At 38.9% G+C, this 288,358-nt stretch overlaps 6 protein-coding genes across 9 annotated transcripts; 3 read left to right on the plus strand and 3 right to left on the minus strand.

Annotated features, from left to right (window-relative positions):
- Positions 1–7,232: 7,232 nt before the first annotated feature.
- LOC306876059 (syntaxin-binding protein 5-like) lies at positions 7,233–149,840 on the plus strand (the record flags this gene model as incomplete). Its single annotated transcript, XM_079426957.1, has 30 exons — positions 7,233–8,046; positions 30,026–30,123; positions 72,075–72,156; positions 75,864–75,964; positions 83,473–83,607; positions 99,064–99,127; positions 100,304–100,387; positions 104,773–104,896; positions 106,048–106,123; positions 106,711–106,868; positions 111,065–111,137; positions 112,331–112,478; positions 112,621–112,688; positions 115,697–115,737; positions 116,894–117,111; positions 117,424–117,590; positions 117,753–117,878; positions 119,785–119,936; positions 122,053–122,121; positions 123,324–123,389; positions 130,254–130,358; positions 133,236–133,289; positions 136,213–136,395; positions 141,678–141,776; positions 144,070–144,309; positions 144,414–144,777; positions 145,838–146,003; positions 147,446–147,557; positions 149,478–149,698; positions 149,799–149,840. The coding sequence occupies exons 1-30, from the start codon at positions 7,879–7,881 to the stop codon at positions 149,838–149,840; spliced, it is 3,804 nt and encodes a 1,267-aa protein (XP_079283083.1). The 5' UTR covers positions 7,233–7,878.
- Positions 149,841–153,328: 3,488 nt separating this feature from the next.
- LOC306875946 (protein O-glucosyltransferase 2-like) lies at positions 153,329–160,460 on the plus strand. 3 transcript variants are annotated; one of them, XM_079426777.1, is made up of 11 exons: positions 153,329–153,384; positions 153,572–153,687; positions 154,776–154,981; positions 155,064–155,269; positions 155,678–155,755; positions 156,511–156,683; positions 157,394–157,631; positions 157,761–157,970; positions 158,412–158,501; positions 159,672–159,776; positions 160,302–160,460. In XM_079426777.1, exons 3-11 carry the CDS (start codon positions 154,900–154,902, stop codon positions 160,317–160,319), a joined length of 1,200 nt encoding a protein of 399 aa, XP_079282903.1. In that variant the 5' UTR covers positions 153,329–153,384; positions 153,572–153,687; positions 154,776–154,899; the 3' UTR covers positions 160,320–160,460. The 3 variants fall into 3 exon arrangements, with proteins under 3 accessions (XP_079282903.1, XP_079282901.1, XP_079282902.1); XM_079426775.1 differs by lacking the exon at positions 153,329–153,384 and having other exon boundaries at positions 153,409–153,687; XM_079426776.1 differs by lacking the exons at positions 153,329–153,384; positions 159,672–159,776; positions 160,302–160,460 and having other exon boundaries at positions 153,409–153,687; positions 158,412–158,607.
- Positions 160,461–160,927: 467 nt separating this feature from the next.
- Positions 160,928–171,372, plus strand: tex30 (testis expressed 30). Its single transcript, XM_079426781.1, has 6 exons — positions 160,928–161,041; positions 161,191–161,430; positions 161,944–161,995; positions 162,359–162,570; positions 162,778–163,036; positions 169,219–171,372. Exons 1-5 carry the CDS (start codon positions 161,027–161,029, stop codon positions 162,934–162,936), a joined length of 678 nt encoding a protein of 225 aa, XP_079282907.1. The 5' UTR covers positions 160,928–161,026; the 3' UTR covers positions 162,937–163,036; positions 169,219–171,372.
- Positions 170,590–174,447, minus strand: LOC306875948 (uncharacterized protein). The gene has a single exon (XM_079426780.1). It carries the CDS (start codon positions 174,347–174,349, stop codon positions 171,491–171,493), a length of 2,859 nt encoding a protein of 952 aa, XP_079282906.1. The 5' UTR covers positions 174,350–174,447; the 3' UTR covers positions 170,590–171,490.
- Positions 174,448–175,036: 589 nt separating this feature from the next.
- Positions 175,037–178,216, minus strand: slc10a2 (solute carrier family 10 member 2). Its single transcript, XM_079427839.1, has 6 exons — positions 177,326–178,216; positions 176,829–176,947; positions 176,649–176,737; positions 176,389–176,564; positions 176,103–176,260; positions 175,037–175,981 (listed from the first exon to the last, which is right to left on the minus strand). The coding sequence occupies exons 1-6, from the start codon at positions 177,706–177,708 to the stop codon at positions 175,809–175,811; spliced, it is 1,098 nt and encodes a 365-aa protein (XP_079283965.1). The 5' UTR covers positions 177,709–178,216; the 3' UTR covers positions 175,037–175,808.
- Positions 178,217–179,310: 1,094 nt separating this feature from the next.
- On the minus strand, positions 179,311–185,615 carry LOC306876017 (GTP-binding protein 8-like). Of its 2 annotated transcripts, none has more exons than XM_079426905.1 (7): positions 183,947–185,615; positions 183,579–183,677; positions 183,363–183,493; positions 183,086–183,185; positions 180,736–180,854; positions 179,620–179,752; positions 179,311–179,534 (listed from the first exon to the last, which is right to left on the minus strand). In XM_079426905.1, the coding sequence occupies exons 1-6, from the start codon at positions 184,268–184,270 to the stop codon at positions 179,665–179,667; spliced, it is 861 nt and encodes a 286-aa protein (XP_079283031.1). In that variant the 5' UTR covers positions 184,271–185,615; the 3' UTR covers positions 179,311–179,534; positions 179,620–179,664. The 2 variants fall into 2 exon arrangements, with proteins under 2 accessions (XP_079283031.1, XP_079283032.1); XM_079426906.1 differs by having other exon boundaries at positions 179,344–179,534; positions 184,097–184,830.
- Positions 185,616–288,358: the final 102,743 nt, after the last annotated feature.

Below are 288,358 nucleotides of genomic sequence, written 5' to 3' on the forward strand. Positions count from 1 at the left end.
ACAGAGTAGCCTAATTCTGGGATTCTGTCTGGAGGTATGTTTAAAGTGATCACTTGTAAGGACATGTTCACTGGTATATGCTGCATGCAGTCAAAATATGATGGAAATAGGATAACCACACACGAGTTTTGCAAAAAAAAGAGGAAAGAACAGGCTAATGGCGTGATATGTAAATGGTTACATGAAGCTGAAGGAGGGAGGGGACCTCTTGACAGCTGTGGGTTTGAAAAAGTGCATTAGGCTCAGTGAAGATGAAGGTGGTGAGGCTGGAATGAAATCCTTTGCTAAAGCTCTCGCCGCAACCATTGTCCCTAATTCAATCATTTTTGATGAAAGCAGCTGAAATTAATGGTTGAATCATTTTCTTTGTGTGTGTGATTTTAATCCCTACAAGGAACATAATGAGTAGGAGTATAAGGCTACAGCCAAAGGCAGCTGGGGCTACTGGAACATTATCATGTGACCTTTACATGTCATGTTGGTGATGAAGACTTTTGATTTTTCGATTTGTTATTTCTAACAAGATATTCTTTCTTTCTTTCTTTCTTTCTTTCTTTCTTTCTTTCTTTCTTTCTTTCTTTCTTTCTTTCTTTCTTTCTTTCTTTCTTTCTTTCTTTCTTTCTTTATTTTTCTTTGTAGCCACTTTGTCCTTTTTACATTCTTATTTCCTACACTTATTTCACATTTTTAAATTAGATGAAGAAAAAAGAAAAATTCTTCTAAAGAAATTATTCATATTATACTGCATAATTTTTATGTGTAAATGTAACCTAAATTAATAAGAGAAAAAATGCACCAATACTGATGTAAACTGATGTAAATAAGTAAAAAATAGTTTCTGATTCATGCTTGTGATCAATATTTATTAGCCTTTTTTTTTACTTTGTCCTTCAAACACTGACCAGATGGAAATTCAGGCTATCCTCACAGGGGAATATTCAAACCTTGTCATGTGGTACACGGTCACATTAGCAACAATGTGAGAGAGTAATTAAAAATTTCAGTCAAGTCATATTGTTGCCCTAATTGAAAAAACAACAGCTTCAACTTGAGTGACTGGCCTTTATGAACGTCTTGATCATAAGCGGTGGGTCTGACGGTTATTGCGGGTGCCGAGCAGTAAAGGACAGTTACACAATGCATGCTGTCTAACACCTGATGATTATATTTTATTAATCATATTCCTCACTTTAGACCGTGAGTTGATTTATGACCCTGGAAGGCACATGTGGATGTGCTTGTGGAGCTCATTTATTCTAATTGTTGGGGACAGGAAACTGAGCAGTGTGGCATTTCTAACTGTGTGAAACACGGTTATTGAATGCTAAATTATTCATTTGGAGGTTTATGATAGAGTATGTTGGAACAAAGAAAGATGCAAAAGCACCTGCTTTACCTCAGGCTACACTGGTGTGCAATCATAAAATTGAACTCCATGTGTTAGAGTTGCTTTGGCGTCTCACTCTCAGAGACTCGTGGGGATGTACCATTAAGAACACATTGTTAAGTCTTTTACATCTCTAGGGGTGTTTTAATATAACACTGCTGACAGTTCTGATCAGCACCTGAACAAAGAATGAGTATTACAATGACATTCAACTGGCTGGTGTGTTATGCTCTCCGTCCAAGTTTAACTGCTCAAGTGTGCTGCTGCTCATTTGAGAAGAGTAGCCATAGTTGATGGTTCATTGAAGGAGGACTTATTTATCTGAATCATCCAAACTAACACAAAGGACATTCTAGCGCAGCAAGTTTGATTATTGCTTCAGTTTTCCCAGTTTTAAAACTATGTGAACAATACATAGTGACAATAACATTAATGTTGTATATTTGTCCAACAGACCCTCGTGGCACATAATTATTTTATACTTGGCAAATTGGTGGGTAATTCATATGTTTGTATACGTTCGTACAATCTGCTTACGCTCCACTGATGGTTAGGTTTAAGGATGGGGTTAGGGGTTGATTTACATGCTTATGTTTTTTTCTTTTCTAAAAATCATACATTTCCATACAAAATGCATTCTAATAATTCATATGAAATCACCACCTCAAAATAGTTCATGAAATTGGGTTGTTGGTTTGTCAAACTGCACCACTTGCTGTTGATAAAGATATACAGTTTTTTTATGAATACAGCTACTGTCACTAAAATGAAAATGCAATTAAGATATTATAAAATATTATATTAGATATATTATATATATTAAAAAAAGGGAAATAATGTGTCGGAATAGTGTTCTGTGGTGTCATATAACGCAAAGCCACTGTCACCATACTACTTTTTCCTGGTATAACTAAATCATTATTTTGAATTAGTAGGAAATTGTATGATTTTAATGAGAAAACATTAACTAACAAATCACAGTTTTTATATCTGAGGACCCCTGCACATTTTTACAACGCAAACGTCAGTATACAGCTCTCCATGGAGATGATTGCCCGCAAGGTAACATTTAAGCTAGAATGGGGAAGCCTTCACAAAAGAAGGCAAACACACACAATTTTCATCCCGAATGGGAAGAGGGATTTCATTTAAGCTTTAGTGAAAGATAAGTGTGATGTTTGTTGTGCTACCAAAAACAAAAGCGTAAAAGATAAAACTCTGAAGCGGCGCCACAACACCAACCGGCTGAAATTCAAAGACAGCTACCCACCAAAGAGTGCAATCTGTGCTAGGAAAGTTGATGAGCTGAAATCTGAGTTGAAAACCCAGCAATCACTTTTTACAAAATCTGCTCCTCAAAATAAGGCTGCTACTGAAGCACCATTTCTTCAAGTCACTTGGCTAAAAGCAAAAGTGTTTTACAGATGGTGATTTATTCAAGAAAGCAATGGCTATAACTGCAGAGACCTTCTTTAGAGATTTCAAAAAGAAAAATTATATAAAAACCACAGTCCATGGTGTACCGCACGGTCCTGCATCAGACACCAGATGGGTCGAAACACTGTCAGAGTACGTGGATCGACAAGTGTTAAAGTGTTAACTTGTGACTCTGTGAATTTGTTTGACGAACCACTGGATGTAATGGACACAGCTTAGCTTGTTGTTTTTGTCAGAATGGCTATCCAGGATTTTACAACAGAGGAGGATTTCCTTATTCTTTTGCACTTAAAGGAGCGAACGAGGGGTGAGAATATTTACAATGAGTTTAAAAAATATGTCAGTGAAAATGATATTCCCATTCATAAACCGATAGCAGTTACTATAGATGGAGCACTAGCAATTCATGGTGTGTGCCGACAATGCTGTAATGACTCTGATTTTCCTGATTTCATGAATTATCATTGTGTGATTCATCAGCAGGCCTTGGCTGGGAAAGTCGTGGGCTTTCCTCACATAATCTGATAAACTTGATACAAGCAAAAACACTTTAGCATTGCTTATTCAAGGTAATACTGGATGAGCTTGAGACCGAATATGAAGATCTACTACTTCATGCTGGTTGAGTCGTGGGAAAGTGATACAATGCTTTATTGACTTGTTGAGATAAACTGTTCTGTCTGCAAGTAACAAGGAGCACAAGCAGTTGCCAGATGATGTGTGGCTGCTAAGCCTGGGGTTTCTGTCAGACTTGACCACAAACTGAATACACTCAAAGATGAGCTCCAGGGAAAAGACAGACACCTGTCCCACATGATAAGCACAGTGAATGCATTTAAGTCTAAGCTCTAAAGAACGAGAGGCTAAAACTTTCCCAACCTAGAACAAATGTCACAGAGCATTGAAAACAAGGATGTTTTTCACTCTGAGAATGACTCTGCTCACCTGGACAAAGTGGCAACAGAGTTCAATCTGTGTTTTGGGGAGTTTTACGTCATGGAATGTAATGCTACATTTGTATCAAACCCATTTATGTCCATTGATATAGAACAGGTTGTGGCCAAATTCCAGCAAGTATTTGTTTTGTCATGTGGAGTTGACATGGTAATACAGTAGTTAATTTGAAAAATCACAGAGCTGAAAGCCAGATCAAGCAGTGACTTTTGAGGACCTGTCAACAGAGACAATTTACCTTTCCTCACTGCATGAGCACTGGAAGTGAGTGTCTACCTTTGATCCATTTACCTTCAGCAAAATAGCATTTTCACAGATGAAAATAATTCAATCAAATTACAGGGGCCGCCTTACTGACAGACACCTCTCAGACTGCCTCAGATTCTAGCTATGAGCCAAACTACACAGACAGTATTCAGTCATAGCCATCAGACTGACTTGAGTGAGTAACATCACTGCAGCAGTTTTGCCTTCTGATGGCATTTTGAAAAGTGATGCTGCATAGAACTGCACTTAGCTTAATTGAGAATGTTGTTTGAATTTTGTTATTAGAATGCATTTATAAAATGCTGATGGTAGTACCATCAGAAGCTTCAGTGAATAAGCATTTTACTGTTAACTATAGCACAGTTGACAATGGCACTTTGCATGATCTGCTCACTGCAAGTGTTAAAATGTTGTTACATTGTTTCACTAGGTAGATCTTGCCTTTCATCAAGGCTGAGGTCACTGTGGGGACCACTGATTTAGTGTCAAACACACAATACAGGCTGTTTCATTGTAAATTAGGTGTTAGACTGATTTTTGCTTGCTTGTAATTTTTCATAAATGTTTTATCTAGAACAGCTTGCAGTACAATAATTTTATGTACAGTCCTCCCTGGAGACATATGGTGTAAAGTGGCTTTCTCAAGGGCATGGTCATGACAAGTATCCCAGTATCCCAAATGTCACATCTACGTACCTGGGATCAAATCTGTAACATTTATTTTGGCAGACTGCAACCTTAACACTTTTAGTTTAATTCCATACGTAATTTTGAATTGGTGAATAAATTACCCACCAAAAATATCCGCCTGCATTGCTAATGGTTTTCCACCTCATATTTTAATCAGTGTAACGCCCAGTCAAAACTCTCCAACTGCATTGCACTATGGGATACCTGACGTGTTCATGTTCCCTAATCCATGTCTGCAGGTTCGAGCAGAAAGATTAACACAGCGGCACCGTTGTGCAGCACACACCCCGTGCCGTTGTCTTGGCAGCTGCGTTATCTTGGATGCTGTTTACCCTGAGGGAGCGATGAAGAGGATTATTTTGCTTTTTTCTCACTCCCAAATCCTCTCAACAAAGGGATTTCTTCTGTAATACATCCACCAAGCAGCAGAGGGAGAAGGCCCCTACTGAGTTCCTTTAGCGACACTGCTTTGCGTGCATCAGTCGTGATAGGCCACATAATAATACAGCTAAGATAAACAAGTCCATGTGGGGATGTTTGTCAAGTGAAGATCTACATTAGCACAAGAAGCCTGAATTATTTAATCCTTGTTGCATTTATAACATCATAGCATCAAAAAACATTTAGGTTACAAATGTTTTGTTTGTTTCTCTCACTATTAAAGTTCAGTCTCCGATTCTGTCCTTTAGACAGTCATAGAAAATGTTGTCTGGGGTATGTGCCAATAAAGAGGCCTTGGCATTCATGATGAAAAGTATATTTAATGAAGAGATTTTAAAAAGCAATTACATGTGGCAGCCTACTGAGCTTCTAGTCAGTTAATTGGGGGAGCCTGAGCCTGATCTATAATTTTATAACCAATAAACACAAAGCAATAGATAACTGAAAATGCCAAGATAAAAATACTAGAAAGCATAACATTTCTACCCTGTAATCATGGTAGTTATGAACTCCCCTCTGTAGTCTTGTGAAAGAGGATGCAGTGAAGGAAAATCCAAAACAAAGTACTTTTAAGCACCCAGGTCTCTAAGGAATTTACAAAATATTCAGGTATCTAAATACTGCCAGCAGTTTTGAGGCACCTACAATTAGTTTAAATAGCGTTTTTGGGTATATCCATATCCAAAATCCATTGTGGAACTGTGGCAAGTTCTCCAAGATGCTTACAATAATCTGCCTGCAAAAAAAAAAAAAAAAAAAAAAAAAAAGAAAGAAAAAAGAAAAAGAAACCTGACAAACAGAGATATAATGTAATCTAATGTAATGCAATATAATATTTTAAAAATACAATGAATAATTTTGATCAACTAACTAAATTAAATCAACTTCCTTCCAACTGCCAACAGATTTGCAGGTAAGTTGTTCTAAGCATCTTGTTGAAGTTGCAATTTTATTAAGTAATTAAAGTTATTGTTAAGTTAGTTGCAATTAAGTTTGCTTTTGTGGGCCGCCAAGGTGCTTTTTGCACATTATATAATAGATTATAGATTAGATGCATAAAAGAAGAGAACATACAAAAGATTAAGACATAAAAAATGTGGTTATTTAGAACATAAAAATCTTTGCAGAGCTGATGACTGCTTGTCTTGCTCTTCAGTGTATTCTCTTGTTTTGGATAGTCTGCATTATATATAGTCTATACAGATTTCTATTGTAGACTATAATACATTCAGTAAATGAATCAAATTAGAAAAAAATATTTTGTGAATATGTTCCATCTAAACATTCAACTTAAAATTCACAGAAGCATCATCAGCTTCAAAATCTCTGGAGCTGATGAGCAGATTTCAGCGGAAAAGACTCAATGGAATAAACCGTGCCGAGGGGAGAGATGATGTAAGTGTTTATGTAATCTGCATCTGCGAGATGCACATCACAGCGCCCCCTGGAGGCCACCGCTGCCTCTCAAAGGAGTGACATTATGGGCTGGATGGATAGAGTGTGACCAGAACTAGAGATCCATAATTCAGCCACTGCTCCAACGTATCTCCTTAAATTCGATTTTTTGTTCTTCTCTGTATAATTCTTTAGATAATATTATTAATCTTTTTCAGATTTTCTGAGACTTAACAATGAAAGCCTAAACTACACCTCCACGTTGAAATGAGCTCAACCACAGCCAGCAGCTCTGCAGGACGATATGTATACCGATGGCAAATTGAATGCCAATATAATGTTATGGATATTTATGGGCCTCTGTGTTTTAAATATCTTAAAGATTTCAATTTCAGTTGTTGGCATGAACAATTACTGTACATTTGAATATCAAAAGCGCCTGTAACTTATAGTTTGGTGCAATATAGGTAATACTGAGTTTATGAAAAAAATCTGCAAATAATTAAATCACTATTTCATTGTTTGTAGTTTCTCAAGCACATGGTCCAATCGCTGCAGTTGAAAGGTGGGATTACAGTAGGGCCGTTGCACTAGTCCAATCAGGACAGAGAGGGGTGTGGCTGTCTTTCGCTCAATCTTTCAGCACCTTGGACAGCAGCTCGCACTCGACTGCGGGAGAGATTCTGGGTGCGGGTCGAGGGTGCTCGTCTACTCTTCTCCCAAATTACCCTGAAGAAAGAAACAGAGAAGAGGATTTCACAGAAAATCTTTCATGTCGTGAAATTTCATGCCTTTTCGAGGCAGTTTCTGATCCATTTTTGACGTTTGCACGTCGTTTATACGCTGCTTCTCTGCGGCGTGCCTCCTCTTTCTTTTGCCGTGTACAGCGATTGACTCTCGATAAAATACGGCAAGTAACATTCATTTTAACAAAGTCAGTTGTACTTTATTATGTTTCTGACATGCCTCCTGAGAATGTTTACTAGTTGGATGCGATGCCGTCCTGCGTAAGTGCCATGAAGTTTCTTGGTTCTGCTCCAGCCTGGTTCAGGCTTTAATGCGCACTGAACCTCAACTCGCCTTTCTCTCCAAATCCATCATCTTCTTTTTGTGATCATCAGCCTTATTTTGAAAGATGAGGTTCTTCTGCGACTTTTTGTGCACATAAAATTCTGAAAGGAAGAAGAAACGAGGAGTCTGAATTCGTGCTGTGAAGCCGCATCACCTCCTATGCCGTTTTAACCGTCTCGACGGCACGTTTTGAGATTGTTCAAGAGAAGCGTTGAAGTATAAACACAAGGATAAAGATGAAGAAGTTCCGGAAGGTTTTGGACGGGTTGACCACTTCTTCACCTGTCAATCCAGGTGGATCTCCCGCGTGCGGCAGTGCGGCTGGGACCCCCAATACGGCTCCGACACCGCGGGAGCTGGATATCCAGGAGACACTGATGTCTGAGCACTTCCAAATCTGTAAGGTGGGTGCCCCTCTCAAGCTTGTCGCAAAGGGCACGTCTGTCATTGCAGCAGAGATGTGCAGCTAGTTTTGGCCAAGGGGGCAGTGTCAATGCAGCTGTTGGGGGAACTATTGTTGATAGAGCCACAATAGAAATTGCAGTGCATCAGCAGCAGACACAATACACACAGACACATACTGTAGTGCAAAGACATTGTGAACCACAAATATGATCCCCTTCAAATCGTTAAGAGATATTTAACCAAAGAATTGTAAATTATGTCACATTCACCCTCATGTCATTCCAAACTTTCTTTCTTCTGCAGAACATATAAGAAGATATTTTGGTATAACCAAACAGTTTAGTGACCATTGATTTCCATTGTATGGACAAAAACACTGAGACATTTCTTAAAATATAATTTCATGTTCCACAGAAGAAAGAAAGACATACAGTTTTGGAATTATATGAGGGTGACAGAATTTTCTCTTTTGTGTAAACTTTTCTTTAAAGTTCCCAGCAGTTAACAGTTGTTAGATACATAGATAGATAGATAGATAGATAGACAGACAGACAGAGACAAACAAATAAAACCACAAGTGGTTAGATACTGGATGTGCTCAGTCCCAAACAGCTTCCATACAGTTTCACAATTCACTTTTCATCTTCTCTAATGGAAGAAAGTCATTTTTGGAGCAACATAACAATGAGTAAACGGTGACAGTATATATATTTTCATTTTGAGGTTAACTATCACTTTAACCTCTTTGTCAAAGAGTATAAGTTTCTAATAAGTTTCTAATTCATCAAAGTTCCTTCTAACTTTTGCTATCTATCTATCTATCTGTCTATCTATCTATCTATCTATCTATCTATCTATCTATCTATCTATCTATCTATCTATCTATCTATCTATCTATCTATCTATCTATCTATCTATCTATCTGTCTGTCTGTCTGTCTGTCTGTCTGTCTGTCTGTCGTTATATCATTCTAACTTTCTATAGTTCTAGATTTACTCTCAATGCATTGGGAGTGAGATGCTCAGGATTAGGCATTCTTTGGACACAATCCTCTCCTCGGTGGAGAAGTCAACTGATAGGGAATCGATGACATAACCGAGGAGTCTTCGCTTATATAAAAAGTGAGAGTCTGTCGTAGTCTCCGGGCTTGTGTGATTTTTCCTGAAGCTATTTTTAGAGATTTTTAGGGCCTGTTGCAGGGATGGTGGAAGCTGACTGCAGCGCTTCTCCCTCCACTTGAATCGGTTCAGTTCGAGCTTGAAATTAGAGCGGTCGAGGATGGAGGTGTGTTGTTCTCCAACATAGCAAATTAGACAGCGTAAAAGCGATAAGAAAGAACGAACGATAGCCATGCCATTTGAATGGAAGTGCAGGAATGTATCACGTGCAGAATTCGCTGTTTATGAGCTGTTTGTGAATATTCCCAGAACGGCACATTCATTCACTGTCAACCAGCACACGCCTTGTTCTCACCATATATAGTGATGGGACTGCGGTGTTGTTGTGCTCTCCCCCGCGGGGAATATACAGTGAGAGACTCGCGCTGATATAGACCCAACAGCCCCGAGTGACGTTTGGTTTTCATTGATGCCTTTCGCGACTTGCAAATGTTTTGCAACATGTGTAGACGCTTAGATTGATTATATGAGAATTCATCGCCAGCTAAACAAATGAGGTTTGTCAGGATGTATTTGTATCTGAGGTAGTACAGGTAGAAGTGTCTGTTATTACTTTCTACAATGTCCAATAGTTAACCCAAAAATAAGCTCACCCAAAAGTCATCAAAAATGTAGGCTAGATTAGTTAGTTTCTGCATCTGAACAGATTTGGATAAATTTAGCATTATATCACCAATAGATCCTCTGCAGTGAGTGGGGGCTGCCAGAATGATGTCTAAACAATAATAAAAACATAACAATAATCCACAGAATGCCAGTCCATTAATTAACATATTGTTAAGTGATAATCTGTGAGTTTTTAATAAACTAATTGTTCATTACAGAGTTTTTCCACTTCAAACCATTGCTTCTGGCTAAAATGTGATTCCGCTCTCCTTAATATCGTCTAAATCAGGAGAGAAATATGCACAGTTCAAGCACCATTTATAAGCAAAAACTGTTCTAAACAAATATGCAAATGAAAGGACAACGTGGGATTGACTTTTTCACTTGAGGAAGCATTATTATGGATTATGGACTCATATTTTGGCTAGACGCAACAGTTTAAAGTTAAAATGGCTTAATGATGGATTTTTGTTTCTTATAAACACAGATTTTCACTTGACTAGATATTAGTTGATCGGGTTCTGCTTTTAGATTATTGTGATGTTTTTATCAGCTGTTTGGACTCTCATTCTGACGGCACCAATTCACTGCAGAGGATCCATTGAGCAAGTGACGAATGCTAAATTTCTCCAAATCTCTTCCAAAGAAGAGTCTACATCTTGGATGACTTAAAGAGAATCCTTTTTTTTTTTTTTTTTTTAGCAAATTTTCATTAGGCTACACTGTAAAAACAATTATGTATGTAAAATAATTTTGGCAGAAGTGGTTGAAAATCAAATTAGGCTACACTGTAAAAACAATTATGTATGTAAAATAATTTTGGCAGAAGTGGTTGAAAATCAAAGTTCATCACGTAGGTTTTCCACAAACTTTACTATATTCAAATATACAGAAGGTGCACAGAGTCATTTAAGCAAACACAAAACACCATCATGGTAACACACTAATGCAATAAACATTCATTAAACAACAGAAGATGTAACAAAACCTTAATCTACATAACTGATAACAAAAACTATTAAGGAACATGATCATTTAAACAAAGCACTTTCATACGTGGAGTGGAATGAAGGGAATTCTGGTAATATAAGTTTACAATTTTTGACTGTAAATTACATTGATTTGTTACTTGTACAATTAACAGTATTTTACTGTAAAATTACATGAAATGTCTTGGTGAGATATTTTACAGTTTTTAACTTAACGTTTTTTTCTGTTGTGTTTTTACAATATCTTACATTTACACTAATGTTTTTACAATGAAAACAATGTGATTTTGTGTGTTTTGCTGCTGTATGAATGTTGAGGGGTAGGTCAGATATTCAGAACACAGAGACAAACAGTTTGAAGCATCTGTACAACATAAATGTCGACTACCACTACATAAAAACGAAAGTTGTTTTTTCTTTCATACCCTGAGGCTCCAAATGTGATTCCTCATGAAGTGATGCCTTTAAATTTCCATTCTTTTATAACAGATTGTATTTTATTATATCAGCGTGTTGATGTAAAACATTTATTTTAAGAAGAACTGAATTCAGACTTGCTAGCTCACTAAGGTGGGTTTATTCTAGGCCACACAAGTTTAACCTATGCTAGATTGAAAGGAACCCTGTGGCTCATGAATATGAGATTGTAATGCTGTATTTATACTTGTCTGAAGAGGGATTGTCTGAGAACCACACTAAGAATCAAACATTATCTGACATGTCTCTTTCTGTATAGTACACACACTGAACAAAAGTAAAATTCTAATTTTCATTACCCGACCCCTTCAATGAAAATGAAACCTGATCTATACAAGCAAACCATAAGCAATGGTGAATTGTGTGAGCTATTATTCTAGAGACAAGTATAAAGGATCCACCTCTTGGTCTGTCGAGGAATTCTTTCTTTGGGATGTTGACAGCGACAGTGCTCTGGAGACGCACATCTGAAATAGACTGCCGAACACCCTCTCATGTGCTCAAGAACACTCTGTGACACCCATTTCTGGTTATGATCACTCAACTGAATCATGAGCTTTGACAACAGATCCTGTCATGGGCTGCCATGTTTCATGTGTGGTAGAATTAGATCTCTCTCTCCCCCTCTCACTTCTGTATATTCCCGGATGGATCTGGCATGCACACAGAAATAATAGGGTCAAAGGCATAGAGCAAAAATAGAAAAGAAAAAAAAAAAGTGTATGTAACATCACAATGGAAGATATAAACAGCAGGTTGCTAGTTTTTTTTAAGCCGATCAGCAAGTTTTTGCTTTTGCAAATGACAAAAAACAAGGTAGATAGTGTGGTATGATTCTATTAGTGCTCTGTCAACAATGTTGGCTTCCTCTCCAGTGCTCTGAGACCGCAGTGGTGGCACAGACTGTGCTCTAGAGCAGCCCGCTCTGTCTGCATGTATCCTCATCTCTCAACAGGAAAGCTGTGCTCACTCGACCAAAGGGAGACAAGTATGAATTGTATTGTACAGTGTCTATTGCTGATCGATTTTTTCATCATCAACACTGCTTATAGATTCAGCAGAGTAGTAGGGCCAGATGAGACTGATAGCAGCAAAGAGCTAAAAATAAGATAGTATAGCCATTATGAGTGAGCTTAGTTCTTTTTTGTCTCTCAGTATCTCCACCAAGATAAAATCTGTCCCTGCAATAGTTTTATTTATATTTTATTTATATATGTGACTATGCACCACAAAACCAGTCACAAGGGCCATGTTTTTTTAAATTGATCTATACATCATATACTTGGAAGTTGAATAAATAAGCTTTCCATTGCTGTATGGTTTGTTAGGATAGGACAATATTTGGCTGAGATACAACTATTTGAAAATCTGGAAATTGAGAGTGCAAAAAAATCCAAATATTTAGAAAATCACCTTTAAAGTTGTCCAAATTAAGTTCTTAGCAATGAATATTACTAATCAAAAATTAAGTTTTGATATATTTACGGTAGGAAATTTACAAGATATCTTATCGATCATGTTTCATGATCTTTACTTTTATTATTTTTGGCATAAAAGAAAAATTTATAATTTTGACCCATACAATGTATTGTTGGCTATTGCTATGAATATACTCATGCAATATATGACTGGTTTTGTGGTCTAGGGTCACATATATAAAAATGGTAGTTTTTTTTTTTTTTTTTTACATTTTAAAAAAACAATTTAATCTAAGAATACTATTAATCAAATGTATTCTAATACTCTAGAAAAGCAAAATATATTTACATAATATAGTTAGTGATAGGCCTATGAACTAAGAAAAAAATCAAAAGAAATATTAAAGGGATAGTTCACCCAAAAATGAAAATTCTGTCATTAATTACTCACCCTCATTTTATTCCAAAACCGTAAGACCTTGGTTCGTCTTCAGAACACAAATTAACAAATGACCCTGCATAGACAGCAATAAAACTGACAAATTCAATGCCCAGAAAGGTAGTAGGACATCATTAAAATAGTCCATGTGACGACATCTGTGTTTCAGCCGTAATTTTATGAAGAATTATATTTAATTAATATTACAAGAATACTTTTTGTGTGCAAAGAAAACAAAAATAACGGCTTACTTTAACAATTTCTTCTCTCCCGTGGCAGTCTTTGATACACATTCACAAAAGTACCACGGCGCATGCGTGTTCTTAAATTGTAATAATGTTTCACTGTATCATAAATGCAGCCTTGGTGAAAACTAGAGACTTCTTTCATTGTATCTCAAAGATCCTCATAGATTTTCCCATAAGACAGTCTGAGCATCCAGAACGGTCTTTTTACTCTCCATTTGAGAGGAATTACATCTAAAGGTGTGTGTAGTAGTGACATGTAGCTAGTGACTCATATAGAGTTTCCTGTCAGTGCTGTTTGAATCTATTTTCTCACTTGCTCTCCCTCACTTTTTCTATTTATCTCCTTATTTTTACATCTGCTCAATTGATTGATTTCGTATGGTGTCACTTGTTTGAACCTGATTGTTATTTCTTTCCATCATTCAAACTCTGTGTTGTTTCTCCAGTGGCTGAGCAGGGCTGAGGTAGTTAATACTCCAAACAGCTCCGTGCTTGTAATCACCCATAAATGAATAGTCCTATTCAGTCAATCTATATCCTTGAATTCTTTTTCCACTCCACTTCTCTGATCTGATCCCCCTTCATTTTCTCTTGTTCTTTAGTAACTTTCACAAAAGAGAGACTGGAGGGGCACTTTTTTTTTTCTCCCAGAGGATTTTGTGTTTCGGTGTATTTTTTGTGTGCTTATATTTGTTTTGAGGTTAAGATGTTCATGTTGCTAGTTGCTATTACAAAAAATTATAGGTGTATGTGATGCATTTAACCTGCTAAAGTTAAAAGCCACCTTAGAGTAAAACCTAAAAAATAAATAGTTTGTTAAAGTTTAATATATCAATAATAATAATAATAATAATTGACTTATTTTTGCAAATATCCAAAGCTGTATTACAGTTATTGTTAATATACATAGTGTGTATATATATATATATATATATATATATATAAAACATTGTGAGATACAAATCTAAATTACAAGAAAAAGGCCCGCTGTGATATATGAAGTCACAAATGGGAGATCAACAGTTAAAATCCCCAAAAAACGCTGTCATATTGTGAGATATAATGTCACAATTATGAGAAATGATGTTGCAAGTGTGAGATATAAAGTAGCAGAAGCGTAATCAGATTTCCTAGATTTCTGACAGCCTTCTGACAGACAACTGTACGCTTTATTTGTCACTTGATAACCATAACATGTATATTGACAGTGAAAGTGAAAGAAAAAAATGTAAAGTCTGGCTAGAATTGTGCGATTGCCTCAAATGTCATCCAGTGCTCAATTAAGAAGTTGTTGCCTCACCTCCATGTCAAGCTCACTGCCAGCATTCATCAATATTTGTTTCAAGTCAGTGATGATATCGCACCCGACAGATGCGTTAATTTGTGATTGGAGTCCTTCCATAGCCTCCCTTTCTGATGACTTGAGCTTTGAACAGTCTCCCTCTCTGGATAGGTGAGGGATAGCTGATACGTCTGTAGACAGAAATCCAGTTAGGCACGTGCACATGCATGCTCAAGTACACAATGGCTTGTAAGCTTAGTAATTGCATTCTAACTCTCGCTCTTAGCGCAGCTTGATGCCCGCAGCATAAACAGCAGCAGGGTTCAAACAATCTGCACCCACTCATTCCGTTCAAGTGACGTTTAGATCTGTATTATACACATACAGCAGCTCTGACAAAGACTAGAAGGGTAGACAGTTGAATTACAAGTCTTGTTGTCATTAAAAGGACAAATACTCTCAATTAACCTTCATGTTGTTGGTACTTTGGACTGGATTTTGTCTGATAATTTTTGATTCAGTCATATTCTGTTGTGTGTGTGCAGGATGATGGTCTGGTTTGTAATTGATTGGTGACAGAACTGCTTTTAAAGTGGGCTGTTTGCCCTCATGTGGCTTCACCGGGGCGACGACACACTTATTGACCCAATAAGAGAGCCTCATTTCTCTTATCTGGTATCAACCCCCCTCCCTCCCACCACTCAGTTCTTTCTGTCTTCCTCCTGTTCACTCAATTGTTTTAACGTTAATTGTTGGATTTGAGGCTTAATGCCATTTCAGGCTGATTGAACCAGATTTCTGATAGACAGTGGTTAGACAGAGAATCCTGCTCTGCTTGTTTTATTCTTTCCTTATTTGTAAATGTCTTCCTTATTTCAAAGGAAATTTCTTCTCGAAATGATATAACCGTATGTCTTGGGGTTACGGCTTATAAATGTGGGTCAGGTTTTCCCTACATTATGGGGATTAGATGAATAATTAGGGGATGGGCGGATGAGAAGAATGGCATTATAAACATGCTTAATAATGTTTTCATGCAAATATAAAAATACAAAAAATACTGTAAGCTAACAAAAATGTTACTTTGAAATGAATTTACTTTGAAACTATTTTTACTCAGAACCTGCCAATACATTTTCAAATAATTACAAAGAAATGGCAAATAACACACTGAATTGAACATGAAATGTTCAAGAAATAAGTGTCAAAAACACTATTTATTTATTTATTTATTACAAATTATGAGGGTTAGGATTTGGTTGTAGTTTTAGTTACTTGTATTTCTTTGCATTATATTTATATTATTCATTATATTATATTATATTCATATTATAATTGTATTATTATATTTACTTTCACATTTCAAAATACTTCAATATACTGTAAATGTATTTATATTATCCAAAATTGTATATATATATATAAAAACACATTTCTTTCTTTCTTTTGCTTACCATATAGGAATGTGGTAGAAATCTTTCTTTCTCTTATTATCACTTTTCCTTGTCTCTTTCTTTTATTCAGATTAATTTTCTCACAGGCACCAACCCTATGGATGCATTCTGAATCAGACTGCATTCTTAGTTAATTTTTGTCTTTGGAAGATTATTCTTCTTGACAGAACTTAGCTGAGGACCATAACAAGCTTTGTGTGTGTGTGTGTGTGTGTGTGTGTTACCTGTTTATGTGTTTGCTTCTACCGTTACCTGTTTTCTACAGTCTGAAGAGTTTTTGTTATTTATAAGATGTTTTTTATTTTTTAACCAAAGCAACTTGCAGTAGACTTATTACAGACATGGTCCTGTTGAGCAACCTGGGGTTAAATGATTTGTTGAAGGCAATCCCCGGTACTGTACTTCTCTCAGTCACCACATAACACATCTTTGAAAGAGCAACCTCTGAGCAATAAATCTATCCTCTGGGATTGCAGGGATTAAACCCTAGACCCCAGAATAAAGCAACACAGTATCCTACACCCTGCCCTAGTATTCTCACACAGACCACCTACAGACCACTCTGATGTCTACTGCACAAAAGAGCTTGAATGAAAATAAATTTGGCAGTTTGAATTTGATTGGCTGGCAAGTAATTTTGAGAAATAAATAATTGTAGGATTTGCTGAATTTTGGTAGTTACTGTATGTCACTGAATACTTAAAAGATAAGGATTTTGTTGAGGCAGTTAGTAGTGACATATCAGATTAATTTCAGAGTTATTTACATTTATTCATTTAGCAGATGCTTTTAATCAAAGGGAGTTGCAAATGAGGAATGCAACATAAGCAGTTCATTTTAAGGAGCCAGCAAAATGAAATAAAAATGCAAATTAAAGTACCAAAGACACATTTGTTTATTTTTAATTTCATTTTGTTTTTTTACTTTATGTCAGAAATGTGTAGAACGATTTGCTCTGTAACAGCGTTCCTGTAATAATATGATTTAAGTAAAAGTGCCTACTTTAGAAAGTGCTTATGTAACTTTATGTAACACTAGAACTGCCTCTATCCCTATCAGACACATCTGTCTGTGTTATGACATCAAAAACAAGACCTAGTCTGGCATTTGTTGCTGATCATAAGTTTGAATCTGAGATTTTAAGAATGAATATGACCCTCAGTTTGGGCAGAAATCTTTATCAAAGGTTCAAAAGTTACTCAAAAGTTCAGTGTCTAGATGTTTCTTTTCTGGCTGAAGGATTGAGAGGATGTAGCTCTAGCTTCATTCATATGAGTCATACACCACAAAGTGCCAATCTGGAAGCTTCTCTTCTGGAACCATGTACGGATAGACTGTGGGATATTAAAGGCATAGAGCTTATCAGGGATCAGCAGTCTGAGTGTCTCTGCCATATGTACAAGGCAGCTCTGAGAGATTTGCTACATATGACCACAATAGTTTACTAGAGCAAAATGCAGAAAGAGGCATTTATTCTTCTTTCAAATTATGGAATTTTGGAAAAATGAAAAGGCTGAAGTTGAGAAAGAGGTTAGTATTGAGTGTTGACTTTTAGAATAACAAAATTTATACAAACTATAAAACTATAAACTATACACTTTTTATTTAAGACATTAAGAAATATAACTAAAGCTATAACAAATATATTGCATATAAATAAATCTTCATGCAAGATCTCACCTCGTGGAGTTTCAATGATCATGAGAACGGTGAGGAATCAGCCCAGAACTACACGGTAGGATCTTGTCAATGATTCAAGGCAGCTGGGACCATAGTCACCAAGAAAACAATTGGTAACACACTACGCCATGACGGACTGACATCCTGCATCACCCGCAAGGTCCCCCTGCTCAAGAAAGCACATGTACTGCATCGCATCAAAGGGACGATGGACGGGGCCATGTTCTGCCAGGGCCAGGGCGTTTATTGACCCAAAACACACGGCCAAGGCAACAAAGGAGTGGCTCAAGAAGAAGCACATTAAGGTCCTGGAGTGGGCTAGTCAGTCTCCAGATCTTAATCTGTCGATGGAGCTGAAGGTTCGAGTTGCCAAACATCAGCCTCGAAACCTTAATGACTTGGAGAGGATCTGCAAAGAGGAGTGGGAAAAAATCTCTCCTGAGATGTGTGCAAACCTGGTGGCCAACTACAAGAAACATCCGACCTCTGTTATTGCCAACAAGGGTTTTGCCACCAAGTACTAAGTCTTATTTGGGTCAAATATTTATTTCGCTCATTAAAATGCAAATCAATTTATAACTTTTTTTGAAATGCGTTTTTCTGGACTTTTTGGTTGTTATTCTGTCTCTAACTGTTCAAATAAACCTACCATTAAAATTATAGACTAGTTTCTGTATATATATATATATATATGCAGTAAATATTACATTATGTAATGTATTTTTGGTCTCCTTTTTAATACTTTCTTCATCAGTGATGTATGTACTACATATACTAATCACTACACCACAGCTCCGACTCATTTCATCCTTAATATTTCATATGTGCATGCGCTGACATTAACACATATGATATTACAAACAATCAGTTTGAGTGTACAAAAGGCATCTACTATGTGTGTAGCATTAATAGTTCCCTCAATACATTTTTAATACATCCTGCATTAGTAATGATTTCAACAGACATTTATATACACCATCTTTTGCTTACACTGTGTTATATTGCATTGCAACAATGGATCAATGCTGTGTTGTATATATAAATAAATAAGTGTGTGAGGGAGAAGGGAATATATGAATGGAACTGATGTCGATAGTCCATCCAAGAATGTTTGGGAGAACATATGTCAGTACCTGATGTATCTAAAACAATAACGTGCGATGTGTGTGCATGCTTGTGAGAGACACACAGCGTGAGTGTGAGAGCGAGATCTGCAGTCTTAGGCACAGAGCGGTTCATGGGAGTGCTGGATGTGTTGTCTATTTTTAGATTGGGGTCTAGACTCGCCCGCCCTCCCCTCTGAAAGAAGAGGCTGAGTGAATGAGCTAGAAAGAGAGTTCATTGTGTGTGTGTTGGAATATTTGTAGCGATGGAGAAAGAGTGGTTTGAAATGTAATTAGATAGAGATAGATAGAGCTAAAGGGAGCGAGAGAGACCCTTGCTCAGTGTTCTGGAGAGTTCTGTGACAGCAGTGCCGCCCAGGTCTTTACTGTATGCTGCTCTCTTCCTTCCTGTGCCTTTCCAATGCAGAATTAAACACGTTTTCGAAAACAAACAAACTAAAGGAAAACCAAAACTAAATGCGAAGGCCAGAGATATAGAAAGGGAGAGAAAAGGGGAAAAAAATGGATCTTCTGGCCATGAAATATGGATGAGGCTTTAAAGATTGGGGCCAGTAGATGTATTTTTCATCCTCTCTCTGTACTATGTATATTTAATGCCAAATGACTCTCTTTGCAGCCCGTATGGGGCCTGTTTGCACCCCCCTACCGTTTATGCATGGATACGGGGAGGTCCCAGGGGCTCCATGTCTCCTTCCTGCCACAGGTCGCATCGCCCTGCTGGGACAGACAGGAGGTCAGCGCCCCCTTGTGTGTCAACCTCTTCTCCAGCCCATGATTAAAGTCTGCAGAGCTGCCAAACCCTGAACACCCGCCCCTACTCCAGCTGTGGGAGACGGGGTTGTGTGAACATATATGTGTGTGGCTCATTGAAGGAATATTCTGGCCTTTTTTCTATGTAGCGCATCTGTATCATGCTGTCAATTACCGCAGACAATGATTTAGACTCAACATTCAGTGTGTTTAAATGAACGTGAAATATTTAGTACATGGAAGCCTAGGAGGCATGTGATGTTTTGCTAAGTTGCCAATTAATATTTTATTAAGGCTCCAATAAATTGTTGTAACAAAACGTGTGTATATTTATATATATATACACACACACATACTCTGCTAGGCTACTTTATTGTACATTTTGGAGTTTGACAGCACCTGTTTATTATATGATTTCACTGTTGTGAAATCAGCAGAGTAAAGAAAAAAACTTTTTGGGTGAATAAATGATGTCAGAATTTTCTTATTTACGGTCAAAACAGTATGTTTCTATCATAAGTGAACTATATAGTTACTATAAAAACATTTGCTTATTTGTTTATATACAGAGAGCGAGTGAATTAAAATAAATGTTCTATGTGGTAATTGATAGTGTGTCATGGATGCAGTTTTATGGTTACTCTGCCCTTCTTTACTAGCATAAGCTGATGCAGAGAACCCATAAAAGCATCCAGTCATATACTGTAGTTCCTATTAAAACATTTACACAGAACAAAACGTCACAAAGTCACAGTTCAAAAACCATTTGAGGCAATATAAATGCAGCTGTAGAGATTTTTATTTCTATCACGGCATCACATCAGTTACTGACAGAAGAATGGGTTGAAAGAAGACCCTCCACATTACTGGAAATATTTCATTCCTTTCTGCATTATCTAGCAAACTGTAAGACAGAGAGATAGACAGATACGCGCAGCATGTGGAAGCTGATATATCCCGTATGAATGACTTGGAGAAATGGAGAGCGGGGGTGGGGAGGTTCATTTCGGGTTTGCTACTTGGTTGGCACAAAAGCGTGTTACAGCACGTTCAAACACATGGCATATGTGGTTCTGGCCTGATTCTCAGAATTAACACACAACCTTTTTCAGGGTTGTGACAGCTAGACGTGTGGTGTGACCGCATCTTTTGATTCTGTGAGTGGGAATGAACAAGAATGTGCTGTTTCAGTCATATGTGTGTGTGACAGAAGGATATTTCATCATGGGTAAAAGCCACTAAGGAAGTCAATGAGATAAATACATTACTATTCAAAAGTCTGGGCTTTAAATGTAGATTTTTATGTTTTTGAAAGAAGTCTCTTATGCTAAGCAAAGCTGCATTTATAATTAAAAATAGTAAAAACTTGATTGTAAAATAAAATTACAATTTTAAATAATATTTGTATTTGAATCTATTAAAAATGTAATTTATTTATTTGTAATTTGAATTTTCAGCAGTCCTTACTCCAGTCTTTAATGAATAAATAAATAAATATAAAAAATGTACTGACCCCAAATTTTTAAACAATATTGTAAGTATAAGTATGTTTGATTTGATTAAATATGTATTTTTGTAACTAATAAAAAAAAGGCTGGACTGTAATTTTTGATCAGTTTAATGCATCTTTGTGGAAAGGTTTGATTTAGTGAATAAGTAGCTGACCCCAAACTTTAGAAAGAAATGGTTTGCTTAATACAAGCTTAAAGATACGATTCACCCAAAAATGAATATTCTGTCAACGTTTACTCACCCTTGTGTCGTTCCAAAAAGAATGTCTGTGTGACAGAAAGAAATTCATACAGGTATGAGTACACCTTTACAGAATTTTCGATTTTGGGTGAACTGTCCCTTTAAGAGTGATAGAACAGCATGGAGTAGTAGAAATAGGGTGGAGAAATTGAACAGCTAAACGGCGGAGACAAAAGCCCATATCAGTATGAGAGAGAGCGAGAGACAGAGCGAGCGGAGAGAAACCCAGAGATGAAGAGGAAATGGGAGGGGGATGCTTAAATAGTCTGCAATAAAGCAGAGCACTGAATGAAAATCTATACGCTGAGGCATTCATTAGCACTCGTTTGATTAATAGAGACGATAAGGCAACACGCACATACACACTGAAACATTGAACGCAGCCACGCCCATGCAGACGCAGACCGATTCCAATTGTCTGCATAAGCAGACAATAAACCTGCAGCCGTAGACATAAGTCAAGAGAATTTGAACATGACAATGGTTTCGCCACAGATCTATTCCTGCTTAATCGCTACGGATAGAACATCGCACTCACTCCATGCCATCTCTCTCTCTCTCTCTCTATCTCTCTGTCTTTTGCTTGCTTTGTGATCACTCCATCCTGCTCATTCATCTAGTACTTGCTTGCATCAGTCCAGAGCCATGCAGATGAATTATTGATGAACGTACCTTCATAAGGGAGCCAAACAAATGGGGAAAGTGAGTGAGCGAAAGTGCATTTTTACAGTCAAATGTAAAAAAAAAAAAGAAAGTCAAATTAACTCATGGACCACTTGAATTTGTTACACTCTCTGTTAGTGTCCCAATCAGGAAGCATTTGACACTAATATGCAGAATTGTTTCTAAAATATTTTTGGACAGTGTCACAATTTGCGTCACAGCTCTGGAGCCGCATGTGTGATGGATTTCAGCACCATCTGTGGCGGCCATCGTCAGCGCCAGAGCACTAGCACAGACCCGCAGGCTGTGGACGGCTCTCGTTGCATGCTTCTAGCTCCGATGGCTGTGGACAGCACCTGCTCTTACATTTCAGAGCACACATTATGGACAGCTTCTTTACAGTTCAGTGCACCAAATAAAACACACTCAGAGCGGCATGATTTGAAGCTGGCCCCTGACCAGCTCAATTGATTACAGTGATTGCACGCCGTTTGCTGCAAGTGTAACAAGGTAAATGTTCATTGTGTAAAATGGCACATAAGTGACTCGCTAGTGAGAGGCTTGGGAACTTTGTTTTGTTGGCTATGTAGAGATTGACGTGATGCCAGCTGCAACAAGTGAACAGGTGTATGGAGCAGAAGTGCAAATTTAGCAGCTAATATAAGGAAAAGTTTCAAGTTTCATGTGATCTGACGTGTACCAACAAATGTTTTGAGTTACTGTGATTTTACTTTTTGAGGAAAACATTTCAGGATTTTTCTCCATATACAATAGTGGACTTCAATGGAAGCCAATGGGTTACGGGTCCAAATTGCAGTTTCAATGCAGCTTCAAAGGACTCTACACGTCCCCCGCCGAAGTATAAGGGTCTTATCTAGCGAAACGATTTTAATAATAATAATAATAATAATAATGATGATTTATATATGTTTTAACCACAAATGGTTAAATGGTCCCTTACTGGAAAGTCCATTTCAAACAATAAACTGATACAAAGACATATAACTATGTGTCACACGCATCACAGAGCTAGTGCAAGATGAGCATTTGTTGTTAAAAGTATATAAATATTTATTTTCTTTTTAGAAAATGACAGATCGTTTTGCTAGATAAGACCCTTATTCCTCAGATGGGATTGTGTAGAGCCCTTTGAATCTGCATTGAAACTGCAGTTTGGACCATTAACCCGTTGGTCCTCGGTGAAGTCCACTATATGGAGGAAAATCTTGGAATATTTTCCTCAAAAACCTTAATATATTTTCTAATGAAGAAAGAAAGACATGAACATCTTGGATGACACAGGGGTGAGTAAATTATCAGGAACTTTTAATCTGGAGTGAACTAATTCTTTAACAAAAATGTGTGAAAACTGTCCTGTTGTAAAACCCTGATCTTCTGAAGTAACATTGAGTACAGTGATGTAATTAGTGTAATGATATACAGTATGTGTGAATATTTATGCAGTTATTCATTGTTTCTGATTCATTGTGTTGTTATGGAAACAGCGTATTCACAACGTGACTTACACAGTTTGACTATCACGTTACTTAGTTCACTTGTACATTTTGTGCAGATGAAAATAAATTTAATATTACAAACCCGATTCCAAAAAAGTTGGGACACTGTACAAATTACGAATAAAAAAGGAATGCAATAATTTACAAATCTCATAAACTTATATTTTATTCACAATAGAATATAGATAACATATCAAATGTTGAAAGTGAGACATTTTGAAATGTCATGCCAAATATTGGCTCATTTTGGATTTCATGAGAGCTACACATTCCAAAAAAGTTGGGACAGGTAGCAATAAGAGGCCGGAAAGGTTAAATGTACATATAAGGAACAGCTGGAGGACCAATTTGCAACTTATTAGGTCAATTGGCAACATGATTGGGTATAAAAAGAGCCTCTCAGAGTGGCAGTGTCTCTCAGAAGTCAAGATGGCAAGAGGATCACCAATTCCCCCAATGCTGCGGCGAAAAATAGTTTGAAGTTATCATCATCTACAGTGCATAATATCATCCAAAGATTCAGAGAATCTGGAACAATCTCTGTGCATAAGGGTCAAGGCCGGAAAACCATACTGGATGCCCGTGATCTTCGGGCCCTTAGACGTCACTGCATCACATACAGGAATGCTACTGTAATGGAAATCACAACATGGGCTCAGGAATACTTCCAGAAAACATTGTCGGTGAACACAATCCCCCGCGCCATTTGCCGTTGCCGGCTAAAACTCTATAGGTCAAAAAAGAAGCCATATCTAAACATGATCCAGAAGCGCAGGCGTTTTCTCTGGGCCAAGGCTTATTTAAAATGGACTGTGGCAAAGTGGAAAACTGTTCTGTGGTCAGACGAATCAAAATTTGAAGTTATTTTTGGAAAATTTTCCAACATGACAATGCCAGACCACATACTGCATCAATTACAACCTCATGGCTGCGTAGAAGGAGGATCCGGGTACTGAAATGGCCAGCCTGCAGTCCAGATCTCACCCATAGAAAACATTTGGCGCATCATAAAGGGGAAGATGCGACAAAGAAGACCTAAGACAGTTGAGCAACTAGAAGCCTGTATTAGACAAGAATGGGACAACATTCCTATTCCTAAACTTGAGCAACTTGTCTCCTCAGTCCCCAGACGTTTGCAGACTGTTATAAAAAGAAGAGGGGATGCCACACAGTGGTAAACATGGCCTTGTCCCAACTTTTTTGAGATGTGTTGATGCCATGAAATTTAAAATAAACTTATTTTTCCCTTAAAATTATACATTTTCTCAGTTTAAACATTTGATATGTCATCTACACTCACCTAAAGGATTATTAGGAACACCATACTAATACTGTGTTTGACCCCCTTTCACCTTCAGAACTGCCTTAATTCTACGTGGCATTGATTCAACAAGGTGCTGAAAGCATTCTTTAGAAATGTTGGCCCATATTGATAGGATAGCATCTTGCAGTTGATGGAGATTTGTGGGTTGCACATCCAGGGCACGAAGCTCCCGTTCCACCACATCCCAAAGATGCTCTATTGGGTTGAGATCTGGTGATTGTGGGGGCCATTTTAGTACATTGAACTCATTGTCATGTTCAAGAAACCAATTTGAAATGATTCGAGCTTTGTGACATGGTGCATTATCCTGCTGGAAGTAGCCATCAGAGGATGGGTACATGGTGGTCATAAAGGGATGGACATGGTCAGAAACAATGCTCAGGTAGGCCGTGGCATTTAAACGATGCCCAATTGGCACTAAGGGGCCTAAAGTGTGCCAAGAAAACATCCCCCACACCATTACACCACCACCACCAGCCTGCACAGTGGTAACAAGGCATGATGGATCCATGTTCTCATTCTGTTTACGCCAAATTCTGACTCTACCATCTGAATGTCTCAACAGAAATCGAGACTCATCAGATCAGGCAACATTTTTCCAGTCTTCAACCATCAAATTTTGGTGAGCTCGTGCAAATTGTAGCCTCTTTTTCCTATTTGTAGTGGAGATGAGTGGTACCCGGTGGGGTCTTCTGCTGTTGTAGCCCATCCGCCTCAAGGTTGTGCGTGTTGTGGCTTCACAAATGCTTTGCTGCATACCTCGGTTGTAACGAGTGGTTATTTCAGTCAAAGTTGCTCTTCTATCAGCTTGAATCAGTCGGCCCATTCTCCTCTGACCTCTAGCATCAACAAGGCATTTTCGCCCACAGGACTGCCACATACTGGATGTTTTTCCCTTTTCACACCATTCTTTGTAAACCCTAGAAATGGTTGTGCGTGAAAATCCCAGTAACTGAGCAGATTGTGAAATACTCAGACCGGCCCGTCTGCCACCAACAACCATGCCACGCTCAAAATTGCTTAAATCACCTTTCTTTCCCATTCTGATATTCAGTTTGGAGTTCAGGAGATTGTCTTGACCAGGACCACACCCCTAAATGCATTGAAGCAACTGCCATGTGATTGGTTGATTAGATAATTGTATTAATGAGAAATTTAACAGGTGTTCCTAATAATCCTTTACGTGAGTGTATGTTGTATTCTGAATAAAATATTGAAATTTGAAACTTCCACATCATTGCATTCTGTTTTTATTCACAATTTGTTCAGTGTCCCAACTTTTTTGGAATCGGGTTTGTACATTTATGCATATATATATATATATATATATTTATATATATATATATATATATATATATATATTTGATTAATCTCATATCAAGTTAGTTAACCCACTAAAATAGCACTTTAGTTTACTTGTGTTCATTCACTTTCAGCGGCTCAAACAGGTCAATCCCTGGTATTATTGATTGTGACTGCATTATTTAGAATAATTATATTCTTTATAGATTTTTCTTCTTCAATAACCCTGTTAGCATGTAGTGTTATTTTTCTTGTCATATTTTGGAATTTTTAAATTGTCATTGTGATGCACATTTTTGCCATTTTTATTGATTTAACTCATCAGTGACAAGCAATTTGTCAGTAATTTTATTGATAACAAGATTAACACTGGTTGCAGGTGAATTATCAGGAATAGATTCCCATGTCACTTCTGTGTCCTTGAGCAAAGCACTTAACCTGGTGATGCTCCACAGGGGCCGTCCTTACAGTTAGTTGTCTGCTAATGGCAGATAACAGCATCTTGATTTGTGCAACCGTGTAACGTGTGAGAAATTCTAGAGGTTAAATGCAGTGTGATTTACAGGATAAAGCTCAGGGCTCTAGCCATAAGGTTGCTGGTTCAAAACCCACATGCAGCAAGCAATCACTATTGGGCCCCTGAGTAAGGCATTTAACCTACAACCAGAATTCCGGAAATATTGGGACGCTTTTTCAATTTGAATAAAATGAAAACTAAAAGACTTTCAAATCACATGAGCCAATATTTTATTCACAATAGAACATAGAGAACATAACAAATGTTTAAAAGGAGAAATTTTACACTTTTATCCACTAAATGAGCTCATTTCAAATTTGATGGGCAGAGGCTCTCCAATCTGTGAAAAAGTCTGTAAAAAGATTGTGGAATACTTTAAAAACAACATTACTCAACATCAAATTGCAAAGGCTTTGCAAATCTCATCATCTACAGTGCATGACATCATCAAAAGATTCAGAGAAACTGGAGAAATCTCTGTGCGTAAAGGACAAGCCAGAAGACCTTTGTTGGATGCCTGTGGTCATCGGGCCCTCAGATGACAGTGCTCATCGGAATGATTCATTGACATTACTAAATGGGCCCAGGAATACTTCCAGAAACCACTGTCAGTAAACACAATCCACCGTGCCATCTACAGATGCCAACTAAAGCTCTGTCATACAAAAAGGAAGCCATATGTGAACATGGTCCAGAAGTGCAGTCGTCTCCTGTGGGCCAAGGCTAATTTAAAATGGACTGTTTCAAAGTGGAAAAGTGTTCTATGGTCAGACGAGTCCAAATTTGACATTCTTGTTGGAAATCACGGACACCGTGTCCTCCGGGCTTAAGAGAAGGGAGACCTTCCAGCGTGTCATCAGCATTCAATTCAAAAGCCAGCATCTCTGATGGTATGGGGGTGCATAAGTGCATACGGTATGGGCAGCTTGCATGTTTTGGAAGGCACTATGAATGCTGAAAGGTGTATAAAGTTTTTAGAGCAACATATGCTCCCCTCCAGGTAACGTGCAGGACAATGCAAAACCACATACTGCAGCTATTACAACAGTATGGCTTCGTAGTTGAAGAGTCCGTGTGCTGAATTGGCCTGCCTGTAGTCCAAATCTTTCACCTACAGAGAACATTTCATCATTAAATGAAACGTTCATCATTAAATGAAAAATACGTCAAAGACGACCACAAACTCTTCAGCAGCTTATCAGGCAAGAATGGGACGAAATTCCAACAACGAAACTCCAGAAACTCATAACCTCGATACCCAGACGTCTTCAAACTGATTTTAAAAGAAGAGGAGATGCTACACCATGGTAAACATTCCCCCGTCCCAACTATTGTGAGACCTCTAGCTAGCATCAAATTTGAAATGAGCTCATTTTGTGCATAAAATTGTAAAATTTCTCAGCTTTTATTTTGTTTTATTTTATTTTATTTTGGCATTACTGATAGCTTATTTCTTATTTATTTCTTAATCAATAATATTTTATTTAGGTTATTCATTACTTTGTGTGTATTGATTTTGTGGCAATATGAGCAATAAAGTACTTTGAAATTGAATTGAATTGAAATTGAGATAAGAATCAATGTTTTGAATACGTTTAAAAGATCGTGTAGCATATGCAGGAGGCCAGTAAGAAGTGAATAATCTTGTTATCAAATAAGCAGAAACGAAAACAACTGCTTGGTGTACAGTAGAAGTGCAGGAAAAGCTTGATTTTGGCTGGTTTAGGTGGTTGTTGCAGTTTTGTCCATGAATGTGATGGTTGGCCTTGAGGGGCACCATCATTTTTGCACAGTAAGCATTGACAGCTGTGTGACCTTCAGCTGAGATGAAGATAGACTGAGTGAGGGAGTGTTGCCTGGGGGGTAGGGGAGCTCAGTTTTGATGAAGTTGAGCTTGAGTGGTCAGCGAGGTGCCAGAAAGGCATGCTGAGATCTTTGCTGAGATTGTAGACATGGAGACATGGAAAAGGAAATGAGATGGAAAGAGAAGTGTTGTCAGCATGGTGGCAACATGAAGTGCCATATGATTTAGTGGCTCAATCAAGTGACCTGGTGTCATCATCATCTTTGATGATGTATGATTATGTGATTGAAAGGTACCCGGGTTCAAATCCCAAGTGATTTAGCTTTTAAGTAAACTAATTAGCATATCTGTTTTGTTATTTTACTGACTTGAGTAATTTGACCTGTACTTTATGGTGCTATCAACATAATGTCAAATTTTAATAGGTGAAGAGACTTTTTTGCAGACAGAAAGCAGCAGAAGTATGGAAAGGATAGGAAGCTGGTTGGAAAGATATCACTTTTGAGTCACAAATTGTTTTAAATGAGGGGGCAAATGCAACAGGAAACGCTTCTGAACTGTGGAAGGCTTTTCAGTACTGTTGCTTATATATCCTATGCCAGGATCCGTCAATGCAGCCAGACTGATAAAGTTTGAACTTTGCATTTTTATATATTTACTATATATTTACAAAAGATTGTGGTACAGCAAATTTGGTAAAAGTTAGCTTTGAAGAGTAAAATTGGATGCATAACGGTAACATTCAACTTGTAAATTATCATCTTTTGTATTATGTAAGTAATTGATCAATAGTTTTGCATACAAATCTGAAATGTATGCCTTAAGTTTGAGAAGAAAAACTTATAAATTTAGTCTTATATTATTCTATATATTAATAAATGGCTGTAGCTCTGTAATACACAGGCTTTTCCTTGAGCAGCAAATCAACATAATATATTCATTTCTAAGGATCATGTGAAACTGAAGACTGGAGTAATGGCTGCTGAAATAATGGCTTTGTCATCACATGAATAAATTACATTTTAAAGTATATTAAAATAGAAAACAGTTATTTTAAAAGTAATGAAATAATGTATTTTACAATCATTTTTAACTGTATTTTTAATCAGATAAATGCAGCCTTGGTGAGCATGAGAGGCTTCTTTCAAAAACATTTAAAAAATCCTACCAACCTCAAACTTTTGAATAGTAGTGTATTCCAAACCAGTACAGTATTGCAGAATATATCTTGTAGGAGATAGGAAGGAGCGGGTGGCTGCACATTGAGCAGCAAATGCTGAAGTATTGTTTCATGTGAGCAGTTCTCAGGAGAGTAGTAGGGGGTGCAGGCAGGCCGTAGGCTGTGTCACTATTATGTGGGAATGAATGACTAAAGTTGCCTACAGTACTTTGTTCTTAATGTAGCACAGCATGTTTTCTTTTTTCATGTTTTCTCTGTTTTCCTTTCTCTGTAGACGGTGCGTCATGGACTTCCCTATCAGCCCACAGCTCTGGCATTTGACCCGGTGCAAAAGATCCTTGCCATTGGCTCTCGTTCCGGAGGAGTACGGCTGTATCCTTTTTTTCCCCCAATGCTGTTTGCTCCATAGTGTAAATTCAAGACTTTGGAAGGACCTTTGGGCTAGCTGCTGTCTGAGGTAAGGTACAATGCTGTCATGTTTCCTCACTTTAAAGACCTCCCTATGGCATAAGAGGGGTGTAAGACCATTTGACTGACTCCCAGAGGAATCGCAGCACAATGTCACTAATAAATTAATACTGAGAATGACTGACAGAAAAATATGAAGAGAGAGAGAGAGAGACAGAGAAAGTGAGGCACCCAGTTCCAACACAGTTGGATAAATAATGGATAAACATGAGTATTGGCCACTAACAGAAACCCATATTAGCATTAGCTTTGTTTTTGTTTTTTCTGTAATTTCTTTGGCAGCATTATTGAACAGTCCCACGTGGAATCTGTGTCTGCAAAACTCCACAGCAAATGAATTATTGAGTCAAATCAGTGTCCTTGCCTTACCAGTAAGCCTACAATGATGTTTTATTTTCAGAGATGTCTGATTCGATTTGCCGGGAAATTTCCCAGCTTTGGTCATTCGTCCTCATGTGTTTACATCATGTCTGTTAACAATAAAGAAGCTCCAGCCACTTTGTGAAGTGTAGTACTGAAGCACATTCGATGTTAAAACCAGCTAATAAGCAGCTAATAAGACTCAGTATTACTACATTTTTCCACATTTAAATCTATTTCACAAAATTCTGCAGATTTTACCCAAAACATGGAAAATGCAAAGTCAGCAGATTCCATGTTGGCCTTATTAAAAGTATTAACTCTACAGATACTATGAATATAAATTCACAAAAGAGAGAGAGAGAGAGAGAGAGAGAGAGAGAGCTCATAATTTAGAAGAGAATTTATAAATGAAAATGTGTGATCTGATTTGTGGTCTGTGCAATTTATTTTCTCAGCAGCATGAATAAATTCATCATGTTCCTTTAACTCCATGCCAGCACTTTTACAGCTTGAGTGTCTGGAGTGTTTTATGATTTGGAAACATCACCTTCAAAAAATCAACATTTAATTTTTTGGTTTGTCCTCAACGATCACGCTATTTGTTTGGTTTATCACAAGAGCTTTCCTTGCAATATTAAGGAAACAAAGTCTGTGTGCAGAAAGTCAAACAAGCAGGAAGTAGAGAGAAGAAATGCCCAGAAATCATGTGGCAGACAGATGAAACGATGAAAGGAGGCGGGGAAAGAGAGATAGTGGGCCATTTTTGCATCACTGTGAATTAGCTTTGTGCTAATTATGGACCTGTCATTACCGTAGATAACTATGGACTGTGTTACTTAACTGTGAAAAGCATGACTGTCCCTGTCTGTCTCTCTCTCTCCTCCAGATACTTTTTTCTCTGCTGTTTTTGTCAGTCTGTCTTTCTGTCTATCCTTCCTTCCATATGTATTACATGCTAATGAGACATGAAAAGAAGGGGCTTTGACTCTGTTGGGAGTCATTTCTGTGTCAACTGACAGTTTTGACATGGACTATTGAGAAGAACTCACTGTGTGCACAAATTTGAGTTCATCTTTGTATTTTGTTTCATGACATATACTGAAAGGAGTATTGTATGCCTAGGCCTCTTATTAGTTTTTAAAAATGAAAAAAGTTCAACAAGCACATATGGGTGTTTGAGAGCACACATACTTTTGTCTAGGGATGCCCAGTATGCTTGGTACCATATTGGTTATGGGTCAGTATTAAATCATTTTTATATACTGCAATACACACACTACCTTTCAAAAGTTGAAAAGACAAAATACCATTTTCCATTACCATAATTCCTACTTTTGGACATACAGTTGATTTTTTTTTTTTTTCGATGGCTTACTGATTGTGTCTGTTTCAGATTACATTTGCCATATTGCTCACTTTCCTTTCTCATGCCTGACTCTTTCTCTCTATCTTTCTCTGACTCTGGGCAGAATGGTATATTTAGTTCTTGTTCAGAGCTCTGTATTGATTGAGAGAGTCCAAAGTTAAACATTCACACTGCACTATTGATTATCAACCTCGCTGTGCACTCACTGCATACACTGTCTGCAAATCATTTTTATAGGAGAATACTTAATGTGTGTGTGTGTGTGAGAGAGAGAGAGAGTTTGCATTTGTACTTATTTTATAAAGATTTTTAAATATTTATTAAAGTAGCATCTCTTTTTATAGTTTAGGAAAGAAAGGCAGCTGACAGGTATAAGACATACGCTTGCATTATGTACTGTACATAAAAATAGGCACAATGCTGAAGTAAGCAAGCAGCACATCACACTAACCAGATTTGTTGATGTCATCTATGTGTGTGTGTGTGTGTGTGTGTGTGTGTGTGTGTGCTTTGATGCAGATCTTGGCAGGGTGGCAGTATGCAGGGTTGAGATTGGTGTGGAATTCACTTCACTGCAGTCAGCTAACTGCAAAAGCTCCATGAATGAAGACAAAGAATCAGTCTCGTACTAATGCAATAAAGTCAATTTGAACTCGTGGAAAGGAAGCAGTGCTATAGAATCAAACACAGGCAAAAAAAAAAAAAGAAAATCTTAAGAATCTGTTTCGAGAAAATACATTCAAAATTTTGCTCAGTGCATGTTCAAATAAATTTGACCCCAGACCTACAGCAAGTAATCCTGACAAAATGTAATTGTCATGTTGATGTAACAGTCTATACAAAGTCTTAACAGATTATGCTGGCAGCTTGTGTGTGTGTGTAAGGAGGAGGTAATAAAATGGATATTATGTTTCAGTTAAACAGCAAAAATATCTTTCCAATATCTTCAAAAATGTCCCAATTACAGGATGGTACACACCATTTGTTTCTGTTTGTGAGTAGGAGTAGCATATTCAGTATTATTTAGAAAAGTTGCACTCTGGATTGTGTTTGTGAAGAGCATTTTACACAGTAAAATGGTAAAAGTGTAAAAAGTTTTAGTTTGGGGTATGATATTGCATATGCGTACCAAGGCTGCATTTATTTGATCAAAAATACAGTAAAACTTTAATACTGTCTTAAGTCGCTGGGGTATATTTGTAGCAATAGCCAAAAATACATTGCATGGGTCAAAATTATTGATTTTTCTTTTATGCCAAAAATCATTAGGATATTAAGTAAAGATCATGTTCCATGAAGATATTTAGTAAATATCTTACCGTAAATATATCAAAACTTAATTTCTGATTAGTAATATGCATTGCTAACTTCATTTGGACAACTTTTGATTTTGTGATTTTGATTTAACAAACCATGCATCTTTTGATTTTTTGATTTTGATTTAACAAACCATGCATCAATGGAAAGCTTATTTATTCAGCTTGCAGATAATCTATAAATCTCAATTTCGAAAAATTGGCACTTAAGACTGGTTTTGTGGTCCAGGGTCACAACAAGTATTCAAAGTGGATTTTTATACTGTAACTTTTAGTCTGGTATTTACCTGCTGTGGTATAATGTAGATATCTGGGTGACTCAGCTGTTGATTTTATTGCACTTGTACGCTATTAATCCTTCAGTTAACACCACTAAGTTCAGCATCACCTACATGACTCATGAGTTCTTTAACAGTAACCCCGTAGCGGTCAATTTTAATTAACTAGCATCGCATACTAAATTATTTTCAATTGTGATCAAATCAGACTGGGGCATGATTGAGGGCGACATTTGACTCCCTTCCAAACATTGGTCTTTCAAATCTACAGCTTTGAGCATGCGTCTCATTCATCTCTGGTGTTTTGTTAGGATCTCCTCTGTGACACGGGTGCACTATGGGTTTGTATGTGTGTAAACGGGAGTGTGTGTAAGTGCGTACATGCAAACAGGTAATAGAATTTTTCTCTGTGATAGGCTGTCGATTCTCATCAGAGCGGACTAGCAGAAAGAGAGAGAGAGAGGGGAATTGGTATGGGAGTGATGATGAATTTTGGTGAGATGGCAAAAGCAGAGGTGGGTGGAGTCATGTAACCTTCTGCATCATTTTTTCCCCCTCTTTCTGTTCCATTTTTATTGGAGTGGGGAGAGAGGGTGTGAAAGAGCAGGAACTGTTTCCATTATCAGGCAGGGCACGTTTAGAGTTCACCGCAGCCTCTGTCTAGTTAATGTCGGAATGATGGGCGAAACACACACACGCACTCACACGCTCTTCCGAACACATCTAACGCAGCCACACAGAAACATGCACAAACACCAAGGCAATGACAGATGTCTTGCGCGTGTGGTCAGAGTGACAGTGAATAATGCTGAGATCTTAGCGCTGACGCTGATAGTTAGCACGCTGCTGCCATCTTTCCTGCTGACAATATGTCACCCTTCTTTACAGCCTCTCTTAATATTTATAACATCTTTGGGCCAGTTCTCTCATGCTGATTTTTAAAATTCCGTCTCTTTTTTGGCAGTTACACTTTGATACATTTGATCTTAACATTAAATGTGTTCTTTCCAGTTATTCATGACCACATACAGTACATACATATAGTACACAAAATTTGCTTTTAAAGTTTTTTGTTCGTTTGTAAATTTTTTTGAAAGAAATAAATATTCTTTTATTCATCACTTTTATTCATTTCATTTAAATGCTGCTCTTTTGAACTTTCTGTTTATCAAAGAATCATAGAAAAATATTTATTTATGGTTTACAGATAAATATTAAGCCACACAACTCTTTCAACATTGATGATAATAAGAAATGCCTCTTAAGCACCAAATCATCACATTAGAATGGTTTCTAAAGGATCCTGTGACACTGAAGACGGGAGCAATGGCTGCTGAAAATTCAGCTTTGCCATCACATGAATAAATCAGTAGTCAGAAGTCAGAAAGAGCATTATTTCCAAGTATGTTTGAAAAATTATTTGAAAAATAAAATAAATTATATGTACAGGTGTGCTATGGATAAAATAGAATAGGAATATAATAGAATAAGATGTAGAAATGTACAAGGATGTAGGGTGGTAACAAATAAATATAAGGATATTGCAAATTTCATATATTTGAAATTCAAATAGTAAATAGTTTGTACTGAATTGATTAAACAAGTGCAGTCTTGGTGAGCATGAGAGACCTGAACGGTGCAGACTTTCTCAAATGGTATTATATCTGATTTTAGATTTACCTGGTTATGAATGTCACATGCTGTGGTTGGTCGATTTACAGTCTCTTCCCTCTTAGTCTGTGAATCTTAGCCAGAATAAGATGTAATGTAGACTAGACTTCATGCTTATGCATGAAACCCTTAAACACAATGGCCCTGTCTCAAATGGGGCGCTTGATGTGTATTTGCAGTCTTGCATTGGCTTGCGTCTGAAGTCTATGAGACCTTAAGGTTCTGATTCCCCTTTATGGCCACTATGTCTCCGTATGGATATTGATACTTATACTAACAGCTTCAGTGATCGAGATTTTGGTATCTATGATTGTCCTATCTCAGCATTTTGAAATGTCTCACCGTTCTTTTTGAGGTTTATACACTGTTTCCTGAAGGAGATGTCAGGGCAGTATTAGAATAGTGTATTTATATATACTTTATGTGTTTATTTTAGCACTTTAGGTAGTGTAAGTCAAGGTTTTAGGCTTTGGTTCTGCATATATCAGCGTGCATCCTGCATCCTTTCTGTCACCTGTGCATGTGAGTCAACATGTAAGTGTAAATTTGTAGTGTAAAGCTATCTATAGACCTTAGTCAAGCCAGATGCATATTGATTTTTACATGGATGGAAACAAGGCTGTGAGGAATAGACTACAGTCTTTACAGCAGTACAGTACATATCGTCTAAAGGTAATATGTCATGTAAATTTCCAAACTGACAACATTCGAAACTGTTTTAAGGGTACACTAAAAATTTTCTTAGCAGATTTGCTTTGTCTGCTGAACAATTGTCATTTTATACAACTGGCATGTTATAGTCTGTCCCTCACAGCCTCATTGTAATTGCTGTCAAACATTAAATATATCACTAACCTGACTAAGGTCTGTAGATGGTTAAATAAATACAAAACAAGAACAAGTATTATTTCAAGTATTACGAAAATGATGTCACAAGCATCATTAATATTCATCCTATTAGAAAATCTCAGTGTTGTGGACTCAGAAAACGTTGCCAAGCCATATGCCCACACACACACACACACACACACACACACACTGTAGCGAGGGACCCGTGCAGGGAGCTAAATTACATTTGATTTAAACTGTTTTATAGTGAACGTTGCTAATTAAATTAATGAACATTTTATGGCTGCAACAAGATACAGGACATATACGCAAACCTACACACACATTTGTCTTTCTGTCATGGCATATGGACTTCACATTAACTTCTGTTGTTTTATACTTTTTTCTCTATCCCCTAACGTACATAGAAAACTTTCTGCATGTTTATATTTCTATTAAAACTTCATTTAGTATGTTTATTAAGTGATTTCCTCTTGGGCCCCTTGGCTTCTCCACACAGTGAAGGTAATTTCTGGTTTTACTGTCCATCTTGGAACATTTGGTCCTCACAATGTAAGCACATATTTTACTATATATAGTTGTGGATATTTTTCTTCTAGTTATGAATATTGTGAAAGGTCATAGAGATATTCAAAGCAGCGGTAGAAAGGTCAATCATGTGTGATTAACGTGTGTGTGTGTGTGTGCGTTTGAGGGCTTTCATTCTTTACCTAATTAAGATAATATCTGGATTATGTTTGTGCGCCCTTGAGGCTTCTGTCCTTTCAGGCATCAGTTAACCAGCATACTAATTGTTTCGATGTATTATGTGTTGTGTTATGTTTGTGCATTTCTGTTTATGTGTGTGTGTGAGCGCTATGTTGATTTTTGTCTTGATGTGCGTGTAATGCATATGAACTGCCTCCTTGACCTGGTCTTGGTTTGATGGAGTGGTCAAGTTTCAGCAGATGTTGATTGGCTGATTATTAGAGGGATGGACGGGGTGGGGAGGTGGAAAGGCAAGGATGGAAAAGAGAGCTAAATGGCGTTATTTGGTCATTGTTTGGAAATGATTGCAATTAACTGATAGAAAGGCCTATGGGCTTGATGAGTGTGGAGGTGGAGAGGTTCAAGAGCAGATCAAAAGATTGATTGACTGGCACACAAGCAAATATGCACATACACGCACACACAGCTCCCAAGTGTATTCACACTGAGGCGAACATTCCTGCACACTTACAAATAGAATAAAAGCTACTTCTGTGGTTAATTGTAGCAACTAGATCTTCTGATAAAGAAATGTTTTTTACTGTATAGCGTGGTGGTTTTCAACTTTAGCAAGATTAAAGAAATATATAATTTGTTATATTATTGTTAATCATTCATACTAATATTATCAATATATTAAACCATTCATAAACAAACAAACAAACAATTAACAGTAATTGCTGTTTTGATTGTGGCTAATTAACTGACTTATTTTGACACATCCAGTTTCTGTAAATAATATATTTTAGTTTATATATTACTGTTACAGTTCTAATAATATCACAATATGTAAAGGAAATTTTGGTAACACTTTAGAATAGGGAACACGTATTCACTACGACTTTTCCCTCAATAAATTCCTAATTTGCTGCTTATTAATAGTTAGTAAGGTAGTTGTTAAGTTTAGGTATTGGGCAGGATTAGGGATGTAGAATAAGGTCATGTAGAATAAGGCATTAATATGTGCTTAATTTGTACTAATAAATAACTAATATTCTAGTAATATGCATGCTAATAAGCAACTAGTTAAGAAACCCTAAAATAAAGTGTTACCGACATTTTTAATATTATGTTGGACTGTGGGGGACCTACAAGTCAAAAAGGTTGGGAAAAATGTTATAGGGTTGTAATAGTTGGCATATTTGATTTACATCAGCTGGTAAGACCTTTGTTCATCTTCTCTCATGAACACGTGTTGAAGACTGACACAGAAGAAAAGGAATTGTTGAATAAAGTCGTTATTTTTGTTTTCTTTGTGCACAAAACCTATTCTCGTAGGTTCATAAAATTAAGGTTGAACCACTGATGTCACATGGACTTTTTTAACGATGTCCTTACTATGTTTCGGGGCCTTTAACATGTCTGTTACTGTCTGTGGAGGGTCAGAAAGCTTTCAGATATCATCAAAAATATTAAAATTTTTGTTCCAAAGGTGAACAAAGGATTTATGGGTTTGGAATGAAATGAGGGTAAGTAATTAATGACAGAATTTAAAATTTTGGGTGAACTATCCCTTTAAAGCACCACCACATAGATGGTTTATTGAAGAACTAGATAATAAAAAGCTCAATACATCTTATAAAAGTTCTCCTAAGGTGTATTTAGACTCTAAAACCTTATTTAGTTTAGTGGGACCTTTGAATGTGGTGCAAGAGTCGTATGAACCAATTTTATGGAACTTTTATCAGAAAGAGTAGATGATGATCAAATTTAGATTTTTTTAGGTGAACTATCCCTTTAAGTACTCACTAAACATTCTGTCCACACACATACAAAAATGGTCCCAAGAGAGTTGGGGACACAGATCACATTACACACAGACACACGTGGGCCTGAGCTCAATCAATATCCTCAGGAGTCAGGGCCTCCCTGATTGCCTTTCAAGTGTTCCAAATGAACGCAGCTATGGAAAGGGCAGGAAAAAGTGAAGACATGTATGTGTTATTGAATGAATGTTTTTCATCTACCGGCACTAAATTTTTTGTTTCTCTCTTACACCTACAGTACGTTCTTTCTTTTATTTATTTGTTTATTTTTATTTTATTTCCTAACTTCTTTGTTCTCTTTGCTGTTGTGGGCATCCTGTGTATATAGACAGGCAGAGAGAATTAGAGAAACAGAGAGAGAGAGACTAGACTTGCTTTTTATCTCTATGATTGCCACATTTAGCTTTATCTTTGTCATTAAAATTGAATTTACCTTTATTCATTTTGTAAGATTTGTAAATTTAATTTAATTTATTTTGTATTTTATTTTTTACATTATCTTTTAATTGTCCACCTTTTTATGTGCTAGACAAATTCTGCCTGCTGTTTTTAGTTCTGTCTGTGTGTGTGCACTTGTGAACTCAACCTGTATGACCAGCAGATAGTAAAAGGCTAATGGGAGTATTAGAGAGACAGAAAGGAAGAGGAGGGAAATGGAATAAAGAGATGGGTGGATGAATGAGCAGAACTTATTTGATAGGTATATTTATTAAGCTTTTAAATTTGGATAAACTGGACTGACAGATTTCACTATATTCAAAACCCCACCGTAGCTTGATTAGAAATGCATTTGTAAATGTATTGACTGTCTTAATTTGTTTTATGGAAATTAACAGTTTTATGTTCCTGGGAAAACTAATTCATTTTTGTGCTACTATAATAATGTCACGGTGCACACACGAGGAGGAAACAGGAACACGCAGACGAGGATGTAAACTCAAATATATGTCTTTAATGAAGACATGGCAGGACAAGGCAAGGCAGACACAGACAGGAACACCAGACGAAATCAAACTGAACAGGCAGGACTATAAATTCACAAGTAAATCATAGCTAACGAGACGAACACGGCTGGACAAGAATTAACTAATGATTAAATTTAACAAAGACACGAAACAATCCAAATATGGACACAAGAGGCAGGAATACATGACACCCATGACAGAGGACTGACAAATAATTGCTTTAATGCATTTTTGGAGACCATATGGCACACATATGCACACAAACACATACGCATTTACCTGAAAGAAAATGAACATTTCGGTCATATGTGTTTTTCACTCCCACAGCAGCAGAGCAGCAGGTGGTTATTTAATCTAAAATGAGGGTTGCGGTAACTGAAAGAATCTCAGGCACTAAGCTATTATCCATTGTCCTTTTCTCCATTAAATTTTTTGCAATCAGTTATCTGTTCTTCTATTATCGTCATCATTATAATTAGTGATTGCCCTTGAACGAGGGACATGCCTGTCATTTAAATAAGCTTGGCCTTTTAGATAATGTTAGATTTTGATTCCTGAACTGATTAGAGTGGAAAGAATGCTAGGGAAAGATTGATAGATGTGTTCTGTTGGGAACTATGACATGACTTCCATTTCGCTAAGTCTCACTAGCCACCAACAGACAGAAAGAGTGAAAAGAAAAAGAAACTGAATCACATTTTATTTTATTTTATTTATTTTTTTTGCTGGTATAAACTGTTATGATTCTAAAATTTAAAGGTGCACTGTAGAATTTCAGCAGCATTAGCAACATTTGGAAAAAAAAAAGTTTCACCAACTGTTTAAAAAAAAAGACTGTCCTGCCCAGGCTGATGCCACTGGTTAAGACAGACGTTGACATGTGAGAACCCTCAAAATCAATCTAAGAAATTCTTTGAAAATGCCACAGAGCCACAGTGTTTACAGTTTTCTCAAAGTCAGCCTTCACAGGTACTAGTTGTCTCTGCATAATATTACTGGGGTAAGAAAAATATTGTAATGTCAAAGAAAATAACACACTTAACCTTTATGTAACAACAGTGCATGCTATCATCATATTCAGCATTAACACTGTTATTGAATGTTGCAGTTTGTTTTTCTGACCATATTCACTGTTTCACCTCTTTCAGTTCAAGAACTGGAGTGAATGAAGCAAATTCCTGAAGCTGCAGCTTCACGATCTCCTGATAGCTTTATATAAGACACATCTCTCACAGGTCAGCGTGTGTATGTGTGCGTGTGGGAGTGTGGGTGTATGAGTGTGTTTAAATCAAGATTATTCACCAGCCCACATTGTGACTCACCACTTGTCATCCGACCAGCTCATGTTCCACAAAGAGAGAGAGAGAGAGCGAGAGAGAGAGAGTAGATCCCAGATCCTCTCTCAGTATGTGTCCGTTATATAGTTTTCTGCACTGGTTCTCAACTAGTTTTGCAGACTCTGATTTTACACTGGACATCATCATGCATCATTTGTGCCTGTTGAGTTATGATTCTGAATTGAATGCAGTCTGTAGTTTCTTTTACCCTAGATATTTTTAATTCATGGTTGTTAAAGATGAGGGCAGGTCATGCAAAAAAAAACCAACTTCTCTTTAGCTTAACTTAACAACTTAGCCTTGTTCGTTCAGTTCATTTACAAACAAAATATATTGTTCGTTCAGTTCATTCACAAACAAAATGCATTGTTTGTTCAATTAGTTAATTGAAATAGTTCATTTCAAAATATCAGTGCAGGGCAGTAAATGAGTAAAATGAATTGAATTACACATTGTAGCTTTAAAGTATTAATGAACCGAAACGCTTCAACTTTTGACGTCTTGATGTATATATAATGATTCAAAACATTCCTGGAGTGATGTCTTGTACAGACAAAACCACCGATGATGGTAATTGGGTTTGTTTTCAATGGCATCAGCATGATGATTGCTGCACTCTTTCTTTTTGCTGTCAAAATCTGTGAGCATTTACGGACGCATTTGTGTGTGTGAGCGTGTAGGCGTGTGTATGTTTGTGTGAATTCCGCAGAGTACTGCACATTTTTATGGGCTGGTTTTTTGTGTTTATGTATTGGCTACATTATGAAAATGTGTTTGCCAATTCTGTAAATGGATGGAAGTGAAAACAGAGGGATTGAAAAGCAGAAATGGCCACAGATGAGTAAAAGCGTAGATATATGTGCCCTCTGAGAGCAGCTCAGAGAAAACAACCATATAGAGCCATTGGGCCAACCCTCCTGTTTGCTGTCTGCTTGACAGACATTTGATTGTGTGCTTTTAATAAGTAATGTATAAATCTACATGTCCTGACTGGGGCTTAGACTGACACTATAGATCTGGGCAAAATGGTATCTCAATATTTTTCAGCCTTTTGAAGATGTTCAGTAAATGTCTCAATAGGTATATATTTACTCAGACATAGCTAAAACGATATTCTCAATATATGTTTTAGATATTGATAAAAAGTAACAGTAAGGACATCCATAATGTTACAAAAGATTCCTATTTAAAATAAATATTTTCTATTCATCTAGGAATCCTGAAAAAAAGCATTGCGAGTCTGGTGTAATAACTGTCGAAAATTCAGCCATGCCATCACAGGAATACATTTTAATACATTTGAAAATATTTTACAAAGAAAAAGTGTTATTTTAATTTGTAATAATATTTCCTAATATTTCAGTTTTTTATCAAATAACTGCAGCTCGATGAACAATATATTTTGTTAAAAAAAGCTTTTAAAAGTTAGTGACTTTTTTAATTGATTAAAAGGCAACATAGAGACTATATAGGGGGTGTGATTCTTTTGTAAGGCTTTTTTTATTTTGGGTACTGAATGTATTACATGTTTATTTATATTCAATATGAATCTCAATTCAATCTAATATAAAATGTTTGTTGATATATTTTATTTATTTATTTGGTTAAAGGGATAGATCACCCAAAAATTATAATTCTGTCATTAATTATTCACCCTCATGTCGTTCTAAACCCGTAAGACCTCCGTTCATCTTCAGAACACAAATTTAGATATTTTTGATGAATTCTGAGAGCTCTCTGAGCCTCCTATAGGCAGTAATGTAATTACCACAATAAAGGTCCAGAAACAAAGCAAAGACATCGGTAAAATAATCCATGTGACATCAGGGGTTCAATCCTAATTTTACGAGGCTACATGAATACTTTTTGTGCGCAAAGAAAAATAAAAAACTTCATGCAACAATTCGTCTCCTCCACATCACCCTGGCGCCATTCTGGAGAGTATCATATACGTAAACAACATATGCTCTTCTGTTCGCATGGCACAGATCACTTAGGGTGTTTTCACACTTGGTCCTTTTCAGGGGTCTGAGCGCGGTTCGCGTGATTTTTGGCCCATATGTGAACACTCCAAACGATCTCAGACCCCTCAGAAACAAACCGAACCGAGACTATCTCAGGAGGTGGTCTGAGCACGGTTCGCTTTGAAATATTGGCACGGTTCGCTAAAAACGTGCGCTGTGAACACAAATCGCTCCCGGTCCACTTGTTTGTTTGTTTTTTCCATTCGCGTAATTTCTTTAATTTGGTCTTTACGTGTCTCTGTACAAACCGCGCTATTCAAAACATGGCAGCAGCTGCTGCTGGGAGAGGGATATTATGGACAGACGAGGAAACGGATGCACTTCTACAAATTTGGAAGGATGACTATATAAAAAAAACAACTGTAAACAACCCACAGAAATTCAAAAGTGTTCCTGCAATTTTCAGCAAAACTGAAAGACAGAGGATTTAACCGGACCGCTCTGCAATGCCGGGTTAAAGTGAAGAAATTGCGCCAGAAATATATTACAATCATATTTATTTGATTACGCTGCTTTTCCATTGTTTTTTCTGTGTAAACATGGACGCGTTTGACTGTTGCGCTCGCGTCTCTTGCAGTGTCTCGTGCATGAAACGGCTTTCTAAAAACACGGCGCTCTAGTTATTAAAAGATGTTTAACTCCAATCTCCTTGCATGTTTTCCTATTCCACTGCCCGCGTCGCATCTTTGTCAACACAAAAGCACATTCTGTGTGAATGGCATAGAGAGCATCACAAGAGAGCACTTAATCAGGTGCGCTGACATGAGGTGAAAGTAAATTGCGCGCGGGCATTTATAAGCTATATAAAAGCGAAGGAAAGTCAGGTGGAAGAGAGGGAAAACTCCAACGAACTTTGTAAAACCAAACTGTATTATGCAACTCGCCGACATTGTGTCTGTGGCCAAAATAAAAATTAATTATGCCTCTGCGCAGCGCGCACACTTGGAGCCAGGCATATTACGCAGCCGCACATTTACCAGGCGACCAATGGCAATGCCCGTTCTAGATGGATTGTAATTGTATATAATATATATTATTATGTTCTCTATTTCTCTTTTGTAATTTTAAAAACATGTCATACAGGAAAATGAGCACATGCTTAGGTTCAGCCATCTTGCATATTATTGATCTATCCATAATGCATAGCACTGCAAGAAACCTGGGTCCCAAAAAGAAACATAATGAAAACAAAGAGGTCTGAGACCCCATTAGTGCTGAAGTGGACCAACAAAGGATCCGAGTCCTCTCTGAGGAACAGGGATAGTGTGACCATGAAGAGAACTGGGTCCCTTTTCACTTGGTCCACCTCTTGGTCCACTTAAAGGGGTCTGGGTTTGGTTCTTTTAAAGAGGACCCAAGTGTGAAAACACCCTTACACACACCGGCCACTTTATTAGGTACACCTGTTCAATTGCTTGGTAACACAAATTGCTAATCAGCCAATCACATGGCAGCAACTCAGTGCATTTAGGCATCTAGATGTGGTGAAGATGACTTGCTGACGTTCAAACCAAGCATCAGAATGGGGAAGAAAGGGGATTTAAGTGACTTTGAACGTGGAATGGTTGCTGGTGCCAGATGGGCACAACCATCTCTAGGGTTTACAGAGAATGGTCCGAAAAAGAGAAAATATCCAGTGAGTGGCAGTTGTGTAGATGAAAATGCCTTATTGATGTCAGAGGTCAGAGGAGAATGGGCAGACTGGTTAGCGATACTAGAAAGGCAACAGTAACTCAAATAAACACTCGTTACAACCAAGGTATGCAGAATACCATCTCTGAATGCACAACACGTCGAACCCTGAAGCAGATGGGCTACAGCAGCAGAAGACCACACCGGATGCCGCTCCTGTCATCTAAGAACAGGAAACGGAGGCTACAATTCGCACAGGCTCACCAAAATTGGACAATAGAAGATTTGAAAAACGTTGCCTGGTCTGATGCATCTCGATTTCTGCTGTGACATTCAGATGGTAGGGTCAGAATTTGGCGTAACATGAAAGCATGGATCCATCCTGCCTTGTCTGGAAGGTTCAGGCTGGTAGTGGTGGTGTAATGGTGTGGGGGATATTTTCTTGGCACACTTTGGGCACCTTAGTACCAATTGAGCATTGTTTAAATGTCACAGCCTACCTGAGTATTGTTGATGACCATGTCCATCCCTTTATGACTACAGTGTACCCATCTTCTGATGGCTACTTCCAGCAGGATAATGCACCATGTCAGAAAGCTCAAATCATCTCAGACTGGTTTCTTGAACATGACAATGAGTTCACTTTACTCAAATGACCTCTACAGTTACCAGACCTCAATCCAATAGAGCACCTTTGGGATATGGTGGAACAGGAGATTCGTATCATGGATGTGCAGCCGACAAATCTGCTGCAACTGCATGATGCTATCATGTCAATATGGACCAAAATCCCTGAGGAATGTTTCCAACACCTTGTTGAATCTATGCCACGAAGAATTAAGGCAGTTCTGAAGGCAAAAGGGGGTCCAACCCGGTACTAGCAAGGTGTAGTTAATGAAGTGGCCAGTAAGTGTATAATGTGTAGCGATGTATAAAGCTCTGACATGGAAGTCACTTTCAAACCAAGCAGCTTGGTTCGAGCTTGTTCAACTTGAACATGAACAAAATCTGTATAGGGAACATTTTTTCATCCTTTTGCGATTCCTATTGACATTCAATTTTCACCAGCAAAATGTAACACAGCAACAGTAAATGTGATCGGTTTTATCAGGGAGCATTTTACAAGCACAGTTTCTGTATATAACCACCTCAGTGCACACACACACACACACTCCCTATTTGTGTAACAGTGCAGATTTGTGTGAAACATTCAAGAATGTGTGATTGCTTGTGCATTGATGATAGAGGACTCTTACGATGCCCCTCATGCTGTAAAAGCCTTTGGGCTACAAAATCAATATCTCATGATAGTGGTAAGAGAGAGAGAGAGAGAGAGAGAGAGAGAGAGAAGCAGAGGGCAGTGAAGGTGTAATAGGGAGGGACCTGCCAACTAGCTGCAGCAATGTGAGTATGTGTGAAAGAGAGAGAATCAGAGATACAGAGACGGGATTGGTAGGATGCTGTATTAGCTGCACTTTGTTCTTTGGAACAGAAAATGTAGGCAGGGGTCTGATTTTATCCTGCAGGGAATTATCCACATAAAACACAAGACCTTCAACACTGTGTGTGAATGATAGACAGTTATAGGCAAAAAGGACAACAGACCTCTGCATAACCTTACGTGCAGTTCTGTGCAAGAAATATTCATGAGCAATTCATTGAAAAGCATGCTGTACTAGACTAATCCCAGCATTAGACAAATATAGAGGAACATCTCGGAGCCAAAGAGATTACAGGAGTACGGTAAACTAGGTGTGGGATTTAAGGCTATTAGAATGTACTTGGCATTTGAGCTCATAGCGGCAGCATTCAGCCTTGACTTATTCGATCGTCTTGCGGTCCGTAACATCTCAGGTAGTGGCACAGAGCTGCTGAGCGTGATGCTGAATCACTGTAAGTGCAGGAAGACACTGTATCTGTCAGCTGAGTACCATGGGCTGGCTTTAACTCCTGCTGTTGGCACGTGAGGAGAACATAATTAGTGCTGTTGGATACAATTTAAAGCAGCGGCGCACCCATAATAGCGCATGAGTTGGAAAGACTACTTGTGTTTACATTGCACCGTGTACAGTAATTGTTCTTTTTACATTTTACTTTTCCCCCTTACGATTTTATTAAGAGCTGAAGCTACACTTTATCTGTCAGCTGAAATTATTTATTTATTTGTTTGTTTTTGATAATACTTTGAAAATGAATCTTGAAAAATAAACAGCAAAATAATAATACATTTGTTAATAATAATAATACTACTACTAATAAATCACATTATCATAAATGATTGTAGAATCATAATAATAAATGTTTTAATAATAGTGTTTATTTGTGATAATTATGATATAAATTTATCAATAAAGTTAACATAAATTTATAACAAAATAAATTATAATACATCTGTTAATAATAATAATAATAACAATAAACAAGTTAACTAATTAATTGTATATTAATTGTAATTTTAATTAATTTTATATTATTATAACATCATATATTATTAACGTTATATAATTATAACATAATACATAATTTTAAATGATTTAGATATTATTTATTTATTTGACAATGTAATAAATGAATTTGTCAAATATTCATGTCAATAATGACAATTTTGGTCATTTTTCCCTGAAGTGGTGCTTTTTGGGTATGTCCTAGAACCTGATTAGCCAGAATAGAGAAATAGAGAAATTATGATTATATAAGGTGCATAGCACAATTTGTGCATTAATTTGCTTCAATTAGAAAGTTTGTAAAAAAGTCTCATTATTTAGTTTTTACTTGAAATACTTGTTATAAAAAAATGTTATGTATATTTTTGACAAGACACTTGAGTACATTTTCAGCATGGTACCCAGTACAGTATCTATGTAAATTGTTACACTCTTAAGTTTATAAGGCATTTTGCCATTTTAGACAGACCTTTGCCACTATATACTGTCGTCATATGGAAATCAGCAGCCTAAACATTTTTCAAAATATCTCTTTTTGTATTTACTAAAAGAAAGATTGTTGTATTGTTTTAGAAAGACATGAGGATGAGTAAATGTTGACAGAATGTACATTTCTCAATTATAAACTCTTCCTTTAACAATGATGAATGACTTTGAAGGCTGTTGTTATTGTGTATTCATGTCAAAATGTGACACAGTGTGTCTCAACCTGTGTCTGTCATTCAGTGCTGTGAAAGTCTATAGTTTCACATAAACACACATTCCATGTCCCACACACCTAACAACAGCAAAGACAATACGATGGAGTCACTGGAGAAAAATATTACAGGAAGAAGTAATTAATTAGTGATTTAACATAACAGAAACAATGCGATGACACAGATGCTTGTCTGATATCACCTCTGTGGGGTTAAAGCAATACGATCTAATTTCATGTGAGATTAAGTTTTTCATTTTGCAGATACATTTTTCTGTATGGTTTTTCTGTATGTGTTGTCAAATGCCATTCATCATTATAAAGGAAATGAAGTGATTTATGAAAAAGAGGTTTGTTACATATTGAATATTCATGTATTGTTTGGCTTTGCTATTAGTATGCATATCAGCTGGCCTCACATTAATATTTGCTTTGTCGTAATATTCAGCTCAGCTTAGTACATGCAACAAAACCTCAGGTTAATGTCAGATGGCTGTGTGTGTGTATGTGTATGTGTGTGTGTGTGTGTGTGTGTTTGAGAGAGAGAGAGAGAGAGAGAGAGAGAGAGAGAGAGAGAGAGAGAGAGAGAGAGAAGGAAAAGAAAAGGGAGCCAGAAAGATGCATATTCATGTTTTTCGGCAGGATTTGGAAAACAACATAATTTTACTTTCAGAAGAGTGGGCACACTGCACTCTTCATTTATATTTCATTTTCTCTTCACCATCTTTTGTCTTTTCTCTTTGTTTTATTCTGTTCATTTTCTTTTGCACAGTATCTTTAAAACATTTTCATTATTCATTATTAGAGCTGTCAAGATAAAGTTTTGTTGCATATACATTAATATACATTAATAAAACAAATAAAGTTTCTGCAGTGACGGTATTAGATATTATACGTAATATTACAATAATTTAAATTAATTTATTGTGCTATTAAAAATGATCTAATAAATAAAATAATATTTTATGAAATATACACAGTTGTATTGTATTCAATTATAATTTTTATTATTATTATTATCATACACATTTAAATGTGTGTGTGTGTGTGTGTATAGCCAAATTTTTGCATGCAAAACCATGAGATTATTTAAATGGGTACATAGCTTTGTTAATTTATATTTAATTTTCCTCATCTTTTGAATTTCTTTTCTTACACTAATTCTAGTCTTTCTGTATCACAGTCTTTTTTCAATTTGATACATATCATATTATTTAATTTTTAATGAGTCTAATAATATTTATATATAAAACAAAATAATAAAAAAATTATGTAATAACAATATTGTATTTTAATTATGATTATTGTTGTAATTCTACATTTTAGCATGATATAGGTCGCCAGCCATGTATTATTCTCATGGACTTGTTACTGTGTCTGTTTTCCTTACATACTTCCTTTCCATAGTCCTTTGGTTGTTGGTTGTCATAGTGATTGAGTTTGCGGCATGTCTGTCTGTCTGCTCACATTACATCTCTCCATCTCGAGATGTGCACTGACCCCTTTGTGTGTGTGTGTGTGTGTGTTTATTAGCGTAAGTGATTCTTTGTACAAACAGATGACAGTAGGAGTAGTATCTGCACTTTATACGCTCTTGTTTATAAGTGACTGAACTGGTGAATTTTGATCCAATTAACGGGAAATTTGTTGAGTCAACCGTGTTACAAAGCAACTGTTCTGATCTGCCATGTCACTGTAAAATACCAAGAACAACAAAACAATGTTTTGTTTAGTGTAATGCAAATTATGTATTTATTCAACAGTTGTTCTTTGAACAAGAAGTTGATGATGTTAAAGTAAGCCATACGCATTTGGAACAAGTAAAAAGGAGTTCGTTTTTTGGCTGAACTGTTTCTTTAATGAAATGCTTTTTAATCTCTTTCCCTTCTTTTTCTTCTTATCCCTCCCTACACTCATTAATTCTCTCTCTTTAAGGTTTACACATTTCTCTCTGTCCTTTAGGCATTTCTTGCATATCCCTGAAACCATTTTCTGCTGGCTTGCAGGAGAAGTAATTGATTTTAGAGCAGATGGAACAAATTGTTCAGTTTGAGCAGGATTCTCGCAGTAGCCCCAAAGAGAGAGAGAGCGAGAGATAAGGAGTGAATTGAGAAGGAGGAGTGTGAAAAACTCAATTATGTTCACAGCTTCATCTCCGTTCTGCTGACCCTCATCTACACGCATCATACGAGCCCAGCGTCCCATACTGTGGTTGTGCCAATAGGATCATTATCAAAACGCACATCCCTGTAGAACTCATCAGATCGCTTTCGATTTGGCAAAAGTTCCCTCTTGTTTCTCCCACTCGTCCTGTCATCCTTTCTGGTTTTCCTTTGTCCTTTTTATAGGGTGGAGTGATGGCACCCCACTCAGTCTAATTGCACCCTATTTCTCTCTGTCCCAAACTGAGTGACACAGTAAGCATGCCCTGAAACCATCACCTCCTGGGATGATCAGCTCTGTCTGTGAGAGAGACAGCGAGATATTGAGATAGAGAAAATAGTTTTGACATTATACGCTAATGGATTGACAGTGATCCGGAAGGCCTGTGTCTGGGACATGCAGGTGTGCTCACACCAAGATAAGTGCTGGAAAAAGAGGAGAAAATAAAAGAGAGTTAAATAAGAACAGTTGAAAAACGTCTGGGAAACATTATTATTTTTATAAATTTTTATTAGTTTTCAATTTTCAGCAGGTACAATGTCCTCCAAAAGTTTGGAAACGCCCTAGAAAAGTGGGGTTTTGGACAACATTGGCATGAATCCTTTTAAATTTGTGATAATTTTGCACTGATAAGGGACAACACAAACTACGAAAACATATTTTTATTACATAAACAGTTTTTTTTCGATTCATCAAAATATCCACCATTAACAGCTATTGCAGCTCTGCATAATCTGAGCATCCATTTATTCAAACATTGACTATATTACTCCAAGCTTCCTGAAGGAATGCCCAAAGATGATTCTCACACCGGTTGGACACTTCTTACGGACATCACGGTCCAGTTCCTCCCATAGTAGTTCAATTGGGTTGCGGTTGGGTGATTGGGGAAGCCATTCCATGACAGACATGATGCCAGCTGACTGTTAAATAGGATTTGCACAGCTTGGAAGTGTGCTTGGGGTCATTGATAAGGATTTATGCAGATATCATCCAAAACCACACTTTGCCAGGTGTCTTTCCAAACTTTTGGAGGACAGTGTATATGTTTGGTTTCTACTTCTCTGTGCTTCTCCATTGTTGGTCCAAAATACAGCTTGCTTGCCAAAGTTGTATAGTAAATATCAAGCACGTGTAAGGGAAACAGGTAAATTTAGCTCAAACGGAATCTTTTATGATTTTATAGGGAATTTGAACAGAATCACTGTTTTACAGCTGATCATGGAGTCAGCCAGCGATTCATTGAACCATATAACATCAACTCTTCACTGGATATTAAAATCCTAAATATAGTGAAAACTCTATTAAAAAGCACAGTAACAAGATCAGCAGTTTAAGACATTAACTTGTAAGCACAAAGCACAAGATACTTTTCTTTTCAATATAAATAAGACTTTATTAGATAAATCTAAGACATGTACCCTAATCTAACACATGAACACACGCATTCACACATTCACACAAGTTGCAGAAAGAGAGAAAGTGAGGAAAGGATGAGTTTAGAGAATGAAAATGTGAAATCCCAAGTTTATAACAATATGTGCAATTGCATATAGACCTGAACAACCATCAATCATTTAATTAACCCTCGCATTGAGTTTCTCAATTAGGCTAAAATTTATATTAAATGCACCAGTTCAGCTAGAATCTGGAGTTGTATTACTTGAGTTGCCTTTGTGTTAAGGGATTCCCTTTTGTCCTTGTTGTGGCAGGAAAGGGGGTGTCCCGAGGTTGCTGATTGGTTGGAAGTTCAGTCGTCATTGAAGTGGTCTTGGGAATCCTGTTCAGCTAGAATCTGGAGTTGTATTACTTGCGTTGCCTTTGTGTTAAGGGATTCCCTTTTGTCCTTGTTGTTGCAGGAAAGGGGGTGTCCCGAGGTTGCTGATTGGTTGGAAGTTCAGTAGTCATTGAAGTGATGTCTTGGGAAGCCAATGGTTGGGCGTTGGCTGAAGATGTGGAGTTGACTAGAGTTGAACTCGCTAACAAGATGTGGCAGACAAAACTTAACTGAGAACACAAAATGGAAAAGAAAAGAAAGTTAAAGAATAAAAGGCTGTAATGATGGTGTCCTGAGTTTTTAAACTCAGCTTTTGGACACATCCCAAATGGTGTCTTGACCAATTAGATACTGTCTTAGCTTGGGGTGTTGCTGTTTCTCCTCCCAATAATTAAATCAACATGTTATCTGGTCAGTCACATGGTCCGAACGTTCCCACTCTTGCGGAGTATAGTTTTGGACATGATTTCTATAACCAGAATATGATACATTTGACAAAGTATTGATTAGAAGAAACGTTTCAAGCTAGAATTTTCACACTCATAAATACCAAACATGAATATAAACCCTTAAGTTATTCAATAGTTATTAAAAAGACATACACAATGAGTGATTAGAACATGATAGTCAAATGTGTGGGTTACATACATAATATCAAGTTATGCATAGAAATGATTAGTTTCTATAGTCCTAAAATCATAAGTCCTTTTAAGATGATTTTAGGTGCATATGAAAGAGGCCGTTTCTGTGCCATTCTGTGGATGTGAGAATGTGTTCTGAGGAACAAAGGCCAAAAAAGGGTTTAGAAGGACTTTCAGTATGGTTCTTGTCCTAGGTGGGGGGAACCCACCCAACAAAGTCTCTACTAAGGATTTTCCTCATGTGATGGCTATGATGTGGTGTGTCTTTGACCATCAATCTTGGTTACTTGCCCCAAATTTGACAATCTCCTTCCTGAGTTGGGATTATCAATAAGTTTTATTTTTGTGTTAATGTTGTAAGCTGTGCTGGGGAAAGAGGTGGTTGGTTAGGTTTGCTTCAGACGGGCTGGTGCTAGGGATCTGATTTATGATGTCCTGTTGTCTTGGGCCTCTTTGTGGAATTTTGGCTCCTCATGTTTCAATGTTCTGATCGAATCTTAAATTGCCTGATTTGCTCTGATATCTTACACACGACAATAGATTTATTAATTTTCTCCACTGAGCTGTTGTTCTGAAGTGTAAACATTTCAAGATATACCATGAGATCTGAAGTTGTTGTTGTGATTTTTAAACAAAAAAAATAACGTTAAAGTCACAGTTAAATGGGAATCACAGCCAAAGATCATAACAGTGACTTCCCATTCCCATAAAACATTGTGACTGAAGTGGAAGTATTCCTAAACTCTCAAACCACTTTATTTGTGTCACATCTGTGTGTTTGGAGTCTCCCCTGTGACCTAGTTTTCCCAGTCTAATTAGTCATTCGTTTCACCTGTGTTTGGATAATTATCCCATTAGTACCTGTGTTTATAAGCCCTTTCTGTTCCTTAGTTCCCTGTCTGCTATTATTTGTTTGTATCTTTGTGTTGTGCTACCCCTTGCTCCTGTATTACTTCTGTTTCTTGTGTGGATTTATCATTAAAAGACTGTTATTTGGATTTTTCCTGCGTTGTGCACTTTTAATAGCACAGCAACATTACAGAATAGCAGACCCTCAAAGTGAGTAATAATAGGGGCGTTTTTCTTTCTTTTTTGTTTCTCCCCTCTCCCGGAATGGACTTACCAGCCGCCCAGCTCCTATGTCTGGAGCAATTTGACCGTTCGCTGGAGGACCACACTTATGCACTTGCCTGACTGATCGCACTGCATATTCTATTACACCAGCCTGAGCAAGCGGTGTAAGGCACGCCTGCCAGCGAACAGTCCTAAATAGGAATTCAATGTGAGCCCGCAACACCCTATATCGGCGTGGGAGTTCTCGTGGAGATAGAGGGCTTGGAGGGAAGCCCCGTCCACACTCCCGCTGCTAAGGGTAAGCTACAGCCAGCCTCTGGACTATATTGTGAGGAACTAATGGACATTTTTCAAATGGACTTAACAGACTGGTTTGGGGAGGTAATACCCAGTTCTTCTGTGTCTCCTGAGTCTCCGCTGGTTCAGTCCAGCTCTAGACCTACACAAGGCTGGAATGGGCTATAAGACTGTCACCAAGCAAGTTGGTGAGGAGGTGACAACAGTTGGGGCGATTATTCGCAAATGGAAGAAACACAAAATAACTGTCAATCTCCCTCGGTCTGGGGCTTCATGCAAGATCTCACCTCGTGGAGTTTCAGTGATCATGAGAACGGTGAGGAATCAGCCCAGAACTACACGGGAGGATCTTGTCAATGATCTCAAGGCAGCTGGGATCATAGTCACCAAGAAAACAATTGGTAACACACTACGCCATGATGGACTGACATCCTGCAGTGTCCCCCTGCTTAAAAAAGCACATGTATAGGCCCGTCTGAAGTTTGCCAATGAATATTTGAATGATTCAGAGGAGAACTAGGTGAAAGTGTTGTGGTCAGATGAGACCAAAATCGAGCTCTTTGGCATCAACTCATCTCGCCGCCATGTTTGGAGGTGGAGGAATGCTGCCTATGGCCCCAAGAACACCATCCCCACTGTCAAACAAGGAGGTGGAAACATTATGCTTTGGGGTGTTTATTAAATTATTCATGAGACTGCTATGAGAAGACGCTTCGCTTAATTATTCACAACAGCATGTGCTGATTTGCTATGACAGATGCTTGAGACTGTGAGATGACATTGCGCACATTAACTAAGAGAAACGTTCATGGATCGAAGGAGAGAATAAGCCTTAAAAGTAATCAGAGGTGCAAAAGCATGTTCATATTCGGATCCGATGTTCTTTCGGATGAGACGATAAATCGAGGTCCTGACTCTCTGTGGTCACTAAAAATCCCATGGCACTTCTCGTAAAGAGTAGGGGTGTAGCCCCGGTGTCCTGGTCAAATTCCCTCCACTGGCCCTTATCAATCATGGCCTCCTAGTAATCCCCATCCACTTGATTGGCTCTATCACACTCTCCTCTCCACCTGTAGCTGGTGTGTGGTGAGTGCACTGGCGCCGTTGTACTGTGGCTGCCGTCGCATCATCCAAGTGGATGCTGCAAACTGGTGGTGATTGAGGAGAGACCCCCCACATGATTGTAAAGCGCTTTGGGTGTACGGCAATACACAATAAATGCGCTATATAAATGCATCATTCATTCATTCATTCATTCATTCATTCATTCATATATATATGTTTTCGATGCAGAGTGCAAATGGCTGTGCATTTATTTGTGTTTTTAACTCAATGGGAACGAAATTAAACGGTCTGAAGTTTCGAGTTGCCAAACGTCAGCCTTGAAACCTTAATGACTTGGAGAGGATCTGCAAAGATGAGTGGGACCAAATCCCTCCTGAGATGTGTGCAACCTGGTGGCCAACCACAAGAAAAATCTGACCTCTGGGATTGCCAATAAGTGTTTTGCCACTAAGTACTAAGTCATGTTTTGTGTAGGGATCAAATAATTATTTCACTCATTAAAATGCAAATCAATTTATAACTTTTTTGAAATGCATTTTTCTGGATTTTTTTGTTGTTGTTATTTGTCTCTCACTGTTAAAATAAACCTACCATTAAAATTATAGACTGATCAATTCTTTGTCAGTGGGAAAACGTACAAAATCAGCATGGGATCAAATCATTTTTCCCCCACTGTATATATATATCTATATATGTACAGTGCTGCTTGAAAGTTTGTGAACCCTTTAGAATTGTCTGCATAAATATGATCCAAAACATCATCAGATTTTCATATAGACAAAGAGAACCGAATCAAACAAGTGAGAGAAAAATATTTTCTTTGTCATTTATTAAGTCCATTTGAAAAATGATCCAGTGTTACATATCTGTGCGCTGCAAAAGTATGTGAATCTTTGCTTTTAGTATCTGGTGTGACACCCTTTTTGCTGCAGTAACTGAAGGTAAAGTTTCTTGTAAATGCTGATCAGTCCTGCACAATAACATGTAGGAGTTTTAGCCCATTCCTTAGTGCAAAACCACTTAAACTCTGTGATGTTGGTGGGATTCCTCCTATGAACACTTGCTTAGGTCCTTCCACAACATTTTAATTGGATTAAGGTCTAGACTTTGACTCAGCCATTCCAAAACATCAGCTTTGTTCTTCTTTAACCATGCTTTGGTAGAATGACTTGTGTGCTTGTGATTGTTGTCTTGCTGCATGAGTCACGTTCTCTAGAGACTCTGTTCTTAAAGAGATGTCCTGACATTTTCCTTTAGAATTTGCTGGTATAATTCCGAATTCATTGTTCCATCAATGATGGCAGGCTGTCCTGGCCAAGATGCAGCAAAACAGGCCCAAGCCATGATACACCACCATGGGATAAGATTCTTAAGCTGGAATTCAGTGTGTTATTTTCTCCGAATATAATAGCTTCACATTTAAACCAATTTATTCTATTTTGGTTTCATTTATCCATTAAACCTTTATCCAATAGTCATCTGGCTTGTCCACATGGTCTTTAGTAAGCAATTATCTTTTTGTAGAACAGTGGCTTTCTTCTTGCAACTTTGCCATGCACACCATGACTGTTTAATGTTCTCCTGATAATGAGCTCATGAACATTATAGCCAATGTGAGAAAGCCCTTTAGTTGCTTAGAAGTTATCCTGGGAACTTTTGCAACCTCGCAGACTATTACACATTCTGCTTTGGAGTGATCTTTGTTGGTCGACCACTTCTTGGGAAGGTAACAGTGGTTTTGAATATACTCCATTTGTACATAATCTGTCTGACTGTGGATTTGTGGAGTCCAAACTGTTTGAAGATGGTTTTGTAACCTTTTGTAGCCTGATGAGCAACATCTCAGTACAACAACTCAGTAATCTCCTTTGTTCGTGACATGATTCACTTCCACAAACATGATCAGACTTTGATAGATCCCTGTTCTTTGAATAAAACAGGTCATGACATTTGATAGTCATTACACTGACTGAAAACAACTCGGCACAGATGGACTCTAATTTCACCTTTAAATTAACTGTTAATCCAAGAGATTCACATACTTTTGCCACTCACAGATATGCAATACTTTATCTCATTTGTTTGATTGGGTTCTCTTTTTCTACTTTCAGGACTTGTGCAAAAATCTGATTATGTTTTGGTTCATATTTATGCAGAAATATAGAAAATTCTAAAGGATTCACAAACTTTCAAGCAGCACTATATATATATATATATATATATATATTGTGGCGGGAGGAGCAAACGACAGACACAGTGGGCGTGGCATCAGGCCTCGGAGAGGTTTTTATTAAACAATAATCAAAATAAAGTGTCCAAAGGGGGTAAAAAGTGTCCAAAATAAAACAGGGAATCTGGTGTCCTCGTCGTGCTACGGGCTTGTGAAGGAGGGCAGTGTTCGGGAAGAAAGGGTCCAGGTAAGGGGCGGCGTCTGGTGGCCGCACGTGCTCCCCTCTCGGGACCGGGGCACGTGGGTCGGCGGCTTCTTCTGAGCGGCATCATCCATCCTTTGCCCGCGGTGCTTCCAGGGGATAGAACGGCCCAGCATCCTAGCCCGTCAGCCATCAAACGGGTGCAGAATTCCATCCATACTCTATGGGTCCGGCAGCTCACGTCTCCGGTGGTGCGGGAATCCCTCAACGCTCCCTTCCTGGACCCACGAGGACACCAGTGTGCATGCACGGGGAAGAGACTGGTCCCTCAAGGAGAGGCACACTCGGCATTTAAACAGCGGCGGTGATGAGGCTCTATTCACATCAGGTGTGCTTCATCACACGCCGCCAGCCCTGGCTGTTCAGCGCCCCTCCTCTCTCACACACCCACTCCTGTCGGGAGCCTGGTGAAGGGCGGCGAATACGGGACGGGGTGGTGATGATAATAAGGGGGGAGGCAGCCGACTCGTCACAATATATATATACTGTATATATATATGGCTGAGATGAGTGTGATACTCTAGTACTAACAGAACTCCAACCGTTTCACCTTTTGTATCACTCCGCTTGCAGTATTTCTCACAGCGAATGTCATGGCGGATGCCCAAATCCACTATAATTTTAAAACTAATAGTGTTTTTGTGTCACTGAATGTAGTTTTAAGAGTTTTTTTTAGGCAAGAATGTAGTTGTTTAGACTTCAAATATGCGGTTTGTTAATAAAGATAACGTCTATTTGAAAATTTGCTTTCATTTTTTTTTTCACAGATGTGAGCTCCAGGGTGTTAGCAGGCGTTCAAGTGCTCATGAACTCGCCAAGAGCAGAGTCACCTTGGCCAGATCTTCTGGAATTTTCTGCTGGCTCTGATGTCTCTATAGTGGTTAAACATGAGATATAATATCAGAGAACTGTAAATCAGAGCACTGCCTTTGTACATTTGACTGAATTAATTTTGCGTAGCAACATTAATGAGGGCTGTTGTTTTAAAAAAAAAAAAAAATTATTATTCAATAAACAATAGTTTATATTAATAGTAGTAGTATTTAATAATAGTAAACGTGTGAGTTTGTGATGGTGATTTTAGATTTTAGTTACATACAACAGACTGTTTTTATGAGTGTGTCAGCAGTAAAGGCTTTTATACTGAAAGAGACTGAAACAGGGTTGTAAACAAGGAAGTTATTTTTACTTGCAACAAAAACTTGTAAGAGGCAGACAACAAATGCACTGAGCAGCGCTGTCATCGGAAATCCCCCTTAACAGATGAAAGGATAGTATGACAAAGAAATTGCTTTCCTGAGCAGAAATTTAAACTAATGTTTTATGCTTAACAGGAGATTGAGCTGAAGAATGAATGCTGTATCAGAAGCAGGTAATCACACTCGCTCAGTCAATCTCTCTCTCATACTCTGCTCACATACATACAGTGAGCTTTTAATAGAGTAATACAATAAGCTTTCAAGCTTATTAATAAGGAAGTAGTTCACAAAAAAGAGGGGTTTTAAAGACACTCCATTGCTGTTTCTTATGCAGTTACAAACTTGTGCTGCTGCACTGTTGTATAAATGCAATATCATACTTGTAGACGTGCTATATGGCGTTATATCGGCACGCTGTGATTACCTATGGCATTTGTTCCGTGGCCTCATGCCTATGGTTGAATCACAGTCGTACCGATATACAAAAAAAGTGAGAGGTCACTGCTGTGGTCTATTAAACACAAATGGCTGTCAATCGAAAATATTGAATGTCACATTGTGCTTTTTTTCTGTCGGTGAACACACAAAAATGACATGACACTGCAAATGACAGTTATTCTCTGGTGTAGGTTTTTTCATGGACTCTTTTGTGCATGTTTGGAAAGAGGGCAACAGAATCATTTTTTTTTTAACATGCTCTAGCATGCTGAGGTTGTCAATCCAATAATAATTTGCTCAAGGGTTATTGATCGCTCTCGGACACCCCTGACCCCTCATCTTCATTACCTCCATCTCTCTTCATCATGTTACTTTCATTGGCTCGTCCCCTTAAGCGCAATCATCCTGCGTTCATTTGATCTTGTCCTCATTAAATGGAGCGTAGTGAACAAACACTGCTATTTACCGCCCCATCAGGCACCGATTCCCCAAAAACAGGCGGCCCAGGGCAGAGAAGAGACAGATGCAAGGAAGTAGTAGAGAGGGAAGGAATGAGAGACAGAGGGGTTTTTTTATCTCTACTGTAATCATGGTGATCGATTTGGTCTTTAATTTGTCACCCCAATGCAGCTGCCTGACTGTCCGTTGTCACGGGAACAAGCCATTCTGCCCCTGAGGGTAATTAAGATGGTACAGGATGAAACTTGCCAGAAAACAGAAGTTGGTCAAAACAAGAGAAGTATTATGGGAAAATAGAACAAGATGAACTAAAACACAGAACTGATGTACAGATCAAATTCAAGAAAAATGCTGAAAGAAATCACACATGCTGTGAAATATACCAAATTATCATTGTTTTCTAAAATTATAATGATAAGCAGACAGAAGAAGATTGTGCTTTTACAAATCTTGACTTCATAAATCTGTGGTGTTCTGGGGTTTCTAGGGTGTTGCTATAAAAAAAGTTTGATTGCTTATAAAAAGTATTAACACACCTCTTGCACAACACATCAAGCTGCATGTTTTGAGCTATTCATGTCTATAGTTACAATAAGCATGTTAAAATAATAGTAACAATAACAATGATACCTGCTCTAGCAGGCACACCTAGTAAAAGTTGCACAGAACAATAGAACAAGTCAAAAACATCAGCATAGACCTGTCATATCAGTCAATCATGTGCATTAGAGAATGCTAAATAAAAAAAATATATATAACAATAGAGAAGAGCATGCCTATCTAAGATAACTGGCAGTCATCATGGGCCGCCGTATGCAAATTGCCTCTCGCCCTTTATTCTAATTGTCAACCGTTCTCGGTGTGAAAGGGACCATAAAATGTCACCCTGCAAAAATGCAATAGCAGACCAATCGAATGTGTCGCCCCGGGTCAGCAGTCCTGTCTGGGCATGAAAGAGCTATTTTTTCCCACTAATACCGGAACAGCTGGAGGATCTTCTATCAATAACTGGCTGCTGGCTTCCTCCATTCTGTAACGAACACCTGTGTCCTCCTATTGTCTATATTATTAAAGACCTGCATAAGCTGTGCTCCGTCAGGGTCACATGTCTCCAATCACACTCTCTTTGCAGCATCCTCGCGTTCTCGCCGTCTGGCAGATGTGTGCAGCGCAGCCAGAAGGGCTTCAGTGGAGGATGAGGTCATTTGTCAGAGCAGGTTTGGGTGTGGGCGTTAACACCTGGATCCTCTGGCTCGGTAGAATGTGCGCAGCCTAATGAGGGATCATAATTAAAAGCGATAGCCAGGATGCCGCTGGGCCCAGCTCGCTGCTGCCAACTTGAATCGACAGAAATGCGCAGACACAGTCCAGAAATATCATGTTACCTGCTGACATTTCGTAAGCCGAATGCTTCAACTCTCTGAGATCATCACAACCCCTCATGGCCCATTCGTTAAACGTTATTTAAAAAGAGCTTTAACTGGGGATCTGGCATGAAGAACATGCCCAGGGTGCCAACATCCTCATCTGCACAATTATTCTTACTCGGAGAATTACAATGAAAGGCTTAAATTAAAAGGGAAACACATTCAAAGAATCAGGCTGACAGCTTCCCACACACCCTCATATCCACTCTGCCCTTGAGTCTGGATAGCAAACCGAATGTCCTTGAGTTAAAAACCTCACCCCTCGCTGAATAATTCACAGCATAGAGAGGAGAAGATAGGAGAAAGATTACTTATTCACAATTAATCGGAGTGGATTTACTGGAGGTCAGCTAGCAGCATCTGCATGAGTATTAATGTTTTACATACGAGGTCGATAGACTCTGATATGCTGATGTTAGACCGTTTCACACATGTACAAAACTTTAATATTTATGGTTGTAGTTCTTTTTTAAAAGCTTGTTGCTGCAGTAACCTCTGACTTCTGTGCTGAATGTGTTCAGTTCTTATTCACATTCGTTCAAAAGTTTGAGGTTGGTAAGAGTTAATGTGTTTTTTTTTTTTTAAGTTTCTTTACTCTAGTCTTCAGTCTCACATGATCCTTCAGAAATCATTGTAATATGCTGATTTGGTGCACATTTTTTATTATCCATGTTGAAGATAACATTTTTGTGGAAACCATGATACAGTTTTTTTTTTCAGGATTCTTTGAAGAATATAAATAGAACAGATTTTTTTTTTAAATACCTTTTTTTTTTGTAACCATGTTAAAGACTTTACTGTCACTGCCACTCAATTAAAACTTAATTTCTTTCAATAAAGAAATAAATAAAGAACCTTTTGAATGGTAGTGTACTACTTCCACCATCTTGGCATGTTCTTTTGACCTATAGTGAAAAAATTACAAAATATGCTCAAGTGCTGTTAAATAAGTTTAATTGAATCACAAGGAACAATTTCTTGATACTTTCAGAATTTACAGTTAAAAGGAGTTGCCCAGCTCACTGTTCTTTTTTTCAGTTGGCTTCTCAGGTCATGTGGTCTTGTGGGATAGAAAAGTTTTGACTGCTTGCACATTTTAGAATCTCAGCAAATGCTGTGTCATCTGCGTATTCTTTGGCTACTGTATTATGGATATCGAGTATGAAAGCACAGAGGCTTGCACATTCAGATACAGGGTCATTCTTGATTTGCCCTTTTTTTATTATTTCCTGTCACCAATAATCAATACAGCATAATAAACACTTGAATTTATTTATCTTTGAGTGCGGTTGTCAGATTGGACAAACACTGCTGAGCGAGTCATATTCCAGTGGATCAGTTTTATTTCTGTGATATAGATCAGACCTCAGATCACCTGAGGAAAACAATGGTAATTGTTTTTTATATTTCCCATTTTGCCATTTTATAAATGGAACAACTAGACAAGAAACAATATGGAGGGAGACAGGAAATCATTCTGACAGAAGGATACAGAATGCATTTCTGAATTCAGATACAGGCACACAAAGCCATGGTTTTGATTCCCAACGAAGGCATGAAATAATCAAATGTGTACTCTGAATGCCATGTAAGTCATTTTGGATAAAAGCATTTGCCAAAAGCATAAATGTAAGTGATTAACATATTCATGTAACATGGTATTTACAGGTCATTCTTAGAATACTACAGTATTCCCATGGTAACACAAAAAATATAGTGATTTGTTTAATTAAAAACACAAGACACTCATGCAGGTGCACATGAATTCACAGCCATATGAGAGAAGCCAGCAAGGTAAAATTTGCATAATATCACCATTATGGGGTGTTCATTTACAATAATAACCTTCCCCATGATGACTATATTAGTTTAGAGCTGAGATATCACATGTCAACACCTACACACGCAAACCCTATGGCTTTTTCACTTCTGCATGTCTAATTGATTTCAAAAGGTAACAGGGCTCATATCTGTTTACATAACAGGAAAATAAAATGTTTACGGATAAGCTGAACAGACTTTCTATTTTTAGAACTCAATCTTTTTCACATATATGAAAATGATTTTGACACCCTAATCCTGACCCTTCACATAATCCGACGTCAATCCACCAATGTCACAGCTAATAAAATAATCCAGAGGAAAGTTTTGTGAATCACAAATTGCTCTTTCATTGCTCAAGAGTTCTCAATTAATGTTCATTTAAATAACAATCACATTTGTCTCATACAGTGCTGCTTGAAAGTTTGTGAACCCTTTAGAATTTTCTATAGTTCTGCTTAAATATGACCCAAAACATCATCGGATTTTCTGAAAGTCCTGAAAGTAGACAAAGAGAACCAAATCAAACAAGTGAGAGAAAAATATTTTATTTGTCATTTATTTATTGAGAAAAATGATCCAGTGTTACATATCTGTGCATTGCGCAAGTATGTGAATCTTTGCTTTTAGTATCTGGTGTGACACCCTTTTTGCTGCAGTAACTGAAGGTAAAGTTTCTTGTAAATGCTGACCAGTCCTGCACACTAACATATAGGAGTTTTAGCCCATTCCTTAGTGCAAAACCACTTAAACTCTGTGATGTTGGTGGGTTTCCTCCTATGAACACTTGCTTAGGTCCTTCCACAACATTTTAAATGGATTAAGGTCTGGACTTTGACTCAGCCATTCCAAAACACTAACTTTGCTCTTCTTTAACCATGCTTTGGTAGAATTATTTGTGTGCTTGGGATTGTTGTCTTGCTCCATGACCCACATTCTCTAGAGACGCTGTTCTTGTGAAGTGACATTCAGCCAAGTATGGTGACCCATACTCGGAATTCGTGCTCTGCATTTAACCCATCCAAAGTGCACACACACAGCAGTGAACACACACACACCGTGAACATACACCCGGAGCAGTGGGCAGCCATTTTATGCTGCAGCGCCCGGGGAGCAGTTGGGGGTTCGGTGCCTTGCTCAAGGGCACCTCAGTCGTGGTATTAAGGGTGGAGAGAGCGCTGGACATTCACTCCCCCACCTACAATTCCTGCCGGCCGGAGACTCGAACCCGCAACCTTTGGATTACAAGGCCAACTCTCTAACCATTAGGCCACGGCTTCCCCCAGATGGAAGGGAATGTCAGGACATTCTTAAACAGATGTCCTGACATTTTCCTTTAGAATTTACTGGAATAATTCAGAATTCATTGTTCCATCAATGATGGCAGGCTGTCCTGGCCAAGATGCAGCAAAACAGGCCCAAGCCATGATACTAACACCATGTTTCACTGATGGGATGAGATTCTTAAGATGGAATGCAGTGTGTTCTTTTCTCCGAACATAAGAGCTTCTCATTTAAACCAATAAATTCTATTTTGGTTTCATTCATCCATTAAACCTTTCTCCAATAGTCCTCTGGCTTTTCCACATGATCTTTAGCAAGCTATTTTCTTTTTGGACAACAGTGGCTTTCTTCTTGCAACTCTGCCATGCACACCATGGTTGCTGATATTCTCCTGATGGTGGGCTCAAGAACATGAACATTATAGCTAATGTGAGAAAGGTTGCTTTAGTTGCTTAGAAGTTATCCTGGGAACTTTTGCAACCTCGCAGACTATTACACATTCTGCTTTGGAGTGGTCCTTGTTGGTCGACCACTTCTCGGGAAGGTAACATTGGTCTTGACTTTCCTCCATTTGTACACAATCTGTCTGACTGTGGATTTGTGGAGTCCAAACTGTTTAGAGATTTTTTTTTTCCTTTTCAAGCCTGGTGAGGAACATCAACACTTTTTCTGAGGTCCTTAGATCTCTCCTTTGTTCGTGACACGATTCACTTCCACAAACATGATCAGACTTTGATAAATCCCTGTTCTTTGAATAAAACGGGTCACGTACTGACATTTGATAGTCATTACACTGACTGAAAACATCTCTGCACAGATGGACTCTAATTTCACCTTTAAATTAACTGTTAATCCAAGAGATTCACATAATTTTGCCACTCACAGATATGCAATATTGGATAATTTTTCCTGAATAAATAAATGACAAAGGAAATATTTTTTATAGGGTTCTCTTTGTCTAATTTCAGGATTTGTGCGAAAATCTGATTTTGTTTTGGGTCATAGTCATGCAGAAATATAGAAAATTCTAAAGGGTTCGCAAACTTTCAAGCAGCACTGTATATTTCTCATATTTTTATTATAAAACTGTTGACACAAAATGTTTTGGGCTGTAAAATTAACATGAATACTGAAGTTTAGATAAAACTACTGTCAATTTAGTCTTTTAATGTTTGAGTTCATATTGAGGTATCTGAATTTATGGTTGAGAGATATTGTTGAGATGTTTTCTGAAACTCTGAAACATATTTCCTGAAGCAATGAAGAAGTGAAGAACATGATTATGCATTTTCAGATTTGGGCTTGTTTTTGTGTTTTGATTGATTGTTTGAGCACTGACTGACAGCATCCTTCGCACAAACACCAGTGAAATGTCACCAGACACAATCAGACTCACAGTGGCTGTCACAAAATCTCTCTCTCACAGACATTCACACATTTGACTGGGGGATACCCACTGAAAACAGCTTGCTCTATAATTTAGCATGGCTACAGTAATGCCAGTGTTTTTAATAAGCAACAATGGAAAGAAATGTTTGCAGAAGAGAAAGAAAACAAATGAAATGTGCTTTGCTTCTCTTAGCGATAGTTTTTTCCCCCGTAAAGTTTCATGAGAGAATAGTTTAGACAGATTCTCTCTCTCTCTCTGCAAAACCATCTTGCTTGCAATTATTCCATCTATAATTCTACCCCTTTTGACTGATTCATTTCTCTTGCTGTGAATGCTCAGTAAATTGTCATATTGTTCATAAACATAATTTTCTCTTTATATCAGCGGAGGAAGTCTGTAGCTCTGTAGGACATCTAACAATGCATTTGTATCACTGTGAATGGGTCCTCAGTACAGTTGTGTGATGATTATGATTAGACAATCTGTATAAAAATATAAAATCAAATTATGTTTTGAGGGAAATATAATTATATAAAAATAAGAAATGTCCAAAAGAAAAAAACAATGTATATATGATTTAGGGTTTAGGGCTGTGTTTGGGTATTTTTGTTTAGGCGGGGGGGGGGGGGGGGGGATTAATGTTGGAAAATGAAGGGAAAATATATAGACTTGAGAGTGTATAAATTGCACAAATCCAGCATGAGTCAAGAAATGGCACCTTGTATTTGTGCGTTTGTTGCTTTTATGACATGGACACCATTAGATTTCAACTCTTCCTTTCAATCTCTCTCTCCTACTCAATCTGAGTCACCATTTCAAACCTGCTAAAGTCTCTCTCTCTTTCTCTGACTCATTTCTCTTTTTCACCTCCTGCCTCACTCTAGGTTTCAACTCTGCTCCTCCATCCCGTCTTTTAAGGGTCTGAGTCACCAGTCTTTCTATTCAACATCTCCTAGCTCACTCCATCTTTCTCCTCTTCCTCCATCGATCATGTATCTTTCTTTTCAGCCTTGTTTCACAATGGAAACATCAATCTAACGAACTGTTCACCACCAAAACATCTCTCAGTGGTCGTTTTGAACCTCGTAAAGCCTTGGCTGGAGCTATAAAGGAATAGATCATCCAAAAATGAAAGTTCTGTCATCATTTACCCTCATGTTGGTCCAAACTTGTAGGACATGCTTTCTTCTGTATCACACAAAAAAGTTTATCAGTATATTGTTTTCTATGCAATACATTTACTTGCCTAACATTCTTTTACGGTAGCTATAGAAGAATGGCAATCATAATTATTGACAATCAACAGGTTTGAAACAATATAATGGTGAGAATATGACAAAATGTTAATTTTTGGTTGAACTATCCGTATAAGTAGAAAGAAGCAGCTCGATCATCAATATGGTCATATGGATTTTAAATAATTGTGTTTCTTTATTTGATTGCTGTTAGCTTGGCAAACTGGTATTTCAACCCTGTAACTGGTATTTCAACCCTAAACCCTGACATGTGAAATAATAAAAAAAAAAATTAATGGAAATGTTTATAAAACCTTTATATAAATGTATGGAGCTCAGATTCAATGAGGGAAAAAAACAACCCAGTTTTATTGAAAGGCCCAAACAAGGCAAAATAAGTAATTTGGTGCAGTTTTTTTTTTCTGTTTATTTGGTCAAAAAGTAATATTATATTATGTTAGCTTTTAATGTAAATCAATGAAATCTCTATAGCATATAACATAGCTGACTACTTATATAAAATGCCTAAAAATAGCAGTTGTCACTCACATGCAAAGCAGTGATTATATACAAAAAGGTATTTTCCTTTTTTTTCTTTCCTTTTCTTTATTAAGTATTATTATTATTATTATTTAGAGGCCTTAGAAACATGTCCATCAATACATACAATTTATTTATTTTTCATATAAATAATTTTTCAAATAATAATAATTTTTATTTTTCATATTATTTATTTATTTTCAATATTTTTGTGTATTTATATTTACATATGTGTATTTTTTATTCTCATCTTATTTTTATTGTCTGTGTGTCATTGTTGTCTCTGTAAACAGGAAGCTTATTACACTAAAACAAATTCATTGTATGCGCATGCATTGGCAATTAAGCTCTTTCGGATTCTGATTCTGATCAATATGATACAGTAGTCTTTATAGGGGTAAAGCGCTAACATACATTTTAAATTGCGTACATTAGAAGTAGGTAAGCTAACAGTACGTAAGCTGATAAAAAAAGATGATGGAAGTCATAAAAGCTAACAGATCGATACATTGACATTAATGTAAATTCGGTGCATTAAATGTAAGGTTTTCATTAAAAATAACTGGCAATCTACAACCCGGATTCCAGAAATGTTGGGACGTTTTTTTTAATTTGAATAAACTTAGACTTTCAAATCACATGAACCAATATTTTATTCACAATAGAACACAGAGAAAATAACAAATGTTTAAACAGATACATTTTACACTTTTATCCACTAAATGAGCTCATTTAAAATTCGATGCCTGCTACAGGTCTCAAAAAAGTTCGCACAGGGGCAACAGAGGGCTGAAAAAGCAAGAAATTTAGAAAATATTCAGCTGTGAGAACACCTAGCAACTAATTAAGTTAATTGACATCAGGTCTGTAACATGATTAGCTATAAAAGGGATGTCGTAGAGAGGCAGAGTCTCTCAGAAGTAAAGATGGGCAGAGGGTCTCCAATCTGTGAAAGAGTGAGTAAAAAGATTGTGGAATACTTTAAAAACAATGTTCCTCAATGTCAAATTGCAAAGGCTTTGCAAATCTCATCATCTACAGTGCATAATATCATCAAAAGATTGAGAGAAACTGGAGAAATATCTGTGCATAAGGGACACGGCCGGAGACCTTTGTTGGTTGCCCGTTGTCTTCAGGTGCTCAGACGACACTGCATCACTTATCGGCATGATCCTGTCATTGACATTACTAAATGGGCCCAGGAATACTTCCAGAAACCACTGTCGGTAAACACAAACTGCCGTGCCATCTGCAGATGCCAACTAAACCTCTATCATGCAAAAAGGAAGCCATATGTGAACATGGTCCAGAAGCGCCGTCGTGTCCTGTGGGCCAAGGCTCATTTAAAATGGACTGTTTCAAAGTGTAAAAGTGTTCTATGGTCAGATGATGTCCAAATTTGACATTCTTGTTGGAAATCATGGACGCTGTATCCTCCCGGCTAAAGAGGAGGGAGACCTTCCTGTGTGTTATCACCGTTCAGTTCAAAAAAGTTTGCTGGGAAGTCGTGGCCTAATGGTTAGAGAGTCGGGCTTGTAACCCAAAAGGTCTCAGGTTCGAGTCTCAGGACCGGCAGGGATTGTCGGTGGGGCGAGTGAATAACCAGCCTTCAATACCACGACTGAGATGCCCTTGAGCAAGGCACCGAACCCCCAACTGCTCCCCGGGCGCCGCAGCATAAATGGCTGCCCACTGCTCTGGGTGTGTGTTCACAGTGTGTGTGTGTTCACTGCTGTGTGTGCACTTTGGATGGGATAAATGCAGAGCACTAATTCCGAGTATGGGTTACCATACTTGGCCACATGTCACGTCACTAAAAGCCAGCATTTCTGATGGTATGGGGGTGCATACGGTATGGGCAGCTTGCATGTTTTGGAAGGCACTATGAATTCTGAAAGGTATATGAAGGTTTTAGAGCAATACATGCTCACCTTCAGACAACGTCTGTTTCAGGGAAGGCCTTGTGTATTTCAGCAGGACAATACAAAACCACATACTGCAGCTATTACAACAGCATGGCTTCGTAGTAGAAGAGTCCGGGTGCTGAATTGGCCTGCTTGCAGTCCAGATCTTTCACCTATAGAGAACATTTGGCGCATCATTAAACGAAAAATACGTCAAAGACAACCACAAACTCTTCAGCAGCCTGAAACCTATTTCAGGCAAGAATGGGACCAAATTCCAACACCGAAACTCCAGAAAGTCATAACCTCGATCCCCAGATGTCTTCAAACTGTTTTGAAAAGAAGAGGAGATGCTACACTATGGTAAACATGCCCCCTTCCCAACTATTTTGAGACCCGTAGCAGGCATCAACTTTGAAATAAGCTAATTTTGTGCATAAAATTGTCAAATTTCACAGTTTAAACATTTGTTAGGTTCTATTGTGAATAAAATATTGGCTCATGTGATTTGAAAGTCTTTTAGTTTTCATTTTATTCAAATTTGAAAAATGTCTCAACATTTCCAGAATTCGGGTTGTATATCTGTCAAATACATAAATATAACCAAGATTCTTTATAGAATCTTCAAAAACAAGGTTAAAAATACTTGGTGGGGCACAGGAAAAAATCTCTTAAGTGATGTTTTATAGAGGCTGTGTAGCTGTGTTGAGCCTGTGGTTTATCTGCGAGTGGATGTTCATCTTATTAGCAAGCCATTTGTGCAGTCGATATATAAAGCACATGGTTTAATCTGGAGTTTGTGCATAGGTCTGTGTGTGTTCAGTGGTGATTTCTATCCCAGGCACTACTGAACAACTTGATTCCTGAACATGTGGGTTGAACACCCATGTTTGTCAGCAATTTAACTAAGCAGAATTAAGAGCCAATCAAGCATGCAGAACAATTATACCTATGACCTATCCTCCTCAAAACATCCACTCACTCACGCACACACGCTGTAACGGCAGTCCTTTCCTGAGTGTCCATCATCAATAACCACTGTCATTGCAAAATCACTAGATGTTTTATTATTGATTGTAGGGGTTTATTCTAGAAAGTTCTGTCTTTTTCTTTCAGTGTGACTGTATGAACTTTGCTCACGTGTCTGAAGTTACAGTAAAACACAACTTGGGGGCGCTCAAACACACATACGTAACGACGAAGAAGATATATGCCAAGTAGCGTCTACACTGCCGGGATAACCTGAATAAATATTGTAAATATATTGTATATATTGCTTTTGAGTATACTGCTTTAATAGCAGGAACAATTATAATTTGTTCTTTTTGGAATCCTTAAGCAAGATTTGAGTCTCTTTGTCTGTTAATAAGAAGAAAAGGCGCGTTTCCTTTGGAATGTGAGGAGAACTAAAGCAGAGTTGTCTGAAACATGAAAATATCACGTTTCTGAAGATCTGGAGATTTCCTTAGCTCAGACGTCGGTTGTAAAACCGTCTCTCCTGGTTGATAATATCATTGAATTTATGTGTTAATGGTCAGGAAATCGTGTCAGAGGTCTTTGTCCTGTTTCTGGCTGAATTATGTTTAAGTGATAAGAAATCCACAGTAAAGTCCTGTTCTGGAATACGTCCAGATTTTTCCACACATATATCCTTCGTTTTAGGGGTCTCGTGAGACGTTAAGGAGAGCAGAGCAGGATGCTTGGGCGCGGTGCTGGTCGTTAATTCATTTTACGGACACAGATTTCTCCAGAATGTGCTGTCCTGTTAATAGGTGTGTGTGTGTGTTCTTGTTTCGACAAAGTTCTACAATATATTTACATTTATGCATTTGGCAGGCATTCATTTTAATATAATTTAATGTAAAGGCTTGTTTACTGTTTGATGGATGCAAGACTGCAAGCTTGTTTGTTATCACCTAGACTATAGCTGTGCATTTATATTTGTGGTTTAGGTGTAGGCCTGTAATAACCCTTGTGGGTTATAATATATATTAGGGATGTAACGATATCAAAATCTCACGGTACGATAATATTGCAATATGAAGTCCACGATACGATATTTAGTGTGATATTTAAAAAAAAAAGGCAAATGAAAAAAATGAAAATATTGTGTACATTTTAAAGTTAAAGTATTCTATCTAATGCACTTTGAGAGTTCAAAATTAAGAGCTGCAACCTATTCTTAACTAAGAAAAGAAAAAAAAAAGGCAGCAAATTGACTTGTACCTGAACTCTAAAGGAGACTCAACTCTCTTTTTATTTGTGATGTACTGTCTCAGTCTGAATTACGTTCATACTGGTGTTTATACTGGTGTTCACTGTTGTTAAAAATCTCTGGATTTATTTGACCAAAACTAAAGTAAAAACAGTAATATTGTAATTTGTTTTATTATAAAACACTTTTCTATGTGAATATATTTTAAACTTCAATTTATTTGTGAGGTGGCAAAGCAGAATTTACTCATTACTCCAGTCTTCAGTGTCACATGATCCCTCAGAAATCATTTATTATAATCATTTATTATAAATCATTTAATATGCTGATTTGATGCTCAAGAAGCATTTATTATTCTCAGTGTTGAGAACAGTTTATTATTGTGGAAACTGTCATACATTTTTATTTTATGATTCTTTGATGAATAGAAAGTGTATACACTATACAGGTAGATATTTATATAAACCACCTCTGCATGTGGTCTGAATGATATTGGATGAGTTTGACCTTGTTTCTGTCATGAAAGCATTTTCCTCCTTTGTAATTACCTGTTTTTTATTGATCGGACACAGCTGTGTGTACACACGTTTAGATAAGAGGAGAGACAAATGGCGTCGTGCTCTTCCCTTTCCAACTGTCTTGTGATCGATTGCTTTGTGTGTGTGTGTGTGTGTGTGTGGACAGTTGAGATAAACCATTAAGCAAATTCTTACAGGAAGATCTGTTTAAAACAGTGTGACGAGCTGATTTTGGAGTCAGTGCTGTTAATGTCACTTTATGACTCCATTAGCTTGTGGCACAGATTTGCAATCTCTCTCTCTTTCTGTTACACACACACACCAAACTAGGTTTGAGTTTTTTTGAGCTTTCAAACTTCATGCATAGTCCTTCAGAGAGTTTTAACTTGGGTCGCTATGCTGTCTATCGGATTAATCCAGCTTTTAATGCTGTATGGAAAGTGTTGAAAGTACAACCTTGAAGCATCAAAGTTTCATTGTAAATGACTGTCCACTTTTCCTTAACTCTCTGATGTCATCAGTCTGGGACGGCCAGGAGTGGACTGTCATTGCCAGCATGAGAGTGGGGCGGCAGTTCTCCAACTGCAGTTTCTCATCAACGAGGTACCGAACACCCACACTTGCAGGCACACATATATTACAGCATATTTTCATGTACGCAGCATATGTAGAAAGCACGTAGGAGGGCAGAGTGCATATGTACGTGTTTTAATCTGTATTTTGGGATGAGACAGAGTGTGTGTGTAAATGCACGCTCGGCTCTGCAGAGGAATACGTTTAGGTCAAGAGCCGCCTTCCCTCTCAGCCCTCTGGTGTTAATGCAGCCAGTCATTACTTCCCATCAGACGTGTCAAGTGCTGAATGTTTCTCAGCCTCTCTGTCTCGCTCTTATGCACACGCGCTGCACCATCTCATGAATAACGAGAAGTTAGTGCGTTAACAAAAGAGGGAAAGTGGGAGAGTTGCCATGGTGGCCATTTTGGATTACAGCAATTTAGGTACGCTCTCCACTATCTCCATCTATTTCTGTCTTCTTTCTATAAGCCCATATAAGCACATCTGAAGTCAAAAGAAAATGGCATTTGCGAGACATTTTACTTTTGTAATGGGATGTTTTTCAGAGTGAAGGAGTATATTCAACGAGAAAACATTTAGGGCAGGTTTTTTCATCCGCCGGGAATTCATGGGTTGGTGAAAAGTGGAGCCAGACCTGAATCTGAGTTTGCAGTCAGTTGTGGAGATGATGAAATCTTTGCCTCAGGAATCAGGCCAGATTTATTTGAGCTTCTTACCTGCTGAGAACTGAGATGGTGCTGAGGATGTGCCGGTTAAGGTCTACAGAACCCTACAGCATTCCAAAGTGTTCATTTAACTCTTTTTAAAAGCTTTGTTACTTGCTGATTTTTTTATTTATTAAAGTGCCCCTATTACGGATTTTTGAAAATTCCCTTTCATGCAGTGTGTAACACATCTCTAAGTGAATGAAAACATCCTGAAAAGTTTTAAATCTGAAAGTGCACTGTGTATAAAGTTATTGTCTCTCAAAAGAAAGAGTCGACTCTGAATCATTGAAAGGAGTTGTTTTTAAAACGAATCCCAAGCCGTTTCATGTTGATGTCAACAAGAAACATTAGCATATTGCCCACCCACTTGTTGGTCTTTTCGCATTGGTCTGAATGAAAATTCATTCTTTGCCACTAGGTGCTGCTTTTGGAGTGTAAAAATATCTGTTTCCCCGGTAACGCTGTACACAAAGCAGCACTGCACTCACAAACACTGCTTTATCAGGCATTACAGGCATGATGCAATGGAAATGAGACCAATCGGACCAATCACCGCAGATTAGCGTCACACAAAGGAGGGGTTTGGAAAATGCAAGTAAAGTAAAAATAAATGCATATTATAAGACAATGAAAGTGTTTTTGACCTTGCATGCATGTCGACTTGTTGTTGTGGACTCCCAAAACCAAAATATGAACCTTTCATTACCCATCATAGGGGCACTTTATAGCAATATTAACCAACATTAGATTATTGTGTTCTGTTATTGTGTAATGAGATATCAAAAAAGAAAAGTTGTATCACCGTACCGAAAATAATAGCCTAAAATTATGAATAGATAGATATTTGGCATTACTTTGTCTAGATGATGATATTAGCTGAAAAATAAAGAACACTTTGATTAAAAATGACAAAGACAAACATTTGTTTTTTCTTCGGAATATCATGATGAATTGTTCCCAATAAGACGCAGATGTTATAGCAGACACTGAAAATCATCTCATTTAGTGAGACGAGAGACTAGGAATTGATTGGACAAATATTGTGCGCACACACTCTTGACATTTTATCCTGAGGTACGTTATTTAGATATTATACTTCAGGGATTCAGTCTTCATTCATATTGATTTTATTAAGAACACTAAATTAGTGCTGTAAACAACATTCGTCAGCACAAGGGATGCTACCTCACTAACCAAATGGTTACATTCGTACAATATATCCCACACCACTTATTGTGGATTACAACACATAATTTCATTAGTATTCTACTGTAATTTAATTTTCACAATCTTCCTCTGCCTTAAAGTGAGCATAAAATCAAAATAACTTTTATTTATTTATTTATTTTATTTTTTTTAAATGCACGCCCCTGATCTAATCGTGAATGTGATTCATCATTGCATATTTCAAAGAAAAAAATGTGTCTTGTAACTTTATCTTCTGAAGTAGATTTCCTTTCCTGCTGACATCACTTAGGCCATGCAGACTAGTGGACAATAGCCAATAACCAAACTAGCAAACTCTCATCTGTGTTATTTTTAGTATTGTTTATATATGATTATAGTATTTATTCATATTTATTAATCTTCAATACGTTTTAGTCATTTTGTTATGTCATTTTTTTATTATTTTTTTAATATGCACATTTAGCTTTGTTTTATTTGTTATAGTTTTAGAAATTGTAATACTTCCTCTTCAATTTATTTTATTTAATCCCATATTTATATTTATATATTATTATTATTATTATTATATTATTTAAGTGGTTTAATTTTTACATCTAACCAAATCCTGAAGTGTACAATTTATTTTCTTGCTGAATATCCCATTTCACTTGGAAAATATCAAGTTATGGAATTTTAATGGGTCGCAAATGGGAATTCACATTGACTTTGACACGGCACAACTAAAATTCCCTCTCGACATCTGTTTTTCTCTGCTGTTGTCCTTTGGTGTGCTGGTGCAATCTGTGTTTACCTAAACACCATCTCCATGGAAACACAGTTTTCAGTCACCTGACTGATGGATCTGGATGCACTGAGAAAGAACAAAGATGGAGACAAAACCACAAAGTCATGAAGAAGATAAAGTGTTTAGAGACTTCCTGCTGATCCAGGATCACCCTCAAACTAGCCAGTGATTTGACAAAGCGAGTTAACATTAATACTGAAATGTTCTCATCCCTGACATGAAATGTAACTAATTTTTCCAGGTTTGTCATGTATTATTTGCTGCCTGAACATTGCAGCCAGCATTTGAAAAGGAAATTAGATACTGGCTTCAAAATTATAAAGGGCTTCCAGATAAAATGAGTCTGAAAGACCTTTGTCATCCTGACAGTGTCAGGCATGATGTAAAAGTGATTTTTAACACTCTACTTTTAGAAACTTTTTTTTGCTCTCTTCCCTCTTTCTGTCCCCATGAAGACCTTCCTGAGTCTTGTAATACATAGAGCACAGCATTACTTGTGGCAATTCTCTCTCTTCAGACTGTTCCAGTCTCTATCCAAGGAGGACTTTAATATCATGAAATATGCATGAAATGCATGAGAAAACAGCAAAGTTATACAGACTGAAACATATCGATGTGACAGAATAAATTAAGGTTTATCATTTCCTGGCAACTATATGAGTAAATTCATATTTCATTTGTGACCTGGAAGATGCATTGTAAACTGCATAATTTTCCCCATCATAGATAGTGAATTTTAGGACATTGAAGTGGAAGCACACTTTAGACATACAAGCAATTCAAGGTGTGTATTAGGTTCAATGTTATATAAATCACATGATTTTAGGTCACAAATAGAAAACTGACTTATTTAATATAATATTTTGTCACATGAAAAATCACAATGGCTGATGCCACGAACCGTGCCACTGACACCTAAAAAAATAAATAAAAATAAAAGTGTGTGTCTAAAGCGCCATAAATTTAATTTAACTTTCTTTGAGTGTTAAAGTGGGTGTAAACTTACCAACTCATTGCATGGATTGCATGTTGTTGTTACACTTATGTGTTCATAGGGGGCGCTGGTCACAGCTTGTGCGGACGACACGCTGCATCTCTGGAATTTGCGACAGCGACGTCCGGCTATCCTACACTCTCTCAAATTCAACAGAGAGCGGTGAGTAGAGCTTATATACCGTGCACAATTGTGTTTTTCAGAAATTTACAGGCATGTGCACAGAGAACACATAATATATCAAGTCAAAAATTAATTTCTCAAGGATTTCATAAAAAATAAGATTTTCCTTTCTTTAATTTTACATTGAAAGTGAGAATCCATCTCAGTATTTCAACTTGAAGTTGCTGACTGCCCAAGGCTGCAGAGCATTGGTCAGAATGAATATGTGATAAAGTAAACACAGATAGCTCAAGGCTACAGAGTGAAGCCAAGCCTCAATATTGTAAAATGTTGTAGCTCCCGTCTTCTATCCTCTGGTTTGTTTCTGAGCAAGACGTGAGGATTTTCTTCTCAAAAAAATGCAATGGGCACAATAGAGTATTTATTAAATAAAAAGATAAATCCATCATTAAAAAATATAGCATTAACCTTACTATATGCTACCCTACATAACGCATTAGCATACATTTAGGTATCTTAAAGACCACATGTTTTTTTTTTTTTTTTCTACGCAATAAGCACTTAAAATGTTTAAAATGTTTCTGTATGTAGGTGTTTACTGGAGCAGTTTGTAACAGCCTTAAAGGGATAGTTTACCCAAAACTGAAAATTCTGTCATTAATTACTCACGCTCATGTCGTTCCAAACCCGTAAGACCGTTGTTCATCTTCGTAACACAAATTAAGATGCTTTTGATGAAATCCTAGAGCTTTCTGAACCCGGCATAGACAGCAATGTAACTGACATGTTCAAGGCCCAGAAAGATAGTAAAGACATCGATAAAATAGTCCATGTGATATCAGCAGTTCAACCGTAATGTTATAATGTTACAAGAATACTTTTTGTGCACAAAGAAAATAAACATAATGACTTTATTCAACAATTTCTTCTCTTCCATGTCAGTCTTTACGCACAGTTCATGAGAGTACCATGGTGCATGCGTGTGAATTATTCTGCTGGCAAACAAGCCGCAGCGCATCCGGGTTCAGAACGCCAGCTCCTGTGTCAGCAACACCATGGCAGTTGCATTTCTGTCTATGGGAGGGTCAGAAAGCTCTCGGATTTCATCCAAACATATCTTAAGTTGTGTTCTGAAGATGAACGAAGCTCTTAGGGGTTTGGAACGACGAGTGTGAGTAATTAAATAAATAATTTTTATTTTTGGGTGAACAATCCCTTCAAAGGTAGTAGCAACCTATTTTAGTTAGAAATATAATGACATTGAAATGGAAATTTGAGTGGTTAAACATTTAATGAGATCTTTAACTACTGACCAAAACTCAGTATTTTAAGCCCTCATTTAATTTTCTTATGATGACTCTTCCCCAGCTTCTCAAACTGTGCACTATTCACGTAATGGAAACTGACCCACTAGGTATGACTAATGTTGCTTTTGTTACTCTATTTCCCTTGTTGAATGACTCAGGGTCAGCTCTAATAAATGTCGCTCTCATTCAGAGTTGTGAAATGTGACAGTTGCGTTATGGGTAATGGCCTCTTGGAGTTGTATAGAAGTATAGAAACCTTTCAGGAAGTTTTAACAAAGAAACTGATGTGTTCTGTACAAACAGAGAGACCTTGAAGAGAAAGTCATGAGCAGTCTTTCATTCTTTTTTCTTTCTTTTTTCTTTTGTTGATTCCTTCACCACCTAATCACTTGACGTGTAAGAGGACCTTGTCCAAATGTGGCTTCTTATCACTGTATTGATTGCTGTGGAACAGGAAAGAAAGAATCAAAGAAGAAAATGTATTTTTTTGTGATATTTGATCCAGAGAGAAAGTTAACTGATTTACCCTCAACAGAAATGCATTTGATAGCATATTGATGATGAATGCTCATAATGATACTTTAGCATTCTAGCAGCACGGTCATTTGTACAGTATGTCATCTTTTAGCACAAGTTGTTTTGTGAACATATTACAATGCAGTGAGGCTATGTTGGATCTGACAACAAACATGCAGCTTGTGTGAGAGTGCAGGACAAAGCTGCTGATATTTCATATACAAAGAGGGTGTTTATATTGAAGTCTTTAAGGCATAGCATCACAAAAGATCAGTTTAATGAGTCAGATAGAGGGTGGGAAAGCAGTCATGAGAAAAGAAAAGTATGATTTTTGGCTCAAGAATCCTTGAGGCAAAACAGCTAAATGACAAAATGCTCTGTGACATTTTGCAGCTCACATAAGTCCAGAAGATGCCAAACAAAGATTCAGTGTGTCGTCTGTGCACATTTGTATTAAGTTGTGCACACCCTTGTGCATTAGCATCTCCATAACATCCAGTGAATAATTTTTTTTTTTTCAGGATAAAATACTGTATATTGATATATTTGATATAGCCAACCTGTAACTGCTTTCTATTATGCTAATGCGTTTACACTGTGATGCCTGGGGCAGTATGTAGCATCAAGCTAGCAATGTTTTCAGCTAGTTCTGTATTCTCCCTCTACAGTAAATCAATTTGCATGCATATATTTGCACATGCGTGAGAGAAGACGATATGTATGACATGTATTTCTCTTTTTTTTTAGTTGATTGAATATTGAGATTTAAAATGTTTACATTTGAATGCATTTGGTTATTTAGTGAATCGCAAAATGAAAAGACATAAGCTAAAAATTGTTTAAATGCAACCACCTGATCCGTTAGTAATCGGATTGATTGCCCAATTAGACTGAAAAGCCTTCATGTAAACACCTCAGTTGATTTGACTGAGTTTGATTCAAATGAAATTTTGATCTAATTCATTGGATCAAAATCTAACCAAATCCATAAATTTCAGTTGGTAGTGTATATTTGACCATTGTTGTTTTTTGACACATTTTTCACACAGTGAAGTCTTTATGATTGATTGCAATACTCAGAAACCACATCAGCCACATGGGACACAAGCATTAGATCGGCATCAAACTGAGAAGCCTGATTAATGAGTGTCATAGAGCATATTGTGCAACAGAACTTAAAATATAACATTAACATCGTTGTTAAAGTTTTGGTTCATACTCATCTGAAGCCTGAAAGCTTTGGGATAGCGTTATGAGGTGGTGTGTGATAGAGATTGTTCTGCACTCTGTGTTTTCTGGGTATGGCTAATGAGCTTTGTTCCCCTCCGTAATAACTGATGATTGTGTTCATCACCTCATCAGACCATCTGGAACAAACAAATAAAGTCATGGTTTCTCCCACCGTGACAGTTTCACACACATTGACAGGGATTTCTTCTATCTTATGTGTGTGCTTTGACCCTGAAGTGTTTTATATTTGGCTTTATTAAAATTACGAAAATTCACATGTAATGAGAAATATTTCTCAGATCAGTAGGTGCCTGTCTGAGTGTGTGTGTGTGTGAACACGGTTGGGTGCACACTTTCGTGTGCGGCTGTGTCAGATGACAGAGATTTTCAGCTCAGCAGGGTCAGGAGAGAGACTCAGGGGGGCTATAAGACTGATTCAAGACACTCAGCATGCTTGTCTGTTGCAAAAATACAAGACGCTTTCATCGCAAAACAGAATTGTGTAGTCCTGTGACGTTCTGTTTTAGCTGATCAATTCATCTGACATTTGTATCCAAGGCATGCTTAGCCCAAAATATACAGAACAAAACTATGTGCAAGGGGTGCTTTTTGAAATATGTCTTAAATGTTGACAAAATGTACTTTTAGCAGACGTATAGTGCTATTCAAAATGTGGGGGTCTTTAAGATTTAATTTTTTAATGTTTTTGAAAGAAGTATCTTATGCTAGCTAGTTTAACAAGGCTGTATTTATTTGATATTTGATGTATTTTGAAATATTATTACAATGTAAAATAACTGTTTTATGTTTATTATATATTGTAAAATGTAATTTATTCCTCTTATGCAAAGCTCAATTTTCAGCAACCATTACTCCAGTCTTCAGTGTCACATGATTTTTTTTAGGAATCATTCTAAAATGCTGATTTTAATTTTACAAACATTTTAATTATTAGCAGTGTTGAAGTATTAGTATTAGTGTCAGTGTTGGGCTGATTATTTTTGTGGAAACCATACATTTTTTTAGAAAGTTAAAAAGAAGATCATTTTAAAAAATAACACTTTCATACTTGAATGCCTCCTTCCTGAATATATAAAAAAAATAAAAATAAATCTTATTGACCCCAAAATCCACTTTCAAATGTTGATCCTGCACTACACTGATTTTTGTCCAATGAGACACATCCACATTTCTTTAGGACTGTGTGCTTTTGACCTTGGCTGCCTCAGAGGCCTACAACAGGTTAAATTAGTTATCCACAAACCAACAAAAGAGCATTTTAAAACAGTTGCTCCCTGAATGCCGTTATCACCAAGATCAAGGTAATTTTCTAATCTGGGTTTTCCACGTGTTGCTGTCAGAAACAGATTAGCATGGCCAGGTGCTCCATTAGCATTCTAACCCTGACAAGTTTAGCTGTCTGTCCAGCGTCTCGCAACCTTCATTTCCAATCACCCCGATTGTCTGATGACCCCAGGGGCGTGAGGAGAGGAAAACAGAGAGAGATGTAATGAGTGTGGACAGCAGTGAATTACCGTGTGCTGGTCTTTATTTTCTAGTTTACCTGCTTATAAGGATGATGGATGATGCCACTGGATGGATTTCAGCATGAAGTCTTAAACAGACCCTGGATATGTGATAGTTTTATTGATCATTTTCATAATTACTCACCAGATACTTCATATTATCAAGACTTTTTGTTTTTTTGGACAAACAGGTAATCTCGCCCCAAACTCCCAGCACTGGATGAGCCAGACGTTGACATTTTAGAGCCAGTTAGCCACATATAATATTTAATGAATTAAAACATAAAATATCATGTTCAGCATTAAGAAGTGCTCATCTCATTTTTAATGCTAAGTGCTGTTTAAATGTGTAGAAATATGTGGCGTGTTATTAGACGCATTCCCTGGAGAGTTTCTGTTGTGACAGTAGCAGAGATAAATCAGACTGCTAATAGTCTGCCTAATTTAGTAATTATTTCACAATTAACGTAGTGAGCATCAGGCAAATATATTATTACTCTTTTCTTTTAACCTTTTGATGACACTGGAGAGACAGCGGCATGCTATGAAAATAAACACACATAAACACACCAGCATGGGAGGAATCATTTTATGTCATATACGTGGTTTTTTGGAATAGAGAACCCAGGGTTGAATGGTCTAGATTGCATCATTAGGAATAAGAAACCTATTTAAAAACACATGTAAAAATCTAAGAGTCAGTGTCTCCTCTCATCTCATTCATATCTCATTAGCTCTAGTTTGTCTTGAGGTAATTGTGTTCCAATTAATTGCTGCATCCCAAAATACACACAAATGTACCAAAGAGGGGCTGACGTTTGACTGGCATGAGCCCTAGAGCAGAGCCAAACCAGGCAACACCATGAACACGTGCAAGAAGTGTTACTTCCAACTGCTTAAGAAACAGAGAACCACAGAGAGCTATGAATCACTGCCTCTGAACAAGATTGACTGCAAGAAATTAGACTGCAAGATTTGGCTCTGATTAAAAAAAGTATGAAAATTATTTCATGAATTAAAATAATCTTGTTTTTCACAAATCGTATTGTTTATCAGTATTTGCTGACGGAAACCCCCACATGAAGATAATTTAAGACAGCCTTGAATAGATTGTACAAAAAGTGTTTTTTAGATGTGAATTTATTTTCATAAGACTAAACAAAAGATAAAGATAAACTGTAAGAAGTAGATTTAATGTAGGGGTTGTTCACGCAGGATTCTGTCTGTGGTGTTTTAATGTTGGTCTATGTAAATATGTGCTAAATAAAATAATAACTGTTTGATTTTGATGTTTGTATGGTGTTTTGTAGGGAAGATGATGAACTAGCCATTAATTTCATTTTTAACACATTTATTTTTATTAATAATTAATTGTAATTATTTTGTTTTGTTTTTGATGATCTGGAGAAATGCTGTCAACTCCTCAGTTGACACGTGTTGATAACAATTGATTTGTTTTTGTTGCTTTTTGTTTTGTTTTGTTGATCTGGAGAAAGATTGACAGTTGTTGTGTTTTGTTTTGTTTTGTTTTGTTTTGTTTTGTTTTGTTTTGTTTTGTTTTGTTTTGTTTTGTTTTGTTTCGTTTTGTTTCGTTTTGCTTTGTTGATCTGGAGAAAGATTGACAGTTGTTTTGTTTTGTTTTGTTTTGTTTTGTTTTGTTTTGTTTTGTTTTGTTTTGTTTTGTTTTGTTTCGTTTTGTTTCGTTTTGCTTTGTTGATCTGGAGAAAGATTGACAGTTGTTTTGTTTTGTTTTGTTTTGTTTCGTTTTGTTTCGTTTTGTTGATCTGGAGAAAGATTGACAGTTTTGTTTTGTTTTGTTTTGTTTCGTTTTGTTTTGTTTTGTTGATCTGGAGAAAGATTGACAGTTGTTTTGTTTTGTTTCGTTTTGTTTTGTTTTGTTGATCTGGAGAAAGATTGACTTTTTGTTTTGTTTTGTTTTGTTTTGTTTTGTTTTGTTTTGTTTTGTTTTGATGATCTGTATAAATGCTGCCAACTATTCTGTTCATATAACTCTTGTTTAAAATGTTATAAAATATTTATATTTTAAGAGTGCTCTTTTTGTAAATGCACTTCATTTGAAAATAATTACAATTTCCAAAGAATAAATATGCAATTTTGATGGTTGCATGGTGTTTTGTTGTTAAGAGTTACTTTACAAACCTAACAGAGAGACTCGTCTCTATCAGGTTGGTAAAGTAACTCGTAACAAAAGAAAATGTTTTGAGTTACATGTTTATCTAGACTGTTTTGCACATGCACATTACAAGCAGGCTACACAACAGATTTAAAGGGAAGCAAACTCAGCCCACCTCCAGTGATGGAGTATGTGCACAGCATTCATGTATTGCAAACACGCAATGAGACCATTGAAATGAGCAGAATGTGAAAACATCCTATCGTGAGGCCCGTGTGTGCTTGTGTAACAGTCGAGAGACAAAATAGAGAACCGCCTCTTCACTTTGAAGCCCACACTGCATGCAGACTATATATTTATTTCATTCAGTTGAAGCCTTTTTCCAGTTTAATAATCACACAAGGCCATATTGTGATTCAGATTTTAATTAACAGTTTAACCCTACTTCAAAGGATTAGCAAGGACATATTGGAAAATGTGAGTTTGAGCAGAACTTTAAACTTATACATTATTTGGCTCTTGTTTAGTTTTCGCACGGTTTACTGTCTATTCTGGTAATGAATATATGTATAACAATGCACATTACACTCTTATGGGGTTTTGTAATTCTATCTGCAGCTTTCTTGAGAAAATGGTGACTGGCTGCTATATAATTGGATAAAATATGATTGTTGAAGTATTTTAGTTACGATGGATATTATTGGCTTGCTTGTTCTATATAGTGAGATATTAATTACATACTTTAATATGATGCCGACATATCCTGTGTTAACTCTTCTCTCCCTCTCTCTTCTTTCACAAATATGATTCCTCTTCTTTTAATCTTTCTTTTAGGATCACATTTTGTCATCTGCCGTTTCAAAGTAAGTGGCTTTACGTGGGGACAGAACGTGGAAATACACACATAGTGAACATCGAATCCTTCATTTTGTCTGGATATGTCATCATGTGGAACAAGGCCATAGAACTGTGAGTATAAGTGTAAACCTAAAATACATTTTATTTTAATATCAAAGTAAATGCAACTAACATGACTAATAAATAGCTAATTAATAGAATGCCACAGCACGCAATCAAATGATACGTGTATCTAATAAAAATAATGATGTTCTACTAAGTCATGTGGAATATGACATTATAAATGCAGTTATAAATGTAAGTTTGCATTTACATGGAGGGGGTATTAGAGATTTAGCACAGTCATATAGTCCTAAAGGAATAATTAACCCAAAATAAGAATTCTGCCATCATTTACGTTGATACAAACCTGTCTTCTGTGGAACACCAAAGTGCTCTATAGTGCTCATTTTCATAATAGTGAAATAATAAAACAAATATAAAATAAATCAAATGGGCTAGCACCATGCATTTTTTTTTTATTTTACATTTATGCATTTAACAATTTTTCAAAGAGCCAAAGGTATGTATTTTGTGCAATGCCAGGTTTATTAGGCAACTATAATAGGAAACAAGCTTTTATTTTATTTTATTTTATATAATTGTATTTTTTGAGTAAATGAGGGTAAATAATGACACAATTTTAAATTTTGTGAACTATTCCTTTTAAAAAACTTTTATTTGGTTCTTGAGATAGCAGTATGCCTCTTTAGAAATAAAACATTTCTCCATGTTTCAGTACATCAGAAGTATTTCAGATCATTGTACAGGTTCTATGTACTGTATCATTGCTGTGGAAAGTCTAGGTTCTTTGAAGCACCAGTTCATGTTTTCCAAAGAACCACAGAAGTGCCTCAAGACACATTTTTTCATTTCTTATTTTGAGAAATCATCACCAAACTGATTGTCAATCTCCATAGATGTAAAGACTTTGATCTGATGTCTGTAACTTAAACACGTCACAAAATCCACAATGACAACAAATGCAAACCACATCCTGGCTGAAGAATGAATAAGTTATCAAGTTTTAACATTTCAAACTGCAGAAGTTTTATCTCCCTTTTATCTGTCTGTCTACACTTTTAGACACACTGAAACACACAGACAACCATTAGTTTGCACACATCTATGACACTTTTCATGAAAAAATGTGTAAGTCAACACCAACACCTCAATCCCATGAGTGATAATCTGACAAGCAAATAGCTTCTGCATGTCAATCAAGTCTCCTTCTACACAAGAGGCTCTTAGTGGCATCCCCTCTGACAGACATTAACATTAGTAGTAAGTAACCGTAGATGCATTTCTGAAGGACATGTAGATCCCCTGTCGCCAACTTGTGACCCACTACAAATCCTTTACCCACAATCCCCTCACCCCCTCAAGTAGCTCAGTGGCACATCGAGTGTCTGCTAGTATATCTGTATTTTTCAAATGAGAGAACTTTATCCTAGTGTTTGATTATTCTGAAGGGCTATTTAAAGGTGCTTGATTGTAAATGCACCAATTTCTTGCTTTTATTGAAGTTTTTATATACTTCTGCTCAGAAGTGGTTTAATCATGTGAATTAGTACATGTTGCTGCAGTTATGTAAAGGGCTGTTCTGGGTTATTTAAGCTATAAGGTATTGTGAATATGGTGAATATGATTAACAGGCTTTGTTAGTGTGGTAACATTACCATAATCATGTACTATATTCATATGATTTGTACTGGACATGATTCTCCAATGCAGAATATGTGAGTGGTGCAGAGTGGAAGGGGAGTGAGGAACGGTGTTGCATGTTTTTGCCTGGAGCAATGAGTGTATGTGTGTGTGTTTTTTCAAAGCGTTGGTGTTTTCTCTCGTTCCAAGATCAGTGTAGTATTGCTCCGTGACACATGCATAACACATGTTATCATCCCATAATACAATAAACTATTAGCAGTCAGACATGAAAAAATGATGGAATTTAATATGTGATATTGTGAAAGATAATCAAATATTATATATGTTTTTCTTACTATTAGCAGTGAGACCAAAAGTATGAAGTTTGTTAAATATGAAACAATCAAAATAAAAAATATATATTTTATACTTTTTTATTTATTCAAATTTTCTTAATATTAGCAGTCACAATGAATTATGAAATTTGATCAATATTAAAGATACATGTTAAAAAAAAATGTTTTACTTTTATTCATTCATGCATTTATTCATTTCTTACTATCAACAGTCAAAATTAAAGACTTAAGAAATTTGTGAAACTTTATGAGTTTCATTTTTTTAATTTTCTAAAATACATTATTGTAATATATTATTAATATTTCCCTTTCATCTCATGTGTAGTCTATTCCAAATTTCCTGCTACTTTTGAAATATTAACATCATACTACTGCACTGTGCACAACCTTGAGGAGTAGGAAATTGAAAACGCAGAGTGGAATTGATTGAAGTGGACTGATTAGAGAATACTTTGAGCTGGGAAATTGCTGCCGCTCTACTGCACTCATACTCTTCATAGAATACCGTGACGCTACCATGGTATGGTACATGACCAAAAAACATGGTATTACTCTGGTACATTTTGATATTTGGTACTTAGTGCAAACAATATATATTTGATTTTATTGCTCAATATATCTCAGCACATAAAAGATACACACTATTTCTTATGTCATATAACACATCTGTATTATATTGTGGAGTGCATGTCGATTGCCCACCTGTTTATACAGTACATGGCACTTTCTGCCATGGCTTTCATGACAATGTTTATGTGTTCTATAAACCTGTCAGTTTTTAAACAAGAAAGCAGCCTTTTTTTCAGCCGTGTTTGAGAACAGTTGAAGATGAATGCATGCACACACTTGTGGTATTGAGAGAATACCCCTTTACAAAGAGGCAAAGTGCAGCTCATTTCAATAAATAAATATGAATAAATATAAACATGGCCCCTGTGCGCTGGCAGCAGGCATCCTCTGATGGAAATCAAGTACAAGGATGGAAGAGAAGCCAGAGATTTGTTTTTCTTCCTCTTGGCTCACACATGAATAAGTGAGGGAGATGAAAACCGGAGAAGGATTCAACAGGGTGGGAGGGATTAACTGAGATCCTGTAACCTTACAACCTTCAACAATTCTTCACTGTGCTACACTGAAATCAGCTGCCTTCAACCTGCAGTACTCACTCCAGCAGATCTGATTTTTTTCTCCAGAACCTTTCAAAGTGTTTCCAAGATGGCGCCGCTGATGGCAGCTGTTGTGCGTTGCTCTCCAGTGTTTGTACTGTTTTTGTTTGTTTTTCCTGTTTTTTGTTTTTCAAATACGATCAGTTTTACCAGGGATGACCTGCTGAACATTCGGCAGAACACACCACAAAATCTTTTACCGGATTTAGATTTTTCGGACGTTTTTTTCTCAAGAACCTTTCAAAGTGTTTCCAAGATGGCGCCACTGATGGCAGCTATTGTGCGTTGCTCTCAAGTGTTTGTACTGTTTTTGTTTGTTTTTCCTGTTTTTTGCTTTTCAAATACGATCAGTTTTACCAGTTTTATGACCTGCTGAACATTCAGCAGAACACACCTCAAAATCTTTTACCGGATTTAGATTTTTCGGACGTTTTGCTGGACATTGTAGTTGGTGGAGCCGTAGCTCTGGTCAAACGCTACAGGAGGCGTAAGCGGAGGAAGCGAGCCGGAGTGCTCGTGAAGCTTCGTCAGCGTGGATTTCAAATGGCGTTGCCTAGCATCCATCTGGCGAATCTCCGCTCTCTACCCAACAAAACGGACGAACTCCTTCTGCTCTCTCGGACAAACTAGGATTTTTCTAACTCTGCTGCTCTGTGTTTCACGGAAACCTGGCTAAATGGCGACATACCGGACAGCCTACTACATCTCCCTAATTACTATGAAGGTAGATCAGTAGCAAAACTCGAGAGCTTGTTGATCTGAATGTGAGAACTTGTCATATTAACATTCATATTTGCAAGTTGAAATTTACACTCACAGCATCTGAAATGCTGAATCTTTTGATTTGCACACACAGACAATAATCAAAACACCCGTGTTTTGAAGTCGACATTCACATAAACAAAATGACACACACAAACGTGCATTTTTGCGCTTTACTTCAGTTACGCTGTAAAACCTCAAGTCAGCACTTACAACCTCTCAGATCTGGCAGTACAACTTCAAATCTTAGCGCTTTGCTAAGAATCTTAGATAATAAAATGTCTTCATTCGCAGCCCAGCCCCGCCCCCAGCTCTGAGCTCTCACGTCTGCATTTACAAGTGCACAAGTGAGTTTTTCTACAGGGATACCGCAAAAGGAGTAGCAAAAGTCAAAGCGCTAAGATGTTAAGTTGTACTGCCAGATCTGAGAGGTTGTAAGTGCTGACTTGAGGTTTTACAGTGAAACTGAAGTAAAGCGCAAAAGTACACGTTTGTGTGTGTCATTTTGTTTATGTGAATGTCATTCTACACGTGCAACTATTAATCTGCAACTTCGACTTCAAAACACGGGTGTTTTGATTATTGTCTGTGTGTGCAAATCGAAAGATTCAGCTTTTCAGATCAGAGCTGTGAGTGTAAATTTCAACTTACAAATACAAATGTTAATATGACAAGTTCTCACATTCATATCAACAAGCTCTCGAGTTTTGCTACTGATCTACCTTCATAAATTACCAGCTGATCAGAGCAGATCGGGACACGGAATCAACGGGGAAATCGCGCGGCAGCGGAACGTGCTTTTATATCAATGAGAGGTGGTGTACAGATGTAACTGTGTTAAAGAAGATGTGCTGTTCAGATCTAGAAACGCTCTTCATTAACTGCAAGCTATTCTATTCTATTCGCCGCGGGAGTTCTGCTCTACATTCTACATTCCACCGCAAGCGCACATGAGCACAGCTCTACAGAAACTCGCTGATCTGATCACAGAGAGTGAGCAACAACACCCGGACTCTGTTTTAATCATTCTCGGGGACTTTAATAAAGCAAATCTCTCCCGTGAACTGCCAAAATACAGACAGCACATCACATGTCCCACCAGAGACAGTAATATATTGGATCACTGTTACACAACAATAAAGGATGCATATCACTCGGTTCCACGAGCAGCTTTAGGACTCTCTGATCACTGTTTGGTTCATCTTATTCTGACCTAGAGGCAGAAACTTAAATCTGCAAAGCCTGTATTAAGATCTGTTAAAAGATGGACTAATGAAACAGAGCGGGATCTACAAGCCTGTTTCTCTCTCACTGATTGGTCTGTTTTTGAAGCTGCTGCCACCGATCTGGACGAGCTCACAGAGACTAACATCTTATATCAGTTTATGTGAGGATATGTGCATTCCTAACAGGACTCATCTAATCTACATCAATGACAAACCATGGTTCACTGTCAAACTCAGACAGCTCCGTCAGGCCAAAGAAGATGCTTACAGAAAAGGGGATAAAGTCTTCTACAAACAGGCCAAATACACACTGGAAAAGGAGATCAGAGTGGCAAAGAGGAATTATTCTGACAAGCTAAGGAGCAAATCATCTTCCAGTGATCCTGCTTCAGTGTGGACAGGAATGAAGGATATCACCAGTTACAAGACACCATCCCCCAGCACTCTGGAGAATCAACACCTGGCAGACGACTTGAACGAGTTTTATTGTCATTTTGAAAAATCACCCCACACCCGCCCTGAACACCTCTCCACACAACCATTAACACCTCCAGCAACCCTCCTCTCCCCCACACCTACAATTCAAATCAGCGAAGAAGATGTGTGCCAGGTCTTCAGGAAGAACAAAAGAAGGAAAGCACCAGGCCCAGACGGTGTGTCACCAGCCTGTCTGAAAATCTGTGCTGACCAGCTGGCCCCCATCTTCACACAGATCTTCAACAGATCACTGGAGCTGTGTGAAGTCCCCTCGTGCTTCAAATGCTCCACCATCATCCCTGTTCCAAATAAACCCAAAATTACTGGACTTAATGACTACAGACCTGTGGCCCTAACGTCTGTAGCCATGAAATCATTTGAAAGACTGGTTTTGGCTTATCTGAAGGACATCACTGGTCCCTTACTGGACCCCCTGCAGTTTGCCTACAGAGCAAACAGGTCTGTGGATGATGCAGTCAGCATTGGACTGCACTTCATCCTGAAGCATCTGGACAGACCAGGGACTTATGTGAGGATCCTGTTTGTGGACTCCGCTTTTAACACCATCATCACGGAAACCCTTCAGAATAAACTAACCCAGCTCTCCGTCCCCACCTCCATCTGCCAGTGGATCAACAGCTTCCTGACAGACAGACAGCAGTTAGTAAAGCTTGATAAATTCGCATCCAGCACTCGTACCATCAGCACTGGAGCTCCTCAGGGCTGCGTACACCAACGACTGCACTTCTAAAGACCCCTCTGTCAAGCTCCTGAAGTTTTCAGACGACACTACACTGATCGGCCTCATCCAGGACGGTGACAAGTCTGCTTACAGACAGGAGGTTAGGGAGCTGGCTGTCTGGTGCAGTCTTAACAACCTGGAGCTTAACACGCTCAAAACTGTGGAGATGATTGTGGACTTCAGGAGACACCCCCCTGCTCTCCCCCACTCACCATCATGAACAGCACTGTGACTGCAGTGGAGTCATTCAGATTCCTGGGCACAACCATCTCCCAGGACCTGAAGTGGGATATTCACATAGACTCCATTGTCAGAAAGGCCCAGCAGAGGTTGTACTTTCTTTGCCAGCTGAGGAAGTTCAACCTGCCACAGGAGCTGCTGAAACAGTTCTACTCCGCCATCACTGAATCCATCCTCTGCACTTCAATAACTGTCTGGTTCAGCTCAGCTACCAAATCTGACCTCAGAAGACTACGGAGAGTAGTCCGGACTGCTGAGCAAATCATTGATACAACCCTCCCCACTCTCCAAGAGCTGTACTTATCCAGAGTGAGCAAAAGGGCTGGTGAAATCACTCTGGACCCCTCACATCCAGTACACTCCCTCTTTGAACTGTTACCGTCTGGTCGACGCTACAGAGCTCTGAGTCAAGTCAAGTCAAGTCACCTTTATTTATATAGCGCTTTTTACAATGTAAATTGTGTCAAAGCAACTGCACAATATCAAAAAAGGAAAATAGTGTGTCAATAATGTAAAATGAAAAGATTAAAAAAAGATTTTCAGTTAAAGGCATTTCATTATTGAATTCAGTGATGTCATCATCCAGCTCAGTTCAGTTTCAATAGTGTCTTTGCAATCAGGTCGACGATATCGCTGGAAATGAAGTGTCCCCAACTAAGCAAGCCAGAGGCGACAGCAGCAAGGAACCAAAACTCCATCGGTGACAGAATGGAGAAAAAAAACCTTGGGAGAAACCAGGCTCAGTCGGGGGGCCAGTTCTCCTCTGGCCAAACGAACCAGCAGTTCAATTCCAACTGCAGCAAAGTCAGATTGTAAGGGCTCAACTGGTTCCAGATGGCTGTCTAAGTGGCAGGGTCCTCACTGGGGATCTGTCTCTGGCGCTCATCTCGGTGTCCTGGTCTCCGCTGACGTTCAGGGCTGTAGAGGTCGTCTCTGGGTGCTGATCCACCATCTGATCTGGATACGCACTGGATCTGGTGACTGCAGTGACCATGGATACGGACCGGATCGGGTGGCTACGGTGACTGGGGATAGGTCCCCGGGGCTCATCCAGGTGTCCGGCCTCCGCTGACGATCAGGGCCACATACATAATTTCCCGGCGCCGATCCACCATCTGATCCGGACACGGACTGAGAAACAGAATGGAAACAGACAAATATCAGCATAGATGCCATTCTTCTTATGATGTAACGAGTACATCAAGTGTTATGTGGAGTGTTCCCGGTTCCGGTTGATCTAATTAATGCAGCCCAACAATGCTTTAACGGATTTGAATAATAGAAGTGTATTAGTGTGTTATGTGTAAGCCAGGTTAAAGAAATGTGTCTTTAATCTAGATTTAAACTGACAGAGTGTGTCTGCCTCCCGAACAGTATTAGGTAGATTGAGTTTGCGTGCTAAATAGGAAAAGGATCTGCCGCCCGCAGTCGATTTTGATATTCTAGGTATTATCAAATGGCCAGAGTTTTGAGAATGCAGCAGACGTGGAGGACTATAATGTGACAAGAGCTCGCTCAAGTACTGAGGAGCTAAGCCATTCAGGGCTTTATAAGTAATTAACAAGATTTTAAAATCTATATGATGTTTGATGGGGAGCCAATGCAGTGTTGACAGAACCGGGCTAATATGGTCGTACTTCCTGGTTCTAGTAAGGACTGTAGTAAGTACAGTCTACTTACTACAGTAAGCTGCTGACTCTAGTAAGCTGCTGCATTTTGGACCAACTGTAATTTGTTGATCAAGCGTGCAGAACAACCACCCAATAAAGCATTACAATAGTCTAACCTTGAGGTCATAAACGCATGTCCTGTTGCTGTCTTTCTGTTGCACTGTGGAGCTTCTGTCACTACAACAAATTCCTTGTATGTGTAAACATACTTGGCCAATAAAGCTCATTCTGATTCTGATTCTGATTCTGAAGTCATATGGAGAAAGATATGTGACACATCCTCTATTTTTGTGGGACAACCTTCAAATGTGCAGCTCGTCAGCCAAAAGGAACATCACTGCGTGTGGCATGCGCTTGTCTCGATTCTGCACACAGTTTATCTTAAACCATGCCTGTTCTGAAAATACCTGAAGGGCTTGCCTAGCACGCTGGGAACCCTGATCCTAAACATAATCAGTACTCCACGTATCTGCCTTGCAGCAGTAAGCTAACGTCACGCCTACATTTCCAAGTAATCTGTTTTAGACTTTCAGCATCTTTGGAAATGCTGTGGAAGAATTTCATGTTCTAGGTCATGCTGCATGTTTTAAAATGTGGATTGTTTATTGCAATATACAAATCTTTTTATACAAGACTGATGTTTTTACATAACTTTGCTTCTAATGGTTCTCGGGATATTTGAGGAGCTTGTCAGTGCCTCTCAAGCCTATTAAGGATTTTAATGTTTTTTTTTTCCCAGAATTTGCTTGCATTCTGATGTTAACTAGGTTTGTTAACTCTTATGAAGCTACAGTGATTAAAAAATTGTGTTTTGGAAAAATTGTTTTACTGCTGTATTTGTCCTTCCTTGGGATTTGTTCATTGATTAATGTATTGGTTGATTGATCATATCAGTTTAAACAGTCCTTATAGATGGATGGATGGATGGATGGATGGATGGATCACAAATCTTGTTTGTATAGCTTTTCAAATCACACTCACCAAATTGCAACCAACCAATTTCCGGTTCTTCACCATAATATTCAAAGCTATTATCCTGAATGAGATTGCTGCCACCATTGCCACGGCAACGATGCAAGGACTGAAAGCACTTCAGTGACTCTTATCATAGCCTTTGAAGTTAGACTCAAACAGAAAGAGCACACTCACAGCTAGCAAACTAGCATTACCATGCGCCTCACGTTTGCTTTCAAACGATGAGTTATCAATAAATGCCTGTTTTTTTGGATTTGATGACTAAATAGGATGCAAACAGTAGTCCAGCTCTGATCTGCACCATGAGCCGCTGCATATGCGTCTCTGTGTGCTTTTGCCTGAGGCTTGTGCGATCACACAGGTAGCGAGGGAAGATAAGGTGAGGGAGAAGAGGCTTGTCTTCCTTTTTCAGCTGATAAGGCCTCCTGTTCTCAATTTACTTTTCTGTCATTGGCCTGTGTAAACACACACACACACATACACACACTCACTCACACTTATCCTGGGCTCTTTTACTGTCAGGCTATGGCCCACTTTACACACAAAGGCAAAGAGTCTGTAACATAGCGACTGTCAGTCTGCTTGCTCAGAAAGATAGACAGGTGTAGAAAAGACTGTCCATCACTTTGTGAAGAGGACAGTTCGGAGGTTTCGTAACAAAATGGAAATTGAACATAATCTTTCACTGTTTTGATAAATGAATAGTCTATTTGATTGAGGCAAAACGTATACATTTTCAAGTCAAAACTGCCCCAGAATCATTTAAACAATAATTTCTAGAACTTTTTGAAAAGAAGGTGGATGAAATAGTCAGTGGTAAGAAAGAAAGTGAAAAACCTATTATACAAAGATATGATTGATTGGGGAGGAATTTTAATTAATAAATAGAAGAATAAAATAGTCTGTAGGTCTGAGATAGAAAATTCACACATTTTCAAGTTAGAACATCCCAAAATGATTTAATTGATTTCAATAGCATATTGAGAAGGAGGTGGAAGCAGTCTTCAGTGAAAAGAAGGAAATTTAAAACAAAATGTCTATTATACAAAGATAAAACCGATTGCAGAGAAAAGTAAAAAAAAACAAAATGCAGTAAATTCATAGTATGTGTGTTTGAGGAAGACCATTTGCACATTTTCAAATCAAAACGGTCCCAAAATCATTTAAATAATAATTTTAATAGCTTTTTCCAAAGGAGGTGGAGGAAATAATCAGTGGAAAGTTAAAAGAAAAAAAGCCTATTATACAAAGATATAATTTATTTGAGAGGAAAGTTAAATGGCCTGCTGTGTGTTCTTCTAGATGAAGAGAGAAAGAGGAGTATATTATGGCACTCTCACAATGACTATCAGTGTGTTAGATCGCAATAACAGGTCTCATAGAGTGAGCAGAGACAAAGTACAGCTGAGAAGAGAATCAACACTGTACTGGACATTCCATCAGATTCAAATTAAATTTGAAGCCCAGCAAGACAGTGACTCGTTTAGGGATGACATATCTGTCCTATATCCTTTCTGCTTTTGTCTTTCAGTAATATAATCACTCTTTTTCATCATTTCTTGAACCAGTATGTGGTCAAAACGCTCTCCAAAGGTCACCCTTTTATCTTTATCTCTTGTGGTAATGTCTCACTGGCTGATTAAAAACTGTTTGATTTTCATCGTGGAGTCATCTTCCCAACAAATTCCCAATAGTTAGCTGGTAAATGCAATAACTACACCACCAAAGTCAGACTGGCATTAGTGAATTACTTCATTTAATTCATTCATGAATTCATGTAAATGAACTGATTTTTTTTTTTAAATCACTCATTTAGGTATGCATGTTAAAAAATGCAAAAAAAGGTAAATGACAAAATATTAACAGTAGCTCATGTTTTTTTATTCATTTTCTTTAAAATTGTATTTAGTGTATACTGATAAAAATGTGCAGTCCTCTTATACTAATGGATATTCATTTATAAACCAAAAAATTGTTTAGAAAAATTCTATTATATTATTTAATATTAATTAAATTATTATAAAATAAATAGATAAAACAATAATCCCTTTTACAGAGCTCTAAAGCTTACTAGTATAAAATGAAGAATTAGGAAGAGGAGGCTTCACAAGAGAAAAAAAGCACTGCTTAATCCCAGAGTCAAGAAAAGAGCCGTTGCAGAAATGGAGTTATTATGATGGACAGGTCGTGGTCTGGTGGAGTTGAAGGTCAGTCGATTATGAGAACTGGTGTGGATCGAAGCAGTCCATGTGAGAAGCAAACAGTAGACAAAGGGACTTCAAGCTGAAGATGAAGGACTACTGAAGTGGATGAGGCGTTTGTGCTGTGGCTGTGAGCCGATGTGATGTAACAGCACAAAAAAGCTGTCTGGTAGATTAGATGTGCTGTATACATTTATATACACCTTAGTTAATATCTACACCGTAATTTTATTTGCTGAATACCTCTTCATTGCTTAATTTTAATATGAAGAATCAAAGTCAACATTTTTTTTCTGAAAAGAGCTGCAACAAAATCCAAGTCTGATAATTAATAAACACAGCTGTATTTTTGCTTTAGACATGAAAGTAGCACTTCAAAAGATCCTACCAGACTTTGTTTTGCTTTGAGCCCAGACGGCTGAATTTTCTAAAGACATGTATTTTAGTTGACAAGCATAGTGCTTCTTTACCATTTAATCTACAGATTTGTGTGTGTGACTATTCTGACTTTCTTTCATTTTTAACAGCTAAGAATAATTGGACCTGCCATTAAGATGAATGAAAATGCAACATTTTATAGACTTCTTTGGTATGAGTTTACATTGCAAGTAAGTGAGTGGAGCGATCATAGAATTGAGGTCACATTCTAGCTTGTGCACTTGTCCTGTTGTTACCTTATTTTGCTCAAGGCAACTGAATCTCTTGCAACCTCAGCAGCATTGATACAAGAATGATGAGTTGACAAAAGTATCCTCTGCTTTCTGCAGGGGACGTGTGATAACTCTGTTTCTAATGGGAAGCCAGCCAGATAAGGCATATATATATACATATACATATATATATATATTAGGGCTGTCAACGTCAATGACTTACACACATGTATACACTGTAAAAAAAAAGGTTGAGCCAACTTAAAATTTTAAGGCAACCAGCTTTTTGCAGATTTTTGAGTTCTCTCAACTTATTTTTGTAGGAGATTGTCAACTTTTTGTTGTATAAACTTAAAACAACAAGCTGAGAAAACTCAAAAATCTGCTGAAGTTTGTTGCCTTAAAATTTTAAGTTGGCTCAACTTTTTTTTTGTTTTACAGTATATAATGTATACAACGTTCAAATTTCTAAGTTCAGTTGTTACATGATGTCTGTAGTATAATCTTTTATTTATTATTATAATTCTTTATTTATTGTATTAATATTATTTTATTAACACTATTAGTTTATTAATTGTTTTGCTATATCTAGCCATGTGTTTATATAATATTATCTTTTTTTATTTAATTTCATTATTACTATTATTTTCTCTAGGCTTACTAAATGTTCAGATATTTCATCACTTTTTATGTTGTTATAATGCTTTGGCAATACAAAATGTATGTTTTTGTCATGCCAATAAAGCTTTCTGAATTGAATTGAATTGAGAGAGCGAGAGAGAGAGAGAGATGTATACTCATATTTGATAAAGGTACAGGGAACCAGTGTTGCCAGGGTCGCGGTTTTCCCGCACAATTGGGCTATTTTGAAAATGCAGTCGCGGGAAAAATTTCAGAGCCGTGGGTTGCGTCTTTGTTACTTTTCTAATGTACCACGGCCCCCCAAAGTGTACATGTGATCACAAAAGCAAGTTATTACAAACACTCGATGGTGGTTTCTGAGTAAAAGTGTACTATTAATCTCATAAATTGTCTTATGTAGCATGACGCAAATGTTAGCTCTAATGCACCTGCAGAACAGGTCTAATTCTTCTTCATAATGCATTTTATCATAATACTTCATGTAAGGCCGCAAGAAAATGTTTTGTTGTATTTATTTAGAAATACTTTTGATAATAGTTGGGTAAATGTATACTGGGATTGAAGCGATGTGGCTTGGTAAACGTTTTATTGCCAATATAAAGGCTGATAATGGCTGAAAAAAAAAATAATAATAATAAGGATTAACGTTATGTCTCATACCTGGCGGAGATGTGTAAGGTTCTGTTTCCTTAAAGTAGTTTGTCATGCATTTCTTTATTTCAACACATTTACAGGTAAATCCTAGTATTTTAAATTTGCGATTAATCGTGATTAATCACAGTCCTGGATTGTGATTAACGCGATTACATTTTTTAATCGATTGACAGCACTAATATATATATATATATATATATATATATATATATATATATATATATATATATATATATGGTTTCTTATTTTTTATTTTCTTTATACATGGCAATTGATTAGTTGGCTAAATGAGTTTCTTTGCTGCTATGGTGCTTTGGTGCCAGAATTCAATATATGGCTGGAGGCCTTATGGGCTATTTTGGCTTTGGTTGGCCAAGCATCTCTGTAACGTCTAGTCAAATAACATTTACAATAGCAGAGACAGACAGAGGTGTGCATCTGTTGTGTATGTGTATATGCAGGGGCATCATATTTTTTCTTTAGGAGGCAGACTGGCAGTCCTGCTTCACTTGGTGCCAAAACACATATATGTGTGAGACATGTTAGTCTCATGGTGCAGTTTTCATTTATCGTTCCAAAGTTCAAATCCCAACCTAATATATAACTTTTTTTTAAATAATCCAAGAACAATTGCAACTTGAACTTGACAAGTGATCACCATGTTTTTGTTGTATGAAAAATAGCAGCTTTGACACTTTAATAATAGCTCCATAGGATCTGTGAAGTTTTTGAGTGACATGAGGGTGAGTAGACAATGACAGAATTTCGAGTAGGTCTATACAGAGTGGGTTATCAACTTTTTAACATTCTTTTCTACAATAATAGTTTTACATTTAATTCGTAGGACAGTATCACATCTTAAAATAAATGTTAGGTCTATTTGCAAATAGTTATTTTATTTTATAATAAATAACAAGCTGGTTTAAATCCATTGTGGCCATTCCAAGTGTCTTGTTTTAGAAAACATGGCTATATGAACTGCAACTACTGAATTTCGAGTATGTCTTCTGAAGGATTCAGCCAGTTATATTTCACCTAAAAATGGAACAATTCTTAAATTCTATTTGCCAAGAACACCAGGAAAGACAAATTATAGCTTAAAGAAATATGCCAACATGTTAATGATAAGCACAAAAGAGTTGTTATTTCAATTAAAGAGTTGTAACTATTATACTTTTTTTGTATTATGTTATATTTTTATGTTAGTGGTGCTAAAAATGCATCATAAAAAGTGTGTCAGTGTTATGTGTGTGGAGTGTGTTAAAGTGTGGAGTTTTGAAGACCAGGTGTGATGGGCCGTTCTGTACCATAAAGTCCAGTGCCACTTTTAAGTTCTGTTGAGCATGGGTCTGAATGGGAATGACATCTGTGTGTGTGTGTACTTGTATAAAAGTCTTTTGTAGCCTTCTCGCTCTAACTGTCGCTTTACTATTTTTCTGTCTCTCTTGTACTTGGCACATCCTCACACAATACCAGGGAAGTCATTTCACTGGAGGCTGCCAGAGCACATTTTCCGACCTGTCGCTTTTTGCTTTTGAAATACTTCTGAAAAGAAGACCTTGACGTGTCCAAATCTGCTGAAAACACTTTCAGACCTTTCTAGCATTTACCAGTAACTTGTTGTCTAACAAAAGTCTTCTTCTTCTTAATTTTATCTATTAATTCATTTATTTTTTGTTCATTTTAATGTTTGAACAGCAATACACCAATTTTATGCTATGGCTAAAAGGAATAGATAACTGCAAAACCAGAGAAATGATCATTAGTGCATTGACTTCGGTATTATTATTCCTCCATAAAATGATACGGCGAACATAATGATTCGGCCTTGATGTATTTCCTGTTGAAACAGAATGTTTGTGCTCAGCATATCCAGAGGAGCTTTTAGAATCAGCCAATAGAAGTTAGCTTAAGACACATTGCTAAACCACAAAGAGAAAGACTTCAGTACATTACATTTTCCATGTGTGTATCTGTTGAATCAGCTTTTATGAGTTTGTTAGCGTATAGATGACCTTAGAGTTAACAGACATGAACTATAAACCACAAGCACAGAAAATGTGTCATTTCCATCGCCCTGTTATATTTTGAAGGGATTTTTCTTTTTCTCTCTTCCTCAGATCAACAAAGACACATCCAGGTCCTGTTGTACATCTGAGTGACAGTCCAAAAGATGAGGGAAAGGTGAGGAATGCATTTCTTCTTTTGCTCATTTTTCACTGGAATCAATGGCTCAAAACTTTTCAGAAACTATAGTGAGCACAAAGGCTTTACCACTACTAAATAAAAAAAAGAAAAGAAAAAAACATCAGTGTTCCTTTGTGAGACTGCTGGAGTTCTTTATAAAAGGTACTTTGCATGCATTGGCACAGTTCTGATTCATTAACACTCATCAGGATACACACACATGCACTGGTTATGTGACCCGATGTTCACCCCGACTACTGGTGTTAACATCTTGTATTGAAGATGCATACTAAAAACATCTCTCTCACTCTCACAAACACAGAAATTCGCATTCATTTAAAGGATTAGTTCAGCCAAAAAAATTAACATTTTATCATCATGTACTCACCCTCATTTTGTTTCGACCCTGTATGCGGAGATGTTAGGCAGAAAGCCTGGATAGTTATTTTATGCACAATGAAAATAGATAGTGATTTATACTTCATGCACTTATTTTAAGTCTTCAATAGTCTATCTCCAGGAGGAGGAATGGCATTTTGGAGTGGGTACCTTGAGGTCATCTTCCAGGAAAAGAATCAGGCAGGATTGCTGTGGTTATATTCTGTTGTAGTCACAGCAGATCAGATGCATTATGGGATACGGATGGGTTTTGGGGACCAATAATAGAAGACAAAACACAAAATGTACTGTAGCAGAGACTATAAGAGGTAGAGACAGTCCAATGACTGATTAATTTGAATTTGAATTAAAGGAAGAACTATTAAAATGTGATGAAATTGCATTTTAGTAAATTTATTTTTCTTTCGTTCCAATTTAAATTCCAATTCAACTTCATGTGGTGTGTTGCCAGCTCAGTTCAAATTCACACACATGAACTGAAAGAGAGCCAGTTCTTAAATTCACAATTTTTGCCCAACATCTTTGACGGAGAGAAGAGTCCCAGGATGGAGCATGGGTCTATTTTGATCAGCGCTTGCTCCATCATGTCCAGTTAAATAATAAATGTGCCCAATCACCGGTGTGTCTGTTTTGTTCTAAACCAAAACAGCCAAAAGGCTCTTGACATCTGTAACACACACTCTTACCTCTGTTTCCGCTATTTATTGCCATTCTGTTGGGATTTATAGACTCCTGTTTCTCTTTCTCTCTCTCTTCTGTGTGTGTGTTCCTCAGTTGCTGATAGGTTTTGAGAGCGGTACAATAGTAATGTGGGACCTGAGGGCCAAAAGAGCTGACTTCAGGATACACTATGATGAGGTGAGTGTCAAGTGTTTGTCGCTTACACTTCCTTACAAAGGTGAAATGTATTTTTTGCATAAAGCAATATATATAAATATATTATAATATATACACTGCCGTTCAACAGTTTTGGGAGAGTAATTTTATTTAATTTTTTGGGGATATAAATCTCTTATGTGCACAAAGTCTGCATTTATTTAATTACAATTCTGCAAATACAGTAACATTGAAATGTTGCTGTCCATTTTAACATATCTTAAAATGTAATTTAAATGACAAAGTGATGACAAAGCTAAATTATTATATCTTATTTTTTAGAACTCTTCCATAATGTTGATTGCTGCTTGAGAAATGTATTTATTTATTATTAATGTTGAAAAAAGGTGTGCCCCTTACAATCTTTGTGGAAAAGATTGCTGCTGGTTTATATTATATATATATTTATTTTGTTACGGAGCTCCAAGGAGGAAGATGAGATCAGGTAAAGATAATCCAAAATAACAGTCTACTTTATTACGTATGTTACATAGACAATAACTTCCAACTGAAATGAGGAAAACTCAGGACTTATAAGCCCAGGAGCTAATGGGATAATTAATGAAACAACAGGTGGCGACGATGAACTTAAGACACAGGCAAAAACTAGGTAAAAAACAGAAACTCACAGACATGTGACATATCACCCCCTCCTGGGAAGGCGTGTCCTCACGCCATAAAGAGTTCAAACAGAGGAGGGAGGGTGGGGGCTCTGGAGGAGGCAGTGGAGCAGGAGAGAGGGCAGACCAAACACAGAACAAAATAAAAGTCCATGGGGGAGTGGAAGGTGGAAGGAGCCAAGGGGAAGCCAGGAGCAGGAGGAACCATGTGTTGAGCCAGAGACCAACCAGGACGAGGCCCCAGGGCGGAGTCGAAGGCGGGAGGAGCCAAGGTGGGAATGACGCTTTGACAGTCATGGACACCCTGGGGGCGACCGACGGAGATGCAGCCCTCGCAGATGGAGACCCAGATGGAGCTGAAGAGCCGATGAGTCCACGCTTAGCCGATGGTCCTGGAGATCGAGGAGGAGCCGCGGCAACGAGCATCTGAGGAGGAACCGGAAATCCAGAGGTCAGAGGCTGAGCCGGTGGGACTGAGGGCAAAGGCGGAGTCGGAGGGAAGGAGGAGCCAGCCGAAGTCGTAGGTGCAGGCAGGTCGACAACTGACCAAGGCGGAGCCAGATGGACGAGGGATCCCGGAGAAGCCATATGGCCGATGGTTTCCGGTGGAGCCGAGGGAGGGAGGAGCCAAGGTGGAGCCGAAGTGTCGACGGACCGAGGTGGAGCAGGGGGCGCAGAGGTCTGAGGCAGAGACAGGGGATCCTCTTTGTAGGATTGAACTGATGGTCCGAAGACACTCGGCATATCCAGTTGACCAGTGGAAGGTGCAGAGGGGCTGAAGGACATCAGCGATGGTGGGGCTGAAGGACTGGTTGAGTGAGGAGGCGGGAGAGGGAGGCTGGGCAGGATTCAGGAAACACAGCAGATTCAGTGCTGGATAGGACCAGCGGAGACACAGGAAATTCAGGGCTGGACGGGACCAGCGGAGACACAGGAGTACTGGGAAGAACAGGGAGCTTAGGGTTCACCTCTACAAAAAAGGCAATCAGGTCCTCCGAGAAAATGTCCTTTAGTTCCTCATAATATCCACCAGAGGCCAGTTCGTACTCACTCATGGCAGTAGGAGTGTGGGCGGGACGATCCTCCATATCCCCGAACTCCACTAAAACTCCCTCAGTGCTCAGCGGTGTAGCCGGCTCACACACCTGGTCAGACCATAGGGGGTAGTAGGCTTCGGGGCGATGGTAACTTCCGACCTTGTCCTCGGTCCAAGTTCCTCCATCGTGGTGCGCCGAACTCCTCGGTCTGTGGTGGGCTCGTGTGACACCTCTGTCGCATCATTCGCTGGTCGTGGGCTGGTCTCTGGCAGTTGTGGAGTGGGGTTGGTGGCGAAATCATCATCCACAGGGCCGACGGTGAACATCGAGTCGTTGTGTACCAGCACCCACTCCACAAAGGTGGCGAAATCCTCTTTAGGGCCACACACTGGAACGCGTGCCTTTGACCGCTCGCTCAGCCTGATGTAATACAAAAACACAGAGCGAGCGGTCCGGATAGTGAGTGAGGCACGGGAGCTGAATGAAGTCCAGGGTGTGAGCTTCCAGCGGGCGAGCTGCCTGCTCCAGGTAGAGAAGTTTTACGGGGGGAAGGTCCATGGAAAAGTTTAAACAAAACAAAAAGGGGAAAAACGCCGCTCAAACAGTTTAGGCCAGTTATTCTGTTACGGAGCTCCAAGGAGGAAGATGAGATCAGGCAAAGATAATCGAAAATAGCAATCTTTAATAACAGTCTACTCAAAAATGTGTAACATAGACAATAATTGGCAACTGAAATGGGGACCTCAGGACTTATAAACCCAGGGGCTAATGGGATAATTAATGAAACAACAGGTGGTGACGATGAACTTAACAAGACACAGGCAAAAACTAGGTCAAAAACAGAAACTCACAGACATGTGAGTTTTCACATTAGATCCATGTATACAATATTTTCATATTTTTCTACATTACTTCTTTCTCTCTCTCTCTCTCTCTCTCTCTATATATATATATATATATTACATCAAGTGCATTCATTTTAATTGTGTGAAGTGATTATGTATGAAAATACAGACATATATGTTTTATTTTCATGTTATTTCTTTGTCTCTGTGTGGGTGCACAGTCTCTATGTATGTGCGAATTTGTGACCCGAAAGCTCCAGTTTATCATCTTGTTATAATCCAGCCCTCAGCCAAAAACAAGACAAACAAAAATAAATTGGAGAAAGAACAAAAGAAGAAAACTAGGCTATAAATAAAAAATGACGTTTTTCTCACTCTCCGTTGTCCAAGTAAATTTACTTTTGGTACGAAACACTTGGCTCATCTGCTAATTTTTTTCCACACTGTTGCTGATTTACAACAACACTGAGCACAAGTCACTTTTCTGATTTAATTTCCCTCCTTGTGCCATGTGGATCTGTTTAGCATAATCATTGCTTGGCACACAACTTTATCTTTCTTCTGAAAGAGGAACTGCCTCCTGCTGCCAGCTGCTCGCATTCATCCTTCCAAAAGATGTTTCAATCACAGCACCCCTTGGCTCACAGCAGCATGCATAAAACCTCCCAAAAACTCGCCCTTTTCTCCTTCCAACCCTTTACTGCGGGTTTCAATTCGTTGACGGCGCCCTCTGATCATCTGTCAGCGCCGCCTGTACAGAGGCACCGTCGCTCGGCAAGCATTTGTCAGAGTGGGTAAATGGAAATGTCTAGGGGTCTGCTAATTGCTACTTTAGATGCCCGTCTGGTATGCACACGTGTGTGGAAAAAACATACTTTTAATAGAAAGGACTTTGAAAAAAGAGAGTGAGGGAAGAGGAGAAAAACTGGGAGCAAAAAGACAGAATGGAATGAAAAACACTACACAAAAGGATACGTTTGTTTGTGTTGAATCTCTTTCCCTCACATTCATTTCTACAAATAGACTGAACACAGAACAACCACTGTCATGTTTGACTATTTAGATGAAATTTCAGCTGATTTCATGGAGTGCTTCTTTGAATAATATAGAGCACACACTTTCATACACACTCCTAACAAACATCAAATAAATCTGACGCTGATATCATTTCACTTATTATTTACTGTGTGACATTAGTGAGTAGATGAGTGGAGATCAGGCTGCTTTGATGGTGGAGTAATTACTGATATCGGATTATTGACTCTCAGATGGATGAAGGTCTGAGAGAGAGAGAGAGAGAGAGAGAGAGAGAGAGAGAGAGGAAGAGTGAGGGAGAGAGACTTTCACAAGCAGGAACTGCTTTTATTAGTCATGTCTTCAGTTCTCTGATTTCTCTAATTTCCGGAGCCAAATTGACGATACACACATGTGACAGCATCTCTGAATTTCCTTTTTTCTCTTTCTCTTTATTTAAATGTTACTTCTCTGTCTTCCGCCCTCTTGCTTGTTTGTTTGTTCACCAAAATTGCATTTATCAAAAAACACTGTAAAAACAGCAATAGTGTGACATTTTACTACAATTTAGAATAACTCTTTTCTATTTTGGTATAATTTAAAATGTAATTTGTTAGTGATGGCAAAACTGAATTTTCAGCAGCCATTACGCCAGTCTTCAGTGTGACAAGATCCTTCAGAAATCATATGTTGCTGATTTACTGCTCAAGAAACATTTTATTATTATTATTATCAATTTTGAAATGCAAATGATCACAGCAATAGTTGAACAAATGAATTGTGTTATGATCTGGCCATCATTTAAAATGTTTATTGATTTATGTGCTTCTCTTCTGGTGTCTCTCTGTCAGGCCATTCACTCAGTAAGCTGGCATCATGAGGGGCGGCAGTTCATGTGTAGCCATTCTGACGGCAGTCTGAGCATGTGGAATCTGAGAAACACAGCCAAACCTTTTCAAGTCACCTTCCCTCATGGTGGGTACACGCATATCTATTTCATTTCATTTAAGCATGGTTACACGTTCTGGTCACATTTTAGTTTGGGGACCAATTCTTACTATTAACTATGAATTTTGCCTCAATAAACTAAAGGATGTAAAATATGGTCATGCAGAATAAGGCTTTAATATACTAATACTAAAAGCACTAATAAACAGTCAATATTTTAGTAATATGCATAGTTAATGGTGTGACTTGGTCCCACATTCTTGACATTTTTATTTTAAGCTTCTCAGAAATGTCAAAATTACTTTTAATTAAGAAAGGTTTAAACATGTTTATTATGAATTAAATGTATTCTAGTCATGTTCTGTATGAATTATATTTTTAATGTCTTATAAAGAAATTGACAGGCTTGGACATAAAAAAAGGCATTGACCCGTAATTTCGATACTGTCATTTTTTAAGCATTTAAATCAGAGGAATAATTACAGTTGCAGTTTCAGTTGCATTTTTGCTATCATATAATATATAATATTTTAACTTGTAAAAGAAACAAATGTTGCTGGTGTATCATCCTTGGACATGCCATAGCCTTATATTGTTTTATATAAAGCTATTTATATTTATACCAGACTAACCCTAACCAACACCCCAAATAACCTTTAAAATTAGCATTTTTTGCATTTGTTGAATTAAAAATTAAAAATTGCCTTTATTTATTAATCGTTTCCACAATAAATGTCTTCAAATGTCCCAAAAGGAAGGTTTTGTCAGTTTTGCTTAACTTCTAGGGCTACATTTTACCCCAATGTATAGATAAGTAAACCTACACACAGTTAAAGACCCCTTCACCCATGACTCACCATCTATTAGTGAAATATGACTCTGACGTAGTCAGCAAACACACCCCCTCACCAGGTGTGTTCATTATGGAGGATGATTCAGTGTGTGGGTTCGCCGTGTGTGTATGTGTGTATGTGGAAGTTTGATTTGACAGGAATAAGTGATTCACTCTCAATCTTTGCTGCTATATTTGGGGTCCTGGCCTTCTGCTAAGTGGTTATATAAAGATGAACACGCTCACACTGGGGAAAGTGGTTTCTTAATCAGAAAGTTCTGGACATAAACATAAGAAAGGTTAAGGTGAAAAAGTGAGAACTCACCATTTAGTCTCTTTTTTTCAGGTAAGACTCAGAAAGATGGTAGAAAAGAGTCATGTAAACCCATTCTCAAGGTCGAATACAAGACCTCCAGAAACAGGTAAGAAAACCCTCAAAAATCCCAAACAGACCAATATACAGCTGATGCAGTCCTTAGTGTTGTGGATGAATTTAATCCTCCTATTTGCTTGCAACAGATGTGTCCAAGTTCCACTCGAGAACCATTACTGCTGTTTTATCTTACAAAACAATTGAAGTTTACTGCCTGTTTTTATAAAGCCTGTTTTCATTGGGAGATGAGCAGCAAAACATAATTTTAAGAAACGTCCATTGTTGATTGCAATTGTTTTTTGTTTGTTTTTTTTTAATGCCTTTTTCCCCAAAGCTGTGTTCAAAGAAGTGGTCATGAGTGGCCGCCTCAGTTTTAATGATATTTTAGATTAGCTTGGCTGTAATATTGTTTTCCCCCTATTGTTTCTTCCTATTTGCATAGAGAGTATTTCAGGGTTCTGAAAAAGACTTTAAATTAAAACAACACTTTCAATGTGTTGAGGAGACGTTCAATGTCAAAACGAAGTATAAAACTTGCCTTCTTATAAGCTTTTGGTTCTTGACGTGTTAAAGAAAGAAATTCAGACAAACAAATGTGGTTTTCAGTTAACACTCTTTTTATTTTCTGTCTTCCAGCAGTGAAGCATTTATTGTCTTCTCCGGGGGTCTTTCGTATGATAAGGCAGGACGGAGACCCACCCTAACCATCATGCATGGTAAAGCCATCACAGTGTTAGAGATGGACTATCCCATAGTGGACTTCCTAGTGCTCTGTGAGACGCCTTACCTCAACGGTGAGTGTACTGAACAGGTCAGTTCTGTCTCCTGCTCTGGTACTGTTAGGGTGTTGTATTAGTATTTCATTTAATTTTAAAGTTTGATGATCCTGATCTTGATCATCCTAACATGTGCCTCAACTTATTGTTTTATCCCCCAGAAAATTCTCCCTTACAATTCAATGATTTTATCAAGTGCTGTTAAAAAATGTGGGGACAGTTTTTTTTGTTTTTGTTTTTTTTTTATATAAATTAATATGCATACTAAGGAGGTATTAAATTGATAAAAGGTGACATTAAATACATTTATAAAGTAATAGAAGATTTCTATTACTTTTGAACTTTTTATTCATCAATGAATCGTGAAAAGGATAACACGGTCTACAGAGAAATTTTAAGCAACTGTTTTCTGTATTGATAGTAATAAGAAATAAGAAAAATCCGCTTTCTCATTACAGGAATAATATTTCATAATATTACCTATTTTACTGTATTCTCTTTTACTGTATTAATTCAGTCTTGGTGAGTATAAAAATGGATAAAAAAAAAAAAAAAACAATACCAAACCAGTACATATTAAATGGTACTGTAAATGCATTGTGAATCAATTACACAAAACCTTTTGAAACATCCAACCTAAAGGAACAAGTCATTTGTGAATCTGACATCAGCAAGGTGAAATGCTACATAGGAACTGATTCTGAATGGTTTGAGAAGTGACAGCTTCGGCTCTGTTCAGTCAAGGCGAAAGAGTGTATCGCTATATCTGTATTTTTCTCTTGAGAAAAGCAGAGACAGACAAAGCCCTGTCAAGCACATGTACACACATGCACAGAATTTGTTACCCAGAATACAACAGTAAAGGGATGGCAAATATCCAGCAAATGTGCAGTGATTTCAATTGTTATCCATTTTTACCTTCCTTTCTCCCTCTCAACTCTCTGCTGGTTCCTTCATTCTAACCAGTGCATATACAGCACAGTACACGGCCCTGCATCTTCATGTCACTACAGGCCGCTCCGCTTAGATTTTGCTTTAACTTACTTTTTTACTTACCTTTACTTTCTCTTTTTACACATTTCACATCGGCACTGATCACCTATAACATAGAAACACTTTTGGACATTGGAAACCGCTACACCAACCTGTTCCAGGACACTTTAGCCACGAATCCAGCATGGCCTCTGGAGATTCTTTGGAACGCAGAGATGAACAATAACCCCCCGAGGCGAAGGATCAAGAAACACCGCGGGAAACGTGCTGGGATTCGAGATAGACTCAGGAAAAGGGCTCACAGTCTTCCTCTTCCGAGCATTCTGCTCGCAAATGTCCAATCCTTGGATAATAAAATGGACGATCTTAGAGCCATGATTAGTTTCCAACGGGACATAAGGGACTGTAACATCCTTTGTTTGTCAGAAACATGGCTCATGTGCTCGGCCCCGGACACTGCTGTTATGCCGAGTGATAACTTCTCTGTTTTTCAGACGGACAGAACAGCAGAGGCCGGTAAATCCAGGGGTGAAGGAAATGGTGTGATCCCAGGAATATCTCCATTCTGTCGCGTTCCTGCTCGCCTCATCTGGAACATCTTTCCATTATTTGCCACCCATTTTATCTCCCCCGGGAGTTTTCATCGATCATTGTTACTGCTGTGTACATTCCACCACAGGCGGACACCGGCTTGGCTTTATCTAAACTTCACGATGTGCTCAGCGGCTACATTAACAAACATCCTGACGCTGCCTTTATCATCGCGTTGGACTTTAACAAAGCCAACTTCAAGCAGGTCATGCCGAACTTTTATCAACATGTATCCTGTCCAACTAGAGGACCGAAAACAAATCCTCCGCTGAGGTGAGAGCAGATCCGTTGCTGGCCGACGAGTTAAACACCTTCTATGTCCAGCACGTCAGGAAGCAACAGGCAGAGCAGCGATAATCCTTTAATCACCGTGTCAGAGGATGAGGTTCGGAGGGAACTAAAGAAAATGAACGTCAGGAAAGCAGCCGGACCTGATGGGATAACCGCCGTGTTCTGAGGTCCTGCGCCGATCAGCTCGCTGGTTTGTTCACTTCCATCTTTAATGAGTCCCTTGCTACCTCCGTGGTTCCCACCTCATTCAAAAAATCCATCATTATCCCTGTGCCAAAGAACAATAAACCCTTGCCTGAATGACTATCGCCCAGTTGCCCTCACATCTATAGTCATGAAGATTTTTGAGAGTCTTGTAAAGAGCCACATTTGCTCCTCCATACCCGATACTTTGGACCCTCTTCAGTTTGCCTATCGCCCAAACAGGTCTACGGACGATGCCATCTCTCACGTCCTCCACTCTCCCCTCACACACTTGGACAGCAGCAATGGGAATTATGTAAGGCTGCTATTCATTGACTATAGCTCAGCTTTCAACACTATAGTCCCCATCAAGCTGGCTTCTAAACTCACAGACCTCGGCCTAAACTCCTCACTCTGTGACTGGATTCAAGACTACCTCACCGGCAGACCTCAAGTGGTGAAAGTTGGCCAGTTCACCTCAAACTCCATCACCCTGAACGTAGGAGCCCCACAGGGCTGTGTCCTGAGTCCCCTGCTCTACATGCATGACTGCGTGTCCTCTCACAGCTACACATCTATTATCAAATTCGTTGATGATACTGTGGTTCTGGGCCTCATCTCCAACAATGATGAGACCGCTTACTTGGATGAGGTAGAGAGACTCACATCATGGTGCCAGGACAGCTGTCTCTCTCTGAATGTGAGCAAAACTAAAGAGCTGATCGTGGACTTTAGGAAGAGACAGCAGCAGCCCTACACTCCTCTTATGATCAGTGGGACCCCTGTGGAGAGGGTGAGTAGTTTCAAGTACCTCGGTGTAAACATCTCCGAGAACCTGACTTGGACTACACACATCCAAACACAGGTTAAGAAAGCCAGCCAAAGACTGTACCATCTGCGACAGCTGAGGAAATTCAGGGTCTCACCAGCAATCCTGAAAACTTTCTATTCAGGGACCATAGAAAGTGTATTCACTTAGTGCATCTCGGTGTGGTATGGAAACAGCTCCAATCAGGACTGCAAAGCACTACAGAGAGTTGTGCACTTAGCTGAGCGCATCTCAGGGTCTGCTCTCCCCTCTCTGCAGAACATCTACCTCAAACGCTGCAAAAATAGAGCTGTCAAAATCATCAAGGACTCAAATCACCCTGGTAACCGTATGTTCACTTTGCTTCCATCTGGTAAGCGCTTCCGTAGCCTGATGGCAAAAACTGAGAGACTTAGGAGGAGCTTCTTCCCCCAGGCCATCAGGCTCCTAAACTCTAACTCTGTGTCATAACATCACTTGACTCCATGTCAATGTGTTAATATCACTATATCATAAGCTATTCATCATTTTTCTCTACCTCATATTGCTGCTATTTAAATACCCTGTACAACTTTTTTGCAAATTGTTTTGCAGATTCCTCTTTATTACTATTTAAGTCAACAACATACTGACCTGCACATTTATATTTATATCTATATTTTTTATCTTTTATTTTATTTTATTCTTTTATTTCTTTCTACTTTCCTTTTCTTAATATTTGTATTCTATATAATTGCACTGTCCTTGGAGCGGACCTAACCTACATTTCACTGCTGGTTATACTCTGTATAATTGCGTATGTGACAAATAAAAAATCTTAAATCTTGAATCTTGAATCATCACCTGTATGGTTTTCATGAAAAAGAATAATGGATTCTACTGTGTCCTCAAAGCATAATTGTTGCACACAAACACAGAGAAGATAATTAATGCCTTCGTCACCTTGGTTTCAAGATGTCACCTTCTCATCAGTTTTCCTCACAAAGCGTAAAGCTGAAGTGTGTAATTTCTGCACCACCAGAATAAAGACAATTACAAAAATAATGAGTTTTAAGACAGGTTTTTTTGAACACTCAATTCATCTTCAACTGGTCAGACAAACACTTTTTTGGGCTGGTCAGTATGCTCAAACAGGGATGTTCCACCCAAAAATAAACATTTGGACATCATGTATTCACCCTTATGTCATTCCAAACCTGTATGACGTTCTTCTGTGCAACACAAATATTCATAAAATATATATTTAAAAAAAAATCTAAATCTAGAATCATAAATCTATGATTTTGTGCACACTTTGGCTTGAGTTCATAGATGGTTATTGGTTGAGATATTGTGTTTGTGTTGACAGAGGTCCAGGAGCCATATGCAGTGGTGGTTCTGCTGGAGAAAGATTTTGTTGTGGTCGATCTAACCCAGAGCAAGTGAGCAATCTCTTTTCCGGCATCTCTTTCTCTTTCCACTGTCATACTCACACACTTTATGCCATGTGTGTGTGGCTGAATGATGTAACTCAATGTGATGTACTCCAACAACACCTCACACTAGTACTTCCACCAGAGGCAACATCGCTCTACACCCAATCAATTTTGTGTCTGTGTGTGTGTGTTTGTCTGCGTGTGTGTTACTTTTGAAGATGCTTTGTGGAAAAGAGTTTAAATCTGTGTGTGTGTGTGTGTGTGTGTGTGTGTGTGTTTACTTGTTAAGAGTAAATATCATTGGATTTGTCACTCATAAACATCCATCAAATGAGTCATTATTAAGAACCAGAGCCTAGGTCAGCCTGACACACACTCTCTCTCTCTCTCTCTCTCTCTCTCTCTCTCTCTCTCTCTCTCTCTCTCTCTCACACACACACACACACACACACACACACACACACACACACACACACAAACTGGCCGTTTGTCACTCTTTTAAGTATTGCTCTTGCCATAGAGACTTTGCCAGTTTGACATCAGATGTTTTCTTTGCTTTAATGCCATTTCTTTAGAAGGACACACTGAAGGATCAAACAAACTGCTGTACTCAAACCCTCTCAGAGCCAGACAGTCTTCCATACATTCCATTTAACTTGAATTTTAAATTGTGCTCTAGTTAAATAGAGTACAATTTAAATGCTTATTACTTTTATATCAGCAATAGCAATATGGTAAAGGCACATTTATTAAGAATAAAAATAAGAGTAACACTTATTATTATTAATTCTTCTGATGGATAATGTAGTTCAATTGCATAAATGTAGGCCAATGGCATCAATACAGTACTCGTGGGTATCAGTACCTGGTAGCCCACTTAGACTCGCCCACAGAGCACATTCTATAAATAGCCTCAGTTTCTTTTATCATAATAATGCTCATTCTTAAGTATTTCAAACATGTGGTCCTCTAGCACTTTTATCCCTTCTGGTCGCTCTCACTTACAGGAAGGTTGGAGACACCTGCTGTATGCCGTTATGGTCATCTGTAGCAACTTAATACGCTTAAATACAGATTTCAGTTGATGTACAGTTATGAATGTGTGTGTGTATATAGGCTATTTTATGAGAATTGAGAATCAAAATGTTCTGTGTTTCACAAATGCCTGTAATTTATTTTGAAGTCTCTTTCTGCTGCAGTTTTCCTATCTTTGAGAACGCCTACCCCATGGACATCCATGAGTCTCCAGTCACGTGCACGGCTTACTTTGCCGACTGTCCCCCCGACATCATACCCGTGCTTTACTCCATAGGAGCTAAACACAAAAAGACTGGCTACAGCCACAAGGTTCATCAAAGTTCTTAGCTAATCTAAATATTAGTTTCTCAATCACAGCCTTTCATGTGATATGCTCAGTCAATAAAATGTATCATCTATTTTGCATGGCAGTTGAGTGTTTTAGAAACAGTTTTTATGTGTTTGTGTTCAGGAGTGGCCGGTCAGTGGTGGCACATGGACGGTCGGTTCACAGACATATCCAGAAATTATTATCACAGGGTAAGTGAATGTGTGTGCTTTATTTGATCAAAAATCGACTGTTGCTAAAAGCTCAGAAACAAGCCTATATGTTTTTATGTGATTATTTACGGCATACCATGCTTAAATTGCAGCTTAGAATACACTTCAGGTTTATGTTCAATTTTGGGGTTGGTAAAAATTTTAAAATGTTTTTGGAAGAAGTTCAAAAACTTAAAGTTTTTACCAAGGTATCAATGTACAGTAAAAATAAGTAAAACAGTCATACTGTGAAGTTTTATTACACTTTAAAGTAACTGTTTTCTATTTTAATACATTTTAAAATGTAATTTGTTCCTGTAATGGCAAATCTGAATTTTAGGCCATTATTTTAGTCTTAATATCACATGATTATTTAGAATTCATTCTAATATACTGATTTGGTGCTAAAGAAAGAGTTGTGCTGCTTAATGTTTTTGTGGAAAATGTATTTTGTTCATGATTCTTTGATGAATAGAAAATTCAAAAGAACAGCATTTATTAGATTTTTTTAATTTATTTGATTTTTAATATAAACTAGTGTTCATATTATTTAACAAAACATGTTCAAATAATTTTCTGTTTATTGCATATTATATTTAGATGAATTTGGTTACTAGGCATTGGAAGAATAAGCTTTTTTTAGAATTTCACATAAGCATCAAGTTGAGTAAAATGTGTGCTTTTTTGCATGAAACTCGATATTTGGATGGCACAGCTGTCCCAGAGCAACACATTTCATTTTCTCACTTGGATGCTTGTGCATTTATCACATTGTCGCTCACAGCAGTATTGACAGGTACAAGGAAAAATATTGGGAGTAAAAACTGAATATCACACTTGTCGTCAAATCTCTACTGAATGATATGTGGATATAATATATTAAAGGTGGGGTAAGTGATTTCTGGTAGCCAATAATGATATTTGAAATCACCTAAACAAACATGCCCCGACCCCAAAAGGGTCTCGCCCCTATTTTGATAGCTCCGCCCCACATATACGCAACCCAGGCGATGATTAGTTCTGTGAAACAAAGCAAAACCAATGTTATTCACCTATCGAGAAAAACAAAGCAACCTCAGTGTCTGATCGCAGTCCTTCCCGCTCCTTCAGTTCTCTCCAGCGCTGGAAAGCTGATCCGATATTTACACGGCTCCTACTTCTTGCCTTATCTTAACACCGTGTCTACACCGGACATGAGCAGTGCAACAAAATACTATAGAACTTATTATAATCAGCGATGCTGTCTACACTGGATGCAGTGCCTTTCCGCGGCATGACAAATCCCCGACAGTAAACTGCTGCCGCGTTCCTCTTTATGACAATTGACACACATTTCAAATTATTTTCAACGGTTGCGTTGTCACATCCATTGTAGACTAGTCTCAGCCTCAGGCGTCATGCCCACGGAACGTTGGCTAAACGTCTGATGCATATGGCACACTTTTCTGGAAACAATTCAGGAATGTCGAAGTCGTCATCTGACTGGTTGAATTAAACTGGATTTCCGAGAGACGCGAGTGTCGCAATTATATTCGGTCTGCCGGGAAACAAAGATGCCGTGGCGCCAAACCCCCTCACGAAAGAAGCAAGCTGTCGTATTTGAAAATTTGACGATGAACACTTATCAGGGTCAACGAAACACTGGATTTTCAAAAGTATGTGAAATATTTAATGTTCGCAGCATATAATCTTTAAAATACATCCGAGAGTTTCACATACCGGTTTGTTATTGTGGCGACATTTCCACGCCCCGAAACGTGACGCTAAACGAAACTAACTATGATTGGTTGTTTGCCATGTCGGTCAAACGGCCTCATGGGCGGGGCCTTGGCCAATGAAAACGGCCATATATTCCAGACCTTCAGCCGTCAGTCTGACTAAGTGAAGACTGACTTTAGCTGTTGCGGTGCGGCATCCGGTTTACACACGGTGTAAGCCTTCTTTTGTTCCGCAGATGTTTTCCTCTTTTGTTTTTTATCTGCCATCTCTATCTTTCTGTCGTCACTTGGCTTGGCTAATGTCCATCATGTGCACTGAGCGCTCTCTCCTCCACATCATGAGTAGATACGCCCTCTACTGCTGATTGGCTACAAGTTTGTTTTGCTACTGGGCCCAACTCCACATACATACTCCACCTTTAGTGGGTGTTTCTTCAAATATGGGCACCTCTGACGACTTTTACAAAATAAACTCTCTTATACTACTTTTAAACTGGCTTACTTAATCTCTTATACTACTTTTAAACTTCCATACTTTCTCTAGTCTATTTCATGTATCTACTGTACCAACAATGTCCAACATACAAGCATCCTAGACAGATTTTTGTCATGAATATCACAGTATCATTTACACCACGTCACATGATGTTGTTATGTCACATGTTTATGTAATCTAAACGCTTCTTATGAAAATTAAGTAAAATGCTTATTACAGTATGTGTGAAATTAGTAGAATTAAATTAGTAAAAAAAAAATTTAAATAAAAAAGTGCTTGCTTTTCTTGCACCTCAATTTGGAATGCATAAAGTTTATCTTAAACTTTAGTAACTTTAGAAGGGTTGTTGTGCAGGTAAAACGAAAAAAAAAAACAAAACAAAAAAACCCGGCCCACACAAGGTGGCGCTTCCTACCTAAAATAGATTCACGCCCCTGCCTCGAAAAAGTAAAACTTTCCACCCACATGTGGAGGTCATTTATAATATTTTTATTTGCTTGAAAACTCTGGATTGATTTTGTTTTTGTTCTGAAGCATGCATTTATTCTGTTTGTTTTCACTTGAAGTCAATGATGTCTAAAATGTGCCCTTCTACTTGACTCTCATTGGTAAATGTATCGCACTTCTCCGCTTTAATTCAATAGCGCTATTGACCCTGCGTGTTGTTCTCTCTGCCTCTTTTTCCCTCCTTCTTCAATAGCTGTCATTGCTTGCTTTCTCTTAAGCGGTTTAACACACACACTCATTGGCTCATATGATCGCTCTTTGTCCTTCCTCTTTGTTGTCCCCTTCAGACATGCAGACGGATCAATAAAGTTTTGGGATGCCACGGCGAGTAAGTGTCTTCGCTTTGACAAGCATGTTCCCCTCTTTCAGCCTCATGCTGTTTCTGTCTCACTTTTTCTTACTAAGAACAACCTCCCTTGATGCTTTGACATATGATTGCTCATTTCTCATTTCATTCTTTACATCTCGAACCAAACAAATTATGACTCAAATGGACATCCAAATACCAAATATGTGCTGGATTCACAACCATGGGCATTACTTAAAGGAATATTCCAGGTTCAGTGCAAGTTAAGCTCAGCATTTGTAGCATACTGTAATGTTGATAATCAATTCATTTCTTGTTTTCTATTAAATAATGCTGAGGAACTTACAGTGGAAGTAAATGGCGCCAGTTATTATAAATGTGAAGTTTATAATTTTATAAAAGCATTTACCTGAATTCTTATGTTAAATTATTTTACTAAAGCAGTGAAGCTGTTTAAACTCTGCATGAAATCAAAAACTGAAACTCTTTACTTTGTTAGCACTAGTATTGAGGTGAACAATTCATCTGTTCAAGTTCATCTGCAGAAAAAATACAAAAATAAACAAACATTGTTTTAGTAATTTTAATCAAAATCAAAAAAAATTGCTTCCACTCTGGAGTGGAGTTTTATCTCTGGTGACATCAGTTGTCCTTATAGTATGAGAACAATTATTAAAACTTTATTGATCGGTGAGCTTTAAAGGGATAGTTCACAAAAAAAAAAAAAAATTCTGTCATTAATTACTCACCCTCATATCGTTCCAAACCTGTAAGACCTTTGTTCATCTTCGGAACACAAATTAAGATATTTTTGATGAAATCTGGATATACAGAAACGCAACTGACACTTTCAAGGCCCAGAAAGGTAGTAAGAACATTGTTAAAATAGTCCATGTGTCATCAGTAGTTCAACAGTAATTTTATGAAGCTACGAGAATACTTTTTGTGCACAAAAAAAAATTCATTCAATTTCCTTTCTTCCATTTTTTTTCTTAAATTAGACACCAATCTTTAGCTATCATTATGCCACTATTAAGTGCTTTCGATTGAGCTTAACTTGTACTAAACACAGAATATTTCCTTTAACTTAATATTTCCTGCTTATCTTTAAACACCTTGTGCATCACATTCAGTATGTAATAAGATGTGATGTGGTGATAACCTCCATATCTGTCAGTCACACTGCAGATGTTGTATAAGCTTAAGACGTCAAAGGTGTTTGAGAAGCCTAAAAGTGGAGATGTGGGACGCAGCGCTGAGCTTGTGGAGGAAGACCCCTATGCCATTCAGATGATCAGCTGGTGCCCGCAGAGCCGTATCTTTTGTGTAGTCGGCATCAGCGCCCACGTCATCCTGTACCGCTTCAGCAAACATGACGCCAACACCACCATCACGGTGAGTATGCTCTCAAAAATGTGTCATTCCAAACCTGTATGGCCTTCTGTGTAACACAAAAGAAGATATTTTGAAGAATGTTTTGTTCATACAATAAACATCAATGGGGTCCAAAACACCATTGAATACCATTGACTTTTATTGAATGGACAAAAAAAAACGCTGAGATGTTTTTCAAAATATCATCTTTTGTGTTCAGCAGAAGAAATAAACTCATTTTGAGTGAACTGTTTCTTTAAAGCGAACCTTTAAGAGTTTGAGTACACGCTGTAGATTTGATGGATTAGCTTTGTGTTGCATTTGTGTGTGTAGTCTCTAGAACTGCGACTGCAGTGTGAGATGGAAGACGTCATCTCTCCATCGGATACAGAGAACACTCCATGTTTTTCGGACCCCAGTGGTCTCTCGCCCCAACCTCAGCCTCCAAGTCCCCGCAGTAACACGCCGGACAGCGTGCGGGACAGCATCCCTTGCCTCAAGTGAGACTATGCAGCAATTGCTCAATATTTATGTTTTCCTATATAGGACTTGATAAGATTAGCTTGCTTACTAGATAATTCTACATAGAAAGTATTACGTCAATAAAGTGTTACAGTCAAAATAGATTCCACATGTACTGAATCTGAATACTCTCATCACAGGGTTAAAGATCGTATGATCCGAATGCCTCCTGGGTACCAGGCGGAGCTGGTGGTTCAGTTATTATGGGTCGATGGAGAACCGCCACAACAAATCACCAGCTTGGATTTAAACTCCGCCTATGGACTGTAAGTGGCCCTTCCTCTTTTATGTCATCTATTTTATTCAGCCAATAGAATCCTTACTTTTTCCTCTAATTTAAAATTCTGTTTTCCATTTTGCCTTGAAATTAAATACTATAGTATTTTGCTATACAGTACCATGGTAATACCAAGGTTTTGTGGACTTGTGTGGATTTATTTACTATGGTTTATGAGTATGGAACAGCACTTACTGGAACCAATTCTCACAATTATCTAGTTTCTTATTATCATGCCTGTTATTAACATATTGGCTGTTTATTAGTACTTATAAAGCACATATTCTGCATGACCATATTTTACATCCCTGACCCTAAACTTCACAAGTACCTTACTAACTATTAATAAGCAGCAAGTTAGGAGTTTATTGAGGTAAAAATCATAGTTAATGCTTTGGTAATGGCAAGAATTGGACCTTAAAATAAAGTGTAACTGCGTACGGTAATCAAACATCAGTGCTCCCATGTTTAATGTAATTGATTTTGTCATCATAAAAACTCCAGACTCATGCGTCCAGCTGTTATTCCAGCTTGCAGGGTCTTTGATTTTTGATTAAAGTGGTAAAACTCTAATTATAATTTGGACTTCTTTTGAACCTTTCACTTGTTGTCATCCTGTTTTGATTCAGTCACAACCACGTGCAATCTTAATCACTAAAGCATTATTATGAGCAAAGGTTACCATGGTGATGTCTGGCTACAATGGTCAGAAAGACTTTGAATTCCACAGAAAGACCCAGTGTAATTCAGTACGCATTTGTGTAAGTGTGTCTCGTGAATTATTTGTTCATGACTGGACCCAAGTTGTGGGATTTACCAGTAATTAATGGACCATTTTAAAATCAGTCTCATTTTACATACCCCTTGTAGAACCTGTTGGATGTTTAGCATTCTAGACAACATAAATTATATTCATGTGTTTATTTGGTCAGAAATGTGTTTACAGTATTTATATTGTGAAACACATTTATATTGTGAAACATTATTATAATTTATAAGTGTATAATAACGAAAAACTGTTAAATAACTGTTTCCTGTAATATATTTTAAAGTTTAATTTGTTCCAGTGCTAAGATGGTTCTGAAGCTGGTCGCACACCGGACGAGACGCGACACGGCTTCTCGTCTGGTCCGTCTCGTCTCGTCTGTTTTGAGTTGTTGCTAGGTGCCGCGGATAGACGCCGAATGGTGCCACTGGTGTGCGTACGCTCATAGAAAACAATGTTTAATAATTTTAAAGACGTAGCGCTGCACTTCTCGTCCACTGTGCAACAGCCTTTAGCCGTCTCAGGAGTCTCAGCAGTCATTACTCCAGTCTTCAGTGTCACATCCTTCCAAAATCATTCTAATGTGCTAATTTGGTGTTCAAGAAACAATGTCGAAAACAGCTATGCTGGTTAATGTTTTTTGTGGTAACTATGATGCATTTTTTGATACATATAAAGAACAGAATTCATTTGAATTTCTCTTGAATTTATTTCTTATTTAGATTTTTAATATTAAGAATTTGACCTTAGATATTTAATTTTGAACAGGATAATTTGTATATATTCCGTTTAGTTTTGTGGACTGTATGCATCTGTTTTGTCAAACATTTCATCAGGCCAGTGCCAAAAATAAATAAACACATAAATGCAATTTATTTTTATTTCACTTTAAAAATACATACAAAAATAATAAAAGAAAAAAAAAATAAACATAGCAAAGATTCTTCAATGGAAATGTAAACTGAGCAAAGCTGTATGACACATTCAATAATCATATTATATTTACATAACTGTGATTGTTAGAAATATTGTTTGTCATAACTGGACTTTATGATGGGTTTTTGTATAACTGACACTTCTAATATGAAACATAGTTGTGTATGATCAGTGAGTGTGTGTGTTTGTGCAGGCTGGCTCTAGGTAATTGCAATGGTTTGGCAGTGGTGGACTACCTGCAGAAAACCATTCTGCTGTGTATGAGCACCCTGGAGCTGTACGGATCCGCAGACCCTTTCCAGCGACTAACACGCTCTCCTCGCAAAAACCGGCAGTCCACACCAGGTACACATGCACTGTGTCTCAGAATCCCACAAATGTTCAAATACAGTGTGCTTCTTTGTAGCAACGCTGTAAAATAAATATCAGCTGTGAACGCACACGTCACTGGCATGCATCTGCAAACATGCTCAGCATTTCAGCTATCAAAACCAACCTTTGCAAATCTCAGGCTGTCTAACTTCTGTCCTTGCCTGTAAATATTCTGTCTCTTGTCCATTTAACACATGCACACAGTCCCTCTCTTTAACTGCATGGGACAGACTGCATTCCTGGTTGCCTTCTCTGCATGTCGTCTGTTGTGTCTCTGTTGCTGTTGGTCTTTGCCTGAGCACGACACCTAACAGAGAACACAACGTAACCTGCCATACGGACTCGCTGTTACTAATCCAGCACAGATCTCGCTCCACCTGCCCTCCTCTCTCCTCCTACCCCGACTGCTCACGCACATACACACTCACACGGACCATCCAGAGAAAGGAGATGTCATAAGTGAAAGCTAAAAAGATGAAGATCTGTTTTCATAGAGCTTCATCAAAAGGAAGCTGCAGGGAGGCTGCCATGCTGGCTTCTCACTTCAAAGTGGTCGCTCTCCCTCCTCGTGTTCAGGCAGCCGTATCTTTAGAAACCGAGAGCCGACATGGAGATACAGAGGTGGGCAGAAAGGTCGTTCGGCACGGTCGAAGAGTGATCCATAGCTTATGTAATCTCTTAAAAAAGAGAGAGAACGTCTTAACGCTCACCCACACACTCAGGCCAGTGTGTATAAAGAGACTGTTTTCTACTCTCTCTATCTGTTTTTCAATCTGATGACCTGAAAGGAGCAGAAGTCCCACTCAGTTTTTGTTCTATCATTGATTACATTCTTTAGTCATTCTCTTTATGGTGGGATCCAAAAGTCTGAGACCACTGGTCAAAATGTTTCTATTTTGAAATTTTGAATGCAGTTTTTTTTTTTTATTATTATATTTTCAGTATAATAAAAATTTGTATTTAGTGCATCCATATATATATATATATATATATATATATATTTTGAGCACACACAACAATTTTCAGTCATTAAAATTTTTTTCGTAATTTTGTATTTTAATAGTATTTTTATATACTATATATTTTTTTATCTCATACTCACACAGGCTACATATAATCAAAAATACAGTGAAAATAGTAATATTGTGAATTGTTATTACAGTATAAAATAACTGTTTTCTTTTTAAATATATTTAAAATATAATTAAAGTGGTCATATGACGCTTTTTTAAAGATTTTTTTGATCAATCAATCAATCAATCAATCACTGACCCCAAACTTTTGAATGGTAATCATGCCTGACTGAGAATATAAGTCAAAATAGGCTTATTTGATTGGAAGCAAAAGATGCAGGAAGTATTCCTGTTTTATTATAAAAAAATATTATTTAAATATAAATATATATATTTAAATATAATTTAAATTCTAAATCCAGGTTTGAAATACATTTTGAATCCCACAGGTCTCAGACTTTTGGACCCCACTGTATCAGCAGTGCTGCAGTTTACATTGTGTGTGCAGCGACATGATAATAACATTAAAATGGTTACCTTACAATCAACAAAATGTGACATTGTGATGCAGCAACTTCCAGTGGGTACGAAAACAGCAAAGCTCATGTGATCCGCCTGCTGTCAGACGCTCACACTCGGTTTAGATAGGGTATTCATCAGCAAAATGAATCCATAATACTAATACTTATGCATATAAATCTTCACATATACACTTTTAGATAGACACTGAAGAAAGAAGGCATTTCTATTTATGTTAATATTTATGTTTGTTTGTTTTGTTTGTACAATTTCAGTGCCACCTTCTGTGGTGGCTGTTGATCTTGAAAGGTTTTTCCTTATGTTTAGTTCTGTTTTCTGCCTTATTTTGTTGTTTTCGATAGAAATAAAAAAGGTTGGGATTTTCCTATTTTCATTCCTTAATTTTCTCCCTCAGTACACTGGGTCTTGCTCAGATTGCGGTCACATGCGTTTTGTCACTCTGAGCCTGTTTTGTTCTTCTCTCCTCCTCTTTTCCTCCCTCGCTCCATGTCTCCTCTCGTGGGTGGTGGTGCTGGGGCATGGGGGCGCTGTTGCAGACTTTTGCATGCGCGGCATTTCTAACTTTTATTCCGATTCAAAGAAACGGATCCGTACTTCCTACCAGAGTAAGTCATGTCTCCAGTGAAACGCTAATAGGGGCAACACAACAGCAAGGAGGCAAACCACAGACAATGGGATGTCATTTATCAAAATATGTTATTTTGATGAAGTTTACAAAAGGTAGAATTACCATACCATATTACACTCAATGCAGCATTATTTATAGTAATATTTATAGTAATAAATAAATTAATTGTTACAGAATATCACATATTCTGAATTTGCATACATCGAAACATCCAATTACAACCTTTGATTGTCTCCTTGCTAAGTGTTTTATTGATTTGTGCCAAAGGTTTGTGTAATGAACCAATCACACATGACCACATTCTCACACTGTATACAAAAGAAAACGAACAAAAAATAACATGACTTTTCCATTTAAAAATAGAACTTTTGTGTGTGTGTGTGTGTGTGTGTTTGGGGGGGGGGGGGGGGGGGGTCAATATAAAAAAATACAAATTTAAGTCAACACTGCTAAAAAAAAGAAGCTTTTTAGAAAATAAATAAATTAATTGTACAGTAAGTGACTTGTGAATTTACATTATATAAAGTAGAACTTTATTTAAAAAATCTGAAATGTGTCTGATAATCATGATGGCCCAAAAATGCAATATCTTAATTAAAAAAGAAAGAAAAAAATATACCCTGCCAAAAGAATTAATCTCATTTGTGAAAATGAGGCTTTCACTGCATTCATGTATATGACCATATGAATAAAGTTATTGTCATAATTTAATAATAAGATTAGATAAGCATGTACTTTGCAGATAACCTTTTACACACATGCACTTTCAAAGTGATGATATTTCTGCAGTGCAGGCCTTATCATGTTTTTAACGTCGTGCCTTGAGTAACATCGATGCAATTTTTCTCTCTCCTGCATGCACACATATGCATGGAATTGTTATTGGTGCACACTCTTGATTCTGGAGTTAATATACCCTACAGTGGTCGAACAGCTCATATTCACAACAGACAGAATAACCACATCATAGCTATAAATGTACCATATATGCTTAGTTAAAAGTTTAAAAGATGTCTATACATCTTCTTTGCATCGCTCCAGGATCATAGTGATAGTGTCTCAGACCACAATGTTTGTCCTGGTGATTTAATGCATGCAAATGTGTTTGGTGGTCATGGAACCTGGTGATTATTGTCATCATCTTCCTCTTACTGTGCCTTCCATTTTCCTCCATGGCAGGCCTTACAGAGCTTTCAGATAATCAGGTGTCTTTGGACCTAGAGAGGAGCAAGTCACCCACCTCAGGTAACCATACCCACTCAAAACCGCACACACCTATTATAATCTCACCACCTCTGATAATCAAGCATACGCCTATACTTCTATCTTTGATAGCCACATATAGCCACACCCAATCATGACCAAGCTTATCTCAAATGGCAGTATCACCTTTGATAATCACACCTACACTTACTTCTGCTAGCCACACCCATGATTGGCCACACCCACCTCTTATAACCACACCTAATTCTACCTTTTATAGCCACATCCATTATTGGTCACGGTTACTAAATAAAGCCACACCCACATCAAATATCATAATCACACCTAGGGTGTGTTCCAATTTGCATACTTATTCTATGCCTTTTTGTATTATACACCTCTCATTGCCTCATCACCTCTGATAATCACACTTACTTACACGTACTTTTTATAGCCACACCCACTCATGACCACGCCCACCTCAAATCGCCATATCACCTTTGATAATCACACCTACTCCTAGTTCTGATGGCCAAACCGATGTTTAGCCACACCTATAATAACCCCAATATAACCACACACATCTCTAATAGCCACACCCCAAAGGAAACAGTAGCCACGTTTCCAAAACCATTCAAAATGCGCAAATTGATATTGCAAATTGAAAATACACCAAATGGAAACATGTCAATTTCACAAAAACTCCCATATATATTGCAAAAACCTTTTTATGCTCACATGTGGTGGTTTTTCAGGCAAATTTAAAAGGGAATATATCTCAAAACTGCAATTGAATCAGTATTTTTTTTTTTTTTTCGTATTTATACCAGCGCGCCACGGCATGTTTCAGAAGCGGCTCTCCATGCTGCTTTGCTAAAGATACACGTCCACAGCTCCTATGATTAAAAATAATGGCTAGTGCAGTGGCTGTGATATACATTAACCTCCCAACATCGGTCGTTATGACTTTTTGCGAGAGGGAAAAAATTATGTTTTAGTCGCATAACTTTGGTTAAGGGAAACCCTGTCATTTTGCAATAGTTTTTTAATCGACATTTAAAAAATATTGCAAAAGTCTTTCCCATCTGTAATGGAAACGCACCTAATGATGGGGGAGTGTTTAAAAAAAAAAAAACCTGTTTGATAACAGTCATTATTTTTGAAATTCCACTGGTGATGCAAATGTCACACATTTCAGCTTTAACAACAAAAGCGTTAAAATAGTGACATTCACAAAAACCTTCAAACCTTCATCAAACCAACAGTTTTCATCTTTTTCTTTTCTGTCCTCTTTTCAGTTTCCCCACAGCACAGGTCTTCAGTCCCCGGAGGTTTTTTCCTCTGCTCTCTTACTTCCGATGTCTTTGTTTCTTCTTACTTCTTTAAAGCCATCATAACCTGTGTAGAATTTTTATGAGGATATGATAATGTTTACAGAGCTCTACTCAATGTTTGCATCGCCTCTGTGGGATGAACATGATGACAACAACAGTGTGTGTCCTTGAGGATCTAAATAGAGCTCTTAATTTAGAAGAATTATTTCAGTAAAGCTTTGATTTCTCAGGGGAAGAAATATCGTATTGTGCCTTTTTTTAAGTTATTGTTTGAAATATCAGAGGCACATTTTGTGTGGTGTCTCAAGAATACAAAATTTGCTGTCTGTTTTTCTCTCTCTCACTTCACTCTCATGTCTCAGTGCAGTTGAAGCCTCTGCTTGTTTTCCCAGTTCCCAGCTCAGCAGGCAGCCTGAAAGGTGGAAGTCGCTTGGGAAGGCAAGCTGAGCTGTAGCCTGACATTAACAGTTTGAGAGAAAGAAAGGAGACATGAGATTTACTTCTGAAATGGGGCTGTGTATCAAGCATTTGAAGGAATAATTCACCAAAAAGTGAAAATTAACAAACCTATATAAATGTATGTCTTCTGTGGAATACAGAAAAGTTGGTGTATTGAAGAATACTCGTTTTCATGCAACAGTGACAGAGTTGTCAATTCTGGTTGAACAGTTCCTTTAAGATCTCAAGCCTGTAACGAAGCACAGGAGTCACATGTGTGTGACTTTCTCTAGAATGTTCTGTGGTAAAGAGCTGGCTGTCAGAACAGTATCCTTTCTGTGTTTTCTTCTGTGGGATTTGTTGGGTTGGCTCCAGGCTGCTGAGTAATTCAGATATGATTTTGTGGAAGCAGCTATTATGACAGGAGTCGGGAAATGGCCTTCTACGATTGGCTGGGGAATTCAGCCAAAAATTGGACTGAGATTCTGGGCATCAGAGATTCTAAAGGACTATAGAGAACATATAAATAATGATGAGGAAGGAGAATACTAACCCATTATTTGTTTGTGTTTACTGTATGTATTTCATTGCACTCATGTTTGGTATTTGGTAAATGTGCCTGGGTGTTTCATATGGGAGCTGTTATAGTCTGTTAGTCTGTTGTATAGCATTGTCAAACAGTTGTCATACGGTACATGCATCACTTTTCCCTCACTACATCTTAAATAATGTAATTAATAGCATTCTGCCTTGATGGTAAGACATTTTAAATGTTTTGGAATAATGTTTTTGGACTTCTTTGGCTTGTTAAAGCTATTGTCAAGTATCCTACAATTAAATTATATTTTCACTTTTTTTAACATGGCACAATGACAGCTGATTGGAAATTATGCAGAATAATGTAAATATTGACTATTTTGTGTATTATATACTAGGTATGAAGAATAAATGTTTTGCCCTTAAATTTTTTCATATATTTTTTTTCTTCACACATCATTGTGTGACACCGTTGTGTCAATTCAGCATACAAGTACACACACTAACTTAAATTATTACCTTTATTTTATTTTATTTTTTTTATTAATTTTTTTTTTTGGGGGGGGGGGGGGGGGGGGGGGGCTGTTGTGGTGGAATTATTCCATTAAGGTACTGTCATAATTTTACACAGATTCAAGCAATATTGAATTTATTATTATTTAATTTTGTGTAGATCATAGTTTGTAAAATAAAATAAACTAAATAAATCCCCAATAAAATCTGTCTATGAAAGGCATTTAAAAATATGAATTACATGTTTTTGTTTTGTTTTGAACGATGGTTAAAAAAAATAAATAAATAAATAAAATAAATACTGGACATAAAATTTCCCATCGTTGAAGAAGCATTAAAACAGACAGGGATCAGGAATCCAGGTCCTCTATTAACTTTGTGCCTTACCACAGACGAAAGGATGTTATTTGCATATTACTCTGTTTGTTGTGCTACATTCACAGGAAACATTTTGAACCCTGAGATGATGGAAATTGGCTGCGTCAAATAAATGTTTGATGGCACTGTTGTTATTTGACCTTTTCTATCTGTTAATACTTCTATCTCAGCTTTTAGATGTGTGCTTTTTAAAGTAGCATTAAGCCAGAATAGATGAATAATGAATGGACTCAATGTTGCGCGGGTGTTTCTGGCACTGTTTTCATGCGTTTGCTCAGGGGCACAAATCCTTTACCATTACAAACACTTCCTGTGCTAGCATCACCTCAGTTGACATAAAAATACACTCTGCTTTAGCTGCTAATGTATTTACTTGTTCTGAAAAAGGCTTGATTTTTACATCATCATCTCATCTTATTTCTTGGCACTTACTCATACAGTATCATTTCTGACCTCTCTGATTTTCGGTCTACCCTGCTCTGCTTTAAGTCCAGTAATTGGGCTGCACTCCACTTTGAAGTTCTCATAGGTGTTATCTCTATCTGTCTAGTCGACTGGTTGTTGGTGTTTGTTGTTTGTGCGGGTGTTGTTTTTTTCAGCAGGGTGAGGTGGGTTGCTGAGACCCTGTTGATTGCGGCACATTGCCAGGTGGTTAATAAGCTGAAATGTCAGCCATCACTGGTCGCAAAGATATTTTTAGAAAAAGATTATTCTGGAATGAAAGGGAAAAATGGGAGCAAAAGAAAAGGGATTTGAAAGAACAGAAAGCGGTAATTTGTTTTCCATTTTTCTGATGAGCTTATTGTAATTGTCTAACCTGCAGAGATGAGTGTGCATTAAACAGTTTCTACAGCACAAAAGCTTTACTTAATGTGTCATACCATCATGAAATATTCAAAACATTTCCTCCTGATGAAAGATTACTTTTATGGTAACATTTTCAGTCTAAACCCTGTTATTACAGTATTCTGGAATTTGGTAGTCTGTTTCCAGCTCTTTATTAGCTGGTCTAATTTGATCATTTAGGTGGTTAAGCTGTTTTTCATACTAGCATACATAGCTGTAGCTAAAGTCCAGCTAGAAGTTAGCTACATGTTCCAAACCACAGCTACTACACTGATATTATTATTATTTTTACTACCTGTATTTTGAATTTTACACTTCATTGCATTGTGTCAGTAAATGGAATCAATGAATAATGACCTTTTTATTGTATTTTTTATTTTAGTTTATTTTTACAGTGTAACTTCATCTTGATTGCTGCAGTAGATAAATGGCACATAAATTGCATTTGGGGAAATAATGTTACTAATGTTTTGGTAACACTTTATTTTAAGGTCTCCTAACTAGCTGCTTATTAGCATGCATATTACTAGAATATTAGCCATGTATTAGTAGTTATTAAGCATATATTAATGGCTTATTCTACATGACCTTATTCTACATCCCTAATCCTACCCAATACCTAAATTTAACAACTACCTTACTAACTATTAATAACCAGCAAATTAGGAATTTATTGAGGGAAAAGTCGTAGTTAATAGTGAATACGTGTTCCCCATTCTAAAGTGTTACCAATGTTTTAAATATAACGTAAAAACCAAAGTGAAACAAACATACAGAACTCCAAAATGCAGGGTTATTAATGTTTTTTAAAGAGTATCTTAAGCTCACCAAGACTTATTCAATCAAACATTAAAACATTAATTTATTTTTAGGATTCTTTAATACATAGATCATTTGATCAATTTAATGCCACCATTGTTGAGTAAAATAATTGATTTCTTGCCATAATAATAGTAATAATAATAATAATAAATTACCTTCTTTGGCATTTCTATTTTTCCTTTTTTAGACTGGAAAGAGCACTTTATTCACGTTTCATTAAAAATTAATAATAACCCTGTTTTTAGATACTTAACTATGTTGAGAGTTGCTGAAATCGCGTTTGGTCTCATACTGTACCGCGTATCTTGTCAGTGTGTGCACTTGCTTGGCCATTTTTAGTGATTAATAGGAAAGTGGGTTCAGCTGAATTCTAGCAGTGATTTGTTAGATAGGTATAAAAAAGGTTATTATTATACCACGGCAGCCCTCGTGTGAAGCCCTCTTAGTTTGAAGACCAAAGAGTGTAAAGACCATCGACTCCACCGGGCTAGGACACCGGCAAAGGATATAAGTATCGCTTTTTATTTTATTTTTTATTTTTTTTTTCCTTTCTATGTTTACTATTGAAATGTTGTTGTATGCATTTGACAATTTGATTTAATTTCTGTATTTTCTTAAATGGGTGTGTATTTACAGAGTGTTAACTTTTAGTTTTAGTTACTTTTTCTTATTTGTAAGAAAATACTGCACCACAGATGGGTGAAACAATGTGGGCAGTCCTGAGTTCATATCGGCATCAGTAGGCAAGATTTTAAATGAGAGCACAATGAAGCTTTAAAGAAGGGCAGATGGTTCCAGAAAAGATTGAGGAAGGTCATTATTGTTAAAGCAGAATAACCAGGAGTCCTGCAATACACTTGTCAGTCTCTCACAATGCTGTTCTCTCATCTTTAACCTGGGCAGTTTGGCCTCAATTCACACAGCAATCATGATTTTTACTGTCAGGTCGACACCTGCAGTGATTTGTGAGTATTATTAATTAATCTGGTCTGATGAGGTTAAATGCAGGGTACATTTCCACTCTTCTGTGTGTGCTTAAATGTCCTCAATACTTGAAAAAAAAAGCTTGTCAGTTGCTGCTCAAAAAAAATTCTACCAGATATTTTCTAAGAAATGCACATTGAACAAAGGTCAATGCAAGGGAAAATGCTCTTTTTATACATCACTTAACAGATTCAAAATTATGTTCAAAACCAAAAGTTACTTTAATTCAAACTTATCAATAAAGAAGCATGTAAGCATTTAAGCACCATAAGTGTTAAATTACCATCAGCTAGACCAGCCTAAATTATATAGAAAAATAATGGATTTCTGTTTTGTTTTAACATCATTTTTTTAAATAATTTTTAGAATATGGTTATAGTATTTTATATTTATTTTATATTAGCATTATATGTAAATTAATTAATTAATTAAACAAGAGTAGCACAACTTTACGACTGACAAACCGTTTCAGATATTTTTCCCGCATGAAGTAAACAGGATCTGTGCTTTCTGCCTGACCAAGATGAGTACATAATGAATTAATTTTAAAATTTGTTCATGTCTAAAACACCACTATGTCAACTGATGTGAAGCTCCAGTATTGCAGAGGTGTTTCATTTGTGGTGGAATCTATTCATATATAAATATAGAGATATAGCCTTTTGTGCTTTAATTTTTGTTTGATTGTTGTTTTTTTGGAAACTGCGGAAAGTGTGTTGGCGAAGAACTCTAATCCAACTTTTGAGAAAATATTGTCTGAAATAGCAAATGTTTTTGGCATTAACGTTTTGAAAGAAGAAAGAGGAGTTGTTGAAGAAATTTAAATTCACATATTTACATATTTACATATTCACATAAAAAGACCAGATTTAGCCTCGTGAGGATCCGTAAAGTGTTTGAGTTAGACAATAACAGATTATTTTAAAATTCCTTGTGTGCGATTTTCTCCTCTTTTAGCGTCCTGTTATGAATCCCGTTGACCTATAACAAGCTGTTTGGCTGCATTTGATTGAGCCTGGTATGTGTCAATGACTGTGTGATCTCTGATTTCCAGCACCCTACACCCCTTCCCTCCATAATGACCCTCGAGGCACAGGGGAACCTGTGTCCAACCTCCGGTCCTGCCACTACAGTCCTGTCTTTTACCTGTTGGACAATGGTAAGAATGTGTCCAGCCCCTTAAAAACACCCACACACAGCAAGCCCGCGGCTCATGTGCTTCTCCGTGTAAATCTACGTGTGTGTGGGTGTTTGTTTGGGGGTTGCATGCTGCAGTAGAAGTAGCCTCACGCTCGTAGTGCCCTGTGCTACGCTCCGTGCTGCTGAGGTGTAGGTGTAGGTGTGTGTGAGTACGTAAGTGTGCTTCACGTTTGGCTATTGTAGGCATGTGTGTGATCGAGGCATGGTAGTAGGTAGTATGTATTGTGTGTGTTGATGAGAGGGGTGATATTGTGACTGTAGCCCGGACAGCGTTGATCATTGAGGTCCAGTAGGGTCAGATGACACTTTTACATGCAAATAAAGTCTGTTTTAATTTTTGTCATATGTAGTTTCCATTGGCTGACTTATTGTACAGTATGACAAACAAAAGAAGAAAAGAAAAAAACTTGCTTTAGTTAGACCCCAACAGGCTCTCAAGGGTTTTTCTTTGGCCCTCAGTAGCTCTGCCATCCATGCTTGTACAGTATGTGTGTTATTGAGTACATGCTTGTTTTGAAGATATTTACAATATCTTAAAATTGAATTAATTCATTGGGTAACTTATTTTACCAATGATTAGTGCTCTAGTTATTCTATACATTGATAAAGTTTAAGTTTTGTTAAAACTTGTAATGAAAGCCATTTCAAATGCCTATAATTTTAACTTAGTAAAGTTAAAATTATAACTACACAAATGTGTCAGACTGCAAAGCTTTGTCTCCGAGAGCGTGGCAGAGAGAATGGCTACAAGCATGAGAATTATATGCTAATAATGCTTTTGTTCACTTTTGAAAATGTGCTGCATGTGAATGGCCTTAAGTGTTGGCTCACTTTAAAAAAAACTAACAAAAAAAAACATACTGGGTCACTACAAATGTCACCAAATAGGTGATGCTAAGTAGTGACGTATTCTTTTGCCAGACAGAAGTAAATGAATGCATTTTTGATGAAAGGCTTACAAGAGAGGAAAATGCTGAAGATTTGACATTTTATTTCAGCTAAAAACAACACTGTGGCTCAAAAATGCTAATGCATGCTCCTGAGAATGAAATTCCTCTGAATTCATCGTAGAGTCTGGCGTCGGAATCTTTACTCCTGAAGTATATCCGCCTCTACGAATTAGCAGAAGATGACGTGAGCTGAAAGCAAAGGAGTCGGTAATTCATGCAAATTGCAGTGCAGGATAGCAGAAGACATTTTTTGAGATGATTCCAAAAACAATCCCAAATTACCGTTCATCCGAGTCAGGCTCACAGAGAAGTCAACGGGATTGAAGCCATGGTGCTCGGAACGTTCTAACGAGCAGCTAAGTGACTCCTAAAATTGTGCCCATGGAAAAAACAATAATACTTGAGGTCTGAAGTTGAAATCAGTGGATGCCAGCTGTTATGTTTGCCATTGTAGCTGTGCCACTGGATAACAGTAACAAAAGATGTCCAACATGGGTTTATTCATAGTCTATACACAAAAAACACACACAGGGAGAATATAGTTTGTATAATGGCTTTAATGTGCTGCTCTCATATTAACGTGTAGGTAGCCCACACTTACTGTGGATCTCTCTTTCATGTTTACACACCTGCACATGTGTGCAGAGATTGATTTGATCAGTATAGAGAGTAATGGGAATAATCAACATCTAAGGCACAGGTTATTGATCCCAGAATGTTAATTACTGCCATTTTCAGGAGCAATTTCCATTTTGTCTTACACTCAAATCTCATTCAACTCCACATACATGGAAGAAGAGATGGAGAGAGAGGATGATACATCTCCATCTCTCTCTCTCTCTCTCTCTCTCTCTCTCTATATATATATATATATATATATATATATATATATATATATATATATTTGGCTATCGGTTTGGTTTGCTAGTATCCAGTTAGCAGGGGGTCAGTTAATGCCATTTGGTGAACTTCTAATGGATAGCTTTCTCCAGCTATTATAGACCTCTTTGGTCAACATAGGAAAGCAAATTGCATTCATCAAACCATTTCGTAGAATCCATAATTGGAAAAGCATTAGCATCCTGTTGAAAATGACATTCTAAAATCACACCCTACTTTAAAATCATTTAATCGAAATGATGCTTAGGAGAAGAGTGTCATCTTGGGAAGTATTCTGCTCGATGTGTTTTAGTGTTCTGGAGTACATCATATAAATAGAGACTTTGAAAGATGTTCTTTGGGATACCATGCCTGGTTATTAAATGTATGTGCCTACATAGCATTGGAAACTGATTTTGAATTAGTATTTTGGATCCACTCATACATAGTTTTTCAGATTTTCTTTTAAATCCCATTTCAACAGTAGTCCTGCCATATTAGACATTCAGCTCGGTATACACTCTAACCTTTACAGTGCAAAATGCTTGCAAAATGTTGACCTCACTTTGTTTATCTGATTACACTTTAATTCGTGATTGGTTTCTGTGTGGGTTTTTGTGGTTTCTGTTTATTACAGTACAATAGATCCAGTCTGTATATTTTGCAGTTATTTTGATTGATTCATGCATTTTTTTCCCCCTATCAACATGGAAGCAAATGGAAATTTAAAAAAAAAAAAAGAATTTTGAGTTATGCATTTGAAGTGCGTTCTGCATGCATGTGTTTGCTTGTCTAAAAACAGACAAATCTGTTTATCTGGTGGCAGTATGCAATCAGGCATGACTGTCGAATGAAATATTACATGTCAGTGTGTACACCTGCATGTGTTACACTAAATTATTTTCTTTTTTTTTTTATTTTAATTTGAGCGGATCTCTTTATTTGGCCTTTTTGTTTTGTTTTCTTAACTGGATTAATTGCCCCTTTCTGTCCTATTTTTGTTTCAGTCAAGGGACCAGGCAGAAAGTTAAGTCTACCCACAGATCTTAAGACTGATCTTGGTACGGTAGGCCGAAAGCGAGCAGACCTTTTTCTTTATTCTTGCCTTCGATGCATCAACTTTCTCTGTTTCCATCCTGTTGAGAATGACATGATGAAGCCCCTTGTCTTTGCATTTTACAGTTCATATTTAATGTTTTTTTATTCTTTCACTTTCTTCTCATTTGAGTTCATGACGTGGCGCTAAATTTCCCTCCTCACATCTCTGCGTGTGGCCTTTTATTTATTTATTGAATTATGCTTCTCAATGTACATTTTGCAAGTGTTTACAAAGGTGGTTTGTTCAACATACTCATTCTTAAGTTAAGAAAGGTATCACTCTGAAATCTTGCTCTTTCGCGACTGGTTCATCCTTTACGTCTTAAAGGCCTTGCTCCATCGTAATTGGGTCATTCTATACCTCAGAACATGCTCTAACACTATTGGACCATTCTCTAACTCTATGAAAAGCCTGCTCATTTGTGATTGGACCATCTTCTACCTCTGAACGACATGCACTAATGTAATGAGATCATTCTCTGCAAGTGAGCTTGCCTCATCGTGACTTGGATCATTCTTCAGCCTTGTACGGAAATACTCCAAATTGTCTCACTCTGTCTCTTTCGCTGAATATCTTTCTTTGTTTTCTTTTCCTTTTTTTCCCCTTTTGTCTGGCTTTTTGTTTCATGCTAGGCTGTGACTAACACACCTCTCGCTGAGGGCTGAACAATTTCCTCTCCAATTTCTTGTGCCAAACTTCACCTAATGTGTAATAATAAAAGTGTTCCTTCAACAGGTCAAGCTGTGCCGCATTACAAAGGAAAATAGACCGTCTGGGCCATGAGTGATTACTCTTGTTTCTAATCCTCGAAGGTTTCGATTTGTGCTTGGAAAAATATTAGAACTTAGAAAGCGAGTCTTGGGTCATTTTGTAATATGAAAATATCTTGAAGGTTTAGGTCATGAAAACAGAAAAAGGACATAAAAAATCAATACTTATTAGAAAGGCAATTTATGAGTGTTGTGTGAGTGTAACGTGTGTGTGTGTGTGTGTGGCTCAAATAGAGAGTTCTCTGTAGTTTTGTGCTTAGAACCGTCTCCCCTTGAATGCACCAAGGCTTTTGCAATATTTTCTACTATCCTAAACATTCAGTTTGGATCTTTTCATGAACCTGGGCTCATTTAGAAACTCTGTCCCTGGTGCAGGCCAGGGAAAACCGAGGTAAAGACATCTCCATTTGGGCTCCATTTTTTGGGCTTTCTCATCCTGACGCTCTAAGATGATGTTCTCTGACTTTCATGACAATCATCTGAAGATGCTGTGTTCCTACTCAGTTACCATATTAAATTGGATTTTAGTTAGTGTCATGAGAGTATATTGTAAAATGTGTTTGTAATGTAACAATATTTTTTTTACAAAAATAAAACATAGAGAGAGACATTCATAACTTTCAGATTGGTAAGATTTTTTAAATGTTTTTGAAAGAAAAAATGCTCACCAACAGTGCATTTATTTGAATAAAAATACAGTATGAAGCAGGAATATTGTTGGAATATTATTACAATTTAAATTAAATGTTTTCAATTTATTCCTGTGATAGCAAAGCTGTATTTTCACCAGCCAATATTCCAGTCTTGAGTGTCACACGATCCTTCAGAAATCATTCTAATGTGCTGATTTTAGTGCTCAAGAAACTTTTCTTATTATTATCATTGTTGAAAACAGATGTGCTGCTTAATTATTTTGGTGGAAACCATAATATATTTTATATAGAAAATATCACTGACCCCAAACTTTTAAATGTTAGTGTATAACTTACTCTATAAAAACTTGTGCACACAAGAAAATATGAACTAACAAATGTAGTCTTTAAAATGAAGTTTCTCAAACATACTACAGATGGTGTTCTTAATAGTGTTTTGTTTCACCGTGAGTCAGTGGCAAAGTTTTGGTTGCCAAGTCTACTGTGTGATATAAAAATGACTGAGTAAATATCCCATGGATATGAAATGACAGCAGACAGTCGTGGATTTGGATGGCTGCGTTGGCATGAAAATGATTGATAGATAGATATAAAATGGAGGAAGGGAGGGAAATATACAGCTAGAGTGTCAAAAGAGCCAGTCAAAACCTAGAGGAGACTGTGGAACATATAAACAGGCTGCCTCCGTCTGAGAGCTTCTGGCTACAGGATGTCTCTCTCTCAGGTAGAAGCTAGTAAGACTTTGATCCAGGTGTGTTGGCGGTGTTGTTGAAAAATGTACTGTTTTAGATGCAGGGAGTTTGAATCTGGGTCTTTTCCTGCATACAAAACCAGACCTCCCTCAACTTCCTGCATAAATAGACTGCAGATGGAAGCTTCTGTTTTTCTTTAAAATCAAGTCCTCCACCTTCGTCATTTCAAGTGTCTGAGTTGAGAAGGGATGAGAAAGCCTCTCTGAATGCTTAATTTTTTGAACAGATACCATTACCTGCAACTTTCCTTTCCTTTTCCATGTTCTTTCTCTTGTCCCTTTTCATTTTTTCTTTTTGTATTTATACTTCTCTTTACATTTTAATTTCCTTTTCCTGTTCCTCGTTTTTTTTCCTTTTCCCATTTTATTTCCTTTTCTTTTGCCTTTTTATTTTCCTTTTTTCATTTCCTTTTCTTTTCCCTTTTTTCTTCCCTTTCCATTATACTTTTCCCTTTTTCCGTTCCAATTTCCTTTTCCCTTTCCTTACCATTTTCCTTTTCCCTTCCATTTTCCTTTTCAAACCAGAATGATTTTTGGCTGATTAAAGCTGCTATTATATGACTGCTTCCTCTTACTGTTAACGCATCTCTCTCTCCTTTGCGGCTGCATTGTTTTCATCCCACTGCCTTCTTCACCTCTCTTTCTCTCTCACACACTCTTCTATTTCTAATCCCATTTGGGTTTTTGCTAATGCTATGCCCGTTGTTACAGATCATGTGAATGGACATTGCACTAGCCCCACCTCCCAGCCCTGTCCGACTGGGAGGGCCAGAGTCCCGGGGGGCCCTGAAGGGCCACGCCTTGCCCGCAGGGGGCCCGGCCGACCGCCCTTCCGCAAGGCCCAGTCCGCCGCATGCATGGAGGTCTCTTTGCCTGTGTCCACCCTCACCGAAGGTGTGTGCTTGTTCTCCAGGTCCTTTATCCCTTTAATCCATTTACCCTTTTTTCCCCTATCCCACCACTGCCCCATTCCCCTTATGCATGTTTAACACTCATCAAGGGATACAAGGAGGAGGGTATGGGGTTTTATTGCTATGTTTTCTGACGCTGTGATTTCACTGCCTTTTCTTTGGTTTTATTGTTTTGTTTTCCACTCTTTTGGAGAGATTGGTGATTACTAAAGCCCTATCATGCTACACAGGAAGCATATCCCTTTTCCACTGAGCTGGTGCTTGACCAGGGGATCTGTGGACCTCTCCAGCACAGCCAGAGCCACATTTGAGAGCCAAACAATGCTATAACTGCCCACAAACAAATATGGTACATCATAGTCTTTTTTTTTGCGGTTTTAAAGGGATAGTACCCTCAAAAAATTTTATTCTATCATCATTTACTCAGACTCATGTTGCTCCAAACCTATTTGACTTTCCTCTGGGGAACCTTAAAGGTCATTTTTCCGTTTACACTTTATTTTGATAGTCCACTATAGACAATCTACTAACTATAAGTAACTTAAGTAACTATAAGCAACTGCATGTTGACTAATTCTCATTCATTTGCAACTACATTTCTACTAACTCTCAGAGTAGACGGTCAGGTTAGGTTTAGGGTTAGTAGAATAAGTTGACATATACTTGTAAAGTTTCTAATACTCCGTATGTTGTATGTTGTGGACCCATCAAAATAAAGTGTTAGAAGATATTAAGCAGACAGTCTACTAATACTCTAATGACTGCTAGTTGACATGTAGTTGCAAAGATACTTACTGTTAGTAGAATGTCTAAAGTGGACTATCTAAATATAGTGTTACCAAAATTTCCTTATGTGTTTCAGGGAAAAGATTAAGTCATATAGATTTGGATTTACAATTTATGTATATTTATTTAAATCAAAATGCACCAATATGCACCAATTACCATACTGCATTTTTACAGATTTCATAATAGGTTTGTGTTATAAACTTTAATTAAACTTAAATCCCATTACCTGATTAATGCTAATATTAGGATGAATGGGATAAACATTGATGAAACAAGTGTGTTATTTTATTAACCAGCCTTTCAAAACTCATCAAAAGTAAAATGAAAATTAGAAGAAACAGCACAAACCTTTCAAAGTGTGACTCACAAAAACGACTTGGCTTTTCAAGCTTTGGGGATCTTCTGTCCCTTTTATGTTTGAGACCGTATTTGTGCTTCAAACATGGAGGCTGAGGCAGACACTGCTGTGAGCCTAATTATACTTTTTGTTTTTAATGCTCTGAATTACTACTTCTACACACAGTCGTTTGACAGGTGGGTTAATGTAAATTAAAAAATTAATGTAGGCAGTCTCTTTGCAAGCTTAGGTTGGAGTTTACGCAACGATTATGGTTGTGGACTTATTTCTCTTCAAGCATCTTTCTTAATGTGAAATTAAATTGCAACAGTTTCCTCTGGATCACTAGGAGGGAATTTACCAAAATGGACAATCCAATCATCACTATCAACACGACACATTTCTACAAAGCACATAATCAGAATATGTGTGTATGTTCATATCACCTCCATATTTAAATGTGTGTGTGTGTTACCCTGCTTTAAAGAGGTCATATCATGAAAAAAGACTCTTTCTAATCTTTCTCTGCCTGCTGCTTCTCATATCCTTGAACCTCAGGATAAAAAAAATAATATATTATTATTATTATTATTATTATATTTAGGTCCAGTATGTATGGTATTGAATGACTCCTTTAACTGTTATCGTGGGCTTGCACACAGCAAACGTGACTTCTGTATGTCTTTTTCTCATGTCAATTATTTGTCCTTGTCAGTCATATATGTCCCTAAAGCAGATGTCTTGTTCATATTAGTGTGATCTGTACAGCGGCAGCGCATCGCTTAGATCATATCCTCGCTTGAGCACCGACTTCCTGTCATTCACTAATCCAATCGCAGCGATAGGCAGTGTCTCCTCCTGTTCTGTCATCTGTGTCCATAATCCTGTTTATGTGAAGGACGCCAACCAGGACAACCAGCCCAAGTCGAACAGCAGCGTACAAATAGTGTCACAGAGTTCATAAGGTTTTCACAGTGACTGGATGCTTCCCAGAATGATGTGCTGTGCACTGATATTGCCTTAACTTAATAATATCTATTTGATTTAATTTTTGAGAAAAAAATTGTGATTTCTCACAACCTAGTAAAACGTCTTCCCGCCACCACTTTTTCTTTCTTTTTTATTTCCACCTGGACAGTTTTGAAAGTGCAATATTCATCTCTGAAACTCTTCTGCACAGACTCAGCTTGAGTTTTCTTAAATTGAATTATGTTGCGATATTCAAATTAATCTATATCTAGACAGACGTGGATTTTTTTTCTCCACACTTGGAAAAGTGTTATTGTCCGTTAGAGGACTGCCTACTGCTTCTTTGGTTTCAACGCGTGGTGTGCGTCCCTATCGCTACAGTAACAGGCATGTGGTGCCGCAGTGGGGTCGCTGGGATAATTAAAGGTCAATTAGCAGCGAATAGAGCCAGGCCGTCCCTAATGAGACACGCTACAGGAAGAGAGAGCTGCGGGACGTTGGGATACGTAGTCTCATATAAACAGCATTAAGGATGGAAAGACACGCGCACGTACTTGATGTAAGCAAAATAAGGACAGTTACAGAAATCTGTTACAAGACAATGAATAAGTGGAAGTGGATGGGACTTTCAATCATCCCATTGTCTCCTTGACATCCCATTATCCCATTAAAATCTACTGAGTCACATCCCATTTACCAAAAAGAATCATTCACTGATTCATTTAGAGCATTTTCTGCTGGTTACATCATAATGGAAATATGTGGCGATAAGTGGGCATCTTTTTGTGAGTCAATCATTCAATCACACACTCATTTGATTAGTTTAACAAGAAGCATTTATTAACTTATAATAATTTGTTAAAAGAAAATGTTAGATGCCATATTAAATTTTACATCCCTGTTGGCAAAACCAGCATATGCCGGTTAGGTATGTTTTGAAGCATGGCTGCTGGTTTGAGCTGGTTTAAACTGGTCAAGTGCTGGTCCTAAGCCGGTCCTGAGCAGAAGCTAGTTGCTTAAGACCAGCTTAGGACCATCACATGACCAGCTAAGGACCAGCTCAAACCAGCAGCCGTTCTTCTAAACATACCTAACCAACATATGCTGTTTTTGTTTTTGTTTTTCAAACAGGGATGGTTAAAAACAAGGTAGTGAGAGATAGACTACAGTTTTTACAGTGGCATGCACTGTATAAAGGTCCTAGATTAAATGTAATTTTCATAACAGTTTCATTTGAGTTTTTGTCTTCTGGACGACTTTTCTTCTTAGGGTCAGCTGAACAGTTGGTAAACTGGTAAACAACAGTACAATCCATTGAACACACTGTACTTCTATAATTCACAGCCTTGTTTTCAATGCTGTCAGAAATAAAATACGATGCTGACTAAGGTCTATAAGACTAAGCAACGTTTATGTGTATACACAAACTATAAACACAGAGGACCAAAAAAGTGAACCCACAACAGACAGAAACAAAAAAAATTCCACAGAATCGTTTGCCTGTCACACAGAGAGAGGGTGTTGTTTCTAATAACAGGTGTGTCATTTGGCTCCCCTGCGGTGATTGACAGTCAGTGACCTCAGCAAAAGAGTCCCAGAGAGCGAGAATGAGCGAGCAGATCATTTCTCTCAGCCATCTATATCATGAAATATTCACACTAACAGGATGGATACGACTAATTATGTTCACAGTTCCTGGAGATACAGGTGCCGTCGGTAGAAAAGGTCAATTTTGCGTGTCTTCTCACAAACCTATATGTGGTTTTGTGTGTGACCGTTTTGCACTGTGTAAGAGTGGATTTGTGGGTTTGTGTTCAGTTTGCTTTGTGTTGTATTGCTTGGGAAATGAATGCTGTGAGACATCAGAGTCCCGTCTTGGTCAGTGTTAATGAGATAGTTCACCCAAAAATGAAAATTCTGTCATTATTTACGCACCTTCATGTCATTCTTAGCCCATTAGACTTTATATGCTTTTATGTGGAAGATAAAAGACAATATCTTGAAGAATGTTCATGCTGATTTTTGTGAAAGCACACAGTGACTAGAAATGTCCAAAAAAGACAACAAATCTCCATAGAGTAAAAGTATTCATACACCTCATATTTTATGCTAAAGTGATGGGTCTTCCATGAGCTATTCATTCATTTTGAAATACTTTTTATGGTAAACAGAAGGAAACAAATGATTTGTTCACCTCTCGAGTCTTCTGGTCTCATAAACATTCATTCTTTTGTGATTTGAAAGCCGCATAGGCTATGTAAAGGAAACAGAAATGATTACATGGGTGACAACGATATTTTACTGTGACTGTGATATTTTAGGTTCTGCTTTAGGGCAACAGGCTAGAGGAAACAAGCCCCCAGAATATGAACAACTCAGACAAGAAGACACAATTGGGTAGTAATTTAATCATTAATCATTCTCATAATTTGTCTTTGGCTGGTATTATCATGATTTTCTCATTTGGAATATCGTGAAAGTTGATGCAAGTAGATGTATTGGAGAAATTTGCCTACTGGAAATGTAGCATTTTAATTATTTTGAATAAATAATTCCTATTAATTAAATGACTTGGATAAAGATTTGTTCATTTTGCTAAACAAGATTCAAAGATCCTAAAATGATCTGATCTTCCCATCACTAATACACTATTTAAGATGTTTTTGAATATTTTGAAGCTGGTATTACAGCTTTGGACCGACATGAGTATGAGTAAATGATGACAGAAATTTAATTTTTGAGTGAATTGTAGCATTAATTATTGTGATCACAAACACACACACACACACACACACACACATCGTAGCCAAGAAAGGATTTCAATCTGTCGACGGTTTTAATTTAAATTTTTTTTTTTTTTTTGGCTATCTAATCTACTGAAATGTTGTGGGCAGGTATTAGAAAAAATATCGACCTGTCAGGACCCTTTTTTCTTTCTTTATTTCTTTTTTTCTTTCTTTCTTGGATATTGGTTTATCTGTTTTCTTTTTCTCTCTTTTTTCTGTCACTCTCTGTACGCCGTGATGTTCTGGTCATGTCTTTTTGGTGTTTTGGTTTACGTCTATGTATGTGCCATTTTGTATGTCGTGGTCGTGTATGGTTGTATTTACATGTGTGTGTGTGACTGTGGCCATTGGGGTGTCGTACGTGTGTGTGCGTTTGATGGATAGGTTATCCGTCCCGACGAGCCATGCTGCAGCAGTTACACGGAGTCAGTATGTACTCTCATGATGAGCATCACATCACCACCTACTCCTGGAGCGAGAGAGGTAAGGAGGGGCTTTTTAGGGTCACAAGGACCACTCACCCTGTAGCGTCACGTCTCGCTCCGTCCCGTCCTGTGGCTCATAGTTGCTTGATCAGAACACCTTTCTCGTCACGTTGAATGATGTTCAGAGTCTCACCTTGCTCTTCATCTTCAGGTTTGGATTTTCACCGTAGTTTCTGGCAGCTGAACATTACAAAGATGTCTGCTTTGTGTTTCACACCAGCCTCTGTCGATCTGCAGTGTTGTCGGTTTGTAGTCGTCTGTCCATCTGTCGCACTGTGACATCTCCGAGACACAGATTAAATCTAGTCCTGGACAACATGTGAAAAAAGTTATCCGTCCAAGGCGAGGCTTAACCTGTTTCAGGAAAGCACTTTCTGTATGTCAATGTCTAAGGGAGGTCTGATGATTCTGTCAGTATTATCAATCATTATACTACGGGGCCGTTGAATGCTTGAATCTGATTGGCTGACGAACGTTCTGAGGTGTGCAATTATTTTCAGGGAAACGCACGGCGAACGTAGTTCCAGGCAGCTTTCTTGACCGCATTACAGTTCCATATCACTTCGCATCGTTGTCAGCGCTGCCCTGACGATTTTATCAGTTAGCCTAGTGTAGCAACTTAAAGGCTACACATGACATTTCTCACTAGCGAGGTAATAACAGCGCTGCATCTTAAAGCAGACTTACAGTTTAGAGACGGTGCTTCAGAACACTGTTGAGGGACACACAGAGGTAGCCTAATTCATACAAGCTCTCTCTCTCTCTCTCTCTCTCTCTCTGTTTCTCTTTCTCTGTGTCTCTGTCTCTCTCGCTCTCTTTCTAATAACTTCATTATTAACTGCATTAGTCTGCTATCAACGGCTCAAGCCTCCATTGCCAGCTTTAAAATGACGTTTTGGAACTAGCAAAAGAGTCGTTGGATGAGATGCGGAAGACATAATCCTACTCACAATAGCGATTTAAGTAGAAAAACCGGACGAATCCCTTGAAATATATAATCTGATCGATGTCTTGAGGTGTGGCAACCGTAGTATAAGCGGAATAATTGACTCCGGACCGTTGAATTATTAGAAAAATAATGCACACCCGAGGTGTAACGGCCACTCTGCTTCGCGTCGTGGCCGCATCACCACTTCGGGTGTGCATTATTTTTCTAATAATTCAACGGCCCGTCGTCAATTATTCCTTACATAATTCAACGGCCCGTCGTCAATTATTCCTTACTTAATGTTGTCATCAATGTAGAGGTGAATGTTGTGAGGTTATTCTTAAAGCAAATTTCGTTATTTGATGGTAAGGATTCAAACTGGGGGATAGTGTACACAGAACATAGTAAGGTGTGCTATCATGATGGTTTTATGTGTTTCCTGGACATGTGTACCTTCACCAGGAAAAGAAAGAGGACCTTCACCGGGCCATAGGAGAGTAATTCTCAATTCAATTCCAAAACCCTAAATACACTACAGATTAAAAGTCTTGGGTCAGTAAGAGCCTCCAATGTCATGGCTGCATTTATTTGATAAAAACATAGACATAGGACATCGATACTGAATTTCAAATGAGACATGACAATAACAACAACCAATTATATATTATCAAAATACATTGTATTGCAACAAAAATCTTGCTATTTTTGCTTGGGTTTGTTTTTCCATGACATCCTTCAGATTAAGATAAGCGGGAGACAGAAAGTTTAAATAATTGAATGAGTCCAGAGGCGTTTTTATGTGTAGGTCTGGCTATATGAATATGCAGTGGATATGAACCTGGAAGCAATCCAAGGTCAAAAGGACAGTAAAGACGGTGAATGGGTTTGAAATTGTGAGAGTGTGTTGTGTGTTTCCTCTGTGCATGTGAATGAAATCTGTGACATATTTAATCATGTGAACAGGAGAATTTTAAGATGTGTTCACTCGATATATATGTACAGTATGTGCCACCCTGTCCTGTATATGTACATTATTTAATGTTTTACCTTTTCAATAACAAATCTAAAAAAAACAATAAGAGTTGTGTTTGCAATTGCACATTTGTATCACTTTATTACTTGGATTCTGGTTGATGTGGTTTAAATGTAATTGTAAACGCACATATGGAGTGACTCCACTTTCAATTATTCCACTTTTTGTCAGCATAAGGATTCTTCTACCGTCTTTTTCTTTTATCTTTTCACTCTCTGCTATTCTTTATCTTTTACTACTCATCCATCTGCCCTCTATGTTCAATCTTTCTTGACATTTCTCTTCTCCCCGACCCTCTCTTTCTCTCTCCCCTTCTCCATTCGTTCTCAGAGAGTCGAGAAAACTCGTTCAGCCGGTCACGGAGCTCTAGTGTTTCCAGCATAGACAGAGAGACTAAAGAGGCCGTAACCACCCTGCAGTTTGCAGAGTCATACGGACGTAAGTCAGACACCCTGCCTACGCCATGCTTGTGGGTGGGCACGAGTCTGGGCCTGGTGCTCATCATCCCAATGTCCATTCCTACGGATGAGCAGGAACGCCAGGAAGACGCTGTTACTGTGGCCCCCACTGGTATCTCTTGATTTCTTCCTTTTCTAACTCGTGAATACCCCTGAATGCATGCCCCTGAATTCCTATCCTCATGTTTTTGTTCTCTCTCTGGTTTTCGTTCTCAGGCACAGTGTTAATGCTGAAGGCCTCTGTTCTGCGGTTTGCTTTTCTGGACTGTGGAGGTGCTGTTATCAACAGTCCCTATGAGGTGTGGCGGGACCAATATGCCCCCGATGACCCAGATCGAAACCGCAAGCGGAAACTGGTCAACTTCTCGCCCTCGTCTTCTCAAGAGGCCAGTGGAGATGGTCACTTAGCCGTAGTGTGTTCGGAGAGGCAGGCCAAGGTCTTCTTCATGCCCTCCCAGGCCTGTCTATATGTGCATAACATCACTGAGTCTTCCTTCGTGCTGCGCGCTGACGTGGTGTCGGTTTTTAACAGCGTTTGTCTGGCCTGCTTCTGCGCCAATGGACACATAATGACTTTGAGGTTTGCATAGATTTTTTTTGGTTTTCTTTCAAATGGGAATCCGTGATGTAGCAAGTAGAGCTCAGGGCTGGTAACCAAAAGGTTGCTGGAAAAACTCCCAATTTAAATTTCTAATATCTAAATCATTTGCTGATATTAAAACAGAAATTATTAGTCAAATTAAATGATCATTATTAATATTATAAATTCAATGTTATTTATATTATTATTATTATTATTCCAAATAAAAATAATATAAGAACATATCAATTAAAAGCTATATTATTATTATTATTATTGATTTCATAAACTGAGGGACAGGTAAAAATGCCTATGGTAATTAACAGAATTATTAACTGAACAGAACTTAAGCTATTGATCATTTTTGTCTATTGATCATCTTTGTGGCATGAAAGGGGGAAAATATAGAACTGTTTAAAAAAAAATATAGAAAAAAATTTAAATTAATGTATTATTATTATTATATGCAAGTTTTCATCCCAGTTATGACCATGTAAAACCAGTAATCCCCTGGAAAATGGTCTATTTCTAAAATCTATCTACATCAAATATGCAGACTGTTCTAATTCATTCACACTTTTCTGTACAGAATAATACAAGTGCATTAGCAAGAGATGTGAGCTTTTAACCCCTCCAGAACACTTTCGACTTCCATTGTAAATGTATTACTGTAAACACATTTGCTTGATGAGTAAACTGAGGTATCTGTGATAATCGACAGAATTTGACAGGTTCTGTCAATAGAGATTAATTTATATTTAGCCTGGAACATTCCTTTAATACCAGCTCAGAACCTTTTTTGGTATCGATTTTTAGTTTAATCCAGATTACAGAAACCAGTTCAATCTTTCAATAAACTCTAAACCTCTGGTCAGAAGAGCTGAGCTGTTCTTTTGTTGGCTTCGTTCTAAATCCTGCCTTCAGTGTGGTGTAATATTTTAGGTGTGAATTTCTTCATTCTTCGCTATAAATTAGAGTGTTTACACTGTCATTTCCGATACAAAGGGTATTGGAATGCAGTTGCTAAGCCTGTTATCTTATATGTGTGTATGTTTTACAGCCTTCCCAGTTTACGGCCTCTGCTAGATGTCAACTACCTGCCGCTAACGGACATGCGCATTGCTAGAACATTCTGCTTCACCAACGGAGGGCAGGCGCTGTATCTGTGCTCCCCCACAGAGATACAGAGAATCACTTACAGCCAGGAGATGTGTGACAACCTACAGGTGGGTGTGCCTCTGTGTGTGTGTGTGTGTGTGTGTGTGTGTGTTCAGAAGGACAGTTGCGTGTGTGGGGTGTGAGTGAGTGTGTGTGTATGTGTGTGTGTGTGTGTGTGTGTGTGTTCAGAAGGACAGTTGCGTGTGTGTGTTCAGAAGGACAGTTGTGTGTGTGGGGTGTGAGTGTGTGTATGTGTGTGTGTGTGTGTGTGTGTGTGTGTGTGTGTGTGTGTGCGTGTGTGCGTGCGCATGCTGATGGTGGTTACTGAAGTGAAATGTCATGCTTGTCATGGATGCTTTGAGCTCTGCTGAGCTGAGCCCTGCTGCATCTCGGCTGCAATTTCTGCCACACAGGTTGTCATTCTGTCCTTTCCCTCCCTCTGTTGTTCCCTCTCTGTCTGGTTAGGATGGGAATAGCATAATGCCGTACTATTCATTCTATTTTTGCAGTATGCGGTATGTACCATGTGCACATTATGCTATTTTGTATGCATCCAAACTGAAACATGCGTCACTGTTCAAAAGTTTGGAGTCAGTAGGATTTTTTAATGTTTTCAGTGTTTTTGAAAGAAGTCTTTTGTGCTCACCTCGGCTGCATTTATTACATTCAACACACAGTAAAATATGTAATATTGTGATTTAGTATTACAATTTAATATATCTGTTTACTATTTTAATGTAATTTATTTCTGTGATGGCAAAGCTGACATTTCAGCAGCCATTACTCTTCAGTCTCTTTAGTCTAGACTTCAGTGTCACATGATCCTAATATGTTGATCATTCTAATATGTTGATTTGGTGCTCAGAAATATCAGATTATTAATATCAAAGTTGAAACAGCTGTGCTGCTTAATATTTTTATAGAAACTGTGATACATTTTTTTTCCGAGGATACTTTGATGAATATAAAGTTCAAAAGAACAGCTTTTATTTGAAATATTATGTTTTGTATGATTATAAATGTTTTACTTACACTTTTGATCATTTTAATATGTGGATAAATAAAATAATTCAATTATTTCTTTCTTTAAATAATAATTAAAAAAATCTTACGGTCCCCAAATTTTTGAATGTTAGTGTATGTACCTAACATACACTAACTTGAATGTAACTTGAATGCAATGTAAGTCGCTTTGGATTAAAGCGTCTGCTAAATGCATAAATGTAAATGTACCTCACAATTCTTGATCTTTTATTTTCAGTTTGACAAATTCCTACCATGTTATTTTATTAAAATAATCCAAGGTGAATTAAAAAGAAGAAAAAATATCCCAAAGGTGATTGAAGGAATGTCTTGTCAAAACTTTCCATTTTAAATTGTGAAATGTGTAACTTTACTGACATCTGCTGGTGGAGTTTTGAATCGACTATCCTGCTATCTCTTTCATTCCAACATTTGATATGATTTTGTCTATTTAACGTTTTGATTCACTATTCTTTATTAATTGCAGGAGATGTTAGGGGAGCTCTTTACACCCATTGAGACCCCTGAGGCTCAGAACCGTGGCTTTCTCAAGGGCTTTTTTGGCGGCAATGCCCAAACCTTCGACCGAGAGGAGCTGTGTGAGTTTAGTTATTTGTCACTCCTCTACACTGTAAAAAGTGATAAGTTGACTTAACTTAAAAAAATTGAGGAAACCCGTTGCCTTAAAATTATCAAGTTAAATTCACTTTTTTTTTTTTTTTTTTTTTTATTATTTACTTGATAATTTTAAGGCAAGAGGTTTCCTAAATTTTTTTAAGTTAAGTCAACTTATCACTTTTTACAGTGTATGTGTGTGTGTGTGTAAGCATATACTCGCAGATCCAGACTTTTTACTATCATGAAATCTGGTTCAGCAAGGAGGAGACTGTCTGATTGACAAATAAAGTGTCCATCTTTAATTTGAAAAGACTTAATCAGTTTTAATTTGTAAATCTAAAATATTTCTTTCTTTTATTCTCTTTTCTCACTTTTCCTGGTTTTAGTGTTATTTTAGTATTTTTTATACATTATTAATATTTTGAATTAACTCTTATTTTTTATAATTTTGATTTATATTTATTTTAATTACAACCCGAATTCCCGAAATGTTCAAAACAGTTTGAAGACGTCTTGGCATCAAGGTTATGAGTTTCTGGAGTTTTGGTGTTGGAATTTGGTCCCATTCTTGCCTGATATAGGTTTCCAGCTGCTGAAGAGTTCGTGGTCGACTTTGATGTATTTTTCGTTTAATGATGAGCCAAATGTTATCTATAGGTGAAATATCTGGACTGAAGTCAGGCCAATTCAGCACCCGCACTCTTCTACTACGAAGCCATGCTGTTGTAATAGTTGCAGTATGTGGTTTTGCATTGTCCTGCTGAAATACACAAGGCCTTCCCTGAAATAGACGTCATCTGGAGGGGAGCATATGTTGCTCTAAAACCTTTATATACCTTTCAGCATTCATAGTGCCTTCCAAAACATGCAAGCTGCCCATACCGTATGCACTTATGCACCCCCATATCATCAGAGATGCTGGCTTTGAACTGAATGCTGATGACATGCTGGAAGGTCTCCCTCCTCTTTAGCCCGGAGGACACGGCGTCCGTGATTTCCAACAAGAAAGTCAAATTTGGACTCGTCTGACCCTAGAACACTTTTCCACTTTGAAACAGTCCATTTTAAATGAGCCTTGGCCCACAGAACACGACGGCGCTTCTGGGCCATGTTCACATATGGCTTCCTTTTTACATGATAGAGGTTTAGTTGGCATCTGCAGATGGCACGGCGGATTGTGTTTACCGACAGTGGTTTCTGGAAGTATTCCTGGGCCCATTTAGTAATGTCAATGACAGAATCATGCTGATGAGTGATGCAGTGTCATCTGAGGGCCCGAAGACCACAGGCATCCAACAAAGGTCTTCGGCCTTGTCCCTTACGCACATAGTTTTCTCCAGTTTCTCTGAAACTTTTGATGATGTCATGCACTATAGATGATGAGATTTGCAAAGCCTTTGCAAGTTGACGTTGAGGAACATTGTTTTTAAAGTATTCCAGTCTTTTTTACGCACTCTTTCACAGATTGGATAGCATCTGCCAGACTCTGCCTTTCTAAGACATCCCTTTTATGTTACAGATTTGATGTCAATTAACTTAATTATTTGCTAGATGTTCTCTCAGCTGAATCTTTTCCAAATTTCTTGCTTTTTCAGCTCTTTGTTGCCCCATGCCAACTTTTCTGAGACCTGTAGCAGGCATCAAATTTGAAATTAGCTCATTTAGCTGATAAAAGTGTAACATTTCTCCGTTTAAACAGTTGTTATGTTATCTATGTTCTATTGTGAATAAAATATGGGCTCATGTGATTTGAAAATCTTTTTCATTTTATTTAAATTTAAAAAACGTCCCAACATTTCCGGAATTCGGGTTGTAGTTAAATTACTTTTCCTTTTTTAGTTTTAATTTTAGTTCATAATAACAACACTGCCTTGTTTCGCTTTATCGCTCCTGCTCTGCAGTTGGTGAGGCAGCGGCTGGTAAGGGGTCCCGCAGCCTGGCACAGCACATCCCGGGACAGGGCGGAATGGAGGGCATGAAGGCAGCAGCAGGCGGGGTGGTGGGAGAACTGGCCCGAGCTCGCATTGCCCTGGACGAGAGAGGACAGAGGCTGGGGGAGCTGGAGGAGAGGACCGCCCTGATGATGTCCAGTGCTGAAACCTTCTCTAAACACGCTCACGAGGTATGTAGGAGAGCGAAAGAATGAGAAAACGGAAATATAAATACATATAATTTCTAATGTGCTTACTCAATCTCTTTGTTTTCACGTTCACCCTCCACAGCTGATGCTGAAATGCAAAGACAAGAAGTGGTATCAGTTATAGAAGATAGGGGAGGGCACATTTCACGCTCGTGCCACAAGAGGGTGCTACTCTGGTACTTGGACTTTCACTCTTTTAAAGAGAGAGAGCGAACGAGACGAATGGACAAAGGGGGACTTAAGGGCTGTTCAGCTTCTCTTCTGTCTGTGTACAGGATTATTTTACTCTGATTGGTTAAAAAGGCTAAAACCAGATTATATAATGGACATGTACCATTAGCATTTAAGAGTAAGAGGGGTTCCATACCCAAGTTGTAAATCAGACTACATCTTCATTCATGTACAGGGGTGGATCGGGGTCTTCTCACAAGAAGCAAATTGGCTCACGCCGTGTAGATACTCGGAAAGTTACGAAATCAACAAGAGTGCATGAAACAAAATGGATGACCTATAAAAACGTAAAACTGCCATATTAAAAAGCAGCATGTTACTTTAAAACAAAATGGAAATAAAAGATTAACAAACTTTTATTTAATAACCTAAGCCAATAATAGAAACTATGACAAAAATATATATATTTTTAAAATAGCAAACAAATATATATAAACTAAAAAAAATGTATACCTGCATTGCTATAAGGCCAAAATATATATTATTTTTTTTGATGACGCCATACTGTTCCTTTCAGCGATGTATATTTTCAGAATATTTACCACTCTGTCTTGTCATATTTGACGGCAACTTATCCACCCTCGTACTGCAAATCAGGCCGACGGCGGCTTAGTTGGCCACTCCAGCGACGTTCAGTCACAAACGCAAACCTTTTCCGTTTTCTTTGCTGCTAGATCACAAAAAGCACCACAAACAACTTTTTAATCTGTCTTCAAAAGGTACTTCACCCTCTCCTAGAGACGTATGACGTGACATGGTTTTAGAAGTGTGAGTAGTAAAATGTATTTGGCGCCACGTGAAGAGTGTGTGTCTGTGAGGTCCTTTTCGAGCGTGTTTCTCATATGTAATACTTAACGTGCCATATTCTAGATGGGTGAAGTATCTTTAACTGTAAACTAGCGATGAATTAACTCGTCTGTGGTTGATTTTCTGGGCTCTTACTTGTAGATAAGACAAGCCAGCCAAACTCAGACAGAAGGGTTGGCTCTTAATGCGTGTCTGTGGAAGTACAAATACAGTTTGATTTGTTTTCTATTTCGTCATGGTGTTCGTTTTATTTTAAAAGATCAATTTCAGCTGGCCTGTTATTTAATTCTATTCACTTCAGTTGCCTCAGGGCACGTATTACAAAAATTGTGCGTTGTTTTGTACCTCACTGAGGACAACGAGTGAGTGATCTTCGTTTTCTCTGCCAAAGTTTGAATGCATCACGGAATGATTTCCCTCACATTCCAGTACAAGGGACAACTTTTGTTCGTTTCTTCTTCTTTTTTTCCTTTAATATAAAGTTAAAACGATGTTTTCTACCTTACTACTGTTAGTGTCAGACGATTGTTCGCTTGTGTCTTCTGATTGTCAATTGACTGTGGAAATGGTGTTTAGACTGATCAGTGGGCGCTACTGATGAATATTCATGTTTTTTTGAATATGTGTCTGGAAAGATCAATCGAGCGAGCCACTTTGCGGTTCACGCGTGAAGTGTTATGTGTAAGCTAAATCTTCCAGAATCGTATTTGAGACTCATGTTGTGTTTCTATGATTTGTCCTCTGATGACCTCTGACCTTCTAGTGCTTTACTGTAACAATCTCAGCATATCTTCCGTAGTCCATGCCTCTGCCCATTTGGCTTTGTATATACAAGCTGCTACTCAGTAACGTAGATGTTGTGCATTGAAATACGAACTCAAGGCTCACGAGAATACACATCATCAACCATTAGTCAAACTTGGGCTCTTACGCAATATTACTTTTTTCCTTATGCTTTTATGTTGAAACAATAGCTCATGATTAAGGAAGGAAGACATTGCATGTGTGGAGATTTGGACTCAAAAGACACTCAAGACTCTTAAGATGCCAAAACCATGTAAAGATGGCCTCTGCTGAAGAATCCTGTGGGTTTTAGTTCATGTTCACCATTACATTTGTTTCAACTGATGCTCCAATAATTCCTCTTCAGTGTCAAAATAAGTAAAAACTGACTCTCACAGACAGGGTGTTTTGTTTGTATGTTCTCAGTTTTTATATGAAAATGTACAGTTCAACCTGGAGGAGAGCGACATGGTCATTGAGCTGAATGATGTGATTTGGATATTCCTCTGTGAATGTCGTACCTGTTTAAAGATGGTACTGTGTCTGATATTCTGACTGAAGTTCTGTAGGTCTAACTGTAGTTTCCTCCACCCCAACTCCTGGTCCTCTGATACCTTCAGAGAAGGCAGCAACGTCAGTCTTGTTTAAATGGATAATGCCACCTTTCGTTCTTATCGATATTCTAGTAGTGTTATAGAGGTTATTGAAAATGAAATGGAAAAATATGTTGATGCAAATAAAATTGAAATAAACATTTATTGATGTACACAACATCATAAGACTGGTTTGTCTCTGTATGTGATGGGCTAGTAAGATGTCAACCAAGATCAACCCTACAGTGCCAAGTACATACAAGAATTAAATGTGCATTCTTATATGGATCAAAGAAGACTGCTTAGTTTCATATGCAGATGCATATATGAATAAATGCATATTGGCCTGTAAATGACAACAACTGTGTTTTTTCCCATCCATTAACATTTATACCTCATGTCATTTATATTAATTTTTATTTATTTTAAACTCAAATCTATCTATCTATCTATCTATCTATCTATCTATCTATCTATCTATCTATCTATCTATCTATCTATCTGATGTGTTATTGGAATATCTGTGGTGTTCATATTTTTGTTACTCAGCCAGTGTTCATGGGTCTGGTGGACTCGCTGCAGTTTTGGGTTTTTAATTCAACACAATCAAAAATGATATGTTAAAATACTCACCAGATGTTTACTTCATCCTAATTACAAGCAATATAAACAGCATACATTGTCAAAATTTGGTCTTTACCTTTGTTAGATCACATTTATGAATTAAATTGCTACAACCTTTTGTGGGAGTGGCAGTGGCAGAAACACATAACTTACACTCACATAACGTGTGTACAGTGTGTGGTCATTGAACATTTGTTCTGATAAATGTTCTTCACAGAAAATGAGCCAAGGCCAATGAGTCTCAGTTAAAAAAATAAAATAAAATAATACTTAATAGTATAATTTTTATTTTGATAAAAAGTGAAAACCGGTCCCACAGACCCGAACACCATACAAGGGTTAAATAAAATGATTTTTTAATGAGTTGCAATACCTTGTTCTTATTTTGTACGAGTTATAAGCTCATTGTGATTAACGGATCCCCTGTACAATGAATGCACTGAAGCAGCGCCGACTACAAGCAGCAGCATTAGCAAGCGTCTTTCCTCTTCCTATTAGACAGCCAATCAGCTTCCAGTACGTTGCGTCATTGACGCACACAGGCCAATCACATGAGCGCCTTGGGTTTGTTGAAGAGATTTTCTCACGAGGGTGTCTGGGTTGGTTTTGCACACCGAACCGCTGGTGAATGTGAGTATGTGGTGAAATGTATCATTACTGTTTTTAAGCAATGTTTTTAAGAGCATTGTCATTCTAAGGAAGCGATGATAAATGAACGCGTCCACTCCTGAAAGTGTCCTCATCCTCTATAAACATGTTGAGAAAACGTTTGCTGCTCTTGATGCTTTGTATCATGTTCATGACGTGGAAATCAAAGGCAGCGGCAGCGCCCAGCGCGAGCAAAACTTTGATCTGGGGTCCTGGACTGGAAACAAACATCGTCCTTCCTGCTCGGTTCTTCTTCATACAGACAGTGGACTCCACCGGAAGAAAGTGAGTGAGTTCTGCTAGAAGACCAGAACGGGACACTGGTTTAGTGGTTACACATCTGGCTGGAAAATATAGGTTGTGGGTTCAGACCCTGGATTAAGGGTGCATTTCACGTTCATTTTTATTTACGACAACACACCACATGTGGAAATGGTACAATTTCGATTATTAGATATCACCTTACTTCCCCAGCTGATGATAAATCACCGTACATTAATACCATGACAGCTTTAATAGGCAAAGTATATATAATCTAATGAAATATTAATTTCCAGAACATAAACTTGAACACTGGATGAAGCCAGATTCAAGATTTATTTTCATTTTGTTGAAATATTACAGATTTAAGGCTTAATGCATGATATAAAAAATCATTCTAAGAAAATATCATTTAAAGGTATGTACTGTCATTGAAATCTACAGATGCAAAAATATGTAATAAAATGAATACATAAATGAGATGTTTTCTTTCCTTTGGTCAGAAAGAAAACATGCAATGGAAGCAAAATAACTCCAAATTGACCCGTGCATGAGAAAAACAATGGTTTTGTCTGTAGTGTCTTGCCTTAAACAAAGGTTTCAGCTAGACCAAAAACGATAACCACAGTAAAACCTCAATAGTTCCACCAAGATCGTCTTATTCTTTCTTTAGTAAACTATATTGGTGCTTAAAGAACCCAGAGACCCATACCCAATTCTAAAGAACCTGTATAATATACAGCATAAAAAGACTTCTCTGCTAATCCTTAAAGTGATGCAAAGAAGAGCTTTTATTTAATCCAAGGCAATTGTGCTGTAAATGCTTGAGTAAATCTGCTAAAGGATGAATTAGTAGTAAGTCTCTGTTAGTCGTATCGTGACAGACACCGTGTTCTGTGATAAAAGAAACTATTTTTAACAACAAATGGCCGGTAAATTCCCAGGACAGGTCTTTCTTTGAGTTTTGCCCAAGGCGGTAAAAGCATCTTGTTTACGCTTCCCATCTTTAGGTTCACATTTCATGTGTCCACATTTAGGCATCAGTTTACTTCTATCATGGATAAAAAAAAAATATATATATCCCTTTGTTATTGTGATTTCCTCATCTTCAGTTTCACAACTTCTCCTGGAGAGAAGACATTTGAAGTGAAGATTACATCTCCAACAGACACGTATGCCAGAATCTGGATCCAGATTTTAGACCGGAATGACGGATCCTTTCTGGTTCGGTACCGCATGTATGCCAGTTACACAGATCTGCACGTTCAGATTCTCTTGAAAGACAAGCTGGTGGGAAAGTCACCGTATGTGCTCAAAGGTGAGAAGAATCAAGTCCACCTTCATCATATAGAGATGAACAATGTCTGGAAGTTGACACTAACTTGTTTCTCACTGTCCAGGTGCAGTGTATCATGAATCATGTGACTGCCCAGAGCCCAGTGGTGCATTATGGGAAACGAACATGCATTGCCCAGCCTCCTTCTCTCAGATAGAGAGCGATTTATCTGTCTTTCCCAGTGTGGATCCAGACCATAATGCTCATGAGATCCTTAAGCGCTTTGGAAAGAGACATAGCCTATGTCACTACACCATTAAAAACAACCAGGTACACACATGCCTCTTTCAAATACCTGTGGATTGTTTTAAACTAGTGCTGTCAAATGTTTAATCGCAATGAATCGCATCCAAAATAAAAGTTTTTGTTTACGTAATATGTGTGTACTGTGTATATTTATTATGTGTATATATAAATAACACACACATGCATGTATATATTATAGAAAAATATGCTGTTTATATATTTATATATATATATATGTAAATATTTTCAAAATATATACTGTGTATATATATATATATATACCATTGATTGAGTAAAAGTGTTCCGTCTGTATATCTGTCACTCTAGTTGCCTCTCTTTTCATTCTGCTGTAGCCTTTATTTATAGAAGGAAACAATTCGATTGAAAAATGTCTCATAATGTCATGTACTTTTGTATTCTTTTTTACTCCAGGTTTATATAAAAACACACGGAGAACATGTAGGATTCAGGATCTTCATGGATGCCTTCCTTCTGTCCCTCACACGTAAAGTGAGTATTAGTACAAATGTATAATGTTATTAATACACATCTCAAGTAGTGCTTAGTCATTTACCTTCATTACCATTAGATGGCACTCCAACATGGATCGGTTGGGGGCATGTACATCAAAAGAGGAGAATTTAACTTGAGTGTTATTGTTCATACAATAATATTGTTGATGGGTTTGTGACATTGTCCCAAAGTAGTTCAATTATTTCTAGGGGGTAAATATTACAAATAATAAGACTTTTATTATATTTTCCATACACTACCATTCAAAGTTTTAGAGTCAGCATTTTTTTTTTTTTTTTAAGAAATAATTACATCTATTAAGGACACATTCAACTGATTAAAAATAACTGTAAAGACATTAATAATGTTACAAAAGATTGTTCTTTTATACTTTCACCTAGGACTCCTGAAAAAATAGTTCCACAAAAATATTAAACAACATAACTGTTTTCAACATTTATATTAATAAGCAATCTTTATTGAACACCAAATCTGCATATTAGACTGATTTCTGAAGGATCGTGTGATCAGTTATTTTAAATTGTAATAATCTGTAACAATATTACTGTTTTACTGTATTTTTAATCTAATTAATGCAGCCTTTTTGAGCATAAGAGAAATACGTTAGCATAATTTTCAAACTTTTGAATTGTATTTTGAATAATATGTTTTGTGTTATTTTGAATGACTGATTAGTGTAAATCCATAACTGGAAAATGAACAGTCCACTTATTGTTGTTGTACGTGACCAGGTCAAGCTTCCAGACATTGAGTTTTTTGTTAATTTGGGGGACTGGCCCCTGGAGAAGAGACGGGCGTCTGAGAAGCCCAGCCCGATCTTTTCATGGTGTGGGTCCAATGATACACAAGACATTGTCATGCCAACATATGACCTGACTGAGTCTGTATTGGAGACTATGGGCAGGTAAAGAAACTCTTGTGACTCTTGGAGATGCAGTTAACATAAAACTTTATATTGATTTTTAGGGAACTCTATCTAGGATTTAAAATCTGATTTTAACTAGGGAATAAACAAAGCTTGATTTTAAAACTTTATTGGGTAACACTTTATTTCGATAGTCCACTTTAGACATTCTACTAACAGTAAGTAACTTTACAACTACATGTCAACTAGCAGTCATTAGAGAATTAGTAGACTGTCTGCTTAATATCTTCTAACACTTTATTTTGATGGGTCCACAACATACAAAATACTGACTATGAGAAACTTTGCAAGTATGTGTCAACTTATTCTACTAATCCTAAACCTAACCTGACCGTCTACTCAGAGTTAGTGGAAATATAGTTGCAAATTAATGAGAATTTTTAAAGTGGACTATCGAAATAAAGCATAACCCTTTATTGTAGCAAAATGTCAAACGACGAGGTTTAGGAAAATTGTGAAGAAAGAAAAAATGGTATGGCTATAAGATAGCATTTTCAGTGGTCTCAGAGTCTGTGATTATGAGTGATTTTTTTTATTTATTATTATTATTATGATTATTTCTATGTTTGGCGAATTGTTTAGAAAAAAATCATAGCAACGTGAATTTAATTCTCTTTACTAGATATTATTTTCTTTTTCTGACTGATTGAAATATATTTTGCCCATTGATAATTTTTTTTCTGTGACAGAGTGAGTCTGGACATGATGTCTGTTCAGGGACACACGGGTCCAGCGTGGAAACAGAAGACCAGCAAAGCATTCTGGAGAGGTCGAGACAGCAGGAAAGAGCGTCTTGAGCTGGTTAAACTGGCACGGGCGAACCCTGACATGCTTGATGCCGCCTTAAACAACTTCTTCTTTTTCAAGCATGATGAGAGCCTTTACGGGCCCCTTGTCAAACATGTGTCCTTTTTTGACTTTTTCAAGGTGCATGGATTTCACAGAACTACTTCAGTACACACAGCATAGATTCTCAATTGAATTAATTTACATATATTTAAAATATTTTTATGCTGTTATTTTTACCTGAGGTGACTTATGTTTCTCTTTTAACAGTACAAGTACCAGATAAATGTTGATGGGACAGTAGCAGCATACAGACTGCCTTATCTGCTTGCAGGAGACAGTGTGGTGTTCAAACATGATTCCATCTATTATGAGCACTTTTACAAGCAGCTCCAGCCATGGGTGCACTATATCCCCTTCAACGCTGATCTCAGTGACCTACTGGAGAAGGTCCAGTGGGCTAGAGACCATGATGAGGAGGTACATCATCCCCATCCTCATATGAACACAAAATATTGCATATTAAAATGTTTGTGAGCACACATTTTTTATCAGTTTTTTTTTTTTTAAGTTATTTGAATTATTATTATTATGTAATGCAAAGAACCTAAACCTCCCTTGACCATAGTAAAATCACTGTAGGGCATGGCCTCAAGTGGCATATTCCTTTAATAAAAGACACCAATTTTCAATATAGTTTAATTAATAATCTGTATGATACAGTTTATATAATATAATGGATGGATGGATGTTTAGCATATCCCAAAAGTACCGAATTTGCTGCCCTTTTCTCAAAAAATTTGTAACAAATCGTAGGTGAATGGGTTTGCAGTTGTTAAGGACATTGCAATGTTAAAAATGTGACAATAGCAGTAAACTGCTCAAACAATCCTGTCACTTTTCTGTTTTTTTATCTTATAGGCAAAGCGAATTGCCCTGGCAGGACAGCAGTTTGCACGAACTCATCTGATGGGTGACAGCATATTCTGTTACTACTTCAAACTCTTTCAGGTATTTTTTTTCTTTCTTTACTTCAGTGCTATGGTATGTCTATTGTGGCAGTAACTACACCAAGAGAGGAACGGTTACTGTTTTGCTGACATTACAGGTTGTTGGTTTTATCACCTTTTTAATACCTTATTTTCCACAATGGCTCTTTCTAATTTCCCCTGTTTCTATTTTTTGATTTTATGAACTTATCATTGTGTATATCTTATCTTGTCTTGATCTTCCATCTTCATCCAAGTTTTATGTGTTGTTCTCAAGAACTCAAAAGACAAAGGTTAAAATAGTGCGTGCACACACGTTCAGTGGTCATTTTACTTAATATGACTTTAGGTACAGAAATAAAGTTTTGTTCCAAATCATCGATTTCGTTTTCTTTCTATCCTCTATAAATATATAAACATCCTCAAAATCAGAAATGAACTTGTCAAAAAAGGTTTGTTTTGTCTCATGTCATTGGCAGCTTTATTAGTATTTTTAAGCTAAACATACTATTGGTTTGAATAGTATATTTTTTTCCTATATAAATGGTCAAGAACTGGATACATTTAATCTAACTGACTTCTACAAGTGTCACAAATTTGTAGTGCTTACAGATGAATTCCAACAAAAGAATAATCAACTTTTTATCTTATTTTTAACACTTAACTGAACACAGTATCATACATTCACTTTTTATCAACCTTGCAACAAATTATATTTTCATTAACTTTTTTTTTCAGATGGTCCCAAGTTTCCTGTGTGCTCACAGTAGTCACTGTGTGCAAGTACCCGAGTTCATAAACCCCAGCACTTTATGGTTTTCCATAACCATCGGCAGGAAACATTAATCTTTAAACACAAGTCCTGGCCTCAAAGCACTTCTCGGCAATAAACCTGTGTGTGTTTTTGAGGTGTGGAAGTGTTGGAGGTCAAGACCACAGCGGCTACTTGAATTTTATGTGATTCGTACTGCTGATAAAGATGCTTGTTTAGTGTGATGATGTAGTTAATAAAAAGTTCTAAATAAAAGTGCTTCACCGAGATAAAGAAAGTAAGAGGGTGTATGATTGGATGGAACGATGGGGAAATTGTGGCTGAACTTGCATGTTGCGAAAAATGTTTATTTTTGCCAGTAAAATTTTGTAGGCTAAATAAAATTTCTACACTCATCCAGCTCTGTGTTTTTGTTTTTAGAAGTATGCTGATCTGCAGGTCACTGAGCCCAAGGTTCGTGATGGTATGGAGCTGGTGGAACAGCCAAAGGATGAACTTTTCCCATGTTATTGCGCAAGAAAAAAGGTCTGTGTTGTTGGTATTAACTGAAATCACTATAATGGGTATATTCATTTAACCTATTTCACACAATAATAGAGATTGTACTGACCATACTCAGTATAAAAATAGTCATTATTGTATAATAATAGTAAAATATTTCTAGATTCCATTAAAATAAAATATCCTAACCAAACTCGCCTCATACAAATTAAGCACTTTTTTCACTTGTCCATACAACAATTTCTATTTATATGGTTTTATACTAGTCATCTTGTTAAACATTTCTATTCAACATAAAACATTTCTTGTTAAGAAACAACACTGAACAATTTACCACCATATGGTATAACATTTAATTAAGTATCTGATGGATTTATTGTCATTTCATAAAGCACACAACCTGGGTTTATGAGGGCAATACAGTTTTTACGACATGGATTGATCAGAAGATTACTCTGATAAAATGTTTATATGAATTCTTTTGGTCCGCAGTGCATTTGCTCTGGAGCAGATCAAACATTTTTAATTGTTTGTTTTGTTTTTGTACAGGTCAGAGATGAGCTGTGAGAGAGCACATGTTGTGTTATGCAACAGCAGCCATTACATTTAGATGGATTTGCAGAAAAAGATGTTTCCGAGACCACAGACTTGGTGCATCAAGTGTCTTATGACTGCAATGTCTTTTTGTATTAAATCTTTGTGTTTCTACATTCTTGTTGGTCTGGTTTATATTAAATTACTTTAATGTAGAATTACTATACATTACACAAAGTTCAGACCAGATCTGGTTATTCCAATAATGAACAGAATAATTCAGTTATTCATAATAATTAATTAGGCCTATAATAGAATAATTAACAGTGGAAATGTTTGATAACTTTTTTTTATTTTATTTACTTATTTAGTAGCTAAGACTTAAAAGATTTAAGGTTTATATAGAAATTGACTTAAACCTACTCTGAGAAATATGTGACAACATGCATTTCAAACCAAACAAACTTCTATTTCTTTAAAATTGCTTATATATTATTTTCTAGCTTTAAAGTGTGTTCTAACTTTTAGTCTTAAGTGTGTGCGAACAGTTCATCATAAAGACATTTTTAACATTTTCATGTTGCCATCTTACCCGAGGCGCATGCTCACTCCTTTACGCCAGGTGGCGCTGTAAACAACGTGATTCATATGAAGAACATCCGCACATTCCACGTGTGAGAAACACCAAACCCGGGCATTTTTGAGCTCCTTGCTTCAACCTCGCGACCGTTAATCCCTAAATGGAGTTTTCAGAGGTATTTTAGATAGAGAAACATAATATCCAACTTATTAACACATTTGTTTTGTGAACGGAGTGGGATATAATGAGTGTTTACAAAACAATGTTGGTGCATTTTCTAATGAACTTCGTTTTTAACACTTTTCTTTCACATGGATATCACAGGAGAATGTGAGAATCCCGTTCGAGCAGAAGGAGCTGGACGGTGTGTTGACGGTCCCTGCTGACTTCAGCGCGGGACACCGCACAGCTGTGGTGTTGGCGCACGGCGCGGGGGGAGACATGACCATCAGACAGCTGGAGAGCCTCGCGCACGCGCTCGCCCGTTCAGGCGTTCTGTGTCTGCGATTCACCTGCAGGGCGCCGAACTTTCTGTACAGAATCAGAGCTTACAGCGCCGTTGTAGTAAGCACTTCATTTTCTAATTTTCATTATTAGAAGCACCTTCATGCACAAAATGTTTACGTTGTAACTGCATTTTATTAATGCATTCGTTTTTAATAAAAAATAAAATATATATTCTAAAATGTATCATTATTATTAGTAGAAATAATAATATATTAATATTATATACAGTGGCATGCGAAAGTTTGGCAACCCCTTGCAGGATCTGTGAAAATGTGAATAATGTGAATAAATTAATAAAATAGGAGAGATCATACAAAACGCATGTTATTTTGAAAACTTTTGAACAGGATGATGTCGTCCACATTTTTCTTTTGTTGAAATATCGTTTTTTTCTTTTTTTTTTTACATTTAGTACTGCCCTTCAACAAACAAGGGACTCGTGAACAACCATCACAAAACAAAAATAACAGTCGTAGACTGTTGTCAAATGTATATCAAATGTATTATTATTATAAATTAATAACAATTCCAATATTAAATACATAATCCTTGCAATTTTCTATCCATCAGGAGTTCTTAAAGACCCATGAGAGATATGCACCAAACAGTCTTTTCTTAGGAGGTAGGCCCCCCCTCCCCTTCTCTTTCTGTCTTATTTGAATGTGGGAAAATAGTCTATTTTTGAAGGAGGAACGGAACAATTTGCAGATGCAAGTCTATAAAAATATGTAGCTAAAAATAGGTGAATATTATAAAAAAATACTCACTACTAATATGCAGTATTTTTTATAATTTTCACAGTGAACAATATTGAATAGTTGCCTGTTTTCCTTCTGTTGTTCTATTATAATTATTTCCCTTTTTTAGGGAGCAGTAATGAATACTTTTTCCAATAATTATTTTTTAGAGTTCTTCCCAGAAAAGAAAAAAAATAATAATAATAGCAATGTTCTCTCTCTCTCTGTATATGTATATTTGTTTCCAGGACGCTCTATGGGTGCACGTACAGCTGTTGCTGTGTGTAAACGTTTGTGTGACATACAGAAGAATGCAGTCCAAGGTGTTCTGTGTTTGTCATTCCCACTGAATGTACCAGGAAAACCACTAACATTTGTTGAGCGGAGCCGTGGCCTGCTTGCACTGTCCAAAACTTCTGTGCTGTTTGTTTCTGGCACTGCAGATAGCATGTGTCAAAAGGTGAACACATAGGAGACGTTTTCGATTGGTTTGGGCTTTAAACTTAGTAATGTTCATTCTTGAAGTTCCTTCTGTTAAACCTTAAATTATACATTTTGTCATAATTTATACAAAAAGGCAATTTGATTCTTGATTATATTGAAACAGTTAGGTTTTTTCATATTTATATTAATGTAATGCAAAGCTTATCCTTTGCTTGCTTTTCAGAATCTTCTACAAAATATTATGCATGTCATGAAAAGCCCTTCTGCTGTTCACTGGGTCAAGGATGCAAACCATGGACTCGCAGTACGTGGCAGAACAGAAGAAGCAGTACTGGAGGAAGTCAATTCACAGATTATTGCATGGGTACTACAACACAAATGAAATGCATCTTTATAAATAGATAAATATGGTTATTACTGTTTGGATGAAAGAAGCTGGTGATGTTGACCTTAACCCTCTTTATAATTACTGTATGCTAACGGTGTTCTGTGTTACAGATTATGTAAGAATAATAAAGATCAGAATTATATAAAAAACAAGTTTATTAGTATTATTAGCATTCAAATTGTATTTGAATTGAGTACTATTTGGGATATTTATTAATAAACTATTATAATCATATTTATTATTATTCATATTGAGAGGACATTTGCTTGCAAACTATATGACTCAACATTTGTTTGTAAGCTACACGTTTGATACACAGCAGCTATAAAAAGTACACTCTCCTGGTAAAATTGCAGCTTTTTGAGATGTGAAAAATTAATCCAGGTAAAATCATGTATAATATTTTTCCACCTGCTCTATTAAAAGCAAAAGGCTTTTGACATGATTATACTCTATATTTTCATCTAAAAAACATGCTGTTTTAATGTGTAGATTTTTATAGCCAAGTTCAAACCTTGGAAAAAATGAAACGGCTTCAATATAGTATTTTTGTCATATAAAATTATATATATATATATATAAAAAAACACATTTTCTTTTAACTGATTAGTTATTATTGCCCCTAACTGAATATAAGCGGTGCGCCGTTTAGGAACTGTGACGTAATCACATGAACAAGCGCATGATTGGCTGGTTTCCTCTCCCCGTCGTTCAACAGTAAACATGGCGCAAGAACCCTGGAATAAAACTTCTATCCCGTTTCCAAGTGCTGTCTCTTCGAGTCGAATCCCATTTACTGACTCAACTGGTATGTTCTGGTATTTTAACCCGTAACGTTATATTGACTCAACACTTTACTACAAAGAACACATCTAAAGCCTGTAAAGAAACACTCGCAATGTGTTTTTCTGTGACTGATCTGAGCACGTGGATCCGGTAGATTCATGCAACGTGAAAGGGTGCACAAGTGATATAAATGAATTTGTAAGCAGCGATAAAGCATTTAAAACCTAAGGGCAAAATAGGTAATTTTTACATATTTTGTTTATTTGACTAAAATTCTAACAGAATGTGCTATTTTCAAGTGCAAGGTGTAATTTTTTTTTTCAGAAAACGGATGGCTTTCAAAGTAGTACAGTTTTTGACCAATAATGTTGTGTGGTGAGTTTGTAAACAGAATTTAAATACACACACACAAACAGTAATACATTTTCTGTTTTTGTATTTATAAAAAAGAGAAAAATCGTGATCGAAATAATCCAACACTTCTTACTTCAAAATTCAACTATATTACATATATAGAAGTATTTTTGGGACACTGGCTTGCACAGTTTTCATTCAGGAGGCTTTTTTGTTCATACACGCACATTTACACACGCATGCATATGCATACACCCATTCATTTACACGCACGGACTCATTATAGCGATGCACAAACTACATGTGAAAAAGTCTCACTCAGACAGCTCCCAAAGTCTCATCACAAATCATCCCAATCGACTCTTGTGCTGTTTACTCCTCCTTCACCATGTTTTTGTTCGTTTCGTTTATAATTTTATGCAATCCAAAACTCCGCGCTCCCTCTCTCTCCATTCAAATTCTCCCCGCTCTCCCGGAAATCAGCCGTATATTATTAATATTATTATTACTTAAATATGTGCAAACTTGTTTTTATTTTGTAAAGTAATTGCACGTGTTTGTTGTGTATATACGTACTGTATAAAACAACTGACTTTTATAAGTAATTAAATGCATGACATTGTAATGATGTTTCTCTGTCTAGTTCTCTTGATTGAAAGTCTGCTGACTGACTGTGAGAAAGTGCTGACCCTGTTATGCAGTGAAGTTACAGACAGAAATCCGTGTTCTTTATGAACTTCTTTACGTTTTGAACAACAGCTTTAGACAACACAAGCCATTCAGAGCATTAAAACAGGTGGGAACCAACCAAGTACTTCAATGTACATATTGTATGCATGCATATTACATGTAGTATTGTGTAATTATGTCAAGACCGTGATAAAAATCCCTAATTAATTTACAACGTAATGTATGATCTCATATTTACATGTTTTTCAGGTTGAACAATGCGTAAACTGCTTGAAAGAGATGAAGTTACAAGCAGCAGTGGAAGAGCTGAAAGAACTGTGTCCAAGCAAATTTCAGAGGTAAGGTATTGGTTAAACGAATTATACATTTTGTCCATATCATGGTTTTGAGATTATGCGTTTCTCTCTGTGTAGAAATTCTGGAGTAGAGATTGGGGAGTGTGACGTTCCCAGTGAGCCCATGTTGGAGTGGCTCTGTCTCAAACTACTAGGAGCCTCCGATCTTTTAGCCCGAACGCTGGAGCGGTGCACCCAAGCTTTCATGTATCCTAAATGTGCACATTCACAACCATGTACTTTGGTTTAAAAATTAAAAAAAACTTTGGTTTCATGGAAACACAGGCCACAGTAACAATCCTCAAAAGAAGAGGTGTCAGGAAGCAATAAGGTACCTGGAGCTGAGGAAAACATGGACTCGCAGACTGCCTTGCAGAAACCAAATGTGCTAAATGATGATATTTTTGAATGTTTTGGATTTTAAATGGTTCATAGTGTTGGTTGAATCCTTTTTTTTTTTTTTTTTACAAAATCTGTGCACAAAAACTGACCGCATCACTGTGAAAAAAGCTATAGTTAAATAAAATGGTGTATATTGTACGTGACATTTTCTGCACGATTGTCTGATAATTGACAATGAACTCTCCTGCATGGAATGTGAAAATTCAAAGAAATAAACTTGAAAGAATAAAACTCTAGTCAAAAGGAAGTTTGTGAAAAGTTTGAAAACCATTTGAAAACCAATTTCAAATATATATAGTACAAACAAAATATCCCTGCCCCATTTTAGCCCACCCCATTAAAGAAGTTGTTCCAGGAAAAGGCTTTAAACATGAACTGAAACAAACATGCATAAAAGCATGGGCCAAAATACCTTGCAACTACTGTGCAGATCTGATCAGCACATTCAGAAATAGTCTGTGGTTGAGATTATCAGATCTCAGATCAAGTGTTTTCAGTAGTGTAAGAAAAAGTGAAGAGGACTTTGAAGATCTTGATGAAGAAGTTTATTGCAGCATAGCAGTGACAAAGTACATGTAGTACCTTGGGTTCAACGGAGTCGGAAATGAACCCAGAACATCATAAATTCAAACCTTTTATACATTTCCAGTTTACGACCCTACATGTAAATGAAGTTGCTCCTTTTGTAACAGTTGTAGTCTGTATGTTAATTAAGTTCTGACACCCCTTTGTCTGAGGTGGTTCTCAGTGTCCCACACCTGCTCCTATTTTACAATTGGTCACCTTTTGCTTAGGATGTGATCATCCCAAATGGTCTACAAACAACTGTTGACTTTCTTATTCTCTATAATAATTAAGCCATTTTGGGAAATGAGCATGATCAAATATATTGTGGAGTGGAAGTTGGGTCGAGGCAGACTATAGATTCTTACAGTAGTTACTCCAAATATCAGTCTATGTATGCTTAAAGTGCACTAAATGTTTAAAGATGTGAAATGATTAACTGCAAAAGCCAAATATTAAGTTTAAAATACAGTTAAATACAAAAATAGAAAATCTAAATTCAGCTTTGTTTTTTTCCCTCATCCATTTGCCAGCTGATTTTTTTGTTTTGTCCCCTTAGAGCAGGGGTCACCAGACACAGTCCTGGAGGGCCGTGTCCTGCAGAGTTTAGCTCCAACCCAAATCAAACCTACCTGAAGCAGCTAATCAATGTCTTACTAGGTATACTTGAAACTTCCAGGGAGGTGTGTTGAGGCAAGTTGGAGCTAAACTCTGCAAGGACACAGGCCCTCCAGGATCAAGTTTAGAGACCCCTGCCTTAGAGTAATAAAGTTTAGTTGGTTTTATTAGAGCTAAGTTTGCACCACAACCTGTCCCAGAATGCCTCATTCATCTCTGGGTCTTGTGGCCAATCTAGATAAGTTCTAGTTTTTAATCAAAAAATCAAAAATCTATCGTGGGCACATCAAAAAATCTATCGTGGGCACATTCCCTTCAAAAAAAATCGTAATCCACTGTGTCTTCAGCGGCTCAGATATCGGGAGTAAATGACGACTGCTATGTTCATTATTACATCCAACAACAAAACACCTCAATCGCTTAGGAGCCTTTCTTGTCTACAGCTGCTTCTGCGGTGAAACAATGTTGGACTGATGACAGCTCACTCAGGGCGGGTCTAAGGTAAAAGGCTAGTGTCAATCAAACAATCGTGGGAGGGCCTGGGTCGGCGTGATGTCACACAGACAGGCATCTGAGATCAGCTCGATTTGAGAAAGGGGAAATGATTTAACGAGATTAAAAAAAAAAAAAAATGGGTGGACCTTTATCATTATAGGGTGGTTGTGTACACACAATGCCAACACACATTTCAGTTTAAACAGCTTGACCCCTTTTAAGTAATTTCAATTAAATACAGAAAGCAAGAAAGTCTCGTTGCTTTTGATGCTACATAAGTGTAAAAGTCCCACTGCTCAAAAAAAAATTAAAAACTTGATCCCATCTTTCATACACTAGTACACTCAAGTGTAGTGAAGTGACATTCAGCCAAGTATGGTGACCCATACTCGGAATTCGTGCTCTGCATTTAACCCATCCAACGTGCACACACACAGCAGTGAACACACACACACCGTGAACACACACCCGGAGCAGTGGGCAGCCATTTTATGCTGCAGCGCCCGGGGAGCAGTTGGGGGTTCGGTGCCTTGCTCAAGGGCACCTCAGTCGTGGTATTGAGGGTGGAGAGAGCGCTGAACATTCACTCCCCCCACCTACAATTCCTGCTGGCCGGAGACTCGAACCCGCAACCTTCGGATTACAAGTCCGACTCTCTAACCATTAGGCCACGACTTCCCCAAAAAACTACTACAAGTGGTGACTAAATATATATATTAGAGATAGTATGTTAAAGCGCATTTTAGTTCATATTCATGGTGTCCCAAAATAGCAGAATTGAGTACACTTAGTTGATCTTAAATTAATCTAAAGAACTAAAGAATAATTTTTAGTATATTAAGTACAAAATTAGTGTGCGAAAATAGATCGCTTTAAATACATTATGGAAGTGTACTTTTTTTAACCTGAGCCCGAATGAGACACTGGGTCTGCCGCAGGATGGACTGGCACCTTCATCCGGGAGCTCAACAGCGCTACGCTGCAAGGAGCAGGACTTCTGTAGGGGCTAGCATGGACATTCCTGACAGTGATCCTTAGGTCACCCTTGTCTATAACCAATGAAGCCTCGAGATCTGTATGACCAGTGGAACCAGACTGGGTAGAGTTCGATGGAAGCCCATAATAATTGAGAGCCGCGACCTCAGCATAGCCATGGACATGCACTTGCAATGCAGGCAAGATCCATCCATGAAAGCAGTCTCAGAGTGCTTGTAGCCCAGATACGTGAGACAGCGACCATGCCTGTCATCAGAGGTAAGGAAACTACCACACCCAAGAAGCAAACGGTCGGAAAGACATCTTGAAAGACACTCTCGACTGTGCAAAATGTACAGGAAAGTGCTCTTTTAGCTGGGGTGGGGTTCTCTGGGCCAGAGCTCATCTCAGATAGTTAAAAAGACAGTGGAAATACATGTGTGCTGTGGTCAGATGAGTCCACATTTCAACATTTTTTTCTGGGAAAATGGAGGTCGAGTTCTCAGCCCCAAAGACGAAAGTGACCATCCAGACTTTCATCAGTGACAGATTCAAAAGCAAACATCTGTTGTGGTATGGGGGTGCAGCAGCGCAAACAGCATGGGTGACTGGCATATGTGTGAAGGTACCATTGACAAGGAGGCATATACTGGAATTGTACATCTGCCATCAAGATGATGTCTTTCATGGGAAGTCCATGGTTATTACATCAAGACAATGCTAGGTCTCATTCTGCATGTGCTACAACGGCGTGGTTTCGTAGACACACAGTGAATGTGCTAGACTGGCCTGCCTGCAGTCCAGATCTGTCTCCTATTGAAAATGTAGGACAAGTCATGAAAAGGAGAATCAGACAATGACTATTAAAGACTGCTGAGCAACTGAATTCTCGTATCAAGCGAGATTAGTATCCTCAATTCCCCAAAAAATTCAACATTGTAATTAAAAGGAAAGTTGATGTGACAGTGTTAAACATGCCTCTGTCTCATCTTTTTTGGGAGTCTATTGCAGTCATCAAAATATTTTTTTTTTAAATATTTAGAAAAATAAAATTAAGTTGGCCAGTGAAAACACTGGATTTTTTTTCTTTTTACTTTAGTCAAATAAATAAAAGTTTATGAACAAATAGCATGTCACAAAACATCCCAACTTTTCTGGGCGTTTTCATTGACATTGTTTCCACACACATTCAGGATAATGTTTTAATTTATCATGTGCATGTTGCTATGTTTAGTCATTCTGAGTGGATCTGTGTACTGCAGTATAAGCAGTCAACTCAATGTTGGTTTAGGGGATCTGGAGATTTGGCATCTCCATGCAGTCCTGTTCGGTATCGCAACTTGACTTGTCTACGGTAGACATACTATATGAATTCTGAATTTTTTTTAATCAGTTTTTTTAGTGTGTGCATATGGATGACTTCTATGACTTGGTTATTTGGTGTCCTTTTTTGAAAAGATGTCAATTTATCTTGAAATAAACTTGCAGAAAATACAGTTTTTTTTTAAGAATCACTCTTCAATCTGTTGGTTTACTTTGCTGGATATAGCAAATAATGACAAAATTAACGTTAAATGGTAGGTTGTATGCTTAATTTAATGATAAGTGTGTGTTTAATCATGATTACGCACACAAAAAGGGTGTGATGAATTTTGACAGCAGTGTAATAATTTGAATAATAATAATTGGATTCATGAATGGAATTACTAAAAACATACTGATTTCATAATTTCAAATGCACTATACAGTACATAAGAGTCGCCCAACATTCTTTTTAGTGTGGGTGGAGAAGAATATATAAAAGATATACAGTAACCCCCCCCCCATTAAGGAAGGTGTTTCAGGAAACATCTTAAAACAAGAACTGAAACAAATTTGCATAAAAGCATGGGCCAAAATAACTTCTGACTACAGTACAGATCTGATCAGCACATTCAGAAATAGTCTGTGGTTGAGATCATCAGAAGAGGAGTTTCAGTAGTTACTTCAAATATCAGGCATACCGTTTTTCTCAATCGCTTTGGCACTTTCACAGTCTTAACATTTTTTAAACTGTAGAAGTGTAATTGTCACAACTGTTTGCTGGAACATCAGAACACTATTGCATGTCTGCAAAATGTAGTAACCAAAACATGTAATTCATGCTTCAAAACCTAGTTTTTCTGTCAGTAACTTGGAAAATGTCACCAAAATGAGTTTTTGTCATCGTTTGAGCCACACTGGTCAAAATGTTTAGATGTTTACTTTTTTCACCAACACTTAATTTTGTTACATGCATTTCGTTTCATATCTGTTATACTGCATTTTATTTATTTTTTGTTGACACACTGCTTTCTATACGGTAGAAGAAAGGCAGTTTTGTCAAAGAGCATTTTAGATACAGTATAGATATTTCAACAGTAGGTAAACAATGTATTGGTATTGTAGTAAATGTAGTAATTTTTTTTATTTATACAGGTGTAGAAGTGTGTTACTGTCAACTGATTAATTTTTACACACTCTATTGGTCCACCACTAACACGGCCATCACACATTCATACATAACTTCCTGCTCTCCCACAACAAGCAACTGTGAATTTTGTTTACACACAACACATTTCTACAGATAAATGTACTGTACAAATATAAATGTGTTTACAGTACTGCTGTAGCTGCTGCTGTTTTGAGTTGTGATATTCCTCCATGTTCAAAAATGGTAGTGACTGTGCTGGGCAAACTCCATATATATGCTTTCAAACATGATTGATTGGCAAAATTGTGATACTTCATTACAATGGCGAGGGGCGGAAAAATCCCAGTCAATTTCTGGAAAATGTAAAAAAAAAATTCCAAAAGTTTCAATTATTTTTTTTTTTACAATTTCAGTGTTAGTAAATCAGTTTTGATCAACATGTGCATTTAGTTATGGTGCAAAGTGTAGACATTTGTCCTTAATATTTTGCATGTGCCAAAACACACACAATCTGCTTAAATCAGTAAGAAATCCAAATCTGATGTGAACAAGAAACTAATTGTTCACACATCTGAACTTGTTTTGAGTAAAAAAAACTTTAAAAGATGTGAAAAGATTAACTTCAAAAGACAAATATCATGTTTGCCCAGTGAATCATATTTAATGCTACACTAAAAGTTTATACACACATAAAAAGTGAATACATTGCAAAATGGTCATTGTTTATGTATTTAAAATTAATGTTTTAAAAATGTAGTTAAATATAAAAAAAAAAATAAAACAATCATTTTAAATGCAGCTTTATGGGTTGTTTTTTTTACCCATCTGCCAATTGGATTTCTTTTCTTTTTTTTTTTTTTTCCCAAGGAACTAAACATTATCCAATAATAGCCTTTTTGGTTTTATTAGAGCTCAGTTTACACCATAACCTGTCCCAAAATGCTTCGTGGATCTCTGGGTCTTGTGGCCAGTCTAGATAGGTTCTAGTTTTTACCAGCCGGGCCAATCTGTGATGGGAGGATAGCAAGCGAGACGGAATCACTTCTAGAAAGACCAGGATAAGAATGTCCCTGTGTTCTACTTGAAGCCGGTAGGTGGCCAGCTGCATCTCCAAAGAACACCAGTTGCTACGAAGGTAGTTGTGACTGACGAGACAAAGAGTCCGGCGACTTGCATAGATGCTGTCCGTGATGTTTTCCACAATGTCTTGTCCCAACTGAAAGTCCCGACTGTGCAGGCAGAGACGCAAAAACGGTGGGCCCCGCCGCTCTAAATTTGGAAGAAGTTCCTCAATGACCCAGTGCTCATCCTTACTGCTGTAAGACACAAAAACATCGTAGCGGTACTGGTGTGTACTGTTCACACGCAAAGCCTCTCTGAACCATCCGCTGGCAATGTGATAGAATGGCGCAATGTATTGGCCTGCAAACTTATATGACAGGACCACAATAATAAAAACACACAAAAAAGCAGAGGTGGAGGTGAAAAACAAAAACTCAGTATCAAATGAGCAGTTCTTGGAATAATGAAGAAAGTTGAGGTAGTTGATTCCATTTTCAGTCAAGCACTGCAGTTCTTTCATGGAGGGCTTGAACATGACAACCTGCACCTTCCTGTTGTCCTTTGCCCATGAGACCAGCCACGCATTATCACAACTGCAGTACAGACCCAAGTTTAGAAGATGAAGATACTTCAAGTTAGTCAGATGTTCCACCAAGTTTTGAAGAATGTTGACGTTATCTTTTGGCATAAGCACTAGACCCGTCAATGCTTTCAAGTCTTTGGTCAGACTTCCATCCAGAAAGAACATTCTGCAGTTTTTTAGGATCAGCGTCTGTAGTTTTGTTAGATTGTGAAACATTATGGCCAGGTTTGGCTGCTTTGTCAATTCAATGTTTTCCAGTTTTAGGGTTTTTAAATGAACAAGCTGATTGATTACAGCCAAGTCTCCAATGTTGTCTGAGAACAATGTTGACTCAAATTCCAGATTGACAACCGATCTGACATATTTTCCAATGAATTCATTTCCACAGTTCACATATTCTGCGTTTATCTTAAGCGTGACTACCGATTTCAAGAGTGAACTGTTGCAGTCCTCAACGGTCACATATTTACTTTTGATGTGGAAGATTAGACCCTGACCCAGTGTAGCATTGTTCCCGATCACAAGCTGCATTGGTCTTAGGCCTGAACTTATGAAAATATTACTTAAATTATATGGAATAATTCCAAACATATCAGAAAAATGCAGTCTGATCACTGGCACGTCAGATGGGAAGTTCAGATCTCCCAGCAGAAGTGAGATAAGGTTAATCAGATGTTCAAATGATTTTGGTTCGATATAAATTATAGGATTTCCTTGGAGATCTAAGACCATAAGTCTATATAAACCACTGAATGTGTGTCGACAAATGTAAGAAAACTGGTTGCCACAGAGGTTTAGCTCTTTTAACTTGTACAATCCCATAAAAGCAAAATCTTCTATGTTAGAAATGTTACTTTTGGATAAGTCCAGAATTTTAAGATCTGCAAAACACAAAAATTGTTGGGAAACTATCTTAGCTATGTTGTTTGTGCTTAGCATCATAAAAGAAAGATTTTTGACTGTCTGTGGAAATGAAGCACAAAGAGATAGGAAATCATTTGGTCTGAGCACATGCTTAATTATGTTAACAATAGTGAGATTTCTGAAAATCTGAAAAACTGTATGTACATCTAAGACATTTACAGTCTTGGATATAAATATGTTACCTTTGAGACTAATTCTCTTAATATCTTTACAGCCATCTGATATATTAGTAGGAGTTGGTGGCAAGTTAATAGTATCATATCGAACATCTAAAGACTCAACTGAATATAAGTTTGCTGCTGTACACAAGTCATCGACGTTAAGCAAATTCACTCTGATGATCAAAGTACTGATTTTATGAACTCCAATTAAAGAAAGATCTTTGAGGAAATCAGTGTTTGAAACAAAGTCCAAGATAGAGAGATTTCCCAAAACTTCTAAGGCTCCCTCATCTACATGATCTACTTGTCCTAGATACAAATGTAACTCTTCAATATCGAACACAGTAGATATGTGACCATCAGAGGTGTTGAACACCGAACAGTTTGGGTAATGAAGTCTATTTAGCTCATATTCCATTAGCTTAAACAGCTTCAGTGATTTTGCTTTTGCCAGTCGACACAGGAGCTCAGATATATCCTTCAAACACACATTGAGTAGGTTTAATTCTCGCAACTGAGGAACTGTTTCAAAAACATTTGGTGCTAATAATGATAAACTGTACCGCGAAAGAGACAAATGGTTAAGTGAGGAAAGGTGACTGAAATTAAGAGCTACCTCACAACAGATTTCTCGAGACAAGAAAGACAATATTAACAAAGTAACATTGGTCAATCCATTAAAAGCCTCTGGAGGGATCTCTGAAAAACATCCAGAAATTTCGAGGTATTCCAAAGAAACAAAGCGTGAGAGTGAGTCTGGAGCCAAGGCACCATGATAGCCTCGTTCCATTTGAATGCAGAGGTTAAGTAGGTTTGATGGAAGTCCATGCAGGTCTTCTTTAATGTCAGTGACATGATGGCACTCAGCAATGTTTGTTTTTCCAGCACAGGTTGTGTCAACAGGAAACTCTTCCACATCACTGTAGAACAGGCATTTACCAGCAAGCCAAGGACATACACATGAGGTCTTCAGAAACATCATGAAGAGCGAGAATAGAGGCACCATCTTCAATTCCTCAACGATCTTTATAACTTATAATCCTTCTCGTCTTTGCGTTGTCTGTCTTTCACTGGAGGTACTTAACCTTGTCAGAATTTTGAATACGAACTAAACTTCCCTTTTCTGTTTCCAAATTCTACGAATGTGTGACTCTTAGTCTCTTGCCTTATTTCTCTGTGGTATTAATAGATAGATATGAGGGCTTAAAGGGAAGTTCTGTCATCATTGTTTTATTCAACCTCGTGTCCTATCTTTCTCATATGGACAGTAAAAGATATTTTAGAAAATGTCACAATGGAAGTCAATAGGCACCAAAACTGGTTATCAACATTCTTCATCAAAATGCATAAAAATATCTTCTTTTGTGTTCCACAGAAGAACAAAAGTCATACTGGTTTGGAAAAATATAAGGGTGAGCAAATGATGACAGAATTCTCTTTTAAGGTAAAGTTCTGAAAGACCCTTTAGCCATTCTGAGCTGATATTCAGCAGAATAATTTGATCAAATTCCAACAATTTGTAATATTTCTTGGACGAAGGTTTATGAAACCTTGTACACGCTGATTTAAGAGCAATCCCATAACAATTATCCTCATGCACAGTATAATACATGGCCAGTATAATCAGCTTCTGCTGTAGTAAAAATCATGAAATTTTAAAGTCTGCTAGGATCAAGATCTGACATCACCTTTTTGAATATTCATTTTTTATTTATGGTGTTTTGCATATAAATATCACCAACAAAATAAAAAAGTGAAACACTGCATGAAATGCCAAACTATTTTTTTTGAGAGCTTGTAAGCAATGTTTATGTTAATGTTTAAATGCTAAGTAATTTAAAGCAATTAAAAAAAAAAAAAATCCCTATTGCTTTTATCCCCATGTACGTGAAAAAGTACCATTGCTCAAACTTGGCGAAAAAAGGCTTACAATGGATGTATGCATTTTCTGTATCATGCATAAATAATTTAAAAAGCAAAACATTAAAGGTCCATTACAATTATGTGCATCCAACGTAATATTTAAATAAATTAGCTTACATTCAACCTACTAGACTTATGTAATGTATGTTTCCTTAAATTATTAAATATTTCACTTCTATTACATTGGTGTTGGAATTACTAGCATTTTTAGGGCATTTGAGGAGAGTCAGCGTATTTCAGTAAATATGCTGAAACTAAGGTATATTAATTGAAATTTGCAGACCAAAGACAAAACACTACAAACAATACACAGACAAAATACAGCTTTGTGTTAGTAAAGCTGTGGGAATTCTCATAGTAAAAAAAAAACATGTTCAAATGTTTTTTTTTAAATGTGGGAAAGTGCATACACTTGTTTCGACTGCGATTGAGTTTATCGATATACTCTCTGGTTGAGCTTGAATAACTTGTTCAGAGTTCATGCCTCCAGAAGGTCAGTGCTGACCGCTCTGGTCACACAGGCTAGCAGAATGATGTTTGGCTCACAACTTTGTACCTTTGTCCTTATTCCCAATGTTGCCATTCTCATCACTGTGAAAGCCACCATTCTCCAAGGTGTAATTCTGCTTGTCCTGATCCTCAACTGTACTCTGTGCGCCTTCCCCATCCTCCTCTGCCGACGTTCCCCGCCTACAGCGCTTTATTGAGTAATAAACTGCAAATACATCATCATAAGTGTTAGCAACATTTTAAAGTAAAATGAATGTTATGATTTCCAAAACAAACAATCATATTCCCAATGAGTAAATGCAGAGTGAACAAGAGTTTTTTCTTACTTCCTATTGCAATCCCAGCTACAACCAGTTGGAAGATACTGTAGATTAAGGGGAACGCGAACATGAGCTCAAGCTCCGCAGGACTGAAGGACAGCTGGGTAATAGTACTGGCCAGCTGGGAGTTCTGCATGCCTGTTTCTAAAGCGATGGTACGGCACCTGCAACATGTTCATGAGAAATAAACCATCACAAAATGTTTTTCTTCAGACTTTTTGCCACATTTATTGACCCTCATAGGATTTACCATCTAATGCCTTATGGGAAGATAAAATTGACAGATTTTTACCTGTGCCAAGGTTGTCCCACAAAGCGTGCCAGGAGAAAGCCCAGACCAAAGCCAACAAATGGATAAATGGTACCAACGATCCAAAGCGAAGGAGAAATGGTCCATGAGGACTGATACAGAACACCTCCTATGACTGCAATGACGACGATTAGGAGGATTCCTACCACAGATCCCACCTACACATACAAAAACAAAACACACGTGAAGCTACATGGCATGCATAAGATTTTACAATATTAAACACAGAAACAAAAACTTACCTTGAGGATCTTTTTGGCTGCTTTGGGCCACTTGTGTTTCGTGTACATCCCAATACCGACAGGCACAATTAAACTCACTAGTGTGATTCCTGGAAAGATCATCAGCAGCATTTAAGAAACAAGACCAATCAAATACATAAACGGTAAATCTTGTGTTTTGGTCATTTGAGGCCGGTTTACCGATGCTGTCATAAGGGATCTGGATAGCATCGGCTGAAGTCCAGACGGAGGTGTAGATGAGAAGACAAAGAGGCATCATTCCCAGAGCCAGAATTGAAGAACATGCCGTCATGCTGATGCTATGGGCGGCAGAAATCAGCGTTTAGTTGGGCTTTAAAAATGGAAAATTTTAAAACTTTCTAAAATATACTCACAATACTTTTATTATTAAATTACTATTATACTAAAATAGTAAACAATAAAAGAAAATAATTTTGAAATTCTACATAATTTTAGAAAAAAGTTTAATCTATAAATATAATTTACTAAGCAGATACAACAGCACAAAATCTAGCTCAGCGATGAAGTGAATTTACAAATGACACTGCTGCATTTAAAACCACAGACTTCACGTTAAAAGAGCTGGTGTTTACACAGTTCATTTCTGGGATCTAGAAAGCCTTCAGTGTAACAAGCAACATAATGATATTGAAAAGTGAACAGATTGATAGTCTTACCTTAGGTCCATGTCTCCATCAAGCCAGTAGCAGAAAACATTGGAGCTGGAACCTCCGGGGCAACAGCCCATGATGATGATGGCTATAGCCTGGATTGGAAGCACGTTGAAAATCAATGAAAGCGCAAAGGCTGTGAAGGGCATGATGCCAAACTGGCACAGGAAACCGATGACAATGCCCCAGGGCCTGCGGATGTGCACCCAGAGCTTTCTTGCTTCGACAGTGCAACCCATTGAAAACATGACCAATGCCAGCATGACGGTAAGTGTGGTGCTCATCACCACGTTGAGGATGTCATTGAATGGATCACGGGGCACCAGGCAGGACGTTCCCGTGCAGATGGTGGCATTTATGGGGCAGACGGGCTCTGGTTGCTCGCACATGTTGACAAAAGTGAGTTTGAACGAAGTGGTGAAGAAATAAAAGTTGGATCCTGTAGGGAAGATGGTGTAGATTCCAATCGAAAGGTTGCAGAGATGATGCTTCTTTGAGAAAATGAGGTAAGATTACAGATTTTTTCTATACATTTTCTGAAACACCTTCTTTCTCCCCCCCCCTCAGTTCCCTCTTTCCTGCATCCCGGGTGACAAAAAGTGAACTTGTACCTGTCTCTTAGAGCTTTAATATATGTCTGGGGTTTATAAAATTCAGAGGAAAAAATGTTGAAAAATAATTAACTTGCTGCAAATCTTTTATGGGGTCAGTGTCCAAATGCAAACACATAAAAGAAAGAGTGTGCGTGAAAAGCATGAATGTAATTGTTGAGGTTAAATTTAGACACAATAAATGCAATTGCACCCTCTTGCCATTTTATAACATTGTGGCATTTAAATTTTATTGTTTTTCTCCAGGTATGGCCCTGTATCATCACCACACCCACTGTTTCTGAGTGGAGAAGACATGATGCCTACCTGACCCAAAACTGTTTGTGTGTCATACGGATGAAAAAAAAAAAAGTCATAAACTGTATGATTCTTTTTAAAGGGCCCTTTAGAGATATAGGAGACTATAGGAATGCATGATACCTCACTCACTTTTCTTTCCATATGCACACACATACCTGTACCTTTGGTAACAAAGTAAAAAAAAAAAAAAAAAAAAAAAAAAAAAAGAAAGTTTGAGGAACTTTATAACTACATAAACAGTATAGCATCTGTAAGGACACTTAGGTGCAAAGTACATTGATGGAATTGGTACATACCGCTCTCACAGGGTTTGTAAAAAAGTAAAAACATTAAAAAAAAAATAGCTTGTTTAAGGCTCTTTCAGCTGAAGGTCCCTTTTAATTGCTAAATACTATGTCCCAATTGTAACGTTAAAAAGAGGCTATGAAGCTCTATTCCAGTCTTTGCATGGCTTTTGTGGGGTTAAATACCAAGCAGTTGTTACACTATGAGATTAATGAAACTCCTAAACATTTTGAACTTTGAATTCTAAAGGTTAAAAAATAATTAAAATCACAATATTTTAAAATAAATAAATAATAATAATCAAACAGTTCCTGAATATGTAGTTTTGGTATTGGTTTAGAATACTTGGCAAACTGAATGGATTTTAGTGTCTAAGCAACTGCGACTGAAAAAAACAGTTGTGATATACTTTACTTGTCCAATCAACGATAATTACCTTGTAATACGCAATAAGAATGTTAACCCTCGGGTGAAATAACAAAACCCTCCTTACAATTAATTTAGGAAGAGTAACGTCTGAAAAGTGTGTAACACAGACAATAGCACATCAGGTTTACAGCAAACCATGGAGAAGAAATGACCATGAGATATTAAATTAAAGAGTAAGAAGTCCTTTTGTTATCCATTCACTGGGTTTTACCCATTCACTGGGATTTAGGTTCAGTAATTAACTAATTCTATAAATAAGCCACAGCTTTCAGTAATTATGTTAACAGAAAAAAGTATCTGGAACTCGATCAGATCATATCGTGCTGGTACATTTTGGTTTCATCTCCAAAAGTAAGCGCAAGCTTTAAAGTTGAACAGTCACTCATAAACAAACAGAGCAACACTTGTGTCACTTTATTTAGAAGAACAAATATTCCACTTGACTATAAAGCAACAGACAGGGATGTGCATTTGTGGTATACCCTAAGATCTCACTAAAATATAAATGTTGTTAAATCATACACTTGATGGATCACTCAGGGAGTTTTATACAGAGCTGCATGAATCCTGAAACCAGTAATACTCTGCATCTGAAAATAATAAATACATAGATTCAGTAATTAAATGGTGTAAATCAGTCATTATCAAACTGGTTTTATGACATTGCGTCCAGACCTCAAGGTTTGTCTTTGTGACGTGTGGAAAGGCATTGCAGTACATTCACGACTGTTTGGCGTCAAGCTGTAGATTTCCTGTTACATGTGCTATGAAACACCTGAGCAGATAAATCCCAGAGAACTGGACTGAACTGAAAGTCAAAGGAAGAGCAAAAAAGTTACATGCACATATGTTATAATGTATGCTACTTATCACCTCATCAGTGAAAAGCGACTTCCTGTATTGGCACACAAAGCAAATGCAACTGTTTCCAGAACTCTTAGCCTTATATTATCAGCAAGTTGATAACCATCTGACCACATTAACATTTTTCATCAAACAGAGAGAACCTTCCTCGTTTTTAAAAAATGACAGGTCAGATGCACTGATATATCTGTGTGACAGGATTTATCTAATTGCTGGTGATCGCAGTCTCATAAAACCAAAAGAAGTGATGGAGGATGAGTGTGCATTATAACTCATCACCGCTCATATGCACATCAGCAAGATGGCATGTGAAATATTTTAGAACATTCCAATGACGCCGTAATTGTGTAACAACCAAATATGGCCGATGTAGCCGAAATGCAGACACCCACAACAGTGTTATTTTCAGCAACCGTTACTCAATAAACATTTTTTATTAAGTTATTAGATTAATATTCTCTTTAGGTTGCATTGCTTAACATTGCAATGCAACCTAAAGTATTCTATTCAGGATTATTTGATGAACGTAAAGCTTAAAAGAACAGCATTTACTTGAAATGTAATTTTTTGTAAAAAAATATATTTTCTCTTTCATTGTAACTGATATTTTTTTTTTTTTTTACAAAATCTGCTGATTTGACATCTAGATAGTGTTATTTAGCTGTCTAACAGATTGACAGGTTTGTCAGAATTGACTTGTAGTAGTGTTTCAGTAAATTTGTGTTTTTGAATTAATGGAGTTACTTTATGTCTCAATATTTTCCAGCTTGTTGCAAAGTTTATTTTTGTAAAGAAAATATATAGTTGTGGAACACTGACCAGACAACAAACAAACAAAAAAACACAATGTTGAACCCTGTTTGTGTAAACTTTACTGAATGAAAAATTATTATCATACAAAAGAGAGTGTGTGTCTGCATATCTCACCTTACTAGAAATGGCTGTGGGAAACACGTGCTGGTTTGATTTTTAATAAAGTCCCGAAGCTGTAGAGCAAGAGCCAACAAAGCACCCCGTCGGGTTCTGTCTATTTTAGTTACCACCAGCTAAAACATGACAGACAGAGAAAGAAAGGTTATATTTGGGCATCCTTTATATACAGTGCCCTCCATGAGTATTGGAACAGTAAAGACAATATTGCTCTGATGGCTGTGGAGTCAAGACATTTGCAAATATGATTAAAAGATGAATATGAGACAAAACTACAGAATGTCACATTATATTATTAGCCATTTCAACATACAGGTACATGTTTTACCAAATAAAAAGAACAGCACTTTTAGAGTTCATCCCACTATTTGATGTGAGCATAAATATTGGGACAGTTGAACATATGCATATATAAAAGATTAAAAGCTATTATTTAGTTGCAGATCCCTTGCACACAATCACAGCAGTGAGTCTGTGACCCATAGACATCACCAGACTCTTTTCCCATCCTTTAATGCAGCCAGTTCCAATTGTTGCTTGTTTTGGGGAGTTTCTGCCTTTACTCTCCTCTCCAGCTGGTGAAATTCATGTTCAATCAGATTTAAATCTGGAGATTGACTTGGGCAATCTAAGACTTTCCATTTCTTTTCCCTTATAAATCCCTTGCCTGAACTGGCAGGGTGTTTTGGGTCATTGTCCTGATGCAATATGAAGCACTTCCCAATGAATCTGGTGGCATTTTCTTGAATATTGGTAGGCAAGATGGTTTTGTACCCTTCCAAATTCATTCTGCTACTGTCATCATACATTAAGTCATCAGTAAAGTTGAGAGGGTCTGTTCCAGAGACAGCCATGCATGCTCATGCCATGACAACACCTCCACCAAGCTTTACAGATGAGGCTGTATGCTTGGGATCATTTGCAGTTCCCTTTTTTTCTCCAAATTTTTGCTTTCCCATCACTTAGATAAAGGTTCATCTTTGTCTCATCGGTCCATAAACACAGTTCCAAAACTCTTCTGGCTCACCTTTGTGCTTTTTTACAAACTCTAACCTTGCCTTTCTATTTTTGGTGCTGGTCAGAGGTTTGCATCTTGCTGTGTAGCATCTGTAATTCTGTGTCAAAGTCTCCTGAGGACAGTAGATTGTCAGAGCATCACCCCAGCTTGTTGGTGTTGATTTTACAGACACATCTTTTAGGGTTAATTTTCACAGCTTTTATGATTTGTCTGTCATCAACTACTGTTGTTTTCTCAGCCGATCAGGTAGTTGTTGGTTGCTGGTGGTTTCAAAACTCTTGATTTCTCCATGCCATTTGTTTTTGCTATAGCTTTAATTGACTTCCTCTTTTCTTTTAGCATCCAAATTGCTTGCTTTTCTCTCAAAGTCAGCTCCCTCGTCTTCTTCCTAGTTTGTGTGTGTCATCATCGAATGCAAGATTCAGAATGCAGAAGTAATGGATATAACTGATACGACACATTCCCTGCTTTTAATATCTGAAGAATTAATGCAACAGGACACAGTTGCCTCACAGGTATTTCTAAGTGATCAGCTGTTCCAATACTTATGCTCACATCAGATAGAGGGATGAACTCTAAAAGTGCTGATCTTTTTATTTGGTAAAACATCTATGTTTTGAAATGGCTAATAATAAAATGTGACATTCTGAGGTTTTGTATCATATTCATCTTTTTATCATATTTGTAAATGTCTTGACTCCACAGCCAACAGAGCAATTTTTTTCTTTACTGTTCCAATACTTTTGGAGTGCACTATATATTCTCATAAAAGACAGCTATTTTAAATTGCAACATTATATATTTCACAGTACTGTTTACTGTATTTTTCATTATCAAAATAATTTGTATACTCAACTAGAGCTCTATTCCTTAAAATGATAGATGTCAAGCTCATGCAAAAGGACAAATACTGTATATGACCAACAGAAAGGCACCATAACAACAGTTCGCATTCGGCACTATTCAAGTCTTAGACGATACCAGAGCATTGTGTCATATGGACTGATACGATAGGTATTTAACATTAGTGATATTAAACTGCCCCCTTAAAAATTATTTACTATTTGCCATATACACCAGGAAAGTGTATATGGTGTGTATATATACACATGTATATACACATACACATGTATATATATATATATATATATATATAATTGAAACTATTAAGCTAACTAATGTTTAAGCTTAGTTTATTTTGATGCCTTCTTTTGTCTGAGGCCCTCTAGTTGCAAACCACTGATCTAGACAGAGATGTTGATAAGAGCACATAGTACTCTATCGACCTCTGCTGGACAGTCACAGTAAGATCATGAGAGACAAACTCACAACATAAGGTAAATTGAACTCCTCACACATCTCCACAGCAACTAAATCTGCCTTCTGCAGACCTGCACCTCCATCCACCAGCAAGAATGTCCTCACGAGACTAAAGACACATAAATGAGGAAATCAAAGAAAGAAAACTTTTGAATTCTATCAGTCATTTATATATAAAGACAACCTTTAGAATATACTTTTTTTATAAACTCAGCACAAGCATGCAAAAACAAATATCAGTATTGTGAACTAATAAATAAAAAAAACAGTATCAACTTCAACCTACTTCTGACGATCTAGAAGGTACGGTTCAACCATCTCTACAAAGTCCCGTGGGGCATTGTGTCCATACCCCGGCATGTCTACTAGAGTAAAGGCCTTTCCCACAGTGAAGAAATTCAGCTTTTTAGTGTGTCCCTGTGTGAAAATGAAGACTGAGAATGAGTCATTTCTGACCATGGAGGACTGAACGGCAGAGAACATCCAAGACATACAGACTCACCGGCGTTTTAGAGACTCGCACTTCTACCTCCGGTGCAAGAGAGAACAAGGCACGGATGAGAGAAGATTTCCCCACATTACTTCTACCCATAAAACACACCTGCAATACAAACAAGCACTCAAAGCAAACCTGAGACACAGTTTGAAATGTCTAGTGCAGTGGTTCTCAACCAGAGATCCACAGGATGACTTCAAATGAATATTAATATATGAAAAACAATCTAAGTGATTTAAAATGCTAAAATAAACATACAACCCAGATGTAAATTGAAATCATATTTCTTCCTCTCCTTTTTTTAATTCAGGTAAATTTTGAGGCCACTGTATAATTTAATCAAATGTTGACTATTAAAGACAATCGTATCTTACCTCTGGCTGTTTAAGAAGAGGTACATGATCTAACCGGACCGCAGAAGTAGAGTAGTCAATACTATGTTTCGAGGAGGGAATGAACAGTGTCTCTGCCTGACAGAGTTCCTCCAAGCTGGGATAAAAGATCTTGAATTCTTCCTGACTGACCTGTGAAGACAGGTGCTCCTCCAGACTGTTAAAGGGGTAGAGAAGAGCCTGACGCCTCCTCTCAGGGAACACGCACACATGTTTGATGGAGGCCAGCTGATGAGCTCTCCGAGCTACCAAAGGATAACCTGCTATATGTGTCTGTAGTAGAGGCAATGCTTTTGTCCTCAGCATTGTTAGAGCAATTCTCTCAATGACAATGTTTGCTTGCTGAAATCAGTTTTGGGATACACTGACTGATGCATGCATTAATTGGGATGCTGAGTTCAAGAAGGCTTGCTTGATGGTTTCTGAAATGTTAATCTTTCCACTAAGATTTACTGAATTGATTATGGTTCATGTCTATCCACTTGGATCCTGTGTTGGGAGTCTTTACATATGATGCCAACCAGTCAGCATTTAAATCATTTTACAAATAGACATATGCATTCTGACAAGTTTGAAGAAGTTGTAATCATAATACACAACAGTGAAACACACGTCTTACTGCAAGCCGGATATCATCTCAAGGTCTTAAATTCATTATTATAATTATTCATTATTCATAAGTATATAACACATCTTTTACAGCCCGAAATTGACCTGTTCGCTCAAAAGCACATTAATAAATACTATTACATCAATAAAATAACTTGTTTATGTCAACTACTGTTTAAGGAGAGAGCAAAAAGGCGATTTATTGGGGCTAACCCGTACTTGTGTTGTTACGCATGTTACATCAGAATCGATCCGGGGGAAACAAATAGAAGAACAAAGGTTCCTTATACTGAAGACATACGGGGAAAGCGAACCCTAAAGATTATTATTATTTTTTTTTATCAAACCTATATGTTTATTTCTCACTATGCTGCTATATGTTTATTGTGTATATATTAATTGTATATTGTGTTTATTGCCTTTTACAGCACTGAGGGTTACACATGACTAAATCCGGTCCCACACTAGCAAACCATCAGTAGGCAACATTATTTGATCACCTTAAATTTTAAAACTTAATTTCAAGAGTTATTTAATTTATACTGCTAGAATCATCACTCAGATTAAGGTTTTAACGTGTTGGCTGAAAGCACACAATTTGGTTGCTATTGTAAAAATTGCAAACCCCAAAGAAATAATAGAAAATAAATAGAAATAGATTTTTTTCTGAAGGTTTAGGCTAGATATTGTCTCTCAATTTAATCGTTCAATTTGCGCTTGCTTTATTGGCATGGCAAAAACTGTACAATTGCAAAGCATCTAGCCTATACAAAATGTGTGAAAAGTAAAGTAATTAGTGCAAATACTTAATGTTTACAATGAAAAAAAGTGGTATAAAGTGAAATAATGAAATAAAAATAGAAATAGCCTAAAAGCTACAGTGTAATATTTGTGCTGACATAAATCTGACCATTAGGGGACAGCATGGTCTAACAATTATAAAACGCATGATCAGAGTTTCTCTTCTCAGCACTTTATACATTTGCAGTAGCCCACGTCTTGTTGCATTCTCTAGAGGTCTTCAACCCTGCTCCTGGGGACCCACTCTCCTGGTAAGTTTATTTCCAACCGGCTTCAGAACACCTGCCTGCAATTTTCAAGCAGTCTTGAGGAGCTTGATTGGCCGCTTCAGGTGTGTTTGATTAGGGTTGTAGCTAAACTCTTCAGGATAGTGGGTCAGGAACAGAGTTGAAGACCTCTGCTATAGCACACCTAAAGCAAGTATTTCTTAATAATAATTATACTGACTCTTGAAAAAGCCATATTGCGTAGAATTCAATTGTTTATGTATTTACAGTGCATGATTACATTCATAGAAATATCACAAACCTATTTCTTTATGCTACGTCTCTGGAACTCAGCTAGGTTTATTGCTTGACTGAGCTCAGCAAGGTGTCACCCTGACAGTCACCCTGCTCGACCTTTCACTGGCAGAAAATGAATGGGTACAGTTGTGAATTCATCCCTGGTAAGAATGTGAGCTGTAACGGCCTTTAAATCAGTACAGGGCTGGTGTAAGTACCACAGACAGTTGAAGGGAGCATTTATGGGGACGGTTATTGCCCACCATCTAAAATATTTATAGCGCTGTAGGAAAGCCGATCCTGGAACAGCCTCCCATATCCTAATTCAGCCATCAGCAATTACTAGATAAACCAGCATACTGACATGAGATCAGATCAGCCAGTAGCTGCATAACCTAGAAGCATTTATAGCTTTCTTACAAAAACCCTGACTGGAATAGCAACATAAATCAAAGAAATCTCGCTTATATCTGTAAACTGTATTGAAGAAAGAATGATGACCTAAACTTAGCCATTCCTTTTGAAGGCACAAACTGAATTTCCTTTCTCAACACTAAGCCCAGTGGCCAGACACACATCTCACAGTGATGAAGAGAGGGATGTGAAGTGTGAAGAAATGGATGGAAAGTCTAGTAGACAGAGAAGAACCGACAAGCAAGTCAGATGAGTTTAGAATTGAGCACAAGAGTGAATAAAAAATCTGAATTCTAAATTGAAAGATAGAAAGAACTAGATGGATGCAGATATTAAGATGGAGATCCAGCAAAGTAAAAACAGATGGTCAGACAGCCTATATTTGAAATGGAATACTAGCATACATGCTGCTTACTGAATATAGTGCAGTACATACAGCATATTATTGTTTTAAATACTATGTGAAATAGTATAAATAGGCAACCATAAATATTTCAAACAGCTATAGTTTTGCCACATGACTTATGTTACAGTTCAGTGAGTAGTGTTTAGATATTATCTTGGACATAAATACTGTTATTTTGGATTTTAATACAATTGTGCATAAAATGATCTGGCAGTCTAAATAAACATGGATGCATTTGGAATAGCAAACTACTGTAAGTACACTAGCCATATGATTTGATCTTTTGTTTCCACCGTGACAAATGAACTGAATGTAAAATCAGCAGCCATGTAGAAATAGTAGTATGCTGGCATGCTAATCACAATTCAGACAATGAATCAAGAAAGAGATGTTCAAATTTGTATCTGATATTACTCATGGAAAACAAAGTTAAGTGTATATTGTGAAATATCCCACAAAGTTTTAATATTTAAAGTTTTTATTCATGAATAAAACATTAATTAAATAAAAAAAAATGTTTTTAGTAATTTTGTCATGTACTTTTTTATTGTCATTTTTATTTATTTATTTACATTACTGTAGGTTTCATAAATTTGAATGCTTCAAATTAAACTTATTTCAGCTGGTAATACACTGTAAAAAGTGATAAGTTGACTTTACTTAAAAAAAATTTAGGAAACCCCTTGCCTTAAAATTATCAAGTAAATAATAATTTAAAAAATTAAGTTAAGTGAATTGTCAGGTTCACTTAACTTATTATTTTTTTTATTATTATTTACTTGATAATTTTAAGGCAAGGGGTTTCCTCAATTTTTTTTTCAAGTCAACTTATCACTTTTTACAGTGTTCAGAATGTCACATTTTATTATTGGGATTGAAGCGATGTGGCTTGGTAAACGTTTTATTGCCAATATAAAGGCTTTTTTTTTGAAAAAAAAAAAATCTAATAATAAGGATTATGTCTCATACTTTGTGGAGGTGTGAAAGGTTCTGTTTCCTTAAACTAGTTTGTCATGCATTTCTTTATTTCTATACATTTACAGGTAAATCCTAGTATTTTAAATTTGCGATTAATCGTGATTAATCACAGTCCTGGACTGTGTTGTGCAAGTTACTTCCAAACTGTAATGCATTACAGATTACTTGTTACTGTTATAAGTAATTCCTTACCTTAAAATATTACTGTCTCAGAATTGTAATGCGTTACATGACTCCTGTACTTGCTACTTTTGAGTTACTTTCACCAAAATATCTACAGAAGTAGAACTTAAAATTCTAAAATTACAAAATGTACTAGAGCCCTGCCCTAATGGCAAAGTCATTTAGAAAAACCGTTTGGAGCATTTTTTGTTCATTAAATAAGTTTTTTTTTTTCTTAAAGTAACGACCAAGCGGCAGACCGGCAGGCTGTATGTTTTATAAATTTAGCCTTCTCGAATCATCATGACTTGCCTAAAATAAAATCTATAGATATACTAAAACAGTTGAAGCATATGACAATGTTTAAACATTAAACCTAGAAAAATGTGCGCTGCATCCAGTGTGTGGAGAGTGGATGTTAAAGTGCAGGACACCAGCGCAATCAATTGCAATTTTTTTTCAATGGAAACAACTTACGCTGTAATTTTTGATCATAAAGGTAAGAGTAATACATCATTTGTAACTGTAAAGGGTCTACTTTTATTTGTGTGCACTCATAATGTCAACAAAACGTGGTGCTTTTATCTTGAACAGGAGCGCTTCACAAAAATCAACCGAAAGACAGCGAATACATGCCTCACAGACATGATAAATATATCTATAGAAAGCTTTAAATTACTACTTAACGACATAAATAAAAACGAAAACAAAAACTATTTAATATAATCGTTATCCGTGAAGATGCACTTCTCTCTAAAGGCGCGTCTAACGAGGAGATGGCGAATCCTTACTATTTCCCCCCAGACACATCCATGGTAATTACTTTTGCTTTATTGAGTGTATTTGAATTCAGAACTCTTCAGCTGTGCTGATGGCTCGCTGCGGGACACCATCGAGTCGCTCTTGACAGTTGCGGCAGCACGGACTCACGTTATTTCCACCAGCGCTGCAATTTTTTTTTCATCAATAATTGACCGATGTCTAAAATATAAAGATAAGGAGAAGCCTAAAATAGGCCCGAGGACTGGCCCGCGTATGAACTATGACGTGAATATTGGCCCGAAGCAGGCCCTAGGGACATAAAAAAGTCGGAGCCCAACTTTAAATTAAATAAAAAAAATAAAATAAATTGGGGCTAAAAGTGTGTTGTAATGCAAGCGTTACTGAACATGTACCGAGTAAAATATTACTGAAAATTGATTAGTAATGCCTTACACTACTGTGTTACAGCAGAAAGTAATATGTTACTGTAATGCATTACTTTTGTAACGCATTACTCCCAACACTGGTCCTGGACTGTGATTAACGCGATTACATTTTTTTTAATCGATTGACAGCACTAATATATATATATATATATATATATATATATACAGTGGTGTGAAAGTGTTGGCCTCCTTCCTGATTTTTGATTTTTTTGCATGTTTGTCACACTTTAATGTCTCAGATCAAACAAATTTAAATATTAATCAAAGATAACACAAGTAAACACAACATGCAGTTTTTGAATGAAGTTTTTTTATTATGAAGGGAAAAAACGAAATCCAAACCCACATGGCCCTGTGTGAAAATGTGCTTGCCTCCTAAACTGGTTGGGCCCCCCTTAGCAGCAACAACTGCAATCAAGCGTTTGCGATAACTTGTAATGAGTCTGTTACAGCGCTGTGGAGGAATTTTGGCCATGTTCACACAGGGCCATGTGGGTTTGGATTTTGTTTTCCCTTCTTAAAAAAAACCCTTCATTTAAAAACTGCATGTTGTGTTTACTTGTGCTATATTTTATTTAATATTTTAATTTGTTTGATGATCTGAAACATTAAAGTGTGACAAACATGCAATAAAATAAAAAATCATGAAGGGGGCCAACACTTTTCCACACCACTGTGTGTGTGTGTATATATATATATATATATATATATATAATTATATATAATTATATATTAGGTAATATCTGCCACATTTGGTGATCAAATGTCATGTGTCAATGGGATAAAATAACCATTATGTGATATACAAGCTATTTTTTTCTCTGAATGATCTCTTTGGGATTATTCCAGATTGGCAGAGATATTTTTGCTTGTAAATGCTACAGAAAAGCGCCAACGAGATGCAGCTGCTGTACTCTCACACTCAGCATTTAATAACCCATCATGGAACAAGCACTTGTTAATGTGACATTGAGTGATGTCCACCCTGACCTCTCCTTCTCGCTCGTCTCATTTGCATGTTAAGCATCCTGCCTCCTTTCACTTCAGCATTGTGACCAACACACAAAGGGACGTCTGCCACCCTTAACTCCTCCGCTTCACCCCCGTTCTGCTCCGTCTCCTAATAATGAAGCCATACGCAGTTCATCTCAGATGACTTCACACAAATCAGAAGGGTCAATCGTTCAAACAGCTTAATAGACTGACGGAATGTAACTTATATCTGACACACAGGCTTTAATGACACACTCGCTGGCAATAAAAATGACATAGTGCCACACAAGACAAAGACTCGGTCAATGCGATGAACACACCTATAACACAACCTCACAAAGGAGCTTCTGCTCCAGCCACACACCCCGGGTGGTGTCTGTGTCCTCTTTGTGTGTTTTATAAGAGGGGAGGGAACATGGAGGAATATACTGGGGAACAGCATCTTACGCGTATAACTACAAGGTGTTCAAAACTTGACCACAGTCTGGCTATGTTCAGAATGGAATAATGGTAAAAATTGTGCAAACACACTGCATTCTGCTTACTATTTTTGTAACAGAATGCGAAATAGAACACATTCATATGCCTTTATAAACCTTTTAAACAGCAGTATGCTAAATTGTAGATACATGACCTAATTGGGAATTGTTTAATGTAAGAAATGCTGTCTATTTATCATCCTGGATACCATAAATGCAGTATTCTTAAATTCAGATTTAATTAATTACAGTTGAGAAGGATATGTTGCAAATTTTGGCTGAAAAAGCCTCCTAAGGTGATTTGCTATAGTCTTCCAATACTACTACTACTAATAATAATAACAATAACATCAACAATAATTTTCCAACAGTCATTACTTTCTTTTCAGTAATTGCAGCAGAAGTGAGAAATGGACAGTGCTACTTTAATATTTTGTATTATAGTTAAATACTTGAATTTGAATAATAGTTTTATTTCAGTTTTAGGTATACTTCAACTACACTAAACTAAACTAAATTCAGTTAGCATTTTAACATTTCCACATTTTCTTTTAGATTATTTTTCATCTAATGTACATATATTTTATTGTAATATGTGTATATATATATATATATATATATATATATATATATATATAATATTACTTTTAGTTAATAATAAAACAATGGAAAAAGAAGGTAAAGTTGAGCACGTCACATGTTTGATACACTATTTTATTTTATTCCATGCATACAGAATATTCTCAAACTGTGCATAGTAGGCTTATATGGTACTACAGAAAGAGTAAGAGCATGATGCTGGAAAGCTGAACATATTCTCTGTGTTATGAATCTAAATGAAATGAGAGAAACAAAGGGTGGAAAATGGGTAGAAATAACTATTTGAAACATCAGCTTTATCAGTTTATCATCCCTCTGTGTTTTTAAGACATGGTAGCATAAATATTTTGGCAGGTGTTTAGAGGGTATTAAAGCTCAGTGTTTGGGATATCGATCGGGAACTGTGTGCCAGGATCTGCAGAGAGAAAGGGAAGAGGAGAAAGACAGAAAGAATGACCTTGAAGCAGGAGGTTTGACTCGATAAATAAACTGCAGGAAGGAAATGCTTGAGAAAACAAATTGGTGCCACCCAGGAACACTAAGACTGTCCCACAGATGAGAGTCCTAACCTTTGTGTGTGTGTGTGTGTGGTAACACTTTGGGACTGATTCTCACTATTAACTAGTTGCTTATTAGCATCCCTATTAATATATTGGCGGTTTACTAGTACTTCTAAAGCACATATTTTGCATGACCATATTCTACATCCCTAATCCTACCCAACACCCTAAACTTAACAACTACCTTACTATTAACAAGCCGCAAATTAGTCGTTTATTGAGGCAAAAATTGTAAATGAAATTGGGATGAAATGGGTTGTGTCCTCAAAATGAATGTTGATTGCAATTTAAACAGAACATTTCTTCTTCTAGCAGATAATTTTCAGAGGTATGTTGTGGGAAATGCTGCAGACCAGCACGATCTGGGACTGTACAGCATCACTGTGGTCCAGACTCCTGGATCGGCTCTTTAAAATGCTGAAAGTGTGCTTGACTACACTGTGTGCCTGGATATGTGCCCAGTTATAATACTCCATCATTTGGCATTATCACTAGAACATGTACACAAACATCCCTTTTAAATAAAATTTTGTTAAATCACAGCTTGCTGTGGGTGGAAATAGCAGAGTGTTAATTGCATCAGGCAAATAACACTGACAGTTGAATTCAGAGCATTTGATAATGATTCTAATTTGCATAGAAAAAGCCATGTTTGGGCAGAAAAAAAGGCTTAATTTAAATACACACGATGCAGTGCTATACCAGCACATATAGTACCTGGTTAATTTGGATAGTGGGTGGTTTGTGAATGGGTTTTGCACTTGGAAACCACATGCTGATGTACACAATTAATTGCCCCTAAATGTTTTTAGTATCTCCAGAAATGAAGTTTAACCCAGTTCAGGTTATATGATTTTGGTGTGAGCTTCCATCCCCTTCCGGGTCAGGGTCGAATCAGCCTCCTTTCAAGTCACAATACTGTATATCATTACACACAGAAACTATGTGAAGTGCTCTAAGTTTCCTCAAAGTCTCTCAGGGACTCAGGGATCTCTGTCTGAAACTGTAAAGTAAAGTGCAAGAACATCAAAAATAAACCAACTCTGTCATTTACAGCTGGACCAAAGGACACCGCAGGAGATTTCTGGTACATATACACGCAATTCCTAAAGGTTTTCAGACAAAGTGGGGTGTAGACCTCCGGAGTGGTACAATACATATGGATATATCCTTCAGAAATAATTCTAATGTTCTGATTTGCTGCTCAAAAAACATTTCTTATTATCAGTGCTGAAAACTGTTGTGCTGCTTAATATTTTTGTTAAAACTGTGGTACTTTTTTCAGGATTCTTTTGATGTTTTGAATAGAAAGTTAAACACAACCTTTTTGGTTCATTTAAAATCAAGCCTATTAATTTATTTAATTAAAAAACAAATAGTAGGGCTATCCCAAATATTGCAGATTAATTGGCCTGGTCTACATTTGTCTATTACTCGTCTGGAGTTGTGTCTATAAGAAGACATGCTGTAGATATGAGAGATAGTGGTGAAAAGAGAGAATAATGCAGCTGACTTTGTTTAGAAAGGAAAGATTTGGACTGGAAGGAGCCCAAGTTAAAGTCTCATCGAGAACCTGTAATTACTGCTGTCAGAGAACAGCCTACAGTCACAAATGATTGTAGCAAAGCCAAAGTCACCCTGCTTTAACAACACACACACTGACACACAATGCTGAGTGATGGAGCTTCAGAGAGACAGAAAGGAGTTGGTGTATGTCCTTTTAGTCACAAGACTTGTCCTGAGTGTGAGGGAGTAGCTACGATAGGCCTACCTTGTTTTCCACACAGATGTACAAGGGCATCTGGAAGGACAAAACCCCTGCCACACAAACACCCATCTCCATTTCTAATGCTCTGAGTCCTGTGGGCCCCGCTACTTTCAGAAATTTTGGAGGTGACAATAAATGAGGCGATGTGAACCCACACTGCTGTCCATTGTGCTGCCTTGGGCTCTGACAACACACAGAATACTAACAATGTGTTTAATGGACGCAGGAACATGTGGTGCCTCACCCCTGCTGCAGGTGTCAGCGTGGGGCTTTTGTGTAGGGGACGGGGTAATAGGGCATGTGTGTGGGCTCAAGTCATCTGGACCCAAAAAAAGAGTGTTTTTTTGTGTATCTTGAAGTGAAAGTAAAGTGCAAGAATCGAGTCTGAAGGCAAGAGTGTGAGTAGATGTGTGTAAGGCTAAGAGACATCAAAAATATATAAAACATTGTTCTGTTTATTAGTGGATTGACATGTGGCTCAATTTGGGCCAAAACTATCTGTTTGTCCAAACAGTGCCAGGGACAGGTGCCAAAATGGGAAGGAATGTTTGGAAATTATTGTTGCAATTATTTGTTGTCACTTAAGAAACGCAAAAGTTTAACTTCACAAACTTTTAAAAAAAGTTTAGTGGAGACCCTGATACACAGTTACAATGCAATTAAATAAAATACAATTTTTGGTTACACTTTATTTTAAGGTGTCCTTATTACAGTGTAGGCATTTAAGTACTGAAAAATATTAATTAACTGCATGAACGTAATATATGGTTAGGATTAGGGGTTGTCTTACTTGCATGTAATTATGCATAATTAATAGTAATTATAATAGTAAGTACATGTAACATGTATAACAAGGACACCTTAAATAGTGTTACCCAAATACGTAACAATGTAGTTTTTCATTTTATGAATAAATTCAAATGTCTTAAATAATAAAAAAAAATGCACATGTAGCATTTAAAATTATTTAATTTAAGTTTTTAGTATAAAAAATAGGCTAGTATTTAATATTAACATTGGTCATTTATCGGTAATCAGCCATAACATTAAAATAATTATCAACTTATCTGTATCGGCCAGAATTTTAATATTAATACATCTCTACTGTTAACAACATAAATGCTGTTAATAACAATATAAAGTGTTTACGTGCCTGTCTGAATTATCCAATTGTTTCTGTCTTTGTAAACCTTCACCTTAATGCTTTTCCCTTGAGATCCTGAGATTTCTCACTTAGCCATAGAAAGCATCCAAAACCTTGCCTGAATATACCCCAGGGTGTTCATTCTGCATCTCTTGTCTGCATGTCTGTCCCAGACATGATGGGACGTTCCCTGTGGCCTCTGTCTTGTTAAGAGCTTTGATTGATTAAGACGGTCTGGCAGTGCAGTGCAAGCCTTCCCCCCCACCATCACCTTTCCTCAAACATTTTCACTTCCCAACCCATCTGCCCACCGTCGTCTTCTCTTCTCACCCCATTTCTCTTGTTTGCTCGGCATGTAGGAGGGTCATTCATCTCTTGAGTTATGATAGGGCTTTTTTTGTTCATAATACCCCCCGCTCAAGAAGTCAAGGTCTCATGATTTGTGAGTACCCTCCATCTGCAACTTTTGGCATTTGTCTCAATTGTGTGAATCGGTTCTTTGCTAAGGGTTTATAAAAGACAGAACAATTACAATGTTGCCACCAAAAAAAAAAAAAACTATATAAATACATAAAATTAAATGAAAAACACAAATAAATTGAGTCAAACATTTACAATTTATTGTTTAAGTAGTAAAATTACTACCTGCTATAAAAAAAATAAATATTTAAAAGTATTTTAAAAACTAACTAATAAATTACTGATTAAAATAACATTAGATTAAATGAAAATATAATAGTAAATAAATAATAATACTAAATTACTATAATACTAAATTAAATAATAATACTAAATTCAATACTAAATAATACTGTTTTCTCATAGAGGGACTATTGTGAATGATTATGACAGAGATTATGAATTAATGTTATTTAAGGAGAAAACGTTTCTCTTAAAAAATTTTTTTTTAGTTTCCAAAAATGTAAGTTGCTATGAAATAACTTTTAAGCTACTAGGAAACAAGTTTATTAAGTTTTGTTTCTTACTTTCTTGCTCTTTAATTGAAAATGCAAGTCAAATTAATTTCCTCATCAGATACGGGTTGCACTAATTTCTGATACTGACAAACAATTATGCAAATCGTGCATGTGATTAGTGAAACAACAATGCTTTAAATATATAATGAAGATAACAATTGACAGTTCCCATTGACTCATATTTTCGTATCCAGCAGGAGGCAGTATAGCTCTTCATAAACACTTCCAATCTCCATCCCCCACAACTAAAGTCAACCCAGGAGATTAGCAAAGGCATTTCCCAAACCAACGCTTCACTTTACCACACTGCTAACGTCTACGATGATACTCCCAGCAGGGGGCAGTAGAGTTCCACCGATCTCCTGGGATGCACAGTTTCCACAGTCACCCCGAGTTTTGGCCTTGCTGCATGAGGTCCTCGGAGACTTGAGCCTCTAAAGCCTCCTTCTAAATCATGTCTCTGTATCCCTCCTTAACCCCAGCATGCTCCCAGAACAAGGCCTCGCTTTTCCAATTTGAGAGAATGCCATACAGCAAACGTGTGGGAGAGTGGAACTAAGCTAACCTTTCACTGTAGAGTAGGGCGCTGTCTGAATGTCAGAGGGCCAAAGTGGGGACAGACAGAACATATTTCCCTAAAACAATGAATGGAAAGGATTTCACGAAATGGCCACCGTCCAGGAAAGACAAGGTGGGCGGCACTGGATGAGAGAAACATGGGAATGAAATCTCATGTTATTCAAAGAGCATCTGATATTTGTGCAATGTAGGTCCAGTAAAGTCAGAGTCATGTATAAAAGTAATGGATGCCAAACATCTGGAGCAGAAGGCGGCTGGCGAGAAACGGTTTTTGCATTCAGTTACAATCTAAATACTGATCCGTCGTGTGCCACTTATTATGGGTTTAGGAAATATTACACAAAAAGAGTGCTGAAGAAATGAACAGTAACCTAGGTTACTAAAGTCTTTGAACATTTTGTTTATTCTTAGTTCATTAACTTAACAAATTGAACATTATTGTTAAGTGTTACCAAAAATTCTGACAGATTTGAAAAATAAACTCTGCTCTTAATGCTTGGCAAAATCTCACAATTTACAGTACATACTCACAAAATCTCATCTGGAATTTCACAAACCTAGACAAGCAAAGTGATTCAAAAAGTGAAATGTCCCAGTGCAGTTAATTGGACTAAATGGCAGCACTATAGAATCAATCAGATTAGAGAACTGGCACTAACTACTCCAGCAGAGTCCAGCAGTTGGGTTCCATAAGCAAAAATCCTATTCATTTTCTCTATAGGGAAACTGATTTTTGCTTGCAAACCTCTAAATACATTCCTACTGTGAGCTACGAAGTTGTTAACTGATGGTATATGCTTTTGTTAAAGTCAACAGCCTACATTATTTCATATTTTAAATAATCATGTTTAAAAAATCCCACACAGTATTTAGTAACTAACAACGTTTTGGTTCATGACCTTCATCAGGAATATAAAAACAATTCCAACAATCCAAAATTATTTTGATAAATTTGAAAGTGCGGAGAGTGTGCGGGATTTATTCTTTTTTGTTTGTTTTGAAGTTGGACCTTTTTTTGGTCGTTTTTCCTATGCACCTATCAAATACTTACAGGTGTGTGAAGGTGATTGTTGATTGTTAAATAATCATGTTTAACAATGAAATTGCTTGTGAAAAACTACATTACCCATGATTCTTCAAAGAAATCTCTGCTAATAACAAATCATGACAAGCAAATTTGCACCTAACTACTCCCATATAATAAACATTTAAATAAATAGCTTTATATTTGTCCTTTTTTAAAATTTGTAATTTACAGTGCATCATGGGATTGTAGTTCTTTCCCACATTAATCAAGTACTTTTTACTTTTTTTACTAGCATTTTAATTTAATATATATATATATATATATTTAGTTTTTAATGTTATGATTCACCTTGTAACCTCTAGTGAGGTTCATACGAACTCTCGGTAACATTTTAGAATACTGTTTCTTACTTACTAGTTAGGGGAAGTCGTGGCCTAATGGTTAGAGAGTCGGACTCGTAATCGAAAGGTTGCGAGTTCGAGCCCCCGGCCGGCAGGGATTGTAGGTGGGGGGAGGGAATGTACAGCGCTCTCTCTACCCTCAATACCACGACTGAGGTGCCCTTGAGCAAGGCACCGAACCCCCAACTGCTCCCCGGGCGCCGCAGCATGGCTGCCCACTGCTCCGGGTGTGTGTTCACGGTGTGTGTGTGTGTGTGTGTGTGGATTTGTTCACTACTCACTGTGTGTGTGCACGTGGATGGGTTAAAGGCAGAGCACCAATTTCGAGTATGGGTCACCATACTTGACAATACGTCACGACTTACATAACTAATAAGGAATTAATGAACTAACGGGTTTAATATTCATTACCACTTAACTCACTATACTGTTAACTACTAAGAAAGATGCGTTAACTAATCAGTATGTAATACAATTGTATGATTGTGTTAAGTAACAGCTAACTAATAATAACTAATGTATTCTGTCATACGTACTGAAGAACTATTAATTATCTACTAGTTAAGGTTAAGAAAAATAACTATGAAATAACTACTACGGAACAGTTATATGCAAATAGTCACTATAATAATCAGTTTGTGGCCCACAAATCAAGTACTTGAGTAAAAGTACAGATACCCCAATAAAATATTACTCCAGTAAAATTATAAGGCCTATTCATTTTCAAAATTGAGTAAAAGGAAGAGTACAAAGTACTACTACAGTAGCAACTTTGTAACAGTCCACCACTACTATTATTAGCCTATAATGGAAATTAAATATGCATTTTGTTTGCTACACAGCAATATATATCAAATGAAAGCTCTTGATGAGCCTTTCTACTGGCAAAAGTATACTGTCATCCATGAGTGTATAAATTTATATTATGAACGATTGAAATCAGTGCACAAAGTCAGATCAACCTATGGTAAATTTTTGTTTTGGCCCTCCTATAAAGCTGGTGAAATGTCACTTACCCCTTTTCCACCAAGGCAGTTCCAGTGCTGGTTCGGAGCCAGAGCCTAGTTTCAAACCGGTTCTTTGTTTTTCGACACCCAAAGCACCAGCTCCGAACCAGGAAAAGTGGTTCGTAAGTAGCACCAAAACATTGCTGGGCTAGAAGGAAGAACCGCTTGCGTCAGGGGCTGGGGGCGGGGTTACCGTGACCAACAAGACGAACAGAAACTTGGACCGCCATATTTGAAATAGCAGCTAAAGGCTAACACGTTTGATTCGCCGTGTTTGGATGCCGATGTAGGTTCGCAAAGCCATGAACATCAATAGCACCGCAACGTCTGACCATTGCTGATAGTTTGTTTAGGCTTGTGCAGGATAGATCGGCGCTGCGCGGACCGGTCGGTGCAGGCATATTGGGGTGCTGCGGGAGCGACTGGAAAGCAGACTGCTCTTTATGCTTTTGGATCGCTCTCGCGGTGCTTTAGTGTGTTGTGTGCCGATCGATCGAACTGCGTGGTGCTGATGCTTTGTACAGATGCCTGTTGTGCCGCGCTAGTGATCCAAAACATGAAACGTATTCAGTGACGTAAGACCTGGCTCTGTATTGGCTCTGTAGCTTGTGGAAAAGCAACCGGTTCTTAAAGGGTTCGCCAGTCGAACCAACTAAGAACCGGCTATAGCACTGGCTCTGAACTAGCACCTGGAACTGCTTTGGTGGAAAAGGGGTTAGGCCTTTTTGGTTCTCACCCCTTATGTTTTTGCCTGTATGGTAAATAATTGCTTTGTGCACATGTTCTGTAGGAAATCTGCTTCAGAAAGGAGCCCCAACTCCACTGTCTTTCCATAACTACCCAACTTACTACAGATACAGTACACTCTGTATAACGGTGGTTTGTTAAGTAATTAATTAATTAATTTACCGAAACACTGGGATGAAGCTGTTGGGTCATATTTGTTATTATGTTTTTTAGTCTTGGGTAGTTTTTTTGTTGTGTTAACGCCTAAGTTAACACAGGGACGTTAACTGCAACTGAGCCCATCTCCCGCACGTGTAATTAATTCTTTATTAATTACTAAAGGTTTCACTATATTTTCACTTTAGAATAGGCATACTGTTTCAGGTTCGAAATAAGTCCTGCATAATTATTTGATAATTATTTATTAATTAGTAATTGGTTACCTGTATTTTCACTCTCCCTCAGTCCTTGCCTTACATACAGGAATTGAATTAATGATAATATGGTATATGCTGAGGAGGCACACATACAGTACTGTATATAAAATATAAAAATTAAGGTAAGTTATCGCAAGGCACTGGAGTGGTGGTGGGGTTCCTATCGGAAACTGATTTCTTACAAAACACACTCACAAAACAATTCACTACACAGGCAAAACCTCAATAAAATTTATTGCATTTATTAATATTGCATTTTCATACTGCTACTACTACTACTGCTAATAACATTTATATGAAAGGGTCACAACTCAATATAATTGTGTATGACTGTTCATTAGTAGTTACTATATAGTTATTTTTCTTGATAATGAACTAGTAGATAATTAATAGTAGTTCTTCAGTATGACAGAATACATTAGTTATTATTAGCTAGCTATTACTTAACACAATCATAAAATTGTATTACATACTGCTTAGTTAACACATCTTCCTTAGTAGTTAACAGTATAGTTAAGTGCAGTATAGTGAGTTAAGTGTTAATTAATAATTACCTGTTAGTTCTTCAATAATTCCTTATTAGTTATACAGAATCAGAATCAGAAAGAGCTTTATTGCCAAGTGTGTTTGCACACACAAGGAATTTGTCTTGGTGTTATGAGCTTCCAGTACAGAAAGTACAAACGTAGTGCAGACAACATATAATTAAGGTGATAAAGAACACTAATGAAGAGAATATACAATAATTAAGAATAACAATAGTAATAAAAATAAAAATATACAGAAAAGAGACTTGACCATAGACAGAACTGTGAATGTGCATGTGTCCTATGTACAGATGAAGGTTTGATGGGTTATTTACAGATGTACAGTACCGGGGTGTGTTATGTGTTGTTAAGGTGGGATACGGCCTGGGGGAAAAAAACTGTTCTTGTGTCTGGCTGTTCTGGTGCTCAGTGATCTGTAGCGCCGGCCAGAGGGCAACAGTACAAAGAGAGAGTGAGCTGGGTGTGAGGGGTCCAGAGTGACTTTCTTAGCCCTTTTCCTCACTCTGGAGGTGTAAAGTTCTTGGAGGCTGGGCAGAGGGGCACCGATAATTCTCTCAGCAGTCCTAACTGTCCGTTGTAGTCTTCTGATGTCTGTTTTGGTAGCTGAACCAAACCAAACAGTTATAGAAGAACATAGGACAGACTCGATGATTGCAGAGTAGAACTGTTTCAGCAGCTCCTGAGGCAGGTTGAACTTCCTTAGCTGGCGGAGGAAATACAGCCTCTGCTGGGCCTTTTTCGCAATAGAGTCAATGTGATTGTCCCACTTCAGGTCCTGAGAGATGGTGGTGCCCAGGAATCTGAATGACTCTACTGAAGTCACAGTGCTGTTCATGATGGTGAGTGGGGGGAGAGCAGGGGGGTTTCTCCTGAAGTCCACTATCATCTCCACAGTTTTGAGCGTGTTCAGCTCCAGGTTGTTAAGACTGCACCAGACAGCCACCTGCTCAACTTCCTGTCTGTAAGCAGACTCGTCACCGTCCTGGATGAGGCCTATGACTGTAGTGTCGTCCGCAAACTTCAGGAGCTTGACAGAGGGGTCCTTTGATGTGCAGTCATTCGTGTAGAGGGAGAAGAGCAGTGGGGAGAGAACGCAACCCTGAGGGGCGCCAGTGCTGATGGTGAGAGTCCTGGATGTGAGTTTGCCGAGCCTCACTAGCTGCTGCCTGTCTGTCAGGAAGCTGGTGATCCACTGACAGATGGAGGAGGGCACAGAGAGCTGTCTCAGTTTGTCTGAGAGAAGGTCAGGTATGATGGTATTGAAGGCCGAGCTGAAGTCCACAAATAAGATCCTTGCATAATTCCCAGGTTTGTCGAGGTGTTGCAGGATGTAATGCAGTCCCATATTGACAGCGTCATCCACAGACCTGTTTGCTCTATAGGCAAACTGAAGAGGATCCAGCAAGGGTCTAGTGATGTCCTTCAGGTAGGCCAGGACCAGTCTCTCAAGTGACTTCATGACCACAGACGTGAGTGCGACAGGTCTGTAGTCATTAAGTCCAGTGATTTTGGGCTTTTTGGGGACGGGAATGATGGTGGAGCGTTTGAAGCAGCGGGGAACTTCACACAGCTCCAGAGATCTGTTGAAGATTTGTGTAAAGATGGGGGCCAATTGGTCAGCACAGACTTTTAGACAGGCAGGTGAAATACCGTCTGGTCCTGAAGCTTTCCTAGATTTCTGTTTTCTGAAGACCCGGTTCACATCCTCTACACAGAATTTAAACGCAGGTAGAATGGTGGGGGAGGGAGTAAGGGGGGTTGCAGGGGGGGAAGGTGAATGTGTTAAGTGCAGATCAGAGCGGGTGCTGGGTGTCAATCTGGCCTTTTCAAATCTGCAGTAAAACACATTGAGATCGTCAGCCAGTTGTTGATTCTCTGCAGACTGTGGGGGTGGTGACTTGTACATGGTGATGTTCCTCAGACCAGTCCATACCGACGCCGGATCGTTGGCTGAAAGTTCTTTTTTCAACTTCTCAGAGTAGTTCTTTTTAGCCACTCTGATCTCCTTTGTTAGTCTGTTCCTGGCCTGGTTATACAAGATTTTATCCCCACTTCTGTAAGCGTCCTCTTTGGCCTGACGAAGCTGTTTGAGTTTCCCAGTAAACCACGGTTTATCATTATTGAATGATAAGAATGTCCTGGTGGGGATGCATATATCCTCACAGAAACTGATATATGATGTTACAGTCTCTGTGAGTTCATCAAGATCGGTGGCAGCGGCTTCAAAAACAGTCCAATCAGTGAGGTCAAAACAAGCTTTTAAATCTTGCTCTGCTTCATTAGTCCATCTTTTAACAGTTCTTAATACGGGCTTAGAAGATTTGAGTTTTTGCCTATAGGTCGGTATGAGATGAACCAAACAGTGATCAGAGAGCCCCAGAGCTGCCCGTGGGACAGAGTGATATGCATCCTTAATTATTGTGTAACAATGATCCAATATATTACTGTCTCTGGTGGGACATGTAACGTGCTGTCTGTATTTTGGCAGTTCGCGGGAGAGATTTGCTTTATTAAAATCTCCAAGAATGATTAAAAAAGAGTCCGGGTACCTTTGCTCTGTTTCAGATATTTGTTCAGCCAGCTGTTGCATCGCGGCGCTCACGCACGCGTCCGGAGGCACGTACACATTCACGAGAATGAAGGAGGAAAACTCTCGGGGCGAATAGAACGGCTTACAGTTTATGAAGAAGACCAAATTAGGAGAACACATCTTCTTCAGAGTTGTTACATCTGAACACCAACCTTCATTTATGTAGAAACATAGTCCACCACCTCTCGTTTTCCCCGTTAGCTCCGTGATGCGGTCTGATCTGAACAGCTGATATCCCGGCAAATGAAGCATGTTATCCGGGATGTTTTCACTCAGCCAGGTTTCAGTGAAGCACAATGCAGCAGAGTTTGAAAAGTCCTTATTTGTGTGGGTGAGGAGAAGTAGTTCATCCATTTTGTTAGGAAGGGATCGGAGATTCGCTAGATGAATGCTTGGGAGCGCAGTTCGGAAGCCGCGTTCGCGGAGTTTAACCAGCGCGCCGGCGCGCTTCCCTCTTTTCTGTCTGAGCGCGCGTTTGACTAGGACCGCTGCCCCTCCGACCAAAACATCCAACAAAGCGTCTGAATAATCAAAAACCGGAAAAAAATTGTCCGGTGTGTGTTGCCTTATGTCCAGTAGTTCGTCTCTGGTAAAACTGACAGTAGGAGAATGACTAAACACAGAACAAACAAACAAAAACAACAAAAGTACGGGAGCACCACAGCAGCCATACTCGGCGCCATGTTGAGATCAGGAAGAACATACAGTAAGTAAGAAACAGCATTCTAAAGTGTTACCGAACTCTTTAATGAACACTTTTAAAAAAAATCCCTATATGGGAAAAGTACTTCTGCCATGGTTGCTGAAAAGGTGGGCAAGCACTGTCAGTTGTGGTCATACTATACTTGGAAAATGGAAAATGAATTCACTTTCTAATCAATAGTGAATCAATAGTGAATCTCAATATTGTAAAAAATGGTAAAATAGCAAATGCATTTAAAATGTGAAGTCTACTCCATTGTGTAACAACATACATCTTTTTAGTTTAAATCTAAGTTTGAACATTCACATCCTTTACTGGTCACACATCTTCTCATCATGTGAACTTGCATTGGCCATAACATTTTGCATGCTTATGAATGGAAGTCAATGGAGTGCAAAGGCTAGTGCGACTGCAGCTTTATATTTGATAAATCAAAAATGAATATAGATATATTCCAGAAACTGTTCACAGCTGGCTCTGCAGAATCTGTATATACTGTGAAAGTGTCTCAAGACAAGGGAAAATGTGAGGCAGCGTTTTGATTAATGAGATCATGGTGAGAGTGGCGAAATACTGATGGGAATGGATGAGAGGGCTATTAAACACTGCGTCTCTGGAGTCGAGAGTCATAGCTCCACAGAGCGCCTCTGAAAGGAGATCAGGTCAGAGGAGATGCATGTGAGGGAGTTCCACACCATGTCCCGAGGGAGGCGACATGGATGTTAAATGGGATAGCCTGTGCTGGAGATCTAGGTGGATCTGGTTTGCCTGGGTCTGTCCTACACTTTGTCCTCCTCCTCACTCATGCTCTCTGGGGTTGAGGGGGGGGGGGGGGGGGGGCACAATTCCAGCCCATGGGAGGCTCAGCCATGCCTGAGAAAATCTGCCCTGATCCAACGGCTGTGTGTAGCTACAACCTTTATCTCTTGAGTTCAGTCCAGATGCCATGAAAGAGTGAAGGCGAACAAGACTGGAAGGGAGAGAGAGAGAAACTGAAGAAAAAAAGAAGAGAGGAGAGGGTGGTAGAGCGCTTATGAGAGAGCAAGAGAGAGCGGGAGACTTAGAGAGGGTGAGACAGATTAGTTGGTACTTTGCTCTGAATTCAGATGAATCTGGCATGAGCGAGACCCAGCTGATGTTAGAACAGTGAACATGAAGCTGAGCTGATGGATACTGTATCTTACTGAACACAACCGAGAACAAACACAAACACACATACTGGTTTCAATGTTTTATAGGGACATTCCATAGGCTTAATGGATTTTATACTGTAACAACAATTTTCTATTCCCTTACCCTAAACCTACCCCTCACACTACTGGCATTTTTTTAAAGACCATTCTGTTTATAAGTTTGTTTCCTCATGGGAACCAAAACAATGTCCCCACAAGATCAAAAATTAGTGGTGTTACTATGCTTGTGGCCACATTTGATCCCCATATTGTTTGGAATACCAGCTACACACATACACACACACACACACACATTGTGCAGAGTCTCTAAATCTAGAATTTATCATCGTGCCTAAATTAATCCAGTTTAGTTAATGAGAGTATGTTAGTCTACACAGTATACACATATTTTAGACTACATTTGTTTCTTATGATCTTAAAGACCTTTCTAAATGCTTGAGCTTAAAAGCTTGGATTTTTTTTCCAAAAATGAAATTTGAATAGCTGTTGTTAGTTATGGACCAAAACAAAAACTGGACCAAGGAGAGAAAGAAATGCAGCCAACAAGTTCAAGCGTACATGGAAGCTCCATCCAAGACTCTTAGAAAAGCTTCCCAAGTGGACCCTCATGAAGTTGGTTGAGAGAATGCCAGGAGTGTGCAGAGCTGTAACGTAGGCAAAGGTTAGCTATGCTATTTTGATATATATATGGTTACACTTTATGTCGATAGTCCACTTTAAACATTCTACTATAAGTAACTTTGTAACTACGTGTCAACTACATGTCAACTAATTCTCATTAATTTGCAACTACATGTCTACTAACTCTCAGTAGGGTAGGTTTAGGGTTAGTAGAATAAGTTGACATATACTTGCAAAGTTTCTAATACTCCGTATGTTGTATGTTGTGGACCCATCAAAATGAAGTGTTAGAAGTTATTAAGCAGACAGCCTACTAATACTCTAATAACTGCTAGTTGACATGTAGTTGCAAAGTTACTTACTGTTAGTAGAATGTCTAAAGTGGACTATCGAAATAAAGTGTTACCATATATATATATATATATATATATATATATATATGTGTATATGTGTGTATGTATATATATATATATATCTGAATTCCGGAAATGTTGGGACATTTTTTTCATTTGAATAAAATGAAAACTAAAAGAATTTCAAATCACATGAGCCAATATTTTATTCCCAATAGAACACAGATAACATAACAAATGTTTAAACTGAGAAATTGTACAATTTTATGCACAAAATGAGCTCATTTCAAATTTGATGCCTGCTACAGGTCTCAAAATAGTTGGGTGTTAGAATTTAGTCCCATTCTTCCCTGATATATGTTTTCAGCTGCTGAAGAGTTTGTGGTCGTCTTTTATGTAGTTTTCATTTAATGATGCACCAAATGTTCTCTATAAGTGAAAGATCTGGACTGCAAGAGCTGATAAAATGTAAAAACTGTAACCTGAATGCAATGGAAGTCGCTTAGGATAAAAGCGTCTGCTAAATGTAAAAAAAAGAAGAAAAAAAAAGTCAGCACCCGGACTCTTCTACTACGAAGCCATGCTGTTTTAATAGCTGCAGTATGTGATTTTGCATTGTCCTGCTGAAATACACAAGGTCTTCCCTGGAATAGACTTTTGAAGTGAACGCTGATAACACGCAGGAAGGTCTCCCTCCTCTTTAGCCTGGAGGACACGGCGTGATTGGACTCGTCTGACCATAGAACACTTTTCCACTTTGAAGCAGTAAATTTTAAATGAGCCTTGACCCACAGGACACGATGGCACTTCTGGACCTTGTTCACATTTGGGTTTCTTTTTGCATGAAAGAATGACAGTGGTTTCTGGAAGTATTCCTGGGCCCATTTAGTAATGTCAATGACAGAATCATGCCAATGAGTGATGCAGTGTCATCTGAGGGCCTGAAGATCACGGGCATCCAACAAAGGTCTTCGGGCCTTGTCCCTTACGCACAGAGATTTCTGAAATTTCTCTGAATCTTTTGATGATGTTATGCATTGTAGATGATGAGATTTGCAAAGCCTTTGCAGTTTGATGTTGAGGAGCATTGTTTTTTAAAGTATTCCATAATCTTTGTATGCACTCTTTCACAGATTGGAGAGCCTCTGCCTATCTTTACTTCTGAGAGACTCTGCCTCTCTACAACATCACATTTATAGCTAATCATGTTACAGACCTGATATCAATTAACTTAATTAGTTGCTAGATGTTCTCCCAGCTGAATCTTTTCAAAATGTCTTGCTTTTTCAGCCCTTTGTTGCCCCCGTGCCAACTTTTTTGAGACCTGTATCAGGTATCAAATTTGAAATGAGCTTATTTAGTGGATAAAAGTGTAAAATTTCTCAGTTTAAACATTTATGTTATCTATGTTCTATTTACAATAAAATATTGGCACATGTGATTTGAAAGTCTTTTAATTTTCATTGTATTCTAATTTTAAAAACGTCCCAACATTTGCGGAATTCGGGTTGTATTTTATTATAAGTAATCATTTTATTAATCTTTTTTTTCTCTTTCTCTCTCTCTCTCTCTCTCTCTCTCTGTCTCTCTCTACACACACACACACACACACACACACACACATATATACGTATATATATATATATATATATATATATATATATATATATATATATATATATATATATATATATATATATATAAAAATCTTTACTTCTTAAATGAAAAAAAAATATTTATATATATTTTCAATGATGAACAATCCTTCAGAAATGATACTCAGACAAAACAAATAATTTAGATATGGACATAAGTGAAAATGATGATAACTTGTAGTTCAGCAAGTGAATCAGATATTAAGTAATAGCTCTAATCCATAATTCAGTTTAGTGAAGTATTCAAACCAAAAGATTCAAACTGGCAGATATTTATGATTCAAAACTTTTTTAACAAATCAATAAAAGAACCAGCAGGGTAATTTATTTGTTACATGGGCTGCACTGTATGTCATTAGTTGGGAGAGCTAAATTGGGTGCAATGTGTGCTTTTGATTCACTAAAAAGAACTGACTCATAATTTGTTTCTGATTCAGGCTACAATAGTCACACTGCATGTTTGTTTATGTGTGCAGCCCATAGTGCAAACTCACCATTAAAACTAATTCTTTTGGCATTATTTTATGTCTTTTTATTTGATCATGTTCAGTTGAGACTACAACCCACATTTTCAGGTAAAATATGACTTTATTTCTTTTTTGATTATTCTAAAATGTGCAAATGAATACTACTACTACTACTAAAGAATGAGTGAATATGTCCAAGATTTGACTTGTACTTGACTGTATACTATACTATACTTTTCTGAAGTATCCTGTGAAAACAACAGCAAATTAATGCATTTTTACATTACATATTTAATGGATTAGTAACACTTTTGTGGAGTTCATAGACTGATATGCTAGATGGGAATTACGGGAAGAAAGACTGTGTGTGGGATTGAAGCAGGAAGCTCTAAACAGTCAGCTCAGGTAAGTTGTCAAATTCACTTTTGAATGCTAAATTATAATTTTTGAATGCTAAATCATAAAATTAACTCTGTCCTTCATCTTAACCAAAACCCCAGTCATAAAATTCAACATTAACCAAGGCAATATTGCAATATGTCTGCCAAAAACGTCATTGCAGGTTCCTCCAAGTATGGCTGCTGTGGTCTTTGAACCCTGGCCCAGGATAAACACTCTCCATTATTACATCTGGATTTTAGAGCCATGCTTTTAGGACTTGGAAGCGAGGGTGCTAGGTGGTTCCCTGGCAGCTCCAATGGGGAGCTGACTCACATGGCTGGCAAAGTCCTGGGATTTCTCAAGCAGGCCTTCAGAATTCAAGCCAGTGGAAAGAGCAAAACCCTCCTCAAGCCTCCCATGCTTTCAAGAGGAAAACAAATCCTTTAAAAACACAGCCAACTGAATTTGTTGGGGGTTTTTTTGGTCAGATGTCCCTAGCCAAGACAATGACATGACAGACTTGTTCTCTTCAGAGAGTAAAATTTATAAGTGGAAAATTAAGTGGCGGTTTTGTGGCCACTGGAGACCCACGATCTGAAATGATTATCTGGAAGGAACACCGGAGACTTACTAAGAAATACTGGCTGGTGATGTTCTTAAAACTCATTATTCCTTAGAACTTGAAATTATCAAATAACATTTAATCATCACATGATGTAGACGGCATTATGTGGTGTCTACATCAGCTCATTACCAGTGTCTTCTCCTTGAATTTTTACCCTCCAGCTCTGTTTCTCACTTTGTCACAGAAGGATCCTCAAATGACACATTTTCATAATTAGATCAGCTTATCAACTCAGGTAACAGTTCAGACACTTTATGATGGGACCAGGGTTATATGTGTGAATCCAGAGAAGACAATTTCCAAGTGTGTTATATCTTTATATATTACTGTATATAGTTTTCTGGTCCTGGATGCTGAGCATCATCTGTGCTAAATTACACCAGACGTCCAACTTTATATCACAACACAGCACTCATAGAGGCCAAATAACCTTAGAAAACATGTCAAGGACTATCTAGTGGAAGGATGGTACTTAATGAATTTGCTTAATAAAACGGTACTCAATCATAAAAAACATTTAGGCAAAGTTCTTTCAAGCATTATTCATATGGATTAAGTAGGATTTGAGAAGGGTACATGGTTCAATCACATAGAGGGTGTTCAGTTCACTGCTATATCCCTTGATGCTGAGAAGGATTTTGATTGGTTGGACTTTTTAGCTGCATTATTGACTTAATCTGGACCCAGTGGATAAAGATTATATGGTAATCCAATAGCAGCCGTCATAACCTGGTTTTATATCACCATATACTGCACTGACATATGGATCTAAGTAGGGCCGGCCATTTTCTTCAGTCTTTATTCATTGCCCCTAAGTCTCTTGCTCCTTTAGAGCTGACTATAAAATAACTGGTATAACGAACTAGTGATGTACGCAAAAAATATTTTAATTCACAAATCATCAATAAATATTGTTGATATATAGTAGCCCCAAAAGGTATGAGGACACAGCCACTATGCTGATCTGTGATGTGCATGCTAATAAGCAACTAATTAATAGTGAGAATTGGTCTTTAATGTGTTACTAAATCTAGCATAAGCACATTTTTCAAACAAAACATTTCACAAAATTAAGTTTTTTAGGTATCAAAATGCCAAACAATAAATGTATTGTTCAAATTGAAGACCTTGGACACTTTCTGGTTGTCATTTACAAGACTGACTGAAGTGACCAAATACTTTCTTATTATATTGTTATGAATTTAATACATATGTGATATCACATATTATATCAGGCTATAAAAATAACTGTCAGAAGCTGTACATTCTCAAGAGGTACTCTGAATATGGTGATATCCCTTATGTCTTAATTTGTCCTCTTCCCTTTATTAAACTAATTTAAAAAGATGAAAAAGGAAAGAAAAAAAAATCAGCCCAATTTCAGGGGGAAGGTTGAAACTATAAAATAAGTTTAATTTTTTCATTTATGATACTGCCACTGTCCATCCCACCAAATAATATAACGAGCTTATTGGGAGGTATCTCTGGGAAAAGAAAAGACCAAAAATTAATTCACATAATGTGTTTCTTGAGAGGAAAGGGGGTCTTTTGGAGGCTTTAGAAGTAGCCAACTTTCCAGATTTTGGTGAAAAACTGACATGGATCTTGACTGAGTAGCAGCAAAGAGAAATCCAACTTAACCATTTTATGCTGTTTAAGTTCTACAGGAGAAGCAGAAAGATGCAAACAAACTCATTTCCAGAGCGGTATGGAACCAGATTAATAATTATAGGCATTTAATAATGCCAGCATCACTTTTTACACTTTTTATGACTTTTGCACAATCCCAAAATATTGATTGCAAGAAGAAAACAATATACTGGAAAGCACAGATCAGTGATCTATATAGTGAATATATCATGGCTGAAGGGGTTGCAGGCACTCCACCCTTAATCGTGGCTATATTCCCATACCTTATAGCTCAAATAATACATGATAATCGTGGCAGTAGAATTAGATCAGATTAATCACAAATATTCTGAAATTGTGTTTCAGCCCATCTACATTAATTCAGGATATTCATTTTACTGGAGTATCACTCTGGCCAGGGTTCAAGAGCTGCATTTCCATTCCATTCTGTTATGTGACCGATGTCTGTGACATCATCAGGAGAACTGGGAACGTTTGATCCACCCCTTGTCATTGTTATGATAATGAAGGCGGAGCGTGTCATCACTACCTCCTTTGTTAATATTATTCAGGACATTTTCTGAGAGTTACACATTTCTCCGTCTATAAATGATTTCCCACATTCCCTCCAGATATGTCTCTGTTGACTTTTATCACAATATAGAGACAGTATTGAAAGCCATATGTGAAAATCAGTTAACGCACCAATCAGAATTGAGGTCGGGGAAAAAATACACAACCCCGTGGGTTTGCTCTTGGGGAAGCTCAGTCATGAGTGAATGACAAGCCCTGGACAGCTCCATTAGGAAAACAGATGGTGGGGGAGTGGAAAAAAGGCTACGTAACAAATGTAATATTGTCTGAACGCAGGAGGCTGCAGGACCTGCTCACAGCTTGAGCGCTTGGCTAAAACTCAAACCATCCGTTTTGGCCAGCGAGCAGCCGGAGCCCGGTCGGTAACCAGCCGAGGCGCAGGTTGACTCGCACGGTCAGTAGCCGACTTCTCCACGTCACGCATCAGGTAGTTATCTCCACAGCGCTCGTGAAGTGAGATCGTGCCTGGCCAGCTGTCTTTGAGGCCACACAAAAGAGGAGGAACGCCAGTGAGAGGAGAAAGATTCCTTCTGGCACTGCCTTCATTCAAATCAGCTTGTCAGAGATGACAGCTGATGGAGGTTAGTGCTCATTTCCCTTGTGTCCTTTTTCATCTTTTTAACTGGAGAAATACAGTTTTGGTCTCCTGCAACCATCTATTCCAGAGGCTATTTACCTCAAGCGCTGTCCTATCAATTCCCTAGCATGTCAAACAACAATTGTGTCATTTACTCATCCTCATGTTGTTCCAAATCTGTATGACTTGATTTCTTATGTGGAACACAAAATTGATTCTCTGTGTTTTTATTTAGTCAATGAGGTCCACTGGGGTTGTTTTGGACCACACTGACTTTCATTTATGGACAAACACAGCTGAAATGTTCTTCAGAATAGCTTATTTTGTATTCAACAAAAGATTTTAGAATGACATAACAGTTAGTAAATGATGGCAGAATTTCAATTTTTGGATGAAGTATCCGTTTAAGATACAAAATACGGGAGAAAAGACAACTAGAACTTTGAGATTATAGGTATTTTAACCCCAGCTTTAAGCCCAGCCATTTCAAAAGCATAGAGCCAAATGATCCCGAAGTGTTGCCCCCCTCGCCTTATGGGAAGATGTATTTCAGTGGGTCATAATGTTATTGCAAATGTCACCCCACTACACCGAATGTGCTCGCATCTGCGACTCATTAGTCAATATGAAGTGCAAGATCACTCTACATAAACATACACCCTGATTAATATCGAGAGTGTTGGCGTGTGACAAGATAAGACAGGGTACGGAGAGAGTGAGACACAATTACACGCTCTCACAGTCTAGACGTTTCCAGAGAGAAACAACGGCAGCATACCCCAAAATACTAATAAGGTTATATTTGTGCTTTAAAAACAAGACAGAGGCCAAGTCCTGGCTCTCATTAGATACTCTGACCGTGTGAAGGAGAATAAGGACAGAGCTGCAGATAACAGCTCCAGGAGAAATCCAGCCAAGTCCTTCAAAACTGGCCCAGCGGGCATGAGACACCTCGCTGGCTCGCAACATCCAAAAATATGCTCATGTATTTGCGTTTAATCATCTTCTACACGGATCCCAAAGGAAACATTGAGTGATCATTAGAAACAATCAAAGCGCACTACGTTCATTAGATTGAAGAGCAATAACTATGAAATAAAGGAAAGTCACTGCCATCAGAATGAAACTGCCCCCCCAAAATTGCAACTGGACCTTAAGTGCTATTTTTAGCATTCTAGAGTTCTTGGAAAAAGTGGTCACTCAAGTAAAGGCTGCAGTCCCCAATGCCAAACTCAAAATGGCCAAGCGAAACCGCTCTGGGATCCTTGGAGGTTTTTTGTTGGCCTTAACGTGGTTTGACTCAAACCAACCCCATTAGCGGTCTCAACTGAGCTGTGTCGACTTCCTCCGTCACGTTACATTGGACCTCACTTGGGACTGTGGGGGAAAAATCATAAGACATACCCATTAGGAAATCAATTAAATATAATGGGGCACTGAAAAATCGGCACCTCATCTCGAATTAAATGAAAAGGATACAGACACAAAACTGGTTTACCGATCCATTTCTCGCTTCTTTTCTCATCGGTCAGACTGTGGGTGAATTGATTTGTGCCCTCTGAAAAACCAGGCTTGTATTCTAGGTGGTATCTCGTACCATTACAGCCTGGCACCCTGTGTGGAGGAAACGAGGGTGATCGGAGCTGTAGACTGTCCTCCATCTGACAGTCTCACTACAAGAGAAGGAAACTTTATATGAATACACTGCATTACGGTGAGGAAGATTTGTGCAGGTTTTTTTTTTCTCTCAAATTACCTTTCAGGCTGCCAGATCAATGAATGCCAACGCAATCCTTGGAAAGGGTTGGCGGTATCATATTATTAACTTCATCTATTCTTGTTATAGTGACTAGTGATTCTTGTTCATTTTCTGCAGAAGTGTTCTGCTTGTTTTGAGCACAAATCTAACAAAATTGATGCTTATTATTAAAACAACAAAAACAACAATGACAGAAGACTTTACAGACTTTTCCCAAAAGAGTAAGACAAGGACTTGCTTTCCAAGTCTAATTATCTTACACAATTTAGTTTCTCAAACAAATGTATTCTGCTGTAAACATGTTCAAATAGTTTTACTGGAAAAGAAACCATAAATACTTAATTAAAACGGGGGAATATGTCTGAACGACAAAAAGAAGAAAAAAAAGAGAAAAATGCAGCAATGTTAATTAATTAATTTAGTAATTAATCAAATAAAACAAATTTAGTACCATTATGACCAGACTTAATGTAAATAAATCAATAAATAATGGCATAGTATATGTACTATTATATTAGTTAGTGACCATGCATATGCCATGAGCATGCAAATAAAATACAGGAGCAAAATGATAGATATAACTGTACAGTTGAGTTGCAATGACAAAACCACACCACAGAACATTTGAGTGGTGGTACTATGGAGGGCACTGACGGCATAAAAAGGTAATTCAGTGGTCCTTTAGTTACATGCTACTCCAAAGTATTTCAAACAATAATAACAAAAAAAAAAAAAATGTTGGTGCCATGTTCAAAACAACCAGGGTAGATTATTTATTTCAAGCAATACGCCTCAGGAAGTGCAACTGCGCACAACTAAACATTCAGTGTTTCTGAATTATCTTGAGTGCAATTCCATGTAAGAAAAGAAAGTAAAAAGGAAAATCACATATTTCCACAATGTATCCTTTAAATCAACTTGATCTTGACACAGCTCCATTTTTATGTTTATTTTCGGTCTGGAAATATATTCTCCATTTCTACATAAATGGCAAACATCAGTAAGTGCTATTGTGCTTATAGTCTAGTGCAGGGGTTTTCAACCTGTGGGGCGCGCACCCCCAGGGGGGCGCCAGCACCTGTCAAGGGGGGCGCGAGCATCAATTAATTCAGAGACATTGCCTTGAATATTTATGAATACGAGCTTTCAAATCTTCAGCCATCCGCTAGGGGGCAATCTGACTCCCGCTGTTAGGCGACTGTGAGAATGGTGTAAAATGATTTACGTTTAGTCATGTCAGAAATCCAACCACGGATTGGCATGTTGTTATCTCAGAAACAGGCTCAGCCATCACACTGAATCAGGTAAGCTGGTTATATGTTTATGTTTCTTAATGTTACGCACTGGAATCGCGAGTGAAATTAGACAAACTTGGGGGGCCGCATGTCCTAAAAGGTTGAAAACCCCTAGTCTAGTATTCCAGTTGTACTTATAGCCTAGTGCTCAGTGACTTCAACTAAGTATCTCACCTTGTTTTATTTGCCTCCAGCTACATCTCACATTGGAAAGAGACTCTTGTTCACAAACACACCAGAGTGTTAATGAGTTCCTGAAATCACTACCTAAGACCCGAGGCTGGGCTTGAAGAGGCTGACAGGTACAATGATGGAAACCAGGTGTGTGTACGTGTGTGATTGAGGGGTTTTTAAAAATTTACTTTGAATGACTGACTCATTGGCTATTCACAAAAATAACTTTTTTTTTTTTTTTTTACAACCTGTTAGTTTACATTATGTATTTGTGTTAAACACTGAATATTCAGATAAACAGTTAATGATAAAGATTAAATTCTTATGAGAATGAGTGGGCAGAAGCCTTTGGCTATATAAGTTTCTAGTGAAGGTCATACCCATTAGTTTGACCTTTGACCTGCAGTGCCCTACAGTGCTACAGCATGATTATTCTCTGACTAGGCTGGAAGGGATTCAGTCGACTTTCTCCAGAGAATCTGGATAGAGAAACAAAAGATCCTGCTCATTTATCTGGTGGAAAGATTATACACGGCACATACACACACATGGGGTTTCTTTATGTTTTTATGTTACACATGTGTACATGTTTGTCTAAAAAGAGAGAAAGAGAGCAAAAGAGGGCAAAATGTCAGTACCTCTGTCTTTCTATTTACAGTACAGCTTGTTCCTTGTTTTCATTTCTGTAATCAGACCTGCATTAATTCTGATATACCCGTGTTGCCACTGCTGCAAGCTACATGCATGACCTCTAACCTCTGGAACTGTCTTACTGTTTACTGTTGACCAATTAAGACTGTCTTCAATCAATAAAGTGCAAAAAAGTGTCCAAAAGACAACTTAAAGAGCAAAGTTCCTAGGTTATTAGAGTGAGCTCCTGACACAAACCTTAAGATGGTAGAGATAGAAATGCAATTATAATTATATATTTATTTCTATACAAATGATCAAATAAAATGTACAATGGACAATTTTATCCAATAGTTTTTTTAGTCCCTAAGTGGAACGAAATAAAACAGATTTAGCTCCAGGATAGATGTTTCAAGTACAATATTTGACTCAAGCTAAGTAGGCCTATTACATAATTAGCTTAGCAACATGCTAGCAGCAAACCAGAGCCCCCTCCCCTTTCTCAAGATGTTTAGCATGATTTCTGAGAGAGGTAAATTTAGAGTTTGCTACAAAAAGGTTTCATTCACCACCAGCAAATGGGAAAATTAGACTATTAATTTGATTGCCTTTTTTTAAATGACAGAACTGTATAAAACAAAGACCTTTATAACAATACAGAGAAAAGTACCGAAGAGAGGGCTAATTATGACATCATCGCTTGTGAGCGGGCCCGTCTCATAGTTCACAGGACATTCTATGGTCTCTGCATGAACACTTTTCTCCAGTAATTGGAAAAACAAAACAAAAAAACTAAAGTTACCTATATAATTCACAGCAGTTTTTAGCTGAAATAAAAACTTGTGGCATTAAAACACTAACAAATTATCAAAAAATAAAGACTTTCACATGGCTCCTTGCACTGCTCTTAATACACTATTAGAGCATGTTTACATGACAATGATTATACTAAAAATGATTCCTGTTGACGTGGATCCACCAAAGTGACAAAAATTTAGCATTATGCTTGCCAGGTCAGTGGTTGCTGATGTCACTTTGTAAAGAAACACTATGTGTCTGCTTACATACGCATTTCAGAGGATGTCAACATGAGCTCGAGGGAGATAAAACACTGTTCGAGTTCAACAGGAAGGCAGCATCTCTTTGACAAAAACGTGCATTGCAAAGACTATTTAATCTCATATTTCATAATATATATTTTTATTTATGTATAGTTGATTATTTTCTCATCCATTTTTAAGGAGGTGCATGTCTACTCTGAGAAAACGCCGCTGGGCACATACACGCGAACTGCTTCCAAGCACCACAGCCGTACGGAAGGGCTGCCTGAGGTACCTGAACTCACATAATGGCAAATCAATTTCATCCTGACCACCTGGGTGAGGTGAGTTTAGGGCATAATTGCTGGGCCAGAGAGAAAAGAACAGGGAACTTGAGAGAACGAGACAGAAAAAGGAATGCAACAAGCTGAAAAATAGGTGTGACAAATATTGTAGAGAGAAAAAGGTGTATGAAATAGGTGGGTGAGAGTAAGGGATTGTGAGGAAAAAAGGACAGTAATAGAAAAGGCTTGCTTTGTGAGCTAATCCACTGTTCTCCTCCTGCTCTTGTGCAGATGTGCAACCAATAGTATTATCCAGGCAGACGCACCATAGCATGAAAGACACACACGCACACTTTGAACATGTAGCTGAGAAAGCGGCACTGATCCGAATTGCACCGTTTAATCAGATTCCTAATATACCGTCTGCATTGGCCGGATTTGCCGAATTATTGACCACTGGGTCACTTAAGTCCCTGGACTATGTGTGGCTGTGTGTGTCTGAGAAACAGATGCTTCCAAGGAGCTATTACAGTCGCTACGGCTAGCAGACTCCTCATTCACACAGACAGGCAAAGCTGAGGGAAACACTTCTAGTCTGTGGGGCTTTTGCCAGATAGATTCATTCACACACCACCTTTAGAGTAGATGTCATCACTGGCTCCATCAAATGTGTTGATAGCAGGAAGGTATTTAAAGAATCAAGACACGATTTCCTCTTCAGATATTCATCTTGAAATGTTCTCATACAGAGTGGCTTCATTTTCATCCATGTTCACACAGCTGTTCACATCTGTGCTTCTGCTAAAAACAAGACAGAATGACACAGACTGAGAATGTAGATTTCTTTCAGGCCTGATGAATTGTACACAGACAAAGTAAAAATACACCTTGTGTGATCATCTTTTAACTCAGAATGCATGTGTGTTGTTTGACACCAGTTATATCATGAATTTGGTTTATATTTGTAAAACTTATAATGTTACAGTATAAAGAGCTGCACTCTTGACAATTAGTTGCTGCGTTTAAAGGATTAGTTCACTTCCAGAATAACAATTTCTTACTCACCAGAAATTCAAGATGTTCATGTCTTTCTTTCTTCAGTGGTAAAGAAATGAAGTGTTTTGAGGAAAACATTCCAGGATTTTTCTCCATATAGTGGACTTCAATGGGAGCCAACGGGGTTGAAGGTTCAAATTGCAGTTTCAATAAAGCTTCAAAGGGCCCAATCCGAGCCAAGGAATAAAGGTCTTATATAGCGAAACCATCAGTCATTTTCTAAAAAAAAAAAAAAACAATATATATATATACACACACACACACACACACACACACACACAGTGCCGTGAAAAGGTTTTTGACCCCTTCCTGTTTTTTTTTTTGTTTTTTTTTGGCATATTTGTCACACAAAGTTTCAGATCATCAAACTAATTTTAATACTACACAAAGATAATGCAAGTAAATACAAAATGCATTTTTTAAATGATGATTTCATTTATTAAGGGAAAAATGCTGTCCAAACCTGCCTGGTACTACTGAAAAAGTAATTGTCCCCTGAATGATCTGAATCATTCAAGCATGACAAATATGCAAAAGGGGGCAAAAACCTTTTCACACCACTGTATGTATACATATATGAATGAATATTAGAATGGTAGAGATCCCAAATAGGTGCTCTCTTGATTTTCTAATTTACTGTATAAAAAAGAAACAAGGAAATTCAGGAACACATCTCATTTCCAGGATGTGCAGTATTTTATCGTAAATTTGATTAATCAAAATGACTAATCACTAAATCATTTACTTTTTTTCTCATAATTGAGCCATTCTACTGTACACAGAATCCCTAATGTGCATGTGAAAATGTGAAAAAGTAGCAAAAGGAAAAAAAAACACAAAAACAAAACACATAAAATCAATTTCTGAGCGAGTCAGTTAATTGCTTTATATTCCTCAAAGACCATCTCCTCAATTTCCCCCTTTCGCCATCTCTTTTATCACTATTCCTCCCCATTCCTTTCCATTAGCATTTCTCCCAGGGGGCTTTTAGGCTTTGCCCGGTTGGGGTGGCGACGTACTTTTGTGTGTGTCTGCGAATACAATATGGGTTTAACATCTCTGAACTTAGGAGCGAATCCTTGATGCCGCCAACAAACCCAATTAAGCAAGAGTCAATAGAGAGCAAATTAAAAAGCCTCTGGGCTTTAAACGGTGCCAGAAAATGCCAGTCGTATCAAGATGGACAGGGCCACAAACAAAGACGGGGACGGCCACGGTTTCATCCATCCGCGCTGCAGCACCGTGATTAGACGAGAGAGGTTTAGTGCTCTCTTTCACAGGGCAAGAGGAGAAGGGAGTTCATTCACACAGGTCTATGGGTCGAAACAAAATGGCAGCCATGGGGGCGAAAGGCATTGAGCTTGTTCAGCGAGGTGTAAATGACCACCTCTCAAGAACTACAATAAAGAACAAGCAGTGATTGAGAGAAAAACCTGTGAGGAACTTTGACATGGATTAAGTGACAAGAAAAGAAAAAGATGGTGGTTAGTGCCACTCAACATGGATAGATCTGTCTGCCTGTCTGTCTGTCTATTCTGTATGGTTACTACTGTTTCTAGTATGGCTCCATTAATACTTAAAATGAGACAAAATGAGCCAACAATATTAGTAGGTAAGTTGAAATTGAAAACTACTGTGAAGTAAAAAAAATCCTCTATTTTCTTGGAGTTTCCCTTTTTTGCCTGATGAATGAATGAATGAATGAATAAATAATTAATTAATAATTTTGTAAGTAGGGTTAGTTGTTCTGGTATTTTCTGTATGATTTTGAGTTGTAAAAAGATACACAACACAACAATATATACATTTTAAATACATTAATGTTATATTAATAACATTTGAATTACAAACAATGTATCTTACAATGTCCCAAAATAAATAAATAAATAAAAACAATATCAATGTTATCTCCCAAAATATTGCCATTTACACCCTCGCATGATGTTTTCATTTGTGAAAAAGAAGAATGAGGGGATTGTAAACTTTTATAAAAATGTAAAAGTAGCCCAAGTGATTTGTCTGCATTATTCCAAGTATTGTGAAATCATTAGATCCTGAGAAAGTACATTCTCATTGACCTCTTGTCTGAGCAGCATACAATGATCTGATATCAGAAACTTCCTCAGGCACCTGTTCTCTTTGTAATGTAAAGGAATTTATCTCTCTGTTCTGGATTTTGCTTTTCTCTGTGGCTAGATCTTCTCTATCTTTAACAAGACTAGTCTCTCCAGTAAGATGACACTCATATAGTCGGATCCGTGCCCCTCAGTGCACCGCTTAAATTGCATTCAATGTTTCTGGAAGGTTTTCCTCGCTTCAGTTGCAATACAATAGCACTCCCCACCTCTTGCAGCATCTAATTTAAACAGTTCTTTGATGAACCCCTTCATGTTCTCAGTCAAGAGGGGTGGTGGTAGGTTCTTGCCTTCTAACCCATCTCAAAAGGATTGGAACTGCTTCCCCCGACCAGTGGCATGAGAATTGCACGAAGGGAGTGCTTTTTCCTCGACTAAAGTTCCTCTCCTGGCGCGAGGTGAAGCGAAGAGGGCTAAACTAATTACCAGACCTGCTTCTCTAAGCCTGGAGCTCAAGGAACACAATGAAAGCTTCTGCTTCTCTTCTATTCGTTCTCTTCCCCACATGCTGCCATCACCGCAGCCAACAAAAGGACTCCATTAGAGTAATTAACAGCTAAATGAAATGCACTCTTGTTTTGTGTGTTGAACTAATTTTTTCACCCCACTACCCCCTCCTTTCCAACCTTTTTTTTTCCTTTTTAAAGAAAGAAGACCTTTCAGTTTTCGTTTTGGGATATTCAGCACATTGAACGCAGCCAAAAACGCAAATGCAAAGCTGTGAGGGATTTCTACAGTACCTTCTCACCACCATCCAGCGATGTAGTTTCGCTGTGTTTATTATTTATTTGTTAACTTGTCCCTCTGCCACAGGAAAGTAAATAAATAAATCTGCCATAACAGCAATTATTAGTCAAAAGAGTATCAGGGAGCCTTAGTCTCGAGGGCTGGAGTGTTGGTTTGGATTTGGACAGAGTCTAGTCGATCATTTATTTTCACATCGGTACAGTTTATAATTAATAAGAGTCAGACGACCTAGAAAACCATTCATTTACTGAATGTAAAAACAATCAGAGCACAAGAAGGAGCGAAAGGGAGAGAGAAGAATAAATAGGAATAGAATGGACTTTTATCATTGTTCCATTATATTGTTGAGAAAAGAATTGGGGCTAATTGTGGAAATGTTTTGATAAGTTCTGTCAAACTTACTGTAAAAAGGAACAAAGAACACATTTATATGACTGATTGATGTCCTCCTCCTGGAAGAGAGTTATCTGATTCTGAACTTTCAAATAGCATTAATAATTATCCTAGTGATTATGTATTTAAATAGTGCATTTAACCTCAGAACCAAATTCAGTTTGTTTTAATTAGGGATTCACTGATATTACAATTCCTGTATATACTGATGAGCTGCAAATTATTTTACTTTATTAATTTATTATATAAAGTTATGGCAGATAACTGTTAAATGGCTTATTAAAATTCTAATTTGTAAAAATAAATACATATAAAAAATATAATGTTTGTTTATACAAAAACAGATAAATAGCCAATAGCTAATGTGGTACTTGTGTGCAATTTTAGATTGAATTAATATCTCTAAACAAATCTGTGGCTCTAAATTCTAAATACCTGCTCAAGAATAAAAGGGAAATCAAAGCTGCTGATTAATTTACATGTTGTACAGCTGTTTTAGTATTGTGTTAGATACATGTGGAGCAAATTTGACATCCTCATCCTCAAGAACAAGTCTTTAACTTATTCACAGAATTCCAAGTTCAAACAACTATGGCTATAATGGCTAATGAAGCGCAGACATAAGAGATAAATTAATGTAAATGTACTTGCATTATGTTTATTTATGTTAATATAAGCTCTCTGTGTCTCACTTTGTCACAGTGAACCCCAGGCAAACCCAGCAGGTGCTGAGAGCTTCACAGACGTCCAATTTGACAGCTACACACCCTCCAATCAGCACTGAACTGTGGGATTGTGTGCATATGTGCTTGTGCATGTGATTAGATGCAGGTGTGAACTGGGTTGGCTTTCAGGAGAGATGTCTTAGGGAGACAGGTTAAACGCACACGGTCCTGTCTGCGGTAGGTCCTGTTTTACAAATACGATTTGGTGTGCTCCATGCACTTCGTCAACAATGCACAACACACTGTCAACACTTCAGTCTCGGTGCTCCACCTGTGTGACAAAAGTATACTTAAGCCCTCTGAATGCTGATTATTAATAAGTAGCATTAAAATGAAATCAAAGATTCATTCAATAATGAGATGTTTTGATTGCAACATAGTTCTGCTCTAAATGACTCTGGAGGTTTCTAGAATGTTGAACTCTTCCAGAGCCATGTTATGTTTTGTCTGATATATCGGCCCCTTAAGGGCCCAGCAGAGCATGTCCGCCTGATGTGTTAGCAGGCAAGGGTATGAGTGGATGCACACCTGTGTGTCCGTCGCCAAAATGCCCTTTTCCTAAACACTCCCACTTGAATAGTTGTCATACACAAATATTAACCCCTTACCCTTTACCCCTTTCTCACACACCCTCACACATACAAACCCACAGGGGCGCAACTACACATTTGCCGAGAGGTATGCAAGATCAGTGTCAGCGCCCCCCTGTATTCTGGTAGCCCAGTGGTCCTCAAATCTGGCTCGCAAGATCCACTTTCCTGCACAGTTTAGCTCCAACCCTGATAAAACTCACCTACCTGTGAATTTCTAATGATCCTGAAGACACTGATTAGCATGCTCAGGTGAGCTTGATCAGGGTTGGAGCTAAACTCTGCAGGAAAGTGGATCTCACGAGCCAGATTTGAGTATCCCTATAGTAGCCTCTAACACCAACTCGCATAGAAAACTTTCTGCAAGTCAATGACCAAATAGCCCATTACTAGCTTGTGCAAGAAAGGATACAAACTCATAAGGAGTGTAAAAAGTGACAAAGGTTTGAACCCCCTTTCCCCTTTTTTAATACCATAGGGAAAAAATTGAAAAGTTAAAACAAGAAAAAAAAGAAAGAAAAGTGTGTCACATAACATCCCCTCTAACTCCTGATGGCAAACCCTAGATAGTAGAACACCTTTTTTTATTCATTTTTATTATAATTTGCCTCAAATTTATTAATATTTTTGCACATTTTTATATAGTAAAATCTATTTTAAAGAACATCTGGTTATTTCTTTTTTTCTTTCCTTTTTACTTAGAGATAATTCATGGAAAATTTGCCATGCTAAGTGGAAGATTTCTGCCAAGATTTCTAGATGAGGCTTCGTACCATTCTTTGAGTTGGTCAGGCCTCGGTTTTCACCTTAGGCCCCACTCTACTTATGTATGTGCTGAGTATCCTCTCATGCTGAGAGTTGAGTTCTCCGCTCTCCAGAGCTCTGCCTTGGTGGAACTAACATTGCTCCCGCTCATTATAGAGGGTCACCTATGAGCATGCTGCTCTCTTTGTGGGTCGAGCTGGCATTTCTCTCCTCTCTGTAGAGGGTCACATATGAGCATGCCGCTCCCTTATGAGCGTCTGAGTCCCCTCTCATGTTGAGAGTTGAGTTCTCCGCTCTCCAGAGCTCTGCCTTGGTGGAACTAACATTGCTCCCGCTCATTATAGAGGGTCACCTATGAGCATGCTGCTCTCCTTGTGGGTCGAGCTGGCATTTCTCTCCTCTCTGTAGAGGGTCACATATGAGCATGCCGCTCCCTTATGAGCGTCTGAGTCCCCTCTCATGTTGAGAGTTGAGTTCTCCGCTCTTCAGAGCCCTGCCTTAGTAGAGCTAGCATCGCTCCCCTCAATATTGAGGGTCACCTATGAGCATGCTGCTCCCTCCAGAGCATTTGGAGAATAAAATTTGCAAATCCATGTTACGGTAAGTGCGCATGCTAGTCTCTGTGCACTTTCTGAAAGCCACGCTGTGGTAAGATTGCACACCAAGTGTTTTGCGGTCTTTTCTAAAATCCTGTATGGTATGGGTTACGCGCTGAGGCTTCGTACCCATTCTTTGAGTCGGTCAGGCCCCGGTTCTCACCTTGGGCCCCACTCTACTTATGTATGTGCTGAGTATCCTCTCATGCTGAGAGTTGAGTTCTCCGCTCTCCAGAGCTCTGTCTTGGTAGAGCTAGCATTGCTTCCCTCACTATAGAGGGTCACCTTTGAGCATGCTGCTCCCTCACGAGCTCTGCTTGTTGGTCGAGCTGGCACTGCTCCCCTCTTTATAGAGGGTCACCTATGAGCATGCCGCTCCCTTCTGAGCGTCTAAGTTCCCTCTCATGCTGAGAGTTAAATTCTCTGCTCTCCAGAGCTCTGTCTTGGTAGAGCTAGCATTGCTCCCCTCATTTAGAGGGTCACCTATGAGCATGCTGCTCTCTCACGAGCTCTCCCGGTTGTTCGAGCTGGCATTGCTCCCTTTGCTATAGAGGGTCACCTATGAGCTTGCTGCTCCCTCCAGAGGATTTGGAGAAACGGAGTTAGCAAATCCATGTTATGGTAAGTGCGCACGCTAGTCTCTGTACACTTTCTGAAAGCCACGCTGTGGTAAGATCTCACACCAAGTGTTTTGCGGTCTTTTCTAAAATCCTGTATGGTATGGGTTACGCGCTGAGGCTTTGTACCCATTCTTTGAGTCGGTCAGGCCCCGGTTCTCACCTTGGGCCCCACTCTACTTATGCATGTGCTGAGTATCCTCTCATACTTACCTGGCAGGGGAGACACCATGATCAAGAAGGCGGTTCACCCAGACGAGGCTTGGCCATTGCACTCCGGTTGTGCTGACCGCTGCGAATTCCCCAAATGTGGGAATCTCGACTGCATAATTTATGGTAGTGGGGGACTGCGCTCTCCCCTGAAATTTTTGGGGAAGTCGTGGCCTAATGGTTAGAGAGTCGGACTCGTAATCGAAAGGTTGCGGGTTCGAGTCCCCGGCCGGCAGGAATTGTAGGTGGGGGGAGTGAATGTACAGCGCTCTCTCCACCCTCAATACCACGACTGAGGTGCCCTTGAGCAAGACACCGAACCCCCAATTGCTCCCCGGGCTGCCCACTGCTCCGGGTGTGTGTTCATGGTGTGTGTGCATTTGTTCACTACTCACTGCTGTGTGTGTGCACTTGGATGGGTTAAACGCAGAGCACCAATTTCGAGTATGGGGTCACCATACTTGACAATACGTCACGACTTTCACGACTTTCATGCTGAGAGTTGAGTTCTCCGCTCTCCAGAGCTCTGCCTTGGTAGAGCTAGCATTGCTCCCCTCACTATAGAGGGTCACCTATGAGCATGCTGCTCCCTCACGAGCTCTCCTTGTTGGTCGAGCTGGCATTGCTCCCCTCTCTATAGAGGGTCACCTATGAGCATGCCGCTCCCTTTTGAGCGTCTGAGTTTCCTCTCATGCTGAGAGTTAAGTTCTCTGCTCTCCAGAGCTCTGTCTTGGTAGAGCTAGCATTGCTCCCCTCATTTTAGAGGGTCACCTATGAGCATGCTGCTCCCTCACGAGCTCTCCTGGTTGGTCGAGCTGGCATTGCTCCCCTCGTTATAGAGGGTCACCTAAGAGCATGCCGCTCCCTTTTGAGCATCTGAGTTTCCTCTCATGCTGAGAGTTGAGTTCTCCGCTCTCCAGAGCTCTGCCTTGGTAGAGCTAGCATTGCTCCCCTCACTATAGAGGGTCACCTTTTGAGCATGCTGCTCTCTCCAGAGCATTTGAAAAGAACGATGTTTACAAATCCATGTTATGGTAAGTGCGCACGCTAGTTTTTGTGCACTTTCTGAAAGCCACGCTGTGGTAAGATCGCACACCGAGTGCTTTGCGGTCTTTTCTAAAATCCTGTATGGTATGGGTTACGCGCTGCGGCTTCGTACCCATTCTTTGAGTCGGTTAGGCCCATTTTCACCTTGGGCCCCACTCTACCTATGTATCCCCAGTGATACTACTTGAACAGGGGCTACTACCAAGGATCTGTTGATACAGTTCCTTCAGCGAGCTCTTGTAGGAGCAAGCAGTAGCCCCTGGGTGACAGGCCAGGCTTAGTTACTATCCTAAGCGCTTGGTCGTATCCCCTTAAAGGAATCTCTTTTCTGATTCCAAGCCTTGAGCTCTACCCTGGGTCCAGGAGGTCCGGCCTCTATCATGTGAGTTCCGGGGTATGCAACTCAGGCCTTTGGCCGAAGGGGATAATGTCACTGACAGCCGTCAATTCATCCCAGGGACAACTCCCTTATCCTTTTGGTAGAGTTGATGCTTAGTGCTCGCCTTTGTGGAATGGCATGCACTCCCCTCAGCATGGCGGCATGGGTATATCGTTCCCCATAGCGACCTCTAGAGGACGCAGTTCGAAGTTCCCTTGAAAGGGAACGTCTCAGGTTACGTATGTAACAATGGTTCCCTGAGAGGGAACGAGACACTGCGTCCTCTAGACTTTAGGCCATGCTTCGGATGCATCTTCAGACGAAGAAGTGGATGACGCTTTTTTTATACTGTGGTCGCACCAGGAGTCGCCGGCCAATATTTGGTGTTTTTATATATATGCTTCAGACACGGGTCACGTAGATGGAGTTCCCCATAGCGACCTCTAGAGGAGGCAGTGTCTCGTTCCCTCTCAGGGAACGAACCAGGTTACGTATGTAACCCAGGTTCCCTGAAGGGAACGAGAGCTGCGTCGGAAGACGCTAGGGGAACGCCATCAGCGTAACCGACGCTCTGAATATCGTCTACACCTAGTCCGATAGAAGGGCGAGGCGTCACGGGCAGAGTGACGTCACGACCAGGAAGTATATAAGCACGTGAGGCAGAGCCCGCGTCAGCTTCATGTCATGAAGCAAGCGCTGGCAGGGATGCCGGAAGTATGGCTGCGAGACGCAGCTCTCGTTCCCTTCAGGGAACCTGGGTTACATACGTAACCTGGTTCGTTCCCTTCCAGGAACGTCGAGCTGCGTCGGAAGACGCTAGGGGAACGCTATACCAACGCCGCCAGACTGACAAGTCCCTGCCTGATGTCAGGCCAAGAGGACAGAAGAGCCTGTAGTGGCTCGGATGTCGAGGTCGTAACCTGGCGAAGTCAGGGGCGTGGACTACCCAGCAGCGTCGTAGATGCCCTGATCGGTACATCTGTCCAAAAAGGCCTTGAAGGCCGCCATACCTCTGGTTGAGTGCACTCTGACTCCCACGGATGGGCAAGCCCAGAGGGCTCGTAAGCAAAATTGACAGCATCCAACATCACTTACTAAGAGTGGGCTACCAAGCCCTACCCTCTTAGGCGGACCAAGGCCCTCGAGCAGTTGGTCCGACTTCCTCCACAGGGCAGCTCTGTGGATGTACGTGCCCAGTGCTCACACTGGACACATACAGTTGTGCCTCTCCTGGCCGGGCTCCCCGAAGGGAGGAGGACAGAGGCCTGGAGTACGACCGGCTGTGGTATGACCGTTGGAACCTTCGGAACGTACCCCGCACAGGGGTAGAGAAAGACTTTCGCCAAACCGGGCGCACAGTCAACATCGAAGGGGCCGCAGACAGGGCCTGAAGGCCACACACCCTCCTCAGAGAAGTGATGGCCAGCAAGAAGACGATCTTGATGGTGAGGAGTCCATCTGTTATCTCCTCGATAGGCTCAAGGTGCTCGCACCGAACCTCAGAACCACAGCCAGGTCCCGAGTCGGGACGCATGATCGTACCGGAGGCCTCAGCCTCAGCACACCGGAGGAAACGTGTAACTAGGGGGTGTCTGCCCACTGACTGGCCACCGCTAAGGGCGTGGTACAAAGAGATAACTGCCACGTAGACCTTAACAGTGGAGTGGGTTAACCCTGCGGAGAAGCGGGCCTGCAGGAACTCCAGAACTGCGCGAATCGGGCAGTTGACTGGGTCGAGCTGGCGGTCTCCGCACCAAGAAGTGAAAGCTTCCACTTCCAGGCGTACAGTTTCCTCGTGGAGGGAGCTCTGGATTGGAGGAGGGTCTCGACAACCTCGGTTGACAGACCGGAAACTATGAGTTGTGCCCCCTCAGAGGCCATACCCACAGCTTCCATAGCTCCAGGCGGGGGTGCACAATGGTGCCCCCGGCCTGTGAGAGGAGATCTCTCCTGATCGGCACCGGCCACGGGGTGCCATCGAGAAGAGAAATCAGGTCCGAGAACCATACTCGGCCCGGCCAGAACGGTGCTACCAGCAGTAGACTGACCTCGTCCCGGCGCACTCTCTCCAGAACTCCCGGGAGCAGAGCGATCGGGGGGGGGGGGGGGGGGGGGAGGCGTACGGACGGAGCCTCGGTCTCCACGTCGTACCATAGCGTCCAGTCCCGGAGGAGCTGGAGGGCTAGAGAGAACCAGAGGGGACATTGCGCTAACTCTCAAGCGGCGAAGAGGTCCACCTGTGCCTGGCCACAGCCTTCCAAATCTGCTTCACCCCTCGGGGTGAAGCATCCATTCCCCGGGCCTCAGCCCCTGTCTCGACAGGACGTCTGCTCCCATATTCGCACCAGCACGTGGTGATCTCTTGGGTCTGGGAGGAAGTGCCTGAGCACACGGAACACGGCTAGGATCTCTAGCTGGTTGATATGCCACGTAGGTGGCGACCACTCCACAGACCGCGGGCAGGGTGGCCACTCATGACCGCACCCCAGCCGGTGAGGGAAGCGTCCGTCGCTAGCGAAACGCGGCAACAAGGAGCTCCCATCTCCGGGCCCTGAGACAAGACTCAAGGATTCCTCCACATGTCTAAGGCACGGACAGCGGCGTGAAACTTTGGGGAGACCCCTTGGTCGTGACACTTTCCCTCGGGGAGACCCCTTGGTCTTGAGCCACCACTGTAGGGGCGTCATGTACAGCAGGCCAGAAGTAGTCACGCTGGACGCAGCTGCCATGAGCCCAAGCAGTCTCTGAAACTGCTTGACAGTGAATGGCTGGCCTTCTCGCACTCTCTTGACTGCCGTGAGGATCGACTCGATCCGAGCAGGGGTCAAACGAGCCTGCATCGTGGTCGAATCCCTCACTACGCCTGGGTAAGTGGTTCTCTAGCTGGAGAAAGCACACTTTCCTCGGCGTTTGGTCTTAACCCCCAAATCTTTCACGTGGGCGAAAACGACACCTCGATGCCGAATCGTCACCCGCTCTGATTGAGCGAGGATCGACCAATCGTCGATGCAATTGAGTATGCAGATGCTCTGCAGTCGCAACGGGACTAGTGCCGCATCCACACACTTAGTGAAAGTGCGGGGTGAGAGTGTAAGGCCGAGAGGAGGAACCCGATACTGATACGCTTTGCCCCCAAAAGCGAACCTCAGGAACTCCCTGTGAAAGGGAAGGATGGGTAACTGGAGAGGTCTGTCGTGACAAATCAGTCCTCGGACCTGATTTGAGACACGATCTGCCTGCCAGTGAGTATCTTGAACTCCAGCTTTCTGGCTGAGTGGTTCAGAACCCCAAATCCAGTATGAGCCTCAGCCCCTCATCCTTCTCTGGAACAATGAAGTGCCGGCTGAGCCGCCGGCGTGAACTCCGTGAGGAGGAACCACTCGATGGCTTCCTTCCTTACTAAATTCTCGACTTCTTGTCCCAGAACCAGAGCCTGCTCGGGGCGGACCGTAGTCACGCAAACCCCGTTGAACGGCGGAGGTGGCCCATCGAACTGGATGGAATAACCATGCTCTACCGTCTGCAGGACCTAAAGAGACACATCTGGTAGCCGCTGCCTGGCCGCTAGATGATCTAATAAGGGAATCAGTCTCTCGAGACTGACCTCTGGTGTTAGAGATATGGCCAGACCACTGTCTTGCTGCGGAAGTCCGGAGGAAGACGCGGTCTCTGGCGCTTGAGGCGAGGTTCTCAGGCCCGCAGTCACTACCGGCGGGGAATTCTGAGAAAGCACTCGCTGGGACCTGCTGTGCCCTGGAGCTGCAGGGTTGACAGACAGATCCCCGGAGGACACCGAGGGGAGACGGTCACCGTGTGCCGCGGTGCAAGCCGCTCCACCCCAGTAGGGGTCGTCCTCCGCAGTCCTGGGGCTCGCCCGTCAGGACCTCTGAACGAACCAGACCCTGCCAGGCAGGGCCCAAAGAGACGCATTCGGCAGCTCACTGCCCAATGGTCTACTAAGGGAATCAGGCTCTCGAAACTGACCTCTGGTGTCCGAGAAATGGCCAGACCGCTGTCTCGCTGCGGAGCTTCGGAGGGAGACGCGGTCTCTGGCAACTGAGGCGAGTTTCTCAGGCCCGCAGTCACTACCGGCGGGGAATTCTGAGAAAAACACTCGCTGGGACCTGCCGTGCCCTGGAACTGCAGGTTTGACAGACAAATCCCCGGAGAGCACCGAGGGGAGACGGTCACCGTGTACCGCGGTGCAAGCCGCTCCACCCCAGTAGGGGTCGCTCTCCGCGGTCCTGGGGCTCGCCCGTCAGGACCTGCTGCGCGAGGAGCTGGTATGCGGAGGAGGCTGCGCCCGCCCAGCAGCCGCCTGAATTTCGAGAGCGCGCATACCATCTGCCCTCAAAGATTCCACCCGCGATCTCAACACCTCGGTGGAGATCGGGGGAAACTGAAGGCTCTTGTGGCTCCTCACACTGGGGCGAAAGAGGCGGCGAAACCTCGTCAACGCTCGTCACATCCCTTTTCCTCGGAGGACGCAGCGTCAAGCCCTCGTCTCGGGGGGAAGAGTACCGCTTCCGAACCGCGAGACGGGGCGCCAGATCTGGTGGATACGGGAGAAGATAGTTTCTTTTCTCTTCTCTTCTATATGCCCGCCAGCCAGATCAGCCTTTTTTCTCTACGAGCCCAACTAGCGCAGCCGCCGCTCTGCCTCGGCAGAGTGGGGCTGGCTTTATTTGTGCTTGTGCAACACTAGAGTTTACAACGCTCATCATTTTTCATCCACCTCCTCGGTAGGAAGACAAGCGGGGCGTCGAGCCCTCTCTCTGGGGGAAGAGAACCGCTTCCGAGCACAGAGAGCGGGCGCTGGATTTGTTTTGATCCATTTGCGAGCCGTGCGAGCGCAGCCACCGCTCTATCTTTCTTTTGCACCAAAGCGGGGCCGACAGCGCGTGGAGAGCTCGCTTTCCTTCTATATAAATTGGGGCGACAGAGGCGGCGAAACCTCATCAACGCTCGTCACGTCAACCTCCTCGGAGGAAGACAGACGAAGCGTTGAGCCCTCGTCTCGGGGGGAAGAGACCGCTTCCGAACCGCGAGACGGGGCGCCAGATCTGACGGATACGGGAGGAGATAGGGACATTCCCGTCTCACTCTCGTTCGCCAAATCAGCCTGTGAGTCCCACGAGCGCAGCCGCCGCTCTGCCTAGGCAAAAGCGGGGCCAGCACCACGCGGGGAGCTCACAAAGACTCTCTTCTCGAAGAGAGCCCTCCGAGTGCGGAGTGTGCGCAGCGAGAGCCGCTCACAATGCGGGCAGTCAGCTCCCTCGAGAGCCGCTGCCTCGCGCTCCGCACTCAGGTAGACCACGCACAGATCATGTGTGTCCCCGCTCATAATGCTTTTTTTTTTCATAACGCAGGCAGTGGACTAGCACACAATCTGAAACGCGATCTAGGATCGCCCCCTGTTTTGGTCTTGGCTTTAGGGATGTCTAATTTCTTTTCAGGACATACAACACTAAATAAGACTCACAAACAGATATGGACTGACAACACACAGATCGCTTGCTGAATGACAAAAAGCTGACGCGGGCTCTGCCTCACGTGCTTATATACTTCCTGGTCGTGACGTCACTCCGCCCGTGACGCCTCGCCCTTCTATCGGACTAGGTGTAGACGATATTCAGAGCGTCGGTTACGCTGATGGCGTTCCCCTAGCGTCTTCCGACGCAGCTCGACGTTCCTGGAAGGGAACCATGGTTACATACGTAACCTGAGACGTTCCGCGTCTTAATACATTTTTGAACTCATTAAAATGCTAAAATCCGTTGAATAAAAATGTAGCATTTATTATTTTTAATAACTAAGCTTTAGATTATTTATAACGTTTTATTAAGGAAGATTTTCACAGAATGATTTTGGCAAAATGGCGCCCCCCTATGTGTGGTGCCCCTATGCACTGCATACACTGCATACACACCCTGTTTTTGCGCCACTGCAACACACACATGTTGGTACTTTTATAGAGCTTTCCATAACATTGTTTATTTAGCCACTTGAATTACTGGAACAGTTGGGATGCAGTTATATACTGATTTTTTCCATTTATACTCAGGAGTCAGAAATTCTGATTTCACAGTAGCAACATTTAACTGGAACGAATCCCTCAAATCAGAGTTCCGACTCTGAAACTCGGAATAACCACAACAACCCTCACTTCAGAATCCAAAAAGGCTGTTCAGTGCAGTTAGAGCAGTATATTGTTTATTAGCACTTCTGTTTGTCTGTCTCGATAAACTTAGTGGTGCACACATCATGATACTTCAGCATTATCTGTGCAAAATAATGCTTTTATGTGTATGTGTGTGTGTGTTTTAATTGACTGGTATTGCTTACAATGGATGAGTGTGTAATGGTGTAATAGTCTAATGGTCAAGATCAGGTCTAAATCCCTGTTCACACCAAGAATGATAACTATAAAGATAATGATATTAGCGTCCACACCAGCGGACAATATCGTTTATCGTCTGTTTAAGTGCACGGTCGTCTTCTGCTTTAAATTCTCAAGCTCGTTATAGCATGATGGATTCTGATTGGCTGTCAATGTTTTAAATGTTCATCAGCTGGAAAACATTGTTTTGAAAGTGATTCCAATGATATCGTTTCTCTGTGCCTTTATCGTTATATCTGTGGTGTGGACTCTGCTATTTTTTAATTTTGAGAACGATTTTTAGAACTATATCTATCGTTATCTTTATTTTTCGTGGTGTGAAATGGCCTTAATGCTGCTTTCCAAATGGAAAGGGTGGGTTAAGGTGTAAGGGATGGGTCAACAGTGTAATTATACATGTAACTACAGAAATTAATTACAGATGTTATTACACGGATGTATTAAAAAAAAAAATAAGTACAATGTAAAACATGTATGTACACAATAAGAGCAGTGTACCAAATGATTAATTTAAATGTAAATAGATCGTAATCATGGCCACTTAATATGAATTGGGACCCCTATGCCAACAACAAAAGTTAGAAAATTAATAGAAAACATTATTTTCATATTAATAATTATTATTGTTCTGCATAAAGTGAGTATGCATATGGAGGCCATTTGATGGCATTTTCAGTACAAAACAACATTATGAAACATTAAAACTATTATGAAACACTGTAAAACATATTAGCGAAAATTGAATTTACCCAAAAGCTAATAAAAATGTTGTTATAAGAATTTTACTTTGGAGCGCAGAATTCAGAAAAAAAATAATACAATATACTGCAGTTTAAAACCACATGTGTTTTAAGTTTTAAACCATCTCTGAAGAAAACACAAAATGATATAAGTGGACTTCACTCAAAAATCATACAGTACTGAAACTGTATAACCTAACTTACCCAACTCACCATTGGCCTTGGTCTTTCCACTAAAAAATTATGAATCTGACAGGATACATGCTGCCATATCAGTTACATCTGTGTTTGATGAAAATATGTAACATTTCATATTTTGAAGCAGAAGGGAGAGTGTTTATAGTTTTGATGTTTTAATCTCTTCTCATGGACGCCCTTGGCTATTTACTTTTATCCGAGATGCAGTTGAACTTCCCTCTTTAACTCTTTTTCTCTTTGCACACACACACACACACACACACACACACACACACACACACACCCCCCGTTCATTGTTTTTAGAGTTTAGCCTTGAAGTTAATGAAACAGCAGCGGGAGGTAAGCCACAGGTTTTTTTTTTGCTATTAAATGACTGTTTATTTCCTTGGATAAGCTCCCATCCCAGAATTCAGTCCACGAAAGTTATGAGTTTTCCTTAGCAGAATATGACACAAAAGTAAATCTATTTCCAGATCAGGAAGTGAGACCAAGACATAGGGGAAAAACATGGAGTAATTAAAATGTTTTAAGAAACACTATATAGCCATGATGTCTGGTGCATACTTGTTAGTCTAAAACTCCCACAAACCACCCGAGGTAGCAAGCATACATTTATCTTCATTGTTTTCCACAGCTTGAGTCTCTAGCTGCCTTGTTTATCTGTTGTTTTTCCCTAGTAAACAATTCCCATGTATATATATTCTAACCTGGGTAAGTGTTTTACTACAGGTCTCCTGTTGTGTGGATGTTATTTTGCATGCATGCAGATAGGGGCTGATTCGGTGGTTCTAATTTCTTCGCTGTGGTAGACTGAGACAGCGGTACGGCTCCCTCTGATAGCGCTGGCGTAAAACAACACTCACTTTATCAGAGTCAGGGTGCTGTAATCACTAGCCTGAAATTACCTGTCCTCTGTCAGGCCTCAGGTGACTGCGCACATTAACTCACATTCTGTTTTTTGTCTCTATCTCACAACTAGAGTCTGAGGTTGAGTCTCAAGTCATGTAAAGGAAGTCGCTCCTTCAGACTCCTTTAACAAGAGCTGTTTGTGTGTGCATGTCAACATTAAAATATGCAGCGATACTGTGCACACACAAAATCCATTAGCATACCATCCAGGCTTCTTTGGCATTTTATCGTCAACAGTATTGCAGAGTAGAACTGTTTCAGCAGCTCCTGAGGCAGGTTGAACTTCCTTAGCTGGCGGAGGAAATACAGCCTCTGCTGGGCCTTTTTCGCAATAGAGTCAATGTGATTGTCCCACTTCAGGTCCTGGGAGATGGTGGTGCCCAGGAATCTGAATGACTCTACTGAAGTCACAGTGCTGTTCATGATGGTGAGTGGGGGGAGAGCAGGGGGGTTTCTCCTGAAGTCCACTATCATCTCCAAAGTTTTGAGCGTGTTCAGCTCCAGGTTGTTAAGACTGCACCAGATAGCCAGCTGCTCAACTTCCTGTCTGTAAGCAGACTCGTCACCGTCCTTGATGAGGCCTATGACTGTAGTGTCGTCCGCAAACTTCAGGAGCTTGACAGAGGGGTCCTTTGATGTGCAGTCATTCGTGTAGAGGGAGAAGAGCAGTGGGGAGAGAACGCAACCCTGAGGGGCGCCAGTGCTGATGGTGAGAGTCCTGGATGTGAGTTCTGATTTATGGTTCAGTATCAGCCTAGAAAATTGCAACTTTTAATTTTCCGTTGGTCTTAGTACACGATGTAACTACAGAAAAGTCAAGTTTTAAATAGGAAAATTATCGAAACTCTTTAGTCATTTTTGAACGAGATGCTAATGGTCTAATCTGATTCAATGATCTATGCTAAGCTAAGCTAAAAGTGCTACCGCCAGACCCGGAGATCGGCTGAATGGATTCAGAAACGGTAAATCTCAACTGTTTATCTCTAGGGGAGTGGAAAAATTAGCCTATTTCCAAAAAAAGTGGAGTGTTCCTTTAAAGATGCATTTAAGCCCTACTTGAGTGGGTAAAAAAGACTCACTAAGTTCAACTAGTTGCATTTAAGCTGTAATATATTTTTATTTAATTGTAAATAACATGCACTTTAGTGTCTGAAAGCATTACATTAAGTTTGCACTTATATACATATTTAAAATACATTATTTTTGTACCCTTTAAGTGCCCTTTTTAAAAGTATGGTCCCACATAAATGGGATGACTTGTTTAAGAGCACTGGGACATTTGATGGGCAGAAATGCTAGTGCATGGTGCTGTCAAAGGGTTGCAAGGCATGATTTTTGTCCTGCATATACCCTCAGATCACACCAGAGACATGCTGTTAATGCCATACATTAGTACAAGCTGAGTGTAATGTCTTCAGGAGGAGAAACTGCTGCAAAGAATGGAAAGACAAACAAGATTACTGCATCCAAACTAGCAATTTTGCAGCAGAAGGTATAATAATGCTGCTTTTATGCTAACACGCCACAGTGCTTGTTCATGATAGAAGTCGAAGTTGTTCAAATCTCAATTGTTTTCCAATGAGCAACATAAAAAGATATTTGACATTTGGTTGACATTTTCAACTGTAATCGGTGCATTCAAAGAAGGTTAAAGGAATACTTCACCCAAAAATGAAAACATTAATTTAAGTCATTCAAATTTTCCCCTCAGTGATTGCTCTCATTAGTATTGGGGATTTTGAGATGTTCAGATTTGTTCTCTGATTTGTTCAGTGAAATTATGCAGGAGTGATTTATGGAATCAATGATTTGTTAAAAAGCACTGAGATGTTCATGATGATACAAGCCTTGCTTTATTCGATTTTTTATTTATTTATTTTTTTATTTACAATAAGTTTGAGGTCTATAGGATTGAAAAAAAAGGCTCTTATGCTGATCAAGGCTGCAATTATTTGATCAATACAGTAAAAACAGCAATACAGTGAAAGTATTATTGGAGTTTTAAACACTGTTTTCAATTGAATTCACATTCAGTTTATTCACAAATAACAGGTCCTATTCACACTTAAATGCAAAAACGGCATTTAGAACAACATGAGGCTTTGGGTGAACTGTTCTTTTAAAATTGGACTGGATTTTATTTATGTTGCTTTGTGACTGTGTTAGGAAGACTAAGAATGATGGGTAATGCCATTCTCTCTATATGGGAGATGAGAAGGGAAATTTGAAAGGTTCTTTAGAGCTCTCCGAGCTACCCCAGCTGAGCTGCAAACAAAGGACGGGAGAGGTTTTTTGCTTGTTTTCGCTCTCTCGCTCTGTCTTATGATGTTCCTCTCTACTAATTAATTGCTAAATGCAAAGAGCAGATAAACCCTCTTTAAATGCATTCAACAGATGAAAGACATGGATTATGAAGAAAGCACCGGGATATTAAAGGATGCCTTTCTAATGAAAACTTTCATTTTCCTCTCCTGCAGTCTCTCTGTTAAATTCTGTCCGTTCTTCTGTATTTTCTCTTTCAGAGAACAAGAGTTGATGTTTAAGTGTGTGTGTGTGTGTGTGTGTGTGTCTTGGGTCAGTAATAACTGGCCTCAAAGCTCTGAGAGAGAGAAATAGAGTGAACAGACCTTTGATGGTGGGCAAGTTTCGCCACTCTTTCCAGAATCCAGTGGCTCGGCTGTATCGCCCCGTGCATGTCATGCTACAGTTACCATAGAAACTCTCCTGGTTGGATTTGTTGTTGACAGAATGACAAGGCTGAGCATGTCCTGTATGTGAGAAATCTGTGAGCAAAAACAGAACTGCGATACACACAAAAACATGCTGAAAATTCAATTGGCACACGTCAAAAATCTTGAGGAAATGTTTCAAGACAACAACAAACATAAACACAAACTGAAAATATTAATAATGTAATAATAGAGTTGACATTAAAATGCTTTATGTCTTTATGTAAGGAATAATTGACGACGGGCCGTTGAATTATTAGAAAAATAATTCATTCAAATAAATGTGGTCTTACCGCACTATTTCATCTTTGTGTCTGATTTGAAGCAGGCAGAATGCTAGCACTAACAAACTGTAACTGATGAAAATAAATTTTTTACCCATTCAGTCAAATATTGCACTGCAAAGAGTTTTAGTTTGAACTTGTCTATAACTTGGCAAATGATCATGGAATAAGCGAGATAATCAATGGCTAGTTGTGCATTAAAGGATTTTAAATGCCCTTTGCGGAGGTAACCACACTCCACTTAGCGTTGGGCGGTTCTTTGCCTCCACGTCTAGTCGTTGATTATCCTTTACTATTTCAACAGACCAAAGTCAATTATTCAGCTTATACTATGGTTGCCACAACTAAAGACATCGATTAGATGATACGTTTCAAGGCATTCGTCCGTTTTTTCTACTTAAATCGCTATTGTGACTGAAACGGATTTCCAGAAATGCGATTTGAATAGAATTCCAAACCATATACGAATGTAGCTTGAAATGGATTTGCCCAAATCGCATTTAATGTAGTTGCCATTCAGACTATCTAAATATGATCGGATTTCAATCGGATTTGCACAAAAAAACGAATTTGGGCTGACAGTATGAACAAGGTTTCATTGCATGCCTTAGAACGTTAGTCAGCCAATCAGATTCAAGCAGTCAACGACCCTGTAGTATAAATGTCTAATATTCTCTCTCTCTCTCTCTCTCTCTCTACATCTCATAAGCAGTGAGAATAAAACACTAATGTTAATTTAATTGCATGAAAGAGTGAAAAAAATAGCTAAATTGAGTACGAGGATAAACTTTAATTTTCCTCACTTGAGCCTCCATTGAATCTCTTTTTTTTTTCCAACTCTCTTTACCTGGCTAGTCTTTATGACAGGCAATTTAAATTTGAAATGTTGCCGATTTAATGAGCATTTTCTGGCATTTTTATTTTCTTCCTTTCCACAGCTCATCCTCATTGTTTTGATTATAAATGTTGAAATCACCCTAGACACTCTAGACTTATGAGTTACAGTAATTAAGCATTATGGGTTGCTGTAAAGTATTTGCAATATAGCGGTTTCAAGAGTACTGCACACTTATAATGTCATTATCTATGCCTGTACGTACATAAAAACTAAATCCAATTAAAACAATTTATATAGTGAATTATTATATGGAATTATATAATCAACAGAACATATCTGTATGTAATTATAAAAGCAGCGATAAAGAGAGAACCGTGGGATGGAGAGACAGATTGTGTTTGCATCTGTTGAAGGTGGTCATGAATGAATCTGTCTGAGTCATTGATAGTTTGGACATCTTCTCATTCCAAACATCTTCAATCACGCGTAGATGTAGCTGCAATCTATCACCTACCCCACTGCTAGAGCACATACTATACATTAAGAAATCAAGTCAAGGAAATATATTTTGCCTAAATCTAATTTAGTTGGAAAAACATAGACGGCCCCCTAAGACTTAAACCTGCTGATACAAGAACCCGGCTGTCCATTTTAATGAACTCGAATAGAGAAAATTCTTAATTTTAGCATTAATTTTAAACACACTGACCATTTTTTGGTCCCACTTTATACTAGGTGGCCTTAACTACATTTAAATTAATAATTTAATACAATGCACTTATTTTGCACATACATGTTCTTACATTGTACTTATATTTTCATATGTAGTTACATCTGTAATTAATTTTTGTAATTATTATAATATACACTGTTGACCCATCCCTTACACCTTAACCCATCCTTAAACCTACCCATACCACCAAACCTCTCCCTAACCTTAACCATATCCCACCTCAATGGCAGCAAAAGTGTGTTGCAATACAATATGACCACAATAAGTACATTGTACTTATTTTTGATGAAAGTACATAGTATAGTTAAGGCCTCCTAATATAAAGTGTGACCCATTTTTTTTTCTAATGGAAACACACGAATCATTAAAAAAAATCAATCAATCAATCAATCAATCAATCAATCAATCAATCAATCAATCAATCAATCAATCAATCAATCAATCAATCAACCAATCAATCAATACTTAGTAAAACCGTCTCAAGCAGATCTCACAGACTCCAAGGCATCTTGTTTTGTAACCAGCTTTCTGTTCTTTCTGTAGAAACTTTTCTTTGCAGAGTGTTTTCAGTATGGAAATATTCATTGAATGCCTCCCATACACGTCATATTTGAGATATACCCAGATTTTTTACATTACAGCATGGGCATTATATAGACCATTCAAATAGTCATTAATTTCTTGAAATAGTTTTTACTTGAACTGAGCCTATTATTGCTTTAGTTTCGTATCTTGCCATGAGACATTACGTAGCTTCTAGGCTTTATTGAGCAGAAATCATTCTTCCTTCTACCTGCACAATATGTTCTGTGCCACTGGAAGCTAAGCAAGCAGAAGGCATAACAGATCCAACCCCTTGTGAAAGTACCCAATGTTAACGTCTTGTTTATTGAACTATTAAAGCAAAATCAAACTCACAATTCTGCTATTCGTCTACGGTTAAATCTGAGCCATGATATTTAACAACTAAAGCACTCTTACTCAAGCAATATTGCTTAAATTAACTGTAAGTGAAACTGAAATGGAACAGATCTCTCTGTTACACTTTTCCCCCCTTTCAGCTACAGAACAGTGAGTGAAAGAAGTAAGTGTCCTGTGTCAGGGAGAGGAAAGGGTGAGAGACAGAGCCATAAAACAGAAGGAAGGGAAGCAAGAACAAGATGGATGAGGGACAGGGTTCTGCCCGTTAATCACAGCTGGATCTGTCTGAGAGGATACAGCAGGTTTGATGACGACCCTTCTCTCCTGTACTCTGACTGGGCCCCCGAGGGCCAATGTAGCCTAGAGGAGCACCATCTGGATGAACCTGAAAAGACCCCAGATGTGGAGCTGGACACAGCTGACAAGAGCACTCTCCTCCACACACTCACTTTCTGTAAATATGACATAATGCTCTTGTATGAAATACATTGTATTTTTTGTGAATAACTCATTTAAAGACTGATTATATCACAAATGCATAACATGATAGGTGGACTTGCTAAACTAACTGAATTCCATCCAGGACAACAACAAATTGAATTAAATGTGAAATTTTGAAGAAGAATTCAATGTGTAATGAAGTGCAGCAGAGCAGCATAATATAGATTTGGTTGTAGATCAAAATCTGATTATTCCATCCGATGTCTGTGGTGGTGATTGTGGTGCTGCTTGTCACCAACTACTTAAAGATTTCTATGTGCCACTGAACAAATCAGTCAATTAAACATTTTAGTACAGATTAAAACAGATTCCATAGATTCTCAAGTCTCTGGGATGAATCTAAAGCCTCAAATACTTACATAGTACTGTATGCTAGTAACAAAAATAACAAATCATTAAAAATGAGCAAAAACTGATGAATCCGAATTAGATTTCTTGATTGCTGGTTCCACTACTGCATGCTTAAAAGACTCAGGTACAACTCTTGAGGCCAGGCTATTATTCCTTACCTGCCTTACCAACAGTTATTTCTGCATATTAAAAATGACGAGTAAAATTAATTTGTAAACAGCTTTTCTAAACATTCAAACCTCCGGCTGTATTAGGCCAAAAAATCTCCACATGAGGCTAAATAATTTTCATCAAGTACCAAGAGTCCTGTCAGGACTAAACAACAGGACATTCTAAGTAGGACTCTTTGTACTGACATACAGTATTTCTCTGTGACTTGTCCATCTGTGCTCATTCAGAGCGAACGCTAGAAGCGTGTAATTCAGGTTAAGTACTGGAGAAAAGAAAAGCGTTTTACCTCGATTAGTCAGTGCTAAGCCTTTCATTTCAGCTTAGAGCAACGAGTAAGGCAAAATGGCCAACTATCGTTTTATATAAAGGCTACACATTTTTCTCACCTTTTATGGAAAAAAGACAAGGAAAGAGGAAAGAAAGGGTCACCATTTACCAAAAGGCTACACACACCTCTGTAAATGCATTCTTTTTTATTCACTTGCAAAGACAAAAGTGGTCAAAGTCAATTTTAGTCGCTGCTTTTTACTTTTTCATTCTTTTATCCCGTATTCTCTCCAGAGAGGCTAATTTATCATAATTTAGAGGCACGAGCTGAATGCTTTCCGCCTTTGTCTGGCCGTTTCCCTCTATGCTCCTCTGTGCTGAATGAGAGATGGAGAGAAAGAGTGCAAGGAGGGACATAGAAAGAATGAGAGAGGAAAGGTCAACCTTTTCCTCCCCTCTGCAGGCATTCACACTGACACCTGCAGGTGAACAGACCCCAGTCCAGAGAGAGAAAGAGAAATAGAGTGAGACCATGAGAGGTTGAGAGGCCATGTGGTGTCCAGGCAGGTGTGGGTTAAGCAGGTATGTTTGTGTGTGATAGTGAACATGAATGTGAGTGGGTTTGAGAGTGCTCAGGCACAAAACTGTGTTCGTGTGCAATTGTAGGAGACTTCTGAGCGAACAAGAGGGTCTGGCAGCACCCACCCCATCATTTCTCACAGTAAAAACTCCTGCCAGTGCTACTGCCAACAGAGAAAGCAAGAGAGAGGGATAGGTAGAAAGAGAATTTTGTGGCAGGGAATTTCTGATGGTTTATAGTGAACAGGGCTACGACTATTCATACAAATGTATTTTCTGCTGTCCAAACTCTTATCTCGGTGCCTTCTATTCTACAAGAGAATGAGTCAGAAAGGATGTTCAGTAAACTGTGTTGTTCATTTTTATCCTTTGTTCACTTATAAATCAGATGCTTTTCATCCAGGCACATTTTAGCTCTTCCTCAAGAGCTTTCTAACATTAAAAGAATATTTCATGCAAAAATCACAAAGCACACATTGCTTTCCAAACTCGTACACATTTCTTTCTTTCTTTTTTCATGGAACACAAAATAAGTTTAGCAGAATGTTCACGCTCTTCAAGTCTTGTAAAGCTATAAAATATTTTTGTGTGAGGAAAGGACTAAAATATAAGCAATTTTTAGTGAAATAAGTGGCAAAGCTTTAAAATCTCACAAATGTATATTTTTCATCTGTACATTTAAACGTATCAGTCTTCTATGATATGTAACTACAATAAAATATTAAGCTATTTTGAGAACATGTTCTGAGAACATGAACATGAACATGAACATGTTATGATAACAGTTCAGGTATCACAATGGACAGTCTATATGCACAATACATATGAATTTTTCCTATACCAACAAATGCAATATGTGTAATTAACTACAATATTTTTTATAGGCTTTAAAGACAAACAAACACAGACAGGCAAATATATGTTGTTTGAGATGAGACCCATTAAATTAATTTACATATAATACAGTATACATAAATATGCGTACATGCATACCCCCCCCCCCCCCCCCCCCCCACACACACACACACATAGACAGCCATTTTTTTTTATTGGCAGTCTATAGAAATGTAATATGAAAAGGATTGACATATAAAGATGACATTTCAAACAAATGTATTTATCTCTTTGAAAGTCTTTTTCAGCTTGGACCAAGGTGGATCAAAGCTAATATCTGTGTTTAATTTCTGTGAACTTAGTATGTATGTATACGAGGCTGAATGGCAAACAATGACAGTGGCAAACAATCATCTGGATTCATCCTAGTTTGGATGGTAAATATCTTTATCTGTAACATGATTCAAAAGAGCGATTCATTTTCAAATCGGATATCGATTTGTTGGTTCTAATTCCAAACAGCTGGCAGAAAGTATCGGACACATTTAGGATGTTAATCATCTTTTTAGATCGTTTTACCTGACAAGCGTCTGTAATATCACTGTCCATCATCTTGAGCTCAAACCTGCAGCACTAGCATTGACTTGAACCGGCATGTAATATTTATGAAGAATATTTTTATTCTGCCGTTTCTCCTGCTGGCAGCCTTTTTTTTTCTCTTAACCTATGTTGACATATTTATGTTATGTTAGCTGATCATAAAAAAAAATATGTAGTGTCAGGTTTGACCATGGGTTTAGAATCACATGAGGCTGAGTAAACAACTATTCCTTTAGTAGCTCTAGGTTTCAAACCAGCAACTTAGGCTGTCGCCACCTGCATTCTGCTTTACTTTAAGCTATATATTGTCACTTTACCCTTCTTGTCTATCAGTTGTCCTGTTTTTTTGGAGAACTATTGTCTTAGTCATCTCCATTGCTTAAACAATACAGGCCTGATTTATGGAGATCCCTCCACAGAACACCTACAACTGTTATTATAAACATAAGCGTATGTAACAAATCACTGTATATTATACTAGTGTGTATTAGCCGACTGCCAAATGACATCTAAACTACACCACTTCACTTGAACTACAATTTGGCAATAACTAGTCTGAAAATCATTAATTATGATTTACTGGAACAGCTATAAATATGCTGGGCCAACTCTGTACCTGAGAAAGCCAAAACAACCAAAGTGACCAAATTTCTTCCACTGCCCCAATAATGATCTCAAATAATGAGAAACAGAGTCAGACTATTACGATTCACCCCAAACAAATCTGCACTTGAATACAAACTATGAAAGAAATGTCAGATCAAGTGTGAAATAAGGCACCTTCTGTAAGTCCAACTCTATAATGGTTCTTGGAATCGCCAAGAAAGACCTTGGAAAGTGTTTCCCAAACCGGCTAAAGCTCTCCTGTGGAGGCCTGTAGGAAAAAAGATTGATGCATTTCTGTCCTCCTTTCAGGACAATTTGCTCTCAATCGATGTGCAACACCATCTTTTCTCAGCCTACTGGCCTCCCCTTCTCTCTCTTCCACTCAAGGAGCTCATTTATCTGTCTTTTTCTTTGCCTTTTCTCCCTCAGCCTTTCTTTTATATTTCACAGTTCTTTTGAAAGGTACATTAGAGGGTAGTTGAAAAGGCCCTCATGTTGACATGCACTGGGCCTCATCGAGGCTGACACTTTGCTCAAATCGCCGATGTAGCCTTAATTGCGTGCTTTGAGATTGAATCGATACCATGTTTGGAGTAAGGGAGAGACTGCCACCATCCGTGGATAAGTGAGGGTCGAATCTTGGCCTGAACAAGTGGATGGGACAGTCTAAATTGAACCTGTCTGCGTATATACAGAGTCAACTGTCATCAGTGTTCAAAGACAGAGACTAAGCACACCGTGAGCTGGTATGACACAGAAGGACTAAAAGAACGACAGAAAGTTACATAGATCTTAATAAAGGACAATCAGATATGACAAAAAGGCAATCCTAAAAGCTTTGAATGTGCATTCAAGAATTCTCACCATAAAGGCAAAAAGTTTCAAATGAGCCCAACAGGAGCTCCATATTAATATCACATGACCAGCTTTGTACGAGTAACCCCCTAGTTATCAGACACTTTCCAACGTTATAAATTAATCATAGTTGAGATTATTATTACTGAGTGCTCCTTTAAATGGTTAATACTCATTTTTACATCATCATATTTATGATCATATCACAATATTTATTGTAGTAATAATTCTGACGGGAAACCAGTAACTGTTGGTCATAAAAAACATGCACACCCGTGAAATCACTGGTGTAAATAATAAACTGGTGAATATTGTAAAACATGATTAATACCAGTTAAGGTTGAAATTTATCATAAAACATAATATCCCTCTCCAGAAAAAGACATTGAAAAAATACTATGAACTATCTAGTTATATAGACCTCTGCTAAACATCTTCTACTTAAATCTTGTTTAAGGCTAACCACACAGTTTCTTTCCTATGTTCTCTGTTCCTTTTTCTTAGACTCTTCCCACTTCTCCTCCATGCTACACATTCCCACTCAATTAAATCTCAGGGCCCCTGATTCCCGTGGCTACCGTTAGTCCTGTACAAACAGCCGATCTGGTTACAGAATGTCAAAGCACACATAAGAGTCGGCTGATGTGTTTTACTTCTTCCTGATCTGCCTCAGACATACACTGTATTTCATGGGCTGTCCTGGAACCAGGTAGATGTCAGACATCAGATGAAAGTTTTAGAGCAGTGTTTTCCAGCCTCTTTTGTCTCATGTATCCCCATAGCCATTTCATTGAAGCTTAATAATAATCAATATTATTAAATACACTTTTGTCCTGCTTTCCAAGGCTACATTTATTTGATCAAATTTTTTTTTTTAAACAGTTATATTGTGAAATATTATTACAGTTTAAAAGAAGTGTTTTCTATTTGAATATATTTTAAAATGCAATTTATTCCTGAAAACAAAGCTGAATTTTCAGCAGCAATTATTATGACTTCTAAAGTCATTCTAATATGCTGCTTTGGTGCTTAATTATTACTGGTGCACAATAATCAATAATGGTTCTTATTATTTTCAATGTTGAAAACAGTTTTTGCTGCATCATAGTTTTTGTGGAAACTGTGATACATTTTTTTTTCAGTATTATTTGATGAACAGCATTTATTTAAAATGGGATATATGCAGAATAAATTATAATTATGTATTACAATCAATGTAAAAACAAACAAAATTTAACTTTTTCCCATATTGACAAATTTTGCATTTACCCCTGTTTGGGAATTACTGTTTTAAGGGATTTTTAGTGGATGTGGAGTGTTCTTGAGGTTCAGTCTGATGGATGTCTAACAAAATGAAATCAAATACAGGTCCCTACTAAGTGTGGATTGCAGTCAAGGAAGCATTTGCCAAATGTTCCAACTTGGACCTTTAAATTCAGCTCAATATATTTGCCCCCAGACAGCGGTTTGTCCTTCAAGTGCTTAACTCTGTCGGTGAGCTATCCTGTGTCCGTGCTTTGCTTGAAGTCAGTTTATTTTCCCCGGGGCCTAATGACTCCAGCAATAACTGTAAGCGTAACTGAGCGGGCATCCATGCAGCGCCAGAGCAAAGACATTTACCACAAGTCACAGGAAGAGTGGCAATAAGTAATAGTTTTTTATACCTCTCTTGAGGTGTGTGTGTGTCATGAAGAGGTTACACATTGTTGCATGAACCTGTTTCATTCCAGACAGGCTGCGCCGTCATGATTGCATTAAATGCTCACTTGTCCTCTACAGCACTCCGTTGTCTCCGCTTTAATAGTTTCTACCTCATTTAAGCTCAAATGCCTTCATGTCCTAATTGTGGGTAATAACCCAAACGCACTCCCAACATTAGTGCACCATTTACCATTAAGACAAAATAGATTCATTCATCACGTATGATGTGCATAGAGCCTTTGAAGATATTTTTTTCATTGTGCCATTGGGGTTTAATGTGTAACGCTGTGGTCGTTTGATGACATTAACAGGGTGGTGTGGAGATGATAAATGCAAAATAAAGGCTGACGTTTCACTTCAGTGTACCAGCCTGTGGACATATTTCTAGGCATACTATGAATTTGTCACATGGGACATGCACCTGGATCAACTGAACAAGGTCGGGACTGCGGTTGGGTATTATCAACGTATCATCTGTTTTTTGAGGCATCTACTTAATGGTTAGGATTGGGAGACTCACAAATTGTTCACTGACCTTCAGGGTGACTGACTTTGTAAAGGAATTTCTGTCAGCTGTTCTCTTTTTTTAATGTCTTGACACATTCAAATATAAGGCCCATTTGTAATTATTAAGGCCTGTTTAAACCAAGACAAATGTTCTGTGAAAAATATTATGGAAATGCAATTATAATTTGATTGTTCTTTTAAATTTAAGTTAATTTATGGATTTATGGTGTAGAGTTATGTCTGTATTTTTCATTTTCATTTTCATTTTTAAAATGATTATTATTTGTTGTTTTAGATCTAAAACTAAATGAAAATTAGATAGGTTGCCTTGGCAAATAAAATATTAAATTTAAAATAATTATAGGAAAATTATCTTATTTCAGTTAATGGTTATTTTATTTCAACACGTTGTTTTTTTTTTTAAGATTTTAGTTTTAGTTAGCTATAAAATCCCTGGTTAAAAACAGTGTGTATCAATATGTTTACCAGAGTAACTGGTAAACCAGGGTTTCTGCTTTTCTATAAGCGCCACCTACTGTCAGAGAGTGAATCTGCAATTTCATTCAGCTGTGTGCCAATTTTACACATTGATATGTACAAATTTTCATGCTAAACATTTGTATTGGTACGAATAAGCCTGAATGTTTGGCAGTTTATGTGGATGACACTTAAGGTGTAAATTTCTGTAACAACTTAGTGTTACTATGGTTACCGCCACACATAAATGCAAACTTCTGTTCACAAGTGTTTATTTAGTGCACTCTGACTCCTACTGAAGCATTGGAAAAATCTGGTGAAATGTGTATATGTAGTTATATGCAAAAGGAAGGCATACTTTTGAGCCTCACCACCTAGTGTCTAATTTCAATTTTTAAAGGTCAGTCCCCCTAAATCTCACAATAATTTGCACCCTGGGGTTGTGCTTGTAGGACTGTTTGTTGGACAGAAATATTGTTGCAAGACCAGGATGTTGAGGAACATGCCCCTCTTGACAAAATCTCAGTAACCTTTGAAGTAGCTTTGCTCTAGGCTTTTAAAAACGTTGCTTCAACCATTCCTGTCTCCTAGTTTTTCCTTCCGCATTTATAGTTGGGAATTTGGTCACGTTGTCAGAAACAAATTCAGCTTACTCAAAGAAATGTACAAAGTCACACTAGTGGATGCCTTTCGAACTGTTTTCTATTCCTTGCAAGCTCTCAGGTGTGAAAAAAGCCACATTTCTATGTTTCCTTTCAGTACACCAATCAACACTTCCAATTCCCAAAACCGCTGTACCACCTCAAATCTCATAACAGTTCATGGAATTTGAATGATGTTGCTGACAGTCACCTGTGGGGTAGATTAAACTGCTGATTTTTTTTTAGCCTGTGCTTGTTTGACAGTGGCATCTAAATACATGGTGTTCCCGACACAGCGGCAAGAAGGATGACAGCAGACCTGTAATCGAAGAGCGATGCAAGGCATTTGTGAGCTCGCACTGTGGAGGTGAGAAAGAGAGAGCTCTGAATCTCAGCGGAGTGACTCAGAGATGAGCATGAGCCTCTGGGACTATCTTTAAACCTGAACTTTGATTCTCATTAAATCAAGACATACTTCATGCTTAAAAAGTACAGAAACAATAACTCCCATAAATGAAGAGTAAAGGCCTTTGCACACTCAGTCCGAATTTTTCGTCCGAAATTTTTGCACGTTGAAAAATAAATACGACCTCATGTTTTGTCAATCACGTTTGCACACTGCCTCCAAAATTTTCGTCCATCAAAAAAAAATTCGGATCGGGTTCGATTTTTTGCGTTTTTCGCATCCGTATAAAGCATTTTGAGATGCTTTGAGAAGGTGTTTTGACAATTCAGAGCCACCGTACAAGCGAAAGCCAAAATTCTAAATAGTGTCAGACAAATTAATACACTTCGTCTTGCAGCACAGAGCACTTTATGACAAACAAATTGCGGAATACAAAGATACAGAATATAAAGAACTGCTGTAGCCTATTTTTTTATGCCTGGCGCGCACCTTTCCAATTTCGCAGTTCGGTGTGTGTGTGTGTATGTCTGTGGGTGTATCCATACCTCAGACAGTCTCTGTTCAGGATAAATTGGTTCACAGAAATTGGTGGTCTTCTTTTTAATATGTGGATTCAGTATCGCTAGCAAAGTATCAAACTGAGGCACTGACATCCTGAAATAAACTTTGAATCTCTCGGGATAATCCCGCAGGTCTAAGGAGGTGGAACTCTCCTTCCTCTCTGCGCAATCTAAGGATTGGATGGACCCAATATTTCCTTTTTCTTTTTCTTTTTTTAAAAAGAGAGAGGACAACAAAATCATCCTCACTGCTTGAAGACATTTTGTATAGTTTTGCGAATTTTTTTGCAACGGATTAATTAAAACGCATCGGACTCAGTGTGCAAGGTCTCTGTGCGTGACAAATTTTTAAGATTGCGAATGCGAAAAAACGCATGCGAAAATTTCGGACTCAGTGTGCAGAGACCTTAAGCCTTAAAAAATAAACAAGCCTAGGTGGTTTCTGCTTAAACCAGCTATGGCCAGAAAACCACATTAAGGCCGGTTTACATTTAGTCATTTTGCAGACGCTTTTATCCAAAGCTGCTTACAATTGGGGAATACATAAAACGATTCATCTTGTAGAGGTAAACCGACAGAGGAAGTACTCGTAACACCAAGTCTCAGGTATTGTTAAAATAAGTACAAGAGAGCAAGGGAAGGAATAAATAAAGAGAAAGATAATTTTTTTTTTTTTTTAAAGTTTAGGGTGAAGTCAAGTAGTTTCGAAAGAAATGAGTTTTCAGTTGTTGCTTGAAGATCGACAGGGATCCAGCATTCCGGATAGGGGTGGGAGATCATTCCACCAGCCAGGAATGGTGAACGAGAATGTTCTGGCGAGTGATTTTGAGCCTCTCTGTGATGGTACCACGAGGCGTCGCTCACTAGCAGATCTCAGATTTCTGGAGGGGATGTAGATTCATAATAGTTAGTGGAAGTAGGCAGGTGCTGAGCCTGCGGTTGTTCTATATGCAAGCATCAATGTCAACATGGGCTCTTTTGGGCTCATTGAAGACCAGTCGTGCCTCTGTATTCTGAATCATTTGTAGAGGTTTGATTGTGGTTGATGGAAGTCCAGCCAGAAGAGCATTGCAGTAGTCCAGCCTAGAAATGACAAGGGCCTGGACAAGAAGTTGTCAACAACTTATAGACGAATCTTTACGAGATTTGTAAAGAATGTTTCGATGAGACTAAAAGCACACCAAGTGTTTCTCTTATGAATCAGCTGAATCACTGATGCGTTTGACCAAAGAGGAAAAACTTGACCCAGTTCACTCTTCCGCTTCTAATTACTATTCCCACTTGTATCAAAATTATGGTGAAGACAAAAAGCAAAGGAAGAGATTGAGAGGTAAACACACATCCACATTTTCTCTTGCCAAGGTGTGTAGTTATTGAAATGACCTGCACACTGCATCATGGGAAATTCCTTTTAAGTGTGACCTATGTTAAATATAGACGGCAAAGACAGAAACTAGTCCATTTTGACTAGGACATCACTTGAGGAATTTTAACCTTTTAATGTGACAAAGTGAATCAAGGCTATTCAAGTTTGAACATGAAGGCAGAACATGCACATTTACATAGAATTGATGTACATTTGCTCTGGTTTTAATTTAAATGCAGTCTAAACAAAGATGGACAAATGGGTTCAAATTCACTGCTAATGCTAATTATACTTTAACGTCCTAAAAGTAGCAGGGACACACAGTATAAAGACATACATTTTCTGTGGCTGGATTTCAACACAAATTATGGCCTATTTATTGTTATTATCATTTATATTACTATTATGCTGGATAGTTTTGCTTAACAGACGTTTACATGTTTTAAACATTAGAGTTGTATTTAGTTAGTTAGTTAGTAATATAAAATGGACTTCTAATTCTCCAGCTGAATGAGTGAAAATGGAGTGTTTTGTGGTGATTGCAGAGCAACACTTTAAGCCCAACTCCATAGGAACTGACTAGATTTGACCTTAAAGGAGAGACACTGAGGAGACAGGAGCTGAGGAACAAAAATCTTTCAAGTCTTTCAATAAACAGATAAAAATGCCAGTGAGTTCAGAAAAAAACAAACTTAATTCAAGATATAGTCTTTTCTTACACAATTTAGCATATCAAGACAAAACTACTGAACTTATAGCCTCAATGATGATAGAATTGACACCTAATTTGTCCAAGGCATCCTTTATAACAAGCTGTACATGCCAAAGATAGCATTCGCTGACATCTTGTACCAGGTACATTCCTGGAAAAACAGAGAAAGTTAAAATTTTCAAGCAGCTAGGTTTGTTATGGATGTACATTTAGAGAACAAGCAAACAGGCCAAAGGTTAGATTCACCTGGTTCCTCATCCTCCTCTTCTGTGTGCAAATTCATCTCTAAGTCTGGTTTTGGCGCACTGCAGCTGGTGGATGATCAGGACTGTTGTCCATTTGAATTATTCCCTAGTAGCCAATACTGGATCCATTGTCTTTCACTAGGACTTTTTTCCTCTATCATGTGCCATGTCAGTTCAGTGTGATGGATTTGCTCAGCCACTGCTACACCAGTGAACGGATGAAAAATTCTATGCAAGTTCAGTAATGCATGTTAAGCCTGCCTGTGTGGCAGAAGCACACTGGAAACATCATAAATGAAGTTGTAAGCGCCTTTTAGTCCACCTGTCAACACCTAGAGTGGCTTTTCCTGCTTCTGAATTCATACCCTTCACACGCTGCATTGCTATAGATATTCTATGTCACATCAGTCCATCATTCTGGCAGCAATTATTGGACTTAAATTTGGGGACGTGTGCCTCAGTGAGTTTTTGGAAGGCAAGTGCATTGCAATGTTTTGTTGAGATGCTCATGTCTGTGAATGAACTAATGCACCCTCGTATTTACTCATCTGAATTATTAGACCAGGTGTCTGACCTTTTAAGGTCCCCAAAACACATTTTTTTGTTATTGCTACCTGTGCGTTTCATGTTACTTTGCTGACTACTAACTGAACATTAAAAAAATGAGCCCGCTACCAAATGAAGTGTGTTTCAGTTTATTCTCAGTCTAGGAATATAATAGTTTTTGTGGAAATGCAGTAGTATTTTTAACTATTAATTTTTGTAGTATATATGGCAATAGATTAACCAAAAATGTATCTTTTTTGGCAGCTGTGTCATTTTATGTATTTATTCAAAATACTCACACACAGCACTTGTGTTCTTTGCTTTCTGCCAGATGTCAGTCTACAGGTCTATGAACTCAGTTTTTGCGTTTTGCCTTGTGTAGGTGTGACAGAAAACATACTGTTGTGGCACTGGATTTGATACAGGAGTTTAGGCAACAAAAATAAATAAATACATAAATAAAATTCATGTCTCTTTTGTCATTTTTTTCAGATAGTTACAGAGGTAAAGAAACTGATCTTGAAATTTATGAATGTATTCATGTCAAAAATAGATATGTATTTAAATACAAATATATATTTTTAACAACAACAACAACTATTACCTGGCCTGTTCAATTAACTATCTTTTTCCTTGAATTGTTGCACACATAAATGTTCCTCAACAATAATCAAGGACATTAATCAAAGATAGCAGACACAAAAGACTTCAGTTTCAATTGACGGAAGCAGAGTAATTTTCTACAGTATGGAGATATGTTATTAACTGCAGATTTCATAAAACTGTCTGACTCAAGTCTAAATCACAAATAAGAGCACCATACTTTAATTTTCATGCATATAGCCCATGACATGCTGCTAGACTGCCTTTAGAATAAAATAACAAGAAAATAATATAAATATTGGAACAAAAGACAACACTTAAGTCCAATAAAATTCTGATTATGAGTTCATATGAACAATATCATGTTAGAGACGCTTGCAGGACAACCTTCTGACATTCAAACCTCTCTGAACAGAGACATACTCACAGAGACCTAAACGCAACTTTGGGGACCATCACTGGCTCAGTGCCTGGAAAGTAGCCAACCCGAGCTCCCTGAACATAGAATCTGCAAATGTATACAGTAAATAAGAAGTCACTCTAGGTTGCGAGCCTTTCCCTGGCAAAAGCCCAGATTTCAAAGCCTCAAACCAAGACACATTACTTAATAATTTATCTACTCTTATGCTGCATAATTTACAAGCGGGTGAATTCAGGAATAGGTATTTATATAGAATTCTCCTCTAGTTAGAACATGGCAGCCCAGCTCAGAAGAACGTCTTGACGTGTAGCTGTGAATTGAAACATGAGGCAAGGCACCGTGATCTTTTAAGCAACGCAAATAATATCTGAGAATTCATTCCAAAGCATAAATACTTGAGCAAACTCGCCTTCTTCTGCCCTCATTTGAAATGCAAGCAAATAGAGTTTAGAGCTGAAGAGGATGTGTGTGTGACTTCCATAACTTCAAAGAAGCTTTAAAAAGATATGCCACACTGTTAGCTGTTAACCTTTGATATAGAGACTGATATGACTGAAAATAGCCATTAAACAGGCAATGCATTTTACTGTAGCTGGCAGGTGGTTGGTGGTAGTGCATGGAAATTGCCTTAAAGAACCATGACTGTGGCCTGCGGTCTACAAACGCAGAGCTGCTTTACAGATTTCAAGAAAACTGTTATGGATTTATTTATTTTTTTAGTACAAGATACCAAAAAGAATAGAAAATAAGACAATTAAGTTTCAGTAATGTTTCATTTGAGAAAATAGCAAAAGAAGTTAACATACAGTAATAATACAGAGTGATAAAATGAATGAGGATAGCATAATTGAGATTTTTGTTTGTTAAAGAATGTAATGATAAAGCAGATATCTTGCAGATATTGGCACATCTGAGGCTGCTAGTATCTTTTTTTGAAACTCCCAGGAGTCATGTGAGATTACAAGTTTGTTTTTACAGATTACAGATTGTATTTTTCTCAGGAGAAATATCTGAGGAGCAGGAAACGGGGAAAATTCAATCATCATTTACTCAACTTCATGTCATTCTAAACCTGTTTGACGTCCTTTCTGTAGAACACAAAATACAACATTGTATTTTATTTTAATTTTCTATAAAATTATATCCTCTTGTGTTCCACAGAAGAAAGAAAGTCATACATGTTTGGAACGACATGAAGCGGGGTAAAAGATGACTGAATTTTAATTTTTTTCTGCCCACTTTTAATATGTTCTGAACAAAACAGTGTTTCAGTGAGATCTGGAGATCAAGCCACAGACCAGACTGTCAGAAAGAGCAAGAGGAATATCCCCCACTCCTTTCATTCATTCTGGAGAACGAAGTACTTGGTCCAAAACCAGCTTCTGATAAATGAAACTGTTGAACTTGATATTCTGGTGTTCAAATGTAATCCTTTTTTATGGGCTTCTTTAAAACCCTAGAATTTAAATGATTTTGGTGGCATTAAAATGCTACAACTTAAATAGTAGGTTTGCACCCGCAAACTCGAAATTAAACTTTCTTCGCAAAACAAGTTATCAATAAACAGTTGAACAAAAGTACATGTGGATGAATTCATCCGATTCAAACACTGACAAAATGTCTCTGAGTTCTTCCCAAAAAAACATGCTTCAATGAAGTAATTATATGTTTTGCATTGGAGTACTTCCAATGACAACTCATGACCTCTCTGAAATATGTATCTCTGAGGTAACATTACACTCAAGGTCTCCAACATAAACTATTAATTGCTAAACTCTGTAATCGAGTTGCATTGCATGTTATTTACTGCACCTAAGTCTAAGGTCTACAGTGAACTAAAAGCTGCACTGTGAAAGCCACCAGATATCACTGCAGATTTCATTCAGTGAGCCTTTTAATTAAACATCTGAAAATTCTTTCTTCAGTCTAACATTCAGTTAGAAATGCTGAAGGTGTCTTAAGAGTAGAATAACTCCTGCTGGGATGTTCCAGTCTATTCTGATGGGTTTGTGGACAAGGTGAAAACAAGGCAAATAATAGAATGAACAAAGAAAGTCAAGGTAAATGTCACTTATGAGCAGAATATTTGAACAGATGCATGAATGCTTTTGATGCACATACACTGCAAATCAAAAGTTTGGGGTCAGTCATTTGTTTTTAAAGAATTTTAGATTAAGATGTTTTTGAAAGAATTCTCATTTGCTTACCATGGCTGAATTTACTCGATAAAAAATACTGTAATGACAATTTGAAATAACATTATTGTTTATTATTTTATTATATTTTAATATGTAATTTCTTCCTGTGATGGCAAAGCTGAATTTCCAAAGCTGTCTTCAGTGTCACATGATCCTTCAAAAAATCACTCTAGCATGCTGATGTGGTGCTCAAGAAGCATTTATTATTTTATGAATGTTGAAAGTAGTTGTACTGCAAAGTATTTTTGGTGTAAACTGTGATGTATTTCATTTTTAGGCTTCTTTGATTAATAGAAAGTTCCGAAAACAGCATTATATATATATATATATATATATATATTAAATAACAATGTTAGTCTTTACTACCACTTTCGATCAATTTAATGTGCATTTGCTGTAAGAACAAACTTATTACTTTCTTTCACAAAAAAAATGCCAAAAAACTACTTTTTAACAATAGTGTATATCCACTATTAAAAAACAAACAAATAAATAACAATTTTGACCCACATTTATCTATTAATCTTAAAGTTGATGTGTTGTGAAAGTTAGAACTTAAGACAGAAGAAACTATTGAGTTGACTGTACTTCTATCCCTCAAGGCCTCGTTTTAATTTGTGTCAAGATTAAACATGACATCTACCCTGACGACTGTAAGTGTGGCTGAGGTATGCCATTGTTCCCCTTTAAGAGTTGAGTAATCTCAATTCAGGCTCACTTTAATTTCCTCCTCTTTCTAGCAGAGTGTATGTTCGCTGCACTCTTTCCATTAGCTCACATTTTTAATCCACTTGTGTCACTCTGAATCTGAATGAGTGATGGACAGGGAGTTGGAGAGGTAGATGGATATGCTGTAATGAACAGCTTAATGGACAGAGACAGAGAGACGCAAGGAGAGGAACCCACGAAACATGACATTTTAGAAAAAGCCGCAATAACCAACTGAAAATAACTGCACCTGCCCTGCAAAACAGACATACTGACAGGGATGTTGTTTTTATCCTTATCTGTTGATCTAATCTTTGCTGCCTGTCATGCTGTCTTTATCCACCTCTCACTGGTTAAATGAGCTCTGGATGGTCTCTCAATGCACCAGACCCTGTTTTGTTTTCGGTGCACAATGCTTTTGTGTGAATGGTAAATGAAAGAGTGGACACCTGTAATTTATAACAGCCCATTCCCAAGGTCAGTGTTCTCTCACTCCCTTACACACACATATCCCTGTAAATCTTATATATCCTAACCTTCAAATGGTATGAGATCATCCCAATGCTATTAAATAGATCTAAAAATATTCTTAGCATTGAAGTATCAGGTTTATAAGTGACTTTTAATGATGTTTTAAAAATGAATTATAAACTAAATGTCAACGTTTACTTGTGTTTCATACCTTTCAGTCTTTTTTTTAAATAAATGTTTTTGAAAGAAGTCTATGTTACATTTATTTGATCAATAAATGATAATTAAATAAATTATTAAATATCAATAAATTATTAAATAAATGATTTGTAATGTAATTTATTTTTGTGAAAGCAAAGCTGATAGCAGCCATTACTCCAGTCTTCTGTGTCATATAATCCTGTATATGTATATGTATTTGGTGTTCATTTATTTTTATTATCAATGTTGAAAATAGCTGCGCTGCTTAAGAGTGTTGTGGAAATCATGATACATGTTTTCCAGGGTTATTAGATGAATACAATGTTTAGAAAAACAGCATTGTTTAAATAAATAAAATAGATATCTTTTGTAATATTGAAAATGTCTTTAATGTTACTTTTTTTTTGATGAACTGAACACATCCTTGTTGTATAAATAAATAAATCAATAAATAAATACTGACCCCAAGCTTTTGAATGATAGTGTACATCCAATGAATTTCATGTTTTTGAAAATCACTATCCTGTAGCAATACTGTCTGCCAGGTATTTACTTTGATTTATTTTATAGTATTTTTCTTCAATGTGTTTTTCAGGGGTGAAAAAGATCTTTCACAGACCACCAGTATGCAAGCCTAACACCAACTGTAACCATAAATACAATTGTTGGCTTGAATACAACTTTCTATATATGAACAAGACCATTATTCAAGCCCTTAATGAACATTGTTCCCCCCTACAGGTTATTTTAACCAGGTTTTGTACACGAACACCTGCTCATTAGAAGAGAGGGACCACAATAACCTGCACTTCACACTTGAAAGATTAATGTCTAACAGCTGGGCGTTCAAGCATGCATTGTGACTGCTGTATTACAAGTCCCATGCACACAAACCTGAATAGAAAAACTATTCGGTGAGTATTCAGTTCTGATAAGACACAATAACAGGAAACTCTTCAGCCTGTTAATTTGTAAAGCGGTTAATCAGATGAGAACATAATTAATGAACAGTAAGCGGTGCAAAACCAACAGTCAGTCAGAACAGACAGGCAGTGAAAACTCCGGAAAGCCAAGTACACTGAAAATGGAGCAATCATACAGACTTGCTCTCTCTCTTCCAGCATCCTCGTGTCCCCGGCAGATGTCCGGAGAGCGATAGTAGAGAAACTCAAAAACATTTATTAGCCCTGCATTTGCTGCCCAACTAATAAGAACTGTCAACACAGAATCCACTCATAGCAGACCACTCGCTTTGATGGGCCGAGAAACTGAGAAGAAGAAATTTCCAGAAAGGGAAAGAGAGTTTTATTTTGTGTGTGTGTCTGAGTGTTGTGTGTGATAGGACCCAGTGTTGTCTTCTGATGACTCCAAATGTACTCTCATCTTTTGATGCAAACAAAATGGAGGTTTCCCTCTGAAGAGCTGAGAATCTCCTGCTTTGAAGGGCTGTGATGGAGTTTCCTCTCAGAGGTCCATATGGACATGAGCACTCTGAGGGTGACACTGAGATATGAAAGGTTATTTGTGCATGGGCTGGTCTGCTGCGATGACTTTAGTTCCCTGACACACTGACCTGAGACTGGCTTTGTTGTTGAACTGGTTGAACTGGGTGGATTAATAGAGGAAACTTCAATCCTGGAATACAGTGGCTCAAAAAGTATTTGTTCACTTAAGTCGAACTTAAAGTTTGACAAATACAGGTCCTTCTCAAAAAATTAGTTCATTATTTTCTGTAATGTACTGATAAACATTAGACTTTCATATATTTTAGATTCATTACAACACAACTGAAGTAGTTCAAGCCTTTTATTGTTTTAATATTGATGATTTTGGCATACAGCTCATGAAAACCCAAAAATTCCTATCTCAAAAAATTAGCATATCATGAAAAGGTAAACGAGCTATTAACCTAATCATCTGAATCAACTAATTAACTCTAAACACCTGCAAAAGATTCCTGAGGCTTTTAAAAACTCCCAGCCTGGTTCATTACTCAAAACCGCAATCATGGGTAAGACTGCCGACCTGACTGCTGTCCAGAAGGCCATCATTGATACCCTCAAGCAAGAGGTTAAGACACAGAAAGAAATTTCTGAACGAATAGGCTGTTCCCAGAGTGCTGTATCAAGGCACCTCAGTGGGAAGTCTGTGGGAAGGAAAAAGTGTGGCAGAAAACGCAGCACAACGAGAAGAGGTGACCGGACCCTGAGGAAGATTGTGGAGAAGGACCGATTCCAGACCTTGGGGGACCTGCGGAAGCAGTGGACTGAGTCTGGAGTAGAAACATCCAGAGCCACCGTGTACAGGCGTGTGCAGGAAATGGGCTACAGGTGCCGCATTCCCCAGGTCAAGCCACTTTTGAACCAGAAACAGCGGCAGAAGCGCCTGACCTGGGCTACAAAGAAGCAGCACTGGACTGTTGCTCAGTGGTCCAAAGTACTTTTTTCGGATGAAAGCAAATTTTGCATGTCATTCGGAAATCAAGGTGCCAGAGTCTGGAGGAAGACTGGGGAGAGGGAAATGCCAAAATGCCTGAAGTCCAGTGTCAAGTACCCACAGTCAGTGATGCTGGTGTTGGTCCACTGTGTTTTATCAAGGGCAGGGTCAATGCAGCTAGCTATCAGGAGATTTTGGAGCACTTCATGCTTCCATCTGCTGAAAAGCTTTATGGAGATGAAGATTTCATTTTTCAGCACGACCTGGCACCTGCTCACAGTGCCAAAACCACTGGTAAATGGTTTACTGGCCATGGTATTACTGTGCTCAATTGGCCTGCCAACTCTCCTGACCTGAACCCCATAGAGAATCTGTGGGATATTGTGAAGAGAAAGTTGAGAGACGCAAGACCCAACACTCTGGATGAGCTTAAGGCCGCTATCGAAGCATCCTGGGCCTCCATAACACCTCAGCAGTGCCACAGGCTGACTGCCTCCATGCCACGCCGCATTGAAGCAGTCATTTCTGCAAAAGGATTCCCGACCAAGTATTGAGTGCATAAATGAACATAATGGCCATTCTTTTATTGGTCGGATGAAATATGCTAATTTTTTGAGATAGGAATTTTGGGTTCCCTTCCAGGAACTCGAGCTGCGTCGAACGCTACGGGGAACGCCCCCAGCGTGACCGCGCTCTGAACCAGAGTGTAAAAGTGTCCTATGAAAGGGCGAGACGTCATAGGCGGGTGACGTCACTGACCGGAAAGCATAAAAGCACGTGCGGTGGAGCCGGCGTTTGCTTTTTGTCATTCAGCAACCGCCTCTCTGTCTGTGTGTATTGTCCTTGCATGTTGTCAGTCTTATTTGGTGTTGTACGTCCTAAAAAAAGATTCTGTTCAGCATGTCTAAGAGTGCTAAAAAGATAAAGCACTCGGGCGAGAGCAGACCGCATTTCAGACCGTGTGTTCCCCCTTGCAGACGCTACATCACTGCGGGGGATACTCACGAGCTGTGTGTGGTCTGCTTGGGAGCGAGTCATGCAGAGTCGGCTCTCGAGGGAGTCGGCTGCCCGCATTGCGAGCTTCTTTCACTGCATGCACTCCGCTCCCGGAAGGCTCTCTTTCGCGAGGGAGCCTTCGCCAGCGTTCCCCGCGGTGCTGGTCCCGCTTCCGCCGAGGCGGAGCGGCGGCTGCACTCGTGGGGTTCGCAGGTGGATCTGGTAGTGGGAAGCGAGACGGGCCAGTCCCTATCTTCTTCCCCGCCTATCAGACCCAGCGGCCGCTCTCCGGGATCGGAAGCCCGTTCTGCGGATTCTTCCCCCCCGGGGCGCGGCTCGACGCTTCTCCTCTCTTCCTCCGAGGAGGTTGAGTTGGAGAGGGTCGATGAGGTTTCGCACCCTCTTCCGCCCCAGTATGAGGAGTTAGTGGAGGTTATAACTCGCGCGGCAGCCAAATTAAATATCAGCTGCCCCGCTGAGACGGCGGTCGAACCACAGTCTAGTAAACTCGATGAGAGATATTTGCGTGCTAGACCGCCACCTCCACGACGGAGCCTGCCGTTTTTTCCCGATCTCCACACCGAGGTGTCGAGATCGTGGGCTAAACCATTCTCGGCCCGTCTCTTCATCCCCGCCTCTGGGAATTATAGTAATGTGGCGGGGGTGAGTGAGCACGGTTATAGAGCGATGCCACGAGTGGAACAGACGCTTGCGAGCTATCTGTCCCCTCGCTCGGCATCGTCTCTAAAGGCTCCATCCTTGCCCTCCAAGCCGCTGCGTACTACTTCAGCGTTGGTGGGCAAGGGGTACGCGGCTGCAGGTCAGGCTGGTGCATGTCTGCACACTATGGCGGTGTTGCAGGCATACCAGGCCGACCTGCTAAAAGAGCTGGATGAGGGAGAGGGGTTCGGGCCCGAAGATATTACCGAACTCCGTAAAACCACTGATCTTTCTCTCCGCGCCACCAGAGACCGCCCGAGCCATTGGCAGGTCTATGGCAGCACTGGTGGCTGCGGAGAGACATTTGTGGCTGACCTTGTCCGATTTACAAGATAAGGACAAGGTCCTTCTTATGGACGCCCCGCTTGCGCCTTCTGGCCTGTTCGGCGACTCCGTCAATGCGGTCGTCGACAGGTACCAGGAGGCTCGTAGACAAGCGGCGGCGTTTCAGCGGTTTCTCCCTCGCCGTTCTCCAGCTCAGGGGGCTGCTAGGCGGGAGCAGCCCTCACCGCGTACCAGCTCCTCATACAGAGAGGCACAGAAACAGAGCGTTGCTACTCGCACCCCACCGGGGTGGGGTCGTGGGGGCAAGCGTTCTGAGTCGGGGACCTCTAAGGCTAAGCCGGATCTGAGGACCGTTCTTAAGTCGAAGAGGTCCTCGGCTAAGAAGCCCTGACGGGCATGGCCCGGGGCTTTCGAGGGCACACCCCCCTGGGGCAGATCGGGTGTCCGTCTCCTCCCAGTGCCCTCGGGAGATCAGTCTGCCAACCCTGCCAGAGTTCCAGGGCGCAGCTGGCTCCAGCGAGCAATACTCTCAGTTTCTTCCGCCCCGAAGTGTAGCGGAGCTGAGAAGCTCGCCACCCCTGCGGGGGTCGCTAGAGTTCCTGGTTCGGCCGTCTCCTGCCGGTTCGCCGCTTCAGGGCACCGAGCCAGCAGCTCTAGTTACATCAGAGGCCAGTCTCGAGAGACTGGTTCCCTTAGTAGACCATTTGGCAGCGTGGAAACTACTGCCAAATGTATCTCAATGGGTCCTGCGTACTGTAGAGAAAGGCTATCGTATTCAGTTCGGCGCTCCGCCACCGCCTTTCAACGGGGTGATTCCCACGTGCGTGGGCCCCCAGCAGGCTCTGATTTTGGAACAGGAAGTAAACACTCTCTTGAGGAAGGAGGCCATCGAGGTGGTCCCTCCTCACGAAAGGGAGTCCGGGTTCTACAGCCGGTACTTCATCGTTCCGAAGAAGGATGGAGGCTTGCGTCCCATTCTAGATCTGCGTCAGTTGAACCGCTCAGTCATGCGACTGAAGTTCAGGATGCTAACGATCAATCAGGTCGTGTCTCAGATCAGGTCCGAGGACTGGTTTGTGACCATAGATCTAAAAGATGCATATTTCCATGTCTCCATCCTTCCTCCTCACAGGAAGTTCCTGAGGTTTGCTTTTGGGGGGAAAGCTTACCAATTCCGGGTTCTTCCTTTTGGCCTTGCACTCTCGCCCCGCACCTTCACGAAGTGTGTGGATGCTGCTCTGGCTCCTCTGCGACTCCAGGGCATTCGCATACTCAATTATATCGACGATTGGTTGATCTTAGCTCGATCAGAGCAACTGGCAGTTCGGCATCGAGATGTCGTTCTCGCCCATATGAAGGCGCTGGGGTTAAGACTAAACGCCAAGAAAAGTGTACTTTCTCCAGTTCAGAGAACCACTTATCTAGGCGTGGTGTGGGATTCGACCACGATGCAGGCACGTCTGTCTCCTGCTCGGATCGAGTCGATCCTCACCTCGGTCAAGAGAGTGAAAGAGGGCCAGTCACTCACTGTCAAGCAGTTTCAGAAGCTGCTGGGGCTCATGGCAGCTGCGTCCAACGTGATTACTTTTGGCCTCCTGTACATGAGACCCCTACAGTGGTGGCTCAAGACCAAGGGGTTCTCCCCGAGGGGAAACCCGCTTCGCATGATCAAGGTCACGCGGCGATGCCTACGTGCCTTAGACATGTGGAGCCAAGCTTGGTTCTTGTCTCAGGGCCCGGTGCTGCGAGCCTCTTGTCGCCGCGTAATGCTAGCGACGGACGCATCCCTCACCGGTTGGGGAGCGGTCATGAGTGGCCACCCTGCCCGCGGTCTGTGGAGCGGTCGCCATCTAACGTGGCATATCAATTGTTTGGAAATGTTGGCCGTGTTTCGTGCACTCAAGCACTTTCTCCCAGACCTAAGAGATCACCATGTGTTGGTGCGCACCGACAGCACATCGGTGGTCTCTTACATCAACCACCAGGGAGGTCTGCGTTCGCGCCCCTTATACAAGCTGGCGCACCAGATCCTTGTGTGGTCCCAGGGCAAACTTCGCTCGCTCAGAGCCATTTTCATCCCTGGGTATCTCAATGTGGGAGCAGACATCCTGTCGAGGCAGGGGCCGAGGCCCGGGGAATGGATGCTTCACCCCGAGGTGGTGAAGCAGATATGGAGAATTTTTGGCCAGGCTCAGGTGGACCTCTTTGCGACTCGAGAGTCGACACAATGTCCCCTCTGGTTCTCTCTAGTTCCTCCAGCTCCTCTGGGACTGGACGCTATGGTACAGGCTTGGCCGAGGCTTCGCCTGTACGCCTTTCCCCCGATCGCTCTGCTCCCAGGAGTTCTGGCGAGAGTGCGCCAGGACGAGGTCAGCCTACTGTTGGTAGCACCGTTCTGGCCGGGCCGAGTGTGGTTCTCGGACCTGATTTCTCTCCTCGACGGCTCTCCGTGGGAGATTCCCGTCAGGAGGGATCTCCTCTCACAGGCAGGGGGCACCATCTTCCACCCCTGCCCGGAGTCATGGAAGCTGCGGGCATGGCCCCTGAGGGGGCGCAGCTCATAGCTTCCGGTGTCTCAACCGAGGTTGTGGAGACCATCCTCCAGTCCAGAGCTCCCTCTACGAGGAAACTGTATGCCCTGAAGTGGAAGCTTTTCACTTCTTGGTGCGGAGACCGCCACCTTGACCCAGTTTACTGCCCGATAGGTACAGTGCTGGAGTTCCTACAGGCTCGTTTCTCCGCAGGGGTAACTCACTCCACCCTGAAGGTTTACGTGGCGGCTTTATCGGCCTACCACGCCCTTCTTGGTGGACTCTCAGTGGGTAGACACCCCCTGGTTACACGTTTCCTCCGTGGTGCGCTGAGGCTGAGGCCTCCAGTACGATCCCGTGTCCCTACGTGGGACCTGGCTGTGGTATTAGAAGCTCTCTGTAAACCGCCTTTCGAGCCTCTCGAAGAGATCTCTGATTGCCTTCTCTCTATAAAGACCACCTTCCTATTGGCTATCTCTTCCTTAAAGAGAGTTGGGGACTTGCAGGCCCTTTCCGTGGCCCCTTCTTACCTTGACTTTGCCCCTGGCTTGGCTAAAGCTTTTCTCCACCCTCGAGCGGGTTATATTCCTAAAGTCCCCTCTTCTACCCCACGGCCGGTCGTGCTGCAGGCCTTCAGTCCTCCTCCCTTTCGGGAGCCTGACCAGCGAAAGCTTAACTGTGTGTGTCCAGTGCGAGCACTGGACGCATACGTCCACAGAGCTGCCCTGTGGAGAAGGACGGACCAATTGCTAGTCTGCTTCGGTCCTCCTAAGCGGGGTCTGCCTGCATCTAAGCAGACCCTTAGCAGGTGGATAGTGGATACTATTTCTCTGGCTTATGAGTCCTCAGGTCTCCCCTCGCCTTTGGGGGTTAAGGCCCACTCTACTAGGAGTATGGCGGCCTCTAAGGCCTTTCTGGCAGGGGTCCCTATGCAAGATATTTGCGATGCTGCGGGTTGGTCCACGCCACTCACCTTTGTCCGGTTTTACGACCTTGACCTCAGGGCCACTCCCGGCTCTTCTGTTCTCTCGCCCTCGTTGTGCTCCCAGTGATACACACAGGGCAGGTATTGGAAGTCTGGTGGCGTTGGCATCTCGTTCCCCGTAGCGTTCGACGCAGCTCGAGTTCCTGGAAGGGAACGTCTCGGGTTACGTATGTAACCCTGGTTCCCTGAAGGGAACGAGACGCTGCGTCTCGAGGCCATACTTCCTGTATCCCTGCGGGCGGTTGCTTCATTCCTGGAAGCAAACGCCGGCTCCACCGCACGTGCTTTTATGCTTTCCGGTCAGTGACGTCACCCGCCTATGACGTCTCGCCCTTTCATAGGACACTTTTACACTCTGGTTCAGAGCGCGGTCACGCTGGGGGCGTTCCCCGTAGCGTTCGACGCAGCGTCTCGTTCCCTTCAGGGAACGTCTCGGTTACGTACGTAACCCTCGTTCCCTGATGGAGGGAACGGAGACGTTATGTCGTGACGACATAGGGGGATTTACTTGGAAGCCCCAATCATCTCTGACTTAAGAGAAAACGCCAATGAAATTGGCTAGTGGATTTTGCATACCTGAGCCACTCCCCGTGCATACGGGTATAAAAGGGCGACAGGTGCATCCACTCATCCGGTTTTACCCGCTGAGGAGCCGAGAACGTGTCCCTGGCAACCAGCGATGGTTCAAGATTGTGGCATGGGGACATAACGTCTCCGTTCCCTCTATCAGGGAACGAGGGTTACGTACGTAACCGAGACGTTCCCTATCTGTCGGTCACTACGAGTTATGTCGTGACGACATAGGGGTCATATGGAAAGCGCCACAACCTGAACCCCGTCACGACCTTGTGCATGCAAATGTTGACAAGCTAGTGCGTGACAGACAAATGCCATGCGAAGGTCGCAACCTTCCCATCGCCCCAGCGCAAATTCGCTAACCTTGGTGCCCGCAGGGACCACTGAGTACATTGCTGCTGGAGATAGCCAAGCCGCTGTTCCTTTCCCCAAGAAATCGGAAGGGATTTCGACCTTCTATGAAAGACTGCTTCAAGTCTTTCCTATTTGTTGTTACAGCTTGGCGGAGAAGGGCGCTACGGAGGCCACATCCTGCCCGAAGGGAGGTAACATGTGGAGACACTGATATGGACTGACCCAGGCCTGGGGCAGTACTACATACGACTGGACCCTGGGGCAGATCCTACCTAGGAGTAGGGAGGAGGGCTGCCAGCAGGGCCTGACAGAGCTCTGCCAAAGGGAAGACACGGGTTTACCGTGAGGGAAACCGTACCGTGGATGAATACACGTGTGGGATTACCCGAAGGGAATCAGGCCATACGGACACCTAGCCGAGTACAGGGGCTGACCGGAGACCCGGGCGAGCTAGCACCAGTACTGGGCCTGGCGTCAGACTGCTCCGCCCAGTCTGACTGCCGGGGGTGCTGGAGGTCTCCACCAGGGTTCGCCGTCCGGGGAACTGAACTGGAGGAGGAAAACAGGCGCTCGTATCCCCGGGTGAGGGGGAATGGCGCAGCAAGCGTGACACCGGCCAACTCTTCCCGCCACTTACCTGTTACCCAACACACGGGAAGAGACTGGCTCCACGCGGAGACTGTAAAATCTCGTGAAGGTGTTCGGTGTCGCCCAGCCCGCAGCTCTACAGCTGTCTGCCAAAGAGGCGCCGTGCGCCAACGCATAGGAGGAGGCAACACTCCGTGTGGAGTGAGCCCTCACCCCAAGGGGGCACGGCTCGCCTTGGGATTGGTACGCCAAGGCGATGGCCTCCACTATCCAGTGGGCCAACCTCTGCTTGGAGACAGCCTTCCCTTTCTGCTGACCTCCGTGGCAGACAAAGAGCTGCTCAGAGCTTCTGAAGCTCCGGGTGCGGTCCACGTATATGCGCAATGCTCTTACGGGACACAGCAACGCCAAGACTGGATCTGCCTCCTCCGAAGGCAGTGCTTGCAGGTTCACCACCTGATCACGGAAGGGCGTGGTGGGAACCTTGGGCACGTATCCCGGCCGGGGTCTCAGGACAACGTGAGAGTAGTCCGGCCCGAACACAAGGCACTCTTCGCTCACCGAAAATGCTTGGAGGTCCCCGACCCTCTTGATGGAAGTGAGCGCGGTCAGGAGCGCTGTCTTAGCCGACAGGAATTTCAGCTCGACTGAGTCCAGCGGCTCAAAGGGACCCCTCTGAAGTCCCGCCAGGACGATAGAGAGGTCCCAGGAGGGCATCAGGGGTGGCCTAGGCGGATTCAACCTCCTGGCACCCCTCAGGAACCTCACGATGAGATCATGCTTTCCCACGGACCGGCCGTCCACTGCATTGTGATGGGCCGCGATAGCAGCCACATACACCTTCAAGGTGGAGGGTGACAGCCTACGCTCCAACCTTTCTTGCAGGAAAGAAAGCACTACTCCAATCGTGCATCTTCGGGGGTCTTCCCGGCGAGAAGAACACCAGTTCGCGAACAGACTCCACTTCAGAGCATAGGCTTGCCTTGTTGAAGGAGCTCTAGCCTGAGTGATGGTGTCTACCACGGCCTGTGGTAGACCACTTAAGTCTGCCGCGTCCCGTCCAGGAGCCACACATGGAGGTTCCACAGATCTGGACGCGGGTGCCATATGGTGCCGAGCCCCTGAGAAAGGAGTTCCTTCCTCAGAGGGATACGCCAGGGAGGGGCTGTCGCGAGGAGAATGAGTTCCGGAAACCAGGTCCGGGTGGGCCAATACGGCGCGACCAGCAGGACCTGCTCCTCGTCATCCCTGACCTTGCACAGTGTCTGTGCGAGTAGGCTCACTGGGGGAAATGCATACTTGCGTAAAGCCCGAGGCCAGCTGTGTGCCAGTGCGTCCGTGCCGCGGGGCCCCTCGGTCAGGGAGAATATAGCTGGCAGTGGGAGGACTCGCGGGAAGCAAACAGGTCTACCTGAGCTTCCCCGAATCGACTCCAGATCAGCCGGATCGTCTCGGGATGGAGTCGCCACTCTCCGAGAAAGTGAGCTGTTGTGAGAGCGCATCGGCCGCACGATTGAGCTCCCCCGGAATGTGGACAGCGCGCAGCGACCTGAGCTGCGTGTGACTCCAGAGGAGGAGATGGCGGGCGAGCTGTGACATGCGGCGTGATCGTACACCTCCCGGCCGGTTGATGTACGACACAGCCGCAGTGTTGTCCATGCGGACCAACACATGCTTGCCTAGCAGCAGTGGCCGAAACTGCCGCAAGGCCAGATGCACTGCCAACAGCTCCAGGCAATTGATATGCCAAAGCAGTCGAGGCCCTGTCCAGAGCCCCGAGGCTGCCTGCCCGTTGCATGTAGCGCCCTAGCCCGTACTGGAGGCATCTGTTGTGACAACAACATGCCAGGACACTTGTTCTAAGGGCACCCCGGCCCGTAGAAAAGCACGGTCCGTCCAGGGGCTGAAGGAGCGGCAACACTCGCGCGTGATACTCACCCGAAGTGAACCGCGGCGCCATGCCCACCTCAGGACTCGGGAGTGCAACCAGTGCTGAAGTGGTCTCATATGAAGCAATCCGAGCGGCGTGACCGCAGCTGCGGATGCCATATGCCCCAGGAGTCTCTGAAACTGTTTCAGTGGCACCACAGTCCTGCCTCTGAAGGAACTCAGGCAGTTCAGCACTGATTGGGCGCGCTCGTCCATGAGGCGCGCCGTCCTACTCACCGAGTCTAACTCCACACCGAGAAAAGAGATTCTCTGCACAGGGGAGAGCTTGCTCCTTTCCCAGTTGACCCGAAGCCCCAACTGGCTGAGGTGCCGTAACACCAGCTCCCTGTGATCGCACAACTGCTCTCGGGACTGGGCCAGAACGAGCCAGTCGTCGAGGTAGTTGAGGACCCTGACGCCCACTTCCCGTAGCGGGGCAAGGGCGCCTTCAACGCCCTTCGTGAAGACACGGGGAGACAGGGAGAGCCCGAAGGGGAGGACCTTGTACTGCCATGCCCGACCTTCGGACGCAAACCGTAGGAACGGTCTGTGCCGCGGAAGGATCGAAACATGAAAGTAAGCATCCTTCAGGTCAATCGCTGCAAACCAATCCTGGGGATTGCACCCCAGGATTGGTCGAAGACCACCGCCTTTCTTGGGTACGATGAAGTAAGGGCTGTAAAAACCCCTGCCTCATCTCGGCTGGAGGGACCGGCTCGATTGCATCCTTTGCCAGGAGGACAGCAATCTCCTCGCGCAAGACAGGAACGTTCCGAGCTACCACTGAGGTCTCGAGAACGCAGCTGAACTTGGGAGGTCGCCTGGCGAACTGAATCGCATAGCCGAGTCGAATTGTGCGCGTGAGCCACCGAGACGGGCTGGGCAGCGCAAGCCACGCTTCCAGACGCCGTGCAAGGGGCTCCAACGGCACAATCGACGTACCTGCGGTGGTGCAGCGCAGAGGAGTAGGGCTGGATAGTACAGAAGGCAGCGCGTTCTGAAGCATCCTTACCGAACTCCCTAGGTCCCAAAGGGGACTGGCTAGAGGTGCGTGGGGAGGCACTGCGTCCCCGAACCGCACTCTCTTGGCCGCTGGCAAGATGGGTCGCGGGCGAGAGTGAGGAGGCAGTGCGTCGCGCACTGTCAACCCGCGAACCTGATAACCCGGGGAAAAAGGAAATTGCTCTTCTTTTGACAAAGTGATTCTCCCCCCAACCCTCCTTCGGGGGAAGGAGCGGCGCTGATCCCGCCATCTCCTGAGATAGAGCAGCTTCCCACACCTCCGGGTTGCCCGTGTCAGGGCCGTTTTATCGCCTCCTTGGACGATATCGGGGCCAGTTGGAACACGGGGGGGGGGCGCCACGCTCCTGCAAGAGGCTCGACGCCCCAGCACAAGGCGGAGCAGCTCAAAGGGACACAGGAGGGCGCCCACGGTGACCAGCAGACTGGGGCTTGCCCTGTGGCGGAGCGGTGCATCACGCCGGGGCAAGATGTGCTGGACGGCCTCGGTCTGCTGCAGTACTGCCGAGAACTGCTGGGCACAGTCCTCGACAGTGTCGCCGAACAGTCCAGCCTGGGAGACAAGAGCGTCGAGAAAGTGTACTTTGTCGACTTCGCCCCTCTCCACAGGCTGAGCCACAGACGGCACTCTTGGACCACAAGTGTGTGCACATCGCCTTCCCGAGGCACTGCGCTGTGACTTCCGTTGCCCGTAGGGCAAGGCCAGTCGCTGAGCGCAGCTCCTGCGTCAACCTCGGGTTGGTACTACCCTCGTGCATTTAATGCCTTGGCCTGTGTACTCGCAGGATAGCCGTGGCATGCAGGGCAGGGGCGGCCTGGCCCGCAGCACTATAAGCTTTGGCCGAGAACGGCCATCAGCCTATAGGCTTTGGACGGGAGGCGCGAACGACTCCCCTAAGTGGCGGCGTTTCGCGGCCACAAGTGCACCGCGACCGCTCTCTCCACCTGGGGAATGTCAGCGTCACCCTTAGCCGCCCCGCCATCGAGGGTAGCGAGGATGGAGGAGGCAGACGCGCCGCTTCTGGCCGTAAAAAGGGGCCGTCCACGACTTCATCAGCTCCTCGTGCACTTCCGGGAAGAAAGGAACCAGGGCAGGGCGTGGTCGCGAGCCACAGCCTCTGCCGAGGAGCCAATCATCTCACCGCGAGGGCTCAGGACTGAGAGGTGTGCACGCCTCCAGCCCGATCTCGCGGCGGCCCGGGAAAGCACGGCCGTCAACTCTGGGTCCGATTCGGCGGCGGCCGCGAACCCCGCAGCTGCGCCGAACCTTCATCCTCAGAGGACGATTGCCCATCCCCCGATGCCGCGATCGACATCTAATCCTCTATCGGCGCGCCGAATGAAACTGCTGGGCACGCCGTGAGACGGCACAGCAGAATCACCGGGGAGCCGCACAGAACAGCTGCTGCAGGAGGAGTGAAAGGTCCGTGAGGACTGGCCCGGCGGAAGGCTCTCACTGTAACCCTCAGATCGCCCAGAGCACTAGCCGATGGTTCTCTGCTCGTGGCAGAGAAGCCAGCGCGGGTAGTGACAGAGGGGGCCCCTCCCATCCCCGTGAGGAGAGAGAGGCGCGATCGCAGCGCTGCTATGGTTACACGCTCAATGAACGCATAAACCATCCACGAACGCAGCTTCAGCGTGCTGGAGCCCCAGACACTGAAGACAACGATCGTGGCTGTTTACGGAGGACAGGAAACGACCGCAACCAAGAGGACACGGCCGGAACAGCGTCTTTAAAAAGACGTGAACCGACCATGATTTGCTCTTTTAGGAAATTTGCTCTTTCAGTTGAAGTGCCCAGGGGAATCGCTGCAGACAGGACACCGCTGTTCGCACCGTAACGCCAACCAGAACAGCTTCCAGACAGATGATGAATGGCTTTGTGGAGATCAACACGTTCATCCACTCGGCTCCGAAGCAAAAATCGGATGAGTGGATGCACCTGTCGCCCTTTTATACCCGTATGCACGGGGAGTGGCTCAGGTATGCAAAATCCACTAGCCAATTTCATTGGCGTTTTCTCTTAAGTCAGAGATGATTGGGGCTTCCAAGTAAATCCCCCTATGTCGTCACGACATAACTCGTAGTGACCGACAGATAGGGAACCAGGGTTACATACGTAACCCGAGACGTTTTCATGAGCTGTATGCCAAAATCATCAATATTAAAACAATAAAAGGCTTGAACTACTTCAGTTGTGTTGTAATGAATCTAAAATATATGAAAGTCTAATGTTTATCAGTACATTACAGAAAATAATTAACTTTATCACAATATGCAAATTTTTTGAGAAGGACCTGTATATATATATATAAAAATATATTTGTGTATTTATTTATTTATTTATTTTTTCTTTAAAGGTCCCATGGCATGAAAATTTCACTTTATGAGGTTTTTTTAACATTAATATGAGTTCCCCTAGCCTGACTATGGTCCCCCAGTGGCTAGAAATGGCGATAAGTGTAAACAGAGCCCTGGGTATCCTGCTTCGCCTTTGAGAAAATGAAAGCTCAGATGGCTCGATCTGGAATCTTCCCCTTATGTCGTCATACGAGGAAAGGTTACCTCCCCTTTCTCTGCTTTGCCCCGCCCATGAGAAAATGAGCTACGACCGTGCGAGGCGAGTGCAATTTTTTTTCGAGAGAGAGACATCATGGCTTGCAAACGAGCGAAGAACTGTTTTGCGTCTGAGTAATAAACTGCGCATATTAACAGACAAATTATGTTCATATTTAAAAGTCCAAACAGTCAGTAAGCGACAAGTGCTTGGAAACGCTGTTTTGTAAATGATTTATTGATGAGTCTGCTGCTTTAAGGCAAACTGAAAGCGTTGCTTCTCTGCCGCTCACTGCTCAGAACAGACGCCGAGAGAGGCGACACTGCGCCGGGAGAGAGACCTCGCGCTCGCGGGGCAGTACTGGAGACATCTTCCAACTGAATGATAAGGTTTTTTGTTTTGTTTTTTTTAAGTCGCTAGGTTTGTTAGTATGTGTACCCGTTATGGGGAAAAACTAACCATTCGGAGACGTCCTGCTGTAGCCGCTGAGTTGCAACTTCTTCATCCGGTGCTTCTCCATCTGGATCAGATTCTGGGTCAAACTGAAAAGCTTGAAGGACTGCGTGTCTACGAGCCATTGCCATACATCCACTGTCAACATTAGCGCATGGTACCATGGCTGCAAGCTGCAGGACACACACCCGCCCTCCACCTTGCCCCGCCTCTCTCCTCATCATTAGCATTTAAAGCTACAGACACAGAAATGGCTCGTCCTAAGGAAAGCTCATTGTGGGACTGGATCGTAGTGGCTAAAATTCTGCACCAAGGCTGAATTTCGGGAACGAGACTTCAGATACAGTACTAGGGACCACTTAGGCCTATATAAAAGCATCCAAAAAACAGCATGTCATGGGACCTTTAAATAGCAACATTCAAGACAAACTTCAAATATTTGCTTGACACAGTGCTGTTTGAAAGTTCAATAAAAATGCAAAAACTTTGAAGGATTATAGGCCTTACAAACAATGTCATATAGATAGATATGAAATCGCGTTTGGTCTCGTACTGTATCGTGTATCTTGTCAGTGTGTGCACTTGCTTGGCCATTTGTAGTTGATAAACAGGAAAGTGGGTTCAAGCGCCAGCAGAAGGCAGTGTAATGGAAGTGGTCTTTAAGAGAAGCAGTCTATCAGCGGAAGTTTAAAATCAGCTCGTAAGTGTATTTACTTGTCTCAGTGTTTAGCGCATTTGCCGTTGCTAGGAAACGCTTATTTTGTTTACTGGGATGAGAGTTGCTGAAATCGCGTTTGGTCTCGTACTGTATCGTGTATCTTGCCAGTGTGTGCACTTGCTTGGCCATTTGTAGTTGATAAACAGGAAAGTGGGTCCAGCTGAATTGAAATGATCATTTGTTGGATTGGTATAATAAAGGTTATTATACCGCGGCAGTCGTCGTGTGAAGCCCTCTTAGTGTGAAGACCGAAGAGTGTAAAGACCATCGACTCTACCATGCGACTCCACCGGGCAGGGACACCGGCAAGGGATAGTAGTAGCTTTTTATTTAATTTTTTTATTGATATGTTTATTATTGAAATGTTTTTGTTATATGCATGTGTCAATTTTATTTAATTTCTTTATTTTCTTAAATTTGTGGGTAGATAGTATTTATAGAGTTGTAACTTTTTAGTTTTAGTTACTTTTTCTTATTTGTAAGTCGCTTTGGACAAAAGCGCCTGCTAAATGACAAAAGTAAAAAGTAAAGTAGATAGATAGATAGATAGATAGATAGATAGATAGATAGATAGATAGATAGATAGATAGATAGATAGATAGATAGATAGATAGATAGATAGATAGATAGATAGATAGATAGATAGATAGATAGATAGATTTTTTTTTTTAACCTTGTTGAATTAATTAGAATTTGTAATTTGGAACAAAATAAAAATCAATTCTTCAACTATCAATATAACTTAATTTCAAGCATTCTACCTGAAATAAATGATGATTAATTTGACAATCTGTTGTCTAATGCAATGACATTTTAAAGTGTCTTTTAAATACTTTTACAAATACTTTTTAGAGCCGCTGTCAGTTTGGCCTCTGCGATCTGGTGTCACTGTAAGCACAAATGGCTGAGCTACTTGAGCGTCCAATTAGGATCCTGTGTCACGGTGTTGACATGTGAAGGATAGAAAGGTGCGAGTGTGTGAGTGTGTGAAAGGGAGAAGAGAGGGGAGGTTGTTAAGTGGTGACAGCCGCTGTCACTGACAACGGAAATATCTAAGACATATGGTTCAGTGGCACTGATTTTATAGCAGAACATAAGTCAGAGGTCAAAGGTCAATGGCTATACGCCAGCTTGCATATCACATGTGTCTGTGCATGCTCCGAGTTCATGCATTTAGTGGCTGTGACAAATATTGCATTACACACTCTGAGCTTTGATTTTCTATTTGTGGCCTTCAGTAGATTTCAGTTACATATGCCTGTAACAAATAAAAATGAGGTTATATTTAGTTATCATTCAGAACATTCCAGTCAGCTTGTGTGAACTAAATTAAATGATTGAATATGAACAAGCAATCATGGTTTATTAAAGCAATAAGCCAGGAGGGCAGTGCAATAGAGTTATTTTACCAATGGGAATCTTGCCGCAACATGAAATAGATAGCCTTAGTTATCTAAAACCTACTATTATAAATATGAGAAGAGTTCAGATGCAGAAGCCTTCTGACGTTACGTCTTATGTTTTTTTTCTATACAATGTGTGGAGAGCATTCACTCAGTATCTTTATCTAATTTTTCACCAAGATGGCTTTTAGAGGCTTTTGCTTTGGAAATCTTCATGCATTATTATTGCTGTTGAGAAGTGTTTATAATAATACTACTACTTCGTTTTTATTTTAAATAATCTTCTGAAATAAATATGCGGCATGTTACTGTAGAACTCAACTGATACATAAAGCTGCAGGGCTGTGTATATTATTTTACAGCTTCGGCTACCCATTAGAATTTGGAATCTGAAATATCCATTTTTAAATATCCTCGCAATTAATTCATGTTAACAAATTTAATTCAGCCATTCCTAATTTAATTAATCTATGGTTTAATTGATCTATACTTTATCTTATTAATTTTTTTGCGCTTTTCATGAGATTTCTCTTTTGTATTTTGTGTATTAGGTCTGAAGATGTCATAATTTCTCTCTTTCGCTTCAAACTCTTTCAGTCTCTCTTTTCCTTTTCCTCTCCTATTAAGCCAGATGCAAAGTTTCCCTCCCAGTGTCCATTGGTATTCTGGTCATGGGAAGCATAGTTCCAAAGGCAGATTTGAAATGGATAAGCTCAAATTTATCCTTTGACTGGATTTTTCATCCTCTTTAAGAGAGGCAGGTATGAGGACTATTCATCGGTTGTATTTGAACTACAAAAAAGTGTAAAGTGTAAAAGAAATGTTAAAAACTCAAATGTATTTAGCATGTGGTTGATTTTATCAAGCGGAAAATTGAATGCTGAATGCATCTGAATAATAGAGGAGGGTTTCAGTCAGAACAACATACCTGCTATCCAATTCAAATAATATCATGTATGAATGTGTGCTAGTGTGTGGTTCAGTTTTCTTTCTATTTGAGTGTTGTGTTTTATTTTACTATCCACATCAGAGCAGGTAATACACGTTACAGATATTAAGAAATTTCAGATTAAAATAAGAGAGATTTTCCTTTTAACTGAATTTACTCTACCTGTTAATCTAAAGGAACTATACATGTTTGTATGTTTTGTGTGTGTGTGTGTGTAGATGCCAAATACTTGGTATTCATGGTACAGCATGTGCTTCATCAACAAGAAGTGTATCATCAAATTCAGTAAATGCTATGTCCAGGAATTCAAATGCAACCAGTGTCTAGCAGTTTAATCTATTCTTGTCTTCCTCTCAGGTTAACAGAAGCTCCAGACCTTTCTCCTGTCTCTTGTTTTTCTTGTGGCGTGCACGGCGAAACACCCACACACAAACATTTGCTCTGTATCTTTTAATGAGATCGGACTTCATTAGCGTGACCCTCTTCTCCAAAGCTCCTCCGGTCTCATATGCAAACGATCTTATTAGCAGCACTGCCGTGGCTCTGATAGCAGCATGCTGGGTGGGCACGTTACTTGCAATGAGGACTAATGAATTGAGGCTTTTGTGGACACTGAACATCAAGAAATACATCTATGTGTGTGGTGAACACTGTAAAGAGATTTCAAGAGGAACATTTATTATTTTGTGGAGATAATAATTGTGTAGAAACATATCTAATTTGGGCTCACCCAAAAATGAAATTTTGCAGAAAATATACTCACCCTCGGGCCATCAAAGATGTAGATGATTTTGTTTCTTTATTGGAACAATTATGAAGAAATTTAGCAATACATCACTTGTTCACCAATGGATCCTCTGAGGTGAATGGGTGACTTCAGAATGAGAGTCCAAACAGCTGGTAAAAACATCACAATAATCCACAAGTAATCCACATGTCTCCAGTCCTTCAGTTAACATCTTGTAATGTGAAAAACTCCTCAAGTGAAAAAGTCCATCCCTTGTTGTCCTCACATCACAATCCACTGACTATCATATTTGTTTAGAATAGTGTTCACTTGTAAATGGGGCTGGATATTATGGAATTATTATATACTGGCAATATTATGGAAAGAGGGCTTTATTTTAGTCAGAAGCAACAGTTTGAACTTAAAAACATTTTAATAATGGATCTGTTTTTACAAACATGCAGCTTTTCGCTTCACAGTATATTAATTGATGGACTAGAGCCATGTGAGTTACTTGTGGATTATTGTGATATTGAACTCTTATTCTGACGGCACCCATTCACTGCAGTGGATCCATTGGTGAACAAGTGACATAATGTTTGAAAATTATATCAATCTCTTCAAATCGGTCAGATGAAGAAACAAACATTTATCTTGGATAGCATGAGGTGAGTAAATGTTCAGCATTTTTTTTTTTGAGTGAACTATTCCTTTAAGGCAGACGGGAACTGAATGCTGTGTTAATGGATGATATTTTTTTTGTGTGAGGAAAGTGCACTTTACTTTGGCAATTCTTCAGCTTGTGGTTCATACAAACAGATTTTATTCCAAATTTACAACAGACAAACATTATAAATGCAATGTGTTGATGACGTACATACAATGAGTTAAACACACAAAGTGCTACAGTATAACATTACACATTATGATCATTTTAAAACTCTAACCAGGTTTCATATCAATATGAATCATGGCCCTAAGGCGTTGTGAATGCTTATGTGTCTTTGTGGTGTGTATATGTGTGTGTGTGTGTGTGTGTTTTCTGTGGACAGACATCCAGTGTTAGTTTCCTGTTGCAGCTGGGCTAGGAGTATCTGCCTGCCCTGTGGTACTGTGAACCTCAGGCAGGAATATTTTTGAAACAGAAGGGAGATCAGCATACACTCAGGCTGAATTATTGCATTATTGAATTATTAAAACAAACACAGCCTGCTCTCTGTTCTGGTTCTGCATATGAGGACTCCTTGAGTGACACAACCAAGCAAAAATAAGAATTAGGAAATCAATACTTGATTACAGGAGTCCAAGAAATCTCCAAACAACTTAAAAATTTACTTAAGAACTCTTGCCAAAACTATAATCTGTCTTCACTTTTAGGGATATGAATTTTTAATGGACATTTTGTAATTAAAACTATGAACATGCAATATATACTGTATGTATGTGTGTATTAAATTAAAAAGATAATGTTTTAAATTTTTCAATGAAAGATTTTTAAACTGGATTTCTGTGCAATGTGAAATAAAACTTTTATTTGCCTTTTATTGACAATTTGTGTAATAATATAATTTAATTATTTTCATTCAGTATTTTTCTTTATCAACAAATATTGATATACAGTATCTAATATAGTTATTAATTTGATGAATTCATTGGCAAACAATTAAATTACTATATTTTAATGCATTATATATTTGTGACTGCTTTATATTGTACCAATGGCAATGTGCAAAAGTTTTCAAAAAGCATTACCTTCACAAGTGCTTTAGTTTTTAAGTCCCCACAGATGGGGATAATTAAAACATCCTTGCATGAACCTAATCATGTTTCCTTTATCAGGGCTCATTTCTTAATTTTAGATTAATACAAGCTCTTCACAAGGCCTTGATTTAAATCTGGACAAAACTTGTGTAAATTGTGAAGAGAAGTTCTCTCAAACCAATATAGATGTGCTTTCATATGAGATGGTGCTTTTGAAACAGACTTGAAAAGATAAATCTGACTTCCTCCATCTTTCCGCTCTTCATTTTTCTGCCCATTCACTGCAAATCCGCTAGCCTGTGGTATTCAGAAGTGAAATGTATGGCTGGTCGAGCGGCGAGCAACAGTCGTCGTCCAGCGCTTTATGCTCGAGCGGGGATTCCATTAAAGAGCAGCGAGGAAGTGAAAACGCAGAGACCTTTGAGTATTCAACTCATCTCTGACTTATCCACACAGAGAGACATTCTCATAGCAAAAATTTAACAAGCCCAGACTCTGCTCACACTGCTGCAAATGTAACGGCATCAAATATTCATATTTCTTTGAGTGCTGAGAGAATGGAGGACCTAGATGAGAGTGAGCAAGAAAAAGAGAGAAACTTCCAAAGAGCAGCTCTCAAAAGCTTGTCGAGAACGACCAGCGAGCTAATCGAAAGACCTTGCGTTACTGGAAATAACTCAAAACGAGCGCAAAAGACCTTTGTTGAGCTGCTGTTACTCACAGGTGAACAACACTACAACACGCCACCTTCCTGGTGCATGATGGGATGTGAGTAAAAAATGCCTGACAAAAGGTGAACGCAGAGGGGATTGAAGCTCTATGTGCTTCCTACCACCAAGTACAGTGTTTGACTTAAACATTCAGCCATGTTTGCGCCAACAAAGACAAATCAAAGCCACTTAGAGGGACATGCTGTTGAAGGACAGTGACTGGCATTTAACACAAGCAGTTTAAAGTCCCCAAATGATTGAAAATAAGAGACCTGGAGAAGGAGCTTTGGTTGTGCACCATGTCCCTGAATGATGGATGACAACATTTAGGAGGGAAGAATGCACACTCTGTGTGCTGAAGCAGTTTTTCGGGAATTCACATGCGTAAACAAATAATGCAGTAAATCAAGCAGAATTTGTGTAACCATTAAAATCTGGCAGTATAATTTATGTGCTTTTAAAGTTACAAATGGAATAATTTTGTATTAGATTAATATGATTCCAATAATTTTGTTTACTGAGGGTGTGATACATTTCCCATCCCAAAGTGCCAGAATATATTTCATTTCCATTTGCTGAAGACTACCCGGCCTTGTTCCAAATATGCATTTGCGTTTATTTAAAGGGATAACATAACACATTTATATAAGTCAGTATTGACTAATGTTACCTGGCCACACTTTAAAAAAATCGCTCAAGAGGGTATAAATTACTCTGGCACAAGAATGTGTGTGTGTGTAAATTTCTCCATTTGCAGAGAGGGAGTGTGGCTACATTGGCTAAATCCCTCCTCCTTCATACTGATTGGCCATCATTGCATTTTGACCATTTTACTGTATTTTGTATAAATCTTGAGTTAGGGAACCAAATCTCTTCTTATTAATGTTTTTTATTTCATTCATTCATTCATTCATTCATTCATTCATTCATTCAGTCATTTAAAAACTGATGAAATCAGCATTTTGGTCAAGTTGGTAAAAACTTTTCAAGTTTTAAATTGTGAGGTGATTCCCTGTTTAAATGTTCAAAATATAAAAGAAACACATCAATTCATAACTCTTCCACAACTAGCAAAAGATCATCAAAAAGTTTTTTATTTTCAATTTACGTTTCAATAGCAGAAGAGACGATTTTTTTCAAATGATACAATTTTGATGTGTATTACAACTGTAGCTGTATCTGTAGCCTAATCTGTAGCCTAATTAAAACATTTTGTACATGAATAATTACAATAATAACCTCATGTCATTTATTGATAATTTTTAACAAATTATGCTTTAAATGTCTACAAAATCAAATCAAAATCACCTTTTATTTATATAGCGCTTTTAACAATACAGATTGTGTCAAAGCACTTAACAGTATCAAATTGGAGGATAGAATGTCAGTAATGTATAATGATAAGATTAAACACTAAATTTTCAGACAAACAATCTAAAATATGTTTAAATTAAGAAAATAAATTTAGTGTAGGTTTTTATTGTGAATCTTTCACTTAGAAATTGCTAGTAAATTTCACAAATATATACAAATGGCAGGTGACACAATGAATTAAATGTGAATTCGCTGAAATTAAATTTTTTAATAATTACATAATTATGTTACGTGTTGGTTTCTGTTTAGTTCCTTTCTGGCCTTATTTTGTATTTCCTGTCCTAGTTTAGTTAATCATCGTTTATTCCATTCACCTGTTTTGTATTAATTATCTTGTTTGCTCCTTTGTTCCCGTCCCTTTATAAGTCCTCAGTTCTCCACTTGGCTTAATGTTTAAATGACATTGTGCTTTGATGTATATTAAAAGATTCCTTTTTGTCTACTCCATCGTCTTCGGGTTTAACTCCTGAGTGCTACAACCACATCCCGTGACATACACGTAAAAAGAGTAAATAGAATCATAGTACCTCTTTTTTTGACCATGTAAGAATTACTGGAAGTGGAGAGGAAAAAGGGCTTACAGGGAATGAGAGAAAAAAACTCAAATATCAGCTTTGAACTTGATATATATTCAGTGAGTTAATTTAATATATAAGGAATGAGTTGGGAAAATTTGGCTTGTTTGTCCTGCAGGAACTGAAGCTCAAATCTCAGGGGAACAGGGGAAGTAGTAGAGGATGTGTAATGGAAACACTGAAAGAGTGATGTAAACTGCTGTGTGCATACATTATCAGTGTGAATGGGTGGATTATATGAACATTGTCCTCCCAAAATCTCATTAACAATCTCAATTACAAGAGGGACCACTTTGAGAACAATTCATAAACGTTCTGAGACATTTATTCACGTGTGTGTAAAGAGATTTGGGAAATGGTATCACAATAGCAAGATGGGCCAGTTATAGTTGATGTTTGAATAGTTCATCGATACCACACATCGATACAGACAGACACATCCTTTAGTGCTGAGGTTTAAACCTACCAGCAACACTTCTGCTGTCATAAGCAATTTAGATTCCACTTCTGCCAAACCGAACGTCTGTGCATGAGCATCTGCCAAGAATTTGACACTTACCAATTCATTTCACTTTAAGTGCCGCGTGTCCTGATATTACCCCTAATGATAAATACCGCCCTGCTCAGCCAAAAGACGAGAAAGATCACGTTGCAAACCGATCATTTCATTTCCCCTGTCAGCAATGCAACGGTCATTTCCACGAACACTCACCCAAGATTACTCTAAAAACTACAAGCAGATAAATCTAACATCTGGCAAAGGGAAGATATTTGTGCCTGACGGTTAGGGATCAAGAGTAGTAAGAAAGTAACTGATTTAAATATCTCTGAGCAACTTCACAGTTGTTTGTTAAGGTTTCAGCACATTGTCACTCCCTGGGGACAAAACAAACAATGTAGTTCCATTTAGCAAGATAAAAAGGTCAGAATTAATCTTTTGTGTGACATCTGCATAAGCCACACTGCATAAACAGTCAGAATGTGTGTGTGTGTGAGTAAGTGTGTATATAATCGGTGCGGGAGTGACTCAGCCATCTCTAGATGGAGGCCATGCCTGCTCTCTTGGGCATGTGGTACCATGGCAACAGATAAATCATAACAATTATGAGCATCATCATGGGCTTGAGTGATGGATAGATGATGAAGGGCACTCAGTGAGAGATGAACAGTGTTTTTATGCAAGGTCAGAGAGCAGACCAGATGCAGACCAGCCAGAAGCAAATGTTCATAGAGTTTACTAATAATAAGCTATAGTTGAGATGTACTTCAGGGGAAATGCAATCAAAACAAATACAGACAAAACAGATATTGCAATGTTCAAATGTGTTATTAAATAGAAATCTAAAATGGATTTAACTAGCACATATTCAAAGTACTGATTTCTTCCCACAGAAAAGTAATAAGATTATGGGTCAGTATGATTTTTTAAAGTCACTAATTCTCACCCAAAAAACAACAACCCCAAAAGAAAACAAAAACTCTTTTTTCGTTGTCACACGATCTTCGGTGTCACGTGATCATGCAAAAATCAGTCTTATATGCTGATATTCACATATCATTCTAATATCTGCTCAAGAATTTCTTATTACTATTAATGTTGAAAACAGCTGTGTATTTTGTGGAAACTGTGACAGTTATCTTTAGGATTATTTGATCAACAGAAAGTTGTAAGTTGAACAAACAATAATAAATAAATAAAAATCTTACTGACCCTAAATTTTTCACCTTATTTTTTGTTATAGTGAATATAATAGAGTATGATAATTAGAATGTAAGAAGCCTCCGAGGCATTTAAGAATTTAAATAGCTTGATATTTAAGAAAAAGAGGATGTTTTTAACAGTGAGGTGAGTTTGGAAGCTTCTATTTTCATTTAACATCACACCGCCTAACCATAGTATAAGGATAAACTAAAAAGAAATGTAAGTGCCCTAATGCCCTGGCCTGACAAATAATCCTGGAGCGCTTTCCCTGCAGAGACCTGAGAGACAAAGAGAGAGAGAGAGATGCTTACACAAGAGCAAAAGGTAATTTCAAAAGTATACAGCTTTTCAACTGCAATGAGAATCAGTGCTGAAAAGTAAAGAGATATTGGAAAGGCAAACCTGCTGGAAATGTAGAGAAGGAATGCTGGGACATGTTCCTCAGTCTGGAACCATGCGATAGAGGTCAATCTGCTATTAATATTTTAGATCATACTACAGATAATTAAAATTATATAGGGAGACTGCAGCTGTCACACTTTTGAAGCCAGTGAATATTTCTCAGGGTAGGTTTATGTCTGAAAGTCCATTTCTGAAAAGGCATAAAAAAGTAATTTAAAATTTTTTACTGTTATTTCTAGAAACACATGGGAAATAGTAGGGTACATCATCACACTATATGGGCTAAGCTGTCATGGGGGGAACCTGCCATTAAACAGCCTATAATACATTTTTCGAATTTATTTATTCATAAAACTTATAGAACATTTAGCAACACTCAGATTACCTTGACTTTCTATGAACATTATGGTGTTTTAAAAGAACAAGGTCACTCATATGACTAGAAATGTAGAGTAAATGTCCTGTGAATGAAAGTGAATGGAAATACATGGTAGCAGGACTGGTCACTTAATCTCTTTAAAAAATGTGTCACCCTGCTGTTAAGAAAGACTGACAACTACTTAAGAGAAAAATGCTTCATTTCCTTTTTCACTTGCTGTCATTACTGGGAACTGACAAGAACGGTTAGCATTTGTGTCTGTGTGTGTGTGTGTGTGTGTGTTTGTGTTTAAGCTCTTTATTGGGGATAATTCATTTCACACATAGCTAATGTTCATCATTACAAAATATGCATAACATTTTTTATTTAATGATTATAAAATGGGAATTTCCTAATAGTATTCACTTTTAAATTAAAATCCATATTGATAAAAAGGGGGCTCCAAATAATTCCTCTGTAACATATCAGTTTGTAATGGATGGAAAAGGACATCTGCAATATTGAGTCTTATTAATCAAGCTATGTTCTATGCCCTGCCTTTGGCTTTTAAAGCAAATGATGCAAAGATAATTCTGATTAAAATAAATGAGATGGTGGAAAACACTCAAGAAACAATGCATGTGCTCTTGCACTAGCTACGGTTGCTAGCAGAATATGTATAACACACACACACACACACACACACATATATATATATATATATATATATATATATATATATATATATATATATATATATATATATATATATATATATATATATATATATATATATATATATATATATATCTTGACATCATGTATATATACTAACTTCAGCTTAATAAACAGTCCTGAGGCCACAACAGCTGCTGAGCAAGTAAAAAAATGTTGGTGATGGTTTCCATAGACACCAAACAGATGTTTGACGGCAGGCATCTCGGCAGTGGCCATCAACATGTGTCCTCTCAATGCTCTGTCGCCTCTCAGCTCTTATGCACTGCAAAGAAACCTGCTGATAAAGATTAATGCAATGTCACAACCGCTGGATTTGTCAAATGCTTTCTAACCTCTATGATGTGGTTTGGGTAAGGATTAAATGATTTATCAGATTTCCTCATAAATCAACTTTTCAAATATGATAACAACAATAATTAGCTTCAGTACAACAGCACTCTTGCTTGTTTGATACTAAATCCAAACCACCAAAACCCTGCTGGAACACACCAATGCAGTTTAAGTCACTGTATTATGGAAGAATATCAACAAAACAATGACAGGGTTGGGATTTCTCACTCAAACTTCTGTTCTGCTTCAACTGTTTGTGTACCACAATCACATAAAAATGTTCCTGAGACAGTTTTATGCTGCATGCATCCCATATGCAGCTGGTCCCTCGGCCTCTGAGACGAAGCCAGAATCACGGCCATCGAGTCGTAACTAACGGATACAAGTGTGTGTTAATTAATTCGACAGCCTTTGTGGATTGGGCTGGTTTGTCAGAATCTGTTTTTGCATTCTCTCGCTCTCGTTTTTCTAATTTCTCTGTTTTTGTGAAATGAAATGAGACGGCACTTAGGCAGATGCTGCCGGGGGTGACTAGCATGCTAATGCTAATGTTATTTTGGAAAAGATGTTGTTCTCTTCCCTTGTACTTTACAGCTTAGTACTTTTTAAAATATGTTATGTTGTCAGTATCAAGTTGTCAATGTCAAATATCAAGAAAAATCATGACAAGGCTGACTGTCACCTGTTTTAGAAGCTTAGCAACTCGGTTGTCAGAGTTATTATGGGTATTTTTTTGTAGCTTACTCAAAGGGTCTTAACATGCTCTCGATGCTTTTCATTTTTACTTTCAATCAAGTTCCTTATGCCCCTCTAGTCACACGCATACTTAATCATGGGGCTATGGCATTTTAATGAGGCATTCCATGAAGATGTGCTAACAAGCAAACTCAATTACCATGAGGTTTCGATGAGAGAGTAGAGGAAACAGATGCAGTGTTGAAATTTTCAAACGAAAGATGGGGAAAGAGAGAGAGAATGTTAGTATTTTCATACTGTAAAGGCAAAGGCAAAATATCACAAAATTAAAAAAATAAATCTAAATCACGGCAGAGGAGTGTTAAATGTCTACAGATGTTACTCTGTGAAGATGTGAAGCTACTTTGGTGACACCTGATATTAACATGGATCTCTGCATATTCTTTAGTTGGAGTCACCAGAGTGTTCGGATTGAGATCCGATTGCACTTGCATATAAGGTTACTGAGAATTTTCCGTCATTTAGTGCATTTCAGATCATTTCAAAATGCTTTCCATCATTTTGATGGATGAAATATATGGTCTATTGTGTTTCTCTCCTTTAGAAAAATTCCCACAGTGAAGGATGCAAATATGGATAAGAAGTGAAGAAAAGATGAGACAATAAAGTTTTAATGTCCCCCTGGGAGAGAGAACCAGGAGAGAAACAAAAGTGAGGCTTTGGGAAGACAAACAAGATATTTCAAGCATAGTCCAGTGAAATAATTCATGGGATATTGTTCATTGAATTGGGTCACAATTTCACAAGTCATTCAAATTTAAAACTTGGTAAAACAGAGTTGCCACAAAAGCTGAGAGCTCATATATTTAATATATAATTTATTGAAAAAAGTAAGAAAATTAAACATTAAAACAGGATAATATTTAATAAAATTTAATTTAGCTTCAAATGCATATATGCGTGTGTGTGTGTGTGTGTGTGTGTGTGTGTGTGTGTATATATATATCAAAAACATAAAAAATAATTAATATAATTGTCATTTTAAATGATGTGTGACATCATTTGAGCCATGTTCAAAAGAACTGTTGTTTAACACAGTGTAATTTCATATTGTGCGTATTACAGTTAGGTAACTTAAGCTCTTTTAAACAATGTGTGTTTACTTGACACAACAGTAAATAACTCGCTTAAAAAATACATACGTGCATATGAGAATGTACGAGACAGCTTTTCTCTCTTACGTAATATGCAAGTATCAGTGTTTATAAATGAAACAGTGTTTACATCCCTGTTAGAGGAACAATACTCAGTACAAATTAGGAACAGATGGCAACAGATGGATGAGCAACACAGAGAGAGGAAAAGAGAGTATATGTTCATCTCCAAGAGAGATGGATCAATAGAGGGCATGGTGGCTATTACCAATGTTGGTCTGGATGACTAGAGGGGTGAAGTGGCCCTTTTGCTGTGTGCAGCTGCTCTCAGCCAATGAAGCCTGACTGACTAGGCTGCTCTGGCTTTCAGAGGGTCTGTAATGATCCTCTACAATGACTACAGGTGGACTACAGCCCTCTGAGAGCTTTATAATGGGGCGGAAATAGCAGTAAGGCTACATTAAAAAAGCTGAATCACCACACTAACTTGGGCCCATGGCACATTGACACAGGCAACTGCCAAGAGGAGGTGGAGGGATGTTGCAGGCCAGAGAGCACTTGAAAATCTGACTCCATTTTGACTGCAATTAAGTGGGATGTAGTCAGAGAATAATTACCGCCATGCAAATCTACTGCTAAGTGATGGGTTGGAAACTGTAATGCTGGGTTTCTGAAGAGATATGAAACTCTTTCAATACAAATGAAAAAAAGAAAAAGAAAGCAGCCTGAAAACAAAACTCACTTCACTTCACTTTCTTCACTGTTTGGTGAAGAAGAAGAAAAAAAGTATATAAATAAATTATATTTACACTATAAAAAAGTTCCGTAAAATTTACGGTAAAAAAATGGCCGCTGTGGTTGCCGGAATTCTACTGTAAAAATACGGTAACAACATTTTAGGTTGTACGTTTTAACTTAAGTTTACAGTTAAATACTGTAATTTCATAACTGATATAATGTTAATATACCAACCTATTGAAGTACTGAAATCTGTTTTATACCTTTGAAATACACTGATAACCACCAGATGCAGGTGGTGATGAGAAAGTCACAAGATGAACCAAAGCCCATCACAAGCAGCTTTTAAATAATAACATGTACAGAAGGTGCACAGTGTCATTAACACAAGCACTAAACACTATCATCTAGGGTACTGAGTGGACATTGCAGACTTATTTCTAACTTCTCCTGAGGAGAAGTAAGAATTTAGATGGCAGGTAATGCACTGCAGTTTACATCCTATTACCTGCACACTACAGCTGATCTCATGTTGCCATAGCACCAACACTAATTTTTAGACTGCTGTTTCAAAGCTCTTCATGGTCACTCTCACTCTTTCATTTCTCTCACACATACAGTTACTGGAGCCCTTCTATATCAAGTATGGATTAACACATAAATTCACGCTCATTCTCTGTAGTCTATTTTCCACTGATTTTAAAATGACTGTAGAACAGTGTTCTGTCTGCAAGGATTAGTCTACGTAATGTTGTTTGTTGTTGAATAATCATTTACCTGTAACTATTGCCAGTGTCTTAGTTTTTTTTTTTTATCATATGAGCTCTATTGTATTTTAAAGGCAGTTGATGGCAGAAATGATGAGTACAAACTGTGTGTTTACTAATTCATGAGAACTATTGAATACAACTTATGCTAGGGGGAGTTCAGCTCCCCTTAATAAGACATGGGCTCCCCTGAAAACATGATTTGTGAATTTTTTTTTTGGGGGGGGGGGGGGGGGGGGGGTCTAAAATGTTATTTTGACGTGCAATTTATTTTTTTTGTAATGTGATCATCGTGGATAATTATGTGAAAAATTGCAAAAATATAATTAATTCATGCATGACGGCGATTTAAACCTAATTCACTTCAATAAAGATAACTGTACATGCTATTCTTGTCATAAGCATCAGGGTGTGGGGGGCGCAAATTTGCGTTGCAAATTCCACTCATGTTTTGTACATGCTAACTCAAAGTTCCTCTTCAGGAACTCGAGCTGCGTCAGGAGACGCTTTGGGGAACGCCTACAGCGTAACCGGCTCTGAATACCAATGAAATCTGTCCAATGGATGGGAGGGACGTCACGGGCGAGGTGACGTATTGACCAGCTGGTATAAAAGCACGTGCGGTGAAACCGGCGTCAGCTTCTAGAATGAAGCAAGCGCTGGCAGGGATGCCGGAAGTGTGGCCTCGCGATGCAGCGTCTCGTTCCTTCAAGGAACTGGGGTTACATACGTAACCTAAGATATTCCTCTTCAGGAACTCGAGCTGCATCAGGAGACGCTTTGGGGAACGAGATACCCACATATAACGGTGGAATAATATTTATGTGTAGGGTGTTGTGCAGGTGTGGGCCGGACACTGACAAGCACGGACGGGTTGTAGGTCCAATAACCAAGACTATTTCAACTCGGTCCGGTACACGCTGAGCAATGTAGCCAATCGCGCTGCCACTGATTGACAGCTGTAGATTCGTGAGAGTGAGGAGGAAGTAGGAGGGTGCTGAACCTGTGGCTATTCTGTACGCAAACATCAATGTCTTGAACTTGATGCAAGCCGCAACCAGTAGCCAGTGCAGGGATATAAAGAGAGGTGTGAAGTGGGCTCTTTTGGGCTCATGGAAGACCAGTCGTGCCACTGCATTCTGAAACATTTGTCAAAGTTTGTTTGCGCATGATGGAAGTCCAGCTAGAAGAGCATTGCAATAGTCCAACCTAGAAATGACAACAGCCTGGGCAAGAAGTTGTTCAGCATGATCCGTTTGGAAGGGCCTGATCCTCCTGATGTTGTGCAATGCAAACCTGCATGATCGAGCTGTCTTTATAATATGGTCCTTGAAGGTCAGTTGGTCACCAAACAATAATTTTTGATGAACCTAGTCGGAGTGGCAGGGAAAACGAGAAACTCACTCTTTCCCAGGTTGAGCTGCAG

The sequence above is a fragment of the Barbus barbus genome (genome assembly GCF_936440315.1).
Source record: "Barbus barbus genome assembly, chromosome: 10".
NCBI lineage: Eukaryota > Metazoa > Chordata > Actinopteri > Cypriniformes > Cyprinidae > Barbus > Barbus barbus.

Excerpts from the sequence above, each read along its gene's own strand:
- tex30 (XM_079426781.1), top strand. Across the intron at positions 161,996-162,358 it reads AAACAGTCTTTTCTTAGGAG|GACGCTCTATGGGTGCACGT; the intron begins GTAGGCCCCCCC and ends ATTTGTTTCCAG. Across the intron at positions 162,571-162,777 it reads CAGATAGCATGTGTCAAAAG|AATCTTCTACAAAATATTAT; the intron begins GTGAACACATAG and ends CTTGCTTTTCAG.
- LOC306875948 (XM_079426780.1), bottom strand. The coding sequence starts at position 174,349 with ATGGTGCCTCTATTCTCGCTCTTCATGATGTTTCTGAAGACCTCATGT.
- LOC306875946 (XM_079426775.1), top strand. The coding sequence starts at position 153,509 with ATGTTGAGAAAACGTTTGCTGCTCTTGATGCTTTGTATCATGTTCATG. Across the intron at positions 157,632-157,760 it reads CCTTTTTTGACTTTTTCAAG|TACAAGTACCAGATAAATGT; the intron begins GTGCATGGATTT and ends CTCTTTTAACAG. Across the intron at positions 158,502-159,671 it reads ACTACTTCAAACTCTTTCAG|AAGTATGCTGATCTGCAGGT; the intron begins GTATTTTTTTTC and ends TTTTGTTTTTAG.
- LOC306876017 (XM_079426905.1), bottom strand. The coding sequence starts at position 184,270 with ATGCTGAGGACAAAAGCATTGCCTCTACTACAGACACATATAGCAGGT. Across the intron at positions 183,494-183,578 it reads TGCGAGTCTCTAAAACGCCG|GGACACACTAAAAAGCTGAA; the intron begins GTGAGTCTGTAT and ends ATTTTCACACAG. Across the intron at positions 180,855-183,085 it reads AGTTCAATTTACCTTATGTT|CTGGTGGTAACTAAAATAGA; the intron begins GTGAGTTTGTCT and ends GTCATGTTTTAG.
- slc10a2 (XM_079427839.1), bottom strand. The coding sequence starts at position 177,708 with ATGTGCGAGCAACCAGAGCCCGTCTGCCCCATAAATGCCACCATCTGC. Across the intron at positions 176,738-176,828 it reads GATCCCTTATGACAGCATCG|GAATCACACTAGTGAGTTTA; the intron begins GTAAACCGGCCT and ends TGATCTTTCCAG. Across the intron at positions 176,261-176,388 it reads GTGGGACAACCTTGGCACAG|GTGCCGTACCATCGCTTTAG; the intron begins GTAAAAATCTGT and ends AACATGTTGCAG.